Source organism: Rhinolophus ferrumequinum, chromosome 24 (genome assembly GCF_004115265.2).
Source record: "Rhinolophus ferrumequinum isolate MPI-CBG mRhiFer1 chromosome 24, mRhiFer1_v1.p, whole genome shotgun sequence".
In the NCBI taxonomy this organism is placed as follows: domain Eukaryota; kingdom Metazoa; phylum Chordata; class Mammalia; order Chiroptera; family Rhinolophidae; genus Rhinolophus; species Rhinolophus ferrumequinum.
In genome coordinates, this window is record NC_046307.1 from 6,008,948 (window position 1) to 6,254,091 (window position 245,144).

A 245,144-nucleotide genomic window follows, 5' to 3' on the forward strand; every position below is an offset into this window, starting at 1 on the left:
GAAAGTACAGCCAACTGATTTTTTTAACATTTCATGAAGGATAGTCTTTTCAACAAATAATATTAGTGTAATTAGACTTTCGTAAGCCAAAAAAAAAGGAATCTTGACCTAAACTCACACTGTGTACAAAAATGAACTTAAAATGGATCATAAATTTAAAGGTAAAACTAGAAAACTTTTAGAAGAAAACAAGTGAAAATCTTCACTAAAACATAAGGCCAGGTGAAGGGTAGACATGACACTAAAACAATCCATAAAAGAAAAAAAACAATAAACTGGACTCCATCAAAAATTAAAACAATTTGCAAGTCATATATCTGACAAAAGGACTCACATCTCCGATATGTAAAGAACTCTCAAAACTCAACAACAACAAAAAAAATCCAATTGGAATATGGGCAAAAGGTATCAACATACATTTTAACAGGATGTATCTTGAGTTCAACACTGTTAGCCATTAGGGAAATGCAAATTAAACCACAATAAGATTATTACCTATTTTTAAAACAAATAATAAATCGTGATAATATCAAATTCGGGCGAAGATGCAGTTTCCCTGTGGGGGAACTAAGTCTCTGAGAGGCCCAGTCTAGGCCCAGGTAGAAATTCGCTCTCCACTCCTGCCTTCTCCAAGTTGGAGACTCCACTTTTGAAAACTCCTAATGGAGCCCTTCCTTCAGTCTCTTCTTCCCCCTCCCCAAGGCTCCAGGGGGCCCTTCCCCACCGCCACCTACAACTTCCTGGGCTTAAGAGGCAGTGGAAGTCCTCTGCCCTTTATGGGGTTTCTTGGGGGGCTGGCAGCCACAGGAGTTTTATTTTTTATTTTTCCCTTTTTTATGAATGGGGAGACTGAAGTCAGACTGATTTCAGCTCCAAATATAAATCTCCTTTGTCATTTCAGGGGAAGATAGATGATGTCAAAGAAATGGGTCTCCACCCTTGTCTTTCCCTCGTCTCCATTTTCTCTGGCTTCTTTTCGGGAGAGGATGGAGGCAGTGGAAGAACCAGTATCCCCAGCTAGACTTGCTCGTCAGCCCCATCTCTCCTTGTTCCCCTCTAGCCACCCCCAGTTTCTCATGGTTTTCACCCCTGCTGTGTGTGTTCCCTCTGCTTGGAAGACCACTCGCATTCCATGAATGCCCACCATGCTGCAAAGTTACCTCACACAGGAGCCTTCGGTTTCTTGACTGTAAAACGGACTGCCTTCCTCACAGTTCCTGCTGAGGAAACTGAGGCCAGAGGCTCAGAGAGCAGAGATGACTTTCCCAAGATCCCAGAGCCAAAAAGACGGCAGAGCTGGGATCAACCCCAGGTTTGTCTGCCCTCTGCACCCTTTGCCCCTGAACAACACTCGGTTGCCTCAAATGCCTTAAATTCTCCGTTTCCAAAGGCCAGCTCCCCGCTTTAGTGAACTTCCGCAGCCCCTCCCTCAAGCCCGAGCAGGCCACACTTCTACTCCTGGCCGGCTCTTCTCCACACCTCACCAGTGGTGATCCAGGCTGCTGGTCTCCCAGGTCTGTTTCTCTAGACCGAGGGCTGTCACACTCACTACACTCCCAGACCCTAACAAAAGGGCAAGGACACAGCAGGCATCAGCGAGTCATTTCTGAATAAATGATTGAATAAGTGAAGCAATGAATGAGCTGCTGGCAGGGAAGGCGCCAGGGCCCAGGTGATCTTACATAGGCCTGCCCTCTCTTTCCAGTGTCCCCTCACAGTGAAACTAACCGCCGTCTGTCCATCTCCAGTGATTCTTTCATATGGTGGTGACTCCTTGCACTCCTCACCCCACCCCAGCCTCTGCAGTTCTGACAAGCTGGGACAATCCCAGACCCATCAGCCTCTGCTGTTATTTGCACCCCAGAAACAGCCTCTGCAGAGGAGTGCACTCCAGGAAAGCCCTCCTAACAACAGAGGGCTGGACGCCCCGCAGGTCGCCCGAGGGGCCGGCAAGGAGCCCCGCTCAGTCAGAAATCAGCCACATCGGGAGCATGGAGTTCTTTTTGCAAATGTATAAACATTCTACATGATTTTAACTGAAGTATGTCAGTTAAAAGGGGAGGGAGGAAGCTGGAAGCAAATATGCAAAATATTAATCATTTTGGGTGGTGGGAATGTGAATAATGGTTACTTTTTTCTTTATCTTTTTCTGTAATTTTTTAAAAGGGTTCTGCAACTAAGCACAGAACCCCAATATGCTTGCTAGTTATGCTTCTCCTTCCCAAAGGTGGGAGTCCTGACCTCCCAAAGGTGTCCTCTAGCTCTGAAAACCCCGTCCCCACACCTGCCCTCAACCCACCCTTTCTGAGGTCTGGCTTTCAATTCTGGGACCTACCCCACCTTCCAACACATCAGTGTTTTCCTTAAATTAGCCACAGCGGGTGTCCTGTTTGTTGCTTGCCAATGAAAGACCTCTGATAAAGGCACCAAAAGGTAAGAGCTGTGTGAGAACATCAGGGCATGCAGGTTCCAGCTGTCTAAACTGGAACGCTGTACCAATTGTGATTATATCTTCTCTCCTTGCAGGTGCCTGGCTTATAATGAAGCCAGAGTTAAGCCAGAGCCTTATATGTGATTGTCAAAGACGAGAAGCATGAGGTCTAGGCACTTGCCTTGTTGACAACCAGAGCAGTTTGAAAAACTGACAGCATATTTTTAAAACCATTTCTCTTTGAGTATCAGTTGTCTCAGTCTAGCTTTAGGTGGGAAAGTACATGGTGTGTCTAGGGGACAACCAAGACAGCTGTGGGTTAATTAGTTGACTGTGTGGAGAAACAGAGAAAAATGAAGCTATAATCGCAAGGGCCCCAGAGCTGAGGTCTCCGGCTTCCAGGCTGGGGAGCTGGACTCAGGTGGCACTGAGAGCTTCTCAATGCCCATATGTGACCTGTTTTCAAAAGAAATGGGCAGCAGCGAGGAGGAAGGTAGACTAGTGACAAGTGGGTGCCCACTCCCACCATGTATTCTGGGCTCCATCAGTTTGCCCAGAAAGCCTTCTAAGACTTCTGACACTCTTTCTTGCTCTCTCGAACAGCTATTTCAAATCTTCCTCAGTCCTCAGACCTCTGAGCCCATTTTCTCCCCCAAACCCGACAGATGCTTTCATACGGGGACGCCCTCAGTTTCTGCCTTCAAATGCACTGACTTCTGCTCCCATCCTTCCTGCTCAGGCCCACCCCCCACCAACCCAGGGATGTCTTTCTCTATGCATCTTCAACCTCTTCTTCTAAAACCTCATTGCTTTCAGTGTCTAACATAATGAAGTGTCCCCTACCTTAAAACAAGTTCCTCATCCTGACTCCTCTCTGGCTTGCGCTGTGCACCAACAGCTTGTAGGAGAGCTGCCTAGATTCAATCTCTCCACTTCCCCCATTTCATTACTTCTGCCTTCTCACCCCATGCTCCACTGAAATAGCACCTGTCACGGTCACCAGTGACTGGCTCCGTTCCTACATCCAGTTGTTAAGAAGCCTTCCCATTGGGCACCGTCCCCAATCTCTCCTCCCTCCCTTCTTAGCTGGCCAGCCTGCAAGTCCTGGTCATGGCGCCTTCTATGTAGTGCTCGTGGCCACCACTAGCTTCTCTCCATCCCACGCCACTCCTACTCCAAGACTCCATTGTGTCGCCTTAGTCTTACCTGCCGTCTTGTCCCCTCTCACCCAGTCTCCCCACAGGTGACAGAATCACCTTTCTAAAACCAAAATCTGATGTGTCTCCCTTGCTTAAGTTCCTCAATGGCCTTCAGGATAAAGTGGAAATTCCTTAACCCAGTTCACATACTCTGACCCCAACCTGTAGGAACAGAAACAGGGACACTTACTCTGTAAAGGTACCAGCTGGGGAACTTCATTCAGAAAGGACTTGTAAGAGACCAGTGAACACGGTACTGAGGGGACACAGGTGACCATGAGAGATGACAACACAATTAATAGGACGTTAAGAAGGAAGTGGAAGCTGGTTGTGCAAACTATCTTGGAAGGAAAGAAGATGCGGGGGGCTGTGACTTGTGAGGAAAGCAAGATTAAGGTTTTGTAAGGGGGCAGATGCCAAACATTTTTAGATGGGAGATAAAGAAATCTAAGCGACGGGAAAGGGGATTATTGGTGAGGGTTTCGGTGATGATGACACAGATGGGAGACTGCTGCTGCTACCAGGGTTATTTTCTGGACCACCATTTGGGGATAACACGAACAGGTAACAAAGTAAAAGTTTCCATTCCTTTTTTGACTCAGTAACTTCACATCTAGGATTTTTTTCTCTCCCTTGAAAAAATAAGAATGGATGTGCACATTTAGCTACAGGGATGTTTATCAACCTGCTACATTGAAAAGCAAAAAAAAAAAATAATAATAATAATAACATAGCCATTAAAAAATACATAAATGTGTGAGAGATGAAACAGTATATACAATGTTATCCCATTTCTGTAGAAAACTTTTTATACGCAATGAAAAGTTTGGGAAGACCTGCATCAGAGTATTAACCACTGACATCTCTGGACAATGTGGTATTACGAATTTTTTGTTTTTTCACACTTCCTAACTTTTCCTATCATGAATAGGAATTACACTTGAATCAGGAAAATAACTTATTAAATCACACACACACACAGAGTCTATTTATATGAAGTTTAAAAACAGGCAAAACAATGGTGAGAGAAGTGAGAACAGTGGTTCTCTCTGAGGGGTTATTCACTGGGAGGACGTACGAAGGAACTTTGTGGGGTGATGAAGCATTCTGCATTTTGGTTTTGGGGTACACACAGGTAAAATTTTATCAAGCTGTGAAGATCTGGGCATTTTACTGTAGGTAAATTCTCTCCTTTAAAAGAAAATACATATAGATGATGTAATACAGAATTGTACACCTGAAATCTATGTAATTTTACTAACAATTGTCACCCCAATAAATTTAAAAAAAAAAAAAAGAAAATACACTCACAAGACAGAAGGGAAAGAGGAAGCAGGTGATGTCACAATTTCAAGGTGAAAAAGGACGATGATGATGATGTGACCTGTTTTCTCAGGAAGTAGGCTGAGAATTACCTTGTGGTAATGGGCTCGGACCTGAGAAAGGGGGACACGGTGGAGCGAGCGGTGCTTGTGTGCTGGGAATGCCAGGGAGCTCCCGAGAGCTGGATCAATGGAGTGGTTGCAACCCAGGGTTCCTCAATCGCTGTGATAGATGCTAGGCATCTGCAGCTAAGGAGCAAGAGGAGAAAGCAAAGGGCTGAGCTGACCTCGGGAACTGTGACAGTGAGTGCTGGCTTGCAGTGGAGAGGACGTGAAGCCAAGTCAATTCCAGTAGGGAGAACTGAGACACGCGGGGAGGCCCAGAAAGGCTTTGAGGGCAGAGAAGGGACAGGGAGGTTGGAGTCATCACGGCTGTGGCCAGAGGGGTGGTTCTGAGGTCCTGGGGGTGAAGGCCACACTCAGAGCCGGCACTGCTGGAAGGGGTAGGAGGGAAGGATGCGAATGTTTACTAAGCATCCAACTACCCACTGCCAGGCGCCTCAGGTACCAGCTCATTTCAGGGCACCTGAACCTTGCAAGGATGTACTGCGTGATGTTTACAGACGACAGAACTTGCCCTCATCAGTCAGCAAGCAGCAGAGCAGTTTCAAAGCCAGATTTGACTCCAGAGCCTCTTGCCGCCACGCTCAGCTGCCAGTCAAATCAGGAGCAGCAGACCAGGTTAGGGACTCCAGTTGTCTAGTTTGCTGGTGGGGAGGACAGCGTCGGTTGCCAACATCTGGGGAATGGCCAGTAGCAACCAGAACGGGACAGTCCGAGCAGGTGGCACGAGCTTCCGCAGCATTGTCATGGACAGAGCATCAGAGCAGCAGGGGAGGAGCACAGAGCCTGCCTCCTGGTGCCGAGATGCAGGGGGACCTGAGCGTGCCTGCTTACGGGTGTTTTGAAGTGGCGTCTTCAGGGGAAAGCCAGAAAGAAACCCGGGAGTTCTGGGCACAGATCTGAGAGTTAGCGAGAGGGGCAGACAGGAAAAGGGGGGGTGGGGCTGCGGGAGGTGGGAGAGGCTCAACAGTTAGCTGAACTCACAGGCATGAGGGACTCTGGGGGTTCGTGGCTCCATGCGGTAAAAGTACACACGGAGCTCCAATTGCAACACTAGAGGCGGCTCAAGGACAGTCTCCGGCATGGTCCGCCCCTACACAAAGACTCAACTGGACCCCCTCCCCTTTTTCTCTCTACCCGGCCGTGTCCAGGGTGAGCCGCTAGCAGTGGGCAAACTACCCACTGTTTTGACAGCACTGAGAGCTATATCCATCCAACGCCTACTGTGTGCCCGGCCCATCGGCTGCAGCAGGGCTATAATCCCCCGTTTTACAGATGACGACACTGAAGCCTAGAGTTGAGTTCACTTGGCCAAAATCACGGCCACAGGCAGGATTTGGAACCAAGTGTATCTGGCATCAGTTTGAATCTTTCTTGATTCTGTTAACTGATGGCAAAATTTTTAGATGTAAGCTTCACTATCAATTATGAAATGTCTACTTTTAGTGGATTCTGGCCCAGGTCAGGTGACTAAAATCTTCTTGCAGACTTATGAGACTGAGAAAACATGCTAGTTTACACTTAAGATGCACGTTAAAAACTAAAAGGCGCCACGTCTCCGGGAAGCATCAGGGCAGACTCTGAAGGTCACAAGAATCCGTAACTCACAGGAATGAGGTCTTTGCACAGGACAAAGGGGCAGAGAAAGGCCAAGAACCGAGGCTTAAACTTCCTCTCAGAAATGAAAATACAAGGGCCGGCCTGGTGGCTCAGGTGATGGAGCGCTGTGCTCCTAGCACCAAGGTCGCTGGTTCGATTCCCACATGGGCCAGTGCGTCCTCTACAGCTAAGATTGTGAACAGCTCTCCCTGGAGCTGGGTTGCAGTGCGCAGCCAGAGCTCGGTGTGAGCTGCTGTGTGGTGCCATGTGCCACCATGAGCGGCCAGTGGCCACCATGAGCGGCCGGCAGCTGGTGAGAGCTGCCATGAGCTGCCGACCAATAACTGGTGACCGACTGCCTCAGGGGTGGTGGGAAGCGCAAGGCTCATAACACCAGTGTGGGCCGGGGAGCTGTGTCCTACACAACTAGGCTGAGAAACAACGGCTTGAACTGGGGGAGGGGGGCAGAAACTGAGTTATGACTGCAAGAAAAATGTTCTTTCAAAATACACTCCCATGGAGAAAGGAACAATCACTTACTGACACTTCTGTCCGGGGGCTTCATGCACATCGATTCGATGTAATCTAGACCTACCCTGATGCAGATGGCGTTACCCCCCTTTACAGTTGGGGAAACCAAAGCTCAGGGAAACTAGATACTTGTCTGAGGTCACAAAGCTGACAAATGAGCCCGACTCTGACCCCACACTGCCTCAGCTGCCGTTCCCACAGGAACACACTGTAGGTCTACTTGAAGTCCTTGCTTCTCTCTGATTCTCTTGCTGCGTGGCAGTGTAATGTCCTGTTCCCTCCCCGTTTTCCAACCTGCCCTTCACACATAGAAAGTATCTATCACTTCAATCCTCAACAGAAAGACCCATGACTGACGAAATTTTTTGTTATAAAACATTTAATGTTAACCTACAATACAATGTAAACTTTTATGAAAAAAATTTAAAGTACACTAGATTTCTTCAGTAAGTTACACGGAACTATTCAGGTGCAGTCCTCGTCGGGTCACTGCGTCCGTTGTGGATGGACGTCCTGTTGCTGCGTTCCTCCAAGTCCGAAAAAAACCGCTTGTGAAGTGGAGCTTCTTGTTCAAGCACCAGATACTCCCCCGACTTTGCATTCTGGGGGTTATCACTCCTTCCCACGGTCGTTTTCTGACATTCTTTCCTTGGCCTTGGCACCATTAGCATTTTTCATAATAACTGCTCAGTTGAAGATTCGAGTTTCTTTTTCTTTTTTTTTCAGATAAATATTCTCCCCTGGCCATCTCTTATCCAAACATCATAGTGGAGGCAAGCAAGGAAATATTTGCTGCAGGAAATTCTGCAGAAGTGGAAGAAAAGACTAGAAGGGCCCCACTGAGGCTGCAGAAATTCAACTGACTCCAACTGGGGGTCTTCGCTTGGTCACTTCCCACGGTCACGCAGCGGAATCTACAACTTGTCTTGGGAGAACTAAACGAAACTTGACACACGTTTTCCTTCAGTTGATGACTTACCACTTGGAAACAAAAGCTGAAAACATCCAGAGGTGACTTGGAAACAAGAGCAAATGCTTACAGATCGCGGGATTCTGGGTATTTTCTCCCTTGTAGGTCCCATCGAGCTCCCAGAGGTCCCTGGGAGTGACATACAGATTGTACTGGCACTGACACGATGTGCACCTTTCACGGAGGGAAGGAGATGGCACCTGGACAGCAGCTCCAGGGTTGGCAGAGACGGGAATGGGGTCAGGGTGAAGCAGGGCTATTGCAATAGGGACCAGGAAGGGGCGTGTGCTTCAGAAGCCTCTGGAAACCTACTGAAGTAAATGTGTAGGCTGTCACAAGAGTTGTACCGACAAACACAGAAAATGTTTCACATTCTGGCATCTGACCACCTTCGCTGAACAAGTTATCAAAAGGCATGAGGCTGAAAGTGCACGTTGTAGAATAAGATGCAGATTAAGGAAAAACGTTTACAACTTCCCAGAGGTGTGGGCAAGACACGCAGCACAGCCAGCCTAGCGAATGTCCCCACCACCCCCGTGTATTGCCATGAGGAGCAGCTGTGAAATCAGGGAGGGAGGCTCTGTGAGTTAAGTGGAAAAATTCCTCTCTGCAGAGTTGTCAGCAGGAAGCAGACTTCACACGCGGCTGAGTGGAGAACACGGTTTATCCTCGTGTTCACTCCAGACACATTTCATGACAACAGACAGTGATTTCCCCCTCATCTGGCCTTGGAACAGCAGGAAACGAAGTGGAAGAATAATAGGCAGCCAGGAGCAAACTTAAATTGTGTAGAGATGGTGTTCTAGACACTCGTGCCAAGACCCCTGGGAAATTCTCAGGCTCCCCAGGAGACAGCCTGCCCCCAGGTGTGTACCCCAACCCCCGAGGATACAGAGAACAGCAGCCAGGTCACTGAGAGGGCCACTAACAGAGGGCCTCAGGTTTTAGTTAAGCAAGAGAAAAGGCCTTTGGAGACCACAAATCCCACAAGTTATGCTTTATTTCGACAGGAACCCCTGGCCTCACAGCATGCTGGGAACTAGGAAGCTCAGTAGGTTGCAGTGTTCTGGCGAGTCCGCACCAGTCTAGCTACGGAACACTCTGGAATGCTTGTCAGCTCAAGCTCGCATCTGTTAATATGTGGCCTGACCCACTGACTGACCCCTTACCATAAACGCAACCACAAATGAGAGACATCCAGAGGTTAAAAAAACCCTATTACTTCAACACAGCAGTAGAGGAAGAGGATAAAAACTGCCTCCAGCAGGCGGCTGCATCAGAAACTGCAATCTGCCTTCTAACAGCTCATACAGGCTGCGTTCCGTCTTAGCTTCCCTCAAGGCCTCTATTTTTCTGTCCTTAGAACACCACCACCACACGCCCACCAAAACAGGCAGGGCACTCACGTGGTTCTGCTGGCCCTACCACAGGCCCTGCAGGTCCTTTGGAAAGGTACTGAGCTTGGCAAGGCAGGGAAGCCCAGGGCTGGGCGGGAACAGCACGCATACGTCAGAAGAGGAATGAAGAGCTGCTATCCTTTGGTTCAGACCCCGTAACGACCGGCTGGGACAGACGCTGAGGAAAAGCTGCAGTCGTGTGTACAGGTCAGTATACACAGAGCTCACATGGCACAGATGGGTATCTGAGCATCACAGCCTTTGCAGGGGCTACAAACGCAGATTTCCTCCCACTGCTCCAAGTGGGCTGCATAGGTGGCAAGAAAGGACAGCACGAGTTGGACCAAAAAGAACAACCTCCCCGGGTAACGTGAGAGGGGCAATGGCAAAAAGAAGCACAGACCAGCCCGCGCACCTTTATTCACTCCTGTGGGCTAAGGAGCCCAGGGCATGAATTCATGGGTTTAAGAATTGGCTCTTTATCAAATAAAGGAAAAAAAACATACACCTCTGTCAGCCTCATTCCTTTGGTCAATACAAAGCAACAGAAAAAATGGAAAAGTTATTCGTAAGTTGTGGGAAGTTCAAGGAACATCTCCTCCGCTCTGTGCCTTCTCTTCCCTCTTTTCTCCAGACACAGGAGAACCAAGTCCTTGGCAGGTGCTGCGGTCGCTGGTCGCTGGAGGTTTTTCACTTTTATTTTCCATAAAAGCAAGAATGAATGAGAACTAGTGGGAACGTCCCCTTCCCCCGTTAGGGCAATGGCTGGGTTGGAGGTGAAGGGTCTCCTTTCCCTGGAGGGGTGTGGTGCACAGGCAGTGGGGACGGTGGGCTTGCCGGCTGCAGCGTCCACTGCTGACCGCACACGGGCGGCGACCTCGCAGGCAGCATGGATTCTGATCCTTCCTTAGGATGCAGCAGTCTTTTAAAAAAAATATTGTATTATAATAATAATAATATGAATTTCTCTCTCTCTTTTTTTGTTTTGTTTTTTTCCACTTCTTTTAGGGATTGGGGTGGGAGGGGAGAGGAAGAAAAAGTGTCATTCGTCTGTTAGGTCCTGAACAAAGAGAACTTCTGTGTGGCTGAGTCCGGCCTCCTGCAGCGTGGGCGGGTTGGGCCACTCCTCTGAAGGGACGCAGGGCAGCACCCGCCGGGGAAAGTTGGCTTCAATCTGGAACTTTTCAGGGCTTTCTTTCAAGGAGAACAAGAAGTCGTGGATTACCTGCAGAGGTCATATAGAAAAAGAAGGGCAGTGAGAAAAATACCCCCCCCAGCCCCCACGAAACCTGCAGGATGACTGAGACATGAAATAATCACACTGCACTGGAATTCTACTTCGAGGTCCTTCCATTTCAGCGCCAATTCCGAGCGCGGCTCCTGCAGGGCATTTACTACGCAGCCTGTTGTTAGCCTTCCTCTGAACTGATTCACCTATTTCTTCTTTGACAACTTGTATCATAGAAACTTAAAAAGCTTTTACTTAGAAATTATCAAAAAAGTTATAGATTTTTTTCTTTGACCCAGCTGACTGAGCTGCCAGCCTGATGTCCCATCATCCCAGAATACTTGTGCATGTCTTACAAATAGGGCAATCTACATAACCGTAACAACCTCAAAATCAGGAAGTTGAACTGATACATTTACTACCATAATATCATAACGTATATTATTATTCAGGCCCCATTCAAGTCTCGCCCGTTGCCCTTTACAGCAAAAAAAGTCCAGTTTAGAACTGTGTATTGCATTTCGTCGTCACATCTCCTAAGTTTCCTCCTTAAACCTGGAGCAAATCCTCTGTCTCTCCCTGACTTTCATGACCTTGACACACGTTCAGATTCCCGGGCAAGTATTCTGTATAGCGTCTCTCAACTGTCTGTCACCATTCGGTCCCAGCTACGCCTCTGTGGCCAGAGTCGTGCAGATGCTGCTGCACGGCACCCACGGCCCTGTTCAGGTGGACGACACTGCTGGTCGGTTCCACTGCCCATGACCTTCACTTAATCGTCTGGCTGAGGTGGCACCGGCCAGGCCTCTCCACTGTAAGTTATTCATGTCCCTTTTGTAATTAACTCCGAGGGGAGGTACTTTGAAACTATGGAGACATTCTGTTCCTCTAACTTTCGGTTTACTTATTTATATTACTATACTCATGATTTCCTATTTCAGTCAGTAAGTTATGATGTTATAATTACTATTTATTTCAATGTTCCAATTGTTTCAGATGGAGTCAGAAGGAGGAGTCCATTCAAGCTGGCTCGTGTCTTTCTGACATGTCTCCACTGTTCTCTGAATCATTACTTGCTTTCGGGCACAAGGTGTCCCAGCCCTGGAACCAGCCATTCCTCCAAGGAGCCCTGGTATGAACAATGGTATGAAAGCCACAACCTGGGTGCTAGGTACGTTCACTGCTATTGGGGTGTCGCCGCGCCCAGGCACGCTGGAGGATGTATGTACACACTGCACACCCACATCCACGTGCCAGGTTGCTGCAGAAATTATCAGAGACCAGGAGTTCACCCCACCCCGCCATGGACAACCTCCTCACCCGGTCTGGCTTTAACACCCCAACCCAGCCAGGCCACTTGGGCCTTGACTTCTCTGTGCTGGGTGCCCCGCATGTGGACACCCTCCACGTGGACCTCTCCTCTGGGGGAATGCTCTTCTCGCCCTGCTCTGGCTCAGAAAAGGCACAAGTAAATTCCTAAGGCAACAAGGAGAACTCCTGTTGCTAAAACTTCAAATGTAGATACCTAGGCAACAGGCCACCTTTTTCCTCTCTCTCTCAATACACACATTAAAAAGGCACACTCTTCCTCACGTACTCTATTTCTAACAAAGACTCTGAGGCATGTGCTGCGAAAGCAACGCTAACCTCTTTCAGGTCAGTCCCAAAGATGAGGAACATACCATGCAAGTTATCCTTATTTGGAGGGGATCTATTTCTATTTTCTTTTTGTTCCACCTGTTATAAGTTTATCTCCCTCTGTGTGAAGCAGTCCTTCCTCCTTGTCTTAAACTTAACTCTATTTAGAGCTATAACTCTAGAATTTAAGGAGTAAATCCATGGTCCTCTTACCTAATTCATTCATGATTTTATAAACTTCTCATTTATTAGTGTATCAACATCAACCATTCTCAGTTCCCTTCTCTGACTCGATTTTCAATATCCATTAACATTCATTCTCCTTTTTTTTTTCTTGAGATATTTCAATTAGACTTGCACCACATGTTCTTGGTATGAATCCAACATGGGTTTTATGTAAGGGCGAAATAATATTTTGTTTCCTTTTCAATCGCTGCTTGAGAATACAGCAGTCCCCTGTTATCTGCGGGGATACGTTCCAAGACCCCTAGTGGATGTCTGAAACCACACACAGTACTACACCCTATAGATGCTGTATTTTTCCTATATATACATATGATAAAATGTATTTCATGAATTAAGCACAATAAGAGATACACAATAACTAGTAATAAAACAGAACAATTGTAACAATATACTGTAATAAAAGTTGCGTGAATGTGGTGTCTCTCTCTCTCTGATGACCGATCAGATAACCGAGAATGGGGCTGGGAGCACAGACAGCATGGATATGCTGGACAAAGGGATGATTCACGTCCCAAGTGGGACAGAGCGAAATTTCATCACGCTACTCAGGACGTGTGTAATTTAAAACTTACACATTGTTTGTTTCTGAAATTTTCCATTTAATATTTTCAGACCACAATTGATCGCAGGTAACTGAAACGCAAATAAGGGGGGGCTACTGTACTCAACACTGGTACAAAACTGGCAATTTTTTTGTTACCACTGACAATGGGCTAGTATCATCAGGAAACAGATGACATCCCCTCCAAAGGTCTCTTCTGGTTCGCAATGGATAGAAAAATGAGTTCTGGGCTGAGTCTAATTTGGATTTTCTCTTATATGCATCATGTAAGAGAGGCAGCTGCCACTTTTCTGCCCACTCATAGGGCCTAGAGATTTTCCTACAATTTATCCTTTACTTTAGCGTTTTACCACTATCAAGAGCTGAGCATCATGTGCAAATTGATATTTCACTAAGCATTCACTCTGCGAGATTGTTTTAACAGGCAGAGCGCATAGGAAGACGACACAAAGTCTGCAAGAGCACTAAAATCTATAAATCATTATATTTACATATACAATGTTGTGTCATTAACTCTATGAATGCTAAATTAGAGGCCAGCACTGCCACTGTACTTCTCCTCCTTTACCACTTCTTTCCCATCTCTGAGCCTCTTCCCCATTTATGACAAAGTATTTTTCAGTCTAAAGTTTGTTTTTTAAGTAACTTTTACTGAGAACCTATTTTAAAGCCTTCAGGGATTAATGGTTAACAAATGGGTTGCTTTCCCTTTGGCCAGAAACCTATTCTGTTCCACAAAACTAACCGATTTTCCTCCAAAACTCTCGAGAGGAAAAGTTTTGGTTCGTTTTTTCATATACATAAGGAGAGTTCGGGGAGCAGAAGCTCCTGAAGCCAAGGCATACTACAGTGAAATTAGTGAACTTGGCTGCAAGCTAAAATCCATATGCAAACCGGAAGTTAGGGTACACAGCAGGGGAAAGGATGTCATTTAGTAACCACCTACTACACGGTAGGTACTGTGTGAAGCTCATTTTATCCCAATTAAAAAATCCAAAGTTAGAGATGCGAGCACCTTCTCCCAATATAAAGAAACTCGTGAGAGGTAAACAAATAAAATGAGGAAGCTATTTGCTTCTCACTCATCAGGATGCCTCACAACTTTTTACTCTATATTAGCTCTTGTAAGTCTTACATTCCCTAGTGGATAGTAAACTCCATGAACCACGTGTCACCATCTGTATAACCCCTAGAGGGCCAAGCACAGTGCCTGACATATCTTCAGTTTAAAGTTATCAAGGGCAGGTTATACTACCATTTTACAGACGGGCGGTGAGGCCCTGTAAAGGATTCTGTAACTTGTCCAGTGTTCCCCCGTTAAACATAGGAGAAGTTATAAATGTGCTACCCAACCTCACTTGACTACAGTGCACCTCATTTCCATTATGCAACTTACTCCTGTTTCCAGTGATCACGGAAATGGCAGAACCTACTGTAGCTGTAAATTTGGAAAATCAATTCTCAATATAAACAGGAATTTCTTGTAAATGCCTAATCATTATGTTGTTTTGTACACCTGAAATTAATAACAAAATAAAAGTAAATAAATAAAAAAAGAAACAACCCAGAAATTTCTTTTTGGTTATAAATACCAAAAATAAGTTAGCATTTGAGAATTTATGATGAACCAGACACAACGTTGAACACTTTACATGCGAACTTAATCCTAACAACAATCCCACTAGAGTGTCTATTACACCTGTTTTACAGATGAAGAAAACAGGCTTAGAGACGAAGACAACTGACCACATCGACTGATTCATACCAACAAGGAAACACATCTAATAACCCTGGAACAATGAGAATTTCATTTTCATTCTGTGAGACTTTAATAAGAGTCTCCGGTTTTAAGTACCTCCTTATAGAATGACAAATGCTATTTATCTATGGATGCTGGATATACAAGGAAGCCACACAAAGTGGGGCTTCTCATGGGCCAAATGGGTAGGGAGAGTGACAAGTGCAAGCGAAGTGTACGTGCACAAATATTCAGATGTATGTGCACAAATATTCAGATGTAAGCGAAGTGTATGTGCACAAATATTCAGATTCTAGAGCTTCTAGGTCAGTGGAGACAGATTTTTTCCTACAGAGCAAAGGGTTCTGTGATTCTGAAGCCAGTACAAGCCAAGTAGCATGGAAGAGCCTCCCACCTCAGACACACACGTCTTGTGGGATTTCTCGGCAAGGCACCTTTTTTTCTTAGCAGAGCTCAAACATGATGGAAGAAAATCTTAATACTGCTTTGAGTTCACAGCACGCTTCACTCTATACTCCCCTTCCTCCCCGGTTCGTCAGAGCAACAGACACACTAACAACGCTCTAGCGATTCCTTACCAGCTTCCAAGTCTACAGGCCAGACTACACACACTTCACACAATTTAGGGGTCCTTACTGTCAGAGACTGTGAAAAGTGGAATCGTCTCTCGACTCGAGAATCGTTGGGTAATTTGAAAATGATCTTGACACTTTCGGGGTCATCGGGGGAAGGTTCAGGGGGCAGGCACTCCAGCTTCCTTTCCTTTTCTTCCTGCAAATTCTGTAGAGACACAAAGTAAAGGTGAGGCTATGGCTCCAGTAGGGAGAGGAAATACAGTCACCATGTAGGTCTATTGTGCAGCCCGAAGAAAAACTAATAACGAGTATCCTAAGAAAAACTTCTTGGCAAGAGTCAGAAACAACCTAATGCAAAGTACTACTGCATCACATATATTATTTATTGACGTTTAACTCTTGGAAATAAAGGGAATGACTAAAAGATACTGGCTATAATTCCGTGGTAATACATAATGAAACAAGATCATGAATGAAATGGCAAATGAGCTAACCCTGGTACTCAGAATGAATACTTAAAAATTACTGCTGTGAATAAATAGCGTTGTGAACTGCTTATTATTTATATTTACTTTTCATGGAATAGAGCTCTTTATCCTTTTATTCACTGTTACACATTTTTTATTTTTATTTTTTAAATTTTAAAATACTGTTTGTGAAAATGTAGTAAATATCAAAACGGCAAGGAGAATTTACATCACCCACATTCCCACCACCTTCTAGTTTTTTCCATTCACACTTAAGACAACACCAGTTTGGGAGCCGTTAAGTAGACACCAGGTCCCTTACCCGCCGCCGCCGTTCCTCCGCCAGCTTCTGCTGTTTTACCTCCTCCTCCTTCCGCCGCGTCCGCTCCCGCTCCTCCCGTTTCTTCCTCTCTTTCTCTTGGTCAGCCCTGAGAGAGGCCAGGTAAGCCTCATCCTGCTGCTGCCGCAGCACCTGTGTCTGGTTTCGTTCTTCCCTGTGGGCAGATCACAAGCAGAGGAGAAAAGCAATCTCACAAAGCTCTAGGTGGTTTTTTTTTGGACTAATAAAGCATAAATTTTATTTTTTACATTTATGGTAACATACATTAGTGATGAATTGTGTTGGATCTATCTATCTGCTTTAGTTAAATGTCAAGTTTTAAAATTTTCTCCCCATCACCCATGAAATTCAAAGAATAGTTTTCATTTATTTTTCAGTCTCGCGGTGGCTTCTTCTTTATATCCTTAGTTACACAACTTCTGTTCGGCTAGTTTTCAGATGGTTCTCCAGGCTGACTGTTCCAGTTTAGCTGTAGTTTTGGTTTGGTCACGGGAGGAGGCAAGCACAGCGGTGACCTACTCTGCCATCTTAACCAGAACTCTGGGTTTTCTTATACTGAAATTTTTTGGGGTAAAAAGGTTGACAATCTTGGCAGATGATTATTTCACACTACCATACAGGATTCCAAAGCAGAGCATGGAGGAATCTGAATAAGCCATTTCTTCTCCCAGTTTAATTTGGCAGAAAAAGAAATAGCAAGCTTTTCCCTCACCCTTTAACTTTTCAAATTACACTATTTTTTCTTCCCAATTCTCACAAAAGTAGCATAGTATTACTGTTATAAAATGATCATCAGATCAATTTTACAGGCAAATACCCCTTTAGGTTACTACATTTTTGTATATGTTGCTTTCATAAAACCAAAAAACTACATACACACATTTTGGAAGATTTGAAAAATGTAGAAACATTTTATTCAGAATTCTAGTAATCAAAGAGAAAACACTGTTAACATTTTGGTGTATTTTCCATTTTCTCTCCAAACAATTGTGTATGTATAGGAGTGTGTGTATCTATATAATTGAAAGCAAATATACCAGAATGTTAAAAGTGGTGGTAGGATTATGGCAGGATTATTTTAAATTTCATCTTTGTGCTTTTCTGTGTTTTCCAAATTTCCTACAACTAATACATATTACTTATACTACCGGGTGGGGAGGGAGTGTTATAGCCATTCCTTATTTTTTACATTTAAGCTCTTTATATCATGGCTTAGCTATTCTAAATGGCACGATATATATTCTTGAGCACAGAGCGCTGTATTTATTTTCATTTACATCTCTAAGAACAGATGATCTGATGGAGAGTTATTTATTTCAAAGTACATAAATATTTGACACTAAATGGACAAGGCTTTAAAGTTGCCTACAGGAGAGAAATCACGATGTGTGGAGCCCCAGGTCAGCCACCCAAATCTACAGCTGGTCTCCCTCTCAGTTCCAGAGGAACTGCCCTATACCTTTCTAGGCGTTCTGACACCAGGTAAGTCTGGTTTGCATCCATGATAAAGGTCAGCTGGTTAATGAGGTCATCAGGTTGAATGAGGCCTTCTAGTCGTCCCACCACCGTCATCCTCCGATCCTTCAGCATAATCATGGCCAGGAATGGATAGGTGTTCTCTCGTAAAGCCTGCGAGACTGACAGAAAGAAGACCCAATAGATCAAGGGCAGGACTTTGGGATAAAACAGATCAACTCTTAGAAATTCCACAACAAGCACTAGAGAATGCCTTTAATCCCAGCTGGAAAAGAGGGATGTGCCATTTATTCTCTGCCTAACTCTTTCTCCTCTTAGTTTCTTAGTTTTTCTTGGTGATGTATTTGTGTCCCTATTCCTAGGTAATCTGAACCCGATTCATAGGCTTTTCTGGTGGGGGTGTGGCTGTCATGATGATGCTAAGAAAGGTGGCAGAGTTCAGGGACAATGTCTATTTGATGGGTATAAAAGGCTCTCTAAAGAATCTGGCTACTGCTCAGCACCACTCTTCCCTGTGTGTGGGGGGTCAAGTCTAAAGGGAACAAGGCTGCAAGTCTCAGCCTTACGCTATGGGTGCTGACCACCACCACCACCACCACCATCTTCTGTCTTCTCTCCTCTGATCCAATCCCTTCCTTTCACCGCATCTTTTCTTACCCAGCAATAAAGAGCTAGCTTTTCTGTTTCAAAGGAGTTTAGAAAGTTGGTCTTCTAAATAACCAAGATTTTATCACAACAAAGTTTTACCTATGATTTCCTTACGGTGTTTGAAAGAGGAGATTTTATCAGCCTCTATAATAAATATCCCTAGTCGCCTTCTATCCACAACCGTCCACCCCCCAAACTGTATTAAAATAGCAGAACACAGGCTGCAAGAACTCATCCGATGTTTAAGAACCAATTAGGAAGAAAGACTCAGCTTCCTGGACGCAGGCAAAATGTGTGCTACAGCCCTGGTTCTCAGGCTGCAGAGTCTAGAAGGCTGGTACACACTCAGGTGCCAAACAGTAAGTAGCTGCACAGGAACTACATTTTTCTTCACCGGATACCTTCATATCTGAGACTGACTTCTAAAAATACTTACCTCCAGCTCAGAGTTATTTTCAGCAAAGGGCTGAACTTTCTAAATCCCTATCAGCACTCAAGGTACTCAAACAACTAACTCACTGTGCAAGAAGCTCTATTAAAATGACTGACGGTGAGGGGCCAGCCCGGTGGTTCAGGTGGTTGGAGTGCCACTCTCCTGATGCTGAGGTCGCCGGATCGATTCCCACGTGGGCCAGTGAGCTGCGCCCTCTACAGCTAAGATTGTGAACAGCAGCTCTCCCTGGAGCTGGGCTGTCATGAGCAGCCGGAGCTTGGCACAAGCTGCAGTGGGCTGCTGTGTGCCGCCATGAGTGGCCAGTGGCCAGTGTGAGTGGCCGGCAGCCGGCGAAAGCTGCCATGAGCGGCCAACCGACAACTGGCAACCGACTGCCTCAGCTGGGGGGAGCGCAAGGCTCATAATACCAGCATGGGCCAGGGAGCTGTGTCCTACACAGCTAGACTGAGAAACAATGGCTTGAACCGGAGGGGGTGGGGGAGGCGGAAGAAAGGGGGAAAAAAATGACTGATGGTGACAATAAACTCTCAGTAAAAAACCCTTTAAGATTAAAGGCAAGCTGCTGGCCAGGACTGGCTGATTTTAAGAATAAAACAGTGGTTAACTATAAAGAATGGGCGAAGTTGGGGGCTGGGTGGAAAAAAGGAGAAGGGATTAAGAAGTGCGAATTAGCAATTACAAAACAGTCACAGGGATGTAAAGTACAGCATAGAGAGTATAGTCAAATATATATTAATAACCGTGTATGGCGCCAGGTGAGTTAGACTTATTGGGGGCATCAGTCTGTAAGTTATAAATGTCTAACTACTATGCTGTACACCTGAAACTAACATCATACTGAATGTCAACTATAATTAAAAAAAGACTGGGCTAGAGTCGGGCAGAGCCGAGCTTGCTCCAAAACTTGCTAACTGCTGGATCCCGGGCCAGTTTTAACTCTCTGGGCCTGTTTCCTACACCATAAAGAGGTAATACAACCCCTAGCTCTCAGGACAGCTGAGAGGATTAAATGAGACAATGTATAGACAGCACTGTGCGTTTCCAGATCATTCCAAAGATACCCCAACAATCACAAGGAGGCAAAGGAAAGACGACTTACCCCTGTACCCCTCAGGCTTGTTTGTGGAGCATGCCCAGAAGAGCATCCTACTGTTTATTAGGGAAATAACTTCGGGCGCACAGAGCGTGTTGCTGTGGAGAGGAGTGAAAAGGACATAAGAAGAACTTGCTTACTGCAAACTCTCAGCAGGAAGGTCAGAAAAGAGAAAGAAAATGATCAATCCACTGACCGACAGAATTCATCGGAGTCCTGGTGATCGTCTCCATGAAGATAAACCAAAAGAAAGCGAAGCTCCCGCTTGGCATCGTTCAGTGCCTGTGGGAAACAGAAGGTCACAAATTATTCCGAGGACTGTGCCTTGAACTTTGATTTAGGTTAAGGGTCCTAATGGATAAAGCTACATGTTTAGGAACCAAAGGAGAAAGGCGGGGAAAAGGTGAGCAAGAAATCCGAGTTCTGGGCGCCTACCTTCACTCCCCTGGCATTTTTCTCCCCACACAAAGTCCATGCTAACAAGCTCTAATGAAAAGGTTTTAGTGTTGTTAGGACTTAAAACTGTATCAGGCACATGAGAGTAGACAGGCTGACAATGTCCCCAACAAATCACAGAAGTCAGTTGTTCCCACCTTCTAAAGGAAGATAAAAACAGGAGAGCCTGACAGGGAAAAGGGAGGTGAGAATTTTGCCACTTTACAGCTATGACATCTTTATAAATAAATACTGTGAAGATGCCCCCAGGCCATACAGCAAGCAGGGATGAGGGACTGGGACCCAGAGGCATTCTAAAAAGCACTGGGGTTTAAAAGATCTTCAAAGACAAGGTGAGGGCCCAAGATTCCTGCATATGCTCTTGCATTTGCATAACCCTGAGCACGTTACATTAAGATTTCCTGAATGACCACTGGTGGTCTCCCCTCAGGGTCAGAGCAAAGAGAATGCATGGGATGTGCCCATCTCATTCAGCATCTCTAGCACTGAGCACTGTGCCTGGCATACGGTAGGTGCTTTGTGCTTGTGGAGTGGGGTAGGAGCAGCCAGTGAGGGAGACTGACTATGAGAAAAAGCAGATGTGAGAGAATCAGAGCAGGAAGCAAGAGTAAGCGTTTTGCTTTTTCTCCAGATAGATGCAGGAATCCTGGAGGCTGCAGAACAGAACCGCCCTTTGGCCTATGCCCAGTGTTACTTCTACATTGTTCTCCGGCCAACTAGAGACATGCCCAACACCCCACAGAGCTCTTAATTTTCACTCCCGGGGGCAGCAAGTCGAAGGTCTGTGTGGGTCGGATAAACAAGATGTGCTGCCTTGAGTGTGCGGTCTATGCCCTCATGCAACTCTTTGGGGGATCGAAGAAGACTCTAGGCTTGACTCTCAAGGGTCTTCTAGTCTGGGACAGGAAAGACAGACACAAACAACTAAAATATGAAGAAGAGTGGGAAATTGCTATCGGTTTAAAAACAAAGCTATGAAAGCACAAAAGGAAAGATTACTCCTTTAAATCGCAAAATTGCAAGGTAGGCCAGGGTCGGGCACGACAATCAGGAAAGGGCATAAGAAGGGAGTGACATGAGCTGCTTGAAGGATGGGCAAGATTTCAATCAGCAAAAACGTGAGGACGGCATTGCAGGTGGAGGGAACAGCAAAAGCAAAGGCACAGAGATGGGAAAGAACAGGTCATTCAAGAAACGGTTTAGCTGGAACCTAGGGTATTGGGGAAACAAATTACGCAGTAAAGACCTCAAAAAGAGGTGGGGATTAGATCAAGGAGGGCCCAGCTAAAAGGTTTGTTTGTTTCTTCTATAAACAGTAAAGAGCTATATAAGTTTTCTGAGTAAAAGAATGACATGATCAGTGCTGCCTATCCTTCCCTTTGTGGACAGAATCATAGCGATAAATTGGCATCTATATGGTTTGTGGCACTGACCTGGCTGTACGTTCCCTGGTAGAAGACAGGGTGTGCCCTCCCATATTTCTCTTCAAAAGAGTGCATAAATGAAACAATGTCCCCAACGGGGTCAGTGACCCGGCTGCGAGGGTCAGGCCGTATAAAGCGAAGAGCAAACCTGGGGAGGAAGGAATAAAGATCACATGAATCGGCTTAATGCAGTGCACATGGGGGGGCCAGTTTGTAAAAAGAGTCCTGACCCAGAGCCAGAGGCGGGGCAGCAAAGGAGCTGGATGGTCTGGGAGCGGACCACCACACCTGAGAGCACAGTCTGGCTCAAAAGCTGCAAAGCAGCCAAGTAGGGTTCCATCGCCTATTCAAGAAGAATGCAAACTACTAGGATTATAAATTCCAACACCGGCCTAAACAAATCCCAAGTGCCTTTCTGCAGAAAAATTTAGGGCTAGAAGAACTGGGAAAGGAAGACACAGTATCTAAAAAGATCACGGATCAAGCTGTGCCCCCAGACTCGTTAGAATGGCACTGTCTTAATACAGGGAGCCACCAGCCACGTGGCTACTAAATTTAATTAAATGAGATACAACACAACAGAAACTTCAGTTCCCCAGTCACTCTGGTTACATTAAGTGCCCAATGGCCATATGTGGGCAGTGGCTTCCACACTGGACAGGGCAGTTCCAGAACGTTTCCATCCCCACGGGAAGTCCTACTGGATAGCACTGGTCTGGAACCGAGTTCTGTCTCTTTCTGGCCGTCCCACTTGCCTTTCCCTCTCCTTTCTGTTCTCCTGGAATTACGAATTTTTAGTGCATACTCCCAAGCTATTCAAATTATGGACAAGAACTTGAAACCCAAACGTGCAGTCATGATTTACTTGCTCTTCAAAGGGGCAGGTAAATTCTGCTTACTGATTTATGGTGGATGGCATCCATGGGGGAAATTATAAAACTGATCTAGAGTACAATGGCCGACGTGGAGACCTGGACGCTATTGTAAGGTTAGGGGTGGTACCACACATCTGTTTCTACGGAGCCCATCCCAATCATATTTGTAGAGCACCATTTATTCATCCTTTGGATTTCACAGAAGGCAATGGGACAGAGGTTTGATAAGCCAATGCGCTACATAACATTAAACAAGTTGCTTAGATGATATAGTTTTGCATTAAAATTAGTAACACACTCCATGCATATTTTTTCCCAAGGAAAACAAACAATATTCATATACTCGAGGAATTTTCAGCACAGAAAAGGTGACTAAACTACGACGCTTTCCTTACCAAATCTTGAGCCAATTCCTTATCCCCTCAAATTCCCCGTGTGTACACAATTTCATTTGGAATTTCTCCTGAGTAATCAAATCAAATTGGTTGACACAAACATTCCAGAGCAAATTAAAAACAAATGTAAGAAGCTGTGTATAGAGGGGAGTGGTTAGAATTCCTTTAGAAAATTGATGTTTTGATAACTTTCTCTAAAATTAAGTATTTTCGGATTATCTTCTTACTCTTTAAGTTTCATCTTGATAAATGAATGGATAAAAGGCTTTTTTGTTGCCCATTACAATATATTCCCATGGCCTACAGAATTTAGGACAATCAGAGTTCTATAAAAATTGGTATGTCAACTCAGTCTTCATTATTACTTTGAAGGTTTTTATATGCCCATTCTTAAATAAAACCGGGATGAAAAGAGTACTAATTGGTTAATTGGTGACCTATAAGAACTTTAAGCAGGCAGTCTCATAAAACACCAAGTGACCAAGGTACAGGTGTTGTCTGACCTTGCACTTCTGTGGCTGCTGGGTCCTCAATTCAGACCCCTGCTCCCCAGAGTAAGGCAAAGGCCACCCTATTGGGAAGGAGGTACAGGCTGCTCTGTATGCAAGGCCCAGACTGCACATTCTAGCTCCATCTGTGGGCCTGGAAGCCCACACACATTTCAGCTCCTGTAACGCCTCAGTGTGGGTTCATCTACTACTCGGCTGTAGACCAGACACCCCAAGCCTGATGTGCCAGCTACTTGGGTCCCCCGGACATTTTCTACCTCTGGCCCCTCTGTAGTTTCCAAGTGCTGAGCTTTCTAAATGGCACATGAAGGAAGCAAGAAGAAAGGTTAAGGTGTGAAGCAAGGCGGTACACATACTGCAGGGCTCTGGTGCCAGCATCTGTGGGGCTCCTGGACAGAGGGAATCGTACAGAAGTGTCTAGAGAGGGGAAACCGGTGGGAGGAATCTACAGAAAAGCGAATCATCTCAGAGCGAGAGAATCTGCTGGGATTGTAAGTAGTCAGATGGGGTTACAGATGATGTAGGGTACAAGTTACAAGGAGCATAAAGCTCGTAGCTAATGGTGGTTAGAAAGGAAAGGGAAGATTAACTAGGGAATGTAGAGGTAACTAACATGGTGGGAGAAGGCAGGATAAGGATAAATGTAGATAAATTGATTCTTGAAAACAATAAGCAAGACTACTTTAAAACAATTCCAATTCACAACATCAGTTGCTCTGTTTGCGTAATTTAAAATATTTTCATACTATATTAAAAGACAGTTTAGGAAGAATATTCAATCTGACGACAAATTGGCAAGTCAAAATTGACAGAGCATAATCCTTATCCTGGTCTACGTTTCCTCTCCCAAGTCTACCCTGTTGCTACTGACACGTAAATTAAAGGTACGTACCTAAATATATCAAGTATTGTGTAATAGGTAAACCGGAATGGAAGCATTATCAAGTAATATCCCCATCCAAGCAGCCCCTGAAATTCCAAAAACAAAGTTAGATATTATTCACTCAATCCCTAATACGTTACAAAATGGCTAGCATAGATTTTCACTGTCTCATCTTTTCACGTGGTCTCTCCCTCTGTAGTACGGTCCCCTCTTCCCGGACACCTCATCCTTCTTAAAGACCAGCTGCCTTTGATCGTATTTCATCTAATATTATCGTATTTTCCTTTTATGACATAATTTTTGTATTAAATCAACTTCAACAATTTTTCTGCAGCTTTACTTCCATTAGTTGTCAAATTCAATTAAAAGTTTTCCTCCCTAAATCATAAATATTCATTCTTTCTTTTCAGATTTACAATGTGATGTATAGAACCAGCAAGAAAGATAACCATTATTATTACTACCGTGTTTCACTGAAAATTAGACCTAGCTGGACCATCAGTTCTAATGTGTCTTTTGGAGCAAAAATTAATATAAGACCCGATATTATGTTAATTATATTACTTATATATTATAGTATAGTATAGGACACCTGGTCTTATATTAAAATAAGACCGGGTCTTATATTAATTTTTGCTCCAAAAGATGCATTAGAGCTGTTGGTCCAGCTAGGTCTTATTTTCGGGGAAACACGGTACCTTGGACATTTGTAAAGAACTGACAATTATATTAACCAAAATTATATATCCCCATATAGCTGCTGATCTTAGTAATAATGTTAATTACTACTTTAACAGTGTTGACTATTGTTGCCATTGTTATTAACTGGCATCATACAGGGATCTAGAGTTTACACAGTATCTCTTATAGTTCATATTTTGTGCTGAGACCCTCCCTGTGTCCAGAGCAGGGAGGTCTGGAGCCTCACGGCTGGTATCAGGGTCCCACACACTGAGTCAAGCTCAAAACAAACTGAGGAAACATTGGGCATATCCAGAACTACTCCCTGACTCATACAATTGCTCTAAGAATCTGCTCTTCTACTTCGGAATACTACTTAGGAACTCTATTTTTTTAAAACACTGTCAAGTACTCCACAAAAAGGTGTAACGATGGAGGAAATTCTAACTGCTGCCAAGTTAAAGGGAGGGCTTTCTTGGAATTCTAAATCCAAGTATCAGAGGTGAGTGTAACTCTGATAATAAGAAACACTCCCAAAGGTTCTCTGGAGCTCATGGTCACTATACACACCTGACCTCCCTGATTAGACTGAGCGATGTAAGGGGGAGCACTGGCTCTTCCCCCCGGACTCATCTCTGGATCCCAACAGCAAAGCACCAGGAGCACTGGAGCACTCCCAAATGCCTGCTCAACTTCACTGAACTACCTCCTTGCTACTCGCCCTTCAAGCCTAATTTCAAAAACATGGCTAAGGCCCCTACAAAGACTCCAAACACTTCCCCAGAATTAGCTTAAAATTAAGTAAAATGAAGAAACAAAGAACTCAGTAAACATTCTAATTTAAAAGAGGAAGATCTATTAAACACGTAGCAAATATCTTTAAATATGTAAATGAAACTACACTGCACTCAAACGAAGGTACAGAAAACTTTTCAAATAACTGGCAAGGAGCCAAAAAAAGGAAAGCAAAAAAGGACAGTTACTGCATCGATTCATTAAGGAATCAAGGAAAAATGAACAACCCAATTAAGCTACCAAGGAACCAGGTCTAGCCAACAGCTTTCGACATTCGGAATATTTATTTTGCTCCTACAATGCAGAGCCCAACATAACCAAGTGAATGGACTTATAAAACAAAAAGGGGGAAATTGCAGCTATGAAACAACTTGCCCTTGGTTGTGGTCTTGAGACAACATAGCTGTAGATCCTGTGGTCGGCGGTATTAACCTGCAGCGGTCGGGATGGAGGCGGGTTGAAAACACTTGGTACACCCTCTTGCTCATTCAATCGGTCCTGTACAGCAGCCTGAGGAGGAAAACCGAGTAGAAAGAAAGAGTTTCAGTGATACTCAAAATCAACTCAGAGAAAAAGATGAGGCAACTGTCGCTTGGTGTTTTAAAACAAGGACCTTTAACCTGCTACAGTGGGAGGCAACGTGTGGTGATGGCTATAGAATTCACAGTTGAGGTGTCCCAGGAACATCTCTGGAAGCTCCATTTCTGCAGCAAGCACACTGCTTCTAAGCAGAGGGCATGTGTTATTTAGGGCGCTGGGACACCAGGTGCCCCACTGCATAAGCCTGAGGAGAGCCGGCCCAGCGAGGACAGTGCAGGCAGTTCCCCTAGAGCTTTGCAGTGGAGCAGTCCTGATGCGGGGAGCGGGGGTGGGGGTGGGGAGCGCTGATGGAGGGCCTGGCTTGGGAGCCTCGGTTTCCTCATGTGGAAAGTGAAAGAATGGTATTTCTCAGAGTTGACTTGAAAATTTAATGAGATAACCATACATAAATATCCTAATATAATTCCTGGCAGTCAGGTGATGAACATTCAGTAAAAAATCTCGTTCCCGTCTCAACTCTGCCCCTGAAAATGAATATTTGTTGCAGTATAGTAAAAAATTTGGCCTTAACCAAAGAGGTCTGGTCGTTGCCTCAGCTTCTGGGAGATAATCTATGTCATACCTGCTAAGAGCGTCTTTGTTACTGAATCTTAGGGTGGGGCTGGCCACTGCAGAAAAACCAAACCATGTGATCTGGGGTGGGACTCTGGGAATCGCCGCATCAGTCAACCTGAAGACTGAGTTCATCAGAGGCAACCAATGAAGTCAATGAAGCCCCAATGAAAACTCTGGACACGGAGGTGAGGTTCCCTGGTTGGCAGTGCTTCGTGCATATTGTCACACATCTATGCCAGGAGGGCAACATGTCCTGAAACCACGAGAGGAGTACGGAACTTTGTGCTTGCAATGCAAGACTCTGCCCTCTGTGTCTCTTCCTTTAGCTGATTTAATCTGTATCCTTTCCCTGTAATAAACCATTACTGAGAGTGCAAAAGCTTTCAGTGAGCTCTTCCAGTGAATTATCAAACGTGAGGGTGGTTTTGGGAACTCCCTGAATGTGCAGATGCTGCCAGAGAGAGGGTGGCCTTTTGGAGGACTTGTGTGCCCTCTAACCTTAGTTGTGGCTTTAAACTTTGCACTATAGCTTACTCTAAGTTAGTCCTATAGTTTTCATGTTTTCGAGTATTAAGGTACAATTCAAGGAGGGAAAGAATAATCTTTGAACGAATGTTCCTGGGATAACTGGCTATCCATGTGCAAAAGAATGCAGCTGAACCCCTAAATCACACCATATAAAAAATTAACTCAAAATACTCTTTTCAAAGACCTAAATGTAAGGGCTGAAATTATAAAACTCTTAAAAGATAACATGGAAGAAAATCTTCATGACCTTGGATTAGGAAATGGTTTCTTAGATATCACACTAAAAGCACAAGCAACAAAAGAAAGAAAAAACTGGATTTCATTAAAGCTATAAACTTTTGTGCATCAAAACACACTATCAAGAAAGTCAAAGGATAATCCACAGAATGCGAGAAAATATTTACAAATCGTATACTGGTAAGAGTCTAGTATCTAGAATACATAAAGAACTCTGACAACTCATCATCGAGTTTAAAAATGGGCAAACGACTTAAGTAGACATTTCTCCAAAGAAAATATACAAATGACCAACAAGCAACATGAAAAGATGCTCTATATCATTAGCCATCAGAAAAATGAAAATCCAAATTACAAGCCAAGAGACATCGTCACACCCACCAGAACGGCTATAATTTAAAAGGCAGAAATTAATATATCCTGGCGAGGATGTGGAAAAACTAGAACCCTCATACACTATTGTTGGGAACATAGAATAGCGTAGCCTCTTTGGAAACAAACCATCTGGCAGTTTGTCAAAAGGTGAAAGTTACCATACAACTCAGTAATTCCACTCCCAGGTATACACCCAGGAGAAATGAAAACATACTGTGTTTCCCTGAAAATAAGACCTAGCTGGACCATCAGCTCTAATGCGTCTTTTGGAGAAAAAGTTAATATAAGACCTGGTATTATATTATGTTATATTATATTATACCTGGTATTGTATTATATTATACCGGTCTTATATTATAGTGAAATAAGACCGGGTCTTACATTAATTTTTGCTCCAAAAGAAGCATTAGAGCTGATGGTCTGGCTAGGTCTTATTTTTGGGGACACGCAGCACGTCCATACAAAAACTTATACACTGACGCTCACTGCAACATTACTAATAATAGCCCAAAGTGGAAACAACCCAAATGTCTATCAACTGACAAAAGGATAAAGATATATTCATACAAGGGAATATTATTTGACAACAAAAAGGAATGAACTACTGATTCATACTAGGATATAGATAAATCATTCACTCATTCATTCATTTATTCATTGATTAATCTTGAAAACTGCATGCTAAGTGAAATAAGCAGACACAAAAGGACAAGTATTGTCTGATCCCACTCATAAGAGGTATCTAGAAAAGTCAAATTTTATAGAGACAGAAAGTAAAACTGTGGTTACCAGAGGCTGTGGAGAGGGGGTAATGGGAAGTAATTGTGTATGGGTACAGAGTTTCAGTTTGGTATGATGTTAAAGTCCTGAAGATACATAGTGGTAATGGTTGCACAATAATGTAAATGTACTTAATGTCACTAAATTGTACACTTAAAAATAGTTAAAATGGTAAACTCTGCTATGTATATTTTACCACAACACACACACACACACACACACACACACACACACAATGAAGTACTGATACCTACTACAACTTGGATGAACCTTGAAACATTATGTTAAGTGAAAGAAGCCAGACACAAAAGACCACTTACAATGATTCCATTCATGTGAAAGTCCAGAGAGGAAAATCTACAGACAGGAAGATTAGCAGTTGCTTAGGGCTGGGGTGAGGAAAGGGGAGGGGAGTGGAGGGACAGGAGGAGGAGGGAATCAGCTAATGGGGGTTCTTTCTGGATAATGTTCTCAGTATTCTAAAACGTTAGTGGAATGTTTTAAAATTGATTGTGGTAATGGCTGCACAACTCTGAATGTAATAAAAACGATTGAAATTTCACATTTTAAATGGGTGAATTGTTTGGTATGTGAATTACGTTATCAACAAACCTGCTATTTAAAAACCAGAACTGATAATATTTGTCATCAATTGTAAAGTTAAGCTTTCAGGCAAAAATTAGAATTTTGGAAAACTTGTATTTGCCACTGTAAGCTTGATAGTTTCCTAATACCTTTTAAAGGCTTCTCTGATGAGTTTGGTGGTGCTATTAATGAATCGTGTTATATAGCAAAATGCACCAACATCTGGAAGATCTATATTAATTCAGTGAACCAATGTTCTCCAAATAATCAATGCACGAAATTATGAAATCATGCATCGGTAAAAGATCAAAGTGAAGACCAATAGGCTTCAATGAAAAAAAGAATGAAAAGTTCCTACATATGATTTTTTTCAAATACCATATTGCAACTAACCTTTAAGAAACTATCACAGTATCAAAGACTATCCAGTTATTTGAAAAAGCTATTGAAATACTCCTCCCATTTCCAACCACATATGTGGGTGAAACCAGATTTTCTTCACATATTTCAACTAAAACGGTATCACCAGAGATTGAAAGCAGAAAATCCAGCTGTTTTCCATCAAGCCAGATATTACAGACATTTGCAAAAATTTGTTAACAAGTGAGTTTATTTTTTTAAACTAATAAACTTTAAAATTTCAGTTTTGATTTGTAATATGTTAACAAATATCAGTAGCTATAACCCATATAAACACAAGCTCTTTGGAGGTCCTCAATAATTCTTAAGTGCAAAGAGTGACACCCAAAAGTTTGAAGAGCTCTGGTTTGTTTGGGAAAAATTAATGCATATACATTTTTAAACAGGCATAAAATATTTAGGAAAAAAATCAAAAGAAATTCTTAATATTGCTGTATTGTGGGTGTAGGACTGAGAAATAGTGGTAGGGAAGTGATTCGAGTGGATTTTTTTCATATTTCATTTTAGGCTTTGTTTAAACTTTTTAAAATTAAAATTATTTTATATATTTTATGCATTTTTTTTTTATTTTAATTTTTTTTATTGGGGAAGGGGACCACGACTTTATTGGACTTCCAGGACTTTCTTCCAAGTCAAGCTGTTGTCCTTTCAATCTTAGTTGTGGAGGGCGCAGCTCAGCTCCAGGTCCAGTTGCCCTTGCTAGTTGCAGGGGGCGCAGCCTACCATCCCTTGCGGGAGTCGAACCGGCAACTTTCAGAGTTAGGAGCATGGAGTTCTAACCGCCTGAGCCACTGGGCCGGCCCTGCATTATTTTTTATGAGTTACTAAAATAGGCTAAAGTGAAAAAAACTTTGAATACAGCATAATCTCATTTGTATGACAAGAAATTATATATAAATCTACATAGCCATATAAATGAACCTAAAAAAGTCTGAAACGATATACACTAAACTTTAACACTAATCCATGAAGTGGTAGGATTATGGGTGAGCATTTTCTTTATGTTTTTTGGAATTCTTTGCCTGTGTGGTTGTGCACATATATGTGCATTTAGTATTTCTGTAAGTCATTTCATGTTAAAGGATGGTGAATATTATACCAGATAATTGTAAACCAAGAAATAAAACGGGGCAATATTAATAAATCAAACTAGAATTTAAAGCAAAAAGGATCACCTGGTATTAACTTGTATCTTTATTATCTTTCTTGTCAAATACTATTACAAGAAAGTTCTAATAGCCACATGTCTTTGTGTCAAATAGTCAAACCATATAAAACTTAGAAAGTGTCTCCCCACAAAACAGACACAGAATTCATTATTATATTTTATCTGCACCATGGACTGCCTTTCCACAGCATATACAAAAAGTTAAGCATTCTCTTTGATATATTTGTTATCAACATTGGAACGTATACACATATATATTATCAGCACATTAAGGAGACTTACAGACATCAGAAAGTCTGAAAGGACATATAATTAATATACTAAAACATCAAATGTGTTATCTCAAGTTTCATTTGATAGTCAAGTGTGATTATCAAGAAGTTTCATTTTCAACTTTATAAAACTGTATTTTAATTTTTTTCAAACATGAATTGTTTCTGTAATTAGAAAAAAAGACATTACCACTGGGAACTTAAGAAATTTGTAAAAACTTATTCTAGTTCATCATGTCAAGTAGTCTCATTAAGTAAATAGGGAAAAAAGTGGAAATAGCAGATTTTATTTGTACATTTAATAAGCTTGATTGAGTATAGACACCAAATCTTTATCCCACAAAAAACACATTCCTTGATAAACACCTAGTTGTCAACAATGGTTCCTTCTAGGAAAGGTGGAAAAGAAATGGAGTCTGGGAACGACATTTAAGCAACTTATATAAGGCTTCAATTTTATCCAATTTGAAATAAGTACTGCAAAATGTCTGGCTTTCAGGAGTTGGGTGGTAGATACATGATTGTTCCCTTTATCTCTATATTTTTCTCTAAGTTTGAAATATTTAACAAAAAATATATGCATTATTTAATATTAATGGAAAGTTATTAATTCATAAGGACCTCAATAGATACCTATATGAAATAAAATAAATTGATATAAAAAGGATACACAAAAACAAAAAAGTAAGCTACGAGGAATTCGAAATATGTCCCTAAACAATTCTTAGGTCAAAGAAGAAAATAAAAACTTTAAAAATGTATTTTCAGAAGAAAATTCACAGTCTCAAATGTAAGAAAGAGTCTAATTAACCGAGCTGTAAAAAATATCAAAATGCTAAAAAAAGAATATAAACCGATAAAAGTGTGAAAATATATAATTTTTCCTTAATAAAAAACAGAGAAAAAGAACTGATAAATATGAAAACATCTCATAAAAAAACAAATAATAAGATAAACCAGTCTCTGGTTTATCATTTTTAAAAAAGGAAAACAATAAAAAAAAAAAAAGAGAAGGGGTTAATAGAACAGACACAGGAGAAGGAAAGATATGATACTTTGTATACCCAATGCTAAAAAACTTGGAAAATCTTTAAAAAGAAAGCATTTTCTAAGAAAGGTTATCAAGAAAGATGTAGTGAAACAAACATTATGAATGATGGGGGAAAACATGAAAAAGTTAATAGAAAACAGGCAGAAACAAGTTTTCAAGTGCTGTCTTTCAAATCTATGCTATTTACACTTCTCACCTAATTTAATCAAGTTGGTCATTTTATAAAGCCAGCATGTGCTTGAAATGAAAATCTAACAAGGAGACAGCACCAAAATAGGACACAGAGCGACATCATTTCCCGAGAATTTTCACATTCGTCACCCCTTTTCATCATCATTCAGGTGTCAGCTCAAATATAACCTCTTCAGAAAGGCCTTACTTGACCCCCCTATTTAAAATAACTCCCCAGAACCTATCTGTTACATTTCCTACACTCATCCACAGCATTTATTACAAACTGAAATTATCTAGAATTAAGCTTCATGAGAGTAGGGGCTTAGTCTTATTCTCTCATATAATTCCAGAGCCTAAAATTAATTACTCAAAAATAGGTGTTGAGGGCAGCCAGGTGGCTCAGGTGCTTGGAGCGCTGTGCTCCTAACACCGAGGTCGCCAGTTCGATTCCCACATGGGCCAGTGAGCTGCGCCCTCTACAGCTAGATTGAGAACAACAGCTCTCCCTGGAGCTGGGCTGCCGTGAGCAGCCGGCGGCCACTCAGCAGCTAGAGAGAGCTGCCGTGAGCGGCCGTGAACGGCCGGCCATCAGCCGGCGCCTGACTGGCTCAGCCCGGTAGAGCGCAATGCCCACAACACCAGCATGGGCCAGGGAGCTGTGTCCTCCACAACTAGACTGAGAAACAACGGCTTGACTCAGAGTTGTGGGGAGAGGAGAAGAAGGGGGAAAAAAAAGGTGCTGAATGACTAAATATCACTTAGGAATATGTTTTCAGAAATCCAGCACCCTATTCAAGTAACATACCGTAATTAAAATAGTAATTTCAACAGAGATCAAGGGTGTTTGATAAAATTCAACATGCACTCTTGATATAAACTATTAATATGCCAAGAATAGACAAACAGTAAACGGGTATTTGAGAGCTTGTGAGGTACTAGAATCAGTTTTAGATGATGGGAATATAGCAGTTAACAAAACACAACACAACACAACAAAACGAAACACCTCTGTTCTCATGATGCTTACATCCTAGTGGATCTATCTCAAAACCACCACCAACATCACACTTGCTAATAAAACATAAGAGGCATTAGAGTGAGGACAAGGTGTTTGCTATTACCATTATTTGACACTGTTCTAGCCAATTCAATGATCAAGTAAAAGAAACAAACGCTCCATATACTAAAATAAAATAACTTAAGTTGCAGATCACACAACTATCAAGAAAATCCAAAATAATAAATTACCGTGTTTCCCTGAAAATAAGACCTAACCAGACAATCAGCTCTAATGCGTCTTTTGGACCAAAAATTAATATAAGACCCAGTATTGTTATATTATATTATATTATATTATATTATATTATATTATATTATATTATGCTATACTATACACTATATTATACTATATGAGACCCAGTCTTATATTATAGTAAAATAAGGCTGGGTCTTACATTAATTTTTGCTCAAAAAGCCGCATTAAAACTGATTGGCTAGGTCTTATTTTCGGGGAAACATGGTATAAAATATGCAATAAGAAGGTTCGCATTAAAGTATCCATTACAGGGGCCGGCCCGGTGGCTCAGGCAGTTAGCGCTCCATGCTCCTAACTCCGAAGGCTGCCGGTTTGATTCCCACACGGGCCCGTGGGCTCTCAACCACAAGGTTGCCGGTTCGACTCCCGCAAGGGATGGTGGGCTGTGCCCCCTGCAACCAGCAACGGCAACTGGACCTGGAGCTGAGCTGCGCCCTCCACAACTAAGACTGAAAGGACAACAACTTGAAGCTGAACGGCACCCTCCACAACTAAGACTGAAAGGACAACAACTTGACTTGGAAAAAAGTCCTGGAAGTATACACTGTTCCCCAATAAAGTCCTGTTCCCCTTCCCCAAAAAAATCTTTAAAAAAAAAAAAAATTTATAAAAAAAAAATTTATCGATTACAAACCAAATACATAAAAGAACGACAGTTTTCCCAAAGAGCCATTAAGAAAGAATAAAGAAGGAGGAGCACTATACTGAGGGATTTGGTCAGCACCATTTTTTCTATGATTTTATAACTTGGATCATAAATCTTCACCGTTTCCACATACTAATTTTTAAAGATTTAAAGAGTTGTAAGTTTGAAAAAAATCTACTGCAAGAAGATTCCTGCTGTGGAAAATTACATGCGTTTGAATCATTATCAGACCAGGGAAAAACAAGCTCAGAATAAATCCTATTATACCTCTATGTTCCAGTTATGTTGTTCCAAGGTATGGCGACATTGATCCATAGATTCTATGCCAGTCAGATCCTGAAAAGGAAAAAAACAAAAAGTTACTTAGGGAAAAACCAACAGGACATATGTAGATATGTTTACCCTAGTAGAATACTTATGAATACATCTAAGAAAATACGCTAAAAAGTGTTGAAGGTAGGTGTTGAAGTACAGTAAAACTTCACTATTCAGCATTTATCCCGTCAGTTATAGCAGCTATTACCCCAGAGAACAAAAAATAAATAAATAAATAAATAAAATTTCTTGTCTTTTAAAACAAGGCTTTCAATTAAAAAGACTACGGATTAAAATCAATATTCTCCTCTCAAATTCAAATTTAAAAAATTAAAGATTTCTTCACTCTCTGGGTCCAGCAAAACATTCTCCAATGCTAAACAACTATTCTGTTTATAAATACATAATGATATAACAATGTAGGTTTCCTGCAAAATATAATGCTTTTCGTTAACTTATACCCTTTTACCTACTGGCATATAACCTAGCGTATAATATGAACTGTGTACACTATTTACTAAAGAGTTTGTAACTCAAATGTTTCCCTTCAATACCTATATTCCCTACTCCTCCAGGGACTGTTCTCAGGTCTCACTTTGTCTCTGACCAACGCACCTCGTCTCTCTGGCTCCTCTTCTTCCATCCCTCTCAATTGTAGAAAGTTCTCTAAGGATGTTCCCTTGTCTTTTGTTTCTATACATCCCTCCCTGGCAATCTCATTTAATCCTCAGCTTTCAACCACCCTTTCTCCTTAGGTGACTCCTAATTTAATTTCGGGACCTGTAATCTCTTCTGAAGTTTAAGAGCGCATTTCCAATAGGCTATTAACATTTCCACCTAGATGTGGCACCTGTATCTCAAATGTACGATTAAAACCACTGTATATGTGTTAACTACCACCACCCTCCCAAATACACAGGCTAAGATGGTATCTGGAATCTCAGCCTCATCTTTGAGTACTCCACACTTGAACTCCATACTTCATCAGTTATCAAGTTTCTACGTTACATCTGTAACCACACCTCCATTCCCACCACCAGCATCTGTAATCAAGCTTTTGTAACACCTCAAGTGAATTGTCAAAATACTTAATTTCTCTCCTTCCTTCTAATTCTTCTTCCTAATTGTGCATGCGTGTTACTCCTCTGCTTAAAACTCTTCAGTTGGGGGCCGGCCCAGTGGCTCAGGTAGTTGGAGCTCTGTGCTCCCAACGCTGAAGGCTGCCGTTTCGATTCCCACATGGGCCAGTGGGCTCTCAACCACAAGGTTGCCAGTTCAATTCCTCGAGTCCCGCAAGGGATGGTGGGCTGCGCCCCCTGCAACTAAGATTGAACACGGCACCTTGAGCTGAGCTGCCGCTGAGCTCCCGGATGGCTCAGTTGGTTGGAGCGCGTCCTCTCAACCACAAGGTTGCTAGTTTGATTCCTCAACTCTCGCAAGGGATGGTGGGCTGCGCCCCCTGCAACTAGCAACGGCAACTGGACCTGGAGTTGAGCTGTGCCCTCCACAACTAAGACTGAAAGGACAACAACTTGACTTGGAAAAAAAGTCCTGGAAGTACACACTGTTCCCCAATGAAGTCCTGTTCCCCTTCCCCCAATAAAATCTTAAAAAGCAAAACAAAACAAACAAAAAAACAACTCTTCAGTTGACTGAATAATAAATTCCAAAGTCCTCAGCTTGGTATTCAAGTTGTTCCTATCACGTGGCCCCAATCTAGCTTTCCAGATTATTTTCTCACTATTTCCCCTTTAGGTGTCTAGTACTTCACAAATTTAACAGTTCATGTATACATCTAATGACGACATTTCCACAGAGCTAAATCCTTACCTTCCTTCAAGGTCTAATTAAAAAAGCCAAATCCATCTATCCATCCTTTCCTGCAATACCTGTCTACTGTTATTGTCTATTCCTTACTATGTCCAAGGGACTTCAAGATGAATACAATAGTCTCTGTCCTCAAGAAATGCCTCTTAACCAGCAAACAACAGGAGAAGGAGATTGATCTCAAGCTGACAAGAATGCAGGACATGCCTGAGGTTCTTGCCTCGATTCTGCACCATGACCACAGACCAAACACGTTTAACCCCCAGATCTTAGCTGCCTTTATGTGCACCATGAAGGATTTGATTTGGACTGGATATCCTTCCCAGGATATACTTAAAAAAACAACTTAAAAATAAAACAAAACAAAACCCGAAGTTTGGTATACAGTTATTTTAAAAAATTACACCAGTGGTACACAAACATTGATAATAATTTTTTTTTCTGTTTAAAATACTGTAAAAACTTCACACTGAAATGGAAAAGCTCTGTTGAGAACGAGAGCTCTATTAGGAGGAGCCCCGACAGGTCTGCCTGTCTGGGTTCCAGCTCCTCCTGACCATTCCAGGCCAGTCACCACTTTTGCTCTTGCCTTCGGGCTTGTGACAGGCTCCCTTCTTAAAGACCAGTTTCCTCACCGCACCCTGCAGAGGACGGGGATGGCTTTGTACCTTCTCTTTAAGAATTAGACTCTACTTTTACCTTGTCAGGGTGTAAATGACCACTCATCTTTAAATCCCAAAATTGTTTTCTACCTCTGTTATGCACCTATTATTTTCTCCCTTCTACTGTGATTATTACACTCATTCTACTGCCTTACCAGAAGATACAGGCTCCTTGAAAGCAGTGTCCGTAATTCATCTCTCTATATATAATATTCCCCATGACCTACCATACAGTAAAGGCTTGAAAAGTTGCAGAAAAAGTTAGTCCAAGTTAAAAGAACATTTTGTATGAGCTTTGATTGTTGTAGCTATAAACTGAAATCCTCCAGATATTTTCAGCAAATCTCATTGTACATTATTAATACCTGAGATTTTTTAACTCTAAATGTTCTGACTAATATAAATAAGCTGGCTATCAAAAATACAAATTTGCAGGATTTTCCTGGAGATCAGGAAGTCGGGGATGGAACCGGAGAATCAATACTTTTTTTTTAAAGCTTCTCAACTGATTCTAATGTACAAACAGGCTGAGAAATCCATGGTACTAAACAATTATATGTAGGACCAGAGATTGAGTCATATTAAAAAAAACTTTTTTAAAAAAGGCTACAAACATTGTAGGAGAGAACAATCAGGGTAATTGCACATCTTCAATCCACTGAAATACTTAACCTAATTTGCAAGCAAAACCCTTCTGTAAGTAGTGAATCAGGATAAGCTGGAAGCCCAACTGAACAAGCCTGCTTTCAATCACTACTGATGAGTATTAAAACATGCCCTAGGAAGAAGCAATGCCAGACACACCTAGGAATCTACCAACAAATATTCATGATCCAGATACTCACCGTATACAGGATACAGATAGAGTTTCTGCTCTCATTACGTTTGTATCCTACTGGAGGGAGACTGACCAAAACAAACCACATACACACAGCAAAATAACAATTTTATGCTACGGGATTCCTTTGGATTGGAGGTTCAAGGAAGGCCTCTTTAAGGAAATAACATTTCAGCAAAGATCTTATGAAAGATAAAGGTCCAGCCATGGAAAAACATACGCGGAGTATTCCAGACAGAAAGACAACAAATGCAAAAACTGAGACAATTGGATATATGACATCATGTGTTTTTAAAAATCCATAGAACTCTACAGCAGAGTGAACCTTAGAAGTATATATACATTTAAAAAATTATTTAGGGGGCGGCCGGATGGCTCAGTTGGTTAGAGCGCGAGCTCTGAAAAACAGGGTTGCCGGTTCGGTTCCCACATAGGCCAAAGAGCTGCATTCTCCAGAACTAGATTGACGACAATGAGCTGCCACTAAGTTCTGGAGGGTCGGCCAAACGGCTCAGCTGGTTAGATCACGGGCTCTCAACAAACAAGGGTGCTGGTTCAATTCCCGCATGGGATGGTGGGCTCTGCCCCCTGGAACTAAAGATTGAAAACGGCAACTGGAGTTGGAGCTGAGCTGCGCCCTGGAGAAACACACTGTTCCCCAATAAAATTTATTTTAAAAAATCATTTAGGAAGTCAGAGGATGGAACACAGACTGACATAAGAAGCTAATTGTATCACAAATACATGAAAAAACCTCACTGAAAGTAGTGGTGGTGGTGGAAGGTGGTGACCTAAATAACTTAGGAAATGAATGGACTCTGTAAGACTAAAGGCAAAAGGAACTGCACAGAAGCACCGTTCTGTAGTTGATCAAGTCGTTTCCCATGTGTTAAATCAGAAGCCACTGTTATCTGTATACCTATACTGTAATTGAACAATGAAGTAAACAGATGGTGGGAGCCAGTTTTCTCATTGTTGAAGTGGGAAGTGACAGATAACCAAGGGAAGAAGGCTAGAATGATCCATGTGGTAATGAATTAGTGCTGGAGAGATCTGAATAGACACATTTAGCTTAACAGAGGTGGTCACATACAGAACTAGTTAGCTCAGTACACACACATGTATGTCCTTGCTGACAGCTGAGAGCCTAGAAACAAAAACATGCACCCCCACAGTAAGCACACATAATGGCCAGATCTCGGTTTCTAATACTATTCTCTAATAAGAGGAACTAGGTTCCTTGCCAAAATAGCTGATTCTAGGACTGGGGCAGGAAATATACAAGGTGAAGCTGGAGAATCTTGTAGTGCCGGAAAGTAAGAAAGTTCTCAAAAAAACCCCACAAAGAAATCCACAGGGGGTATAACAAAGGGATACAGAAGTCAACTGAAAGAACTCCCAGTGGCCAAAACTGGTACAATTTGAGGAACAAAATAAAGTAGTAATGGCTTATAATCCAAAGTACAAAATGAACATCCCTGAGTCCGTACTGATATTAATTCATGATTGAATGAATGAATGAATAAATGGGGGAGAATAGACAAGCATCCTGTGCAGAATTCCACATAATTATGTGGATACTTTGCCTTCAAGAAGGTGGAACATCACTCTCTATTCTTAAGTGTGGGTTGTGCCAATGACTTTTTTCCGAAGAGTACAGTATGGAAAAGGAGGGAACAGATTAACTTTATAGTGCAGAAACATGACGAGTAAGACCTCAGCCAGGTGACCACAGTCAACATCAACAGTAAGAAATCATGTTGATGGCACGTACCCTTTATAAGATGCGAAGGCATTTTATGTGATCTTCCTCCTCCAAACCCACAACCCCAACCTTGTCATGAGAAAAACATCAGACAAATGCCAATTGAGGGAAATTCTACAAAATACGTGACCAGTACTCCTAAAAACTGTCAAGGTCATCAAAAACAAGGAAAGTCTGAGAAACTGTCACAGCCAAGAGAAGCCCTAGGAGACAACTAAACTAATGTAGTGTCCTAGATGAAATCTGGACCAGAAAAAGGACATTAGGTAACAACTAAGGAAATCTTCATCAAGTATGGACTTTAAAAATAATGTATCAACATTAGTTCATTGTGACCAAAGTACCAAACTAACAATGTAATACATTAATAGGGAACACAGAGTAACGGTATATGGGAAGTCTATGTACTATTTTTGCAGCGTTTCTGTAAATCTAAATCTACTCTAAAATAAAAGTATATTTCAAAAGCGAAAACAAAACTGGGGGAGTACTTCTGAGACAGAACAAGCTTAGCAAGTTGGCAGGTAAGGTCTGAGGAGGCAGCAGGGGAACGAACATTTGTTTCCCAACCTTACTTGCGTATCAGAAGCACCTGAGGGGAACCACAGATGTCTAGATCCCCACCCCAAACAATTTAATCAGATCCTCTGAATGTGCAGCGTAGGCAGAGGTAAATTATTTCCTAGAGGAGAGAGAGCTCCCAAGTTACTCTAATATACAGCCAGGGCTGAGAACCATTAACCCAGAGCCTTAATTCTAAGTCCAGGAGGAGTGTCATGATCATCAGTAGAATTTTTTCACAAAGTCAGTCTGGCTGCTGTGTGAAGAATTAATGGTAGAAGGCATGAAAGAGAGCAAGCAAGACACTAGCAAGGAAACTATTTTATAGAAATGCAAGAGAAAGAGAATGGTGGTTTAGAATAGGATGGTGAGGTGGGAAAGAAGAGGACAGGTTTGGGCTATACTGTAAAGGTAGAGCCAAAAGGATCTGCAATTGATTAAATATGGGGGAAGGATGTTAAGAGAAATGTTACGATGGATGGACTCAAGCTTAAGCCAATGGAATGACAGCGTTATTTACCAAGGATGAGAAAAACTGTTGAAATAATTTTGCTTATCTTTGTGAGAAAAATGTATTTCTGATAAAGTATTTTCAAAGATTAGGGGAAAAAGTGGAAACAGAGTGCCAAAGATGAATGCACCTTTATTTATTCTATCGTGATGCTACATGCACCGTGCAAACAGACTGCCTGACCTCACGCTAGCCAGCAGGATGGCTAGTGGTGCATCCAAAGGGTCAAATGCACAACATGTTGAACTCATTTGGCACTCCTGTTTCAAACAGCTGCACTCATAACCAGGACAGGGTGGCTACCGAGGTTTTCTTTCAGTTTTATGTATTTTTTTAAAAGATTTTACTGGGGAAGGGGTACAGGACTTTATTGGGGAACAGTGTGTACTTCCAGGACTTTTTTTCCAAGTCAAGTTGTTGTCCTTTCAATCTTAGTTGTGGAGGGTGCCGTTCAGCTTCAAGTTGTTGTCCTTTCAGTCTTAGTTGTGGAGGGCGCAGCTCAGCTCCAGGTCCAGTTGCCGTTGCTAGTTGCAGGGGGCGCTGCCCACCATCCCTTGCAGGAGTCAAGGAATCGAACCGGCAACCTTGTGGTTGAGAGGATTGCGCTCCAACCAACTGAGCCATCTGGGAGCTCAGCTGCATCTCAGCTCGAGGTGCCATGTTCAATCTTAGTTGCAGCGGGTGCTGCCCACCATCCCTTGCGGGACTCGAGGAATTGAACTGGCAACCTTGTGGTTGAAAGCCCACTGGCCCACGTGGGAATCGAACCGGCAGCCTTCGGAGTTAGGAGCATGGAGCTCCAACTGCCTGAGCCACCGGGCCGGCCCAAGTATTTTTAAACCTAGTATAAGTTAGGTAAAGAACGTTTAAATACTAGAGTAAGATTGGGGAAGAGGGAGGTGTTTGTGGCCCCAAACACTATTATATATATCATATAATAGATACAATACAACTGGCTTGCATTTTAGTGTATTTCCTTCTAGCTCCCCACACTCCAAGCAAAGGATATAGGATTTTGATTCAAACTTCCTTCCAAACCTTTTTTTTTAATTATCAGGGGAATGGGGCTTTGCTTCTCCTTTCTAGACTGTAAACATCCTCAGAAGAACCCATTCACCTTTGCTTTTTGATCTTTGCAGGATTCTTCTGTTTTTTCCTCTCCTGGCTTGGGGTCCCATCTCTCCACCCCACCCTTTCCACCAACCAGCACCACTTCCCACATCACTGCATACAGTCAGCTTTGGGGAGCTCTCCTTTTCTCTTCTGTGTGCGACTCCCCTCTTAGATTCTACAATTTTGAGCACTCTTATTGTATCAAGTACTCCCTTCCGCATTAGTCCTTATAACCATTTTTATTTTATTTTTGTCTTATAACCATTTTAATGGTTATATAATATTTCAATTGTCTAAAACAATTTATATATAGATGTTACAATTGCTTCTGATTTTCCACTATTAAAATAGCACATTAATGAACATTTCCGTGTATAAAGTTCCTCTGTATTTAGGATTTTCCCCCTTAAGATCCAGTTAAAATTATGATCCAAGAAATATGCGTATATATATATATATATATATATATATATATATATATATTTTAAACTTTTAAATTTATTTTAAGTGTGTTTTTCCAGGACCCATCAGTTCCAAGTCAAGTAGTTGTTTCAATCTAGTTGTGGAGGGCGCAGCTCACACTGGCTCATGCAGGGATTGAACCGGCAACCCAGGAGTTACCAGCATCCCGCTCTAACCAACTGAGCTTACCAGCCACCCGAAAAATACACATTTTTAAAGTTCTTGATACATATTGACAAAATGTACTTCAAAAGACTATTCCAATTTACATTGGATAGGGCTGGTTTCAAGGTGAGTCAAAAGCTAAATATGTCTCAATATTCATTCCCATTTCAGTGCCAATGAGTTTTGCAATGCGAGTTTTGTTGAGAAAGAACACTGTTTTGGCTGGAGACAATGCATTAGCGTTGCTACAATTGTTTCCCTGGCAATAACGTGTTTGGCTATCAGAACTTACAAAAGAGAGGTGAAACAGGAAAGTCAAGGAAATGTTAGTCAATAACCTCAGTCACTGGTCTCAAGATCCTCCCAAATTAATTTCTTTGGGACTCGACAGGTTATAATTCTCTTTTAAAAGGAACTTTCTTTTGAGGAAAGAACCCATTTATCTCTGTATCCCCAAGACACGGTGCTATGCCTTAGCATACAGTAGAAAATGTTTGAATTAATAAATGAATGAATCCTACCTCACGTCAATGTTTGTTTATTGCTCTAGTTTTTAAACATTGCTCTTCTCACTATCACTCATTAATTCCTACTTTGTCAGGAACTATGCTAGCCATCTTCACTACATTTTCCTCAACAATCCTATGACACAGACATGCCATCATGCCCATTATCAATTGAGAACATCGCAACTCTTTAAAAGAATTTTGTGGAAGCACCCCACACAAATTCAGGTGCACACAGTAAGTGCTCGATAATAGTTAGCTAAATCTGCCATCTCTCCTTACTGGCTTGCTCTTCAGAACTCTGGTTTACATTCAGATCTACTAACATTTGAGGTCATCTGAGAGATCACTGGACAAAATAGCTGCAATGGATATAAAGGTAACTGATACCTGAATGGAAAGGTTTAACTCTTGACACCTCCTCCTCCCTCTCATCTCTCAGGACCAATGTCTAATGTCAGCTGCTACCACAAATATCCTCCTGGGCAGGTCCATCCAGATCTGTCTTAGTGAGAAATAGCCCTTGCTTCAAGATGATCTTTCCTGGGCGGCCGGTTGGCTCAGTCAGTTAGAGTGCAGTGCTCATAACACCAAGGTCGCTGGTTCGATTCCCACATGGACCAGTGAGCTGTGCCCTCCACAAACATATTGAAAAAAAAAAAAAAACACGACTTGACTTGGAGCTGATGGGTCCTGGAAAAACACACTGTTCCCCAATTTAAAAAAATTTTTTTAAAGAAAAAAGGTGATTTTTTCACCTTAGAGCTAACTCCCCTTCCCTGAATTGCTTTCCCAAGGATTTAGGATAATACTGCGTTTAATTACACACAGGTGTAAGTTCTTAGTAGGAGAAGGGCAATATTAACCTTTAAGGCAAAAAAATACCCTGAACCCCAATCACTCTCTCACTAGTGAAATGCAAAGGAGAGACTGGAGGAAGTGTGTGGACTATTCTATGCCCTTTCCTACTCCAGCCTTGGTCTAACTTCCTCATCTCCCAAGTCAGAAGACAAGAGGATGTCACCATTACTTAGCAACCCACTTCTGAAATATGTGATCTCTGATATATCTCTTGCTTATGTGTGATTCAAGGAAGGTATCACAAAAAATAGATGGTGTCGTGTTTTAACCAGATGTCTTGTTCAACTATTTGGATAGGGATTGGGTAACCAGAGTAATCACTCTACCCAAGTGAAATCATTAGAATGCTTTCCTAAGTGTTTCTCTTTCCACACCTCATCTGTTTATACTAACACACACTGTAGGAGGTTGGTGTGAAATCTCAGCTGAAGTCTAAGAACTCCGTAAATTCCAGTTGGCTTGCTGGCTCTGGATTGATGAGGATGCGTATTTTAACTTGTTTGCAGTTATTCCCAGAGAAAAACTTGGCAACACCAGGGATCTTTGTTCTCTCCTTCCTACCACACAGATAGCTTTGCTTTATGCAATAAGCAGCATGCGCTCTCTGGTAGTGGCAGGAGAAATGGAGTTTGAAGTCCCTTTAGGAAGCGAAGTAATCACACCTAGGCTCTGATCTATAACTAAAACTTTTACACTCAGATGTTCATTATTCACGTTTAATTACTGATTTCACAAATTAAATAACAACAGCTTCCATTTACTAAGCGCCCATTACTATGTAATAGGCACTGTAAGTAATAACGCCGTCATTTTCACCACTGAGAAAGCCAAAGATTCAAGGCATTATGTACCTTGTCTAAGAATAGTCTTGTCTAGAATAATAAGTGGTGAAGCTGAGACTGAAACCTAGAATAACTGCCCCAAAGACCAAGTTGTCTCCTCTTATGCCACAATACCTGGCATTATTATTTGATTAATTCATGCTAGAAAACAAGACGTTTCCAATAAATTTTCAATTCAGGAAATTTCAAATTTCTGTTTGAGAAAAAAATATCTGGAGTTTCTAATTTTCACATTAAAAAGTGAAGATAAGTTGAGGACAATAATTCAACCCCTCACTCTGCACAAAAGGAAAGACGCTTGGCGGAGTGAACAAGCTTTCCTGAGTCACAGAGCAACAGGGTGGCAGAACTGTGCAGTCTTCATATTCCTATTCTCTTCTTTCTTCATAGTACCTTCTCGTAGCTAAACATCAGCTTATTGACGTATATAAAACTGTTCTTCTTTATGCCCAGGGTCAACAATTTGTTGGTATAGTTTTGCTCTATGGACAAAGAGTTGGGTGTCAAATTTAAAACTGTAAAATGCTGCATATCAAATCCCTTTCTTTTTGAAATTCACAATAAATCTTTTAAAGGTTTTGAGAGGTCCTTTAAAAAGAAAATTTAACTTCAAAGCCTCACATAGGGGACAGTCTTTTTTAAAAGAACACTATTAATAACCAAGAAAGAGTTTTCCCATAGAATTGGTTTGGGAACCACAGGTTTAGACCATTACTGGCTATCAAACCAAATGTTCCATGAATCAAGAGATAACCATACCCACATAGATTCTTAAATATTTGATTAATTGATTGGACACAATGATAGCACACAAGTGTAGATGTTTTATGTGCAACTATCTGAATCTATGTTAAAACAACACATGGATGAACATTTCCAAAAGAAACCCACAATATTCTTTATCCAAGCAATTAAAAAGTAGACTGAATAAGTGGTTGAGCTTTGTTGGAAAGTTAGAGGACACCAGAGTCCTCTATAATCCTTCATTATAACTCTACCACTCACTATCTTGGTAACCTTAGGCATATTTGTGAGATTCAATTTCTTTATTGGTAAAATGTAAATAAAAATAGTGATTAACCCATTGGGTTGTAAAGATTACCGTGTTTCCCTGAAAATAAGCCCTAGCATGATTTTTCAGGATGACATCCCCTGAACATAAGCCCAAATGTGTCTGTTGGAGCAAAAATTAATATAAGTAAGACTCAGTCTCCTTTTTGGGGAAACACCTAAGTATACAATGCTTAAGTTAGCTATTAAGAAACATGAAGGAAACATTAAAAATGAGAATGCTATCATAAAACTTTAGTTTCATGTGGACAAGAAAAAGACACTTGTATATTAATTAAGATAATCATGTGGATTTTTGCCCCTTCGCTGTTAATGTGGTATATTACATTGATAGATTTTTGTATGTTGAACCATCCTTGCATTCCAAGAATAAATCCCACTTGGTCATTGTAATCCCTTTAATACGTTGCTGAATTCAGTTTGCTAATATTTTGTTGAGAATTTCTCTGTTAATGTTCATAAGTGATATTGGTCTGTAGTTTTCTTGTATTGTCTTCATCTAACTTTGGTATTAGGGCAATGCTAGCCTCATAGAATTAAGAAGTGTTCTCTTCTCTTCGGGTTTTTTATTTTTAATTATTATTTTAATTTTATTGGGCAACAGTGTGTTTTTCCAGGACCCATCAGCTCCCAATGAAGTCGTTTTCAATCTAGTCATAGAGGGCACAGCTCACTGGCCCATGTGGGAATTGAACTGGCAACCTTGGTGTTATGAACACTGTGCTCTAACGAACTGAGCCAACTGGCCGCCCTCTCTTCAGTTTTTTGGAAGAGTTTGAGAAGGATTGGAATTAGTTCTTTAAATGATCGGTAGAATTCACCAGTGAAGCCATCAGGTCCAAGGCTTTTCTTTGTTGGGAGATTGTTGATTACGGATTCAACCTCCTTCCTAGTTTGATATAGGTCTATTCAAATTTTCTGTTTCTTTGTGATTCAATCTTGGTAGGTTTTGTGTTCCTAGGAATTTGTCCATCTTATCTAGGTTATCCAATTTGTTGGCATACCTCCATTCATCGTCTTCATTTAATCATTTTTATTTCTGCAGAATCAGTGATGTCTCCATTTTCATTTATGATTTCAGTAATCTGCATCTTCTATTTTTTTCTTTGCCCATCTAGCTAAGGCTTTGTCAATTTTGATTTTTTTTCAAAGAACCGACTTTTGGTTTCATTGAAGAAGGAATGAAAGACTTAGAATGTCATCATTTTGTATGGGAAAAGGCTAGGAAAAAGCTAACGAAATATAATGTATTAATATTAAATTACCAATACTTTTACTTCCCTACCCACAGGTTTAGTTCTGTACATTTGAGTAGTATCCGACAAGTTTTCTATATGTAAAATCTTTTCTATATTCTTTCTGAAAAGGACTCAGACCCCTTCAAGTATAGTTTAGGCTCCTTGATAAGTGTTTATCTCCTAAATACCAATTTAAAAAAAGGACAGCATTTTCGCAAATTCTCAATTCCACCCTTTATTAAATATTTCCCAGAAAAATCAAGAGAAATGTAAAAGAACACGTGTACAGTTAAGTATTCACCAGGACTGCCCCCTTGTTTGATAGGGCCCTAGTATGGATCAAGCACTTTACATGCATTATCTCATTTAACCCTTTAATAACCCAAGATTCCCTTTCATGATAAAAATTTAGAAATACAAGGGAGGTTTTCGACCCTGAAAACGAGCATCTAAGAAACACTCACAGCTAACATAACAATTGTGAACGACTTATTATGCTTGGAGAAAGATCAGGAAAAGGTAAGGATGTTTGCTCTTGCAACTTCTATTCAACATTATACTAGAACAATTAAACAAGAAAAAGAAAAGGGCAGCCAGATTAAAAAGAAGTAAAGCTATATGTATGCATAGATAACATGATCTTGTATATGGGAAATCCTAAGAAATCTACAAAAAAAAAAAGGAATGAGTTCAACAAGGTTGCAGAATACAAGATCAATATATAAAAATCAGTTCTAGGGCCGGCCCAGTGGCTCAGGCGGTTAGAGCTCCATGCCCCTAACTCCGAAGGCTGCGGGTTCGATTCCCACATGGACCAGTGGGCTCTCAGCCACAAGGTTGCCGGTTCAACTCCCACAAGGGATGGTTGGCTCCGCCCCTGCAACTAAGACTGAACATGGCACCTTGAGCTGAGATGCAGCTGAGCTCCCGGATGGCTCAGTTGGTTGGAGCACGGGCTCTCAACCACAAGGTTGCCGGTTCGACTCCCGCAAGGGATGGTGGGCTGCACACCCTGCAACTAGCAATGGCAACTGGACCTGGAGCTGAGCTGCGCCCTCCACAACTAAGACTGAAAGGACAACTTGAAGCTGAACAGCACCCTCCACAACTAAGAATGAAAGGACAACAACTTGACTTGGAAAAAAGTCCTGGGGAAAAAAAAAAATCAGTTCTATTTCTACACGCTAGCAATGAACAATCTGAAAATGAGTAAGAAAACACTTCTTTTTATTACCATTGAAAAAAGTAAAATATTTAGGAATAAATTTAACAAAAGTGTAAGACTTGTACAGAAAAAAACTACAAAACACTGAGACAAACTAAAGATGACTTAAATAAATGGAAAGCCTCCTCATATTCACAGATTGGAAGGCGAGTGTTGTCAAGATGACAATACTCCCAATATTGATCAACAGAGTGAACAGCAATCCCTAGCAAAATCCCAGCTGCTGTTTTGCAGAAACTGGCAAGGTGACCCTAAAATTCATTTGGGAATGAAAGGGACCCAGAATAGCCAAAACAATTTTGAAAAAGAACAAAGTTCAAGGATTCACACTTACTGATTTCATACTTATTACACAGCTACAATAGTCAAGACAGTGTAGTATTAGCATTAGGATAGATACAAGATTGATGGAATAGAAATGAGGTCCAATTGGTAGTTATAAAATAGCCCTGGGGACATATAGTATAGGGAGTGGAACCAACGATATGATAGTAACTGTATAGTGCCAGGTGATACTAGTCAGGGGATCGCTTCCTAAATTATACAAATGTCTAAGAACTATGGTATACACCTGAAACTAATATAGAATAATACTGAATGTCAACTTTAATTGAAAAATTTAAAAAGGGTGGAAAGATCAATAATATCGTGATAGCATGGTACAGTGTCAGATGGTTGCTGCACTTACTATGGTGATCCCTTCTGTAGCATAGGGAATATAATCAATAATGTAGTAATAATTCTGTATGGTGCTAGGTGGGTACTGTTGAATAACCTGAGACTAGCATAATATTGTATGTTAGCTATATTTTACTATTATAAAAATCTTAAAAAAGAAAAACAGAAATGAGGTCCAGAAGTAAACCCTTAGTTATGGTCAACCAGTTTTCAGCAACGGTTAGACTTACCTTTTCAACAAATTTTGCAAAAGAATGAAGCTGGACTCCTACCTGACATCCATTAACTAAAAATGGATCATACCTTATGTGAAAGAGCTAAAACTGCAAAACTCTTAAAATAGGTGTTAAATCTTTGTCACCTTGAATTAGGCTATGGTTTTTTAGATGTGACACCAAAAGTGTAAGAAACAAAAGATACAACAAATAAATTAGACTTCATCAAAATGAAAAATTTCAAAAGGTACCATCAAGAAAGTGAAAAGACAACCCACAAAATGGGATATTTTTGCCAACCATAGATCTGATAAAGAACTTGTATACAGAATATATAAAGAATTCTTACAACCCAACAAAAGACAAATAACCCAATTAAAAAATGAGCAAAGGATTTGAATAGAACTTCTCCAAAGATAAATGGACAATAAGCATATGAAAAGATGTATAACATCATTTAAGTCACTAGGGATATGCAAATCAAAACAACAAGATATGTGCCCGGTGGCTCAGGTGCTTGGAGCGCCGTGCTCCTAACACAGAGGTCGCCGGTTCGATTCCCACATGGGCCAGTGAGCTGCGCTCTCTACAGCTAAGATTGTGAAAAACAGCTCTCGCTGGAGCTGGGCTGTGGTGGGCTGCTGTGTGCTGCTAAGAGTGGCTGGTGGCCAGCATGAGTGGCCTGCAGCCAGTGTTGAGTGGCCAGCAGCCGGCGAGAGCTGCTGTGAGCTGCTGTGAGCTGGTGACTGACTGCCTCAGCCTGGGGAGCGCAAGGCTCATAATACCAGCATGGGCCAGGTGGCTGTGTCCTACACAAGTAGACTGAGAAACAACGGCTTGAACCGGAGTGGGGGTGGGGAAGGTGGAAGGGGAAAAAAATCAAAAAACAAAAAAACAACGAGATACCACTTCACATTACTAGGATGGCTACAAACATGGAAGATTAACAAATGTTAGTGAGGATGTGAAAAAAAATGGGTACTCTCAAACAGTACTGGTGGGGAAAATGGCATGGCTGCTTTGGAAAAACAGTATGGCAATTTCTCAAAAAGTTAGTTACCATGTGACCCAACAATTCTACTTCTAGGAGAAACGAAAACATGTCCACACAAGTTTTGTATACAAATATTCATAGCAGCATTAATAATAATAGCCAAAACGTGGAAACACTCCAAATAGCCACCAACTAATGAATGGATAAACAAAATGTGGTTTTAGCCACACAATGGAATATTATTTGGCGACAAAAAGATACGAAGTACTGACACAGGCTACAACACGGATGAACCTGGAGAACATTATGTTCAGTGAGAAAACCCAGACACCAAAGACCACACAGTGTATGATTCCATTTACATGAAATGCCCAGAACAGGCAAATCCACAGAGACAGAATCAAGATTAGTGATTGCCAGGGGTTACAAGGAGAGAAGAATGGGGAGTGACTGCCAATGGGTTTCTTTCTGGGTGACGAAAATGCTTTGCAGGTACACACTGATGACGATCGCACAGCTTTGAAAACCACGGAATTGTGTACTTTACAAGGGTCATTTTATGGTATCTAAATTAAATCTCAATAAAACTGTAATTTAAAAACTAAAAAGAGCCCAAGAGTCCAAACCAGAAAACTATTAATAATGAGCAGAAAACATGATAATAGGTAGAAGGTCCAAAAAGTCAAGATAAATGTACAAAATTCAACAGCATTTCTTTCTATTTGTAACCATTTAGAAATAAATATCCCACTCACAAGGGTGACCAAAATTACAAAATACCTAGCAATAAGTTTAATAAGGAATATACAAAATCTAGATGAAGTTACAAAATATGTTTTAAAGGACATGTGACATCTGAATAGAGAGGTACACGTTCCTGAATGCCAACCAGTCCCAAATTAATATATTTTATGTAATTCCAATAATTCTACAACAGCAAAAATGATTTTTAAATGTAAATGAAAGAACTTGTGAGAATTACCAATAATTCTTCAAAGAAAGAAAGAAAAAAGGAAACAAAGAAAGAAAAGGGAAGAGTCTTGTCCTATCAGATATTAAAACTTAGAATAAAGCTATTGTTATTCATTCAGCAATGGTACCAGCAGACAGATGATCAAAGGCTCCTTAAACCCTGGTTTAAGAGGGAGGGATGTATTATTTAGCTAACCTATAGTCTCTTCCAGAAAAAAGTGAGATTCTTACACATACAAAAAATAAAATTCCCCATGGATTAAGGATCTGATTTTAAAAAGAAAAGCTATAAAATATTTTGAAGAAACTGGAGACAACATTTGTATACTTCATTAAGCACAAGGCATTCTTAGACAAAACTGAAACTCCAAACGTCAGGGGTGGGGAATCTACAAATAAGCCAACAGAAAATGAATAATAGGCAATTTACACAATACCTAATCATAAATACACAAAAGAAGCTCAAGCTCATGTATAATTAGGAGTTTATACAATGAAACAATGGGGTTGAATCTCAAAAATCAGCATTTTTATTCTGCAACCAACTTGGCCAGAAAGCAAACCTTCCATACACCAAGGGATGCATGCGTTATCTCTTTAAAAATAGAGACCAATGAGCCAACCCCTCACTCCTAGGTCCCTATTCTTTCCTATTTGAAATAGCTTAAATCAAGTGTTTGCATTAGCTTTTCAAACTCAACTGATGGCAAAAACAAAACCAAAAACTACAATCATCACTAACAGTAGAAATGCAAATTAAAACGAGAACTTTAAAAAATTTAATCAGATCGACAAAAATTGAAAAAGATATTGCCCAGTGCTGGAAAGGGTGTGGGGAAACAGGTCCTCTCTCACATCCTCTTGGTGGGCGTGTGAGCTGCCAAAACTCCCTGGACAGCAAGCAGTCTAGCAGGAGCTATTAAAATGTACAAAGGACATTGATTTTGACCCAGTAACATCACATTTTAGGATTGCATTCTACAAAATAAAAGCCCTATTATCAGCAACATCTCCTGCATCCTTACCTTCTTCCCTGAACATCTCCACCTTCGTGTTCTAACTGAAACTTAGCTTTTCCCTGAAGGTACGTCTTCCCCTGAAGCCCTGTCTCTCTCCCATTTCCTTTCTCGTGTCTGTGGGTACTGGTAGTGAGGGAACTGTCCTCCTTGTTCCTTCCCACTGGGGAGGATTCTTCTTCCCTTCTCCTTAAAAGGTCCACCTTCACAAAGAGGCGGTTAAGAGAATTAGGAGTGTGAAGTCCAGGATAAGCATCACACTTTGGACTTCCTTTGCTGCGTTCTCTTCCATGAAACTGCCACATAGCTCTTTCTATTGGCCCCACTCACCTGTAGTTGAAACCAAATCAACATTTAGGGCGAGAGAGGCAGTGCTAGGCGGTAGGAAAGAATCCCGAGTTCTGGATTCCAATCTAAGCTCGTCACTATGAACCTGGTGTAAACTCCCTACGGATCCTAGTTTACTCACCAACACCAGAACCTACACCATTTGTTTCCTGGGACGAATCAATGATACAGTAGATCTAGAACACTTTGTAAAAAGTAAATGCTCAATAAACGCTTACATGACATCAAAAACAAAAACACCTCCAAATTTCAAAATTCCATCAGTGTATATACACTCACTGTCCCTTCCTTGTTGGGGTCATTTGCTCACTGCAAATCACTGCTTCTCACTCTAAAATTTTAGCTCCTGGCTTCCTGTCATTCTCTCCAACTCTATTAGTGTCCTGGTGTTATTATTTGCATAATTGCTCTAATGCTTCAATTCCTTATCTACCACTCCATCTGGGTTCAAACCCTAGACCTCACCATGTCAATCACTGCAAGCCCCCCCCCCCACATTCCCCTATCACTTCCCTCCACATCTTCAGCTTCCTCCTTCTAATGCTGTCTTTAAATTCCTCCACCTGCGGGACCTGCAATCCATTGACTCTACCTTGTCATGCACCTCAGCACTTCTCGTGTCCCCATTTCCTGTCCTACTGATCACAAAGTCTACAGTCAAACATTATCACCCCTCTTGCTCACATCTTCAACCCCTTTGCCGCTCTATCATAACCATATTCCCCTGGCTACACCAGAATCTTTGAAAATTCCAACCCTCTGCCTACTCTGCACCTGTATCCTCACAGCTAAGGGAGGCTGACTGGTCCCACTTTAAATAAATTGATGATCACTAACTCCAAGTGGGTCTGGAATACTGCCTGGCCTTTATACCAGTTGTCTAGTCAATTCACTGCCACTCTCCGAGCCAACCATGCCGTCTCTCTCCTCAAACATCTAACACCTGCTCCATCCTTATTCTTAGGTCATGATTTTGTTTTTCTGTTTCACAGAAAAAAAGAATCAAACGCTCCAACCAGCACATCAGCCTATTACTTGCATCTGTGGCACACATTCACCTTCTTTTCCTGCGGACAAACTGAATCGTGCCCCTGGCAGAGGCCGGTCCCTCCTCCCGTCTCGTACACCTAACCCTACCCCGTCACTCAAGGACATGGCAATAGCAGTTCTCCTTCTTCCACACCAATTTTCTCTCTAATGCGTGTTCCTGGTTAGCGTACAAACATGCCGATATTTCTCCCAAATTAAAAAAAAATATCCACCTGTCTTCCCCACTCCAGCTTCTGCTCAATCGCTTTCCTCTTTAGAGCAAAACCTGCAGAAATCTCCAACTTCTCGTGCCACTGTCTCTTGAACTCACTCCAGTTAAGCCTTCGCCTCCCCAACATTCCAACGAAACTTCTAGTCAGTGACCAATGACCCCACAATGCAAATCCAAAGGCCTGTTCTCATTCCTCAAGTTCCTTCACTTGAATCCTAGGACAACACACTGGATTTCCTCCTACCTCCCTTGCCATTTAGTCTCCTTTGCTAGGTCTTCCTTACATCCTTAGAATGATAAAGACCCAAGTGCCCCGGGGCTCAGCCCGCTGATCTTTTCTTCTTTATGTACACAGTAGTCCCCCTTATCCAGGGTTGCACTTTCCCCAGTTTTGGTTACATCTGAAAGTATTACATGGAAAATTCCAGAACAATTTATAAGTTTTAAACCGCATGCCATTCTGAGCAGCATGAAGAAATCTTGCACTGTCCCATTCACCCCACCCGGGACACGAACCTTCTTTGTCCAGCGTATCCACGCTGTATACCTTAGTCATTTAGCAGCTGCCTCTGTGGTGTCACAGTGCTGGTGTCCAAGTCACCCTTAATTAATAACGGCCCCAAAGCACAACAGTAGTGATGCTGGCAGTTCGGATATGCCAAAGAGAACCTGGAAGTGCTTCCTGTAAGTGAAAAGGTGAGTACGTGTAGGAAAAAACATAGTGCAGGCTTCAGTACTAGCCGGGGTTTCTGGCATCCACTGGGGGTCTTGCAATGTATGCCCCTCGGATAAGGCGGGACCCCTGTGTATTGAGAATCCAACTCCTAACGACTACTTCCTCCTTCATCCTGACCTAAGCATCCTGAATCACTGCAAAAATCACCTGTCTCCCTACCTTCCCTTCAGGTTAACCTTAAGAAAAATAGCCAGGCCCTAATCATAAATCCTATCATTAATCAAAATCTTCCAAGGCGGGGCTGGCCTGGTGGCTCAGGCAGTTAGAGCTCCATGCTCCTGACTCCGAAGGCTGCCGGTTCGATTCTCACATGGGCCAGTGGGCTCTCAACCACAAGGTTGCCAGTTCAATTCCTCGAGTCCCGAAAGGGATGGTGGGCAGCACCCCCTGCAACTACAATTGAACACGGCACCTTGAGCTGCCGCTGAGCTCCCGGATGGCTCAGTTGGTTGGAGCGGGGCTCTCAACCACAAGGTTGTCTGGTTCGACTCCCCCAAGGGATGGTGGGTTGCGCCCCCTGCAATTAGCAACGGCAACTGGACCTGGAGCTGAGCTGCGCCCTCCACAACTAAGACTGAAAGGACAACAACTTGAAGCTGAACGGTACCCTCCACAACTAAGATTGAAAGGACAACAACTTGACTTGGAAAAAAGTCCTGGAAGTACACACTGTTCCCCAATAAAGTCCTGTTCCCCTTCCCCAATAACATCCAAAAAAAAAAAAAAAAATCTTCCCAGGCTACCCATCTTACTTTGGAGTTAAAGCCAAAATCCTTATAATAGCTTATAAGGCCTTCTAGGAACTGGACCTGCCTTCGACTCGCTGACTTGATCTCCTACTACTTTCTTCCTCCCTCCCTCCGTTCTAGCCACATTGGCCCCTTGCCATCCTGAACAAGGTCCCTCAACACCATGCCTCAGGGCTCTGGCACACCTAGCCCCTCAATCTGGAATCCTGTTTTACACTTCCTTCACATTTTCACACAAATGACACTTTCTCGGTGAGGCCTTCCCTTGATGATCCTATTTAAAATTAAACACTCTTCAGAATCCGCTATTTATTTTTCTCCATAGCACTCACCGCCATCAAACACAGTATGTGTTTCACTTATTCTGACTCTTCCCAGTCTCCTCTCACTGGAATGTGAGCTCCACAGGCTAATAATTATGTATGCACATACCCTGTGCTGCGAACTATAACTAGCACACAGTAGGTGCCAAAAAATAAGGGTTGACTGAGAATGGGATAGCTGGATACGTACAAGGATATTCACTGCAGCATTATTTGTAAGAAACCAAAAAATGAAAACAACCTGACTGTCCACCTTGTCTACTAAAACCACATAATCATGTTTAACGTTTAAGTGGTTAATATTTGCCAGTGCTTTAGATACACTGACATTTAATTATTGAAACAACCCCATGAGGTAAGTAACTTTATTAGTATTTAGATGAAGAAACTAAGGCAGAAAGGTTAATAACTTGCCCAAGGTCACCAAGGTAGCACAACAGGCCCTTAGCATTGTCTCGTTAGAACAGTTGATGAGGTACCCTAAGAACTTAACTCTTGTTTATATCAATTACCTATGATAAAAGTGGTTTCGTTATAGTGTGTCATTTCACTTAAAGTTGCAGTACCTATTGACAACGTTAAGTAAAGACTTACTATAACTGGAGAAATTAGGATTCAAATTCTTACTCCACAGCCAGTCTTCACGACAATTTACTATGCTATGCTCACTTTCCTAAATATCTGATTCAATCTCCGTAAGACAAAGAGCAGCGCTCTCTTACCCAATGAGAATGAGGCCCATAACTAGCCAATTAACTAAAAAGTCACTTAAAGTGAGGAATAAAAACATTGTAGACATTATTTAAATACTTCATTTAAACATAAAGCATACACATTTATGCAGCAATCTTTTGATGAAAACCTACCCTTTTCTTTGGGGAATGGGTCCACTGACGTTCTTTGAAGTCTTTCTAGCATAAATCGTATCCCTAAGACACTGATTTCATTTCTTGAAGTGGAGTGCAACCTCAAACCCTGACCGAGCAGTACCTGCACAATCCTTATATGATTTTCCCCAAAGATTGCCCACACCTAAGTGAACAGCAATTTTTCAGCAACTTGCCATAATGTAGCCTTTCATTTTCAGATAAACAAAAACTCCTTTTGCATTGCTATTTTATTGGTTTATGTAATATATTCATATAACAAATACAAGCAGCACACACTGCCATTGGTTTGGTAGCAAATACAGCTGACTTGTCAAGAGCACTATTCGACTGGTGAAAGCAAATATACTTGGGCATATTAGAGTGCAGACCTTAGAAAATGGAGGGGGCCGGCCCGGTGGCTCAGGTGGTAGGAGCACCGTGCTTCCAATGCCAAGGTTCGATTCCCACGTGGGCCAGTGAGCTGCGCCCTCTACAGCTAAGATTGTGAACAACAGCTCTGCCTGAAGCTGGGCTGCCGTGGGCTCACCGACCGGCAACCGCCTGCCTCTCAGCCAGGGGAAGCGCAAGACTCGTAATACAAGCGTGGGCCAAGGAGCTGTGTCCTACACAACTAGACTGAGATACAACGGCTTGAACTGGAGTGTGTGTGTGGGGGGGAGGCGAAAGAAAGGGGGAGGAATCCAACAAGAAAAAGAACATGGAGGACATCTGTTAGATTAAGCGGTTAGGGTAAGAGAGCTCATATATGAAGCATTTGTGTATCTGTAGATGCAGAAGGAAAAAAGTATACAGAGATATACAACAAACCAGGAATGAGGATGAGGGGAAAAGATGAGATTTAATTACCTGTTTATAGAATTTATGCTGATTTGCAATAAGCACGTATTAACTTGGTAGATTTTTTTAAAGTTAAAAAAAAAGCTGTGAATTCGATAATATCCCCATTTTATAGATGAGAAAAGATTCAAAGAAGTGAGAACTTGCCCAAGGTCGCAGAACTCACCAGAAACTAAGTCAAAAGGCTAAGTCAGATTTGCCTCAAGTTTCAAAGCTCATATTTTCTCTACAACATCAAACTCCCTGACAAAAAATTCAAACAGATCACTCTATGACTTTTTTTAGAATACATGAACAAAAACCACTGTATATTTTTTCCTTTAGATAATAAAGAGTCAGATGAAGCCAAAAGAGAAAATTTGCAAAATGAGTTTGATTCTACAGCCCAGAGTACAGGCTTATTTTTCTATAATTTAAGAGAACAAGGGTCAGACCTTAATATGCACTGAAGAGGAAAGAAATTTCTTACTCCTGTACAAGCAGAAAGATAGTGTTTCTTCCTGCACTGGCCACGCATAGCTTCTTTAGACCCTTCTCTCTCCGTCCCTGTCATCCTTCTCCAGGGGTTCAAACAGCAACCTAAAGGCAGCAAACCAAGACACTAGGGGAATCTCCTGTCTCTGGAAATTTGAGGAAATGGATGGCAATAAAAGTAACTTTTCCCAAACCTGCATTAGTTCTTCTTAAAACCTATTCTTTCCCACTTGAAACAGCTTAAAACAAATGTCTGCATTAGTTATTCACACTCAACTGGCTCCAAAATAAATAGGAGACAAGGATAACTACAAAAATCTTGGAAGACATCAAACGGACTGAGAAGCATGATAAACATATCCTAGGGAGTTGCAATCAAACCACATGTCACAAAAATGTGAAAGAGACGAAACCTGAGATTTCTAAAATATTTTACTTTTACTAATTTCAATATATCAAATGAAGCAACATGTTGAGAACCAGCTCCTAGCAGTTTCACTCTGTTCTGTCCCAACCCCTGTGGGGATTCCAAGCGCATGCCCCACACTCTTAGTGAAGCAAACCTGAAACCTAGTGTTATGTCACTCCCGAGTTGAAAAAAACCTGTGATGGCTCCCATGCCTACAGGTTAAAATTTAAACCTTTCAAAGGCTTTGGAGGCCCTGGCTCTAATTTACCTTTCCAGTCTTATTTTCCACTTCCACTTCTAGAAACCCATCGCAACAAACACATTCCACACTCCATCTCCACACCTTGCTTGAGCTGTTTCCTCAGCTATGAATCCTCTCCTCATGTCCTTCACCTGTTGAAATTCTGTTCCTCCTTCAAAGTGGCCAAGTACAGTGGGTGCAAAGAGCCCAGCCTTGAAGTCCAGAGCCAGAACCACTAGATTTCTAACTCTAATTCCATCTCCACTACTTAATAGCTTAGTGACCTTAAGCAAATATTTCAATAGATCTGTTTCCTTACGGCACTTTTTGCAAGGCTACTGCGAGGATGACAAGCACAAAGGCACAGGAGATACTGATTAACTATTAGCCATCCTTCTTTGCCCCCTTACCCCCACCAGTGCTCCTATCGTTCCCTAAATCCCCACAGCGCTTAGTTTACACCATACCGCACTAGGAGCACTAACACACTGCACGGTACTCGTTCATGTATGTATGTGGCTTCTCCATTAGCTTGTAGACCAAACAGATGGTTATGGGTATGGATCTCTAACTCTCGGCCACTTACTCCTTGTGCAAGCTACCTGACCTCTCAGAGCCTGTTTCTTCATCAATAAATCGACGCGGTTAACACCTTATGGTGTTATTTTAAGAGGTTTGAAAGAGTTAATGTACATCAAATACCTGGTATAGTGCTTGACACCTAGTAAATTTCAAAGAACGTTTAATGGCAATTCGGATGATGAACCTGATCCAGCAACTGCTTAAAGAACACATAAATGTAAAATACATTTGCCTTATTAAATCCAATTTCATAACGCAATCTCAATTCAACTTTAACCTGCTACTCGCCTCTCTTACTGAGAGATGTCCGATGACGACTAAAACAGAGGTTCCTATGCACTTTATCTCAGAAATGCTAGCACGTAATCATGTTCTCCCACCAGCATACTACCAAGTACATCATGACTTACAACTCAGAGCACCACGTTACATTTAACAACAGGGGTCTTATCCCTGAAACGCTGTAGTGGGTAAAACGATCTGCCAAAGTTAAACAAAACTCTGCAATTAGTGGTCTACCAGGAAGTGGAAGCTGTTTATTCATTCTGATTCTAATTTACCGTGTCATCCATTTCTCTACTCAAAACTCCAATCAAATGTCAACTACTTCCAATAGTATTTTTCCACTTATAGGTACACGTCCAACCCCCTGCTCATTTTTTCTGATGTATAATTAACACACAATATTCTATTAGTTTCAGATATCACTACTCAGTTGAAGAGAAAAAAACACTTCAAAATCAATTACGGTAAAATCAAGGAAATTACAGAAAAGTGAGAAGTTGTTAAAAAAAGAAAACAAAAAACCCAGTATCACAGCATTTGCAGTCCACACTCAGTTGAACACTGATATTTATCCAGGTTGTATAGCACACAAGTCAAGAGCTCAGGAAAGGTTCTAGAAAGATGGACCCAGCTTTAAATCTGACACCACCACTTACTAACTAGCAGTGCCTGAGCACTAAGGTTGTTGGTAAGTAACTGCTGAAACGAATAAATATTTAGCACATTTTTACATTAGGAAAAAACGTACCACAAACTTTAATTCTTTCCTAAGTTAAATAATGATTAATAAGCAGCAATACTGTTTGGGAGCATTTTACAGTTTACAAAGTCCTTCAGACATCCATAAACTCATTAAATCTCCAGAACACCCTTAGGGAGCAAACATTTTTAAGGTGTATATTTTAGAAACAATAAGGAAACTGGTATCAGGGTAACAAAGAGCCAAGGTTAACCCACCCTGGTGGTCTCCTCCACCCAGATTCTCCATCAAACTCAGAGAAAAGTGCTTAGTGCCAGAAGTTCTCAACTCCACACCCACTGAGGCCGATTTCTGCAAGTTACCATCCTCCTCAAGCACAGTCAAGCACGTGACTTCAGGACTAAGCCCAGGGTAGTAAACCCTGTCAGAAGCCACTGATGACATTTATAACGTAGCACTTGTCTCCTTACATGGTGTCCTCCCACACCTTTAGGGCGGGAGCCAGGCCCGCCCTTCCCCCACCAGAGCGCCCAACACAAAACCTGGCACCTAAGAAGCCCTCAGTAAATGTTTGTGGAAATGGCATGGGATGCTGGCAGCAGGTTTTCCAGGGACCCGAAACGAGGCCAACTCCGCGGTGGGGATTAAGCATCTCAGGTAGATTCAGAGTCGTTGGGCAGAGTGTCCGACCGGGGAAGGATGGCGGAGGACGGGTGCCGCTAAGGGACATCAGGGAAGCTGACTCGCTGACGGGAGAGGGGAAAGGCGGGTATGGCAGCAGCCAAGGCTGAAGGCCGAGAACCGACAGAGGCTCGGGGGCCAGGGGCAGCAGGGCAGTTGGCGTCTGGGGGGGGAGGGGGCCGCCTGCTGGTCTCAGAAGCAGCTCGGACCCAATCTCAGGAGGGTTCTGGGCTCCTCTGGGGGCCCACTCCCCAGCCCGCGGCGGCACTGGCTGCACCGAGCATTCGCTGCTACCTGAAACTGCAGCAGCTTCTCTGTCTGCTCCTGGGTTAGATCCCGCTCCTCAGGCGCCGCCATTTTGCCGCCGCCTCTACGCTTCTGACCCGTCCGCACCGTCACTCGCCGGAACTGATCTCAGCAGCAACCACATCCGGTCGGAACAGCCGCTGGCGCGCAACTGCATCTGCGCGTCCTGGCCCAGCAAGGAGGGGGTAGAAGGGGGTGGTGGGGTGTGGGGGGTGGTGAGAGTTCTTACCGCCAGAGGGCGCCACTCTCAGACCTAGCTCGAACACTTCCGGAAATTGCCGAGGGCCTGTCGAGACCAGTCGCCCTCACAACCTGGACAAAGAAGGGATCTGCTAAGGACCTAAGACTCCTGAAGAGATCGTAAAGAGCCGAGAAGTCCCGAATGCTTCTCGAGAAGCTCCGGAAATTCCCGAATGCCACAGAAGCTTCGGAAATTCCCGAATCGGCAGATTTCGGCTGCCTCTTAAACGTTTTCCGGGGATCTCCGGTATTCTTGAATGTTTCTAAGGAAATTGTGGCCCTTCCGAAATATCGTTTGATGTTTGACTCCTGCCCTGACGTTTCCAACAGTTCCTCACCATCTCTCGGGAGGTTCCGAAAGCCCCCGAATACTGGTTGCGCATTTCCGACGCCGCCTTCAAGTCCGAAGCCGTTGAAGGCTGGGACCGCGGGAAAATCGCTGCATGGAAGTTGATTGCCAGGATTATTTGGACTTGGCCACCTGGGTCTTTGATGTTTAATTGGCCTACCAGCCTTGGGCGAAGCTTTCCGTCTACCCCCGTGCGACTCTGCTCCTGCTGCCCCAGGCCTCGCGTCTCTCGCCCACTGGCCTGTCTTCCCTGTGACCGACCTAAATAAAATCCCGGGACTGGGATCAGATTTGGGTTCAAGTGCTAGCGCCCACCTTGCAAAGTGATGTACATCTTGGGCACACCACCTCCTCTCTGCGCTCCGTGTTGCCATTGGTGGAACGAGAATCCCCAGTAGCCCCTGACGTGCGGCCTCAGCGCATTCCTTCTAGAATGCAGTCCGACCCTCACCCTTTGCACGGCCTTAACCCTACCCCACACCTCAATGTCTGCTTTCCTCTGCGCGCTCCTTGTCCCTTCCAACCTGCCCCCTCTCTTTAGGTCTCCCTTTTGCGTTTCCACCTCTTTTCTCCTGCCATCCGCCTCCTCTGGCCACTGTCCGGAGACCTTGGGGAGACAGAGGGGTCGGGATCTGACGCATGCTTTTCCACAGACTCCTCCTGTGACTCCTAGGGGTAGGGGAGAGTTGGCTTTTCTCCGCGCGGTGTCCAGGGTACTTGGCGACTCGAACAAAGAATTGCACGAACGAGACACAGAAATAAAATGGTGAAAGAATAGTTTATTAGAAACCATAGTACACTCCAAAGAAATAGGAGCGGACCCGAGCAACAGAGAATGGATTACACTCAACAAGTATGAATCACAAGTTTTAGGGTAATTATCTAAAGCAGGGGTAGGAGCTAAAAACCTGGGGAAAAGGAAACTTAAAATTTCTATAGGAAAGAAAAAAAGTGTTTCAGTGGGGGGGCCTAGGGGGGTTATTCGTTGGCCCGTATCACTAGCACGGCCCCAGTGTCCTCACTATCTGCAGAATCCCACCCCTGCCCACTTCACAGGATTGACCAGGTGAGATAGGACAAAGAGCTTTGAAAGCTAAGTCTTGTGAAAAGTACATTAGGTTTTGGTTACTTCCTTTCAGGCCTGTGTCAGGTCTTACCAGGTCTGCACAAACCTCCATGTCCTGGAATTTTTCTTACACCTTTAAGGTAAAATTGGATGTAAATAGCTGTGACTTTAAAGAATTTATTACATCAACTCAAAACATCTGAGGAGACGTACTGGTCAACATCTCCAATAATGCTCAACCCAGACAAACTGGGGGCGGGATGGCAAAGTCAGATGCCCTTCTGGATTTATTGCGTAATTCTAATTTAAGGTGTACTCTTTTAACAGACATACTTTGTACTTACATTAAACACCATTGGATGTTTTTCACTTTCTCAAAGACACATACTTGTTCTTGTTCTACATTTCTGTTTTCTTCCTTGAATAAAGACAAAGTTACAACAAACAATTTTCCTTTTTGTTGTTGTTTTGTTTTTTTGACTCTTCCACAAGAAATTGCCTCAGTGTAGGGCATACAAAATGGCAAACTGGGGAATCCCTTCCCTGTGCAAAAGTGGTTTCTGGTTTTAGTGGCAGCTGATGGCTTCTGTGTGAGACCAGTATTGCCAGAACTTCTCATTTTTAAAGAGCACCGACGAATTTGGGTATGCATGTGAAATCTCCCTGCTTTAAAATGGTGATAACTCAGTTTTTCGGAAAAGTACTGTCAGTCAGCCATAATTGCAAGCCACGTTTCACCCCATGAGCTCCAGTCTGCCCCTCTGACCTGAGCAGAATCCTTCTTTGCCATGGGAGTCCACACATGCCTTGGAAGAAAACTAAGATTTTTTTGATAAATTCAAGATGAAGAGCATGGAAAGTGTCATCAATTATAGGCTTGATCTCTCCTTTGCGAGCATTTTTCGCCCTTGGCCTTTATTTTGTCTTTTAGAGCAGTGCTATCCAATCAAAATATAAAATATCCACATGCATAATTAAAAATAGTCTAGGAGCCACATATAACAGGTGAGATTAATTTTAGTAATATATTTGATTTAACCCAATGTATCCAAAATACCTTTTGTGTGTGTGTGTGTGTATTATACTAAGCCTTCAAAATCTGGTGTGTATTTTACACTTACCCCACATCTCTATTTGGACTAGCCACATTTCAAGTGCTCAATTTCCACATATGGATAGTGGCTACTGTATTGTAAATGCAGTTCTAGAGCATTCCAAAGATCTTTTTAATAGATATATTAATTATATTCATCCACAGATTTTAGGAATTCATTCAACAAATATTTATTGAATGGCTCTGGACCAGATACTACAAAAGATAAACAGGACACAGCCGCTGCCCTGTAAGAACACACAGTTTAATTGAAAATTAATCTCATCATTCTCTGGAAGGATGTGTGTGTATGGGGGAGGTTTCTGAGTCCCAATTTTATGCCTATAACACACTGGAATTTGTGACTGAGAGGTATCTCCGAGAATCTAATGAATATATGTTTCTCAAATCCTATTAATAAGGCTTTGCTGACACCTTACCATTTTGTTCCTAATAAAGGACAAATTCTGTCCTGCGGAGTCCTGGAAATCCTAGAATAAGCTCTCAATTTCTGAGCAGTTGGAACTTACAGTGTTTCCTGTCAGTTAGGGACGTGGCCTCTTCATTGCAGGCCATTGAGATGTCAGCAACAGTTTTCGTTTGGCCTCCTGCCCCATTAGGTTACTCGTTATAGGTTAAGTGAAGCCAACAGGAATTAAGGTGACTCAACTAAATTCATCCAAAAAAGTAGGAGCAGAAGTGAGAAAGGGAATCCCCACACTCATTAGTACTATATGATAGATCCTTAGATTTCTGCTAGGGGTATTTAGGCTGATGACACAAAGTAAGGTTTGGAGGCAAAGTTCTGCCTTAAATAAGTCACAAAGCCCATCTCATGTTCTTCAGGGAGACCTGAGGACAAACTCTGATGCCACCATTAATTGATTGTGTACTTTGGCAAGGAAACCTCTCTAAGCCTCAGTTTGCTCATCTCTCAGCTGTAAACAGACTAATAGTCCCTACCTCACGGGTCATGGCAAGGATTAAATCATTTTTTACAAGTAAATCAGATCCTGTCACTCCCCAGCTCGGAAGTTTCCATTGGCTTCCCGTTGTCCTCAGAATAGAACCCAAGCTCCTTTCCAGGGCCTACAAGGCCCTGTGCGATCCTCTGACCTCATTCCAGGGAACTCGCTACTTGCAAGCCTTGTTGTTCTCATAATCCCTCGGGGACTTTGCATTTGCAGTACCCTCTGCCTGGAGCACTTTCCTGGAGTTCTCACAGGGCTGACCCCATTTGACATCCAGATCTCAGCATGTGTAGGCTGCATCCTCAGAGGAGACCTAAACGTTTGTTTTCTTCAAAGCACTTAAATCACTAGATGATATTATCTAGTTTACCGTTTGTCTCCCAGCTCTGCCCTCCATGAAGGGAACAGAGGCCAAGTTGGCTTGGGCCACCACTGAGTCCCCAGGGCTAGGGACTGCACTGGGTACAGAGTACAAGGTCTATAAATATTGGGACTGGCTAGATCCTTAGAGCAAAGACCTCACGAGTGTGGGTGGACTTATGAGAGTAAAGCCATGGGAACTAAATCGGGAAATATAGCTACTGCCTGTGGGATAGAGAGGGATGGTCTTTAGAGCATCTCAAATCAAAAGATAAAAGGACCACCTCAGTTTTGGACGATGGGAGACAGAATGCTGATAACAGTTGTCCTTTAAAGCAGAGATATTTTATTTCTCTTCCAAAACCCCAGGTTCATAAAAAATTACATGATTTGTACACTGTGAACAAGTTCAAACAACACCTCAGTTAGCTGGATGGGAAAGGGAGGAAAAGCAGGAGACCTATTTACAGATGGTTTAAATAACCCAGATGCATTTAAATTGTCCCCACACTCAGACTCTATCTGCTTCAGGGGAGGAGGGAGCACGTGTCCCAGGGGACGTAGTGTGATTGCCACTGAACTGAGTGATTACCTTCTGGACACTTTGGGCTCCTTATGCCTGGAGATGGCGGGGTTACCACACCGGCAGTGTGGTAATGCTCCTGATTATGAGGGGCCAGGGTTGCTGTTCCACCACAAGAGTCGGGGGGAGTCTCTCTGGAGCCCCACGGGTTCACTGGGACGTCTCTTGGTACTTCCATACCCAGTGATAGCAGAAAATAAGCAATTACGACCTGACAAGGGCAAGGTAACTAAAGGTTCAGACCCTTCAGAAAAGAAAGTCTGGATCACTAAACTGGAAATTAATCAGGCCAACCAAAGTAGTAACCAAGAGCGAGGGACTCTAGAATGAGTAATGAAGGAAGGAGATGATGTGATTATCGCTTACAGACTTGGGACCAGCTGCAGCCGCGGAGACCTATAGGTTGTTTCACTGACTCACTCTCTCGCCTTAAGTGTTTACAGAGGTTGTGGCTGGCTACCACATTTGAGAGAGTTTTGTGAATGAATAATTAGATTTGTACCCGCCTCTTGGAAGGAGTGAGGGCATTTTGTTCCCACACTAGTGAAGAACCCATACTGTAGTATGAGTCCAGATATAATGAGAGGCAATGAGCAGCATTGAGTGGTACATTGGGGTGTACTGTATCAGACATCTTTTAATGTTTTGCCACCAATCTTTTCCAGTCACACCTGTCCCCAAGGCCCTTGGCCACTTGATTCACCTCAGCCACTTCTGTGGTGACCAACTCAGCATGGATTCTGTTTAGCCACCACCATGATGACCAGCTTACCCTGGCACAATGCTGCACATCTGGCATGCGTAATCCAGACGTGCAGGGGGAATTAATGCCCCATGAGGCAAAACTCTGACCAGTAAGAGATGAGATCCACCAATAAAAGCTTCCCACTTCCTGTCCTGTGATGAGCTGTCTTGAGATGCAGTCATTCATATGGTCTCTCTGAAGTTTCATCCCAGACCTCGGGATAGAGCGATGCACTTCCGGCCAAGCAGTACCCAGCCCCTTGTATTTGCCCTTCCTTTTTCCTCTATTCTGTCATGCCTGGTTCCTTGGCATTGCACTTCCCAGTAAAGTATAAACATGTAAGCTTGTGATTCCGGCTATGTTTTCTGTTGAACCTGGGCTATGACACTGTATATCAAGTTAGTTGTGTCCCCAAAACAGAAAGAACAGCAAAGAAATCTTAAATGATATTCAGTAATCACAATGTCGGTAATAATACTGACATTGTTATTTATAAATACACATATGTATTTTATATATACATGTAGCCAGGTATAGATAAGACAAAAAAGGAGTCATTAGGTTATGCATTAGACAGTGATTTTCAATGAAAGAAAAAAAATTAAAGTCAAAGAGATTAAGTAAAGATATGGTAATATTAACATTGAATTTGAAATATTAATAAGAACACAATGTATTTTTCTCTTCCAAACAGAAAATATATTTCCTAGTTTTGTTGACTGAAGAGGTCTATGAGAAATAATTATCTCCAAAAGAGTCCAGACAGTGGTTTCTAAATATAATTTCCCACTAAAAGATTATAGAACTCAGGCGGCCTGTTGGCTCAGTGGTTAGAGCGTGGTGCTCATAACACCAAGATCGCTGGTTGGGGTTCCACATGGACCAGTGAGAAGCAACGGCTTGAGCCTGGAGCTGAGCGGCCGGTGGCTCAGTGGTTAGAGCACAGTGCTCATAACACCAAGGTCACCAGTTCGAGTCCCGCATGGGCCAGTGAGCTGTGCCCTCCACAACTAGATTGAAAAACAACGACTTGACATGGAGATAATGGGTCCTGGAAAAACACACTGTTCCCCAATATTCCCCAATTAAAAAAAAAGATTATAGAACTCTTGGAAGAAATGGTTGATTCCAGTCTGGGGTGAAAATGTGCAGGATGAGCCAGGTACACCTTGCTGTACCAGAAAGCAAAGATGCTGTCAAATTATTACAAAGGGCCAACGATGAGAAAATTTAAACATTAAAAAGTATAATGACTATCTCTTCTCCACTGAATTGCCTTTGCAACTTTGTCAGAAATCAATTGCTACATATGTATAAGACTTTTCCTAGACTCTATTTTTTGTCTTGATGCCAATACCGCAGTCTTGATTATTGTAACTGTGCAATAAATCTTGAAATAAGATAGTGTTAGTTTTCCAACTTGGTTCTTTACTAAAGTTATTTTGGCTATTTTAGTTCCTGCTGGGATTTTTATGATTGTGATTGTATTGATTATAGACGAATATGACGACAACTTATATCTTAATGTTGCGTCTTCTAATCCATGAACAAGGTATGTCTCTCAATTTATTTAGATCTTTAACTTCTCTGAGAAATATTTTGTAGTTTATAGTGTATGGGCCTTTCATATCATTTGTTAGATTTTTCTCTAGATATTTATATTTTTGATGCTATTGTAAATAGCATTTAAAAATTTTACTTTCCTCTTTGTCATTGCTAGTAAATAAAAATACAGTTTATATTGTATGTTCACCTTGCCTCCCACGACCTTGCTAAACACACATATTAGTTCTAGTAGTTTTTTTGTGGCATCTAGTTTCTACATAAGACAATCACGTTGCATGTATATAAAAATAGTTTTAATTTTCCCTTTTAAATCTGGATTTCTCTCTCTCTCTCTCTCTCTCTCTCTCTCTCTCTCTCTCCCCCCTTCTCTCCCTCTCTCTGTCTTTTCTTTATTGCGCTGGCTAGAACTTCTGGTACAATGTTACATAGAAGTTATGAAAGCAGATATCCTTTTCTTATCCTGATCTTAGAAGAAAAACATTTAGTCTTTTCACTGTTAAGTTTAATGTTGTTAGCTGAGTGTTTCCAGAGCTGTCTTTTATCAGGTTGAGGAAGTTCCTTTCAGATCTTAGTTTGCTGAGAGTTTTTATTAGGAATCGAGTTTGGATTTAGCCAAAGGATTTTTTCTGCATTGGGATGATCACATGGTTGTTCTCTTTTGGTTAGTTAATGTGATGAATCACATTGATTGAGTCTCTAAAATTGTGGTGGGTGGACGGGTGGCTCAGTTGGTTAGAGCACCAGCCCTGGGCAACAGGGCTGCCAGTTCGATTCCCACATGGGCCTGTGAGCTATGCCCTCCACAACTAGATTGAAGACGAGCTGCAGCTGAACTGCTGCGGAGCTCCTGGGCGGCTGGAAGGCTCAGTTGGTTAGAGCGGGTGCTCTCAACCACAAGGTTGAGGGTTCGACGCCCACAAGGGATGGTGGGCTGCGCCCCCTGCAACTAACAATGGCAACTGGACTTGGAACTGAGCTGCGCCTTCTACAACTAAGACTAAGATTGAAAGGACAGCAACTTGACTTGGATGGAGCTGATGGGTCCTGGGAAAAACACACTGTCCCCCCCCCCAAAAAAAAAAAGTCCTGTTCTCCAATAAAGTCTTGTTCCCTTTTCTCAATAAAACCTAAAAAAAAAAATTGTGGTAAAATGTACAATTCAGTGGTATTTAGTATAATGTTGTGCAACAATTACTGCTATCTAGTTCCAAAACATTTTCGGCACTCCAGAGGAAACCCCATACCGGTTAAGCGGTCATTCCCCATTTTCCCCTCCTCCAATCCCTGGCAACCACTAATCTACATCTGTTTCTATGAATTTGCCTATTCTGGATATTTAATATGCATGTAATCATACAATATGTGGCCTTTGTGTCTGACTTCTTTCATTTAGCACGTTTTAAAGGTTCATCCATGTCGTAGCATGTCTCAGTGCTTCTTTCATTTTTATGGCTGAATAATATTCTGTTGTGTGTATATACCCTATTTTTTTATCCATTCATCAGTTGATGGACATTTGGGATGTTTCTACTTTTTGGCTACTGTTAATAGTGCTGCTATGAACATTTGTGTTCAACTTTTCGTTGGAATACCTGTTTTCTATTCTTTTGGATATATGAGTATGCCTAGGAGTAGAATTTCTGGGTCAAATGGTAATTCTATGTTTAACATTTTGAACAACCACCAAATTATCTTCCACAAGGGCTGTACCATTTTCTGTTCCACCAGCAAGGTGTGAAGTTTCCAATTTCACAACGTCCTGGCTAACACTTATTTTCCTTTTTAAATAAAAAATTATAGGGGTGGCTGATGGCTCAGTTGGTTAGAGCGCAAGCTCTAAACAACAGGGTTGCCAGTTTGATTCCCACATGGGCCAGTGAGCTGCGCCTTCCACAACTAGATTGAAGACAGCAAGCTGTCAGAGAGGCCACCGGATGGCTCAGTTGGTTAGAGCGCAAGCTGTCAACAACAAGGTTGCCGGTTTAATTCCCACATGGGATGGTGGGCTGCATGCTCTTCAATTAAAGATTGAAAACGGTGACTGGACTTAGAGCTGAGCTACGCCCTCCACAACAAGATTGAAGGATAACTACTTGGAGCTGATGGAGCCTGGAGAAATATACTGTCTCCCAATATTCCCTAATTAAAAAAAAAATTGTAGTCACCCTAGTGGGTGTAAAGTGACATCTCATTGTGGTTTCAATTTGTATTTCCCTAATGAATAATAATGAATAGCATCTTTTCAAGTGATGGCTGGCCATTTGTATATCTTCTTAAGAGAAATGTCCATTCAAGTCCTTTGCTCATTTTTTAAACTGGATTGTTTATCTTCTGGTTGTTGAATTTGTAAGAGTTCATTATGTATTCTTGACACCAGACCTGTATCAGATATATAATTTGCAGATATTTTGTCCTATTTTATAGGTTGTCTTTTCACTTTCTAGATGGTGTTCTTTGATGCACAAAAGTTTTAAATTTTGATGAAATCCAATTTATGTATTATTTTTTCTTTTATTACTTGTGCTTTGGTGTCATCTCTAAAAATCTATTGCCAAATCCAAGGTTATGAAGATTTATGCAAATGTTTTAATAGTTTTATAGTTTTAGGTCTTACATTTAATTCTTTGATCTATTTTGATTTCATTTTTGTATATTGTGGGAGGCAAAGGTGCAACTTTCTTCTTTGGCATGTGCATATCCATGTGTGCCAGCAACATTTGTTGAAGAAACTATTCTTCCTCATTGAATGATCTTGGTATCCTTTTTGAAAATCAGCTGACCATTGATACATGGATTTATTCCTGGACTTTCAATACTATTTCACTGATCTATGTCTATCTTCATGCCACTACCACATTATTGATTACTGTAGGTTTGGAGTAAATTTTGAAATTGGGAAATGTAAGTCTTCCTACTTTGTTTTTTGTTTTTCAAGATTGTTTTGGCTATCCATGGTCCCTTGAAATTCCATATGAATTTCAGAATAAACCTTTCCATTTCTGTAAAAATGGTCATTGGGATTTTGATAGAGTTTGCATTGAATCTGTAGACTACTGTGGACTGTATTGCCATCTTAATAATATTAAATCTTTCAATCCATGGCCACTGAATGTTTTTCCATTTATGTAGGTCTTCTTTAAACTCTTTCAGCAATATTTTGCAGTTTTCGGTGTACAAGTCTTACATTTCTTTTGTTAAATTTATTTCTAAGTATTTTTTTATGCTATTGTAAATGAAATTGTTTTCTTAATTGCATTTTTGGGTTTTTTATTGCTAGTGTATAGCAATATAACAGATTTTTATGTGGTGATCTTATGTACGGAAACCATGCTAAAATCATTCATTAGCTCTAATAGATTTTTTGTGTGTATTCTTGAGGGTTTTCTATATAGAAAATCACTTCATCTGTGAATAGAGATAATTTTACTTCTTTTCCAATTTGTATGTCTTTTATTTATTTTTCTTGCCTAATTGCTATGATTAGAAGTTCCAGTACAATGTTGAATAGAAGTGGCAAAAGTGAGCATTCTTGGGTAGGAAGGTTTTTAACTACAAATTTTATTTCTTTAATAGATGTATGGGTATTCAGGTAGTTTATGCCTTTCAAGGAAAATATATCACAGAGCTCAATGTAAAACAGAAAACTGTAAAACTTCTAGAAGAAAACATTAGGCAAAAATCTTTGTGACCTTGGTTTAGGCAAAGATTTCCTGGATAGGATACAAAGACATAATCCATAAAAAAACAAATTGATAAATTATAACTCATCAAAATTTTAAACTTCCGCTCTTCAAAAGACATTATTAAGAAACTGAAAAGACGGAGAGAAAATATTTGCAAATTATATGTCTGATGAAGGACTTTAGTCAGAAAATATAAGGAACTATCAAAACTCAATAAGTAAACAAACAATCCAATTTAAAAGATTTAAACAGATACTTTACCAATCAAGATATATCATACGCGGGCCAGCCTGGTGACTCAGGCGGTCAGAGCTCCATGCCCCTGACTCCGAAGGCTCCCGGTTCGATTCCCACATGGGCCAGTGGGCTCTCAACCACAAGGTTGCCGGTTCAACTCCCACAAGGGATGGTTGGCTCCACCCCTGCAACTAAGACTGAACATGGCACCTTGAGCTGAGCTGCAGCTGAGCTCCCGGATGGCTCGGTTGGAGCACGGGCTCTCAATCACAAGGTTGCTGGTTCGATTCCTGCAATGGATGGTGGGCTGTGCCCCCTGCAACTAGAAAACGGCAACTGGACCTGGAGCTGAGCTGCGCCCTCCACAACTAAGACTGAAAGGACAACAACTTGAAGCTGAACAGCACCCTCCACAACTAAGATTGAAAGGACAACAACTTGACTTGGAAAAAAGGCCTGGAAGTTCACACTGTTCCCCAATAAAGTCCTGTTAAAAAAAAAGAGATATCATAAGATTATTCTAACTTTTGTTGGTAATATATCAATATTGGTTCATTAATTGTGACAAATATATTATACTAATTTAAAATGCTAATGCAGGAAATTGGGCATATGGGAACTATAATATCTGTATTACATTTCTGTAAATCTAAAACCCTTCTAAAAAAATAAAAGAAATTCTAAATGATAAAAATAAAAGTTAAACTTACTCTGGTACTCAGCACTATAAAAAGGAATGAACTATTGATACGTGGAACAACATAGATGAATCTCAAAAGAATTGTGCTGAGTAAAAAAAGCCAGACAAAAGAGAGTGAATATTGTATGATTCTATTTATATAAAACTCAAGGCCATACATAAAGCATATTAGTGATTGCCTGGGGATGGCAGAGAGGTTTTCTAGGTGTACCCACACGTCAAAATTTATAAAACTGTGAACCTGAAATATTGCATGTCAATTATATGTCAATAAAGGTTCTTAAAAAGTATAACGTCTATGATGAATTCAAACACGTCAAATATGTATAAATCCAGGAGTTCATTATAATACCAAAAAGAAAACAATCCACCAACAAATAGCTCGTTATTCACTTTTGGAGACTGCCAGCACATCAATTCACTTTTCTGAAAGCTGGTAAATTAAGAGAAACACTTAAACATTTATATTACCTCTCCTCTATGAACTCTCCTTCTGGGTAAGCAGATGGATAACGAGTGAAAGTTCTTTAAGAATTTCCAGCTAATGCAGAAATAGTGAAAGAGAATCACCACAATTTTTCAACCCCAAATAGTTATTGACTTAGATAAAGATTACAAAGGCTGCCAAAATTGGAGGTAAAAGCCTGAGCTGGAACTTTGCTATTGAGGGACCAGGCTGATGACACCTAAAGCTGCTGATCAATCCTCACATCACTAAGAGGCAACTAGACACGATGTGATATTTCATGTGGTGCGATGGACTTTCCCAACACCATGTGTGAAACATGCTTGCAAAAAAAGTCATCTGGCATCCCATTAAACCTCAAGACCAGGGTTTCGTGATGTGACTGACATTTTGGGCTCAACAATTTTTTTTTTATTTAAATTTATTGGGGTGACAATTGTTATTAAAATTACATAGATTTCAGGTGTGCAAATCTATATCACATCATCTATAAATTACATTGTGTGTTCACCACCCAGAGTCAGTTCTCCTTCAACAATTCTTTTTGATGAGGGGCTGTCCTGTACTTTGTAAGGTGTTAAGCGGCATCCGCAGCCTCTACCCACTAGATGTTAGTGCCCCCTTGCAAGTTGTGACAGTACAAAAAATTCTCTAAATATTGCCAAATGGTCTCTGGAGGGCAAAATCAACCGTGGTTGAGAACCACTACTCTAGATCTCACTACCAATTCATAGGAAATAATAAAGGTTCCAAAGAGCATGTTAAATTCCACCACAGGAATATGACCAGAAAAATCCACACCGAGAAAAAGTCTACAAAACAATAGATTTTCTTCAACAACAACAAATTGCAAGAAAAAAAAAGGGGGAATGTGTCTATAAAGATTTAAGAAAGAAACATCCTTCAAGCCAGTGAGCTAGGAAGCTCCCCAAAGTTAAATTTCACCACCCATGGAGAGACTGAGGTCCCAAATCAGGCAAACTTTAAGGAGGAGTGGGATATGGACCTCCTGTATCATAGAGACCAGCTTCTTGCCCAGGACAAGGGATTAACAAACTACTAGGAGGGAAACACTCCAATTCACACCACACCAGGGAAAGGCACCTCAAAATGCTAATTGAGAACTGTGATTCAGGGTTTGTTGCGCTGGCTTTTAGCCTGCAAAAAAGGCAAAGGGCAGACCCGCCTCCTGGACATGGCCTGTCAGGACAGCTTCCATGCAGGGCTTAGGCCCCGGGCGAGACTACCTTTTAGGCAGGAAAGATGCTGGAAGTCGAGAGAACAAGAAAGGCATTAAGCAGATTTTAGAGAAGAAAATGTCAACTTCATGCTTAAGGAGAGAGTCCTGAAGTAGGCAGATCCTTTAGCTGGATGTCCCTACAGCATGCAAGTGGCCTTGAGGGCCTGAATCTTCTAGGCAGAAACAAGGAAGTTCAGAGACAGACATCCCAGGAAAATCATGAAATTCCAACATCAACAATGATGGTGGAAGCATCCTCCCTTACATGCTCCCCAGGCATCCTGTGCCCCATCAGCACCAGCCAGGATGCACCATGGGTGCTAGAAACCTCTGAATGCCACCTGCATCTTTGGGCATGTGTCAGCCAGAAAGTCTTCCTCCAACTTCTTCTGAAAAGAAAATTTTGTTCAAAGAAATGTCTCTGTCCAGTTTCAGCAACTCCATTAACTCTCACAGAAGCACATCCTCTACGGAAGATTAATTCTGCTTTTTGTAAGCAATGATATTTATTTATCCTGCACAAATACATTTTTTAAGAAGAAAAAGATTAAGAGGAGATTTTTCTATTGACCATGAAGAAGTAACAGGGTTCTAAATTATCTTCCCACTGTAAACAACTAGAAAACTGGACAAAGTATGTGAAATAATTATTTTCAGACATTAACAATAAGTAGAACAGAACTGTGATTCCCTAAGAGAAGAGAAACAAACAAGTATGATTCTCCAGGCTTTGTACCTGAAGGAATGTTAAATTGCTGAGTACAAAAGGGGCACCCAAACAGAGCTCAGTGGTCTCAAGAGTCAAAGAGATAGAGATAGGAGTTTGGGGATGTTGAAGTGACTTGGATTCACGGGACAGAGTACTAGAGGGAAGGGAGCTAGGCAAACCAAGAATTCTAGAAATACACATAAGAGATGCCAGTGACTTTTTGGCCAAATGATAATCTGCATGTGATGATATGATCTTATATGTAGAAAACCCTACAGATTCCACACAAAAAAAAACTGTTAGAACTAATAAATGAATTCAAGAAAGTAGCAGGATACAAAATCAACACACAAATTTCAGTTGCATTTCTTCACACGAACAATGAACAATCTGAAAAGGAAATTAAATCAGAACACCCGGTGGAGATGACAATGGGGAAGCACATAGCGTGTTCACTAGTCCTCTGTCTCCACAAAATCTGGAGTTGACATTTAGGGCAGGTCTGTCAAACAAGCAAACTTTCCAGGTCTTTCCAGCACCCCAGCCTGTAGTTGGGGGAATGAGGAAGAGGTGTGAGATGAAGGTGGAGCGGTGTGCTTGGACCAGGTAAGCAGGGCTTTAAATTTCTTTCTTGTTTACACTACTAATACTATTCTCATCGTGAGAGTGAAACCTACATCAAAGTATTACTGAGCAAGCCTGAAAGGCCCCTTCACCCCAACCCTACTGCCACGCCCCCACCCACTAAGGGAACTGCTACCACAGCTTGGGGTGTATCTTTCCTTTTTCTCTTCCAGTTCATCGTTGATGTTCAAGTTGCAAATCGCAAAGAGAAGATCCCAAAGCCCCTCCGGGTTTCCTGGTACCCCGTTTCAATGTCAGAGCACCTGCACACGGGCTGTGAGGGCCCGCTTGCCATCTGCTGGTCTGATAGATTGTACTCTCCCCATTGCCAAGACTGGTTTTGCTACGTTTTGTCGCCCTAGTGCTTGGCACAGCACAGGCAGGGAGGAGGCGTTCGGACACTGTGTAGTGAGGGTGACTGGGTGGGGGCTGGCAGGCTGCCTCGATCAATTGTCCGCCTTTCTCAGACTGGACATTTGAGGGGCCCAGCCTCTAAGCAGGGGTGCAGTCAGGTCATACAATCTCTGGCGATCTGAGTTGAAGCCACCCCAAATGAAGAGAAATGCACTAAAGCAACACGTCCTGGTGGGAAAGGCTCTGGACTTGCAACAAAGATGCAATCACGCTGTGGGACTTAGTGTCACCTCTCTTGGCCTCATAATAATGAAATTTATAATATCCACCCAGTTTAGGTGAAGAAACTGCAGAGTGGACCAGGAGCAAGCTCCGCGCAGCGGCCACCCTCTCCGTGCTCTGGAGGTCGGGGCTGCCCGCCGCGGTGGCCCTGTGCACGCTATGGCCACTTTGTGCAGTGAGCTTCCCCTGTAGACCCGGCCGGAGCTGTGCGGTGTCCTGGTGTCCTGGAAATGAGCCCTCTGGCAGGGAACGAGAGCGCTGCCCCGGCCTCGGGGCCCCTCGGGCTGCGCCACCGTCCTGCTGCTGCCCTCCGGTGGCCGCCGCTAGGCGACCTCCGGCTGTCCTGCGGGCCCCCTCCCTCGGCCGGTGACATCACCGCATTCCCGTCCCGGCTCCTCCCGTCCGCACCGCAGTGACAGGAGAGTCGGGCCCGGTGGCGAAGAGGAAGTGCGGGCCCACCACACCGAGCGCGTCCCCGCAGAAGTCGGCTCCCTGGGCGCTGGGGTGACTGTGCCGCCGCCGCGGGGCGCAGCGCCGGGCACGCGCCGGGCAGAGCCGAGCGCCAGGCGGACCCTCCAGCAGAGACGCAGGGAAAATGGCTGATGACTTTGGCTTCTTCTCGTCGTCGTTGAGCGGGGCCCCCGAGGCGGCCGAGGAGGACCCGGCGGCTGCCTTCTTGGCCCAGCAGGAAAGTGAGATCGCGGGCATAGAGAATGACGAAGGTTTCGGGGCACCTGCCGGCGGCCAGGCGGTCCTGGCGCAGCCGGGACCCGCGAATGGGGGTGAGTCAGCGCCGTGGCCTGGGCAGCGGGGGGCCTGCGCCTCAAACCGGGGTACCAGGCAGCGCAGACGGGGCCTCTTCACCTAAACTGGACGGGGCCGCAGACGGGGAGAAAGCAGAGCGCCTGCTCGCCACTAGCCAGGAGCAGGCCTGGGGCAGTGTGTGAGCCGGGCCCGGGGGGGAAATGCGGAGGAATCTTGGAAATTCTCATCTGAGGGCCCGCCTGGGGTTGTGGATCTGGTGGCTCCTGGGACAAGAATTCGTCATGACATTTCATTCCCTGGCCAGCTTCACCACTGCGAAGCTTTGGAATCCAATGGTGCCCAGCCCTGAGAATCTGGCCTGGGGTAGTAGTCGCCTGGCTGTGTGGGCTTCCAGCTGAGCCCTGAAAATGTGGGCAGAACCGCAGACCTCTCTGCCCTTCAGACTTAGCTTTCTCCTAAAGCTGGGAAAGCAGGGGACAGTGGGTGCTCCAGGAACTCACACACCTTCCCTGGGGACCACCTGCCGTCCTGCAGTCACTGGGCTAGGCACTTTATTTACATTTAATAATTTTATGTGCATTATTAAACCCATTTCAGAGATAGCAAAATCGAGGCTCAAAAAGTACAGTACTAAAACAACTGGTAAGTGGCAGAGCGACCGTTTAAATCTGTTTCTGTCAGACTCTAAGCCCTCTCCACCTGACCACATTGTCTTCCATATGCCTGGCTCTGAGTTAGACACCAAGGGAGTGGGGGCAGGGCACAGTCACATGTGGTCCTGCCCTGTGGTGTTTTTCAAAGGTGGGCCAGGGCTGCTGTGGTTAGCCTCAGACACAGGGTCCGGGGCCTGGTCTTTGTGACAGCACGTTTATCAATGATGTTTCTGTTCTGGTTCTGGCTTGAAAGAATAATTTCTTAAAACATTTAGTAAAAAAGTAGATATCACCTTCATGGGTGCATCCAACACAGCACTTGCTTTCTGTTAATGTCGTTATTTTGGTGGGGGTTTCTGGGCCTTTTGGAGTCAGTGGTAGCTTACATATTTTAAGAAAATGTTTACAAGTAAGGCTCCTTAGAGTTATGTTTGTATTCATTCAACATTTAGCGACCACCTTCTGTGTGCCAGGCCCACTGGGGATACAGACATGAGTAAGACAGTTTCTGTGACTTGAGGAGCTTCAAGCTCTCTGTAGCCCCTTGCTTTGAGAAATGTAACAAGACTTTTGTAACATATAAGAAAGTGGAGGCCCAGAGAGATTGAGTATCTTGCCCAAAGTCACACAGCCGTGAGTGACAGAACTGGGACTTGATCCATTCCCAGACCTCCCAAGTCTGGGCTCCATGCTCTTTCACATGTTACGGCAGGGCGGTCGGCAGTTATCTTGGGAGGTGATGGGATGTGGGGGTGAGGGGACGGTCTTTTGCTACCCAACCAAACCAGCAGTGGAGGTCTTCTGAAGCGGCAGCTCCTAGCACCTCAGGACAGACTCTTGCACATCCTAGGAAATGCCTGCCCATGTTCACGCACCAGTATTCATTTGTCCACTTCTCCTCCTTGAGACCACCAGCTTCCCCAGTCTGGCTTGGCTTGGGGGATGCTCTGCTGAAAACAGCAGATGTCACAACCCCCTGAGAGAGAAGCAGTAGAAGTCAGGCTGAGGTAACCAGAGGCGTCCGGGAGTTGAGCGGGTTGTGGCCTCTCCCAGGACAGTGGGGCTCTCAGGGCTCACAGCCTGGATGGGAGTTTCCCTCTCTGGCAGGGGTGGGGCATGAATTGGCCGCATGCCTGAGGTGGCAGGGAGAGAAGCAGGGACATGCCCTGTGAGGGTCTGTGGGACTCACAATTTCACACTGCAAAAGCTGCAAATGCCCTTCTGAGTGGGGCAGGGGGATCCAGGAGGTATCGTGGCTGGCAGCTCAGTAGGTGGCCAGAAAGGATGGAATTGATCTGCCCTCCTAAGCCTACATGGTGCTGAGCAAGTAATTCCCCCTGGACTAGCAGTGAGTGCCAGAAGCCAAATGGGTGGGGAACATGTGCCTTGGCCTGCCGGGAGCTGGGTGGAAGCTGGCTTCCTGTCAGCACCGCTGCCTGTCAGCACCTCTGAGTCTTGTCTCTTAGATGATGCCCCTGCACAGAGTGCCCTGACTTGGGCCCCAGGTGCCCCTGGGAAAAGAGGTGTCTTGTGTAGGCCTGAGCCTGAGCTACATTGAGTCTTTCCTCTGTGGGCTGGAGCCTGTGCAATGGACACTGTTTCCATTCATCACCTTGGGTAAGGCCCAGAAGGTTTACTTTTTCACACCTAGATTGCTGAGCACCCAGCCCGGCTCTGCCGCTGACTTGCTAGTCAGTTCCTGGCAAGCCTGTTTGCCCTACTGGGCCTCAGTAAGCTCCCAGGAATGTTCTGGACCCCGTCTGCCACTGTTCCAAAATGGGTCATGTCTGGGACTTGTGTCTGCTGTGCTCCTTGCTGCCGGCCTCTGACTGCAGACACACGATTATAAAAGTGCAAGAGATGCATCAGAAAGCATTAAGGGAACACATACTCACATTTCTGTATGTGGGTGTCTGTGGGTTCCCGAAGAGGCTGAAACTTCATCTCCAGAACACTCTTGGGACTGAGAGACTGGGGCTGAGACTTTCTGAAGGCCAGTGGGGCTTGAGCCTGGGGCAGGTCAGGGTGGAGTGGGGTGGTACAGCTTCCACTCCAGAGAGGCCAAGTGCGCAGACCAGCGTTGTTGTGAATGGACCTTGGAAATATAAGGCCCTGGTGGAGGAGATACCCCAGGGGAAGATGCTGCCTCTGAAACCCCACCAGCTCACCTGAGTTAGGGCCCAGGCCACTCAGGCAGGAGAAGCCCTATCTGAATGAGTAGGGATGATTGCTGACCTGTCTGGTCAGAATCGACCCCTGTTTTACTCTGAAAACAGAGTTGACTCTAATTTATATAGACTGGAGATTATTTCCACGGATTAAGTGTCCCTCCCTTCAATCCCCAGGCTGAAAGCACTGTCACTGCTGCTCACATCTCTGTCTGGCTGGTAAAGGGATACTTGTCCATCTGTGGTCATCTCATGCGTCCTGTGGCTTTCTGCTAGGAGACACTGCAGTTTCTGAGAGGACTCAGACAGGCCTTGTAAATAACCAGGGGCCCCCAAAGAACAACTCGACTTCCATTTAATCCATACTTATTTCTCACCCATTCTGTGCAGGAGCCCTTGGGAGCTGAACAGGATACAGAGCCTGATAAGGGAGTGCATGAGCCCTGGGAGGTCATGAGTAATTGCATAAGAGGGTGGGGGATGCCGTACAGTATTCTGGGATACACCAGAGGTGAGACCCTCCATCAGTGCCTCGGGAAGCAGGAGCGATAGTGGAGGGCTTTCCAGAGGAGATGACTTGTGAACTGGGCCTTAGAGAGTAACTGGATCCAGAAGAGCATTCTTCAGAGAGGGAAGCAGGAAGAAAGGCATAGGGTATTGAGTGGTGTGCTTGGGGAAGGAGGAAACAATATAGGGTTTGTGGGAAGGGCTGGTTGGCAGTGAGGCAAGAAAAATGGGTGGGGCCAGGCTGTAAAGATCCTCAAGTGCTACGTCAAACGTACTCATTTGACAAATATTTACTGAGCCCCTGTTATGTACCAGGCAAGAGGTGCTGGGCTCCAGCAGTGGACAAAACAAAGTTCCTGCCCTCCTGGAGGGTCCATTCAAGTGGGGAAGTCAGACAAACACCTAACCAAGTAAACATATCAGGCAGTGGTAACTGCTATAGAGACAAGGTTGGAGAGGGGTGCCCGAAGGGTGAATGTCAGGGGTGGTCAAGGAAGGCCGATAATAAAGCAACGTTTGAACAGCAGCTGAAGGGAGTGAGGGAGCCGCCCACTTGGAGACGGGTGGGAGGGCCTTCCAGGCAGAGGGAACAGCACCTGCCGAGTCCCTGAGGCAGGAGCAGGCCCTATAGGCTACTGTGGTCCGTGGGAAGTGGATTTCCTTTTGGTTCATTTTTATTAAATTTTTAATGAGAGGAGTGACATAAGTAAGTGTATGCTTTACAAAATGTCAGCTCTGGAGTTGGTTTGAAAGAGGGTTGGGAGAGCATGAAGCTAGAGTCAGGAAGGCCTGTGAGTGGACAAAGCCTTCCTTCCTTCCTTCCTTCCTTCCTTCCTTCCTTCCTTCCTTCCTTCATTCATTCTTTCAAGGCATTTATTCATTTGTTTGTTCAACAAATAGGTTCTGACTCTTACTAAGTTGCAGGTACCGTGCAGGGATCTGGGAAGGACAGTGGTGAGGACAAAGGATATAGCTGGGCCCCTCCAGGTGTTTGCCACCAGTAGGGTGGAGACCAAAGCATCTGTACAGGCGAGAGCTGGCGCTGAGGCCAGACTGGGCAGAGAGTGGAGGGCAACTTGGAGGGTCACTGTTGCAGCAGAAGCCACAGGAATTTGTGACTAATCAGATGTCAGGGACCAGGAGAAGTCATTGTTGAGGGCAAAATGAAATCCTTCTGGGAGGGGCAGAAGGAGGAAAAAATAGGCCCAGTACTGTCTGGTGGGGGCTGTGGTTCTTGCTTTCTCAGGTGGAGCAGTTGCTCAGGAGCCCCAGGGACAGGCACAGACGCGCAGGTCCCACTTCCTTAGCCCTTGCAGACTCCGCCCTGAGCCTACAGCTCCTCTACCTGCTCACCAGGCACAGGCTCCATAGTTGGGCCATTCCCAGCTGTGGCAGAGGGTATATCCATTTCAGGTAGGTGAGGAGCTATTACTCATTGGATGACCTTGGGCAATCACATAGCCTCTCTGAGCCTCAGTTTGAGAATCTGTAAAATGGGTTGATGTCAACTTCATCACAAGACTGGTGAAAATCAAATGTGATAAAGACTGTGAGAAGGGATGGTGAACAGTTAAGGGCAGAGTTCAAGTCTTTTATGTATCCAGAATGTTTATTTTGGGGGAGGGGTCAATACTCGCATGGATACATACAGTTTGGCTCCGGGTGCTAATGTAGGGCCATTCTGCGCTTCCTATAAGCTGAGCAACAAGTAATGCTGTCTCCTTGTTCTCTTTCTAGCTGGTTCTGAGGACATAGGGACCACGATCAATGGAGATGTGTTTCAGGTAAGCAAGATTCAGCCTTGGCAGTGGTAGGGACTGACAGCCTAGACCTCAGGAACTTACCCATCAGTAGGATTAGGGCTCCCAGTTTTCTGATCACTATGTCTGATGCATTGGGATGGAAACATAGAGATTTTGACATGATTTTCTTGTTATGTAGGAGAACGTGATGAGGAATAAGGACCACGAGAGACAGGGATTGAAGGACTGTAGCCTCTGGCTTCCCACAGTGTTGCCCTGCTCCTGGAGGGAGGGATAAAGTAGCCCACCGTGGTGTGGACTGAAGGAAGCACAGGGCCCTGCACACATTGGCCCTCGCAGGCCGAACTGAGTGGCCGTCCCTCACACACATGAACATTTTAACTGGGCAGGCCTTTGACCCAGAGATTCCATTCCTCAGAGTTTTCCTAAGGAAATAACTAAACAAGGACCCCCAGATTCTTCGCAGGATGATGTATAGTAGCAGACAAACTGGAAATGACCTAAGGGTCCAGCCCTGGGAGCCTGGGTGGGTAAATTGGGAAACCATGCTGTTTTTAAAAAGACAGTCAGAGCTTTCTGTATTGACATGAAAAGATGCCCACAATCTATTACGTGGGAAAGCGGCTTGCAGAACAATATGCACAGCATGGTCCTGCTTTTTATTTTAGATATGTTTGCACAGAATATCTGAAAGGTTGTGAACCAACTGCTAACAGTGGTTAGCCCCAAAATGGGGGTTGGGGAGGGGTAAGAAAAGGGCTTTCACTTTTATTGTTTAAAAATTCTTTACAGTGGTTCTGTGCACACTCCCACACACATACCCTCACACACAAACACACACGCATGCACCAAAACACGTAGTAAGGATATTTCTAGTTAAAGATTGCCCTCTGTACCCACCTAACCCTCCTTCCCTCATATATATATATATAAAAATTGGTTTAAAAATATTTAGACAGATGAATAACTGTGTTGCACTCCTGAAACTCATAGAATATTGTACATCAATCATACTTGAATTAAAAGTATTTAGACTTAGAGAACTTGGCCCACAGATGGCATCCCCAGGACCCCACAGATGCAGCTGTCGTCATCCCCCCACCCCCTGCCAGACGCCTGGGTGAGGCAAAGCTTTCATTAGACGAGCCTTAGTTCCCACTGGACGGGGCAGAGACCCTCAGCTCCCGGGCCGCTGCTTGGGGATCTGCCTCTTCCCGCCCTGTCGCGCCTCCTGAATTCTCGAAGAGAATAAACAATACTTTCTTATGTAAGAGGGATGGGCTGGTACCTTACACAGGGAAACTGGCCAAGTCCTGTCTCTGGAAAATTACTCAACTATCTGCAAGCTAGAAAAGTCAGTCTCTAGGGCTTTCGGATTTCATGTGTCCATGGGCCTGAAAGCCCAAAATAATCACTGTTTCATCCTGCACCGTTTGGTAGATCATTGAGACACGGGCTGCCCTTGCTCTGGGCACACCAAAAAGGACTTTGCTTGACCCACAGGCCTGTGTCCTAAAGTAGACCTGGAGCTGGAGATGCATTTGGAACCACAGAAGTGCCTAGAACACTGTGAGGAGGAGAATTTTCCCTTTCTACGCATTAGGATGAGACCTCCCTCCATACGCTCCGGTCTTGCTTTGTGTTTGACGGATCTGAGGAATCCTGGGCCTCCTCCCCAATCTCAGTGGGAACTCTTACTCTCACTGTCCCGTTAATAACCCCAAGTATGTTTATTTTTTTAAATTTTTATTGGGGAATATTGGGGAACAGTATGTTTCTCCAGGGCCCATCAGCTCCAAGTCATTGTCCTTCAGTCTAGTTGTGGAGGGCGCAGCTCACTGGCCCATGTGGGAATCAAACCAGCAACCTTGTAATTCAGAGCTCGTGCTCCAACCAACAGCCCTCCGGCCGCCCCCCCCCCCCAAGTATGTTTATTTGTTTCACACTCATGCCATCCCAGAAGCCTTACAGGCAGGACGGGGTCACAGATGAGGCCGGTCACTCAGCAGCCGGGTCCACCCAGACCTCCTGCCCCTGGTCTGGTGCCCTTTGCACCACATCCTTGCTGTGGACTGTGCAGGCCTGGTGGCTGAGTCACAGGTGGGAGGCCCCCCACAGACCTTTAGAGTCAAACAGTTTGGCTTGTGCTGCAGGGGGAGGAGAAGCCTGCATACCCAACACTTTCAAGAGTCTGGGGCAGAGCTTTCTTGCTACCTTTGTGTGTTTTTGTGGCAGCCTGTGGGCCACTAGAGGGTCCAGGTATGGACCGGATCCCCAACGAGGCCTAAGGATAAGCCTGTCCATACCTATTCCAGTTTTATCTGGCACTGCCAGGGCCAGGGGCAGGAGGCCCCTGCAGCACTCATTCCTCCTGCACAAAATCTCTACCTTCCCTCACCCCTCCCATCATCCACCGTTGAGCTACTTAGAGAAATCAACAGCTCAGTTTAGCTTAGTTTGAGCTGCTTAGTACCAAAGACGGATATGCCTCATCCTCCTGGCTGTCCCTGGATTCACAGCACAGGTATGGCGAGCATGGCGCATGGTGGCGCTCATGTGGTGTCCAGAAGAGGGTTCCTGATTCGGGGGTGCTAGGGAGCTGCACTGAGAGAAGCCTGGCTGTGCCTGGAGCCTCCTGCCTTTTGGTCCTGGCCATGCTTGACCCCTTCCCTCTCCAGCTTGCCCCTGGTGAGTCCTGGCCTGCCAGCCCTCATGGCAGCTGACCCAATTTCCTCGATGGGACATTCAAGTGATTAAAGAGGAGACCTGCTGTGCCCCCAGGGCTCCCCCCCACCCCCCGCCCAACTGCTCACGGGTAGAAGCAGGGGAAACAAGTCCATAGCGGCCAGAGAAGAGGAGCCAGCAAATGGTTTCTCAGGACTTTCCCTGCCAGAAACACCGCTGTGCTCGTCCTGGTCATGCAGCCTCGCTCGGCATGCACGGGGCTGCCATGCGGCACAGTGAGCCACGCAGCCTGCCAGCCCTCTCATGTGCACACCTGCCACAGCTCACAGGGTTGCACGGCAGTTATCGCATATGGGCCCCGCTTTGCACCCTGCGTGGGATGTTGCCACTCCCATTTAACAGGTGATGAAGCACAAGAAGCCCAGGGAAGGGACTCTCAAAGGTCCCACATCCAGTGAGGGGCACAAAGGGAGTTAAAGCCCAGTCCTTCTGATGCTGTGTCCCAGGCTGTCTGTCCCTCCACATCGCTCTGCAGGCAGCCATTCGCTCCTTCACTGAGTCAACTCACGTTCCCGGAGTTCCATGCACTGTGCTGGAGCCGTGGACGTAGAGGCAAATCCAGCTCATGTTCATCCTCAAAGAGCTTGTTTCTAACAGAGACAGAGACCTGGGAAGAAGTGATGGCAGCAGTGCAGGATGACAAGTGCTCGGAAACCCGGTAGTGTGGAGAGCTTGGTCTGATTCTTACCGTGTGTCAGACACCACCCAGGAGCGTTACACGGATTCACTCGCTCTATCCTCCCAACACTCCTATGATGTAGGTTCTGTCATTGTCCCCATTTTACAGACGAGGAGGAGGACACATTGGGGGGTTAAAGCTTGCTCTGGTGACACAGCTGGGAGGAGCTGGGACTTGAACCAGGCGCTGCACTGAAATCAAGGATTGCCACAGGGAGTGGGTGCTGGAAGAGGTTCTGAGGGAGCCTGCGGGGATGTGGGTGGTCCTGGCTGAGCATATGTGAAGGCACAAAGGGTCAGTCACTCGGTCCTGAGCTTGTCCAGAGCCTGGGGCCCGCTGGGCCTGGATGCCCATGGAAAGTGGTAGAGTGGGTGGACCCAGCTTGGCCAGGGACTGCGGCCTGGGGACACGGCTACCTCTGGGCACACATGCTTGGAACACACTTTGGATGTGCAGCTGCTCCAGGGGCTGACAGAGGCACCAGGGGGGTCCAAGCTGCTCCTCAAGGCTGCTCCCCCAAAGACAGAGGCAGGCTGCAGTGGAATCAGACATCCTGGGCTTCATTCCGGCTTTTTAAAGCCAGAAGACCTTGGACTAGTCATTGCTCTGAGACGGAGCTCTCATTTGTAAAATGGGGATCAGAGGCTATGTCCTGTTTCTCCCACAGATCTGTGGAGAAAAGTGCTCTGCGGCCCGGAAGCTTCTTATAAATTCCTGACCAAATCACTGAGCGAGACCCGGGCACAAGGGTGGGGGTGAGAGGTGGGGATAGGGCGTGGGGTCGTGGGGGCGTGGGAGGAGGAGGCACAGGCTCTAGTCCTGGGAAGGGAGACTTATCAAGAAGACAAACAGTAGACGCACAAATCACGTGAAATTGGCTACTATGTGTCCAGTATGTTTACACCCAGGAATTTAGTTTGAATTCCGGCTCTACCAGTTCCCGGCTGGGTGACCCTGGGACTTTGGCGTTAGACTTTCCCTACCTGTAAAATAAAGGTAATACAACCCACCGTGTACGGTTGTAAAGATCAAAGAGAACCTTTTCATTGCAAGTTCTCTGCAAGTTTTAAAGCTCTATAAACTGGAGTCTTCATTTTAGGGCAGGCTTTGTGGAGATGGTGGGTCCTAAAGGACACACAGGATGTGACCCCGGGCCAGAGGGCCCTTCCAGCCCACCTCTCTCACCCCATCTTCTCTGCACTCAGTTCCCCAAAGGCACTGGCCCCACGTGGCCCTGACGCCGCCCGCTCCTGGCCTGAAATGCCCTTCCCCCATCTCTTCTCGTCCCACTCTGCCCCCAGTCTAGAATGGGCGTGCCCTCGCTTGTCCCCCTTCTTTACCTGACCTGTCACAGTGCGTATCCCAGCCATGGTCCTCCTTTTTGGGGGACTCTCCCTGCCAAGCTCCCAGCTGATGGGCTGTCTGGTTCATTCCTGTCTCCAAGCCTGAGCATGTTAATTCATTCAGTAAATGTTCTCAAACTCCGCCTACAGCCAGGCCTTCCCTGTAAAGGATACTATCCATAGGCAGTCTTTGCCCTCAAGGAGCTTACTTTCTTGGAGGGAGGAGACAGTAAACAAACCAGTCATTTGAGATACCACAGGTACCGTGAAGAAGATAAAATATAGCATCTGAATAAACACAAATACACAAAAGTAACTGCAGTTGTCTGCAGATGGGATTTGTATAGGATTGGACAGGGATTCTGGCAGCTGGACCTCAGGGCAGGGTTGTTCCCGGAAGCCGACAGGGTGGAGCTCACCCAACAGCAGCGATCAATTTGTGTTCTCCAGATTCGAGCCCTGGAAAGGCCCCTTGGGAAGTCATGAGACTCCAAACTCAAGTGTAGTGCACGAAGAAAAGTGGAATAAGAGCTCCGCCCAACTGCCCCACCCAAGGGTGGGCCTGACCCGCCCTGCCAGGCAGCACCACCCTGCCCTGGGCCCCCCCTTCCCTCTTCCCACACAGCGGAGACTGCCGTGTGCCCCTTCACCTCTTGGGTAAATGCTTACTGAGCACCTCTGCTAAACCGGGCACATGCTGGCTCTGGGGGCCTTCATCCACGCAGCCACTGCTTAATGAACACCGTCTGTGCCCACGACAGTGGTGGCACACTGGACCGGGCATGACAGACGCTGTTGCGTGGGGAGAAGACATTAAACAACACCAGTATTCATGGCAGTTTTGATGAGTGCTTCAAGGAGGAACATGGGCAGCAATGAAAGGACGGAACGGGTTTAGAGGCTGTAAAAATGGTCCTGCCTTGCCTGTTAGGAGCTCATGATCCAGCAGGAGACTCACAGTAGAAGGTGAAGGCTGTGACAGAGCACAGAGAGGAAGGGCTGCAAAATCTGCTTGGAGTTGGAAACTATACCAGAGCTTGTGACTTTTGAGCTGGAAAGTCGTGGGATGCAGTAAGATTTCATCAGCTGGAGAAGGGAGGGGACACAATTGCAGGCTGAAAGCGAAGGCAGGATATGTGCTGACAGGAATGTGTGGGGTGAGCAGGGTGCCGGAGCGGAAGCGGCAGGAGGGATCGGATCGTAAAGTCTCTGGCTTGGTGAGACCAGAAGGGAGCCACGTCCTTACTGGCTGAGCTCTCCACCCCAACACTTCGAGTCCCCAGCTCTGGCAGGTGGCGTGGAGAAGTGGGCAGAGGATCAGGGGCCTGGATTCTGGCCCTGGCTCTGCCACTACATCATGCCATCTCTCTGGGCCTCCGTTCCCTCCCCTATAAAATGGGAATGAATAAGAAGAAGAATTCTAGCTACCACTCACTGAGCCATCGCTCCATGCCTGGGACTTTTCTAAATCTTACAGATAATTGTTGCACCAAATCCTCACAACAGCAATTAGTGGTAGTTTTATTCCCATTTCATATGAGAAAATAGGCCCAGCAAGGTTAGGTGGGTTTGAACTTAGATACTTTGGCCCCAGAGCCCAGGTCCTTGACCATAATCCTAGCTGAGGCCATCTCAAGGCTGTTTATTCACTCAGCAAGTGTTTACTGAGTATCTGCTATGGGCCGGGCGCTGAGGACACAGCAGTGAGCGGGACAGATGAGGTCTCTGTCACCACAAAAGTGACATTCCGATGGAGGAGACAGACAGTGGACAAGTAAACATAAAGTGACATAATTTCTACTGTTATTGGATAAATAAAACTGTAATAGAATGACTTTAATGATAGTAACACAGGTGACTCATTGTGTGCGAAGTGTTAGAAGTTCTGTACGTTTTTTAACTCATCCTTATATCAGCCCTAAGGAGTGGGTACTCTTATTTAGCTCATTTTATGATGAGGAAAGTGAGGCACAGTGAGGTTGAGTGACTTGCCCAGGGTCACACAGGGGGAAGGGTAGCTGGCAGAGGGCATAGGAAGTGCAAAGGAGATAGCGCATGTGAGGTTGAGATGTGAGGGGGTATCCTGGTCCTTGGGCAGCAGACGCAGGAGGGCAGGTGCATGGGCTGGTGCACAGCTGTGTGTTTGTGTTCTAGGAGGCCAATGGCCCAGCTGATGGCTATGCCGCCATTGCCCAGGTTGACAGGCTGACACAGGAACCCGAGAGCATCCGCAAATGGAGAGAGGAGCAGAAGAAACGGCTGCAGGAGCTGGGTGAGGGCACAAGGCTGGGGTGCCCCCAACCTGGGCTCCCAGCTGGGATGGTTGTTGGGGACAAGGGGGAGGTGGGGAAGCCTTAGGATGTATGGGGCGCTGCACTGCCTGAATGTGGGAGTTGTGTGGGGATGACCCCTGGGGCCGAGGGAGAAGCAGCCAGAGCAGCCGTGCCTTCCCCTCCCTGTGGGAAAGCTGCCACTCATTCTCCTGTGGGCGTTGCAGATGCTGCCTCCAAGGTGACAGAACAGGAGTGGCGGGAGAAGGCCAAGAAGGACCTAGAGGAGTGGAACCAGCGCCAGAGTGAACAAGTTGAAAAGAACAAGATCAACAACCGGTGAGAGGAGCTATGGGGACAGGAAGGGGCTAAGGCGACAGGAAGGGGCTGAGAGGACATAAGGGGTCTATGGGTCCATGAAGGGGCCCTGGGGACTTGATGGGCTTTGGGAACATGAGGGGTCTGTGGGGACAATGAGAGGAACTACGGCATGGGGGACTGCCTTGAGAATGGATGATTTGGTGGGAAGAACACGGAGGAAGGGGAAGCGGAAACGCCCGAGGCTGCTTCCTCGGCTGTGCGTGGAGTTCGGAGCCCTGAACTCTGAAGAGCTGATGCCCTGTTAAGCCCTCGTCTCCTCACCCAACAGCGAGGAGCAAGTTCTGCAGTCAGCAAAAGAGGTCCCAGGACCCAGGGATGGGAGCCAGACTGCCGGGGCCCAGCGGCCAGCAGCTGGGCCTGGGCCTCTGTGGCCATGGTCAGTGTCGCAGAGAGCAGAGGCCTGGCTGGGAGAGAAGAACCACTCTGGGTACAGGATTTTGTTGCTTGTAGAAGTGACAGTGCTTCGACCCAGAATGGCTACAGCGTTAAATGACATTAGTGGCCTGTATAACGGAAAAGTCAGGGGTAGGACAGCAGATGTGCCGAAACAGTCAGTTGGCACCCACTGTTACTGTCCCTCATCTCTTCTTTCCTCTGTGGTGCCTTCACTCTTGGGCACACACCCCTGGGATGGGGGCAAAGGTGGCCACCAGCGGCTCCAAGCTTCTGCTCTCTTCTCTTGGCAACCTCAGTGAGAATAAAATAACCTTTTTCTCCCAATAGCTCTAGCATAAGTCCTTGACCTGACCTTCATGGGTCCGGCCCAGTGACTGGCCCAGGGGGAGGGACTCTCTGGGCGATGGACCCAGTATGGGCATTAGTCCCATTCCTTGTGTTGTGCATGGGTCAGTCCCACCCAAACCACAGGCACTGAAGTGAGGGCAGCCTGATCTGCAAAGGGCAATCAGGGTGACCTTCCTGGAGGAGGGGGAATGGGCAGGTAAGGATAGCAGATGCCACCAGAGAACACTTTATGGAAATGGTCTCAGAGCACTTCTGAGATGGTGCCCAGGAGCCCTGCCTTTGAGGCTGTGCCCTTCCAGGTACCAGGCCTTCCAGGAAGGGAAAGGCCAGCTCTGGGAAGCCGTCACAATTCTGTTCAAGAAGCTGCTGCATGCCAGGCTCTGGGCTGGGTACCAGGAAGACAGAGATGAGAAGGACCCAGTCTGTATCTTCAGAGAGCTCAGAGGAGAGAAACATACGTGTCCAGTTGAATTCAACAGTAGGGTCCTCGGCAGGAAGGCTGTGGAAACAAGGGCTGCCAGTGGGGAGGGACCTCCATGTGTGGGGGACCGGGCTTTGGAGGATGATTAGGAGTTCATCAGGAAAAAAGACAGCAGGGTAGGGAAGGGAAATCTAGACCTGGGAACAGAATCATATGAAAGAAAGGACGTTGTGTCTTGGGCAGCAGGGATTCAGGGCGTGGTGGGAGAGAGGTGACCTGTGCACCTGAATGCCAGTGTTGGGTAAGTGGTGGGGAGCTGCTGAATGTTTGTGAAAGGGAGGAGTAAAATGACCAGCGCTGTTTTAGAAAAGGCACCAGGTGGGTGGGTGGAGGATCCCCGCTCTCCTCTCCGGGCTGTGTATGGTTGCTGAGCCTTCCAGAACTGTGCTTCCTAACACCTCTCCAACTGGAGGAACTAACGCTGTCTCTCTTTCTCAACCCTCTGCCTGTCTGTCTGTCTTGCCATCCCGTCTTCCCCACCTAACCCGTTTCCCTCAAGGATCGCTGACAAAGCATTCTACCAGCAGCCAGATGCTGATATCATCGGCTACGTGTACGTGTGCCTCCTTTGCTCCGCTGTCTGGGGAAGCTGGAGAGGGCAAGGCCTGTGTGTGTGGCTGCCAGTTTCTCCTGCTTGTGGGGTTTAAGAATGTAGCAGTGCCAGGGCAGTGACCAGAGCAGGAGGTGCACCCCAGGGACTGGAGGACGTCTACCCCTCCAGCAAAAGCTTATTGAGGTCTATTCTGCCCGGAGGCAGCTTTGCTAAATCCAGGCAGAGAAAAGAAGGGAATGCACTGGCCATCCCTGGGTGGGAGGGGCGAACGGCAAAGCTGCCCAATCCCCTCCCTGTGAGATGACTCTTGGGGGTGGGAGGTGGGGTGAAGAGGTCCTCTGTTGAACAAAGCAAACCCTAAGTGCCGGCTGCTGGAGGTACAAAGAAGCTCCTAGAAGCACACCCATCTTTCTCTCCTGCCCCCAAGTGCACTGCTCCTCCTTAGAGCTTCTGCCCGAGTTTGGCCAAGATCCCTGCCCTGACCACAAGGGGGCCCTCTCATGCGTTCCTGGTTGGTACTGTGACTAATCCAGACCAGAGATGGCAGAGGTTCTCTCTCGTTATCCCAAGTGGTCGACAGCGACACCTGGGGGTGTGTTGGGGATTGTGAAACTGAAGGGAAAAGTGCAGGGATGAGTGTATGAGGTTGGCCGCTTGCGTTAAGTGCCAAGTATTTGTTGCTCCTCGAGCTGGGCACACACTCTGATGCTGTCTGGCTAACCCTTCTCTCACAGAGCCCAGGACACCCCCGAGTAACAGCCTGCCACTTCTTCCTTCCATCCACTCTCCCGGTCCTTATGGGTACTTACCTGTGCCAGTGTCTGTCCAGACAGGAATAGGACAGACACAGTCTGTCCCGACTAGTTAATCTTGGTTGGGATCGTGTTTTGATAAGAGCTGCGTGGAGGGACACACCAAGCTCTTGGAGCCGCCCTCTGCTGGGGGAGCCAGGGTGGGCTTCAGAGACTTGAGACTTGCAGCTGGACCTTAAAGTGGGAAGAGGAATGGCTCGGTAGGGAGAGTGAGGAGAGGGGAACAGCATTCTAGGTGGGAGAAGAAGCGGCTGGGGCAAAAGTGATGACAGAAATACCTAGTTGCTTGCGGCTGCAGGCTATGTCAGTGGGGATGGATGGAGAAGGTCAGCTAGGGGCCAGCTGCAAAATGCCTGTTGGGCCCGGCTAAGACGCTTGGCCTTGATCCTGAAGGCAGCGGGGAGCCATAGGAGGTTTTGAGCAGCAGTGGGGGTGGCAGAGGGGCATGGATGCTGGGGAATAACACAGGGGGGCAGTGCTCCTGTTACACCTGAGGAAATGGTCCAGGAAGCACCCAAGGGAGTCCTGAAGAGAGGGAGAGTGTAGACCAGCGCTTCCCAGACTTTCATGTGCCTGTGAACCACTGGCATCTTGTTAAATGAAGGTTCTGATTCAGTGGGACTGAGGTGAGGCCCTGATTCTGCATTTCTAGCAAGCTCCATGGTGAGGCTGATGCTGCAGGTCCACGCACACTATAAGCAGTAATGTCAGCGGGAAGGACCGCTCCTAGGAAAGCTTCCCTCAGCCCCACTGGCCATGCAACTCCATCCATCGTTGCAAGCCTGCAAACATCTGCCACCTGATTAGAGTCTCAGGCCAGTCAGGATCAGCAAAGTACAGGCTCTGATCCTCACTTTACAGGTCAGGAAATGAGCACAGAGCATGTAAGCAAGACCACTAGGGAGGGGCCAGGTCCCTCAACCCAGGGCCAGCTCATCCTTGGCAGAGCCCATGGGACCACCTGGACAGCTCCCCTCTGTCAGCCAGTGCCTGGTCCAGCATGGGATGAGAGGGGCGCTTCCAAGAAGAAAGGGGTTTTCCGGGGATCCTTGCTGGCCTAACAGAACACAGACCCAGCCCTCCTCACCGAAGAATCCTTCGTCTATCTTAATGATGCTCACGTTTGAGTTTTGTCCACTAAACTGTATTTACTATACTTCATCCCTCCATTGTTCCTTCAAAACTGGCTTCTACAAGTATAACTGTCAGCCAGAACTTCTGATGAAGAAGGACCAGTTTTCATTCTAACTTGATTCCCAATGAAAGCAAAGCCTAGAATGGAGCAGTCCCTAAACTGTGGCTCCAGAGAGATGACAGTCATTCTGGGCTAAAAAGAGCTGTGCCGTCATATATGCCGGGGATGTGGTGGAGTCTGTGTCCATCACTCCTCCAACGATGCCCGTTAGCACGGGAAAGGCCGAGACCCTCCTTAACTGAGTTTTCTATGCGCGTTTGACCCTTTTCTGGAGACACTCCCAGGGTCCACGGGACACTGAGACAATGCTGAACCAGGTACTTGGTTAGTCAAAGTACTGCCAGGTTCCTGGAGACCTTGAAAACGGCGGAGGTAGCACGTTAGTTCCTCCACGGGCTCCTACGTGCCAGGAGCCCCAGGTTGGGAACTTAATGGGGAGGCAATGAGCAGAGAGTGCCTCGGCTGGGGCAGGGGTGCGGGAGGGGAGGTTGCTATGCAGGGTAGGGTGGCAAGGGAAGAGCTCTGTGGGAGGGTGAGGCCCACACTCAGTCCTGAGTGACAAGAAGCAACAAGCCCTGAGCAGGTGTGGGGGAAGGGCATTTCAGGAGGAGGTGACAGCAAGTGCAGAGGCCCTGAGGCAGGACCCAAGGAGGCTGCTTCTGATGCCAATGCTGTTCCTGGGGGCCTGAGATCAGAGGGCACGGGGCTGGGGAGGAGGCCTGTGGACAAACTAGCGCAGAGGAGGCTGGGCGGCACAGCCTTGCTCGGCGGGGGCAGAGCGTCACTGACTCGGGAAAGGCAGACAGCTGTGAGACCTCTGCCTGTCTCCACCTGCAGGGCATCTGAGGAGGCTTTCGTGAAGGAATCCAAGGAGGAGACCCCAGGCACAGAGTGGGAGAAGGTGGCCCAGCTGTGTGACTTCAACCCCAAGAGCAGCAAGCAGTGCAAAGACGTGTCCCGCCTGCGCTCGGTGCTCATGTCCCTGAAGCAGACGCCGCTGTCCCGCTAGGTGGCAGCCACAAGCATGGCCACTGAGCAGGGGCTGGCCCTGGCAGAGGAGCAGCTGCTTTGGGCAGGGGTGGGGGAAATGCCTCCAGCAGCTGCTGCACACAGCCTACTGGGTTCCTCCCCATCTCCCAGGACTGGGAGGGGGAACCCTCCCCCTCCTCCCCCACCCTCCCTCCTGGCCTTGTGGCCCAGCCCCTCACACCCCCTCAGTCCACAAAGTTGTGACTGTCCCTCCTGATGTATTTTTTTTTCTTGGCTTAAAGGGTGTGTTGTTAACTCTTTTTACATTTATTTATTATCACTCTCATTTTTTTCTGAAGTCCCAATTGGTGTCAGGGCTCAGTTTGTGCTTAGAACTTTCCCAGCTTCATGGCATAGAGACAAGGTGAGGCTCTTCCCCGGGGGCCCAGGAACTCCCAGTAGGAAGTGGGTGGTGTCCCAAGCTGTCTGTATCTGCTTTCTCTACATCTCCTCGAAGGAGGAATGACAACCTCTCACAGAATTTGTTTGCAAGTTTGATCCTTTCTGATCTTTGAACAAGCCTGTGTGATGGGGATTCTATTGTCCTCATCATATACCACAGACACCTAAACTCCCAGAGGGTAAGAGGCTTCGAGGGTGGGAGAGGTGAGACCAGAGGTTCCCAGTGGAGGCTCCGTCTCAGCCTGGGTGACAGGGAGCCTCTGCCAGACCCCCTTCCTTGGGATTGGCCAGAAACCTCTGGATTTGGGGAGCCCACGGCTTTGCATCCTTCCTCTGTGCCCCTCTGTGGATTTGGGATAAACCATCAGGGACCACACCTCTTCCCCTTCAGCAGAGGTTGCAAACAGGCTACATTCAAAATATCGTGACCTGTACATGTTTAAAAAATTTGAGTAATTGCCAACCATATTAGTTTCCTAGCGCTGTCGTAACAAAGCACCAGTGTGTGGCTTAGAACAACAGAAATTTATTGTCTAACCATTCTGGGGGTCAGAAGTCTGAAGACAAGGCGTCAGCACATGGAAGGAATCTGGCTCCAAATGGGCCTCTGAAGGCACCAGGGAAGGATCTGTTGCAGACTTCTTTTCTAACTTCTGGCAACTTCGGGGGTTCCTGGGCTTGTAGGTGCATCACTACAATCTTGAGTTAATCTTTACATCGCCATCTTCACATCGCCTGTCCTCTGTGCATGTCTGTCTGTGCAAGTTCCCTTTTAATGACACCAGTCGGTCTTATTGGAGTAGGGTCTACCTTAATGACCTCATTTTAATTTGATTACCTTTGTAGAGATGCTACTTCCAAGTAAGGACATCTGACGTACTGGGGAGGGGACTTCAACATATTTTTCTTGGAGGGTGGGAACACATAATAATGCTTACCATTAAAGAATAGTGACTATCCTCTTTAGAAGTTCCATAGTCTTCACCACTCTGTCTTGAGGCCAAAGGTCACCACAATATACTGCTTTATATTCATAATCTGTGCCTTACAGATGAGAGACCGTGGTGGGAATAAGAAACTTAGCTGGCCCTAGTCATACATGCCTCCATTTAGAAATCCAGACTCGGGTTTCCGGGTGGGATTCCCGCGCCCGTTCTCGGGAATTTTTTTTCGCTTTTCTGTACCCGAATCCCGAGAAAAGTTGGTCAGGAAATCTGGAAAATCGAACCCAGGTGGTTGGTAGTATCGGCCGCGTCACTTTGCGGAAACAATTCATCATGGAGAACAGAAAACAGTTTGTATCTCGGGATTCCGGAACGGGAAAGCGAAAAAAATTCCTGAGATCTGACGGGAAACCCCAATCCAGACTGTCAGGGTGCCCGCGAAGGGGGTGTGTCTTCTTCACTCCCATTTTTCCCTTCTGGCCGCTTGCAGCTTGTGTTGAAACTGATGGGAGTCACACATGGAAGGAATCTGGCTCCAAATCAACACTTCTGAGCTGACCACAGACTAGGAACTCCTTTGAGGCTCTATATCAGGGGTATCCAAACTGCGGTCCGCAATCCATTGTTAATTGGTCTGCAGCAAATTCCAAAAATATATTTAGTTTACTTAAATAAACCAGCTGAGGCAATACATACTTCACCGCGAGTGAGTGGCCCGGCTGTGTGTGTATTTTACCGCATGTGGCCCTTGGTGAAAAACGTTGAGAAAAGTTTGGACACCCCTGCTCTACATGAACATGAAAGTCACGGGTTGCCTCTCCTCTAATTTGCTTAGGTCCCCAGCATCCTTTCGTCCTTAAACCTAGGAGACTAAGTATACAAACCAATGGCAGGCTTTGGGATTATGTTGTTTCCACTACACCGGGCGCTTCTCTGAGCCTGTTTCCCGTTCTGTAAGATGCAGCAAGAACCAAGCTGGGAATGGTCTAGATCAGTGGAGTCTCAGGCGTTCTCAGGAGGTGTGCGTGGGGTGAGGAGCAGAAGTACAACGGAGGGCAGAGCCCCTGCCTCAGAAGGACCGTGACCAACCTCATCGGGAGGTTTTCCTACTGGAAGTCTGGAAATTCTTGGAAAGATCCATTTTTTACCCTAAATAGTATTACTCTAGGGAATCTCTACTTTTAACAAGTGTTCCAGGAGCACGAAGGTTTGAGAATCATTAGACGGTACGATTTCTAACAGTCCCTGCAGTCTTCAGTCTGTTCCCTCCTAAATCCAAAGCCCAAGAACCTTGGGCATGAGATTGAGAATGAATTCATCAAACTACAAGTGTATGAGGGTTTATTAAGTAGGGAATGGAGAAAGTGCCGCACAGATGGAAGTATGCAACACAAAACTGAACCCAACCTGAGACTCCTGGAAAAAAATCTGTCGGTTAGTCAATTCGCCGCTTCCTCCTCCATTGATACAGGGGTTTATCAGAAGGGATGAGGGATTAAGTCCTGTGGCAGGACCGGTGGCTGCTCCCGGGGCTGGGAATGATCTCGGCGGAGCTTTCAAGGCCAGACCGCGGGCTCAGGATCGAGACTTAAGAGCGGATGCAGCTAGACCCAGCAAGATGGCTGCGACCGTGAAGCCCTGGGCGGCGATCCGGGTGCGCATCATGAGCTGGGAGCGCTGGCTCTGACCCCGGTGGAAGCAATAGAGGCCGTAGGTAAGGGCGGCCGCCGTGCCCAGGCAGCCTGAGGAGGGGACAAAGCAGGTGGGGAGTGGCACGTCCGACCCCGGAGTCCCTTCCCGCTTTAGACCTCCCTTCTCCTAGGTCAAGCTCTCAGAACAGCTGAGGCGGGAACGAGGCGGGAGGAGTTGGTCCGGGGCGGGTCACCGGAGTTAGACCGCCCCATCCTAGACATTGAATCCCGCCCTGCTTCTGCTCCAATCAAGTTCACGCCTCACCGCCCGGCGCCCCATCGCCCCATCTCTGGTCCAGTGTCATTCCGGTCCCCCTTGGCGTCCCTGGTCCTTGACTGTTTCATTCCCCACATGACAGTCCTCTCCGTCTACAGTTCCTCCAGCAGTCGCTTACCTATGGGTACCATTGGGTTCTCGCGGGTCTTGCGAATGAACTTTTCCTTGAAGGTTTCCGTACTACTGTAGACACTGGGGGTAAAGCCCTCAATGACTGGGGGTTGCGATGGATCAATGGGTGCCCCCGGAGTCAGACGGCCGGGAGTCGCCATGTCCCGGGCAAGAGTGGTAGGAGAAAATGGGGACGCTAAACCACGCCTCCTGGAGAAGTCGTGAAAGAGGGCGGGGAAAAGGAGTGCTGTGCGTAGGCGCAACCGCTCGTTGCATTCTGGGAGTCATCGTACTCAGCAACGTACGTAGAACTACGTGGCGAACTACATCTCCCAGAAAGCCTGCGACAGCGCGCGCGCACCCGCCGGAAGGAGTCTGCTACACGCGGTGCTGGACCTTAGAGGAGTGGAGTGAGTTGCGGGTGTTGTGGTCAGCGCGATGCCCAAGGCCAAGGGGAAGACCAGGAGGCAGAAGTTCGGTTACAATGTTAACCGAAAGCGTCTTAACCGGAATGCTAGACGGAAGGCAGCGCCGCGGATCGAGTGGTGAGGGGGCCGGGGTTCTGGAGCCTGGGGACCTTGGCCGGGATGGCCCAGGAGATGACAGTTCCGCGATCTCTCTCTCTTTGCCGGTAGCTCCCACATCCGACATGCCTGGGACCACGCCAAATCGGTGCGGCAGAACTTGGCCGAGATGGGGTTGGCTATGGACCCCAACAAGGCGGTGCCCTTCCGTAAGAGAAAGGTATTGACTTGGTAGCGTCCCGGTCTTTGACCCTCGTTCCCGCGTTGTATTTAGCTGGGTTTCAGAACTTGATCCTGCTTATTACCTCCCTCCCACCCGTTCTGGGTTTGTGACTTCCCCACAGCCAACTAGGGCGGCCTGCACTGACTGTGGCTGAGGGTCCCTTTTAGACCTTCCTCGTACTCCCTCCTCAGCGCACATTGGACCTGTGATGGAGTTCCGCTGTCCTTCTCCACTCATTTTTCCCCCTCTGAAGTTAACCTGTTTGGGTCCCTTGGCATTTCAGTGGTATTTTCCAGAATTTGTCTTTTTCTGTTCTTACTTTTCCTAAGAAGAACTCCCCGGAGTTTGGGGTCTTCACTTACTATTCCTTACACCTCCCCCCAGCCATACAATCATCCTTTGTCTGAGGCTTCCCTGGGGCAAGTTTCTCCTGAATAAGCCTTTTCCTGGACCACCCTTTCTAAAATAGCACCCTTTCCACTCAGTAAATTCCTCCCAGTTTTATTTTAATTCATAACACTTGTAAATTCTTGATGGTATATTATATATTTATTTGGTTATGTCTATTGTCTGTGCCTGTTTCCCGGAACATATTCTCCTTGGGGACAAGGACTTTGGTTTTTGCTCACTACTAAATCCCCAGGGGCGCTTAGGATGTGACTAGTGCTCCATGAAGGGATAACCTACAGAGTTTTTGCTCACTACTAAATCCCCAGGGGCGCTTAGGATGTGACTAGTGCTCCATGAAGGGGTAACCTACAGAGTGGGCTTGCTGATCGAACTTGTCCCATTGCTTTTAGGCAAGTTTCTTTTTATCCCTTTATGCCAGAGAGAAATGGCAGTACTGTTTCTAGAGCAAATATGAAGCTGCAGCCAAAAGCACTGTCAGGTTGCACCTTTTCAAAGAGAAGATAGCTGAAGTCTCCCTGTCATTATAAATTATAAAGCACTTTCATGTGCATTGTTTCATTCGATTATCCAAGAAGTGAGGCAAACGACGGGTATAATGCCAGTTTTGTAAATAGGCACAGAAAGAGGAATTGCTTGCTTGAGTTTCTTGGGAACCATGAAGCCTCCAGGGCATTGGTTCTGTTTGTCATCTACTCCTACCTGACCTTGTGTGGGGATTCTTATGGGTAATGTATCTGTGTTGGGCCGGGCAGCTAGAATTTCCCCTCATCTGGGATCCTTCCTTGGTGTACTGGTCTCACTGGCTCTGTTCTCTGCAGGTGAAGGCGATGGAGATAGACCTAGAGGAGAGACCTCAGGAGCTCGTGCGGAAGCCCTATGTGCTAAATGGTGGGTGCTGGCCACATTCCTTTAGGTCATCATTTTGCGCAGTCAGGGCTGGAAAAGGTCTTCAGATGTCCTCATTTTACAGGTGGAGAAACCAAGGTTCAGAGGGCAGAAGAGAGCTGGTCCAGGGCTCACAGAGTTAGGACTGTGTCCCCGGCTGGGACAGTTTCAGTCTATTGACAACTCAGGTGTGTGAAGTGAGGTCAGAGATATTCAGGTCCCTGAGAGGATAGAAAAGAAACCATTAAGTTTCAGGCATGCATTTCAGCTTCTCATGAATTTAAAGATGACCAGATTTTTAGAGATTCCACCATCTCATTTAATCTTTCCAATGACAAATCAATTTCATGTATATTAAGGCTGTAGAGACTGAATATTAAAACGAGAGTAAGTTCTGCAGGGAAGCATGAATACTCTGGAATTCTCCGCTCATCCTTCCTCTTACCTGTTCTAGATTTTTAATAGTTCTCCTGAAGGTAAAACGATTTGAATGGCCAGACATTTGATACAGAATTCCTTGAGTTCCTATGTTTAGTGAATCTCAGCGATTCTCATAAGAATTACAGCACTGGACTGCACATATAAAATAGTGTACTTATTGTAGTTGAAGCTAAGTTTTTAAAAGTTTCATTTTTAATGCTTTAATTAAAAAGTTTTTAAATTGTGGTAAAAAACAGATGACATAAAATTTACCATCTTAATCATTTTTAAATCTATGGCTCAGTAGTGTTAAGTACATTCACGTGGTCACGCAGTAGATCTCCAGAACTTTTTCATATTCAGAACCGAAACTATCCCCATTAAACAACAGCTCCCCATTTCCCCCTCCTCCAAACCCTGATATCTGAGTCAGAGATAATTTTTTTTTATTTAGTTTTTATTTTTTTATTGTTGAGTTTGGGAAGTTCTTTATATTTTCTTTTCCTTTTTTAAGATTTTATTGGGGAAGGGGAACAGGACTTTAATAGAGAACAGTGTGTATTTCCAGAACTTTATTGGGGAACAGTGTGTATTTCCCAAGACCCATCAGCTCCAAGCAAGTTGTTGTCCTTCCAATCTTAGTTTTGGAGGGCGCAGCTCAGCTCCAAATCCAGTCACCGTTTTCTTTTCTTTTTTTTGTTTTTAAAGATTTTATTGGGGAAGGGGAACAGGACTTTATTGGGGAACAGTGTGTACTTCCAGGACTTTTTTCCAAGTCAAGTGTTGTCCTTTCAATTTTAGTTGTGGAGGGTGCCATTCAGCTTCAAGTTGTTGTCCTTTCAGTCTTAGTTGTGTCGGGCGCAGCTCAGCTCCAGGTCCAGTTGCCGTTCCTAGTTGCAGGGGGCGCAGCCCACCATCCCTTGCAGGAGTCGAACTGGCAACCTTGTGGTTGAGAGGATGCACTCCAACCAACTGAGCCATCCGGGATGCTCAGCGGCAGCTCAAGGTGCCGTGTTGAATCTTAGTTGCAGGGGGCGAGCCCACCATCCCTTGAGGGACTCAAGGAGTTGAACCGGCAACCTTGTGGCTGAGAGCCCACTGGCCCATGTGGGAATTGAACTGACAGCCTTCGGAGTTAGGAGCATGGAGCTCTAACCACCTGAGCCGGACAGGCCCTCTTTTTTTTAATCTAGTTACAGGACTTGAACCGGCAACCTTGTTGAGAGCACGCACTCTAACCAACTGAGCCATCCGGCTGCTTGGGAGCTCAGCGGCAGCTCATTGTCTTCACTCTAGTTGCAGAGGGTGCAGCTCACTGGCCCATGTGGGAATCCAACCGGCAACCCTGTGGCTCAGAGCTTGCGCTCTAACCAACTGAGCCATCTGGCCGCCTGATAATTTTAACTATAAGCAATTTTAGCACTTAACCCTGGGAAAGATTTGACTACCTCGTTTCCATGAACTAGTTTTCTTCTTTCATAGATGAGAAATAGGGAGTATTTGCGTAGCTATTTTAAAAGTGAAGCCATTCTTGGCTCCACTGCTTGGCTTTTTCCTTCATATGGAGCAGAGAGGTGCCTGGGCCCAGCCTTAGGCCCTAATTCTCATTTATTCACATGTTTCCATTTCACATGTTGTAATACTTCAAGAAAAGAGATTGTCAAAATTTTAAAGCTGGAAGGGAGCCCTGCCCTGTAGGCAGGCAATGTATCTTCATCTCTGTCCCCAGGATCTGGCACTAGTCAAGATTATTAGTTTGGTGCCTTTCGTTTACCCACCTGGAGGCCCAGAGATGACGTGGCTTTCGGGTCGTTGCCACACTCATAGATGATTGTCAATAGGCAGAGCCTGGGATCCGAGGGGCTGAAGAGGAAGGTTCTAGCACTGAATGTGGTGATGGAGAGGCAAAGCCCATCTGATGGCTGGTGTAGCAACTCGTGTGGATTGGTACTGGGCAAAGGGGTAACTGAGCAGCTCAAATCGTGCAGGAAGCAACACCTTATTCCATCTCCTGGCTCTCTCACCCCAGACTTGGAGGTAGAAGCCAGCCTCCCAGAAAAGAAAGGAAATACGCTGTCTCGGGACCTCATAGACTACGTACGCTACATGGTGGAGAACCATGGGGAGGACTATAAGGTGAGTGACTCAGGCCTGGCAGGAAGAACCACTGGGGCCCGTTGGGAAGGCACCGGGCATTCGAGATCTGATCTGCTTGCCTAGTGCCTATTTCCTGAGACTGAGCGGAAACAGGGAAGAAAGACTCTAGGAAAGCAAGCCCACTGACAGAATGCTTATAGCTGGGATAGGCTGAGTGGCTATCCCACGGGTATGTTGTTTTGTTTGCATGGTATTTTTAAAGAACTTGAAATAGGTGCCATTTTCATTATGGGAGATTTCCAATGAAAGTCCCCATTTTTGGCTGCTGTCAGGCTATCCCTGACTCCTATCCTAGATGGCAGTAGTTGGCAATGGATAGAGCGCGGGCTTCCCAGCTGGTTCCAGCTCCTGCCTGGTACCTGTGGGCATCTGCACTCATTGCCCCACATACACCATGGCATTTGAGGTGAGGTAGCTGAACCTCTGGGACAGGAAGTGACTTGCCCTGCTCCAGCAGAGCTAGGATTTGAACCTTTGCCTTTCCAGCCCTCAAGTGGCCCTTCTCCTTTCTTAGGCTATGGCCCGAGATGAGAAGAATTACTATCAAGATACCCCAAAACAGATTCGGAATAAGATCAACGTCTATAAGCGTTTTTACCCAGCGGAGTGGCAAGCCTTCACTGAATCTTTGCAGAAGACTAAGATGGAGGTTGAGTGACGGTTTATATCTGCCAGGCTGAGGCCTCCTCCTGGACCTGAGAAGGTGGAACCAGGGTGTAAGGCAAGGAGGGGTGTGTGGCTACAGATGAGGTTGGCCAAACCCCATGGAATCAAAAGGTTTTTCTCTCTCTCACTCCCCTCTCTGGGGAAGGAACTGCTTTCCCAGAGGCTCCAATTTATATTCTTCTGGGGGCTCTGGGAAAAACCAGAACCTGCTGTTTTCAGAGTGGATGGTTTGTTTGAATACAGTCTGTACATAATAAAACAAGGCTATTTTACTTCTCTGATGGTTTTGTATTTGCCTCTCCCAGCCAAGTGCTGGGGCCACCTCTGTAAGAACCAACTCAACCCAGGCAGGGAGGCCATCCAGGCTTTCGGGTGCCACATTCACGGGCCCTCCTAGGTGCAGCCTCCCTTCTCTTCTTGTCTTGATTCCATTGGTCTATCTGGGTTTCTTACATGGCAGTTCCAATAACCCTCCTATGGAAACCTGCCAGGAACCCTGGGCTGCGTGGAAGGGGCCTGCCTTGCCAGCACTAGCCTGACCCCTAGGCTGGGAGCTTTTGGACTGGTTCTCCAAGGCCCTAGTCTGAGGCCAGCTGTGGCTCAACTGCCAGAGGGTCAGGAGCTGTGGGGGCTGCCTCATGGGCTGCCTCCTGCCTGCCTTCATGCTTATCTTTAGGTTGCTTGTGTTGGCCTTGACCTGAAGGGAACCAGAGGCCCCCAAACCTGCTTTCTGAAACAGGTGGAAAGCTGAGTACCACCTTACTGTGTGCCAACCCCTGGGCTACACACTGCACGGTCATTTCTGGGGCCAGGCCTGCCTGATTTGGGGGACGGGAGGAGATGAGGACACAGCAGAATCACAGGCAGAGTGGGGGGTGGTCACTGGGCATTTTCTTAGTCTTGATACTTTGCCCTTGGCTATTATAATACAGAAAAGCTCTCGTTCTAAGGTTTCTCCTAGAAGCACCTAAAATCTCTCTTCTTCCTACTTGAAAAGAAGGGCTTAGTATTTTTACATTAATCATTTCACACATAAAACCCTATAGGATGTGTGGTTTTATCTTCATCTTACAGATAAGGAAACAGGCTTGAGAGGTGTTATTGGGGCTTCAAAGTCAAGTCTTTCCAACAGCGAAGCCTAGGCTTTCACTTGCTGTCCTCCCCTTTGGCTCCTGAAGGAAGTCCATCTGTCCCACATCATCAGGGCAGGCCGGAAACGACAGGCTGGGGGTGTCCCAGGAAACCCTCCCCTTTAGGGTCTAGTATGCAGCAGAGCTCCTGAGGGCCTTCGTTATTTGGCCTCAGAACTTTTGTCCTTTATGGCATCCCAAATTCAGGCCTTTGACTAGGCTAGTGTAGTGCAGAGGATCCTGCCGACTACGCCAAGTGTCACGCGGGATGGCCTGCAGGGTCTCTGGTCCCACTCCCCACACAAGAACGCAGGATATGGCTAGGCCAAAAAGGAACACCCACGGAGCCATAAGTAGGGGAGTCATACCACTATCCTCTCACTGGAGGCTGGGTTGGAGACACAGGAACCAGGAGCAACACAATTCTCAACCCTCACTGCTCCACTTACAGGTTCAGCCACCATCTTCTTGCTAGCCCCCATTCTTTTTTCTGCTAGCCTAGCCACGGCAGTTATATTCATGGCCAATGGCTCACTGGTTACAGCTGACGGCCAACTAGCCACAGCTGATGGCCATTTGATCACAGTCGACGGCCATTTACTACCTGAGCCAGCACCTTTCTATGTGAGGCTGAGAGCCTGGAAACTGCTTTTTGGGGCTCTGTCCCCACAGCTAGCCCCTTACTTTGTTTCGTTACCCAGTTCAGATGCCAGCTGTTGGCAGCCTGCCCTACTGCTATCCCCAGCCCCCAGGCCGTGTAAGTGTGCTGCAGTCCCATGCCCCCGACTCCCTGTAGCAGTGCCTATCACAGTCATAACTGGTTTAATCTGCTTGACATCCCCTACCAGGCCGGGCAAGTGCAGGCACGTGGCCTGGAAATCCTCAGCCTGGCCCTAGGCAGTGCTGGGGAATGCTGACTGCATGGCCTTTCAGGCAGATGGGCCAGAGTTGTGAGATTTTTATCGGCACCTCTCTGGAGGCCCGAGGCTGTGATGGACGACTTAATCCCCTCCCCAGTCCTTAGAGCTGGTTCCATTGAGTCAGCGCAAGCTGGTTTGGTTGTTTTGATTCCCAACGAAAACAAAGTCTAGAATGGAGCAGTCCCCAAGCTGTGGCTCCAGAGAGATAACAGTCATCCTGGGCAAAAAAGAGCTGTGCCGTCAAACATGCTGCGGATGTGCTGGAGTCTGTGTCCATCACACTCCATGTTTGCACATTAGCACATTGTAGGGACGGAGTCCCGGAGAGCAGTTTCCAGGCTCTCGGCCTCACGTGAAAGGGGCTGGCTCAGTTATTAGATGGCCATCAGCTGTAACCAGTTGGCCATTAGCCACTATTGTTTTGTATGTAATTGCTGTGGCTATTATACTAGCAAGTGCGGGTTGCGGTTAGCAGGTGGGTTGGGGATTGTGTTGATCCTACTTCCTGTGTCTTGCCCGGCCGCCAGTGAGACTGGGGTGCAGGAAGACCCCTCGTTGAGGTACTGGCAGATGTTTGCTTTTGTGTCTCGACCAGCTGCCATAGAGAACATAGTGGTATGACTCCCCTATCTATGGCTCCGTGGATGTTCCTTTTTAGCCTCACCATGTCCTGCGTTCTTGTACTGGGAGCGGGAGCTGAGACCCTCTGCATGACACACATGAAAGACCTTCAAGACCCTCCTTAACTGAGTTTTCTATGCGTTTTTGACTGTTGCTTTACAGCTGCCAAGCCATTTGTTCCCCCGCGCTTTTCCCAGGATTTCACAAGGGAGTGCCTCAGCAAATAGGCCCGATGGAGAGATATCTGAAAAGCTCCTTTGAGGGGAAGTCTCAGCAAACCGAGGCCCGATGGAATTATACTGGTCCCTCCCCTTCAAAGGATTCCGTGGAGATGTGCGTGTGTGTGAAGGCAAAGTACAAGCTGGAACACAATGGGAACTTTCGGAAAGACGGCCAGCAGGCTACTAACACACAGATCTTGAGATTAACAATCTTTTAGCTCTTTAGAAGTTTACCAATAAAAACTACGTGTTGGCCCGATTCGGAGCTCAGTCCTTGAGACTTGAGACCCTTGGCCCCGCTTGTACTCTATTCATGGCTACTGTCTTTTCTTAGCCCTGTGCCGCCCTTCTTCCTCCCCACAACCCTTGTGCTGGACACAACATTTGACCACGCCCTTTTCTGGAGACACTCCCAGGGTCCACGGGACACAGACAATGTTGAACCAGGTACTTGGTTAGTCAATGTCCTGTCTCTGCCAGGTTCCTGGAGACCTTGAAAACGGCGGAGGTAGCACGTTAGTTCCTCCACGGGCCCCTACGTGCCAGGAGCCCCAGGTTGGGAACTTAATGGGGAGGCAATGAGCAGAGAGTGCCTCGGCTGGGGCAGGGGTGCGGGAGGGGAGGTTGCTATGCAGGGTAGGGTGGCAAGGGAAGAGCTCTGTGGGAGGGTGAGGCCCACACTCAGTCCTGAGTGACAAGAAGCAACAAGCCCTGAGCAGGTGTGGGGGGAGGGCATTTCAGGAGGAGGTGACAGCAAGTGCAGAGGCCCTGAGGCAGGACCCAAGGAGGCTGCTTCTGATGCCAATGCTGTTCCTGGGGGCCTGAGATCAGAGGGCACGGGGCTGGGGAGGAGGCCTGTGGACAAACTAGCGCAGAGGAGGCTGGGCGGCACAGCCTTGCTCGGCGGGGGCAGAGCGTCACTGACTCGGGAAAGGCAGACAGCTGTGAGACCTCTGCCTGTCTCCACCTGCAGGGCATCTGAGGAGGCTTTCGTGAAGGAATCCAAGGAGGAGACCCCAGGCACAGAGTGGGAGAAGGTGGCCCAGCTGTGTGACTTCAACCCCAAGAGCAGCAAGCAGTGCAAAGACGTGTCCCGCCTGCGCTCGGTGCTCATGTCCCTGAAGCAGACGCCGCTGTCCCGCTAGGTGGCAGCCACAAGCATGGCCACTGAGCAGGGGCTGGCCCTGGCAGAGGAGCAGCTGCTTTGGGCAGGGGTGGGGGAAATGCCTCCAGCAGCTGCTGCACACAGCCTACTGGTTCCTCCCCATCTCCCAGGACTGGGAGGGGGAACCCTCCCCCTTCTCCCCCTCCCTCCCTCCTGGCCTTGTGGCCCAGCCCCTCACACACCCTCAGTCCACAAAGTTGTGACTGTCCCTCCTGATGTATTTTTTTTTCTTGGCTTAAAAGGTGTGTTGTTAACTCTTTTACACTTATTTATTATCACTCATTTTTTCTGGAAGCCCCAATTGGTGTCAGGGCTCAATTTGTGCTTAGAACTTTCCCAGCTTCATTCATGGCTTTCAGACAAGAGAGGATATCCCGCTAGGAATCCAGAGGTTCCCACTTGAGGCTCCGTCTCAGCCTGGGTGAGAGGGAGCCTCTGCCAGAACCCCGTCCTTGGGATTGGCCAGGAACCTCTGGATTTGGGGGGCCTATGGCTCTGCATCTTTCCGCTGTGCTCCTCTGTGGATTTGGGATAAACCATCAGGGACCACACCTCTTCCCCTTCAGCAGAGGTTGCAAACAGGAAACATTCAAAATATCGTGACCTGTACATGTTTGAAAAGATTTGAGTAATTGCCAACCATATTAGTTTCCTAGCGCTGTTGTAACAAAGCACCAGTGTGTGGCTTAGAACAACAGAAATTTATTGTCTAACCATTCTGGAGGTCAGAAGTCTGAAGACAAGGTGTCAGCAGGGCCATGGGCCTCTGAAGGCACCAGGGAAGGATCTGTTACAGACTTCTTTTCTACCTTCTGGCAACTTCGGGGGTTCCTGGGCTTGTAGGTGCATCACTACAGTCTTGAGTTAATCTTTACATCGCCATCTTCACATCGCCTGTCCTCTGTGCATGTCTGTCTGTGGAAATTCCCCCTTTTTAATAAGGACACCAGTTATATTGGAGTATGGCCCATCTTTTTTTTTAAAGCCAATTTTTTTTTTTAACGTTTATTTATTTAAGTGTGTTTTTCCAGGACCCAACAGCTCCAAGTCAAGTAGTTGTCTCAATCTAGTTGTGGAGGGTGCAGCTCACAATGGCCCATATGGGGACTGAACCTCAACCTTGTTGTTAAGAGTTTAAATCAACTTAGATCTAACCAACTGAGGTAAATGGCGCCCCAAGGGCCGATCTTAATGCCCTCATTTTAATTTGATTACCTCTGTAAAGATGCTATTTCCAAATAAGGATATCTAAAGTACTGGGGATAAGATTTCAACATATTTTTCTGCGTGGGACACCACAATGCTTACCATTAAAGAATAGTGACTATCCTCTTTAGAAGTTCCATAGTCTTCACCACTCTGTACCTGTTCCTTGAGTCTTGAGGCCAAGGTTCACCACAATGTACTATTTTATATTCATATCTGTGCCTTACAGATGAGAGACCGTGGTGGGAGAAGAAAGTTAGCTGGTCTTCGTCATAAACACCTCCATTTAGCAATCCAGACTGTCAGAGGGCTCGCGAAGGGGGTGTGTCTTCTTCACTCCCTTTTTTCCCTTCTGGCAGCTTGCAGCTGGTGGTGAAACTGATGGGAGGGCAGGTGAAACTGGTGGTCACACATGGAAGGAATCTGTCTCCAAGTCAACATTTTTTTTTTAAAGAATTATTATTATTATTTTTTTTTTAGATTTTTTTTTTAAATTGCGGAAGGGGAACAGGACTTTATTGGGGAACAGCGTGTACTTCCAGGACTTTTTTTTTTCCCCCCCAAGTCAAGTTGTTGTCCTTTCAATCCCAGTTGTGGAGGGCGCAGCCCAGCTCCAGGTCCAGCTGCCATCGCCAGTTGCAGGGGGCGCAGCCCACCATCTCTTGCGGGCCTCGAGGAATCAACCTGGCAACCCTGTGGCCGAGAGCTCACTGGCCCATGTGGGAATCGAATCGGCAGCCTTCAGAGTTAGGAGCATGGAGCTCCAACCACCTGAGCCGCCCGGCCGGCTGGAAGTCAACATTTTTGAGCTGACCACAGACTAGGAACTCCTTTGAGGCTCTACATGACCGTGAAAGTCACGGGTTGCCTCTCCTCTAATTTGCTTAGGTCCCCAGCATCCTTTCGTCCTTAAACCTAGGAGACTAAGTATACAAACCAATGGCAGGCTTTGGGATTATGTTATTTCCACTACACCGGGCTGCTTCTCTGAGCCTGTTTCCCGTTCTGTAAGATGCAGCAAGAACCAAGCTGGGAATGGTCTAGATCAGTGGAGTCTCAGGCGTTCTCAGGAGGTGTGCGTGGGTGAGGAGCAGAAGTACAACGGAGGGCAGAGCCCCTGCCTCAGAAGGACCGTGACCAACCTCATCGGGAGGTTTTCCTACTGGAAGTCTGGAAATTCTTGGAAAATCCATTTTTTACCTTAAATAGTATTACTCTAGGGAATCTCTACTTTTAACAAGTGTTCCAGGAGCACGAAGGTTTGAGAATCATTAGACGGTACGATTTCTAACAGTCCCTGCAGTCTTTAGTCTGTTCCCTCCTAAATCCAAAGCCCAAGAACCTTGGGCATGAGATTGAGAATGAATTCATCAAACTACAAGTGTATGAGGGTTTATTAAGTAGGGAATGGAGAAAGTGCCGCACAGATGGAAGTATGCAACACAAAACTGAACCCAACCTGAGACTCCTGGAAAAAAATCTGTCGGTTAGTCAATTCGCCGCTTCCTCCTCCATTGATACAGGGGTTTATCAGAAGGGATGAGGGATTAAGTCCTGTGGCAGGACCGGTGGCTGCTCCCGGGGCTGGGAATGATCTCGGCGGAGCTTTCAAGGCCAGACCGCGGGCTCAGGATCGAGACTTAAGAGCGGATGCAGCTAGACCCAGCAAGATGGCTGCGACCGTGAAGCCCTGGGCGGCGATCCGGGTGCGCATCATGAGCTGGGAGCGCTGGCTCTGACCCCGGTGGAAGCAATAGAGGCCGTAGGTAAGGGCGGCCGCCGTGCCCAGGCAGCCTGAGGAGGGGACAAAGCAGGTGGGGAGTGGCAAGTCAGGCCGCAGAGAGCCTCCGGCTTTGGGCCTGCTTTTTTGATGTTGAAGATCTCAACAGCAGCAGAGGGGTTGGGGTGAGGCCAAGGTGGGAGGCGTTCGCCGAGGCAGGGTTTTGGGAGTTAGGTCCGTCCCACGCCAGGCCCCCCTGCTCCTGCTCCAATCAGATTCAACACTCATCGCCCGGCCCCCCTCGCCACAAATCTCGTCCAGTCTCATGCCGGTCCCCCATGGCCTCCCTGTCCTCCCCTATTTCATTTCCCCCGCCACCACTGTCCTCCCGGTCTCCAGTTCCTACAGCAGCCGCTCACCTACGGGTACCGTTGGGTTCTCACGGGTCTTGCGAAGGAACTTTTCCTTGAAGCTTTCCAGACTGCTGTAGATACCTGTACTTTTACGTTCCAGGGCGTGTTGGTCCAGCCCACGCCATCACACCTGGGCAGCAGAGCGTTCCGCCCCTCTCCTCCTCGGTCTTTTCATTGCTCTGGCCTAGCCCGAGGCATGTGCGGGAGCGGCCAGAAAGCTGTAGGGTGAGGTCTAGCCTCGGGGTGATGCAGCTTTAGAACAAATAAATGACCGAGCCGGCCACCTCCAGGCAGAACATCAGGACTTTCCTTTGCTTACAGGGTATCTTGCCTCCTCCCTCTTCCCGGGCTGAGAAGGACCCCAGGAAGGGATCGTGGGAGAAAATCTCGCCGTGCCCGCCACTCTTCCCGGGCCGGATCGCTGCCGACTGGGGAAGCCGGTCTGGTGCTCACTCCCACAGCAGCCGCGGAGCGTCCCTCCCTCACCCTCCCCGGGCCTGGCCCCGCGAGGAGACTTAGGGTAAAAGGCGCCTAACCTAAGACATTTGTCACCTGCCTGGCGCCCCATCCCGGCCGGCGGCCCCGCCCACGCGGGCGCGGTTTAAAGGACCAGGCGGGCCCTCCACCGCGGTACCTCCCCTCCCCGCTCCGGCCCAGGCCGCACCCACTTGGGGGCGGTGCGCCGGGGCCTATCTCTCCCGTGGCGGGCGCAGCCGCTTTAAGCGGGGGTAGGACTGTGCGCCGCCGATCGCGGCTGCCGGGGCTTCGGTGGGGGTCGCGGGTGAAGGCTGCAGCAGGCCCGCCGCCGAGGTCGGGTAAGTGCGGGAGCGCAGCGGAACGCCCCCGGGAGGCGCGCGAGGCGGGCACGATGAGTGCGGAGCGGTCCAGGCGCGGGGAGGCCTTTGCGGCGCGGCGGCTCCGCCTAACAACGGAGGCTCTGTGTGCCTCTGGCTTCCCAGTTCCCCGCCTTGGCCCAGTCCAATCCGCGGCCCTCTAACCTCCGGCGCTGCCTGTCCGAGCTGGAGAGCAACGGGAGGCGGAGATCTAGCGGCGCGGAAATTGGCCCTCGGCGTTCGCCGTAGCAGAGCCTGGGAGGCGGATGCTGGGCGTCCGGGGACGGTGACAAAAGGAGGGAAGCGGAGGCCGGTTCGAGATCGGGAAGATAGAGCGCGGGGTCGGGACACTGTTTCCCCGGAGGCATCCAAGGCCAGCTTGGCATCTCCCGGCCTCCACGCAGGCACCTGGCTCGCCCAGGCCGGCGCGGAGAGCGCAGGTAGTGGCGGCGACAGCGCCCCCTCTGGCCCGGCGGCGGCGCCTCAGGGTCTGGGCGGCGGGGCGGGGCGGGGCGGCCGTGTGCGGCGGTGCCGTTTACTCGAGTGCGGGTGCCGCACAGGCTCGGGCCTGCCCGCCGGGGCCCGGACTCGGGGGCTCTACGGAAGCCAGATCTGGGCCTTCGGCTCCCGCGGCCTTCGAGCTGCTCTCCAACGGACACGCGGGATGGGACGTTTTCACTCCTCAGGGACCACCCCCCCACAGGCTGGAAAGCGGTGCCTGGCCCCTTGGGGCCTTGGGAAGTGGAAGAGTTGACGAATCCGGTGAAAAGGGGGCCCGAGCCTTTAAGAAGTTTGGGCTCGACCAGAATTTTTTTATGCAGAGAAAGGCCGTGATCTTGTGACTTGGGTTTCGGGAATGGGATTGTAGGACCTTCGGTTTGGAGGTGGGAGTGTGACCTAAAACAGGGAGCGACAGTCAGATCATCATCCAGCAGGGTTGACACGAGTGCTTCCCTTTGGTCTCGTTAGGGCCTTTTCCTGTCTTAAGTCAGCGGAGTGGGACTTGTGGTGGGTTCTGCTAAAGAGAACAGCTGTAGGTGCCCTCTGCATCAGAGGAGTGCTGTTGGTGTTCCGGGAGAGTGGCCAGAAGCGCCTTTGTGGTGTCAGGGTGTCCCCATCCCTGGGGCAGAAGTGCGAGCCGCAAGGCAGTGTATCCGGTAGGCAGGGCTTTTGAAAGGCCTGCAGAAGAGTGGTGTATGTTGAAGAAAGAAGAAAATCAAGAAACTGCCTCTTAAGGCAGCACGAAATTAGATATGTGCAAAGAAGATGTATAAAAGCAATTTCCCCAGGATCTCTAGACACTATGAGGGCTCTCAAAATAGAAATGAAGTTTCCCTCTATTTTTCAGCCTGTAGGGCAGTTCTCAAAGGGTGGCCAACAGTCTGTTTCCCACTCAGGGAGGTGCTTTTAAAGAGCATTTATTAATTTATTCAAGGAGCATTAAAATTTATTGAGGAATAGTGTGTTTTTCCAGGACCCATCAGCTAGCTCCAAGTCAAGTCGTTGTCCTTCAATCTTAGTTGTAGAGGGTGCAGCCCAGCATCCCATGTGGGAATTGAACCGGCAACCTTGTTAAGAGCTCGCTCTCTAACCAGCTGAGCCATCTGGCTTTTATTGGGGAAGGAGAACAGGACTGTCTTGGGGAACAGTGTGTATTTCCAGGACTTTATTGGGGAACAGTGTGTTTTTCCCGGGACCCATCAGGTCCAAGTCCAGTTGCTGTTGTTCAGTCTTAGTTGCAGGGGGCGCAGCCCACCATCCCTTGTAGGAGTGGAACCGGCAACCCTCTGGTTGAGAGCATGTGCTCCAACCAACTGAGCCATCAGGCTGACCAGAAGCTCAGTGGCCGCTCGTTGTTCTTCAATCTAGTTGTGGAGGGCGCAGCCCGCTGGCCCATGTGGGAATGGAACTGGCAACCCTCTTGTTCAGAGTTCACACTCTAACCAACTGAGCCACCTCACGGAGCGTTTTTTGAGTGCTTACTGTGCGTCAGCTGCAAACAATTTACAGCATCCTGGGCTCCTCACTGCACCACGTCTCCAGGTGGTCTCTGTGTGGTTCTTAGGAATCCACCTTTGTTTGGCACCTGGTGATTTAATTAGCACACTGAAGTTTGAGTATCAGTCACCTAGCCCAGGTGGCCAAACCACAGTCTGATGACCAAATCCAGCCTGATACCTGGTTTTGGACAGCCAATGAGTTAAGAATGGTTTTTACATTTTTAAATGGGGGGAAAAATTAAAAGAAGAATAATTGTTTCATGACAATTGAGAATTGTATGAAATTCAAACTTCAGTGTCCATAAATAAAGTTTTATTAGGTTACAACTACCCTCATTCATTTATATGTTGTCCATGGATGTTTTCTTGCTATAACAGAGCTGAGTAGTTGTGGCAGATCGCATGTATACACTTTTTTTAAGGAGGGCGCAGTTCATGGTGGCCCATGGGGGGATCGAACCAGCGACTTTGGTGTTGTTAGCATCACACTCTAACCAACTGAGTTAGCCGACCACCCCAATACACATTTTAAGAAAGGAAAAACGTGTTAAAATTGTATTAATACATACCGATAACAAAAGATGAATACAAGTCATGTGTATACATTTTTTGGCACCCCTGGTATTATCTGGCTCTTGATAGAGAAAGTTTGGGGAGCCCTGGCCTAGAAAAAGAAGGAAATATTGTAGCATCTGTCTAGAAAACATCTGTGTGGAAAAGTCATGTTTAGAAATTAATAGATAAAATGGATTTAGGCAAATTTTATTGTTTTAAAAAGCAGAAGGAGTAGTGTAGTCTGGATTACTGCAAAAGTATTTAGATAAATGCAAGCATTTAGGATTTTCATAGAGATTGTGAGCCTGTGCCCTTAATAAGTTGACTAACCAGTGCGTTTCTTTTCATAGGCTGGGTGAACTCATGGACCTGATACTTTAATATTGAGAAACAAACTATCTCAAAAGAAAAATGGCATTTGTTGCAACACAAGGGGCCACAGTGGTTGACCAAACCACTCTGATGAAAAAATACCTTCAGTTTGTAGCAGCTCTCACAGATGTAAATACCCGTAAGTTGATCCTTTTTGTCATTAAGAATTGCATTAATGCACCCATTCATCTCAGTTCAAATGCTGTTTCCCTTTCTCTGCCTTGTGGAGAAGCAAAGTGATGAGCATTACTGGCTGGAGCCCCGTGGAGGCCTGTGTGCGTGTGTGCGCTTGCGTGTATGTGTCTCTCCTTGTCTGTGCATGCACATGTATGTCCGGGAGTATGAATGTGTGTGACTGGTTGTAGGGAACTAGTTATGTGCCTTCTGTTGGACCATGACAGTCAAACTGATAAGATCTGATTGCTTCTCTTATTAAATCCAGGAATTCTAGGAGCATACTTAATGTAATTTCAATTACCTGATGATTTGTTTTGCCATTTACAGCTGATGAAACAAAGTTAAAAATGATGCAAGAAGTTAGTGAAAATTTTGAGGTATGAGCTTTATATTTTATACTTTTCACTTTGAGGTAAATATTCTCATGGGCAATCTTTTTATTAGTAACTCAGGAAACATTCTCTCTTAATGTAATTTATTGTATTTTAAAATTGAAATTTGAAAATTTGTATACTGCATTGTCCAGCTTCATACTAGTGGTAGTTGCTTTGGTTTTGGTTGTTTAACATTGTTTCATTTTTAAATGTGGTAGCTCTTTTAGGCATATACTTCTCAGGATGCATTCCAACCGTGAATTTATGTCCAGGCAACAGATAGTATGCCTGTGGAATGAGATCTGGGTATCAGTTTTGGCTCAATTACTTATAACTTCTGTGACCTTGATCAAGCAGTTTCTTCTGGGCCTCATAAACTACAATTTTATATTGTCCCTTAGGTCCCTTAGGCCCTGTTCATTTTTCAGTTGTTTTTCCTTTTTGTTCTTTAGACTGGATAATTTCTGTTGATCTGCCTTCAGGCTCACTGACTATTTTTCTGTCATTTCCAGTCTGGTGGGATGTTATTTTTAAATTTCAGTTTATTTATATTTAACTTGCATTTTAAAATTTCAGTTATTATAGTTTCAGCTCTAGAATTTCCGCTTGGTTCTTTACAGATTTCACTTCTCTGCAGATTCCTTGTCTTCATTTATTAGACCATATTTTCATTTTATTCTTTGAACATATTCATAATGACTACTTTAAAGTCTGTCTGCTAAATGCAATATTTGGGCACTATAAAGGTTGATTTCTATTGACTGTGGGTCACGTTGCCCTGTTTCTTTGCATGCCTAGTAGTTTTTAAATATATACTGGACATTGTGTGTGAAATGTAGGGACTGTACTTTCTGTTGTCTCCCTTTGAAATGTGTTGATATTATTATTTTTTAAGGAGGGCACAGCTCACAGTGGCCCATGTGGGGATTGAACCAGCAACCTTGTTGTTAAGAGCACCGCGCTGTAACCAACTGAGCTAACCGGTCACCCCGTGTGTTGATGTTTTTATTGTAGTCGGCAGTTCAGTTGCTGGTTGATCTCACTGACCTTGTGTAACCTTGGTTTTATGCTGTGGTCGGGAGGATGTGAGGGAAGCCCAAGGTGTTTCATCAGAGGTTGAATTTCGGATGTGTTGGGACAGGTCTGGAATAGGCCTCACTCTAGAAAATGGTCTTTCCTCAGCGGGATGTCTGGGGTATTATCGAGGTGTTAAGAAGTTCTTTGCACGGTGGCTGGGCAGGACCCCCACCATCCTCGAACATTGCTAGACCTCTGATATCTCCGGTCATCTGAGAGATCCCACTCTGGTCAGCCTAGGTAGGTAGTCTTAACGCTGCCTTCCTTACCTGTAGTACAGCTCAGCCCTCAGTCAAGGCTTCAAGGGCACATGGGAGACCATCCCCACCCCCATTCTGTAGTTCCCTTTTCCAGCCACTTCAGCTGCCCTGAGCTCCGGTGTTTGCTCCTCAGCTCAGCAGGACCACTGTGCTCTCCTTAGGCCCCAGCCTGCTGAGCCCCAGTTGGGAAATTGGACCTAGGCAGAGAGCCATGGTGACCGTGGGCTCAGCTTGTGAATTTCCCTTCTCTTGCAGATTGTGGTCTTGCACTGCCTGCTGTCCATTACCTGAAACCTGTGCTCGCAGGTTTTGTCTAACTCTACAGTTAGTATGGTGCCAGTCTCATAGGCAGAAGAGAAAGTCACATTTCTTGTTTTCAATGTGGGAATGAGAAAACCTTTCTCATAGAATTAATGTGGTTAAGAACAATAGATAAAATGTTTCCTAGCCTCTGGCTTGGAATAAACATTAAATAAAAGTTAGTGGGATGGAATCAGATACCCTACTATCTGTAGGAATGGATACTCTTTTCATTTGGTAGGGTTTTTTGTTTGTTTGTTTTTGTTTTGTTTGAAAGATGTTTTCAAAGACTTGCTCTCTTGAACTGAGCTGGAAAAAAATCCAGATTTTTAGAAATTCAGCTAAAGAGCTTTCTCTTCTGCCCAAGTTGCCAATGCAAGCTGTTCAAAAAGGCTGGGGGTAGAACAAAATAGGCCTGCATTCTGCATTTTATTGGAAGAACCGATAAGAGAGAACCAGAGCCCTGGTAGGTTTATTTGAGAGGCTGAAATCACAGAGCAGTGTATGAACCCGTAGGAACGTGCGCATTCGCCAGGCCTGAGTGTGGGCGTGGGGCTCTCTGGATCGAGGGTCTGACCCCTTCCTCTCCTGTTTAGTGTCACACAGTTCCTGGCTGGTCTCAGGTGCACTGATTAAAAATTAAAAATTAAGAATTAAAAGTTAGTGAAGCAGTAAGAATACTTGGGCTTTTCCAAAGAGTGACTTGAAATCTGTGTGACGTAGACATTTACCTGAAATTCAGATGACTAAGTCCTTCAAAGAATTTGATACTAGAGTGACCATTAGTCGGTAATCAATCACTACCACCCCAGAAAAAACATTTAAATGAAGTGAGTGAAATTAAAAAATTCCCAATGATTTCAGGAGTCTTAGAAATTCATTTCACTAACCACTGAGGGGTGAGATTCTAGGCTAACTAAGCATCACATGGACCACCTTTTAAGACAGAAAATAAGGATACCTTCAGGTTAGAAATCACATGAAAAAGTCATATGGATCAAAAAGTTGGGGGCTGAGTTAAAATACTGGCAGAATAACTGGGCAACTTGTTGAATGAGTCATTTTTCCGGGAGAAATTTGACGCTCAGATTTTGAAGACTATGGAATCAGTGGTTGGTGTGGGCTTCTGTGCAGATAGATGAGCTTGATTTCTTGAGAACGTTCTAGTATGAAGCTTGTCCCTCTTTTCCTTGAATCCTTGAATGTGGAATCCTTGGTGTCTTAAGCTTTGAGGATGAGAGGTGACAAACACAGTTCTTGTCCCCAGTGAATTCACAGTCTGCTTGGGGAGAGGCTGCTGAGGTGCTGCCCAGCTCCTGGGGCCCTTCCCCACGGCGTTCTATGCACGCGCACAAGCCCCTACAATTGTGCACCAGGTCGGCCTGGGAGACCGGTGTTCAGGTGTCTATTCCAAGAACTGGAGCACTTTGTTTTTACCCCTGTGGCTCCACGTTCTTACCTGGTTTTCTGCTTTTTTCTTTATTTCTTCCTTTATGCACTTACGATACGATTACCTTACGTAATAGACCCCAAATCTTTATCTTCAGCCCAGGTCAGTATCTGGAGCTCCAGACACTTAGATTTCACTGCCCTGATGCCTCCTCTCACGGCTTGTCCAATTCATGATAGTAGAAGTTTAGCTATTTTATATTCCCTTTCCTGCCATACTGGACTTTTCTAGTGCCTTTTACACTCATGCTTTCTCATAATTTTGTGCCTTTGCATATGCTTTTCTTAGAATCATTTCCTTTTCCACTTTTTCATGGGGTTAACTCCCACTGGCCTTAGGTTTTAGTATAAACATCACTTCTTTAGGAAGACAGTCTCTGCTATTGGTTCTGTCCATAAATTACATCTTATTGTTAGATGTTCCCTTCGTTGCCAGTACTTCCTCCATCATAATGCTGTATTGTTAGGTCTTTTTTTTTTTTTTTTTGATTGGGGAACAGTGTGTTTTTCCAGGACCCATCGGCTCCATGTCAAGTTGTTGTTTTCAATCTAGTCATGGGGGCGCACAGCCCACTGGCCCATGTGGAAATCCAATTGGCGACCTTGGTGTTATGAGCACTGCGCTCTAACCACTTAGCAAACCAGCCACCCGTTAGTTCTTTTCAGTTTTTTTTTTTTTTTTTTTTAGATAATGGTTCTTTTTTTTTCAAAATTTTATTGGGGAATATTGGAGAACAGTGTGTTTCTCCAGGGCCCATCAGCTCCAAGTAGTTGTCCTTCAATCTAGTTGTGGAAGGCGCAGCTCAGCTCCAAGTCCAGGCACCGTTTTCAATCTTTAGTTGCAGGGGGTGCAGCCCACCATCCCATGTGGGAATTGAACCGGCAACCTTGTTGTTAAGAGCTCGAGCTCCAACCAACTGAGCCACCTGGCTGCCCCCCTCACCCCCCGCGTTAGTTCTTCTCTTGATATCTATCTTCCCCACCACACACTGCCTCTCATCTCTCAGGGCATGAATTATATACTTCATCATTTTATCTCCATGGAGCACATGATAGGAGCTCAGTACTTATTTGTTAAATGAGACCTTAAAAGGAAAAAAGACCTTGGATGTTAAATACTCTTAATTTGAATCCATTTCCAAAACTTACTGACTCTGACATTCACCAAGTTTTTTACCTCTCTGAGCCTCTTTCTTTACATGTGAAAATGGGCATAATACTTAGCTTACAGTTATGGTGAGGCTGGAGTGATAAAGAATAAAAAAGTATATAGAACGGTATTTATTTAGCACATAGATACTCTGTAAATAACAGGTAATATTTAGACAGTGTTATACGCTTTACATATATTAACTCATAATCTTTACATGATTACATAAGGCAGGAAATAATATCTTCTCTTAACAGATGGGGGCATTGAGGCACAGAGGTTAAGTAATTGTTTATAAGACTGAGGTCCAGAAACTGCACTAGTAGACATCTTCCTATACTATTTTCAAACTCTAGTTTCATTTCTTATTTTCCTTTTAAAATCAGTGCTGGGATAAATAATGGATTAGATTTGATAATCTAATCATATATACCTAATTAATAAATTAGATTTTTAGATTCGAAAAGGGTGTCAATTTGTTTAGGCTCTTTATTTTCCACATGAAACTCAGCTGTAGAAGCTAAATGACTTTTCAGTGGTCTTAGGGTGTGGCAGAGACAGCCTAGAACTGGCTCCAAGTTCAGCATTTCCACAGCATTAGTATTTCTAGTTCTAAGAGTAAATTTTAGCATTTACTTTTCTTGAATTGGATTTCAGAAGCAACGATTGTCCTAATTTATTTAAAACTACATTATCACTAAAGCATCTAAAAGTATTAAAAATTACTGTTGGGTCTGCTAAAATGTTTTATATTCTTTTGAGGGTATTATAACACTGTGAATTTCAAATGAAAATATGTACACAAACTTAACGGGATTTTCTTTTAATTTTGTATAATTAGAATGTAACGTCATCTCCTCAATATTCTACATTCCTGGAACATATCATCCCTCGATTTCTTACATTTCTCCAAGATGGAGAAGTTCAGTTTCTTCAGGAGAAACCAGCCCAGGTAATCTATTTGAAAATATCAATGAGAAAAAAGTATATCATGTGCTAGGATTGCAAGCATTTATGAATTAAAACAACTCAAAAAAAACTTAATGGTTTCAGTTAACAATGAGAGAGGTTTGTCATGTAAGGATAGCTTTGCCCAAGGCCATTGCCTCCTCAGTTAAATGTCTTGGTTTTATTTTGTCCAGGCCATCTCTTTTACAGTTCATGTTATATTCTGGTGGTGTGTATGTACACTATTATAAAAGAATTAGAATACATACAGAACAAGGAGCAGTAATTTAATGACCCTCCCCATTGTCCAACTCGACTCTTACTAATTTCAATTCTTGTAACTCAGGGCTAATTTTGTTTTATCTATATCCCCACCCACTCTTTTCACCCTTTACCCATCTTGATTATTTTCAAATATTCCCTTGTCATTTTTTTCTATTAATATTGCAGCATGTATCTAAACAACTCTACAAATATTACCATAATACTAGTGAAAGTGTATTGCTAAGTAAAACATTTTTATGTTGTACCTGTTCAAGATTGATATATTTGATCTACCTTTTAGTCATCAGCTTCATGGACAGAATCATGAAAGCTTAGTACAGCTTGTGATGGAATTAGTCCTTAGGCCCAAGGTAATTGGAGAGAGCATTATAGGAGCTAAACTAGATTATGAAGGCAGATCTCAAATGAAGTTCCATTTGTATTTTGCTCTGTCATCTTAAATCCAGCCCACATTCACACCCTAGTGTCCTTTATGCTGGAAGTAAGGTATGAGAGAGGAAAAATGTGGCTTACCTGATTTGGTACACACTTGTAGAAATAATTGAAAGTATTTGGATTACATTGAAATAATTCATAGGACTCTTTGTAAAGTGGGATCCATCCTGTAACGTGGTGGTTACTAGTGCTGGGCACAGATGGCTAGGTGTGCGACACTTGTAGAATGTGAAGGAATTAACTTGGAACTCCTGGAAGGAGTTTCTATTAATTTTTTTTATTTTTCTTCACCAGCAACTGCGGAAGCTAGTTCTTGAAATAATTCACAGAATACCAACCAATGAACATCTTCGTCCTCATACAAAAAATGTTTTGTCTGTGATGTTTCGCTTTTTAGAGGTAATCTTTGAGAATTCTTGTTATTTAGCCATATTCAAAACTTTCATTGATTTTTCTAATTGTAAAATTCAGTGTTATACAACTCTTTCCCTTTCACTACAGTTCTGGTTCACATGAGTAAACTTTTCTTAATGTCTGTTTTCCCTGATTTTGCCAACTAAATTACTAAGAAAGATCATTAGGTGAATAGTTGAAGATTTTTTTTTTTTCCTGAGTCACTGGGGAATTGCCTAAACATAGTGGAAATCTTTGAAAATGAATTGGGTGGTGGTTGACAAACTCAGTACAGGGATCTTTGGCTTCGTGCTTCCTAGTTTTGTGTGTGTCAAGCACAGTAGATACTCATATAAAGAGTTGCTTTTATTCTTGGGGCTAATCCATCTGGTACCTGGTAAGTTAACCTGTAAAATTGTTTTCTTGCTGTTCTTAGTCTTGCTTCGTTTAGAATTCTGTTGTGTTTCTGGGTCCCTTGGGAAGATGAGCTGTGGAGTGGGAGAGAGTTGTATTCAGATTCCAGCTCTGCCATTTATTAGCTGTGTCGTACTGGCCGTGTTGCTTACCTTCCCCGAGCCTTAGCTTCCTTGTAGTAAGGTACAGTGTGAGTGGCACCCCCCACACAGTGTGTGTGTGAAATGTTTAGCACAAGGTCCAGTACATGGTGGGTGCTCAGTAATTGTTTATTCTTTTGTCAGTACTTCAAGCAATGAAAAATATCAGTTGGGCCATTAAACCTTTTTTCATGGTGAGACTTACCGTAAATGCCAGTTGTTAACAGTCAGAGTGTTCCTCACCGGAACTCCCTGCTGGAATGCCCTTCAGATGGTCCACCAAGACCACGAAAGCTTCCGGTCTGGGATAGCTGTGTTCTGTGGGTTAATGATTGTCAACATATGAAATCCAAGTTGGTTGATGGAGGGTGTGCATGCAGAAAAATGCTTAGAAAATAGTCTTTAATCTTTACATTAAAGTAAGTCCTCAGGATTATAACTCTCAAATGCTTTTTTTTAAAGACGGAAAATGAAGAAAATGTTCTCATTTGTCTCAGAATAATTATTGAGCTACACAAACAGTTCAGGCCACCCATCACACAAGAAGTAAGTGTTTATCCTGATAGAATTTATAAAGTGTGCTAACAAGTTCGTTCGGTGTAAATTTTTACTCTCTTTTAGAGTTGACGAAACACATGATGCTTTCAAGTGTAGAGAATACAGCCTAAATTGGGGGAAATTCTTTATGGGTTTAACAGTTACCTTTTTTATTTTGCATGTGTGTATGAATATTTAACTGAATTTGTTCAGCATTTGATATGTGTTAACCAATCACACTGGCACGGCTGTTTGGGTGGTTCTGGTATTCACATCTGATGTGCCAGAAAGCTCCAATCATTTTATGTTATACAGGGGTTAAGATGTGCGTTCTGAAGTCAGCTGGGTTTGAATCTCAGCGCTGCAATTCAGTAGCTATGTGATACTGGGTAAACTACTAGTGTTTTGGAGCCTTTTCTGTAAAATGGGGACAGTCACAGTATATCCTCAAAGATTGCTTGAAGAATTAAAACGTCAAAGTTAAAATTCTTAGCACAGTGATTGACACCCACAGAGTAAGCATGAATTACTCTGTTAGCAATAATTAATATAATACCTTCTCTGATGATAACCTTAGTAAATGCCTATTGTAGATTATTTGGAATTTAGAAGCATAACGATAAAATAGAATGCCCTCCATCTTTAAAAATAATTTTGATTTTCTTTCCTTTTCTCCACCTTATGTATATGTATGTTTTCTATATAATTGCAGTAATAGTGTATATGACATTTTATATCCTGATTGTTTCCTTTCACATTCACTATATATAAGCGTTTTCCCAATCATAAAATTCTTTATGAACTTAATTTGTAATGGATACATAGTATTCTTACATATGGGTGCCCTTATGTTTGGATATTTAAAATATTTCAAAGATTTTTATTTTATGACTATTAGTGAATGTTTGTTTATAGATCAAATTACTTCATACACAGGGTTTATTGAAATAGAATTACCAGGTCTAAGGTGTTAATGTTTTAATGCTCCTGGTATATATTATAAAACTGCTTTCCATAAGGGTGTCAGTAGTTAATGCTTCCCTTAGAGCAGGGGTGTCCAAACTTTTTTCAACGTTTTTCACCAAGGGCCATATGCGGTAAAACACACAAACAGCCGGGCCACTCACTCGAGGTGAAGTACGTGTTGCCTCACCTGGTTTATTTAAGTAAACTAAACATATTTTTGGAATTTGCTGCGGGCCAATTAACAATGGATTGCGGACCGCAGTTGGCCTGCGGGCCGCAGATTGGAAACCCCTGCCTTAGAGCGTCTGAGAATCTTCCTCTCCTTGTACTCTCTCTAGCGTGGTATAGTATTACTTTTTGAAAGGCAAAGAATGGTATTTAATTTTTATTTCTTTGCTTTTCGGGAGTTAGAATGCTTTTTATCTGTTTGTCAGTCTTTTGTATTTTTTTTTGTTGTTGTTAACATTCATTGCCTGTTGTATTTTGAGTCTGACATTTTTCTTACCTGTTTTATGAGTTCTGGTATATTAAGACTATTGACATTTTTCTTGTAAGCAGTTTCTGTTTGTAAATATCTTCCTTATACTGTCGTTTCTTTCTTTTTTTTAGATTCATCATTTTTTGGATTTTGTGAAACAGATTTACAAAGAGCTTCCAAAAGTAGTGGTATGTTTTTTTAAATATTATTTGGATTTATTATTGTTACTTCCTTATTCTGAAGGGAATTTGGTGCACTTGGGGAATATTTAGTGAAGGTCAGAATCGAGGTTGGTAAATCAACCATTAAAAAAAAAAGAGTTCTTCTGGTTAAATACTGTATTTTTGGCATAAAAACAATATGTTCTTACTGTAGAATTTTTGCAAAAAAAAAAAACACAACAAGATAAATCATGCATCATTTTCTCACTTATAAGCAACCACTGACATTGATGTTTTGTTTCATCTGGTGCTTTTTAAGGATGGTTGTGCTCACAGTCATGAAGGCTATTTGGGGAGGTGGTATATACTTTCAGCATTTTTCTGGATCATTAAAATTTTTTCCTATGCTGATAGAACTCTTTCTAAGCAGTGCCAACACTAAATAAAAGTGTGTGGAATAGAAGAGAAACGTTTCCTCTCCATTTTATTCTCACTTATTAGAAGGACTTGCTGTTATAGCTCGGAACATCTTCCAAGACTCTTTTCCCAGCAGTCCTAGTTCTTAGTGGCCCCATAATTTCCTGTCATACGCATGTACCTTGAACATCTCCCTGTTGCTGGTTTTCCTGATTTTTGATTCTTTACTATCACAAATAATGTTTGGTGAAAATCATTGTACGTAAATTTATTTATCAGTTTTTATTTTAAAGATTTTTTTTAAGCTTAAAATTTTTTTTAAATGAACATACGGTGACATTGACTCTTTTGGTATTTGAAGGATTTTAATCTGTTAATAATAAAAAACTTAAAATTAATTACATTCTGAATTACCAAGTCGTGTCACCTACCATTTCAGTCAGAGCTTTTCATAAGAAGCTGTCTTGTTTAACATGAAGTTCCAATGCCATTGAGAACTAAGGATGACCATGAGGCTTCTGGTCTTTAAAAATGCCTTCTGTGCTTTGCCTCTGTTCCCGTTTTGATTTCTGTTTAGGAGACTATTGGAAAGTGAACGCATTAAGGGTTAGCTCCCAGTTTCTCATAACTGGAGGGACGGGGTCCATTCTCCCACCTCACTGAGGTAATAACTAATATGGCATGCATCTCATCTTTACTCAGTCAGGAAGAAGGAGCAGAAAATTCTGAGAACATATGTTTCTTTTCTGTTGTCGAAGGTGGAGAATGGTGTCCTCACGGTCTTAAAGAGTACCCCAGATACTGTGGAGAACATAATCATGGAGGACATTTGGTTTCTTCCACTGCCCGTTAGCTGTATTTTCTGAAGGATTATTGTGTTTGACTTTCGGAAAGATGATTTCTGTTCTTTTTTGGTAGAACCGCTATTTTGAGAACCCTCAGGTGATCCCCGAGAACACAGTCCCTCCCCCAGAAATGGTCGGTATGATCACGACAATTGCTGTGAAAGTGAATCCTGAGCGTGAGGACAGTGAGACAAGGACCGTAAGTTTTTCCGGTTGTTTGGCTTTGTTTTTACCCATGTCTCCTATACTTGGGAGAGGAAAAAATGAGATACTGATTTTTTAGACCACTTAAGTTTTTTGGTTTTTTTCGTTAAACATCTGGAGGCATTTAAGATTAACAAAAGTGTGTGCGTGAGAGAACATCACTGATTCTGCTGTGCAGCCTCGAAGAGAGTGAACTCTTGCTCAACACTGATGCAAAGATACAAAGATAAAACTGTAGTGGAAGTCCAGGATCACCTGTTGGAATGAGCAGCTGACCAGGCTGGGGCCCTCTGTTCCGTCCTTAGCTTTGACATTAATAAAGTCCCTTTAAACTATGTGTACATTGTATTTCATTGCCTGAGAGGTGGCCTCTGGGGACAGAAGCTCTGGGATGAGTTCGGCCCCACCACTTGGGTTTTCTGACTGTAGGAGACAGTCCGTGAGCCTTTGCTCTGGCCTTAATTTTCCCTCTCATTATCTGAAAAGCCTATCTTGTGGAATTTTGTAAAGATAATGCTGGTATTGCCTTCAGGTAGTATCTGCCACATAGGTAACGTGTATTAAGCCTTTACTATGACTGTACTTTGATGATTGAATTAAGAATATCATCTATATTTCTTGAAATGGTTTTGCGGAATGTTTTAATTTGTGCTGGGATAAACAAGAAACTGCATTTTTAAAATAAATTTTATTGGGGAATATTGGAGAACCGTGTGTTTTCTCCAGGGCCCATCAGCTCCAAGTCGTTGTCCTTCAATCTAATTGTGGAGGGCGCAGCTCAGCTTGAAGTCCAGTTGCCATTTTCAATCTTTAGTTGCAGGGGGCGCAGCCCATCATCTCATGCGGGAATTGAACCGGCAACCTTGTTGTTGAGAGCTCAGGCTCTAACCAGCTGAGGCATCTCCAGCAGCTCAGTGGCAGCTCGTTGCCTTCAATCTAGTTGTGGAGGGCGCAGCTCACTGGCCCATGTGGGACCCAGCAACCTTGTTGTTCAGAGCTTGCACTCTAACCAACTGAGCCATCCGGCCGCCCCAAGAAACTGCATTTTGAATAAAACTTTCATTCCTTTGCTCTTCCTGAATTAGAAACTTGCTTTCTGTTTTTCAGTCTGTTTTTTGTTTTGCTTATCTATTCCTGTCAATTGCCCATTTGTATTTTGAGGCTGACATTTTCCTTACATGTTTTATGAATTCTTACATATTAAATTAAGACTATCAAATTTTTTCTTATATTGTAAGCATTTTCTTTTTATAAGTATTTTGGAATAAAACTGGGTAAATTTGTACTTTTGCTGCTGTTCTTTTAAGTAAAATAATAGACATGAATTTAAATTTTCTCAGGTGATTTGAATCTCTTAAGTTTTGACAGATTTTCCGGAAGTTTTTTACTACAGGTGAATGATGACATTGGAAAATATAAATACCTCTATTAAATAATGGTTCTTTGCACTTTGTTTTTAAAATAGTTTGCATCTTTCACCACAGACATGTACAAAGATGTGTCAGTGTTTTTTCCCTTCTCTTTATTTCAGTGGGATGATGCTCGGTAGCAGGATATTGACTGGGGCTTATTGAAGTGCCGCAGTGATAACCACAATCTTGCTTGTTTCTCTCTTAACAGCATTCCATCATTCCAAGAGGATCTCTTTCTCTGAAAGTGTTGGCAGAATTGCCCATTATTGTTGTTTTAATGTATCAGGTATGTGTATTGCTTATTTGTTTCTTGGGTTTTTGGCTTCTTCTTTTATGACAAACTTCACATGTAATTATCTGTGGCAAATGGATGTGTATGATCCACACATGCTAACTAATGTAATGACTCCTATAGTTTCTTTGGTATGCCCAGTTATTTTGCTGTAGTAGAGAGTGTAAAAGCATGAAAATCTGATGTTTCCTTTCAGCTCTACAAACTGAATATCCACAATGTTGTTGCTGAATTTGTGCCCTTGATCATGAATACCATTGCAATTCAGGTATCTGCACAAGCCAGGTGAGATTTCTTCGGACAGTGAGGTAGCTTACTGTCACAGCGCTTTCATTCCAAGTAAAAATACACGTGTTGTTGCCATTTGTAAGACACAAAAATCTTAAGTGATAAAATTTTGGTAAAATTACATTCATTTTTTACTATTTGAACTTGTATTTCAATGATGATGGTAGCAGTTATTTTTGTTCCTTATTTTGAAAAGATGGGTTAATACCTTGGTTTCCGGTGTTTTGTAAGTTTAGAGTTATTAGGCATTACTGTGCTCACTTGTAGCTATGGGATTTCCAAGTCTTTTTCACCTTCAAGCCTTTGCTCTTGGTGTTCCTTTCAGCATGAGTGCTAGAATGTTCTTTCCCCCCCCTTCACTCCCCCTCACCTGTCATGCTCAATCATTGAAGTTTTTTCTCAAACATTATGGCATCCCTCTTAAGACCTTTATCACTTACTTTCTTGACTTGTGTCCTGTCTGGCTTTGAGTCATTTGAAGGCAGGATCTGAGGGTGATCAGCTCTAACGACCCCTGTGGCCTGAGCACGTGGTCTTTCATTGGGCAACTAGGTCCCCTAATGCTGTCTGCGGGATGGGTGGCTTTGTGGGGTACATTATGAAATGGCTTGGAGAACTGCTTGCTTTATGTCTCTAAACCCTTTACCTTATTTTTATTTGGAACTGCATAAAAGTGCAGAGTGTCTACTGTTGCATCTGTGTTGTTCTGGTCTGTGTAGAAATCAAACTTTGGGGCTCAGTAATTATTATAGGCTTTTAATATTAATGTCACCTAAAGAGTTAAGAGCTAATAATGTGAATTTTATTCACTTCTCATTCAGACAACATAAGCTTTACAACAAGGAGTTGTATGCTGATTTCATTGCTGCTCAGATTAAAACATTGTCATTTTTAGCTTATATCATCAGAATTTACCAGGTAAGTTCATTGATTTTTGTTTTAAGTCTGATTTTCTGCGATATAATTTACATGCAAAAAAGATCACCTTTTGTATGTAAACAGTTGTATGAATTGCCAGATGCATACAGTTGGTAACCACCAACACATCAAAATACAGAACATTTCCATCACTTCCCAAAATTCCTCTTTATATTTCTTCCACCTCCAGACCCTGGGAAACACTGAATGGATCATTAAAAAATCAGAATTAGGCACCCCTTGATGTTTTAGTCAGCTTGAGTTAAACTGTGGTGAATTGCCTTCCTGAAACACCTCAAATGGAGATTGTGATTAGAGCTTATTTTGAGTTGATTAAAGGTGCCTCTGATGTCATTCAGAACTTACATTAAAGGGATGACTAAGTAAAGAGTAAAAAAAAATTTCAGTATTCTCCCTTCTCCCCAGTAATGAAATAATAATAGTAATAAAGTAATAATAGTAATGAAGTAATAATAGTAATGAAGTAATAATACATACTCATTGTTCAAAGTTGGGAAGATATTAGAAAAGTACAGTGAAGACACCCATAATCCCATTATGTAAAAGAAACTGCTATTTATGTTGCTACCTATCCTTTCGGTATGGCAATATGTATACACATGAACTATTAAAACTTTTTGGATAATACTTGTTTATTAGGCCTGTTACTTTCTGAGGGTTCTTTGAGCCACACTTAGTCTTACTGAATTTTTTAATGGTTTATAAAATGGGTTTTTCGTAACACCCGCCAATCAATCTAACTGTGTTGTTTTCCTCTTATTTTGATAGGAGTTGGTGACCAAGTACTCTCAGCAGATGGTGAAAGGAATGCTACAGTTACTGTCAAATTGTCCCGCTGAGACTGCACACCTCAGAAAGGAGCTTCTGATTGCTGCAAAGCACATCCTCACCACAGAGCTAAGAAACCGTATGTCTGCCTTGTCTAGGATTCTGGCATGAGCCCTGTCCACATCTTTGGGGGTGGGATTCTGCTGACGTTCGTGTGTGTGTGTGTGTGTGTGTGTGTGTGTGTGTGTTTCAATAGTAAGAGTTTATTAAGGAAACTTACATACGAGGCGTGTCTTGGACAGCGGTAAGATGACATGGTTATCCTCTGCCTGACATTTCATTGTTGGGCGGAGTCTTTAGCTCGCTCCAGTGTACAAATATTTTAGAGTCAACTTGTTTTTTTTTTTATTGCTATCTTGGCTTTTTCCTTCCCCTTCTTTCTTTGCCTTTCTACCTACCTTTCTTTGCTTTTCTACCTCTCTGCCTGCCCGCTTGCCACTGGGGTTCTCCCTTATCCTTGCAACAATCTGAGAATTAATGTGGTAATTTTCTCAGTGTATCTTATGTTCTGAATCTCTTGCTACTTTTCTGCCTTTTGTGTATCTTTTTAAATTCCGAATAGCCATTTGCTTTCTGATTCACAGCCAGCAATCTTTAAAAGGTCAGAAGAAAACAATGTTTTCTTTCTCTACCCTGTTCTGTTTTTATGTGCATGACTGATACTTGCTTTTTGATACTCTGATAATTACACTTTTTCTATCAATTATTGATTTATAATTTTTTAATAGTTTTTATATTTGGTGTGTCCAAATTGTTAGGTTGAAGTTACATCTTAATTGTTTTGAGATGATCATTTCCCCAGTAATTTTTCAATATTAAATGTTTTATTTGCTTGTCAATCAGAGCATGCGTAAAACTGATTTTTGGGCTTCCTTACATAGTTTTTAAATATGAAAAGAAGGGCACAGTTTGCATGCTTACACTCGAGTTAAGCTCAGATATTTTTGTGCTATTAAAATTTCAAATTATAGTGTGACTCTTGTACGTGGATATGATTGAAAGGAAGATAGAGTTAAATTTTTTTTGAAATGTCACATATATAGCAAAGCGTACAAAAGAAAAGTATGATTTCACCCACGATTACAGAACAAACATGAGTGTTTGTATCACCCAGGCTGCGAACTTGAGCATTGCGGTGCTACAGCCCCACTTGCCCCCAGAGCTGACGGCCATCGTGACTTCTCTGGTGACCGATTACTTTGCTGTTTATGGTTTTTCCTATGTGTTCATCTCTGAACAATATCAAAATAGAAGAATTTTAAGAGGGACGTTTGTAATTTACCAAAGTGGCTGCGTTGTGCCTGGAGTATCATTCTCAGATTACCTTTTCGTATTCCTGTGATTTGGGTAAAAAGGACTTTGGAGCTGCGGCTGGGGAGCTGGGTAACGGGAGGGTCATCCTTGTTGAAATGCTGACATCCTAAAAACCGTTCTCAGGCTTTCCACCATGCGCGGCCAGGCCCTCACATTAGGCCATGAGGCTTGGTTTCAGCCTCGTTCATGCCTGCTCTGCAGAGATCAGCGGGTTTCCGAGATGCCACTCCCCAGGGGTTGATCACGTTAGACTTATTAAGTTCAGCTTTTAGGATACTTTATTTTGAAGCCTGTAGTAGTTCTGGGATTTAAATAGGTAAGCATTGCTTCTCAAAAAAGTTTGTATTATTGAAAGAAACATTTAAAGAATCATGTTAAACGTTAACCACGTTATAAAATACAAAAATGTATGCATGTAGTTAGAACTTACACACCCACTAACATTTTCACATAGCCTTACTTTGGCATCTCAGACATTATCAAATGGTAACCCATTTACCCTAATTCTCAAGAGCAGCAGTTTGAGAAAACCTGATGGTGTAACACGGTTCCCCATTTTCCTAGAGATTCTGATTCTCGGTCATGGAGGGGATCTGGAAACCAATGCTGTACAACATAATTTGTTATTCCTTCTCCTTGAACATTTTGCTCATCCCCTTGTCAGCCCTTCAGCATTTGGTGACTGAGCACTTTGCATCTTTCCTTCTGTGCCTCCTTCCTCTCGGCCACCTCACTGAGGACAGTTCAGGGATGGTCCCTCCTCTGACCTTGGAGGAACTGCCTGTTGCTTCTTTCATTTGGCATTTCTCCCTGTGCTGTCTTGCTTTGGGGTTAATCAGAGATGCGCTGTGTGTGTCCCCAGTGTATACATTTCTTTTATATCTTTGACTCAGTAGCTCTTTGCTGGTGAAGAATGTACTTTGAGTTATTGAAGCTGGCTGTAATGTCAGGCTTGTTCCAGAATCTAAATGTCTTTTGGATGTTTGTGGCCAGAGTTCCTGAAGGAGCATATGGAACAGAGGCCTAGAACATGTGGGTTGCCACCCTGTCCGCACATCCTCAGCACTGAGAATTGTCTCTGAGTGGAGACCAGCTCTTTCTACCCGTTAGGTCTTTAGGCCTGCCAGGGAGAGGGAGGAGATTTGGTGATGGCTCCATCTGCAGGATTAGAGGAACAGAAGAACCCCCAGGAGTTCTTGGTCAGCTTCATCCAGGGAGTTGGGACCCTTAACCTGGGACCCATGCCTATGAAAACACTAAAATTTCCTGGACATTTGTAATTTATATGGACAAATATCCTAATTTCTCCGTGGTGACTAACCATACAGTGTTTAAGAAGGGTGGCTTCAGTGTAGCGGATAAAGGGGCATTTAGGAGATACTGACCCCTTCTCCAGACAGGCGTGGGTTGATGGTGGCAACTTTTTAGGATGATGGAATGCGCCTCCAGTTAAATATTGGGGCGGGTTCTGTGCAAGGGGACATGAAGTTCACTTTTTCTTAGTTTATTCTCTGATACTGAATGTGATTCTGACTGCATCTTTGTTGCAGATGGGTTCTGTGGCCCAATAAAGTCAATGTCTTTGACTAGGAACGGTGTTCATGCTTTTCTCCTCTCCACCGTTTTTCTGGATTGCTAGTTGATTACAGATTGGCTACTGTGAAAGTACTGTTAAGTAACTTAATGTATAATTGATTTCGGTGGTGATAATGTGCAATGGATATTTGTGTTCTAGAGTTCATTCCTTGCATGGACAAGCTGTTCGATGAATCCATACTCATTGGTTCAGGATATACTGCTCGAGAGACGCTCAGGTATGAGATTCAATCCATGATATCTGGTTAATTAAATGCGAGGGGCAGTGTGATTCCTGGCTCTTTGTGTTATTAGCTACATTATCAGTGTCTCAACAAACATAGGCTGTTGGGCCCTTACTCCCAAGTGGATTTAGAATTGCAGGAATTTTTTGGAAATGCCTTAGGTTTTCTATTTAAAACAGTTTTCTATTTAAAACAGTTATAAAATACTGTTTTCTATTTAAAACAGTTATAAAATACCGTATTTTGCTGTGTGATGTGCTACCGTGTATAAGGCACACCTATGGTTTTGACCCAAACTTGCAGGGAAAAAATCTTTCGTTTTAATTTTTTAATTCAGATTTTTATTTGTTTACATTTAGGTGCCTGTTTTTTGTATTATAAAGGAATTTTAGCATTTATTTTTTAACATATTATGGTACAATAAATTTTATGTAACAACTAATTACAAAACACAAGAAGAGATACAAGGTATAAGAAATATTATGTACCGGTAACAAATTTACGATATTTACGCATATAGAAGGCCAAGAACTCTTCGTCATTGCAAGTTCGTCATAAGTTCAACAAAACCGATTATCATATTGCAGGGTATTTTGCCTATGGATATCGTTACTGATTTCTAGAGTTGCACTTTGAACTCATAAGCATAAATAAAAGAATCAGAAACATTTATATAGATACAGAATTATACAGTACCCACATATAATGTGCATCCTTATTTTTCCCTTACAAATTTGGGCAAAAAGTGCGCATTATACATGGCAAAATACGGTAATAAGTAAGCCTTTCTTTATAACTTAAGGTTGAACCTGCCTGGAGATTAGATCATGTCATTAGATCGTGTCACTCCTGCTTGAAACCCCTTGCTTTCTGTTGCCCTTAGACAAAGACAAAAGCTGGACTCCTGACTGAGGCAGCTATTCTGGCCTCAGCTGCTTGGCTACTCCAGGCAGTCCCCAGCAGGGATTTTGTCTTTCTCCCATCTGGAAATTTCCCTGGCTTTTTGACCCACAGCCCCCATTGGTCCTTAAGTTTTCAGCATCAGTGTCACCTCCAAGGGGCTTTGCCTGGCACCCTATTTCAGAGTGGTTCCCCCACTGGTGTTTCTCACAGCGCCCACAGCACTAATAATCATCTTGTGTGTTTCCCCTCCGGTAAATAAGCTTCCTGAGGGCAGGAACGCTGTTTCCCTTGGTCGCTGTGGTATCTATCCCTGGTGCTTAGCCCAGTGTCTGGCACGTGGCAGGTGTCCAAACACTGAGTGAGTGAAAGCACTTCATAGCCCAGACATTGTTGTTGTGTCTCTGTAAAATGGCCCCAATATATAAGGTGGTAATTGACATAGTGCTTATCTTTGAGCAACAAAACCCATTCAGTGCACGCTCGAGCTGGTGATTGTTTCTGTTCGTGTTAGCCAGTGTTAGTGATGTGCATGAACATGGAAAGTAAAGATGAAAGCACCAAGACCACACTTGCAGTCGTGGCGCTGGGGGAAGTGGGACCCTATAAAGGGTGCCCCAAATGTGCCGTCCCAGTGGTGGTGCTGCCGAGCAGGTAGTGGGAGGAGCAGCGGCCTGCAGATGTGGCCTGAGGCGTGCTGAGACGCACGCTAGCAGAGGTCTCTGCCCGCAGGCCCCTCGCCTACAGCACGCTGGCCGACCTTGTGCACCACGTCCGTCAGCACCTGCCGCTCAGCGACCTGTCCCTCGCCGTCCAGCTCTTTGCCAAGAACATTGACGATGAGTCCCTGCCCAGCAGCATCCAGACCATGTCCTGCAAGCTCCTGCTGAACCTGGTGGACTGCATCCGCTCCAAGAGCGAGCAGGAGAGCGGCAACGGGCGAGACGTGCTGATGCGGATGCTGGAGGTACTTCTCCCCTGAGCGGTTGCGCCCACTGCTGAACTTGAACCAGTGCTGCACTGGCAAGTTTATGGGGCCGCCAGGTGGCCAAGTGATAGCAGGTGTTAGACACGTGGGTTCCAGTCTCAGCTCCGCCATTAGCTAGCCAGCTGTCCTTGGGCGGGACAGTTAATGTCTCCGCCGGCTTACTCTTCTAACCAGGGATGCCCAGTGTGTGCCTCACAGGGTGGTTGTGGACACAAATAAAACAACTCATGAGACCTCTTAGTACAGTTCCCAGCAAGCTCCCGGGGTACCGTGTAGCAAAGTGCTGAATTAGCTGTGAACATCTCTGGAGAGGCACCCCGGGGTGTGTGCTTAAGGTGTAAAGTATGATTCCCGTGGCAGTGGCAGTCGTGTGGACGACGGAGTACTCCTGGGCGGCCTCCGGGCCCTGCCTTTCAGGCCAGTGACTCTTGTCTCGAGCTCTTGTCCCCAGTGGATTCTTCCCAGGTGCAGTGGAGATAGTGCTACATCCATAGTTACCCCACGGGGAAACGGCACATTTTCCTTCATAGGAAGCAGAATGACTTTAGTGGGTGGTTCCAGACAGGTTTTCTTTTCCTGTCTTCTGAAAAGGTTGTTGGTCTGGGGAAGAGGACTGATTTTTGTCTCCCCCTCTACTTTCTCTTCCTGTTAGGTTTTTGTTCTCAAATTCCACACCATTGCTCGGTACCAGCTCTCTGCCATTTTTAAGAAGTGCAAGCCTCAGTCAGAACTCGGAGCCGTGGAGGCAGCCCTGCCTGGGGTGCCAGCTGCCCCTGCAGCTCCGGGCCCTGCCCCCTCCCCAGCCCCCGTGCCCACCCCAGCCCCTCCCCCACCCCCCCCCACCCACACCCGCCACTCCTGTGACCCCAGCCCCTGTGCCTCCCTTTGAGAAGCCAGGAGAAAAGGACAAGGAGGATAAGCAGACATTCCAGGTCACAGATTGCCGAAGTCTGGTGAAAACCTTAGTCTGTGGCGTCAAGACGATCACGTGGGGCATAACGTCATGCAAAGCACCTGGTGGTAATTCCGCTCTTGAATTCTTCAGATGAAGGATGTTTTTCACAAAGTGGGTTTTATTTGCATTAACTTATCATGCTATCTTTTTTCCAGAAGCTCAGTTCATTCCCAACAAGCAGTTACAGCCCAAAGAAACTCAGATTTACATAAAACTTGTGAAATATGCAATGCAGGCTTTAGATATTTATCAGGTAAGGAAGTGCTCTCAAATCACCTCTTAGAGTTGCCACCGATGGAACAGGTCTTGAGAGATCTGTTATGTTTGGATGGTCTGCTGCATGTGTGTACCCAAGTTGCTTTTGTTCCATAGCACAGCATTGTATTTATGGTGAGAATTCTTATTTATGTGGCATCCTGTGTGTTTTGGAGGTTGTCTAAATGGAATGCAATAGAAACAAGATTTAAGTTTACTAAATTTGTTCCTTTTTGGGACACCTAACAGTTGTTTTTTTAAAAAAATTACGTTCTAAAATTAAGCTAAGAATAGAGAATTTAAAAGATTTTAGGGGGTATTTATTGTGTAATTCAAGTGCTCTGTTTTAAGTATGTAACTGGTCTGATGAGGTAATGGAATATGTTCAGACGTGTTCAGTTTTAATGGCCATGGTTGTTTTTTTCCTATGCTAGGTCCAGATAGCAGGAAATGGACAAACATACATCCGAGTAGCAAACTGCCAGACTGTTAGAATGAAGGAAGAGAAGGAGGTACTGGAACACTTTGCTGGCGTGTTCACAATGATGAATCCCTTAACATTTAAAGAAATCTTTCAAACTACAGTCCCTTATATGGTGGAAAGAATCTCGAAGAATTATGCTCTTCAGGTATAAAACGCCTGTCTTGTGTTCTTTCAACATTATAAAATTCTGTGTGTCGATTGAATTCTTGCTGTTACACTTGTTTTGAGGATTTTGTAAATAATATGCCTAAGGATGTGCTTGTAGAGCAAAATTTAGAGAAATAGTAAGCCACCAATATTTAAATTAGTTTTTCCAAAAGATCAAGATGCTTTGGACCAGTTCCTTTCATTACCCTCTTTCCCTGAAAATAAGACCTAGCCCGACAGTCAGCTTTAATGCGTCTTTTGGAGCAAAAATTAATATAAGACCTGGTATTATATTATATTATATTAGACCTGGTCTTATATTGCATTATATAAGACTCGGTCTTATACTATATAAGACTCGGTCTTATATTATAGTAAAATAAGACCGGGTCTTATAATAATTTTTGTTCCAAAAGGCACATTAGAGCTGATTGTCCAACTAGGTCTTATTTTCGGGGAAACACGGTAGTAGAAATTAAATATGTGTTAGATGTAGGCTCTTGGTATTTCATGGTAAGGATAAAATACCATATTCAGTACTTAAATTGGGCTGCACTATTCAAGGCTCAGTAAATCTATTTCATTTTTTTTTTCCTTTGGTAGATAATTAATTTCTTGGAGTGTCTGACACAGGTTTTCTGACACACATTTTTGGGAAGTTCATTACTTTTTCTTGAAGCTGCTTTGGGGAAGGGATTATTTTTGTCACATTCTTTCCTTGTTTTGACAGATTGTTGCCAACTCCTTCTTGGCAAATCCTACTACCTCTGCTCTGTTTGCTACAATCCTGGTGGAATATCTCCTTGACCGCCTGCCAGAAATGGGCTCCAACCTGGAGCTCTCCAACCTGTACCTCAAGCTGTTTAAGTTGGTCTTTGGCTCAGTTTCACTGTTTGCAGCTGAAAATGAACAAATGCTAAAGGTGAAGCTTGTTCAGACCCAAGTCACGCTTTGTGTCAGAGTTTCTTGTTTTCAATGTTGAACAAAAATCGAAATGTCTCTTTTTATATTTGTAGAGTGCTCTAGATTTAATAAAATATATGGAACAAATAAGGGCCAAGTGTAAAAAACATTTCCTGTATTTTTTTAAAATTCAGCTTCTTTTTTTCTGGATTACACAGTAAAATTAGGGGCACATCATCCTTATTTTAAAAATTGAGTGATACAAAAGACTCTAGAAGGAAACAAATGTCTTCAGTTACCTCTCAAATCCAATGAGATACATCAGCCATTGTCCACTTTAACTTTGTTTCTTCTGTGTGTTCCTATTCTCTGTGACAATACCTAAACATTCCATTTCAGGAATATTTATTTGTTTTTTCCCCTTTAAATCAAGCATTCTAACTACTTTGTGTTCCCTAATTAAGATTGTCTTGGAGTAATGTGTCTCCAATGTTTTTATAGATGACTAATTCTGTATAATTTGATCTCATCAGTTACTTGATTCTAGAATTGGCTAAAAACCTACTCATGGTTACATCACCCATTAAAAGCGGCACACGGCAGAACAGAAACCTTATAAGCATTCACTTCTACTTATGGCAAATATTTTAATTCCTATAGAAAGTGGAATATTATCACCGATTGAGTTTGAAGAGAGAAGGGAAAATTTTGAAGATGTAAGCAAGATCCGTTTTTCCTAGAGTAAAAGTACAGATGGTGATAAAAAGCAATAGTAATCTGTGCTTTTAAGTAATGGTTTCCTCAGTTTTTTTTTCAGTTATATAGTAATCATTTATCAACTTTAATATTACTTATGTGTTAATATGAAAGGGAAATACTCGATTTTAAAAAAAGTGAAAGTATTTAATTGTAATCTGTGTCCACATAACTTGGTATTTTCAAATTTAATTTGTGCCAACATGAGATATATCTCTATACAGAACAATAGCAAAAAACAAAACTTACTGGTAAGATAGATGTACAAGAAAAACACTCAAAAAACAAATTCATAGCTTTTTGTCAAGAGAAAATGTATATAGTTAATTTATTCTGTAACACAAATATATCATGCCATATACAATAACAATTTTGGAACTGTATGTGCCATACCAACAGTTTAAATATACCTGCAAAAAAATATGTTAAACTTAACCTGTCACGTGTCAAAACTAGGATTTGAAGTACAAGATAAAAAGCTAATCTGGTTTAAATGTTAACTAAAGTTACTAAGGAAGTTACTAAAGCTAAGAAAGTACTTTTTAATTAAAGAAATACCCATTTTTCGATCACGTCTTTCAAAACCTTATACTTTTTTGAGGCTTTTACATATATTTGATTGATAGCGAAGTTTAGTTCCTTAGGTTACTTTTTGCATTTATTAGGTTGCTGCAAAAGTAATTGCAGTTTTTGCAATTTTTTAACCTTTTAAATGCAATTACTTTTGCACTAACCTAATAAATTGTTATAGGAGATAGGCTTCTTTGATCTTGTTTGATTATTTAGTCTTACAAAGGAGCGACTATATTCAGAACTGCAGAGCTGACAGGCCTTCTAGTATCTGTTTCAAAGTGTCATCTTTTCAACATATGTAACCACATAGTAATACAGGAACCTATTAAATGTTTCTCTGACAGCCAAACTGGTGGAAACCAGCCTATATTGTAAGAGTAATTATTTGGACTCATAAGCATTAGAAAGTTCTTATTGTGTTTTTCCTTTTAGCATAAATTTATCAGTTACCTTCCATTCCTGTCTGACTGCCATGATGTAGTGTGGTTCTTGCGGGTGTGGATCCTCACTAGACTAGAGCCTGTTAACCTGCCTTTTCTCCCCCCTGCAGCCTCACCTGCACAAGATTGTGAACAGCTCAATGGAGCTCGCACAGACTGCCAAAGAGCCCTACAACTACTTCCTGCTGCTTCGGGCCCTGTTCCGCTCCATTGGGGGAGGGAGCCATGATCTCCTGTATCAGGAATTTTTGCCTCTGCTTCCAAATCTCCTGCAAGGTCAGAGCAATGAGTTTGGTTGCCTTTTAGCCTTGTGTGCGTGTCTGGGTCTGGCTGCACGTGAGAGTTGGGGTTCATCCTTTGCACTCAGTGAAGGTCATGGTGAGGTCCTGGGGAAGGTCATGCATGTGCCCCCACAGGGAGGGTCCCACTCTCTTTAAAGACAGTGGGTCTTTGAAGGAAACTCCCTGCCCTGGGCCGGGCTCTGCCTCTACTCGTAGTGGAATGGGAGTTGGAAGGTTTTGGTTCTGTCATTTAGGACTTGGTTGCATTTTAATAGCATTTGTTAAGCCAGTCTAGAAAGAAAGCTGTTTCTAGTGGTTTTGTAAGATCAGGAATCCCTAGATTTTAAAGAGAATCAGAATAAGAAGGGAAGAAGCAAGTTATAAACCTGACGTAAAAGTTTTTGTGTTTATTTAGTTGCTAATTTACACAACCAGAACCCTATAATTCATGCATAATTAGCAATGCTTTCAAAACAATAGAGCTAAAGGGGGTCTTGAGTCCATTGAATGATTATGGGTGTGAACTGATTAGAAACACCATCCTAAGAATTTTTGTTTGTTTGTTTGAGTAAGGGTGAGCTCTTGGCATCTTGGCAAGGGATTGAATCTTCTGTATTTTCTTTGCAAACTTTTTAAAAGTGAAGCTATTTACAACATAGTATACCCAGGTGGCAACTGGGAAATATTTGTATATATTGGATGTAACATGGCAGTAAGTCCACCAGGCAAGATGCTTAAGATGGCCCATAGTCAGGCTCCATTGTCCGTGTTTAACCCCATCTCCAGTCATTCCTCAGCCTTCCTCAACGTTCCTCAATGTTCTCTGCTGTTCCCAAGCTCATCTCCCGCCTAGTTTTGTTCAAGCGGATCCCCTTCCGGTAACTTAGCTGTTCCCTCTTCACATCCTCCTCCTTCTGCTGTGTGCTGCCTTCCCCGATGACTCCTCTTTTCTGAGCTCACTTCATCTTGCATTGCTTGGGTCCGCTGTCACTTGACTTTCTCTTTTTAGTTCCTCGTAAGTGCTCTATGAGTGGGTCCTGATCTGACTCGTCTCAGTTAGGAAGGAAGTCGGTAAATACCAGTTATCCTCATGAAGAGTTGAGGTTGCCTGGATAAGAAAGAGGTTGCTCTCTATGGAAAGCAAAAGCAGATTTTTAGAAAAATGTTTATTTTAGAGCATAGACGTCAAATGGTCTCCAGGAAGCATGACGAAAGATGTGAGGTTGTGAGCCTTTAACCTGAGATGAACGTATCTATCCGAAGTCTGTGTCTTTAGATGGGGCTTATTAATAGTATAACATGATTTTTAGAAGATCGATGTATACTATTTCTAGTGAGGGTATAATATTGTAACTTAATTTATAATAATTATACGTAGCCTGCTGTTGTCACTGTGAATATGGCAGACAAGGAATCGTGGATACAGTTGTGGAATAGATTCAGTTAGTGCAGGGTTATAAGGCACAGAAAGTCTTCCTGTTACCACGTTGATGTCTATAATAAAAGGTTTACCAGTCCTTTGTACCGTTCACTTTGGCCTGTGTCTGGAAGGTAACGTCCCTCTCTGCCGGCCTCACACCGTTGTTAGGGCTGAACATGTTGCAGAGCGGCCTGCACAAGCAGCATATGAAGGACCTCTTCGTGGAGCTGTGTCTCACGGTACCGGTGCGGCTGAGCTCTCTCTTGCCTTATCTGCCCATGTTAATGGATCCCCTGGTGTCTGCCCTCAATGGCTCTCAGACGTTGGTCAGCCAAGGCCTGAGGACTCTGGAGCTGTGTGTGGACAACCTGCAGCCTGATTTCCTCTACGACCACATTCAGCCGGTGCGCGCAGAGCTCATGCAGGTAAGTCTGGTTCTCATCAGTGCCACCAGAAGGCGTCAGGTGCTCCCGTGTCTGCGTAGTTTTTACTGAGGATTTTAGGCTAGTGGTTTCCGGAAGTGACCGGAAGTGACGGGCCACTGTTGAGCGCTCCATGCGCAGTGGTGAGCTCTCTGCTGGATGAATGGTGTAGCTTTCAACTTACTTTGTGCATTTGCTGGCTTATGAAAACATGTAAAGAAGTACTGTAAGTATTGAGTGGATGTTTGTTTTGCAGTATTCCCCCCCTTTTTGGAGGGCTCTCACAAGTGTTATGTTTTCATGGCATTGATGACTTACAAAGGCAGACGTGGCCGCCTTTGGGGTAATCTTTTCTTTATCCACAAGAGATCTTGAGTTACACAGTAAAGAGATGCAGATTCCTAAGGGAAGGTATAGGTGTCTGAAAACATTTTATATTTTTTGTCCATTAGAGTTCATATGTCAGATAGCAAGTTTTTCCTTCATGTTTTGCTGCTGTTACTGATTTGTAATGTGCTTGATACCTCTTAGAGGTTTAGGAGGCCTGTTATTTACTCATCTGCCCCTTTAGCATAGAATATTTCACCCCAAGTGCTGGCCACAATGCCAGCTTTCTATGAAGGAGACTCAGTAACTCCTAAAGGACAGGAGTCTCTCTGGACAGAGTACAGTGGAGACAGCAACTGGAAAGACCTGACCCAAGTGTGGGTGAGCTCCGTGCAGGAGGAGGAGGAGGAAGGGATGGGTTCTCGGGCCTTCTGCCATTCCATAGGCCCACAGCCCCAGGGAGAGACAGGGTCCAGGCTGCTGTTTGCTTTTGGGGGCACAGTAACCCATCCACTAGACAAGTGTCACAAGCCGTCTCTCTCCAGCTGCATCCATGTGTGAGTACTGGGAAATCAGAAGCACTCATTCCCTGTGGCGCCCCCTCCTGGGGAGGGGAGCAGAAGTCCCTTCTCCTGAAGGTTGGGTGGGCCAGGTGCAGAGGTGGAGGTGAGGAGACTTGGACGGCGTCTCCCAGCAGTCATTAGGACAAGCCTCTTTGGACCTACAGAAACACAGGAGAAACTGGAATTTTGCTTTAGAGAAAAGTACCAAGATTTTGGCTATTGTTGGACATTAATATTGGACATTGTTATAGAAGGTGATTAAAAAAAATAGACTTAAATAATGAGTTACAGTAATTTTCAAGACATGGTAATTTAGTTGGGAAAATGTGGGAATATTGACAGTTTCTGGAACAGTAGAGTGCGTGTGTTTTTCACTAACTGTAAGTAGAAGGCCCACATTCACTTACTTATTCCCATGATGCGGGCCCACATGGTCCTCATTTTCCCTCTTTGCCATCCTTCCTTGGGATGTACGAGATAATTTATATATCATGTTTGTAAGTTATAAAGCCTAATAATAAAGGTAAAAACCTGAGAACTCACCATCTAACTCGAGAATGAGAACCTTGCCAGTAAATTGCACTTCCCTCTGTGCTCGTCCCGATCCCATTTTGTAAAAGTGCTTAAGCAAAATATTGCTTAGTTTTCTCCCTTTTGAGCTCTGCAGTATTTACAGTCTGCTACCATTTATATTTTAGGAGCATGGAAGAACATTTGTATTAAATACGTAGTTTGGTAAAGACATAAACTTTCTCTGGAAGGATACGAAGACTGATAACGTTGGTTTCCCCCAAGGAGGGGAACTTGTGTGTTTGGGGGACCAAGGTGGATGGAAGAATTTTCACTGTGTAGTCTTTTAATAACTTTTGAATTTTGATTTGTGAACCATGTGAATGCATTACCTTGGAAGGATTTTAATGGAAGCATGTTGATGTTTAGGCTTTATGGCGCACGTTACGCAATCCTGCTGATAGCATTTCGCACGTGGCCTATCGGGTACTTGGTAAATTTGGGGGCAGTAACAGAAAGATGTTAAAGGAATCCCAGAAGCTGCACTATGTTGTGACTGAAGTTCAAGGCCCCAGTATCACAGTGGAGTTTTCTGATTGCAAAGCATCTCTTCAGCTCCCAATGGAGAAGGTAAGTTTGGAAGCCTCTGGATGCTTCTTAAAGATGCTGTAAGTTTCATTTTAAGAAAGTTAATTTTTATTTGAAAATATGTGAATAAAACATGTACTTTTTGGGGAGGGAATTACTAACTCAAAGTATGAGATTTATTTAGGTCAACTTGGTTGGTGATGGTTAGGTCACCCCGCCCACCTGGCCCTGGGACTTAGTCTGTTTTGATGCCCAATGGGCTTTACTTCAAGTGTCATTTAGAACCCATGTTAATTCTATTCTTGTCTCATCCCCGTCGCTCTGGTATCTAGCTTCCTCCTGTCCTTTGTCTATCCAAACAGCTCCTGCTATCTTTCCTGACTTCTTAGCCAGCTACGGGCAGCTCTTTTGTTTCTCTCTACGTGCCTTTGCAACCCTTCTAAATTGTGTAAAAAATGAGCAAACTACTGAAAGTAATATAATATTGAATGTCAACTGTAATTAAAAAAAAGCGAAACACCTAAACAGTGTTCCCAACATCTTGCAAATGGTCCGCTCAACTACTTTTGCTTTATCCTTATAGAAAACTATTCTCCCTTTACCTTGACCCCGCTAGTCCTTTGTCACCCGTGTCACCGTTCTACTTAATTGTAATCTACATTGTTACATTTGACTTTTCCTTCTTATTGTATAACCAGCCTTTCCCCGCCACACAGCCTTTGTTATCATGTCTTTTCATAACATTTATCTAGTCGTTGTATATTGGGTATTTTGTAAAGGGTATTATAGTGGACTTGTGTGTGTATTGAGTGACTGGGCCATGTTAATAAGTCAGTGTCAGCTGGGATTCCTGAGCTCCTTGCAGATCTGGTCTTAACACCAGTGTCCTATGGCCCGGAACGACTCAGAGCACCCCCCACCCCCCACCCCAGGCTAACTCTGTTCTGTTGCCTCATATTGTAAACTTGTAAACTTGTAAATATTGTAAACTTGGCATGTTTACCTTTCTGTATAAGAAATTTACCTGCATAATGAGTCCTGTGATTTATTTTGTTGTTAAATTTATTGGGATAACATTGGTTAATAATGTTATATAAATTTCGGGTATACAACTTTATAGTATGACATCTGTATATTGTAATGTGTGCTCACCACCCAAAGTCTGGTCTCCTTCTGTCACTATATAGTTGACCTCCTTTAGCCTCTTTGTCTTCACTCCACCCCCTTCCGCTCTGGTAACCACCATTCTCTTGTCTGTATCTGTGAGGTTTTTTTGTTTGTTAGTTTGCTGCTTTCTGATTTATATTCCGTGTGAATGAAATCACATGGTCCTTGTCCTTTTCCGTCTGACTTACTTCACTTACCATAAACTCTCAAGATCCATCCATAGTGTGGCAAGTGGCAATATTTCATCTTTTTTTTTATGGCTCAGTAGTAGTCCATTGTATATATGAACATCTTTGTCTAGTCATCCATTGAAGGGTACTCTTAGGTTGGTTCCATGTCTTAGCTATTGTGAATAATGCTGCAGTGAACATAGGAGTACATAGATCTTTAGGAATAAGTGCTTTCAAATTTGTTGAGTAGATACCCAGAAGAGGGGTTGCTGGGTCACATGGTAGCTGTATTAATTTCTTGAGGAACTGCCATACGGTTTCCATAGTGGCTATACTAATTTACCTTCCCAGAAGCAGTGTACGAGGCTTCCTTTTTCTCCACATCCTCTCCAACTTACTTCTTATCTTATTAATAATAGCCATTCTATCAGGTGTGAGGTGGTATCTCATTGTGTTTTCGATTTTCACTAACCTTATAGCTGGTAATGTTGAGCATTTTTTCATGTATTGTTGGCCATGTATCTTCTTGGGAGAAGCATCTGTTCAGGTCCTCTGCCCATTTTTTAATTGGATTGTTTGTTTATTTGCTGTTGAGTTGTATGAGTTCTTTCTATATTGTGGCTATTAGCCCCTTATTGGAGATGTTTGCAAAATATCTCCTTCCGTTCGGTTGGTTGCCTCTTTGTTTTGTTGATGGTTTCTTTTGCTGTACAGAAGCTTTTTAGTTTGATATAGTCCCATTCATTTATTTTTGCTTTTACTTCCCTTGCCTTTGAGGTCAAGTTCACAAAAACATCTCTAAGACCAAGGTCCGTAAGTTTAGTGCCTATATTTTCTTTATGTATTTTATTGTTTCAGGTCTTATATTCAAGTCTTTAATCCATTTTTGAGTTAATTTTTATGTGTGGTTTCAGATAGCAGTCTAGTTTCATTATTTTGCATGTGGCTTTCCAGGTTTCCCAATACCATTTGTGGAAGAGACTTTCCTTTCTTCATTGTATGTTTTTAGCTCTTTTGTTGAAAATATGTGTGAGTTTATTTCTGGGTTCTCAGTTCTGTTCCATTGGTCTCTGTATGTGTTTTTCTGCCAATGCCATAGTGTTTAGATTACTGTAGCTTTGTAATATAGTTTGAAGATAGGAAGTATGATATTTCTGGTTTCATTCTTTTGTCAGGATTGCTTTGGCTATTCGGGGTCTTTTGTGGTTCCATACAAATTTGAAGATTTTTTTTGTTTTATTTCTGTGAAAAATGCCATTGGGATTTTGATAGGGATTGCATTAAGTCTGTATATTGCTTTTGGTAACATGGCCATTTTAACAATGTCAATTGTTCCAATCCATGAACACGGAATATCTTTCCATTTCTTTGGTTTCTTCAATTTCTTTCAACAATAGATTACAGTTTTCATTGTACACGTCCTTCGTGTCCTTCAAGTTTATTCCTAGGTATTTTACTCTTTTTGTTTTTGTAAATGGGATTATTTTCTTCATTTCTTTTTCTGATTATTATTATATAGGAGTGCAACAGATTTTTGTATATTGATTTTATATCCTGCAACTTTAACATTCTCTAATAGTTTATTTTTGGTGTCTTTAGAATTTTATATACGTGTGTGTGTGTGTGTGTGTGTGTGTGTGTAAAATCGTATGATATGCAGATAGTGACAGTTTTACTTCTTCCTTCCTCATTTGGATGCCTTTTCTTTCTTTCTCTCGCCTGATTGCTCTGGCAAGGACTTCCAACACTACGTTGAATCACAGTGGTGAGAATAGTCATCTTGGTCTTGTTTGTGATCTTAGAGGAAAAGCTTTCACTTTTTCATTGTTGAGTATGATTGTAGCTGAGGGTTTGTCATATGTGGCCTTTATTATATTGAGGTACTTTCCTTCTATACCCATTTTTGAGTGATTTTATCATAAACGAATGTTGTATCTTGTCAGATGCTTTTTCTGCATCTGCTGATAAGATTGTATGATTTTTATCTTTTGGTTAATTTTGTTATCACATTGATTGATTTGGGTATAATGAACCATCTTTGCATCCCTGGAATGCACCCCACTTGATTGTGATGTATGATCCTTTTAATTCTGTGATTTTTGGGTTTTTTTTAAACCTGACTTTACTAAACATTTGGGAGGAAGCATAGCCATCACGGGTAAATGTCACTCAGGAATTGTTTTCTATTATTATCTCTCAGTCCACCTGTTCCCCCCCCACGGTGGGGAGGGGAAGCACATGCCAATGTCCTCGCCCCTCCTCCAGCGCCCCCCAAGAGATCGGTGTTGCCTTCTCCAAACGTCAGGGGTGGGGTGGAATCTCAGCTTCTCACCCACACCTTTATCACAATGTTTGCTAAATATACACTACTTACCTCCTGAGAGAATACTGAGAACTAAAATTCTCTCTGTCTTTATGTTGCACATCCTGTGCCTGTGCACATCTGTGTCTATCGCATGTTCTTAAATTTTAGGTAATTTCCTTAAGTTAGAATTCTGTTTGCTTTAGCTCTGTCAGTAGTAAGGTTGGTATTAGTAGTGAAAACTTAGGGCATCTTTTATTTGACCTCTGCATAGACTAAGCAGAGCAAGAAAATCCCTTTAGAAATTGCTTTCCCCAAAAGTAGCTAACGCATGGGAGAAACTTAGTTTGGAAGATAGGCTTCCACAGTCCTCCCGGCCCCTTGTGGAGACGATGTCACGGTGCTCGTGGAGCTCCTTTCCCAGCACACGGCCTCCTCAGGGCCGCAGCGAACCCCACAGAGCTGCCAGTCAACTCGGCTGAGGGTGGCAGTGTAGCCAAGCCAGTGAATTTCCATTAGAGCAGTTCTGCTTTTGGCATACTTTGCAGTCCTTCATTCTTTTCAGCAGGTAAATCACTCAGGTTAATCAATTCTTAAAAATAAAATTTCTAAAATTATCCCCACGAGATTTATTACCTATTGCCGACCAGATCAGAGGCAGTAGGAGGAGGGACAGTTCTGCAGTGCCCCATAGAACCCAGACACGCAGCTGGGCCTGTGGAGAGGAGCTGTGTCACACTCGAGTGGCCGTGTGTGCTGTGGCGCCTGCCTGGTCTGGAGGGCAGGGCCTCTGTCCCTGTCAGCTCCCCCTCTGGCTCCTTCCATAGAACCTGGATAAATCTTTAATCTTTGGCACAGATTACCTCTTTGATGTATATGTACATAATTATCATTAAGGTTAATTTCTTAGCTGTTAAAGGCTTCAAATTACTTGTGTGTGTGATTGTGCCTCCCTGCCTTCCTGGTCAACCTCATTGAAATGAAAAGGATAAAATGTGTGTGTAGCTATGTAGGTTTTCTGAAAAAATGACGTAAACCCTTTTCTCTTTTAAAGGGAATTTAGTGAAAGCTTAAGAAAGCCATCTTTAAAGTTTTGAACTTCGACACAGGAAAGTCTGTGGTCTGCTGAGAGTTCGTTATTCTCATGAGGACCTTGATAAGTGTAATCCAGCAAATGTACCACAGGGAGCCTCTGAGCTCACTTAGTTTCTGGAATCTCCCATTGGCTGTTTAAGCACAAAATTAGTAACCTCTGTTTTACATTTTAATTGGAATCCTGCAGTTCCTTATTTCATCACACTTCCACTGCCTTCTCTGGAGGTTTCATGGGATGAATACCTGACAGCCTGTGCAGGTTCGAGGTGCTCACTTCAAGAGAAAAACACACATTAAGGTTCTTTTCGGTGCTGCAGATGCTTTCAGTGTAAGCTTTTCAAAATCATGTAATTCAGTACAAACTCTAGTTTTTGTGTTTCTTTGTAGGCCATTGAAACCGCTCTGGACTGCTTGAAAAGTGCCAACACTGAGCCGTACTACCGGAGGCAGGCGTGGGAAGTGATCAAGTGCTTCCTGGTGGCAATGATGAGTCTAGAAGACAATAAACATGCACTCTACCAGCTCCTTGCACACCCTAAGTATGTTGCTAACGTAATTCTCTGTGATTGGATGTATCTTGTTTCAAGAATTCTGGGTAGAGAGGAACTCCCAAATTTCTCGTGTTATGAGCTTGTTACTTACTACTTAGTGTTATGAGCAGGAAAATGACGTATTATTTGCCTAGTCGTGCTTCTCTTGACTTTTAGAGAAAATGGAACACAGAATTTGGATGTTTGAGAATTAGAATTTATCTTAGTCGTGATCTGCCTTTATGATTGCCTCCTTGTTAGGTTGGAAGTTTCAAGAACCAAGGGTCATGACCTTTTCTCTCCCCTTTGCTAACCATTATATCCACAGCTCCCGTCAGTGCTATGCATTCAGTAGATGTTTTGCTTTTTCAGTCCATCTTTTCTTTCAGTTATTTTCTTTCTCCAAATATTTGTCATGTGATATTTGTATTTTGCTCTTATAATTTAAGGTTGTGATCAGTGGTTGCCCTGGGGGTGGGAGTGGGGATTGACTTTTTGGGGTGATGTATTTTAAAATTTGGACTATGGTGATGGTTGCATAACTGTACAAATTTAACTGAAACTCCTTGAACTGTATAATTAAAATGAATGAATTCTATGGCATATAAATTATATCTCAGTAAAGTTGTTAAAAATCAGAAAAGAACAAATGTCAAAGATTAAGCTAAATACTTGTTTTAAAAATGAGAAAAATATAACAAAATAAAAAAATACGAGAAGAAATGAACAAAAGAGGAAAACATACAATAGCATAGTTCAGTAAATCCAAGTTGATTCTTTGAACGAGTAATAAAATGGAAAAGCCTCTGGCTAGGGTAAAGAAGAGAGTCAAGTTTCTTTCTGTACTTTCTCAGAGTGAAGAAGAGAAGGCACAAATAACCAATGTCAGAAATAAAGAGGTGTTTGCACTCCAGATGTCTTTGACATTAAAAAAGTAGTTATGAACAACTGTTTCACCCAATAGATTTTTAAATTGCAATAAATTAGATAAATTCATAGAAAATAGGGTAGTTATTTGACCTTTGTTTATCTTTATGACATTGACATTTTTGGAAAATACAGTCCAGTAATTTTGTAGAATATTCCTAGTGTGGGTTTGTCACACGAGGATTCAAACTGTGCACGTCTAGTAGAAACCCCCCAGAAGTCACATCAGGGACTGTTAGATGTTGGCTTGTCCCATTGGTGAGAGTGTCCTCCACCCTATCTCTATTGTCAGGTTGTTAATTTACTACTTGTAGTTTATAAGTAATCGGTGGGGAGAAAGTTTGCAACAATGTAAACATCCTGTTTCTCATGCTGTCCTATCTCCTGGCCATAGCATTATTGACGTTGGTGCCTGATTCAAGTACTGGTAATGAGGATTACAAAATGGTGGTTTTCTTTCTTTTTAACAAGTTTATTGAGGTATACTTTATCCCAGATTTAACTTCTTCACCTGTATAATTTAATGATTTTTAGTAACCTAGAGAGTGTTGCAAATATAAATCGGATTTAGAACATTTCACAACATTTTCCCCTCCCCCCGCATGCTCATTTACAGTTAATTCCCTTTCACAGCCCCAGGCAACCATTCATCTACTTCCTCTCTCTGTAAATCTGCCTTTTCTGGACATTTAATATTTCACATAGATGGAACCATAGAGTGGGTGGTCTCTTGTGTCTGGCTCCTCTCACCTGGCACGATACTTTTGAGACTCATCCATGAGACACAGTTTATCAGTATCTTGCTCCTTTTTATTGCTGAGGAGTATTCTACTGTAGCGCATAAAATGCTGATTTTCTATCTTCAGTTTCCCTTTTTTTGTAAAGTAAGGAAGAGATTTTCCTTTTTCGTTAATATTTGTATATAGCAGTACAGGTTCATGGATTTTTGTTTTTAAATTTATTGGGGTGACAATTGTTAGTAAAATTACATAGATTTGAGGTGCACAATTCTGTATTACATCATCCATAAATCCCATTGTGTGTTCACCACCCAGAGTCAGTTCTCCTTCCATCACCATATATTTGATCCCCCTTACCCTCATCTCCCACCCTCACCACCCTGGTTCATGGATTCTTATTGGATAAAAATCCATTATGTATTTTGATGGCCAAATTTAGTCAGTGAGAGCCTGTCCAGGCTGGCTCCTGTGTTTTGACGCATCCTCATCAGTTTTTGAGCACTTCCTTTCAAGCTCAACAAGATGTTCCTTCACCTTGTGCCTTCTCTCCCCCCACCTTGGAATCACCATTCCCTATGAAAGGGAAGAGAGTTCCTTGAAGAAATGAATAGAAACCAAGGTTTCTGTGCTGGGTGTGCTCGTTGCTACCGGGGTGTCATTGTTTCTAAGTCTTTCAGTCGAGTTTTTTGATAAACAGAAGTTCATGATTTTATTGTGGTCAAATTGATGTATTTTTCCTTTTGCATCGTGCTTTTTACATCGTGTGTAAGAAATCGTTTCCTGCTTCGTCCTGGTCATGGAGATACTCTCTTGTGTTATCTTTTAAAAGCTGTATAATTTGTCATTCACGTTTTGATCACGTTTTGATCTTTAATCTCTTTAGAATTGATTTTTGTGAAGTAGCGGTGTGGAGTAGTGGTGTACTTTTATTTTTTGCCCTCTGGATATCCAGTATCCATTTATTGTAAAGACCATCCTTTCTCCATCTGTGCATTTTTGCTGCTCTTTAGATGGAGTACCTTCTGGTACCAGGTACTGTGCAAGGTCTGTGTACAGGACTGCATCCTAGCCTTCAAGGAACTTACATTCTAGTGAGAGACAGGGCAACAGTCAGGAAGAAACAAAGGTGTAATATTTCACGTAGCGGTAAGTGCTATTAAATGTTATCTGGCTAAGGGAATAGGGCGTGAAAAGGGCAGTTTTAAAAAAATAGGGTGATCAGCGAAGTCCTCTCAGAGTAGTAGGAAACATTGTGGAAACATCCTGAGGAAGCTCAGAGAATGTGAGGGCAGAGGCCTCCTGACAGGCACAGCAGGTGACCAGTGATGCTGGGCCGTCCTGGGTGAGGGACAGGTGGGTGGGCCAGGGCTGATGGGGCCTCGAGGAACACTTAGGATTGTGCTGCAAGTGCTATAGGAAGTGGATGAAAGGATCGAAGTTCCTCCGGCTGGGGAGTTGGGAACATTGGGGAAAAGCAGGTTGGGGGGGCAGTACTGGGAGTCAGATGTCTGTTTTGGCACCGTGACCCCAGTGCATTTTAAGGAGCATCATCTTGACCTGGAAAAGAGCTGAGAAGACTTTCAGGTGTGGAGTGGGGAGCAGCATGACCACTCTTCACGCTGTTTGAAGATGTCGTGTGTGGAAATGAAGGGCCCCATGTTAATACGTGGGCTTCAGAGGCAGAATCAGAGAATTAGTGGGAAAAAATTAGAGGAGATTTCTCGGCATAGAACTATTATCTGGAGCTGTTCAAGTTTCACAGAAACTAATAATTTTTAAAATATTGATGACTGTTTCTTATCCTTGTGTTGGGTGTGTATTTTCCTGACTCTGCCTGCTTTAATCTCATATAATTGGTGGTAAATGCTTTATCAATGAGATCTATAGCCCTGTTTGATTCTGTACCATTGGTGCGATTTTCAATGTATAACAGATGTGTAGTTGCCTTTAAGTTATAGCTTTTTTCATTTCTATTTGATCACTGGTGGAGTTTCTTCTTAGAATTTGGCTTACTTAACTATAAAAGATCAAAATCAAACATCACCTTAAAAATATATGAAAATGTTGAATCTGCCCCCATTTTGTAATTTACTTCTGATGCATTGCCTGTTTTAATATCAGGCAGAACATATTTGGTGTCTGTTAAACCACTGGTTATAAATATTTATAATGAAATTCATTGTATTTGATTCCGGGTGTTGCTGAAATTAAAGCAGAGACTTGAACGCACTCAGGCCCATCTAAACAAGAGGAAGGTGGGCAGGTTGAAAATAAAAAAGTAATGGTGGAATCATCGGCCGAGGATTTTGGTGCTGTGGTGATGGACTTAGTTTTGTCTTTCAGCTTCACAGAAAAGACCATACCTAATGTCATCATATCACATCGCTACAAAGCCCAGGACACTCCTGCTCGGAAGACGTTTGAGCAGGCTCTGACCGGAGCCTTCATGTCTGCTGTCATTAAAGACCTCCGGCCCAGCGCCCTGCCCTTCGTAGCCAGCTTGATTCGCCACTACACAATGGTGGCAGTGGCCCAGCAGTGCGGTGAGTGGCCCAGGGGAAGTGGTGCTTCTAAAACTTGGTCGGGGCATTGTGGGGTTTCAGAGAAGCTGAGTTTGGGTGATTGGGTTTTGAGCTTTGTTAATTGTCCACTTAATAACCATTGGAAAAGATAATTGGTATTTCAGTGATGGGTGCTTGCTATATTGCGAAAATTGTTACCAGGTATTATCTGCGAAGTACACGCAATATTTTGGCCCTTTGTTTTTCATGAAAAATGGGGGCTGAATAATGTTGGACGCTCTGCGTGTAAAACAGAGTTTGTAAGCACACTTGTTGCTGATATTCTTCCATGGCGTTGTTTTCCAATGTCACCTCTCTGCTCTGTTACCTGCTCTCTGCTCTTCAGCCAGCTCCTCGAAGTCTCCCTGGCACTGCTCCTCTGTCTTCCTGGGATGGTTGCCCGTCCGCTCCCCGCCTCGAGTGGCTGCTCGCCTCTGCTGCAGGGCTCTCAGGCTCTGGGCGGTTAAGGACCGATTTTGTTTGTCTCTTTGGTTTTATTTCTAATCCACTGCAGACTGGTGCTTTTGTAAAAGACTGTGAGAATGTCACGGCAATGCCCAGTGCTGTGTGGGTTTCTGAACACTTACTCTGAATGTTTGCTACTCCTGCCAGGCCAGCACTGGTCAGGGCACAGGCTTGTACAGGCTTGTACACGGCTCCAGTTGTGCCCTCAAAGCCCTCCCCTGAAGATCGATGAGCTGCTTCCTCTGAACGCTGCGGAACATGTAGACCTTTCCCTTAACTCTTCTTGGCCAGAACAGTCAGTGCTGCACAGTTGAACGTTTAGATTGTCTCGCAGTGTTTCCTCTGTGTTTGTTAACTTCCCAGCAGTGTAACCTTCTCGGTACCTCTCATGCTGGTGCTGGGTACCTGCGAAGCATTCATTATTAGGTTCATGCCAAAGTAATTGCACTTTTTGCAATTATTTTTAACCTTTTAAACCGCAGTTACTTTGGCACCAACCTAATACTAGTTGCTGGCAGATTGTTCTCTGCGTGTGTTGGGTGCCCCAGCTGGATGCTGCTGCTTTTTTTTGTTACTTGCATGTCGGAATGCCCAGAGCGTGACCCACAGTCCTGCCAGTGCTCTGCCTATGTGATGCTTTTTTATAAAAGAACATACCCAATTGTGGTTCTCATTTTAAACCAATACATTTTTGACTTGTGATTGAGAAAATATGAAAATATACAGTGTATAGTGGAAAACATTCAGAAAAATAGCCTTCGTGCGAGTCAGACCACTTTAAATAGTTGCTGTTTAACAAAAGGTGGTCTGAAAGTTACCAGCGCTGACTTTTATCACGTTTCTAACCTCAAAGAAAAGAATGCGGTAGTTCTGCAGTGTGAGGGACGAGAATGTTGGGGTGTGTGTGCTCTCCTCTCTCACGCTCCCTCTGCTCGCCTCCAGGTCCTTTCTTGCTGCCTTGCTACCAGGTGGGCAGCCAGCCCAGCACAGCCATGTTTCACAGTGAAGAAAATGGGTCGAAAGGAATGGATCCCTTGGTTCTTATTGATGCAATAGCTATTTGTATGGCATATGAAGAAAAGGAACTTTGCAAGATCGGAGAGGTGGCCCTCGCTGTGATATTTGATGTTGCAAGTATCATCCTGGGCTCAAAGGAGAGGGTAAGGAAGGATTGAGAAGGGCCTTCTATTTTGGGGGTGCTTGTGCCTAAGAGTAGTCATTCTAGAAACCAGTAGTTTAAGGATCGCAGTAACACATTATGATTGGCGTGTTTGTTTTTCCCTTCAGGCGTGCCAGCTGCCTCTGTTTTCTTACATTGTGGAACGCTTGTGCGCGTGTTGTTATGAACAGGCCTGGTATGCAAAGCTGGGGGGTGTGGTGTCCATTAAGTTTCTCATGGAGCGGCTGCCTCTCACTTGGGTTCTCCAGAACCAGCAGACATTCCTCAAAGCGCTCCTCTTTGTCATGATGGATTTAACTGGAGAGGTAGGTGATGGGTGGCCCCAAACCTAACCAAGCTGTTTCAAGGAGCTGATTTCCCTGGAGAACAGTTAGCGTGAGACAGTTCTGCAAATTTGCTCTCCTAGAAGCTTAGATTTCATTACAGCACCTTTAATAGAAGGACAGATCAGAACACCTGTCGGCTTTCTCTGGGTATCAGATATCTCTCTGCCTTGATAAGGAACAGTCAGAGGCCAGAGTACTTCACACAGTACGTCTGTGATCTGCGAAGGGAGTGCTACTTCTCAGCCTTGCCATAGGGCTCAGTAGTGCTTGTGCTGCATACGGTTCTACAGAAGCCACGTTGTTCATGAACCTACATGCCTGTGTAACTCAGACAAAGAATGTGGTAGGCACTGCCAGCTTACCTGTTTGGTAAATGCAAGGGTCATGTCTACGTTTCCTCTTCTGAATGACAAACAGAAATTACCTGTAAGTAGGGGATTTAGCTACTGAAGTATCGAGGTTATGGAGGTTAGAAAATAAATAGTCTTGTTAAATTACCAGGTGTGAGGGGCGTGGACCCCCAGTGACAGTGTTTATGGCAGGCAGGTGTGCAGGAGACGTGGGTGCCATGGGTAGCATCGTCCCCTTTCCAATCTAAGGAGTCCCTGGCCTGCAGGTTTCCAACGGGGCAGTTGCCATGGCCAAGACCACCCTGGAGCAGCTTCTGATGAGGTGTGCGACACCTCTGAAAGATGAGGAGAGAGCGGAAGAGATCGTGGCAGCTCAGGAAAAGTCTTTTCACCACGTGACACATGACTTGGTTCGAGAAGTCACCTCTCCAAATTCCACTGTGAGAAAACAGGCTATGCATTCACTGCAAGTATTGGCCCAGGTCACTGGAAAAAGTGTGACAGTGATAATGGAACCCCACAAAGAGGTGAGATTTCTGTCACTGAAACTAGTATAATCTGACCAAAACTTCTGAAACTTTTTTTCCTTCAAATCCGAGTTGTAGCTGTATGGAATTTATGATTTTATGTGCACCTCACACAGTGCTGTTATACATGCTGTTTTTGACCTCAGATAGCAAAAAGCAAGGTGCTTATATTAATGGCTATATCGGTAATTGTGTCAAGAGAGCAGAAGGTTGGTTTTCTGGGTCGGTATAGCACGATCTAGGAGTTCCGTTTTTTTGTGTTTGTTTTAAGCGGTTCCTCAGGAGCCTTAGGGATTAAATGTGTTGGACATTGAGCGCCCAGTTTTAGCACAGGGAACCTCCCCACCTCCCCTAACTGAAAGACGTCTGTAATACCTTTGCATCGCTTACGGTTTCCAGATTGGGAATTGCTTTAGAGTATTTTGATGAGAGGTGTTGGCTTTTTGAGGGGCAGCTGGTTAGTGGTGCGTCCTCCTTGCCTGTCCTAGGTCCTCCAGGATATGGTCCCACCCAAGAAGCATTTGCTCAGACACCAGCCTGCCAACGCGCAGATCGGCCTGATGGAGGGGAACACGTTCTGTACCACCTTGCAGCCCAGGCTCTTCACGATGGATCTTAACGTGGTGGAGCATAAGGTGTTCTACACAGAGGTAGGGGGGTGGTGGTGCGGCGTGGTGTGGATGGTGATGACGTGTGTCTGCTAACCTGTCTTTGTGCGTGAACACTGGTCAGGCAGCGTTTAGAGAAGGTCTGGGCAGTGACACAGGTAACCAGCCGTATCCCGGCACAGCACTTTGCACAGGTATGTCATGCCTGGGATTGGGGAGAAGGTGGGTGTGGGAACTGCAGGTGTTCAACGACACGTGAATGTTTCCTGAGTCCTTCGAACTCCGTTAGCCCTCTGCAGGGAACCTTGCTCCTCAGGGCCTGAAACTTGTAACTGGAGGTGAGACTGTACCGTCTGCTTTAATTGTTGTCCCATCAGCTGGTGCCCACAGTAAGACTAGCACAGAGCAAGTGCCAGCTGACTCAATTGATGAGTCACTTAAATGTGCCGTGTGCTGTTATGAACTTACTTCACGTGATGCTCTTCTGTAGCTGACAGCACCCGTGAAGAAGGGACACTGATTATTGTCATTTCGAAGATGCAGGAACTGAGCCTGAGGGTTTGTTACACACCTGAGGCCACAGCAGAGGACCTTAGGTGGGAGCCACGACCGTCCTTGGAGAACCTGGGTCTTGTCCTGTCAGGCTTGCCTGTCGTTCAGCGGACTTGACCCAAGATAATGGGCAGTGGCAGATGACATCTGAAGAATATTTGTCACTGTAAACATTCCAGTGTGCGGCGATGCTAGACAGTGATACACAGAAATTAAATTTTAGAGACAGTCAGGTTCTAAGCATTAATTCTTAGAATACAATAATAATCTGGTGATCAGTCCCAAATGTGAAATTTTTACAGGACACGAATCATACTTCTGGAAGCATTGTCAGTAAACAGGCAAAAGTCCTAAGGAAGCAAATCCGTCCTGATCCATACTAACTGTGAATTTCCAATTATGAAAATTTAGCTGTGGGTTTTTTAAGTCCTGTGTGTTTGCTTGGACGTAGGGTCATTTGATCATGGGGCTTGCTCTTTCATACCTCGTGTATCCCTTGTGAAAGAGTCAGTGCTCATAAGACTTGATTGACGGTCCAGGAGAAACACTGGAGAGTGGGAGCGCAGCCTCCCTTTGGTGGTTCTAGAGGCAGGTGCATTTTAACCTGTGTGGAAAATTCCTCACTAAGCTTCAGACCAGAACCTGGTGGTGGTGACTGGGAAATCTTGGGGGATGAAACTGGTTTTCTAAGTGTTTATCTGTGTGCTAACTGCATCAAAACGTGTGAGGATCTTTGAGAAATAGAGACTTGTGAGTCCTGTCCCTAGAGATTCAGGTCCAGTAGATTTGAGGTCAGACCTGGGACTCTCCCGGGAAAGCTTCCCACGGGACTTGGGTTTATGGTCACTTGGAACTCGGGCTTTATATCGCAGCTATTTAGATTTGGGTATAGGTGTCTGTGTCTATATATGTGTGCGTCCACACCCCTGTTTATATGAGGAGAGTAGTTTTGAAGGGCATACAAGTAACTAGTAATGGTGGTTTCTTAGGGGAAGGGAATGGGGTGGTAACTTGAAGTAGGTATCACTGTATGTCCTTTTCTACTGTTTTAAATCTTTTACAAGGTGGGAATCTTTAAGGAAAAAAATGGTATAGCCTATACCATTTTTTGCGGATGTAAATAGAATGGTAAAATAATAATAAAACACCACATGTGGTATTTTAGATATTAGATACATAAATACATACTGATATGATAAAATAAATGTCTAGCAGGATAACCATTTTCAGAATCTCTGAGTTATAATATTCCCAGTGACTTTCAGCTTCCTTCTTTATGCTTTTCTGTACTTGAAAAAAAAGTATTGTTGTTCAAATAATTGAACGACAGCACTTACATTTGCTGAGCCCTGGCCTGAGACATTGGGAAGCAGCCCTGAACAAGCATGAGTGTTCCTGCCATGATGGAATTTGCAGTTAAAGTGATTCTGTGTGTAAAGAAAAACGTGGTATCAGTGGGTGAGAAAGTACTTTCTTTCACTAATGAGGCTGACTGACTTTGCTTTAGAATAAGGAAGCTCAGTCACATTTTGATACTTAAATTCTTTTGGTTTAGTTTGTCAGTTGTTAATTGTGTTGTGGGGTGTGTGGAAGATTGCCGTGTTCAGTTATTTGCAAGGTTCTTAATATCTTTACAGTAAGAGCAGACTAAATTAAAATGTTTTCTCTTTTGCAGCTCTTGAATTTATGTGAGGCTGAAGATTCAGCTTTAACAAAGCTGCCCTGTTACAAAAGCCTCCCGTCACTCGTTCCTTTGCGAATTGCAGCATTAAGTAAGTTAATGTAAATCGGGAGTGAGTTACTGGTATAAAAGTGAAAGCGGATAGAGGCCTTTTTTGTTGTTGTTTAGGTTTTTTTTTTTGACTTTTTATGTTCTTTTAAAAGTGAGATCAAAAAATTATGTTTGCAAAGTTATCAAACTATGCAGTGAGATAGATATCAGTAGATTATATAGGTTGTTAGGATTTAAATCATTTGTTACTTTGTAATAAACTATGGATTTTACTCTATAGTAAACTCTTTATCGTTCTCTTATGAACCTAATTTTCTGGTTTTAGAGAGTTGTCATGCCATTCCGATAGTCCATTTTCATCTGCAGCAGAGTACATAGTAAGACACACGGCAACCTTTATAGACTGGAACGATTCAGGCGTAGTTGAGACTCCTGTCCCTAGGCTGTAATGAGGAACATCAGTTTGCAGTGTTGGGCACAGGAATTGGGCAAAGTTTAGGAAAATGTCCTAGATCGGTACTCACCCTTATACTTAGAAACAGCCACCCCCCATGTTTTTGTAAATAAATACCCAATATTCGCATTTTAGTTGACTTTGTCTCTTGCTTTGTTGATGTTTACACCCTTACCTTAACAAAATACTGCCAGAATCCTTGAGTTGGTGGTAAGAGGCAGAGAGACAGACCGTAGGCTCGAGCTTGAGGATGGGCTGGGGTGTTGAAGAGACAGAAGGCCAGAGTGGGGGAGGGGCCGCGCGGGGATGTGGCAGCTTCTCACTTCTCCCGTGGGGATTTTTCTGTGGGGTGCCTCTCATACATTCCTGTTAGCTGATACGGACATTACTCATGTCAGAATGTTCTCTCTTAACTAACATAGGATTGAGGTGTGTCCCCTTCCTAAGAATATTTGTATTTTCAACGTCTTTATCCCCCCAAGTTGGGAGGAGGCTGCCTGATTAGATGTGGATAGTAGAGAGAAGCCAGGTTGTGTGTGTCTGTCTGTTCCCTTCACCACAAAATTCAAGGTGTGCCGTCTGCATGAATTCAGTATATCTGCCTGCAGGTCAGCCATGCTCACCCTATGTGAAGATGTCTTGGGGGCAGCAGTGTTACTGGGGACCCTCTGTTTTCCCCCTTTAGCCCTCTTTCTCCTATTTGGAGGGTGTAAGATTTATCATGGCCTTTCTAACATGTTGTTGACTTCACTTTAGATAATGTGAGTAGAAGACCATGCATTCTTTTGTCTTGCTTGAGGCCAGATTCTAGGAAAGAGGTTTAGTGATGCATATTTTTTGTTGGTTGGTAAGAGCCTTTAGACAGGGAAATTGTTCATGTATTTTTCAGGTTAATAATGAAAATTATATTGATTTCTCTCCCTAAAGATGCGCTTGCTGCCTGCAATTACCTTCCTCAATCTAGAGAGAAGATCATTGCTGCACTCTTCAAAGCACTTAATTCCACCAATAGTGAGCTCCAGGAGGCTGGAGAAGCCTGTATGAGAAAGGTGAGTGGGGGTGGGGTGTGAGAATTCTGCCTGAAGAGTTCTTCCTGTTTACTTTGTATGTCTGGAAGAGCCTGTGGTTAATACATACTAGATTGTAATGATATCTCTACCTGTTTCATAGTTATACTGACTGTTTTAAAATACAAGGTGTGATCAAACAATATGGTAAATGTTTAAATAAAAAAAATTTATTACAGGGGGCCGGCCCAGTGGCTCAAGCGGTTAGAGCTCCATGCTCCTAACTCCCAAGTCTGCCGGTTCGATTCCCACATGGGCCAGTGGGCTCTCAACCGCAAGGTTGCCAGTTCAATTCCTTGAGTCCCGCAAGGGATGGTGGGCCCCACCCCCTGCAACTAAGATTGAACACGGCACCTTGAGCTGAACTGCCGCGAGCTCCTGGATGGCTCAGTTGGTTGGAGCACGTCCTCTCAACCACAAGGTTGCTGGGTTCGACTCCCGCAAGGGATGGTGGGCTGTGCCCCCTGCAACTAGCAACGGCAACTGGACCTGGAGCTGAGCTGCGCCCTCCACAACTAAGATTGAAAGGACAACAACTTGACTTGGAAAAAGGTCCTGGAAGTACACACTGTTCCCCAATAAAGTCCTGTTCCCCTTCCCCAATAAAAAAATCTTAAAAAAAAAAAAATTATTACAGTAAAAGACACATTGCCATTAATCCCCCTGAAAATACTCCCCCTCGCTTCAAACACACTTATCCCATTGTTCTTGCCGTTTTCTGAAACAGTTCTAGAAGCCCTCTTTTGTGAGTGTCTTTAGTTGTGTTGTTGTGGCTGCCTCCGTGTCCTGAATCGATTCAAAACAGTTTCCTTTCATGGTCATTTTGACTTTGGGGAAGAGCCAGAAGTCGCACGGTGCCAGATCCGGTGAATAAGGTGAATGAGGACACACTGTAGTAATGTGTGTAATTTGACAGAAATTGCTGTACCAGAAGCGATGTGTGACACAGAGCCTTTCTGTTGTGATCAGAAAATATGGTGACTGCTGCTATCGAGTGCCATCCAATGGAAAGGCAGGGATCTTCAATACGGGAAGTGGCACATCGAAGCTTATTAACAGTGTGTGGCAAGTTTCAGCTTGTTTGGTGCAGTCAGTCACGTGTGAGCTACGGTTGAGAGAAGGTGTGTTTTAAAGTGTCCTCCATCATGACAACACTCCTTGTCACACGTTGCTTCTCATACAGAAATTTCTGTCAAATAAAAACATTACGGTGTGTCCTCATCCACCTTATTCACTGGATCTGGCACCATGTGACTTCTGGCTCTTCCCCAAAGTCAAAATGATTGAGGACATCCAGGCAGCCACGATAGCGCAACTAAAGACAGTCATGAAAGAGGACTTCCAGAACTGCTTCAGAAAGTGGCAAGAACGATGGGATAAGTGTATTCAAAGCGAGGGGGAGTATTTTAAAGGGGATTAATGGCAATGTGTCTTTTACCGTAATAAATTGAACTTAAACATTCACCGTATTTTTTTGATCACACTTCGTTTTAACCAGTAATGACTAATCTTCCTCATTTCATCATACTTTTGGAATATGTATGGTTAATATTCTATTTTCCCAAGAGAAGACAACTTGCTGCTAAAGTGTATGTGTTCCATTCTGTTATAAAGTATATTCTGTTACCTGTTTTCATTTGTAACCTTTATTTTTTAATAGTTTTTAGAAGGTGCTACCATAGAAGTAGATCAAATCCACACTCATATGCGACCTTTGTTGATGATGCTGGGGGATTATCGAAGCTTGACTCTGAACGTTGTGAATCGTCTGACTTCGGTTACCAGGCTCTTCCCAAACTCCTTCAATGATAAATTTTGTGATCAGATGATGGTAAGCCACATGCATTTAAACATACTCAATAATAAACCAGAAAATTTAAATTATTTTTTAAAATAAATAATGTATTTACATGATTTAAAATTCAAAGTATATGGAAGGGTGTGCTGTGAAAAGGTGTCCCTCCCTCCCTGTCCTCCAAATCCCCACACCCCTTCCTAGGTACACCCAGTGTTAATTAACAGTGTGCTGTGTGTCCCCAGAGGTGTGTTTTGTTTTGTTTTGTTTTGTTTTGTTTTCCTAGAGGTGTTTTACACTTGTAATAAGAGATGTGTATCTTCTTTTATTTCCCACAAAAGGAAGCATAACAGACACACAGTTCTTACTTTTTCTAATTACCACCCCATCATTTAATATCAGAACACAAAGTGCTTTTCGTTCTGTTTTATGGCGATATAATATTACGTGGACATGCCATAATTTATTTAATCCTTCCCCCACCGATGACCACTGAGATTGTTCCCAGTCTTTTGCCATTATAGACAATGACACAGTGAAAAACTTCTAAGAACTCTAGAGGTCCTTTGATTTTTTTTTTTTTTTTTAAGAATTACCAAGGAAATTGGACGCAAATAAAATATCTCTTTGGCAGTGTTTAAATTTGAAGTGTAAGCAGATGAAGAAGGTTCAGCTATTAACTTTCTTATGTATTTGATTTTGTTTCTAGTAAACAGATATTTAAAAATAATTTGTTAACGATTTCATGATACGTTACTACAAACATATGTGTATTTTTCATGCTTGTGTTTTTAAGTATCCTTTGGCCATTTAGACGTTTTAAGATCCTGGAGGTTTTATTTTTGTTTTTGGTATACTTTTCTCCCCAGCAGTAAACAGGAGTAGGTAGATAACTAGATTTAGATACAGGTATGGAGTGTATATGAAAACAACACAACTTTTTACCTCACATACTGGTTTCTTATCTGTAGACAGCTAAAACTATACAATGACCAAAATACCTCACTGGGAATCGATAGTGTTATGATTGATCCTAAAAATTGTAAGTGATGCTCTAATAGTAGAGTGTAATTAGGAAACAGTATTATATGGAAGTGAATTTTCCAAATTGGAAGACTTCTTCTCTTTGAGCCTTCAAATATATGTAATACACATACTTACTTACCAATTTATGTGCATACAAACAAGCGTAGTTAAATTAAGAGAAATTATATCACTTCCTAACGAGAGCACAAGTATACACATTATTTTACATAATATACAACTATTGGTGCTTTCATATGAGGTCTGTGCATGTCTTCTCAATGTCCTAGTCTTTTTATGTCTGTCTCCTTTTCAAAATTACTCTGTCTCTTCCTTCTGTCAGCTGTAATTTCTTGCTGTCTTTGGATGTCTGCCTGAAGCAACTTTGGTTTTTATTTTGTGTTCCTCCCCACCCCCAGTCTAACCCTTCAGATGTGCTGTGAGCAGGGAATTTATTTAGTAAGCATTGTTATCCAAATTGTTTTAGAACAGTGTGAAGAAAATGGCCTCATACTCTGTAGTTTCTGATTAAAGCCAGGAGTCTTTTTCCCTAAAATAAACTACATGGGTGTTTCTGGTTTGTTCAGGGAATTTTTTTTCTTTCTCTGCATTATAGCTGCTTTCTGAGTGGTTGAAAATCCTCTCAAAGCAGAGAGTGTTGGATGTACTTGTGGTAAAAAAAATGATTCAAACTGTTGTTTGTTCAGCCATTTTCATCTGGCAGTCATCTTGCTCGAGTCCACCCTGGACCTGTGCTGATGGTGTTTTGCGTGTGTGGCTTGGGTCTTCCCGATGTAGGTATGTTGTGCCCACGGTGCTGTGCCACGTCATGTCCTGCAGAACTGGACTCAGTCACAGCCTTTGTTGTCCTTCATTTGATGTATTTTGAGGTTAACAGCTCAAGCCTTCAGCATAATTTTAAGAGCTAAGACACCTGGGCACTCATGGAAACAACTTTGGAAATTTTCCTTTCTTAAAATTTGAATGCTTGACATTTGGTCTTGAATTCTCTTATGTGGTTAGTTGTTTTGGATATCTTCTTACTGAACTGAAAATGAATTTTATATACCAGTTAGCACTGTTTTTTTCCTTTAGGGAATCTAAAAGCGGAATGAACTGTAATGTACGTAGCTGGCCATTTTCTGCACCTTTAATATTGTTACTTTCATGTCTTTGGTATAAATAGCTATTCTAATAAGATAACACGTTGCATGAGTATATAGTCTGGTGATAGCCTTCCAGGAATTTTACCGGTAAAACATTAGTGTGCTTAGTTTTTTGAAGAAACATGCGTTGTTTTAGTGTTTCTCAATGTGTGTTCTTTGGAACCTTGGCCAGATACAGGTTTTCCATGAGATGCAGTTCACTAGCTAAGTAAGTTTGGGAAACAACTTCCTGTATTCCTCTCTTGAAGTTTTACATTAAAGATTCAGAGAAAGTTTGTAGGCGTATTTAAACCATCTGTCCCTAAGCCTGCTTTACCGCAGTCTTTTTTTGAAGCAATTCTTTAAGCTCCTGCGGGGCATCAGTGTTTCGAAGAGCACGTTGGATAGTTAAGGGTAATGAAGATACTTCTGTTACTTATTTGGATGCTCTTGTTGTGGTCTTAGCTGTAGGCTCTATGCACTTGTCTGCTGGGTTTTGCTGGACATGCCACGTGCCCAGGTCAGGTCACTGTCGCTCTGGACTCAGGGATCTCTCTTCTCTCGCTCTGGCAGCAGGACACGGGCTCTGTCACAGAACGATCGCCCTCATTCTTCACAGAAGGGAATCGCTATCTCTGCACTGATGTGCAGGGCTCTGACCTGATGGGATCCTGCCCCAGGGTCCCCTTTGTGCGCATGTCCCCAGCTGCAGTGGCCGCCTTTCTGTGTCTGGCCTCGGCCTCTCTCCCTCCTTTTCTCTGCCTGGAGCGCTCTTCCTGTGCTTCTGGCACGTGTGACCTCCACCCTCATCTAAAGCTGGTTCCTGTTACTCCTTCACAGCTCTTACCACAGTGGTTGTTCCACACAGCGTCTACCTGTGTGTTTTACCTTGTTTTCCTCGCTGGAACCTGAACTCCACGAGGACCAGGGTGATGTCTGCTTGTTTGCTTCTCTACCCCACTACCTAGCATGGTGCCTGCAGCATTCAGTGAACAGCTGTGATGCCAAATAACCCAGTACTAAGGTGACAGAAATAATATGGACACTAGTAAACATCCTCATGTTGGAATGGCCAGGTTTCGGCGTGTTTTCTGTGGAGCAGGGTAAATTCAGCCTGTGTATAGAACATAAATCAATGCCGCTTATTCTCATCACTAGTGTGATGGTTGGGCTGTTTCAGTAATAGGAACACTGCCGTTCTCACATGAAATATGATGGAAATTAATGATTGCGTCTGAGTTTTCAGCTAAGAGCAGCATTTGGGAATTGAAATGCTCCTGTTGTGAGGAAGAAATGTCTAAGGATATGTTTTTTTCCACAGCAACATCTGCGGAAGTGGATGGAAGTTGTGGTCCTTACCCATAAAGGGGGCCAGAGGAGCGACGGAAACGTGAGTGACTTGTGTGTTTCTGGGAGGGGCCACCCTGCCGGGCACTGCGGTTCTCAATGTTAATATTGGAGCAGTGCTTTTAATTAAAATGCCGGTCAGAAATCTAGTTGTATATGATTATAGTCCATTTAAATTGTTAAACATATTTTAGTAGCATTTTATTTCCTTTTATTTCTCTTAATTGTTGGAAACATTCTTTTTTATGTTTCTTTAAAATCCCCCTTTTGTTTACTTTAATATGACGTTTTCGTTGATGAGAATTTTTAGAAGCTTGATATGTTAGTGTTTCCATTTTACTAGTTTTGCTTTAAAATGTGTAAAGTGTATTTTCTAGACTGTTCTTGGCAGCTGCTGTTTGCATGGTGGTGCACTCCTCAGCTGCTGTTTTCCATTGCTTCCCATCGTCATCGCCTCATAAAACCAAGTAGAGGTTTTAGGACTTAAAACATTAGGAGAATGTAATAAAGCATCACTGAAAAGTAAAAGAATTTATGTTTTCTAGGTCTAAATCTCCCACCCCAGTTGTTTGCCAAGAGTCAAATGGCTAGTACTTCAAAACACATTTTTATTAGTCAAAGTTTTATTAGTCAAATCTTTGTAAGTCTCCAATGTTGGTCATTAAAGATTTTGTCTCTTAACAATGAATGGTTCTTGCTGTTTTGACTCTAATCTTACTTATATATGTTAATATTCTTTTAAAATATTTTTTAAGTGGATGCTTTTCCTGTCGGTGAGGTTGTGTTTTCCGTAAGTTCCTGTTTTGCCTGGTGAAATTGTACAGCAGTCCGGATAAGGGAATCCTGTAGCTCTTCAGAGGCATAATTAATGTGGCTTTTTGTCCTCCTGTGCCTATTTGTTGGATGCTGTGTTTCATTCCAACTTGATTTTTTTTGGCTTTATTATGCTTTGTTTTGACCATTGTGTGTCAAGTGTTTTATTTCTGTAAGTCTTGTTTCCTGCTGCTTTTAAAGAGCCAACTAAATAAGCAAAACTAAACCAGGATTTTTAACTTTTTTAGGAGTGTTATGCCAGCCATGACCTCTTTGAAGGTTTGTTATTTATATAAACAGGAAAAAAAAATCAGGGAATCTTCGTGGGAGAGAGCAGAGTGTATTTAAAAGCCCAGACTCTTGGGAGTAGGTGCAGGTGCCTCTGCTTTTCCTCCTGTCTTTCATCTGTTAGGTATTTTTCCTCTGAAATTTATATTTGTTTTTATAATCAGCTGTTAATTATCTGAAACACATAGCCAGTTCTAGAATTAATATTAAAAAACCCAGTGGGTAGATGAATGACTTCCATTAGATCAACAAAGTTCCATAAACTTTTATAGCAAGTTATTTGGAAGGGTTCGGGGTGGGGACAGTTGCAGAGGGGTGGAGTGGGGGGCATCGGGAAGTCCTTGAGCTCCTGCTGAATAAAGCAGGTTGGTTGTCGGATGAGTGTATTCCCTGAGCAGCCGGGATCGTCCAGCTGCGTGAGGGAGGCCTCAGGTCTGAACTCGGGCCATGGCTTTTGGGATCCCCAGGCATCGTGACCCTGGCTCCACTGCCTCAGCCCAGGGCCAAGCTGCTTGTCTGCCCTTGAGCTCTGGTCATTTTTATGGATGTTGTCCAGGATTGGAAAAGGGTCTTGGAAAGTAGTTTGTTCCTACTTGGTTAAATCCCCAAATAACATTGACTCGTTGAGAAACTAGCTGAAGACATGTTGACTAGTCGACTATAAAACTAAATAAAAGCCCCTCTGTCACATTGGGTACCCCTGATGAGCAAAGCTTTGCACCCTCGTCATGTTTAGGAAAGTTGGCCTGTTTAGCATTGAACTTCCAGGACAGAACTCATGACCACCTGTTATGCCATGTCTGTACACACACACACACACACACACACGCGCACACAAACACACACATACCCACCCACCCAACACTCACACATGCACACACATTCACAGTTTTACTTCACAAGATTGCCCAGCTATCCGGTTGTGGCCTATGGGATTTTCTGAGTGTGGGGGCCTCTGACACGCCTAACTGACATGGCTTAAGCCCCCGGGTATTCTCCTGACTTTAGCTGGGAAAGAGGTTTTTTTGTTTTTTGTTTTCTTAAATGTCTTAGCACTTCACATAAAATCTTGAATAATTCACTCTAAACAAAACAGTTTTTAAATGTGTTTGCATGCAACGAGGTCTTAGGTTTCTCCCCCAAGACAAGAATCCCAAAATTCCTGTTTTTTTTACATTTGATTTACGGGAGGTGTACACTCTATTTGACACTGTTGGAAGGGCTATGTTTGACATCTGAAGGGTGGAAGATGTTTTTTTTGCTGTTGAGCATTTATTAATTATTGTGTGCTTTCTGATAATTGTGTCTTTACTGTCTTGTTTACCCCAATAATCCTACTGTGTATGAGTATATGGGAAGTTTTTATGTAAATGACATAAATAGAAAAAAAAGATGATTTTCCTCCCCATCCTCAGGAAAGCATTTCAGAGTGCGGGAGATGTTCCTTGTCTCCATTCTGTCAGTTTGAGGTGAGAACAACCTATTAAAAGTCAGTTTATGACTTGCAATGTGAAGAACAGTTTATATTTCTTTTCTTTTCTTTTCACCTTTTCGTTGCCTTTTTTCATGCTGTAATTTTTGTTTTGGTTCAGCCTGCCATGGAAGGGGTAGAGGTGAGAATTTCAGTGGAGGTGCAGGAGGGGGTCGTGGTCGTATTTGGTTTTGCTGTGACTTGTGGTTCTGTGATGGACAGAGTGCGTTGTGCCTTTGAGTGCAGTGAGCCGTATTGTCTGTCTGTGGCAGAGTTGTCTTAGTATCATTGCTGTGAACTGTCCGGGTGCCACGCATGTTTTCTATTAGGATGTTTTAAGCAAGATTCTAAGTTCTTTGGTTTTTCTACATGTTAGAATTGCAATATCTCAATATTTAAGATTCAGTTGGATTTTGCTATTATAATGTTCATATGAACTCATACATCTAACAACCTCTGAAGAGGAAACTCCACAAAGAATCTATTATACCTGCTACGAGTCAGGAGGAGTTATGTTTTCTTTCACACTACTGACCTCAGTGCTCGCCCACACCCAGTACCCTGCGTCTCGTTTACGCACCCACACTGATGAAGCCCCAATACTGTGACTTTGGACAGTCAACCCTGAGCTTTCCCTCTTCTGTAAAATGGGGATGATAATATCTGTCATTCCTGCCTTCCAGTGGTTTTGGAAAGACCAAAAGAAGTGACTTTGTGACAGTGCTTGGAAAACGAAAACCCATAATATAAAAGGACCATTATTAGAATGTTATTCTAATTTCAGAGTAGAACTTACTCTGTGCCAAGACTTGAAAACACTGTAGAAGGGAACTCGAGAGGTGGCATGGAGCCGACATGGTTTAAAGAGGCATTTTGAGAAGTATCTCACATGTGGCCGGATGTGGCCCCTCACTCACGACTAGTGTTTATCATCCCCATTTTACTGAGCGTGGGGTCATGGACAGCCTGCTGCACGCCACGCAGGCTGGTGCGTCAGAGTCTGCCCTCCCCTGTGGTCATGGGGAATTCCCTGCAATTGCAGACCCAAAACTGGGGGAACTGAAACTGAGAACGGAAGTTGGAATGACACTCAGAGCAATTGGCCACTGAGCTGTTAGCACATTAAAACATGCAAAATTGTTGGTGTTTCACATTTTTCATGTGATTCCCTGAAGCTGTTTGTTGGCTCTTAGTTTTAGGCATGATTGACAGATACTTAGCACCATGGTCAATCATTTATTCAAGTTGATACTAATTTCCAGGGTAAATACTGAAGTATCTTTTGAGGACTTGGTGCTGAGTTTTGAGGGCAAAATAAGTCTTTGCCCTCAGGGTTTAGTGCATTGGGAAGACCCCATGATGTCACAGCAAACTGAGGGAATCCTAACGCTCTCCCCGCCATGGGCATGACCATCCCCCTCCTCTGAGGGGCTGCCTGGGCAACCCGTAAGGTCACTTCCAACACTTGGCAGTGTGTGAGAAAACAGCACAATCACGACAGGTATACACAGTCAGCTTCCCCCGCCCTGCCCTCCATGACAGTGAAATCTGAAGCCTAAGGGCACTTAGTCTCCTTAGGCTGCAGCTGTCACGTGAGACTGGTAAGTTGTGCTTTTTACACGTTAACTCTGCATCTGGTGGCTAGCCTTGCGAATGTAGCTAGACCATAGTAGGGTCTGTAGTAATGTTGATATCTGTAGCTAGCGAAATTAATTGGCCTATTTTATAATTTCTGGTTTTCTTCATTAGGAAATGAAAATTTGTTCAGCAATTATAAACCTTTTTCATCTGATCCCAGCTGCACCTCAGACTCTGGTCAAACCTTTGTTAGAGGTTGTGATGAAAACAGAACGGGCTATGTTGATTGAGGTAATGGTCAAATTTAGGGTTAATTCTGATTTTTCCTCTGTTGCTTATAACGTTTTCACTGTGTTAGATCTTAGAGGGATTCATCTAACAGTATAAAGATGTTAGATATTAATATTTGCTTATGTTAGCACACTCAGTTACAAGGGGGAGGGATGTATACTCCTACCACGTTAGGTCGATAGACTCAGAAAAGCCTCAAGCCCTGAGCAGAAACATTTTCACCACATGTTTTCTAGGCCGGCAGTCCCTTCAGAGAGCCTCTGATCAAGTTCCTGACGCGGCACCCCTCCCAGACTGTGGAGCTGTTCATGATGGAAGCAACGTTGAACGACCCCCAGTGGAGCAGAATGTTTATGGTAAGAGCACGAGGAGCTGGACTTGCGTGTCCCTGCAGATTTGCGTGAGCTGGTGTGCTCTGTTTTTCTCGTAACATACGTGAATATTAGAAACACCACTGTGTATGTGGAGAGTTCAAGTCCAGGAATCCCTCTTTGTAGGATTTCGATGGTGGTAACAAATGAGTGAGCTGCTAGGATTATCAGAATTATAAAGTGTGATCACTGTTTAAAAAGCACTTTTTAAAAAGGGTGCTTGTAGTGTTTTTTTTCAGCCTGCCTAGAGAGGTTTAGAAAGAATCTTAAGAGTTTATATCATATCTGAACCTTTTGTGATACATATTTTTTTAAATTAGCTTAAAACAGCTTGTCTTGTTTTGTTTTTGTAGAGTTTTTTAAAACACAAAGATGCCCGACCTCTGCGCGACGTGCTAGCAGCTAACCCCAACAGGTTCATCACCCTGTTGCTGCCCGGGGGCACGCAGACGGTGCGCCCGGGCTCGCCCAGCACCAGCACAATGCGCCTGGATCTCCAGTTTCAGGCCATCAAGGTAACGTCTCTCATTAGACACCGGGGATCTTAAAAGTTTCGGGGACACGCAGAGAACCCTGCCAGTTCCCTACTTGTCTTTTCTTTGACAGATCATAAGTATTATAGTTAAAAACAATGACTCCTGGCTGGCCAATCAGCATTCTCTAGTGAGCCACTTGAGACGCGTGTGGGTCAGTGAAATCTTTCAAGAAAGACACCGGAAGGAGAACATGGCTGCCACAAACTGGAAGGAACCCAAGCTGCTGGCCTACTGTCTGCTCAATTACTGCAAGTGGGTGGATCTGTTGTGCTTTACATCCACTGACTTGTTCTGGCCAATAACCTAAACTAGAGCCTCTTTGCTAGATTGTGTCTAGCTGTGGTTCATTGGATATGTGTAGTCAAATTTGTTGTAGAGAATGGGTTATTATTAGCTTAGCTGTTTAAAAGACAAGTCAGGGATCATATGTAGTTATGGAACTTGTGAGGATTTAACCTGTTTTCTTGTCCACCCTTCAGAAGGAATTATGGAGACATAGAATTGCTGTTCCAGCTGCTCCGAGCCTTTACTGGCCGTTTTCTCTGCAACATGACGTTCTTAAAAGAATATATGGAGGAAGAGATTCCCAAGAATTATAGCATTGCTCAAAAACGTGCCCTGTTTTTTCACTTTGTGGACTTCAGTGACCCCAACTTCGGAGATGAACTGAAAGCCAAGGTGAGCCCCCTGTTATGCAGTGAAAGCCATGGGCGTTTGAGCTGATTTTCCAGGGAACCAAGGACTTAAATAGTGGTCTGGACTGTTTATGAGGAAAATGCCATTGTTGTAAAACATAAGGCAGATCCAGCAGTGAATCAGTGTTGAAAAATAGTTTGTTTTCCTGTTTTTAGAGAATGACTTGTTTGAAGTGAAAAGAATAAACCAGGCTGATATCTATTTTCCTCAAGTTCTTTACCTACCTTTCCAGTTGACCATTTGAATAAAAGTCAAGATTATCAGTTGTACCCTTGATTGAGTTCTAACCTTATGGTTTACCATATGACCAAACTGGTGGACCTGCTAACCTTATCAAATAAAGAACATAGCTTTGTTTTCCTTCTCCATCATTCTAATTTTTTTCTTTTTGGTAGGTTCTGCAGCATATCTTGAATCCTGCTTTCTTATACAGCTTTGAGAAGGGGGAAGGAGAGCAGCTCTTAGGACCGCCCAATCCAGAAGGCGATAACCCAGAAAGCATCACCAGTGTGTTCATAACCAAGGTGACTAACAATGCATTGGTGTGAGAAGTAATGTGGGAGATGAGGAGTGTGTGTGTGTGTGTGTGTGATGGGTTAATTGAAATAAGAGCATTATACAGCAGTCTTCCCTTATCCTGGGGGGATACGTTCCAATACCCTAAGTGGATGGCTGAAACCATGAACATTACTGATCTCTATATATCGTATGTTTTTTCCTGTACATACATACCTATGATAAAGTTTGACTTATAAATTAGGCACAGGAAGAAATTAACAATAATAGAATAGTTACAACAATATACTGTAGTAAAAGTTAGTGAATGTGGTCTCTCTCCAGTAATTTTTATATTCTTTAGTGCAAACCTATTCCTGAATTTGTAACCATCTCCTACTTTGTAGTAAAATGGCTTGGTGTCACTCATTTCAGAGGATCCCTTGCTTTTTGGTGCAACACGTTGCCATCAATCGGAGGAACACGTTTTCTGTTCATGTCTCCGCCTGCAGGTTTAGTGCCTTTTCCATCTGAGCTAAGCACTTAGGATGCACTGTGGCCATAGCTTTGCAGTTTAAGATGCGACAGCAAAACTAGCTCTAATTTCTTTGTCTTCACAATTTCACAGATACAAGATTTGTTCTTACTGTAGACCTTAGCAATCTAAGCATATAACTTTTTTCTTAGTAAGTCCAGAACTTTCACTTTTTCACTAAAAGGAAGCACTTTCTGACTTGTCTTTGGCATATCTGAATTGCCAGCATCACCACTCTTGCGCTTTGGAGCCGTTATAAGTAAAATAAGGGTGAACACAAGCGCTGCGATACTGTGACAGCCGATCTGATAACAGGTGGCTAAGGGACTGATGGGCGGGGAGCATCTGCAGCGTGAGACGCAGGACAAAGGGGTGATTCATGTCCTGGGTGGGAGGGAGCGGATGGCAAGAGATTTCATCATGCTACTCAAAATGGTGCAATTTAAAATTTATGAATTATTTCTGGAATTTTCCATTTAATATTATTGGACCATGGTGGACTATGGGCACCTGAAACCATGGAAAGTGAAACCACAGATGGGGTGGGGGAAGGACACTACTGTATTACAATTCTCAGTGATTTTTTTTTTTAATTTTATTGGGTAACAGTGGTTTTTTTCCAGGACCCATCAGCTCCAAGTCGAGTCGTTGTCCTTCAGTCTAGTTGTGGAGGGCGCAGCTCAGCTCTAAGTCCAGTTGCCGTTTTCAATCTAGTTGAAGGGCATGCAGCCCACCATCCCATGTGGGAATTGAACCGGCAACCTTGTTGTTAAGACTATGAGCTTTAACCAACTGAGCTAACCGGCTGCCCTTTGTGAATTTTTTAAAGCGGCCTCACTTTGGAATGAATTAAGTTTTCTGCATTAAAACTCCTGTTGCTGGTCAGGAGAGTTTTGATGTTCTGTTTTCGTCTTTAGCTTTGCTAAGGAGTGGACTAAAAGCCAGGGAGACTTTTAGACGATACAGTTGCCACCATGACCCTTTGTTGCCAACTTAGTGAAACATGTTTGTGGCAGCATGATGTCTGAAAGTAGCTTAGGTTTTAAGGTCTCTGCGTCTTCACAGTAGCGTTTCCATTGTGCACTAAAGAGGTTTTTTTCTGAATTAAGTTTGTTTCTTTGAGAAATGCTTGTCCTGTGACTCTCACAGTGCCTCGGCTGCCTCCTGTAGGTCAGGCTGTTGAACTTCACGGGCAGGAGTTCCGTTTGCTTTCAGATTGTTAGATTGCGTGTTCTGTATATGGGCCATTTGTTGGAGTGCTCTGAGCTGTTGGCGGTCCATGTTGGCGGCGATCCACGCCTGCAGCGTAGCACGTACACGTTAACGCTCTTTGGAAGGACATAGTTTTCTCACCTCTTTTGTCACTTGTTCTGTCCTGAGGGTCTAGGCAGAGGGGACTCTGGTTCCCATTGGCAAGTTACTGGTCCTTATGTGATCTTTGTCCCTTCCTGAAGTTCTGACCCCACTGTCCCAAGGGAATAGAGCTGAATCCAAGGAGTTATTGATTATCCCCATACTAACTTGGCACAAGTGAGGAGTTGGCATTTTGAATGTTGGATGAGGATAAATGGCGCCGGGCAGGCTGGAGCCCCAGTCAGGGGCCACAAGGAAGCAGCAAATCCAGGAGCGAGAGGACACAGAGGGCTAAAGGGCCCTGATGAAAACACAGCTGTGATGCAAGATTCCGGTCTTGCAGATCATTCTGGTAGACAGAAAGTAGTTAGGATACTTAGTTGAATTGAATGATGTAGTCAGTGTATTTGATTCAGTAGAGACATGTAGGATATTTTTCAAACTGTACATTTTTTCTTATATGCATGAAACATAAAAAAATCTGTCAGATACATGGTTACACAGAAAACCATAACAATTTTGTAAAAATAGAGATTTTGCTTCCAGGTAACATATTCTGATCAGAATACTGAAAAATAAGGACTAGATAATAGTTGACCAGGAAAAAAATCTCAACTACTTGGAATTAAGACACTCAGTCCTGAAAAACATTGTATCAAAGAGGAAGTCCTGGGCCGGCCCGGTGGCTCAGGTGGTTAGAGCTCCATGCTCCTAACTCCGAAGGCTGCCGGTTCGATTCCCACATGGGCCAGTAGGCTCTCAACCACAAGGTTGCCAGTTCAATTCCTCGAGTCCCGCAAGGGATGGTGGGCAGCGCCCCCTGCAACTAAGATTGAACACGGCACCTTGAGCTGAGCTGCCGCTGAGCTCCCGGATGGCTCAGTTGGTTGGAGTGCGTCCTCTCAACCACAAGGTTGCCGGTTCAACTCCCACAAGGGATGGTGGGCTGTGCCCCCTGCAACTAGAAAACGGCAACTGGACCTGGAGCTGAGCTGCGCCCGACACAACTAAGACTGAAAGGACAACAACTTGACTTGGAAAACAGGCCTGGAAGTACACACTTTTCCCCAATAAAGTCCTGTTCCCCTTCCCCAATAAAATCTTTAAAAAAAAAAAAAAAAAAGAGGAAGTCCTCCTTCCCACTTCAAGCTACTTTCCCCGCTGCATTTTGACTATAAGCCTGCCTTTATTTGCAGTGTTGAAATAAATTCAGTGAGTTTCTAATCCGTCTGTATGAAAGGGAAACTGACGTGACGTGATTGGCTCCCTCCTGTAGGACGTGTGCATGCGCGTGTGTAAGGTTTACCCCCATGTGACCCTTAGTGGTAACAGCTCAGACTGGACAGGCGCTCCCGTCTGCTCGTCCCCGCAGGTGCTGGACCCCGAGAAGCAGGCAGACATGCTGGACTCCCTGCGGATCCACCTGCTGCAGTACGCCACGCTGCTGGTGGAGCACGCGCCCCACCACATCCACGACAACAACAAGAACCGCAACAGCAAGCTGCGCCGCCTCATGACCTTCGCGTGGCCCTGCCTGCTGTCCAAGGCCTGCGTGGACCCAGCTTGCAAATACAGCGGCCACCTACTTCTGGCACACATTATCGCCAAATTCGCAATCCATAAGAAAATTGTGCTTCAGGTACCTGGCCTGGCTCCCTCCTGTCCGCCTGACATTCCCTTATATTTCCACACACGTCCACGTTACTCCCGTACAATCGCGACCTCCTTTTCTGTTGTCTCTTCCCGATGCCATTGAGAAATGCTGTGTCTGCCATTTCAGGAGTGCTGGGAGGCCTCCCATGACTATTCATCCCCCTACCCCCGGCCCCCCGTACTGTTCTCTCCTTCCTCTGCAGCCTCGCTTTGGAAACGAAATGTCTCCTTTGTCCACCTGGTGCTCCTCTACCCATGGCATTCTGGCTTCTGAGTCTCCATTCCATTGAAAATGTTTGGTCAGGGGCCCCAGCCCACTCCTTAGCCATATACAGTGGGAACTTTTGAACCATTGTCTTATAAGCACTCTGTCATGTGATGGTCCCTGAGTCCCTCAGTGGTTTAGGCTTTGACGTTAGGGTTTGAGTTTTGTTTCTTCCACTCATGAGTTCTGTGACCCTGAGGGTTGGTTACTGTCTCTGTGTGAGAATTCGATGTAATAATACACTTGCGTGCTCTGTCTGTCTGCCCCATGAAGCATATGGTAAGTAACCGCTCTGGTCCTATTCTGTGAGGTCACTGTGTTTCCTTCTTGTGAATTTCCGTGGTATTAAACCCCAGGCCCCCAAAAGCCCGTAGCCTCTCAGACATCACCTCCCACAGGCACTTGAGATATAAATACAGTCTCTGTGATTGGCAATGCCCCTTCTCCCCCAGTCATGCCAGCCAGAGACCGAGGACCGTCTATGATGCCCTCTTGTTCTCCCCACTATCCAGGCATGGGCAAGTCCTGCTGATTTCCAAAACCCTTCCTGTCTCTCCACCCTCAGTACCAATTGGGTGGCCTTTGTGTTCCCATGCACGAACTGCCATCAGGGCTTCACCACTCACTTGAACTATTGCAAGGTTGCCTCTGATCATGGCCTCTTTCACTCCATTTTCCATACTGTGGCAGGAGTGCAATTATCTGTATACCTCAACTAACTTCCCACGAGTTATGCTAGATGGAGCTCTCTGCAAAGAGCTAGGTCTCATTCGTCTTGGTATATTCCATCTGAGCCCAGCACGGGCACATAATAGGTGCTCAATAAATATTAGAATGAATGTATTCATTGATCAAAACCTAATGAAAGAGAAAGCAACTATGTTGTTTCCTAGTAAGAGAGCCTTGAGGAATTTCATAAAAATTGTTTTGTAAGAATATCATGCTTTGGTTCTAAGTTATCGTTTTTATCTTATTTTTTAAAGACTTCATTCTCATCTTAGAGAAGGATTTCTCCTCTATTTCAGGTTTTTCACAGTCTTCTCAAGGCCCATGCAATGGAAGCTCGAGCGATTGTCAGACAAGCGATGGCCATTTTGACACCGGCAGTGCCAGCCCGAATGGAGGACGGGCACCAGATGCTGACCCACTGGACAAGGAAGATCATTGTGGAGGAGGGGCACACGGTTCCCCAGCTGGTTCATATTTTGCATTTGATAGTGCAGCATTTTAAGGTATGTCAAAAGGACTGTAGACAGATGTGTAATGCATTTTCAGTCATTTGCTTTGAAGTTTTGCCTATTGTTCATTTTCTGCGATAGTAGGTGGTTATTCATCTTTCAGTAAAGGTTTTTCTGGTCCATTGATTAATATGTGTATGTGTGTATGGCTTTGTCAACGTGGAAATTGTACTTCAGAGAATGTGTCAGGTATATGCTGCTTTCTGTCAAGGCTGCAGTTTTCTTATAAGTACTCAGTTAACAGTGAATGAAGATGAGTTGTTACTTTGGGAAGAGTCACCGTTAACTCTGGATTTTGGTAACTTGGCTTAAAAAGTTGTTCTTGTTGCTGGTACCCTCTCCATAGCCAAATCACCCACTTTGTTGGATTTATTCGTGTGTAAATATCTCTTGTAGATTTGGGGTAGAGGAGAAGGGAACCCCAATGGTATTGAGTTGAAAGCTTTTATACCTGGCTCTTTTGGGAATTTGCTTCTTGGCATAGCTAGACTATTAAGATATCAAGCCTGAAGTTTGATGTATGTGACTAGACTTGCCTACCTAAGGAGAATTCAGTGTTTCAGCCTTTTTTATGATATGACTTAAAGGCTAAAATACACTATTATATCGGGACTGAGCCGGGATGAGGGAAGTGATAAACACACGTGTACACAAGGTAATGAGAATTCCCTCCCTGAAGTTACGGTTCAGAATTCTCGAGCAGGAGGTTGGCTCATCTGAGTCTGTTGGGGCCAAGGCGGTTGTGTGTGTGTGCGTGTGCGTGTGCTGGGGTCACAGCCCAGCGTCCCGCGTGACATGCCCCGTGCCCACAGGTGTATTACCCGGTGCGGCACCACCTGGTGCAGCACATGGTCAGCGCCATGCAGAGGCTGGGCTTCACGCCCAGCGTCACCATCGAGCAGAGAAGGCTGGCTGTGGACCTGTCGGAAGTTGTCATCAAGTGGGAGCTGCAGAGGATCAAGGAGCAGCAGGTAGAGCAGCCAGCCCTCTCATGGCCTCCCCGACTGTTCCTTACGCTTCTCCGCAGAAATCAGTGGCATCAAATGTGTGTGTGTGTGTGTGTGTGTGTGTGTATCTTTTAAGCCGGATTCAGATATGGACCCAAATTCAAGTGGAGAAGGAGTCAACTCTGTCTCATCTTCCATTAAAAGAGGCCTGTCGGTGGATTCCGCCCAGGAAGTGAAGCGCTTTAGGACAGCCACGGGAGCCATCAGTGCGGTAAGATCACGTGCACACGCTGTGTGCTTCCTTTTACAGCCTCTACGCTTCCTTGTGGGAGTTTGTTCACTTACTCAGCAAATTTCGAATGTGGGCTAAGTCCCAGCACCATGCCAGAGACACAGCTGGGAGAGGCTGCTTGTAACAGAGAAACCCAATGACATGTTACTCGAGGTGTTTCCCAAGTTACAGACACATTTTTCTTTGCATCACTTAATACAATTAGAGTTCTGACGATAATGGTTAATTACTTCCAGCAACTCTCAAGAGAAACTCTTTGGGGCAAGAAACACGATTGAGAACACGCGCCCATGTTGTATTCAGTTTTTAAAAACTGTGTGTCCCATTTTGGCTGGAGGGCAGCCACCGAGAGAGAGCTCTGGGGGTGCTCACTCTCCTCCCCCCACTGAGGTGACGGCCCTATAACTGTAAAGGTTAACTCGCCTCCTGCCCCCTTTATTCCCCAGAGTACGTGGCCCCTGCCTGCACCCTCTGCTCATATTAGGAGCCTGGGACCATCTGCTGTCTGTCCACTTAGTTCTCTCCACATATCCAGTTGAGAGCAAGTTCTGTCAGCCCAGCCCAGCCACGAATACCCACCCTGTCCCCTCATCTCTGCCTCCACCTTCGTGGTACAAGCAGAGGCCCGATCCCTCTCACCCGATTACTCAACTGTCTCCCAGTTCCTCTCACTCTTTCCACCCTTGTCCCTCTTCAATATGCTTTTCGCAAAGCAGAGAATCAGAAATCTTTCCAGAATTTAAGTTGGGGAAGCTGGGTGCAGGGTACATGGGATCACTGTCCTGTCTTTGTAAGGTCTGGTGAGTATTACACTAATTTCAAAATAAAAGCAATCTATTAAGTCAGACTGTATTCCCCTCAGCAGCCCCCCCCCTTGACTCTGGCCTCCGAGGCCTGCGTGACCTGGCCCTCTGGTGGCCTTTGTGCCCCTGCGTCTTGCTCTCGATACTCCAGCCACACACACCATTCCGCACTTGAGAAACACCCCAGTCCTGGGCTCGCTTAGAACCGGTCCATGGGCTCCTCCTCCTCTCACTGGTGCAGTGTCCTCTCCTCTCGTGGCTGGCTGCTTCTCAGCCTGAGTGAGAGCCACCTTGGTGTCACTCTCTCACTTTGAGGACCACGCTGCCTTCAGTCTCGAGCACACGACCCATTACTTTTCATGGCCTCTTAGTTTACTAGTTGTCTCGTGGACACCCCGCCTGCCTCTAGTGTCCCCAAGTGCCCAGAATGACATCTGACCCCTGGTGGCGGGCTGCATGAGTCAGTGCCATACACTGCAGTGAAGTGTTGAGGAGGCTCTTCCCGCCTTTTCCAGGTGTTTGGGAGGAGCCAGTCGCTGCCCGGAGCGGACTCGCTGCTTGCCAAGCCCATCGATAAGCAGCACACGGACACCGTGGTGAACTTCCTCATCCGAGTGGCTTGTCAGGTGCGGGTTCTCAGTGTCTAATGTCAGGGACCCGTTAGAACGAAGACTACGTAGTCAGCTCCACAATGTTTCCTGGGACAGTTTCATCCAAAAAGAAATAGCCAAACCAAGCTCTGACAGCTAGTTCTGTCACTTTCATACCGAATTCCATTGATTTTTATGACATGTTAATATTTCTGAAATCTGCCTTGTCTTAAAATTGATAGGATTTTTTAAAAACATTTTTTCTTTCAGTGGTGATAAGATCATGATGTATCTTATAATTAAGGGAATCTCAGTGTTGGTAAAACATGGTAGTTCTTTGATGTCGGTAAAACATGTTCTGTGATATTGGGCAAATTATTTAACTTCCAAGTTTCTTATCTCTAAAGGTTTTGGGATGGTCCAACACAACATTTAGTAATTTAAATGCTTTTATAACTTGTGTTTATTTATCATTCATATATATGTTTTCATGGAGTTATTGGGAATCCATTTTTAACCTTTTCATTTTTATATTTCAAAAAAACATTGTAAATGAAATTTCCCTCAGTATTTTTTTTTAATTTGGGAACCTTAAGTTTTTCTCACTATTAAACAGTAGTGTGTCTTGCAATACTGTTGAGGCTCTCCAAGTTGAAAAGACCCTACTAAACTATTCAACCAGCACTTTCTTGCCTGCTGCAGTGTGCTGGGCACAGCCCCGGCCCTCCGGTGGGGAAGAGCGCGGGCCCTGCTCTCTCGGGAGCCTGTTGACACTCGTCTCAATCACACAAATGGTAGCAAATCACCACTGACCCCCTGCATGGGAGCAGAGGGTCGCATGGGAGAGGGTCCCTAAAACAGACGGCTGAGTTGCGTCAGGTGGGAGTGGAGGTGCTCGTGAGGTGGGGAGCTGGGATGCAAGGGCGTGGGCCACGGGCAGAAGCAGTGTCACAAGAGTGACTATAAACACGTCTGCAGAGAACTGTGGGCTTGAATTTGAGTGAATTTCCAGGTTAACGACAACACCAACACTGCCGGCTCCCCTGGGGAGGTGCTGTCTCGCCGGTGTGTGACCCTCCTGAAGACGGCCCTGCGACCAGACATGTGGTCCAAGTCCGAGCTCAAACTGCAGTGGTTCGACAAGCTGCTGATGAGCGTGGTAGGTGTGCCGGGCTGTTGCTGCCGCCGGGGCTCGGGGCTGGCCTGCCAAAACCCGAACCTCCGATTTGTTCCTCTGGCCAGTTGTGGCCCCTTCCACTTTCTCTTCTGGCCACCGTTTACCTTAAATATAAAACAGCCAGTTATTTTACCAGCAAAATGGGTTTATTTGGGAATGGCAGAGGAATTGTAAGCACTAGCAGAAACCATAGGCAAGGCCAGCAAGCAAAGGAGAGAAACGTTCCTTTCTAGAGAAAAAGGAGGAAGTTGGGAGGGGGTGTTTTAAACAAAAGTCCGTTGGAGAAATGGAGGAAAACCAGAGTTCAGGGTGGTGAAAGTGTCTCGTTGGCTGGGCTGACAGGCAAAGAACGAGGTCTTCCTTTCTCCTGCTGGAGCAGTGAAGTAGTGGGGGTGTTTTTCCTGTTGAGATCTGTGATTGACAGTTCTTCCTGTTGGGGTCTAATTGCCAGTAGTGGTAGAGCCTGAGGGTCCGCCCTTCTGGCCTTCCGACTCCCTTTTAAATGAGGTTTCCTTTTATTAATTTTCATACTCATAATGAGGGCGTTTCACTTGCAGAAAATGGCTTTAAAGCTTCAGCTTTCACTCCCATCCAGCCCCAAGTACAGTTAGTTTTGAAAACATAATAGTCCTCTTGCCTTTTGAAGTCTCATTTCTTAAACTGACCTACTAGCTGGTTTGAAATAAACATTTTTAGTTGATTTATGCAGCAACGTTTAAAGTAGACTTGAATTTTTAAAGCATAGGGACATAAAATTTGTTATTGAGCACTGTATAGTCAGGTAACAAAGAAATAGCCCCAAATGCTGATTATTTGGTGGGGTTTTGGTTTGTTTTGTTTCTATAAAAACCTCAATCCTGTAATTTGCTGGGGGTTGCAAACCTATTGTAAGCACTTGTTATTTTGCATTGCGAAGACGAACATGTTGCTGAAGTTTTTTGAAAGGTTACCTGTGCTATGAAAACAGTAGGATCACAGCCCCCTAAGTCGGCAGCTCATGCTTTGATTGCAGCTTGGTGTATAACTTCTGGGTTGCCTGCAGGTTTCTTTCCTTTTTTTCTCTTTGAGGGGTCGGATTCCTTTACTATCACATACAGTCACAGTTTAGTCAAGCTCAGCCACATGTGGACAGCCTCTGCCAGTAAATAGGCTAACATTTTCATAACGTAATGTGCTATGCTCAGTGACTTCCTACCTTTTTCCCATAGTGAGAGGTTTTACCTCACAACCTAGCGTGTACACACAGAACACTGGCTCGGCACGCCTGTGTATACACCACTAACAAAAGTTGGATGAGGCAGTACTTATCTGTACTATAAACCATGCACTCCATTTTCTATTTTATTGTTGTTGTTTTAAGTTCTGGCCCATCTGTTAGGTTGATTTCATCATGATACAGTTTCAAAGATACTTCCTTTTGGAAGAATATTTGGATTTTAACTAAAAAGATGGAAGGAGACAAGCAAAATTCATTGCAGTAATTGCCTTTTTAGACTATATTTTAATGATTTTCAAAATTTTAACATTGAATATTTTCATGAGCGTTCAAAAAAGGTTTGACTAAATACTATTTAAAGCAAACTTACTAAACATGAAATCCTACCGTGGTCACATATGTATGATGTGCTCATTATTTAGAGTTTTTTACTTCATTTCTAAATATTTAATAGCACATAGTCTTAAATTTTGCTTGACTTAGGTTTCTAGAATTCACCGTACTAGCGTTGATTTCATCTGTGTGTGACCTGTGTTCTCCATTCTAGGAGCAGCCGAATCAAGTTAACTATGGAAATATTTGCACAGGCTTGGAAGTGCTGAGTTTCTTGCTAACTGTTCTCCAGTCTCCAGCCATCCTCAGTAGCTTCAAACCCCTGCAGCGTGGAATCGCTGCCTGTATGACGTGTGGAAACACCAAAGTGTTGCGAGCAGTCCATAGCCTTCTCTCACGCCTGATGAGTATTTTCCCAACAGAGCCAAGTATGTGACCTTTTTATGCCTTTCTTTCCGAGTGGATGGGCGGGCACAAAGCTTGTTATTTGAGAGTGCTCATTCTCCAGTTACTCTATGGAGTGTTTCACTACCGCACTTTGCTTTGTACATTCACCCTTTCTTTTAAAAAAAACTGACAGAAAAACTTAACGACAGCAGGCATTGTGGTGTATTTTTTGTTTGCTTTGGAAGTGCAATTCTTCATCAGCTGAACATTACTGTTACCTTAATGTTTCGAAGGGAAGTTAGGCTAAAGTATTTTGTCAAATGTTAAACAGTTGACAAGGTTAAATTTTGGCGTACTGTAAATAATGTTAAGTGTATTTAGAGTGTGTTCAGGTAAGGCTTGGTGAGATAAAAGGTTGTCAGTTGGCTCTGTAAAATAGGAAGCAGCCCAGAGGTGAGCACGGCACGTCCTGCAGTGGAGACAGGTGCCCAGCCAGTTGCCACGGATCCCAAACTACCATGTTTCCCTGAAAATATGACCGAACCGGAAAATAAGCCCTAGCATGATTTTTCAGGATGACATCCCCTGAACATAAGCCCTAATGCGTCTTTTGGAGCAAAAATTAATATAAGACCCGGTCTTATTTTCGGGGAAGCACGGTAATCAAAGCTCAGCCCCTACTGTGAGGAAAGTTAACATCCCAGGGCCTGGCAGGCCTGAGGACCCAAACTCCAGAGCCCAAGCTTTTCTTCTGTTTCAGGCACTTCAAGTGTGGCCTCGAAGTACGAAGAGCTGGAGTGCCTGTACGCGGCCGTCGGGAAGGTCATCTATGAGGGACTCACCAACTACGAGAAGGCCACCAACGCGAATCCTTCCCAGCTGTTCGGTGAGTGTGTCCGACTCGGTTTGCCCAGCAGTGCTTCTGTTGGCCGTCCATCTATCCGTGCTCCCTGCATGAGATTTCCTTAGAAGGGAAAGGCTCAGCCTGTGGGGAGGAGCTTCGAGCTGACGTGTTGTTGAGGGTGTCTGTGCGGCCCGGTGCACGCAAGGCTGGTCTCCTGTGGCCTTTGCGGTGATCGACCCCAGTCTGCCCCACGCGAGTGCTTCCCAGTTCCTCCCGCTCAGCCTCAGGTGCAGGCCTTGGTCAGGGGGAACTGCCCCGTAGATCTGCTGGCCCAATTTTACACCAGGCACTGAGCTGCTGCCAAATGGTGCAGGCATGTAGACGCACTGCCTGTGACGATGTGGGCACCTTAGCAAGCCACTCACAAGCCAACCACTCATTCCTGTCTGCTTGGGGAGGCTCTGGCTGCCCCAGGTGAAATGACAATTGGTTTCTTGGCTAGTCAGGGCAGCCGGGTGACTTTGCCTCCTGATACCCGGAAGTCAAATGTATAGACTCTGTTTTTTGTCAAACTCACATCTGTCAGTAGAATTGGACACTGGATTAGCAACACTAAAAGTTTTTTCTCCTTTATTACATATTAATTGTATAAAACGTTGAAAATACAAAAAAGGAAAGCTAGAAGTTGCCAGTAAGCCTCTCTCTTAGTAATACGCAACATTTTGGAGTACTTGTCTCCTTTCTATACACATATATATATAAATATATATACACAAAGAAAGCCCTTCTTATGCTGACTCTTGTGTCTGCATTTGCAAACTAAATACATTATTTTTAAATGAATTTCTTGCTCTCCAAACTCTTCCTACTTGCTACCTGGAAGTACTTGTTATCTGGAAATTCAGAAGCCAGATAAATGTATAGGTTGCTGCAAAAGTAATTGCGGTGTAAAAGGTTAAAAACAGTTGCAAAAACCGCGATTACTTTTGTACCAACCTAATAGTTAAAATGGTCCTTCTTGCTCTCCACACTTGTGTTTATATTCTGGAACCAGACAGATTTGGACAGTGAGGAATGCTTTGCGACGTTTTTTAAGTGGGGTCGTACAGTAGATACTGCTCTGCAGCCTGGCTGCCGTTGCGGTGCAGGGTGAACATCTCGTTGGTTCTCTGGAGGGCTCTGTTTAAGAAGAGCTGACCACTGTCTCCCCCGTCCTCCCACTTTGTGGGGGTGACTGCAGGTGAGGGACAGCCTTGGGGCCAGTGGGCCTGTGGAGTTGGCCACATTGCTGTCCGCCGTGTGTGAGGTCCACGGCCCATTCCTGAGAGCTGCTCCGTAGAAGCGAGCATGGCAGCCAGGAACAGCCAGAACACGTCCCGTATTCATCGTCGTCATCATCAAGTGTCATGGGTTGCCTGTAGAATCAGATTGGTCATCTGTTTTCTGTACCACTGAGAATCAGCCTTTTAACAAAGCAGGCCTGAACTTGTCCAGATCTGGGATGATTGCACATGTAAATGACAAATACCCTTTTAGTGTTGTATGATGTGAGCCATGAATATAGATTTAAAATTTAATGTGTAGGTCAAGGTCAGGATGTTTATAAAATTGCCAGTTATGAATGACAGTTTTTTTCACATACTCAGTGTTCATGTTCTGATGTTAGTTTTGCTGATTTTTATTGATCTTATGCAGTTTTTCAGAATGAGGTACAAATGAGTTCTAAATAAAACATTTGTCATGCCCAGATAGTTTACATAGAAAAAGAAAGCCACCCCCACCCCCCAAACATCATGGAACAAAAGAGACTTGACTTAGAGTAGTTTCCCATAACCTAAAAATAAAATCCAGAACTGGAGGTAAGAATGTTGTTCCTACTGAAGCACAAAAATCACTTCTCGTGCTTGAGGATGTTGATCATGAATAAAGAATTAAGAGTGAACATATAATGCTTCCAAATGTAGTATATGTCATCCAAAAGCTTATCATGTTGACATTTGGGGTTAATCTTTTGTTGGAAACAGCCATTTTTGTGTAGCACATTTTTGTCAGTTGCTCAATTTTAAAAACTTTTCTAAAAAACGTCTGGCGATGTCTATTTTTCAGGGACCCTGATGATTCTGAAGTCTGCCTGCAGCAACAACCCGAGCTACATAGACAGGCTGATCTCGGTCTTCATGCGCTCCCTGCAGAAGATGGTCCGAGAGCACCTCAGCCCACAGGCAGCGTCCGGCAGTACGGAGGCTACCGCAGGTGACACACCTGACTTGGTCCCCAGGTTTTCTCCACAGACTTTGTTTAAAGCCACAGTCCCGGCTCTGTGACTGGATTCTAAATTGTGCACTAGAGCCTGTTTTTGTTTGTTTTTTTAAAGATTTTATTGGGGAAGGGGAACAGGACTTTATTGGGGAACAGTGTGTTTTTCGCAGGACCCATCAGCTCCAAATCAAGTTGTTGTCCTTTCAATCTTGTGGAGGGTGCAACTCAGCTCTAAGTCCAGTGGCCGTTTTCAATCTAGTTGCAGTGGGTGCAGCCCTCCGTCCCATGCAGGGGTTGAACCAGCAACCTTGTTGTTGAGAGCATGCGCTCCAACCAACTGAGCCATCCGGCCACCCCTCTGGAAGCTCAGCAGCAGGTCGTTGTCTTCACTCTAGTTGTGGAGGGCACAGCTCACTGGCCCATGCGGGAATTGAACCGGCAACCCTGTTGCTCAGAGCTTGCGCTCTAACCAACTGAGCTATCCGGCCTCCCCAGAGAATCTGTTGTTTATATGCAGTTCATTATCATTTGCTCTTAACAAAGTTTTTGAGCTTTTCGTTTAAAACCAGAATGAGGTTCCTTTTTAATGAATTGCTTTTAAAATCTGTGAATGGGAGAGTGAAGAAATTTAAATGGTTAGACATTTATGTGGAACATTCACCACTACATGAGAATTACCTAATAATTTTGATATAAAACAGAGATTGCTTAATCAGAGCTGTTACGTCAGATGGAGAATTAAGTCTCAGGTTTCAGACGTGAGGAGTGGGCTCCAGGAATCTGGGGGACATGTTGTGTGTGGGGGAAGCTGTGCTTGGCACTGCTGCTCGGTGCCCATTGGTACACAGTGCCACGAATGTGACGTCAGGACTTGGCTGTACCCGGGGGTTGCCTGCACTGGTCCCATCAGCTCCACCATCCCCTTTCCCGTGGGGAGCCTCCTACAAGGCCACCCTTGCAAGGTGGTGGAATAGCAAGAAAGGGACGAGGCACTTCAAGTCGCAGAGCTCTGGGTGCTGCAGAAAACATTTGGGGGAAAATGGGCAGAATCAACATGCCACGTAGTGCCAAGTGGTTGCCTGTTGACGTGCGTGTGTAGGAGTTGTTGGGGTGTGTTCTCTTGAGCAGGAACTAGTGAGCTGGTGATGCTGAGTCTGGAGCTGGTGAAAACGCGGCTGGCTGTGATGAGCATGGAGATGCGGAAGAACTTCATTCAGGCCATTCTGACCTCCCTCATCGAAAAGTCTCCCGATGCCAAAATCCTCCGGGCTGTGGTTAAAATTGTCGAAGAATGGGTTAAAAATAATTCCCCAATGGCAGCCAATCAGGTGAGTGGGGAAAAGGAGCTGTGGTCTGGCCAGGTGGCCTTTCATTGTGAAAGAAAATTCAGGCATCGCTTCCTCAACTCTTCCTTCTGAAAGTTCTCAGTCAAGCAAAACTTTTTTTTCTCCCGTATTTGCATTCCCAGTATCATTTTTTTAAGTTGGATCTTTTCACTGTGCTGAACAGATTTTAAATAGAAACTTGAGATAATTGGCCACTCATCTTAATGTGGTTTTACGTCTGTTAAAAAGTTAAATGAACCTTGCTTGTTAGTCTTTTATGGTGGGGAAGGTGCGCCAAAAAAAACACTAATAACGAGGGACAATTATTTAATAAGATACTTGCACACTTCTGCTTTATAATTTAGTTGCTTTGTCTCCAAAGTGAGCTGTAGCCCCTAGGAAATTCTGTTGGACTCGGTCTTGATTTTAATCATCCAAAGATAACCAGGGCCATCTTTGATTTTTTTTGTTGTTGTTGTTGTGAAGTATCTTATTTTATTTGACAAAATCGTAAGAGCTTAGAAAGTAGTAGGGCAGATGGCTGAAATATTATTGAACATGTCATTTCTCAAATAGAAGTAATTGACCTTTTCTTTTAAAAAAATATTCATGCAGACACCTACACTCCGGGAGAAGTCCATTTTGCTTGTGAAAATGATGACCTACATAGAGAAGCGTTTTCCAGAAGACCTTGAATTAAATGCCCAGTTCTTAGACCTTGTTAATTATGTGTACAGGTAATTATAGCAATTAATCAAATATTTCGTATGTCAGTCCATAATGTGTTCTCTGACCAACTAGCATCACATGACTTTTTAATCTTTTTGTCATACCTAAGTTTCATATATTTATTTAAATACTAAATCACGTAACATTTTGGCATCATTAATGAACCTTTTGCACAAATACCGCATCAGCGTACGATGATTTATAACGTACTCTTGGTTTTCATAAAGGCGTTTTGGGAAGTTGGTATCTACTTGGTTTTTGTTGGTTTGCTTACGGCATGAGGAGTCCACTGCTGGCATAGCTCTTCCATCTCCGTGTTCCTCCTTCCATTGCAGGGACGAGACACTGTCTGGCAGTGAGCTGACTGCGAAACTCGAGCCTGCCTTTCTCTCGGGGCTGCGTTGTGCCCAGCCGCTCATCAGGGCCAAGTTCTTTGAGGTGTTTGACAACTCTATGAAACGTCGGGTCTACGAGCGCCTGCTTTATGTGACCTGCTCCCAGAATTGGGAAGCCATGGGGAATCACTTCTGGATTAAGCAGTGCATCGAGGTAAGACGGACTCAGCTCACTGTCTGCGGCTGGGGCTCCGAAGCGGGCGGCGTCCACACATACCACAATGAGTCAGATATCTCTACCTCAAAACCGCTTTTAATCTCTAGTAGGAAGGAAAAAAGACTTAAAGTCATGTTTCCATCTAAAGCTGCTTTTGGGTGATTTTAAGCCCTTTAATCGGAAAGTTGAATAATATTCCTTAGTTTGTAGCTAAGATTCATTTTTCCTCAAATACGGAAATTGTAAGTTCTGTCTACATGCCCTGAAAGGTGTGGTGTGCTGTAACCGTCAGCCCTCATCTGTCTTACAGCAGAAGGTAGAGCAGTCAGCCAGGCCAGCCCGACATTGCCGTGGGCGCTCATCCCTCAGTGTGAGGACGCAGGTGCCGGTGGTAAAGGCCCGTGCGAAACGGTTAGACCGTTTCGGCGGATGCTAAGTCACATGTTGTCTGATGTTTCTAAGGCGATTGTAGTCAGACCTCTTGTTTTCTTGTTTCCTTATTCTTCAAATCAGCTGTCCTTGGCTTAATCACCAACTTACTGCACTGAGTAACCCAGGTTACTGATGCTGTGCACATCTAGTCTACTTACCAGAGTGAATGAAACTATGTTGTGAAATTGTTTAATGAGATTGGTGGCTGCGCAATTCTCTTTGAGGGAAAAGAAGGAAATTGTGGCACTGGGTTTCAGCGAGAGCTTGTGAACATATTTCCATTTATGCTGAGTGTACGTTCTTTTAGTGCTGTGTACAGCATATATATTTGGAACTTTGCTGTTGGCAAGACAGTGGGCCAAGTTCCCCGATAAATTTATCATTTATTCAAGAGACCTGTCTATTGCTACTGTTAGGTGCCAGGCCCTGGGGCAGGTTCCACAGATCCGAAGATGAAAGACTGACTGGGGTGGGTACACGGGAATCGATAGAGGACGAGGCCAGGAATCCTCCATTCCTTCCCTCCCTCGTCCTGTGTGTCTAGTCCGTCACCAGGTCTTACCAGTTCAAGGCCACTCGCTTCTCTCCCCTCTTGTGCTGCCCTTTCGCCACCATCGTCGTTTATAACGCCGTGTCCTTAGTGTTCACTCCCTTTCCCTCCCACCCACCACAGTTTTTTTATTGTTACAGAATTGTTCTAAAAGAACAAAGCAGGTTGTGCTGCTCCTTGCCGTTGGACTCAGCACAAAATCCAGCCTCCAGGATACGGTCTTGCCGGCCTCGAGTGACCACACCCAGGCCTCTGTCTCAGCCCTCTGCTGTCCCTCTCTCTCGCGCTCATTAGTCTCCAGCCTTGCTGGCCTTCCGTGTTCTCAAACATGCCACGTTCTTGACACCCAGGCTAAAGCGGGGCACTCTCTTCTCTGTCAGTCGACCGTTCCTTGGCTGCTATAATATCACGTGGAGTATGTGTCTCTTTATGGGCCGAGGTTGGTCTTGTCCTTCCCTGTGACACTTCAGCTCCACGAGGGTAGGGGATACGGTGTTTGTGAAGTTGACAAATGAGTCTCCAGGGCCTCACACCACCTCTGGTGGGTGTTTAGTAAATATTTGCTAAAAGAATGCAAGCATGACTTGATTAGGGCGGTGCATGAGCAAAGGCCGGGTGGTGAAGCATATTGGGGGGTGAGGAATAGTCACGGAAGTGTTACATGCAAATAGGGAGTGTTACATTACAGAAGATCTCGTGAGCCACGCTGAGGAGCTTGCTGTCCGCAGAGGACTGTGGGAAGCCATTGGAGGGGGTGAGGGGAGCACTGATGTCAGCTGTGTGGAAGAAGGTGGGTTTGAGAAGAGTGCTCAGGGTGAGTCAGGAAGTTATGTCCAGGCAGGAGGTGGTGGCTGCCTAGGTATTTAGGCGGTAATATTGGCAGGACTTGGTGATGTGGTATGCGGATGAGAGAGAAGGAGAAATAGATGAAGGAAAGGCTAACTGTCTTCCCTGGGAGATGCCTCTGAGAGAACAGGAGGAGAAGCCTGTTTGGTAGGGAAGAAAGATGCTGAGCTGAGCTAAGCTTAGACATGGAGTCAGAGTCATGGTGAGGGACGCCCGGAAGGGAGGTTCAGACTGTGTGTAAGCTGGGGAGATGTGCAGAGGAGACCCATGGGCCTGGGAGCCATCAGCACGTGTGTGGCTGTCGGATGACTAGGTATTGACTGAGGGTCCACACACCCCAAATGCCATGCGTGTGTCTAGGTTTTAATTCTTGCCCCAAATCCTCCAGCTGCTTTTGGCCGTGTGTGAGAAGAGCACGCCCATTGGTACCAGCTGCCAGGGCGCTATGCTCCCATCCATCACCAACGTCATCAACCTGGCCGACAGTCATGATCGCGCTGCCTTCGCCATGGTCACCCATGTCAAGCAGGAGCCTCGGGAGAGAGAGAACAGCGAGTCCAAAGAGGAGGTAATGTTCGGATTTCATGGCAGAAGGCCCGCTTCTCCAATTCTGTATCAGCCTTAGGTTTTTTTAGGGCAAGAGCAATGTAGTAAAACGTGTCTCTACCTGAAAGCTCTGAATGTGGTACCCACGTACAATTAGATATTTTTAATTGAGATATAATCGACATGTTGGCTTCAGGTGTACAACATAACGTTTGGTATTTGGCATGTACTGTGAAATTTAGCATTCCAGTGTGTCGTAACATCTGTCACCACATAGTTACAGATTTGTTTTTCTTGTGATGAGAAGTTTTAAGATTTACTCTCAGCATCCTACATATACACAATACAGTATGATTATTGTCGCCGTGCTGTACGTTACGTCCCCGTGACTTACTTATTTTATAGCTGGAAGTTAGACCCCTTCACCCATTTTCTACCTCTCCTTCCCCCCACCCCCAGCAACCACTAATCTGTTTTCCGAATCTCTGTCTGACTTGCTTCACTTAGCATCGTACCCTCAAGGTCCATTCATGTCTCAAATAGTGAGATTTCATTTTTTTTTATGGCTGAATAAGATTTCATTGTATGTATATATATTATACCACATTTTCTTTTTTTGTTAATCCGTTGATGGACACTTAAGTTGTTTCCAGCCAACTAGATTTCTTGGAGTTAGCCTTGATAAGCCTCTCATATTGCCATTCCGTTTTGAGATAGGTGACTGTACCATGAGCTCAGTTAGGGTATTGCACTGTTTGGTGATTTTTCTCTCCAAGCAACAAGTAGCCCACATTGTATTATAAATAAAGCACTGCTCTGGGGAGTGACTTCACCGTAAAGGACACAGCTCTGTCTCGCTGGTTCCACAGCAGGCTGCGCTGGACCACCCACATCTGTGTCTGCCTGGTCCTGGCAGGGGCAGCCGTGGAGCCAGGAACTAGCCAGCAGGGCTGATGCCGAGATGTGGTGGCGCTGAGCGCTGCACGGGCATGGCTGCCACCACTCCAGCGTAGGTCTTCAAACTGTCCTTCCTTTGTTGGCTCTTGGAAGCTCTGCCTGGAGTGTCGGGTTTTAGATGACAGCCACCCAGGATTGAAGGAGGAGGCACCCTTTTTGTTCTGAAAAGTGTTGTTTTTTCCCTCTGCTGTGTGAGACAGGTACTCATTTTATTAACAAATAAAAATTACAAATTTTCTTCACTATGTTGCTAAACACTGCCATGTTTCCCCGAAAATAAGACCGGGTCTTATATTAATTTTTGCTCCAAAAGACATTAGGGCTTACGTTCAGAGGATGTCATCCTGAAAAATCATGCCAGGGCTTATTTTCTGGTTAGGTCTTATTTTTCGGGAAACACGGTAGATCCTTTGGTGATACGATCTTTTCTTTCTGTAATCCTGTGTGAAGTAAATTGCCAACTTTGAAGGGATTCTTCTGCATTTTCAAGGGCATATACCAAATGGTGGATAACTTGACTTAGAGACTAATTTGATGATTAAATTTTGACTGTGACTTCCCAGAAGCTTCAGACAGAAATAAGGTTTATTCCTTTTTTGCAAGTGAGCCGTATGAAACATTTTGCTAACCAAGGTCCTACACAGTGGCCTGTCACTATTCTTTTTCTTTTTGAGGGCGGGCAGAAGCCACAAGGTCCCCTCTACCTGGACAGGGGTTCCCCATCCTAGGACTCAGCTGAGGGGACAGCAGAGTAAGGGCCCCAGGGCCTTTAAGCACCTACTGTGTGCCCAGACTATGCTGACATTTCGCCTGTCACTCTTCTAAAACTGAATGAGCAAATCAGCTAGGCAGCTATGTTGCATTTTGAGGAATGATAGGCTGTAATTCCTAATAATCTTTATATTTTTTATTGTTTAAAATTTGTACTTTATTTTGCTTTCTATAATCTAAATATGAAAGCAAAATAGTGACATTTTTATATTGTCATTAAAAAAAGAGAGAGATAGGTCTGGTCTGTTAATCTGTTGTTTATTTTAGAATTTAAGATTATTTGAATAATTATAAACTTCCAGGAAATGAACTAAAATTTTACTTGCCAAAAGTGTAAGAAGAAGTTTGAGAGTTGTGTTTCTTGGATATTAACTATTTGACTTTTTGTTGTGCTTATTTGTGTTTGTTTTTTAGGATGTAGAGATAGATATTGAACTAGCTCCTGGAGATCAGACCAGTACCCCCAAAACCAAAGAACTTTCTGAAAAGGACATTGGGAACCAGCTGCATATGTTAACCAACAGACATGACAAATTTCTTGATACTCTCCGGGAAGTGAAGGTCTGTGTGCAAGTTTGGAGGGATAGTTGTTGGTTTTTTTCCTCCTGAATATTTTGAGTCCTAAATCAGGATTATTCCACATCAGTGTAAAGTTTTCTTTTACAAGTTACACTTTCTGTCCTTTCTCAACTGAAACCATTCATAGTTCTGTGAGCCTCTAAAGTGTATGTTTTATGTAAAGATTTGAGAGGGGGTGACCGGTTAGCTCAGTTGGTTAGAGCGTGGTGCTGATGGCACCAAGGTTGCCAGTTCGTTCCCCACATGGGCCACTGTGAGCTGTGCCCTCCTTTGAAAAAAAAAGATTTGAGAAAGGAATTAAATTGTCTTATGGGAGAAAATAAGAAAAAAAGGTTAATTCCCCATTACTAGCCCTTGAAAGAAATAGTAAAAATGTTTACTAAACATATCTGATGAGACATTGCTGGATTATTTTTCAAGTGTAATAAAAAAGGAGAAAATTGGTTAATGTGGTAAATCAAGTCCACTTTTGGGGGAGGGGACCTCCAAATGCATCTATTTTGAGATCTATCCAGCTGGAAGCTCTTTGGTTTTCATCAAGTCTCAGGTTAATCATAGATATGATTGTTTTTTGCATAATGACTCAGAATCACTTACGACTATATGTACCAAGTTACTTTTGAAGAGTATTACAAGAAACAGGGATAGTTCTGTTCTCATTAAGGAGCTCGGTGGGCCACATGGGCTTCAAGCAGGCTAGAAACCTGGCTGTTCATAAGAAAAGTTGGCAGCTAATTCAGATTTTTAAAAACAACAAAACGTGTCTGTGGATTTGATACGCTCTTTGGGCCCTCAGATCCCAGCTCCAGCCCCATTCGTAGGGTGTTCTGTTCTAGTCTATTCCAGTCACTTTCCCATCTCTTGTCTGCTGTCAATTGTAGAGACTGAACTTTCACAGTCCTTGATTTGTTCTTCAGAATTGTACCTTTTGGCAAATAACTTACATCACATGCGTGTACTTTTCCTATTTCCTCTTTCATATTTTCAGCCTTTGCTTGAATGGCACCTGTGTACCTCTCAGGTACCCTTTCAGCGCTGGCATATTTGGAAATGCCCTTGAAGTTACAAAAGGGAGGTGTGTCACTGATGAGTCCCGTACCCATCTGTGCTTGGCCGCTAAGCGCACTACGGGTTGGTTTCTGGTGCTCAGAATCCATGTTTTCACTCTTACGTGACACTTGCTCAGATATTTGAAAGTTTGAAAGCGGAGGAGCATGTAGTAGTCTGTCAGCAGTGTCTCCTGAGTGTGGACGTGTGAGGCAGCTGCGTGGCAGGGTGTTCAGCAGCAGCTCAAGCCTGGCTGCACTCATCTGTCTTCTTTCTGTAGACTGGGGCACTGCTCAGCGCTTTTGTCCAGCTGTGTCACATTTCCACGACACTGGCAGAAAAGACATGGGTCCAGCTTTTCCCCAGATTGTGGAAAATTCTGTCTGACAGACAACAGCATGTGAGTATATTTTTAACATCCTGTTTTGGAAAACGTAGTTTTACCTTTTGAGAAGTGTTTATGAAAGAAAATCTTGACTGAGTTTCAAAGGATGAGGAAACTCCTAACTATTATCTAAGCGTGAAGTATCAGAAATATTTGCAGATGTTGTGAGAGAGAGTAAAGGCGTGCTGAGTTTTGAATGAAGACGTGAGTTAACATGACCTTTGGTTCCAGGCTCTTGCCGGTGAGATCAGCCCGTTCCTGTGCAGTGGCAGCCACCAGGTGCAGCGGGACTGTCAGCCGAGCGCACTGAACTGCTTCGTGGAAGCCATGTCCCAGTGTGTGCCTCCGATTCCCATCAGGCCCTGCGTTCTGAAGTACTTGGGGAAAACGCACAACCTTTGGTTCCGCTCCACATTAATGCTAGAGCACCAGGCTTTTGAAAAAGGTCTGAGTCTGCAGATTAAGCCAAAGCAGACAACGGAATTTTATGAGCAGGAGAGCATAACTCCACCTCAGCAGGTGAGGCCTCCCCTCATTTGTGAATTATGTCTTCCTTGGCAGCGACTCAAGGTTTCAGTAACCGTCTCCCAAGTGATTTTAAACCCCAGCACAGTGAGGTTGCTGTACTGAAGGAAAGAAAAGTCTTTGTCGTGAGCATTCAGAAACCATGACCTGTGTTTTCAGGAGATACTGGATTCCCTTGCCGAACTATACTCTTTGTTACAAGAGGAAGACATGTGGGCTGGTTTATGGCAGAAACGTTGCAAGTATTCGGAGACGGCCACTGCTATTGCTTATGAGCAGCATGGATTCTTTGAGCAGGTAGCTACTGTCGGATTAAATGGCTGGGCTGCGTGGTTACGTTACATAATTATTAGTGTCCCTAAGTCAGTTCACGTTTAAGTAGGAAGTTGACTGTTTTACCTGAAGCATCTATCCTACACATAAAGGCCCTTTGATTGAAGATGCAATTTAACAGAAACATACTTACATGACGTGAATATTTTGAAAGCTCAGTCCTAAATCCTTCACCATTAGAAGCTAATGGGGATGTGTTTTATCTGTGCTCATCGGTCCTGTTGGAAATGGAAGGTAGATGGCATTTCGTGTTTAAATTGTAATCCTTGTGCTTGTCCTTTGCATGAAGCGTGGGCCATGGTTATGGGTACGGTTCTCAGCCTTGTGTAGGACACTGAGCCCCAGAAATTCCGGAAGCATCGGCACAGGCTGTGGCTCCTGCTCTCATCACTGAAGAACAGAGCAGTTCACCCCGGGTCCAAGCAGTCTCCTGCTCTTTCCATTCTGTGTGGGGAATTATGCACCCTTGGTTCTCCTCCCGCTCTTCTGTTCTCCGTGAATAGAGAATTCTGGGGGGGAAATGATCACAGAGAAGAATGTGAGGCACTTCTGGGTCTGTGATCAACTTGCCCTAAATAATTGAGCAGTGGCTGTGGAAAAGTTTCTCGTTAAACAGCAGTTTGAAAGCATTATTAACTCTTTTAGGCACAGGAATCTTATGAGAAGGCAATGGATAAAGCGAAAAAAGAGCACGAGAGGAGTAACGCATCCCCTGCTATTTTCCCAGAATACCAGCTTTGGGAAGATCACTGGATTCGGTAAGCCTGGCAGTGGTGGATTTGAATCAGTTAAGGGAACCCATGAAAAATCTTTGAAATTTTCTCATAATGAGTGTTTTTAAAAGGGAACTTTGCTACTTTATGGCTCCATAGAGAAAAGAACAAACAAAAATCTGTGAATAAAGTCTTGAGTAATTGAAAGTGTCTGTTGGAGAATCAGTAAATGACTCCCGCCTCTCACTGGCTGTGTGCGCTGCTCTCGCCTCGGCTGTGTAGCGGGCAGGTCTTGGTCCTCAGGGGAGCACTTGCTTCTGGAGGGCAGGTGCACATGCAGCAGGCCAAGCCCATGGGAGTCCACTCTTCTCTGAGGGCGAGGGGTTCCTTCTGTGAATGGAAATAAATGACTGTCCCCTGCCCTTTCTGAACATGTTGGTTTGTTGGCAACTGAACTTTTGCTCGTGACTCCCTGGTCTTCTAGGTGCTCGAAGGAGTTGAACCAGTGGGAAGCCTTGACGGAATATGGCCAGTCCAAAGGGCACATAAACCCTTACCTCGTCCTGGAGTGTGCGTGGCGAGTGTCCAACTGGACCGCCATGAAGGAGGCGTTGGTGCAGGTGAGACCTCTCTCCCACGTCCTTATTGACGCGTCCACACTCAGGTCGTATTCCCCACAGCTGTGTGGGTTCCTTTTGCCAAAGCCGTGAAATCTCTGGAGATTTAGGTTCACTAAGAACAAGCTGGGCATTTTGGCAGATTAAAGGTAGCTGTTGGGAAGCAGGAATTATTTTTGGTTATCTCTAATCCCTTTCCTGAATTTGAGTTAAGTTATAAATTGTTTGTCATCATTCAGTTACAATAAGTATTAGGTGCAGAAACCTTGGATTCTATGAGAAAACAAAATAACAGTGCCTGGAGAAATGTGGAAGAACAGAGTCAGTTTTACTGGTGGATTTGAGTGGTGGTGGAAGCACTGCTAGAAGTGACTACAGCAAGGTGACTCATACCAGCCCAGGCACAGGAGTTGCTGTCCGTAGAAGTTTGTTGTATAACAAGCTATCATATTCAAAGCACGTTACGTGTTATGGAAGTAATGGTGATGTAGTGTAAGTGAAGTTGACTCATTAACATGGTAGAGCTCCACAGTTTTAAAAATTAAACTCCGTCCAGAGGAATCTGGTGCTCGATGGGCGAGTGGGCATATGGGATAAGTCCCCATTTTCCCACTGGGAAGCTTCTGTCGGGGGCGTCAGAAGCCTATTGGACAGTGCAGCTCTGTGTGTTATCTGAACCCCACAACACATTATTACCACCTTATCATTGTCTTCCGATGCAGCAATTCTCGTTCCTTATTTTTTCCTGCATCTGTGCTGATCCCTCGTGCTCTGCCTCTGCCCCTTTCCCGGCTGCTGGTGTTCAGGTTTTGACCTTTTCTGTGTGGTGTTCATGTTAACGGGGTGTAGAGGAGGGAAATGCTTTCATCCTGGTCTCACCCCCTTTACCAGTGAGTGTTTGCTAACGTACACAACAGTGGTTTTCTTGTCTTGATCTGGAGACTACAAAAGCACGTTGAGATTATAGGCCACTTTGAAATGATGAGCCTAAAAATTTAACCTGTGGCTACAAGCTTATTTCATTACTAATATCACTTTTAACAAAATACAAAAGATTGCGGAACAGAAATAGTCACAAACTACTAACCACAGAGTGGTTATAGAGCCTCAATCTTGACTTTCAGGTTGGGATCTGGGAAATTATGCATCTGATGCAAGGAGTTTGTGTTACTCTGAGAAATAACCAGTCACTTATAAAGGTTAAAAAATATATATATTGCTAACAGAATACATTTATAGTTGATTATTCTTTATTCAGCTAAACATTCTGCTGAATTAAATGTTTATAGCTCACTCTAACCTTTTTTTTTTTTTTTAAAGATTTTATTGGGGAAGGGGAACAGGACTTTATTGGGGAACTATTGGGGAACAGTGTGTACTTCCAGGCCTTTTTTCCAAGTCGTTGTCCTTTCAATCTTAGTTGTGGAGGGTGCCATTCAGCTTCAAGTTGTTGTCCTTTCAGTCTTAGTTGTGGAGGGCGCAACTCAGCTCCAGGTCCAGTTGCCGTTTTCTAGTTGCAGGGGGCACAGCCCACCATCCCACCATCCCTTGCAGGAGTCGAACCGGCAACCCTGTGGTTGAGAGCCTGTGCTCCAACCAACTGAGCCATCCAGGAGGCAGCTCAGATCAAGGTGCCATGTTCAATCTTAGTTGCAGGGGGCGGAGCCCACCATCCCTTGCGGGAGTCAAGGAGTCCAACTGGTAACCTTGTGGTTGAGAGCCCACTGGCCCATGTGGGAATCGAACCGGCAGCCTTCGGAGTTAGGAGCATGCAGCTCTAACCGCCTAAGCCACTGGGCCGGCCCCTCACTCTAACCTTTTTAAGTCTCCTTTACAAGATTTCACTTAGCTGTATATGTGCTGTATCACAATGTCCATAGATCTGACAAATGAATTTCTTCTTTCGCAAAGTTTTGATTATTTTCCAAAAATTGTAATGTGCTTACTGATTAGAAAAAAGTTCAAAGTATATGAATAAACATTCTGGGTAATCTTTAGTAAATTAATTTCAAATGGTCTTGGTATTACTAAATTATTTACTCATTTGCCAGTGTTTATAATAAAAACCTCAAATTACTTTTGTTTTCCTGTGAATTGCGATGATAGGGCTGCTTGCGGTAGTGCATTTCTTGGTATGATTTAATAGCTGGGGTAATTGTTTTTTATTGGAGGAGAAATGAAAGAGATGCCTTTGTTCTTAAATGTTATAGGAGATAGGTGTTGTGATTGACAGAAGCCTGTGTTAAATAGTGTTTACGTCCAGAAAATGTGAGATTGGTGTAATTTTAGAAGATCATGTTGGAAACAGATGTGTTCACAAGTTTGCCTTCCTGAATTTCATCATCAAAGGAGTGTTGAGATCTAAGAGGGGCTGGCTATGAATGTGCTCTGAAAAAGTAGGATGCCAAGAAACAACCAAGGTGTCATATAAATGGCATTATTATTACCATTATTACTCTCACATCATTTGGACAGAGAGCATTATGGCACTAAAAATGTGTCTAATTTTTATTATTTCCCAAAGTGCTTCACATTGAGTATTTATTGTTCTTGTTATAGCAAGTCCTATACAGCTCCTCCAAAGAGAGAGCCTTTCCTCTTCTACATAAAGAGAATACTTTTGAAAGATTTTAATTTTTTATCATTTACATTTTTAATGAGATTGATAAAATGTGGTAAGTTCTAATGCTTTCTTTAGAAGGTGGTGAGCAGACGCTGGGGCTCTCAGGGACACACGTGGAGCCTTTCCCTGGCTGTAGCTGTGTGTGTGGGCGCCAGGCTGGGGTTAGGGTGAGGAAGTGTGACAGATAGCGCCGTGCTCAGCACTTCACAGCAGAACTGATAACCAAGATATGAGAAATCTGGGGAAAATTTTATAATAAAGTATGGCTTGTAGAAGACAGTAAAATTTGTGACTGTTCACTCATATTCTTACAAACCTGAATCACTGCTTTCTGCTTCCTTGTATAACGTAGAACAAGTTACATTCATTTCCTAGGATAACAGTTGAATTGGAAACAATTCAAAATTGTCGTGATATTTATCAGAATGGAGATGAACATACATTGACTACTTTAAAACTTCTCTGGCTGACTTTATAGCCCAGTGGTCATGTTAATCTGGTCTGTCATGACAGTGTTGATCAGTGTCCCCTTTTCTGGAACTACTGATGACCTAAAGCAAGGAGCCTGTGGCATGCTTTCGCAGCTAGTGAGATTGGCCACTGACTGGTATTCAGGAAAGGAGAGTACCCAGAAAGAATAGTCTAAATGCATGACTTCTAAAGAAAATACCTGTCTGTTTCTAGCTTAATTTCTGCTTATTGCTTTGCAAAATTGGCTACAGGAAAAATGACTTTCGTTTTTGACTCTTTCTATTCAGAGAAAGAACCCATAGCTTTCTATGTAATGTTCTTTTACCACCAGGTAGAAATAAGTTGTCCCAAGGAGATGGCTTGGAAGGTCAACATGTACCGTGGATACCTGGCTATCTGCCACCCTGAGGAGCAGCAGCTCAGCTTCATCGAGCGCCTGGTGGAAATGGCCAGCAGTCTGGCCATTCGCGAGTGGCGGCGGCTGCCCCACGTGGTGTCGCATGTGCACACACCTCTTCTCCAGGTGGGTACGGTGCATTCATGTGACACAGTGTCATGGGCCGATCTGGTCCAGGCATAGGTCCATAAACTGAGCTGGATGGCAGAGAGGAAACTCCTTGCACTTGTCTTGTCCTTTCCCATTTAAATTCATCCTCAGTGAGAGGAGGGACACAGTGAAAACGTAGAGGACTAAAATGTTGCTGCTTATTTTTGGCGCTTCCAAGGGATTTAAGTGACAGAGACCTCCTCAGGAGTGATTTTGATCATTTTCATTTTTGCTTTAGGAACATTCTTTAGTGCCTACCACGCCACCATCAGTGCAATGCCCCTGTTCAGTTTGAGAACATCTTCATCCTCTGCGACTCTTAAGACTGCTAGTTAAATAGACTCTGCCCCGGCTTCTTCCTTTGTGTATCATCTTGACTATTTCTGACAATTTGTTCCAGCCACACGAGCCACCATTCAATTGTTTGACTCTGTCCCCACATCCTCTTGCACATGCTGCTCCTCTCCACAGAACATACTTCTCCTCCTCCTCCCAGTCCCATTCACATGTGCACTACACGCATGCACGAATGCGTGTGCACGAATGCACACACACACCTGGGGGCTGTGCCAACTTTTGTCCTATTTTATCTGGTGCCTGGCGCAGAGCAGCTACCAGTGTTATTGAGTGAGTAAAACTAGGCTGATGTTACAGCCGTAATGCAGATGGTCACACTTTGTTTCTCTTGAAAAGTAGTTTTGAGACTAAACTGACATTAATGTACTTAGGTTTTCTTGTCTTCAGAGTTAACCAGAAGTTCATTGAAACAATTGTTTTGTTTTGATATTTTTTCTTTTTGTATACTATCTTTTACTTATTCTCAAGGTGTGCACTAAGGTAATGTTATTTTGCAGATATATAATATCTCTAATCTAGATTATTAAAATATTCTAAAGCTTTTTATTAAGAGTGGACTTTTCCCTCCATATTTTCTAGTAGTGCGAGTAAGGTGGGTTGCCTATTGCCGCTATTAGGAAAAAGTTATTGCATGAAAATAGGAAAAAGCTGTCAGTGCAAGATATATTAATTGTAAGGAACTAAGGAGAAATAATTGTGTAGTTATATATTTAAAGTATAGAGTTTAAAATGCAGTATTTCAGACAATACTGATCCAAATATTTTGGCAGTGAAATTAAAGGTAGTTTTATTTCTCTTCCACTGCTTTGCTTGTGGTCGACTTTTGATAAATGTTGAGTATCTAGGTTACAAATGTGACTATTCATTTTAGTGTATGTTCTGCTGGAAGAAGCACAAAATCGGACTGTATTTAAAGAGAGAATGTCCCCCTCCCAATAGCACCATCCACCAACATAGGTGAGAAACCTTACAGCAAATAAAGACAATGTCAGTAAGAGTGACTTTAGGGAACCATTCAACAGCATTTCAGTTTTATCATTTTGGTAACTAGTCTTAATGTTTAGGATCAGATTTATGTAGAATTTGAGACAAGTAAGGTAGAGAGAATGAGTTCGAGAAGTGCTCGGTTTTTTTTAAATTAAACCAAGTAAATATCTTTTGTCCAAACTTAATAAATGTTAAAACAATGCCTAATTAAAAAATCTTTATTATATTACGTTTTAAAATACATATTTTGAACTATGGCTTCTGTCTCTCCTCTCTCCTCCTATAACTACCACTCCATTCCTCCCCCAAAAAATAAGTGAAGGGAGAAGAAGTCTTGGTGCTTTTGCACAGTTAACATTCCCATCTTACTGATTCTTAGACCCCCGAGTTTTGATAGAGATTTTAAATGACCGGTCTATCATTTTGGCATGATGAAAACACCAGTACTGCATTCCTGGTTTACCACTAATCTGCGAGAAGCAGAGTCGGAGTCTTGTGCAGAGAGCAGCATTAATATGCTATTAAGACAGATCATCTGGAATAGTAGAAACTGTACTTTTTCATAAAAGCCACACCTACAGTGGGGAAAATTGTCAAAATCAACTTTTAGAACTCTGGAAATTAAACAAAGACTTGCAACAATCCAGGGAGCATTAGGAAAAACAGCTGTGTTTTAGTAAGAATAGCAGGATTTGTCACATTTAATGCTTTTATTCCCATTCCGGCTCTCCTCAGCTCTGCAGTAGCCTTGAAAACTAACAGCTTCCAATCCTAGGAGCTGTGAAAAGCCAGTAGCCTAGCAGCCACCAGTGGAGGGTAGAACAGATTTAGAGACTCCAAAAAAACCCAGCCCCAGAGAACTGGCACTATTTGACCAGCATTGCAGATCCTTGGAGAAGCCCTATGCACAGAGTTTGTCACTATTTGACCTGACTCAGAACCCTCTTAGTAAGGAAAGCCATATCCAGGGGTATTTGTTATAAATAGTGGCAATTGTTTAACATCACAGCTGTCTGATGTAGCAGTACCAGCAAGGGGCACAAAAGAGACTGGCCAAGTAAGGGGAAGATGAGGGAATGACATGTCCACAGAACCCCTTGGTAAAGGGAGTCTCATTGTTTCAGGTCTTTAAGGCTATCTCTGTCGAATCATTAACTGACCACTAAACTAACTGAGCAGAGACTTGAGTGGTTGCATTCTACAAATAATATAGACTTTATAGAATTAGTCCAAGAAGAAAATCACTAAACAGAAACATTCGAAACAAAAAACAAAACCTTAACAAACCCTAGAGAGGAGGGATCTGATTTCCAGAGTTGCCACATTAAGTATCTGAAATGTTCAATTTTCAACAATTATGAGACATGAAAAAAGGAAAATATGGTCCATATGTAGGGGGAAAAGAGCAGTCAATAGAGCCTGTCCCTGAGGAAGCCCAGTTGTTAGAATTAGTATTCGTAAACTTTAAATCAGCTATGGTAAATATGTTCAAAGAACTAAAGGAAATCATGTAAAGAATTTAAGGAAAGTATAAGAATGATGTCTCACCAAATAGAGGACGTCAATAAAAAGATAGAAACTTAAAGGAATAGAATTTAGAAGTATAATAGTTGAAAATAAAAATTCACTAGAGAGGCTCAATTGCAGATTCAAGCAAGTACAAGATAAAGTCAGTGTACTTGAAGATAGGTCAGTTGACATTATCTAGTCTGAGGAACAAAGGAAAACAAGGAACAAAAATGAAACAGAGCCTCAGAACCTGTGGGACATCAAAAAGCGTACCACATACTTGTAATGGGAGTCCAAGAAGGAGTAAGGTGAGAAAAGGGGAGCAGAAGGAATATTTCAAGAAATAATGACTGAAAACTGCCCAAATTGGATGAAATTAAGAAACCAATTCCATCTAAAATAGGATCAAAAATAATAAAATACTTAGGAATAAATTTAACTTTTGTGCTTCAAAGGACAATACCAAGAAAGTGAAAATACAGCCTACAGAATGGGAAAACATATTTGCAAATCTAATAAGGGAATTTTATCCAGAGTGGATAAAGAACTCTTGTAAGTCAACAATAAAAGACAATCCAATTTAAAAATGGGCAAAAGGTTTGAATAAACATTTCTCCAGAGAAGATACATGAATGACCTATAAGCATATGAAAAGATGCTCAACATTGTTAGTCATTAGGGAAATGGCAAATCAAAACCACAATGAGATACCACTTCACACCACTAACATAGCTAGAATAAAAAAGAGACAATAAGAAGTGTTGGTGAGGATGTGGAGAAATTGGAACCTTCATGCATGCTGGTGGGAATGTAAAATATAAAATAGTTCTGCCTCTTTGGAAACAGAGTGACAGTTCCTCAAAATATTAAACATGGAATTACCATATAATTCAGCAGTTTCCTAGGTATAAATCTAAGAGAAATTAAAACATGTTTGTACAAAAACTTATACAGAAATGTTCATAGCAGTGATATTCAGAATAGCCCAAATGTGCGAACACCCAAAATGACTATCAACTGATGAATGAATAAGTTAAATGTGGTACATCCATGCAATGGAGTATTATTCAACAATAAAAAGGAATGAACTATCGATACATGTTACAGCATAGGTAAACCTTGAATATATGCTAAGTGAAGAAGTCAGACACAGATAGCCACATATTGTATGATTCCATTTATATGAAATGTCCAGAATAGGCAAATCCATAGAGACCGAAAGCAGATTAGTGGTTGTCACCTTCTGGGGGAGAGAGAATGGAGAGTGGCTACCAATGGATCCAGGGCTTCTTTTGGGAATGATGTAAATGTTTTGTGATTAGATAGTGGTGATGGTTATACAACTCGGAATATACTTAAAACTGCTGAATTGTATACTTTAAAAGGCAATTTCAATCATGTTTTAAGTATATATCAGTGTATCTGTTATAAAACAAATATCTCGTTCTATTTTCAGTAAGCTTTTGGTCAGAGGGAGGATTAGATAAAGGTTTAAAAAATCTAAATGTAATGAGCGAGAAATATACATGGAAAGCATAAATTCTTGTAGGCAATTTTAAAAAGTAAAACCAAACAAGAAGCTACTGAGTACTGACCTCGGTGCTGTTTTTGGGAGATGCAAAAAAATTTAAAACAGATTCTGCCTCAAAGGAGCGTCCACCTGGAGGGAGATGACATAACCATAAGAAGCAAAATTTAAAATACGAGGGAGACTGTGATTCAGTGCCGTGCAGATAGGGCTGAAAATAAACACAAGCCTTTAGAAAAGAGAGAAATCCCTTTGCAGGGGGGTGGGACTTGACCGGTCGAATTTGTATAGGTTCAGAGTCGTCGCCTGGGCGTTCCCGATAAGGAGGTGGCACTGAAGTTTAGAGTTAGCAACACACCTGGGGTTTAAACGGTAGTGAACTAGACAGACTCATAAGGGACATGATTGAAAATGTATATACCAGCCCGAAGACGTCATCAGAACCGTGTTTTAAGATGTCTGCTATGGCTGTGGGATTTTAAATGTTGGTTGAAGGAAAGCTTGAGGGCAGGGGGACTAGTCTGCTCACTTCTTAGACAGTGGTAGACAAACAGCCAACCATAGTTGGAAAAGAGAATTGTTTTGGGGGCTGCCCATTGGCAAGGTTTGGTGTCTACACCATTCTTCTCCCCATCTCCTATCTCGCACAGAGCTGGGGTTTTAAAACTGGGAGGATCGGGAGAGTAGCGTTGGAGGTGACGAGTAAGTTAAATGTGGAATGTAAGGTAGCTGTAAGTTAGAGTGCTTCCTTTCATAGTCGAATCGTGAGGTCTTGGCGATAAATCAGATTCCTGATTGCCTCTGTGGTTTATTTTCTCATTGGATCTTTGATACAATGCTTACTGTGGAATCTCCTATGCCGGTCCCATTCAGGCAGCCCAACAAATCATTGAACTTCAGGAAGCCGCGCAAATCAATGCAGGCTTACAGCCGACCAACCTGGGGAGGAACAACAGCCTGCATGACATGAAGACAGTGGTGAAGACCTGGAGGAACAGGCTGCCCATCGTGTCTGACGACTTGTCCCACTGGAGCAGTGTCTTCATGTGGCGGCAGCATCATTACCAGGGTAAACCTGCCTGGTCCAGCATGCATTCATCATGTAATTTCCAGACACCCCACTGTTCTGGTTTCATGGCTTATTGTTTTTTTATTATTTTATTTTATTTTATTTTACCAGATTTTCTGTTTTGGGCGGGTAGGGTAGATGATGGTGGTATGAAGAGGGTAAAGATGAAGGTGGTGAATGACGGGAAGAATTTCCCGCACCCATTACGTTTTCCAGCTAGAACAGAAATGCTGCTGGACACTGCCTGTTGCAGCAGCGGCTCAGGCCACTGTGATCGGTGCTCTAGGTTGTGGCACTCTTTGCTTTGAAGTCCCCCCAAGGGAGAGCTGCTCTCACTCAGGTGGCAATGTGTAGCCTTCTCCAGTTTTCTGGTCCCCTTGGCACATCCTAAACCTGCCAGGCATGTGTTTGTTTAGAGCAGCCTTCGTGACTCAGCCAAGATGGTGGCACTCAGCTCGATAGGTAGTGCGTTTTGGGTCTTACTTTTGATATAAAATACAAGGAAAAGTGATGAGGGCTTATCATGGAGCTTCCATTTTCGTAAGTCACGTGTGTTTGTTTTTCATTTTTTATTTAAGCCTTATTGTGGAACACTTTGAAAATGTTGGGCATGGACTGATAAGTCATTTCTTTGCTCTCTAGCTATTGTAACTGCGTATGAAAATAGTTCTCAGCATGATCCAAGTTCAAATAACGCTATGCTTGGAGTTCACGCATCAGCTTCAGCAATCATCCAGTATGGAAAAATTGCCCGAAAACAAGGACTGGTCAATGTGGCTCTGGATATATTAAGTCGTATTCATACTATTCCAACCGTTCCGATTGTGGATTGCTTCCAGAAGATTCGACAGCAAGTCAAATGCTACCTCCAACTGGCAGGAGTCATGGGGAAAAACGAGTGTATGCAGGTAGAGTGCCAGTGGGACCTGGGGCCTGTCCCTGTGCCGAGGAGGGTGGGTAAAGAATGATGGGCGTGTCCACGTGGAAACTCCTGATTCAGATAATAGGGAAAAAGAGTTAGAACGTTCTACAAACATACCCTTATTAGTGGGAAACAGTCCTTTCTAACCAAGAAAGGGAAAGGAAACCACTTGAGTATTTGAATTAATTGCATTTTGTCTTCTCCGTTCTACCATGTACTTGGTTGATGTATTTAAGGAAAAAACAAACTGCAGAAGTATGAGGGTGGCTGTGTTCAGAGGAATATTAATAAAAACAATGAAACTGATTAGACATACAAAGCTTTGGAGAAAAATAATAAGTAACACTTAAGGTGTCTAGAACTGAATTTGATGTGTAGTGGTTCAGTTCCAATACTACTTGTCAGTCAAGAAATACTCACGGTAGGCAAATCTGTTGTCAAATGAAATACACTTGTCAATGACCTTTAGAATGTATTGTCTAGATAAATACTTTAATGAAGTTATTGTCTAGAAATTTCAAGACCTTTTTTTCTACTCTTTTTAAACAGGGCCTTGAAGTTATAGAATCTACAAACTTAAAATACTTCACAAAAGAGATGACAGCTGAATTTTATGCACTGAAAGGAATGTTCTTGGCTCAGATCAACAAGTATGTATGTTATGTAGGAGCAGAATAAGAGAAAAACTCATCAGGTTATTTAAATAGTTATTTATAACTTGAAGCCCGTGTGAAGATCAAGCTGGAAATTGGTGTGATTTTAGCAATCGTTGTCACGTGTGATATTTCAGGTATTCGATCTCTGCACAGGTAGCAACTTGCTGATTGATAAGCCAGTTTGATGTGTAGTATTTTCTTTTTAAAAAGGAGTTGCTTGAACACAGAACTGCTGAATGACATGGATTCATTTCCCCACTTCTCAGCATGCAGTTTGGAAACAGAGTTGATCTCTTGTATGGAGATGCTTCTTATTTTAGAGCAGGGGGTCAGTCCACTGTGGCCTGCAGGCCACAGCCAGCCAGCGTCTGGTTTTTGTGAATCATGCACTGGAACTCACGAACACCATTGATGTGACTGTGGCTGCTCACGCTCCAGCCAGAGTCGAGGAGTTGTGACAGAAATTGTATGGCCCGCAAAGCCTAAGCCATGTATGAATTGGCCCATTACAGAAGAAGGTTGCTGTACCCTGTTGTAGAGAAATGAACATCAGATGAAATTTTATAAGAAGTATACAAATGAGACGCACTTACAAGATGCTGTCTGTTGCCACATATGGAGGTTTAAAGGTCACTTTTCAATTTTCAGGATCTAGGAGTTGCATTTTTGGCTTATATTAAAACAAGGAAGTGATTTTTGTCAAGATACAAGTGTTTTATCCTTTTTTTTTTAAGTTTTAAATTCAAATGACAAAATACGCCATTTAAATGTGTACAATTCAGTGGGTTTTAGTGTATTCACACTGTTGTACAACCATCACTACTATCTAATTCTAGAACATTTCCATCATCCCCAAAAGAAACCACATACCTATTAATAGTCACTTCCTTTTTTCCCTTTGTCCCCTGACAACCATTCCTAATCTTTTTGTGTCTATGATTTGCCTGTTCTGAACATTTTGTATAAATAGAATCATATACAACATGGCCTTTGAGTCTGGCTCCTTTCACTTAGTATAATGTTTTCAAGGTTCGTCCATGTTGTAGCATGTCTCAGTGCTTTCTTCCTTTTCATATTCCGTTGTATATTCCGTTGTATATTCATACATTTATTCATTCAACAACTGATGGACATTTGGGTTGTTTCCACTTTTTGGCTATTATGAATAATGCTGCAGTGAATATTCATGTCCAAGGTTCTGTGTGAGCATGTTTTCAGTTTTCTTGGAGTGAAATTGCTGGGTTATGTGGTACTTTTTTATCTTTGAGAAACTGCCAGTTTTCCGCAGTAGCTGTACCATTTTATTAGGTTGGTGCAAAAGTAATTGCAGTTTAAAAGGTTAAAAATAATTGCAAAAACCGCAATTACTTTTGCACCAACCTAATACATTCCCAGTGGCATTGTTCGTGGTTTCCAGTTTCTCCACATCCTCGCCAGCACTTGTTAGTTTCCATTTTTCTGATTATAGCCATTCTAGTGAGTGAAGTGGTATCTCATTGTAGTTTTTGATTTGCATTTTCTTAATGACTAATGATGTTGAGCATCTTTTAGGTGCTTCTGTGCCATTTATATATCTTTTCTATAGAAATATCTATTCAGTTATTTTGCCCGTGTTTAAATTGGGTGATTTGACTTGTTACTGTTGAGTTCTAAGTCTTTTATGTCTGGATATAATTTTCTTTCAGATACATCATTTGCAAATATTTTCTCACATTCTGTAGGCTCTCTTTCCACTTTCTTGATAGTGGCCTTAATGCCTAGAGTTTATCATTTTGATGAAGTGCAGTTTGGTTTTTCCTTTGTTGCGTGTATTTTTGGTTTTGTATCTGAGACACCACTGCCTAACCCAAGGTCATGGGATTTACTCCTGTGGTTTCTTGTAAGAGTTTTACAGGTTTAGCTCTTACATTTACGTCTTTAATCCATTTTGAGTTAATTTTTTTACATGGCATGAGGGTAGTGGTCTAAAATTCATTTTTTTGCATGTGTATATCTTGTTGTACCAGCACCATTTGTTAAAAAGACTTTATTCCGTTAATGTGTATTACACTGGTACCATACTGTCCTGGTTACCACTGCTTTGCAGTAGGTTTTGAAATCGGGAAGTGTTCTTCAACTTTGTTCTTCTTTTTCAAGATTGTTTTAGCTTTTTGGGTCCTTAACATTTCCATATGAATTTTAGGTTATTTCTGGGGGAAAAAAAAAGGATGTTGGAAATGTGATAGGAATTTCACCAAATCTGTACATTAATTTGAGAGGAGTATTGTCACTGCAGCCGTACTAAGTCTCCAGTGTGTGAACACAGGGTGCATTTATTTAGGTCAATGTTTTATAATTTTCAGTGTACAAGTCTTACATTTCTTAAGTTAATTTTATTCTTTTTGATGTTATTATAAATTGTTTCCTTAATTTTATTTTCAGATTTTTCCATTGCTAAACATAGAAATACACCTGAATTTTATATATTGATGTTACATTTTTTATCTTTGCTGAATTTATTTGCTGTAATAGTTCTTTTGTGAATTCTCTAGGTAGGGCCTTCTGCATGGAAGATCATATAATCTGCCAATAGAGATAGCTTTGCATTTCCCTTTTTAATCTGGATGGGTTTTTTTCCCCCCTGCCTAATTAGTTGCTCCGGCTAAGAATTCCAGCACTAAGTTTAAGTAGAAGTGGTGAAAACGGGCATCCTTATCTTGTTTCTGATGTTAGAGGAAAACCTTTCACTCTTTCATCATTGAGTATGATGTTAGCTGTGGGCTTTTCATATATGATCTTCATTATGTTGGGATAGTTTCCTTCTGTTCCTGGTTTGTTGAGTGTTTTATCATGAAAAGGTGTTGAATTTCATCAGATTCTTTTTCTTCATCAACCGAGATGATTGTGTTGATCTCCTTCATTCTGTTGGTGGGGTGTCTTATATGGATGTATTTTGTGTGTTGAGCCACACCTTGCCTTGCTGCGGTAAGTCCCTCTTGGTCACGTGTATAACCTTAAACATGCTGCCGAATTTGGTTTGCGGGTATTTTGTTGAGGATGTTGCATTTGTATCCATAAGGGATATGGGTGAGGAGTTCTCTTATGATGTCTTCTCCATTGTTGGTGTGATACAGACGTAGTGCAAACACTGGAGAACAGTTTGGCAGTTCCTCAGAAAACTAAACGTAGAATTATCATATGCCCCAGCAATGCCACTCCTAGGTACATACCCAAAAGAATTGAAATGGGTGTTCATGCAGGTACGTGTTCACGAATGTTCCCAGCAGCTCTGTTCACAGTAGCCAGAATGTCAAAACAACTCACATGAATGGATAAACAAAATGTGGCATACACACACACACACACACACACACACACGTGTGATGAAATAATATTCAGTCATAAAAAGGAGTAAAGTACTCATACATGCTACAGCGTGGATGAACCTCAAACACTATGCTAAGTGAAAAGCCAGACACACACAAAAATCACATAATGTATGATGCCATTAATACGAAATATGCAGACTAGGTAAATCTGTGGAGACAAAGCAGATTGGTGGTCAGCAGGGGCCAGCGATTGTGGATAATGGAGAGTGACTGCTTAATGGCTTGGGATTTTCTTTTGGGACTATGCAGATGTTTTGGAACTGCATAGAGGTGATAGCTATACATTTAAATGTACTAAATGACACTAATTGTTCACTTTAAAATGGTTAACTTGATGTTGTATGAGGTTCACCTGGAAAAAAACCAAATTTACGTTTTGGTTTTATGTCCTCAAAGGTCTGAAGAAGCAAACAAAGCCTTTTCGGCAGCTGTGCAAATGCATGACGTGCTGGTGAAAGCGTGGGCCATGTGGGGCGATTACCTGGAAAACATCTTTGTGAAGGAGCGGCAGCTGCATCTTGGCGTGTCTGCCATTACCTGTTACTTGCATGCGTGTCGGCATCAGAATGAGAGCAAATCAAGAAAATACTTAGCCAAGGTGAGGCCAAAAGAGTTACCTTAGACCAAAGATCATGTGGTAGCCTTCAAGTTTGGATGAAAATCCGCGATTTCTGAATCCGTGCTGGGTGTGAGGCTCATTTCGTGCCTTAACTCTGAATTCTCATCACTCTTCAAAGTATCTTCCACAATTCCATTTTAAAGCTGAGAAAACTGAGGCCTGGACATATTCAGGGTCCCAGGACTTTTCAGCAGCAAAACCGAGCCTGGAGTCTGGGTCTTAGGACTTGAGTTCTGTATTCTCTGTGGGATCTTACACTGGACAGAGGTTCCTGCAGACTGGGAGGGGTCGGCAAGGAGAACTTACCTGCTAGATACCGTTAGATTCTGTCCCTGACCTGCAGGGACAATGCACACGTCACAGAGCAGGTCAACTCTAGTCGCAGGTCACATTGAATCATGTGGTTTCTGCACACACTACAGGGCGAGATCACGGCTACTGGTGCTCTCATCCCATGTTGCCCCATTACAGCGCTGGGTGTGCCCAACGAGGATCGCTTCAAGTTGAGATTCCTTCTTCGGTATTGCTCCTTCTCGTCCCTGCCAAGAAACATACATACAACCCAGAATTAATTCTTGCAGAAAACTTAAGAATTCTTAAGTTACTCTGCTTTTCTGTTTTGTCCATTAAAGGTTGGGATTTTTTTAGAATTCCTTGATGTGATATCAAAATTTGGACTGTACATCAGCATATAGTGTACTATAGAAATACACCAACTACTGCAACACAAAGAAACTACATGACTCCAAATTTGCTTACTTCTAGATGTCATTGTTTCAGACATCCAGGGACACGAGGCTGCTACATGTGGCCTCCCTGAGGGTAGGGTAGTATCATTCTGGGGTTTTTAGCAAAAGTCCATGGTTTTGGTGTGATCATGAGTGAATTAGCAGACTGGCAGGCCCTTGCGTCTGCCTGTTGCTTCTAGGGTCACCGGCCACCGCTGACCAGCTGATTAGATTCGTTAGTATTTGGCATTAAAGCTAAATCTGGATATATAAAAACTTCATTCAAATTTCGGTTTCAATTATCTATAAGATTTATCTGTTAAGTTGAACAATATTGTTGCCCCTTCGGTAAATATGTTCCACGCTGCCAGTACAGCTACTCTACGTGGTATTTTAGTGTGGGGAAAAGTCATTTAAGGGCCTCAGGATTTTCATTCAACTCTAGAATTTTTCCTTCTGTCTTAGGTGCTGTGGCTTTTGAGTTTTGATGATGACAAAAATACTTTGGCAGATGCTGTCGACAAGTACTGCATCGGCGTGCCACCCATCCAGTGGCTGGCCTGGATCCCACAGCTGCTCACCTGCCTGGTTGGTTCTGAAGGAAAGCTGCTCTTGAACCTTATTAGCCAGGTGGGAATAACCAGATATCTTTGTTCACAAAAAAGAAACTATGTCTTCATTACACATTCTTTTTTTCCAGAAAGAAAATGTGCATGCTCAGAGTATTTAAAATAAAGAGATGGGAACATGTACACATTTAGATATCACTTGATAGGAAGCAATTAAAAGTGATTGAAGAATATCTCAGGGTTGAAGTGAAATAATCTGCTGTAGCATTACAGTGTTGAGATGGTAATTGCTTGAGCATGTTGCCACATAAGATGCAAGTAAAATAAACATTGTCTTAAAATGTAAGATTGCTGGTGAGTACTCTGAGAGTTAGTCACAGTGAAATGTGTATCTAGTTGATATTTTCTAGCTGCTTTCCTTCTGTGTGCTGGGAGCTCTTCCAGCTTCCCTTCAGAATAAAAGTCACCTGTGCGTGTGGTGGTTGTTGCCCTTTGTACAGTTGTTCGGCTGCAGCTGTTAGGAGCTGAACGTTGTGTGCACTGGGGTGGGGTTAGGGGATTGGACAGGTCGCTTTCATGACCATTTGAGAATGGTTCCAGAACGTTGGGGTTAGAGGAAGGACCAAAAGAGTAGAAATTTGGAGATACAGTTTAGTCTGGGATACAGCATCTTTGACTGCGCTTCCCTTTATAAAATTGTAGTTGTGTAATTTTTCATGGATGAAGAGCATTGGCACCAAGCTCTTAGGAACGTGCTGTTCATCATTCTATGGTTTACTTTGCTTTTTACGTGCGGTGCGTCATCTGCGTTGTACCCAGAAATGGTTTTATTTTTTCCTTTGAGAGGAGGTAGCTATGTTTCTGGATGCAGGTATTTTGCTTGGGGACAGATTATACATCTGTTGGGATGTATATCCGGTCTCTTTGTATTGACCTTCATAGAACCTCTCATAGTGCACGTTAGCCAGCCACCCTGTGGCAGAGCTAGATAATACATGCTCAGCCCTTTTGCAGGAGCCATGGAACCCCAGTTTGGTAAAACTGGTTTTTCTTACAGTAAGTAGGAAATTTTCAATTTCCTCCTTGCTGCCATTATGCAGAGTAAAGCTGTTCACTAATGAGTCTACTTGTCAGTTAGCGGGAGTTGTCTCACAATTCCCAGTAACGGTGCCAAATACAAAGACTGACGTATGTCAGCTTGTGCTTTCCTGTTGTTTGCCTGAGTGCAATCCAAGCACTCGTGCACTTCACCTTCCTGAGATTTACCGACTCAAATGAAAGTCTGGTTTCTGTGTCATTCACAGCGCACTGTGTTGATCTTTCTCTGCTCTTTTAAAGCTAAACTAGACGTTTTGCCTGCTCTTTAATTTGCCCTCGTGTATCTGAGCAGTGGTGCATGCAGTATTTGCTTCCTTGCTCCAAGTGCAGACCAGCCACCCATTTATGATTGACATCAGTTAGTTCGATACCAACTGTCTTCATCCAGAAGCACAGTGGGAGCAGTGATCTCATTACTCCATGTCTCTGAGCAGGTTGGACGAGTGTACCCCCAGGCTGTCTACTTCCCCATCCGGACCCTGTACCTGACTCTGAAAATAGAGCAGCGGGAACGCTACAAGAGTGGTAAGTGTTGGGCAGGGCCAGCCGGCCAGGCCACGGAGCACTTGTTTTATGGGGGTATCCCACGTTCAGACTGCTGTGGTCAAACTCCTGCCCACAGCTGGCTCCTAGCACGTTGGCCGGTCTTTCCTTTAGCCAGTGAGAGGGCACTTTGGGGCCAGAAGGCAAAGCCTGATCTCAGTGAAGTTTCTGGTTCTCCTTTGCCATAATGTCATTGGGTGTCCGTTTACCTGAGCGATTGATTTGATCCTTCAATAGAAATCATACATGAAATTTTTAGCTATGGATAATTACAGAGTTGAACTTGCCTCGTTAGTTATAAATACATCCTGGTAAGCAGTGTCAGTTACTATGTTTATGTTATTTAGGTTACAAGGAATGTCTTCAGCTGTCAGAAGAATCAGCATAGAAATCAATCTTACTAGATGTAAAAATTTACTCAAAATATACGATTTGTAATCGATTTTGAGTAGTCCCAGTGTGCAAAGAAGAAGTAGCTTATTTGATGGTTTTAGTTACCCACTAAAGCATGGTATTTTTAAACAATTAAAGGACCATTTGCTTCATGTTTTTAATACCCAGACATTCATGCTGTGAGGCCAGCGTCTTTCTAAGAAGGTGACTCTCTGCTGGACTGCGGTAACGCCACCTGCCCATGAGCTGGGCGGGGTAGGAGACAGCGCAGCACAGTTCAGCTCTAACCTTCCGGGTCACGATTTGGTCATTTCAAAATGAAGAATTTTATTCTAAGTGAGCTGAAGCTAGGAAAGTGGGGGTCGGGTTTTACAGCATATTCCTCATATATCAAGTGACTATTTTTTCCAAAATATTTTACACATGTGGTTTGGCTTTTCCAGATGAAAAAAATGTAGACTTGCTTGTTAACTACTTTTAGATTCTCTGGGCTATAGTACAAGGAATGTGTTATATCATACTTTTTCTGAACATTTAAAAAATGTTCACACGTACAGTCAAGTTAAAAAGGGGGAGGAGTACCCTGAACCCTTGTGCAGCCTCTTGTAGGTTCACCAGTTAGCATGCTGCCACATGTGCTTTCTTGTCAATGTGTACACTTTCTCCTGAACCGTGTGAAGCCAGCTTGTAGAACTGTCTGTGCCCGAGTCCCTCCGCGCACCTCTCCTTAGAACCGGGGAGTCTCCCATAGTCCCTACGGCAGCGGCCTCGTGGTGTGTGCACACCGGCAGGAACCAGCGTTCCTTTGCCCGGTGGGTCCTCTAGAGCACCAAGCTCTGCATCGGTCAGTTGTGCGCTGACATTGGCGTTGTGTGTGTTGCTCTCAGATTCTGGACAGCAGCAGCCAAGTTCAGTGGGTAACCAGTCCCATTCTGCATCAGATCCAGGGCCCATACGAGCAACCGCACCCATGTGGCGTTGCAGCCGAATCATGCACATGCAGAGGGAGCTCCACCCCACCCTCCTGTCTTCCCTGGAAGGCATCGTCGACCAGATGGTCTGGTTCAGAGAAAACTGGCACGAAGAGGTATTTGGCTCTGGGCTCAGGAGTGTGGTGTTCTGTATGCTTTTGTGGCTGTGTGATCTTTAGTTAGCTGCCTGGTCATCTTGGATATTTGTTGTTGAGTTGAATGATGGAGCTGGCAAACAGTTAATATGGCACATGGGTGCGGCCTTAAATATTTGGAGCGGAAGCCTTCAAAAGAAGATTAAATTGAGAAAACCATGCCTGCCCTTAAAATGCTCACTTTTGCTCACTCGCCTGAGTGAATCACTCCGGTACCACCAGCTGACCGGGCAGCACGGGCGTGAGCAGGAGTGGTAGCGTGGGTAGCGGACTGGCATTTAATCCTAGACGTGGGAGTTAGTGCTCCAGTGACCAGCCAGGCCACCCCCTTAATGTGTTTGTATGAGCTGGTGATGACGTAATCAGCCTTTGTCGCCCAGATAATGACCTGGCTGGCCACAAGGCCCCCTGCTGTTGCTGTGTTCTTTTGTCTGTGCACACAGACGTGCAGCAGTAACACAGAGGCCCCTGGAAATCAGGCTTTCCCTTCGTTAATCAACAAATGGGTATGAGTAGGACCAAAAGGGGGTGGACTGGGTTTTTTGTTTTTTATGTTCAGGATACTTACTCCTTATTGTTAAAAACGCAGCTCCCGGGGTGGGACACACACTGATTTTACACTGTGTACAGGGGCCACAGCAGTGGCCCTGGTGGTGGGCACGTGCTGGACACATGCTATGTGGTTGGTTAGTTGCTTGAATCAAGCTCCCTTTTGTGAATTGTTTGGTCTCCTCTCTGCTAGGTTCTCCGGCAGCTCCAACAGGGCCTGGCGAAATGCTACTCTGTTGCGTTTGAGAAAAGCGGAGCAGTGTCGGATGCCAAAATTACCCCCCACACTCTGAATTTCGTCAAGAAGTTGGTGAGCACGTTTGGGGTGGGCCTAGAGAACGTGTCCAACGTCTCAACCATGTTCTCCAGCGCGGCCTCCGAGTCTCTGGCCAGGCGGGCACAGGCCACTGCCCAGGACCCCGTCTTCCAGAAGCTGAAGGGCCAGTTCACAACCGGTAAGTCTGGCTTTGTTCTTCCTGCACTTGAGGAGGCTCCACTCGCTGTTTCTCCTCAGTCTTTAACATGTGAGGTAATTGTAGTCATTGCTTTTCGTACCACTGTCATGGGCGAACTGGTTGTACTGTGTTTAGACTCAGCTCCCAGGGAAGCCATGACACTCCCCAGCCAGGATGACATGTGCTGTCTCCAGTGCAGGGTTGAGGTTTGGACCCAGAGTGCCGGGCTCCCCCTCGGGGGATAGAAACAGGATGGTTTCAGGGAAACTTCTGCTTCCTGATCCCTCCCTCCACTTGTTTTTCGTAGGAAGAGTCAACAGAGTAATAAGATAAGTTAGTGAGATTCAAAGGTGCGGGCCTTGGGGTGACAAGTGAAGTTCAAACGTGTAGTGGATTCTGGTGGCAGAATGTAGGGAGACTGCATTTGTATTACTTGTTCCCGGTTCAGGTTCATGCATTTTCCTGGACCCATAGGGGCACGAATCCTGGCACCACCATGCTCTGCGTGGTCTGAGGTGAGTGGGCCAGTCTCCCTTCGCCTGAGCTTACATCTCTTAGCTGGAGATCCTGGCCCTCCCAGCGCACAGCAGTCGCCTGTCACCCAGTGTCCGTCCCCCCCCCCTCGCTCTGCCCCCCCCAGTGACCTGCCCGTTCCCCTGGCAGAGGGGCCTGCGTAGCCCCTCTCCTGCCTGGAGCACCAGGGCCCGGACTCTAGCCTGAGTGACATCTGCAGGCTTTTGTGTCTTGAGTGTCAACCCATGGGTGATTATCATGAGAACAAGATTTGTCTGGTAAAATTTCCCAGAGCTAAAAGAAACATTGCAGCTTAATTACTACTTTTTGATTTGTTTCTAAAACATTCTTTCTTCACTGATATATTAGAGCATAGAATAAATGGTTCACATTTTTAGGTATTTAAAGTATCTTTTAAAGACTTGAATCTCAGAGATACAGCATCGGGACCTTTATGTAGGAGCCTCCCGGGGGCCCCGTGGCCTTTCTATAGGGTACGTTTGGGGGTGGGGGTGAGGTTCTGTGTTGGCAGTCTGTCCCGGACGCTGGGAGAGCTGGCTGACACCAGGGCTTCGCTTGCTCTCTTGGGCCTCATCTTCACTTCACCGAGCAAGAGGGATTCCGGGGCTTGGCGCCAGACTAGATGTAAAGTACTGCTGTGTGAGGCTGGGAGGTGCTTGTGCAGTGATTTTGGGGTGGATTAGAAACAGCCCAGAGGACTAAAAATGTTTTTAATCTTATTTTATTTTGAAGATTTTGACTTCAGTGTTCCAGGATCCATGAAGCTTCATAATCTTATTTCCAAATTGAAAAAATGGATCAAAATCCTGGAGGCCAAAACCAAGCAGCTTCCCAAATTCTTCCTCATAGAAGAAAAGTGCCGTTTTTTGAGCAATTTCTCAGCACAGACAGCGGAAGTAGAAATCCCAGGGGAGTTTCTGATGCCGAAGCCGACACATTATTATATCAAGATTGCTCGGTGAGTGCTCCTGGCCTGGCGTGGCCACTGACACGTCCACAGCAAACAGAGCCTGTGACAGGCCTGCAGGGCAGACCCCGTGCAGCATTTCAGAGAACACGAGATTGTTCCAGGATTTGGGTGATCAAGCCCCTGAAAGAGCCTGGTCTAACTGATGGGTTGGTTAAGTGTCCTGTTTGAGTCAAGTTTGTGTTTGCTTCTGAAAGAACCTTTTCTGAATCACCACAGAACTTGACAAAATAAAGTTTCCTGGTCTTCTGTAAATTCTTAAAGTGTATTCAAAACAGGATCGGACAGTTGTAAAATTCAGTAGAGTATGTTGCATCTCCTTTGACATGTAAAGAGTGCTGTGAAGAAGCTTCCCTTAACAGATAGGTGTTTATTTTATTTCTAAATCGGACGTAGGGCTCTGCTCATTATGTCCGGAATTCGGTTTCCCTTTCCTCCAAACCTGACTCTGGCCCTGGCCAGCCCTCCTCCTCCCTGACTTCCGGCAGCGGCCAAGGCCCATGATGAGGAGGGTGAGGGCAGGTGTGTGCCAGGCCCCACGCCTGCTCCTCGGGGCGCCTGTGAGTGCCAGACGGGACTGTCCTGCTCCCGATGGCCGGGCCTGAGCCCTCCCAGCTCTCTGCTGTGCTCAGGGCCAGGCTGGCGGCCCTTTGGTAGCTCCTGAAGCTGGACCCCTGACATGATTCTTTGAAACTCCAGCTTCATCTTTTTTGCCTTTTGTTTTCCCTCTGCCGAGGTTTCTTGTCTTGTTTTGTGATATCATTGCACTGTTTATACCTTGTCAGAATGAGATGGGGTGTGACTTAATTAACAAATGATTGCTGTAACTACACAGTCTGTTTTTCCCATGACAATTCTGACTGCTACTTTTGGAAAGCTCCATTTTCTCCTCAAAGAAAACGATTGGAAATCAAGGCTTGGGGAGTTGGTGTTTCATGGTTTGCTTGTTTCGGTAGGTTTATGCCCAGGGTGGAGATTGTCCAGAAGCACAACACCGCGGCCAGAAGACTGTACATCCGCGGGCACAACGGCAAGATCTACCCGTACCTCGTCATGAATGACGCCTGCCTGACGGAGTCGCGGAGGGAGGAGCGCGTGCTGCAGCTGCTCCGCCTGCTGAACCCCTGCTTAGAGAAGAGGAAGGAAACCACAAAGAGGCACTTGTTTTTCACAGGTAGGAGAGCTGTGCGTGGGGCTGGGGGCACACAGCACACCTCAGCCTCTGCGGGAGTTCTGTGCAGCATGTGTCAGCAGCGGGGGGCGCTGAGCGGCACAGGCAGGGAAGGCCTTGCGAGGAGGGACAGGTCCCCTGACAGATCCCTGCTCCTGCAGGAAGCCTTTCTGGCCTTGAGGCTCCTCGCTGCACGACGGGTTCCCTGAGGCGTATTTTGGGGGAGGAGGCGCCGTGCCTGTGCACTCTGCATGTTCACTCTCCCAGGAATCCGCCACGCTCTGGGGCACCTGGGCTGAACGAGGGCTGTTTGTGGGCCTGCTCCCGGCCCACTGCGTGTTGAGTGTGGTCTCCAGGACCCACCCTGCAGTGTGTGCACTGTCCGAGCTCAGCTTCAGGGACTGAAATGCAGGACTCGGGCAAGTCGAGGGGCTCTGAAGGCCGGAAATCTTGGGCAGGTGGCAAGCAGCCGCATCTGAGTGAGGTTTTCCATAACACATGTCGTGGGTGATTCACGTGTTGCCCATTTCTGTCTGTAACGGGCATAGATGAGATGCCTGTAATCCCACCCAGAGAAGAAAACCTCCGTTAAAACATTTTAGCATTTAATCCCTGAGGTTTGGAGCCCATTGCAATGCTAATTATCTAGTTGCATAAGGAACTTTCTTCTGATAGCTAAGGTGTCATTCAACCCATTTTGACCAAAAATCTCTTACCCTGAAGTTCAGTGTCCCCCACATGTGAAGTAGATGAAAAAACAAGTCTATAGGAAGCTGTATGCTTGTTAACCTGGATGTCCCGTGACTTATAGTGCCGACCCCCCATGGCAGCCCAGACGTGTGCCCTGGAGGCCCTTTGGCGTTTCTTTGTGGATTGAAGACGTGACTGCACGCCAGTAGCTGTGGTCCAACTGATGTTAGATCAAATTAACTCCGTTTGTCAGAAGTTAGCGTCTGTGTGCCCCACGCCGACACTTAGCCCACGCGTGGGCGGCCCTGGTGGCCTAGAGACGGTGGGGGCGGCACAGGGTCACAGCTGCGTGCGCTCAGCGGCTCGGCAGCGCCTGTGCGCTTGTCAGTCTCCTTGTTTTTTGTTTTCTAAGATTGCTTCCTAGATGATTTCTGTTCACCGGTGTCTTAAACACAGAGTGCTGGCAGTTCAGGCTTCGTGCCCTGAGCTGCGTCAGCACGCCCTGTGTGAGCAGCGTCCTTCCAGCTTTACCCCACGCACACTTCCTCCACTCGCGCCACACCCAGCCTGTGCTGCCGGGCGTCCCTGAAGGTGAGCGACGTTCACCCTGGTCGCTGGCTCTCAGCTGCCCCCTCTTCCCTCTCTCCTCAGTTCCACGCGTCGTGGCAGTGTCCCCGCAGATGCGCCTTGTGGAAGACAACCCGTCTTCTCTGTCCCTCGTGGAGATCTACAAGCAGCGCTGCGCCAAGAAGGGCATCGAGCACGACAACCCCATCTCCCGGTACTACGACCGACTGGCCACCGTGCAGGCGCGCGGGACCCAAGCCAGCCACCAGGTACCGACTCGGGTGCTGCCTGAGGCCTCAGATGTGGCCGCTTTCTGTGGTGGTGCTTCCATGTCGGGTGTGCTGAGAAAAGTAGTGTGTGTGTGTGTGTGTGTGTGTGTGTGTGTGTGTGTGTGTGTTTGGGGCGAGGGGTGCTGAGAGCTTCCTGGTTTGGACTTGTGCAATGGTAGAAGTGAGGTGGCCACAGGCTTTAGTGAAGTGATGTTTGCTGCAGACCGTTTGTTGTAACAGGACAAAGGGCTAAGTTTTCATCCTTGGAGAGTTTCTAATCCATTACCTGCACTTCACAAACAGCTCAGAAGCTAGAATTTTAAACCTAACTTTATGGCAAACTCGCCGCCAACCCGACCTACATGATGTGAGGCTGTTATCCACTTCCTGTTTGTGTTCCTCGGGTTTGCTGCTGGGGCTTTAGGGAACGCACAGTCTCTGCACCGTGGGTTCTCTCCAAAGCGCAGAAAGGGGCGAACCCGGAAACTTGCCAGGCCCAAATGTCTCGGGTGCCTGGGTGGGAGCACGGTGCCACCGCAGACACCCATCGGGCGGACTGCATTCCCCCGGCCCTGGGTGGAGGGCAGGGCGGGTGTGGGCCCCGATGAGATGGGTTGTCTGGGTTTGGGTGCTTCCCCAGGGGCAGCTGTTTTGGCCTCCCCTCCTCCCCTCCTGGAGACTGCTCTGGTCTCTAGGAAGACACCACAGCTGGAAGCCGTGACCTTGCTTCCACTCTCAGGGACTCACTTCGGTTAGTCTGGGGCCTGGAGGACTTGCTTTTTTTTTTTTTTTTTTTTTTTAAGATTTTATTGGGGAAGGGGAACAGAACTTTATTGGGGAACAGTGTGTACTTCCAGGACTTTTTTTTTTCCAAGTCAAGTTGTTGTCCTTTCAGTCTTAGTTGCGGAGGGCGCAGCTCAGCTCCAGGTCCTGTTGCTGTTGCTAGTTGCAGGGGGCGCAGCCCACCATCCCTTGCTGGAGTCGAACTGGCAACCTTGTGGTTGAGAGGATGTGTTCCAACCAACTGAGCCATCCGGGAGCTCAGCGGCAGCTCAGCTCAAGGTGCCGTGCTCAATCTTAGTTGCAGGGGGCGCTGCCCACCATCCCTTGCGGGACTCGAGGAATTGAACTGGCAACCTTGTGGTTGAGAGCCCACTGGCCCATGTGGGAATCCAACCGGCAACGTTTGGAGTTAGGAGCACGGAGCTCTAACCACCTGAGCCACCAAGCCAGCCCCAGGACTTGCTTTTGTTTAGGAAGATAGAGCCCACAGCTTGCTTATTTCCTCCGCCGTGGCAGTGCTCAGAGTGCCAGCAGGACCTGAGGGTGCAGGCAGGTGGTCCAGGCCACGGGGTCTGCTCTCGCCTCCCGCATTGTACACGCAAAATGAAGGGAAATCCCTCTGTTTTGATTGGCCTCTGTGGACAGCCTGTCACCTCCCTTGGGAATTGGTGTCAAGGCTTCATCGGGGCACAGGTCACTCTGTGGACCATGGGCAGTTTTGAGGTGTTGGTGGGAGATAAATGGATTGTATTCTTTTTTTTTTTAGTAGATAACTAACCTGTTAAGACACTTCTCACATATGAATGTTGAAGATACCTTTTTATTTATTTATTTTTTTATTGGGGAATATTGGGGAACAGTGTTTTTTTCCCAGGACCCATCAGCTGCAAGTCAAGTCGTTGTCTTCAGTGTAGTTATGCAGAGCGCAGCTCACTGGCCCATGTGGGAATCGAACCGGCGACCATTGGTGTTATGAGTGCTGCGCTCTAACCCGCTGAGCCAACCGCCCGCCCCTGGGTTGTATTCTTAAGGTTACGTTTCCTTTTGACAGTGTGGAAGCCAGTCACCTCTATTTGCAAATACATGCCCACATCAGGATTTCCCTATTGTTTTATAAACAGCATGTGTAACTGATGAATCTGATGGTTGGTCCAGCTTAGAAACAGTGCTGGGCTCCTACTGGACCAGCTAGAAATGTGACAGCACAAAGTGATCCTAGGTTTATGCCCTCCTCTTACTCTTTGTATCCTAGTTGGTTGCATTAACTCTGCTTCTTTGTCTTCTGCCTTTTTATAACTTTTATTGAGATATAATTCACATGCCATAAAATTCTTTAAAACATACAATTCCGTGTTTTCATTATAATTACAGAATTGTACAATCATTATCTATTTTTAAAACATTTCATCACTCCAAAAAGAAACCTCATACCCATTACTAGTCATGCCCTATGATTCCTTTCTATGCCCAGCCCCTGACAACCACAAACGTTTCTGTCTCTGTAAATTGGCCTATTCTGGACGTATCATATTAATAGACTCATACACTGTGTGTTCTTTCGTGGCTGGCTTCTGTCACTTGGCATAATGTCTTCAAGGTTCTTCCATTGTGTAGTGTGAATCAATAGTTTGTTTCTTTTTATAGCTGAATAGTATTCCATTGTATGAATAGATTACATTTAAATTAATCATCAGTTGATGGACTTCTGGGTTGTTTATACTTTTTGAGTATTATGACTAATGCTGTTGTGAACATTCCTGTACAAATTTTTGTGTGGACATATGTCTTCATTTCTCTTAGATACATACCTAGGAGTAGAATTGCTGGGTTATGTGGTAACTTTTACATCTTTAACATTTTGATAAATTGCCAAACTGTTTCCCAAAATGACCACAATGTATTAGAGTTCTAATTTCTCTACATTCTTGTCAATACTTACTATTGTCTTTTTGATTATGGCTGTCCCTGTGGGTGTGAAGTGCTAGCTCATTTTGTAGACAACTAGTGATACTGAGTGTCTTTTCATGTGCTAGTTGGATATTTGCATATTTTCTTTGGAAAAAAGTCTATTAAGCCCTTTGCTCATTTTTCAGTTGGGTGATTTGTCTTTTTATTGTTGATTCTAAGCATGCTTTATATGTTCTGCATATAAGTGACTTAATACAAGTAACTTAATTTTCTTCCCTGTGTATTGGCTGTTTTCCTGATTCTTTGCATGTCATAATTTTTTTTTTTTTTTTTTTTTTGACAACTGGACATTTCAAATAATGTGGCAACTGTAGAAATCAGATCCTTCCCCTCAAGGTTTGTCGTTGTTGCTGTTTGTTTAGTGACTTTCCTGGACTAATTCTGTAAAGTCTGGGTTTTGTCATGTGCAGCCATTGAAGTCTGCTCAGTTGGCTCAGCAGTCAGCCAAGAGTTTGATAGCGATTTTCTTAAATGCCTTGACCCAATAAATCTTACACCTTTTTTGAGGGCCTGTGTGTGTATGCATGTGTGTGTGCATGTACGTGATGTGGGGTGTGTTTGTGTGTGTTGGGGTGTACCTTCTGCCTGGCCAGGTAGTTTACACTGCCTGCACTCTCACTTTCTGCTTTTGCAGAGTCGCAAGGTCAACCATAGGTGAGTGCATTGCACCTTCGGGGGGTTTTTATGAGCATGAGCACAGGTGAGTGTGTAGCGCCTTCTGGGATTTTTATATGAGCATAGGAGTGGACTCCCAGGTTCCCAGGAGTATGTTGGAGCTTTTCAAAGCCCTGTGTGTCATCTTATTCCCCAGCTTGTTATCTCGTTTGGCCAGCTTCGTTTGCTCCGGCTGGTATCACTGCCTCAGCACCTGCAGTGTTAAACCGTTGTCACTGATTGTTTTCAACAAATGCCTTTCGATTTAAATAGGATGTTCCTCACTATGAACTCTGAGTTCAGTCAAACAGAGACAAGCCTGATTAAAGAAGCTGCCAGAGAGGTCAAATCGTGACAATTCTCTGGAGAGGAGGCTTTTGGGGGATCACCAAACCCATTCTGCTTACTCCAGTGACTGTTAGGCTGCTAGCTTTTATAGCCATGGTTGCCAGGCTGTGCTGGAGGTGTGGAGAAGGAGATGGAAAAAGGATAATTAGAGTGCCACAAAGCTCACTGTTCTCACCAAGATTCAGCCTTTTTTCCTTGAATGAAAGCTGCTCAGATTGTTGTAAGCCTTTGTTTAATTTCCAGAGTTCTGGAAAAGATTATTTTGATGATTTTTGCCAGCGTTCTTACCGCTTTTATGGAGGAACACCTTTTGGAAGTCCTCACTCTGCTATCTCAGAAATGCTTCTGTCTGTTTTACAAATGAGGAAACGAACAGAAACTGAACGTGTGATTGACAGTCTGCGTGGTTGTTGGTTGCTTCGGGCCTGCATTCTTGTGGTTATTCAGAGAACATGGGTAGGACTTCGCCCAGAACAGACCTTGTACCTTTACTAGTCGGTCTAACAGGAACTAAATTAAATCAGTAAACTTTTTACTGAGGCCAGCTCTAAATTTGTGTTGTTTGCAATAGTCTTGTGAGTTTTCCAGTACGGAGTTCAGTTTAAAGTGTCGTGTAGCAGCTGCTCTCATTTTAGACTAGCCGCTTCGGTTTCTGAAACTTTTGTCTTTCATGGTCTTAGATACGAAGCGGTGGTGGTGGTATCTACCTGTTCTTTTGTTCTCTTTGTTAACTGGCCTGGCATATTTTGTAGTTAACATGTTATAATATTTAGATATTTGCCTAAATTTTCGGTGAGACAGGTATCACACATCATGTCATGCAGGTGAGGCTTTTCATTTAAACAGCTCCATTGTTGCTTTAAGCACAAGACATGGAACCCTGAAGGGAAATTGGCTGATCTTGTCCATCCTCATGTTTCGTTAGAGGACACTGCTTATGTATCTGTCGACAAAATGCACTCGACTGGTGCTAAGAAATTACAGTTTGAGAGTTTTCCTTTTTTCTTTTAATACGCAAACGGTTTATTAGTGATAAGTTGTCAGGGAAGAGAATGGGTCTAACCAAGGTGGGCGGGAGAGAGTGAGAGGGACAGAGAGTGAGAGAGAGAGAGAGAGAAAGTGAGAGAGAGAAAGTGAGAGAGAGCAAGAGCCAGAGTTTTCCTTTTGAAGAAAAAAATGAGAGAGTGAGATGGAAGTGTGATGGAGTGATATATCATCCCAGGTCCTTCGAGACATCCTCAAGGAAGTTCAGAGTAACATGGTGCCACGCAGCATGCTGAAAGAGTGGGCTCTGCACACTTTTCCCAACGCCACAGACTACTGGACGTTCCGGAAGATGTTCACCATCCAGCTCGCACTGATTGGCTTTGCAGAATTCGTCTTACATTTAAATAGACTCAACCCCGAGATGTTACAGATTGCTCAGGTAACTTGGGGTGAACAGTCAGACCCTCTCCTTTAGACATCTGCACTCTGTTGTTTACGTTCCTAAATTGTCTCCTTCTGAACTTTAGGATACCGGCAAACTGAACGTTGCCTACTTTCGATTTGATATAAACGACGCGACTGGAGACTTAGATGCCAACCGTCCTGTCCCTTTTCGCCTCACACCCAACATTTCTGAATTTCTGACCACCATCGGCGTCTCTGGCCCACTCACTGCCTCCATGATCGCTGTCGCCCGGTGCTTCGCCCAGCCCAACTTTAAGGTAGGTCTCGAGGTCGTCGTGTAAGAAGCGCGGGCTGGGGTCACGCAGCACACGTGGCCGCCTCACAGGAAGTGCCAAGCGCTAGCGAGGCGGAGAGAGCTGAGCGAGGTCGAAGAGGTTGGTGTTGCCATACACTGAAAGCGTATTCATTTGGGAAAAGGGGTTAAAATGTTTTCTGTCCAGAAGTGTTTAGGATGTTGAGGAACCCAGTTTATAAAAAGGCATCTAGAAGCCGCTGTTGGATAATTTTCCCCGACTGTTACCCTTGCATGTCAGTTTTGTTTACTCTGTTTTATAGCTGCCTTCTGCTTCTCGTTTTGCAAACCTTTCTTCTGTGAAAAGGTGCAAGTATTCTCTGTAGGGTGGTGCCTGTCTTGTAGTGACGGGGCCTAAATGAATGTGACATGCGAGGCAGATAGCAAACCCCCAGGGAAGTGACATGTGCTAAGATGCCCTTGGCCATGTGAGGGTGTGTGACAGCTGAGGGCAGGGAAGGTGGGCGGCATGTCAGAGGTCATACAGCTGCGGGAGGCAGATGGGGATTCAAATCCAGTGCGTTCTGACTCTTCACAATTGGGGACAGAACACAGTTTACTTTTTTTGTTTTTAATTTATGAGACCAGCCATACCTTTCTTTTTTTCTTTTTTCTTTTTTACCTGCAGATAAGCATTTTGTGTCTAGAGAAGGCTTCAGACACCGGTTGCTTTCCCAAAACATTTACTCAGAACAGTTTTAAAATTATTGAATAAACTCTTAACTCTGAACAAAGACTTTTTGTTATATACAGATCTCGCTCTTTTTGATGTTCGGTTGTACATCAATGTGGAATGCTGTTTTGGGATCTTGGGAATAACTTATGAACATGAATAAAAATAAATAACCTTTAGGTTTTTTTCCTGGGTAAGGCGTTTGTGCTCGGATGCAGTGACTTTGGCTTTAAGGCTTGAAATATTCAGTTCTCATTTAGATAGAAATGTCCCACTTCTGGAAACAATCATAGGGTAATCCTTAGAATGGCATTTAATTTGAAAACTAAAAAGAATGAAGAAGGCTCTCTTTATTTTATTTTGTTAATTTATTTTTCAATTACAGTTGACGTACAATAGTTTCAGGTATACAACATCTATATAATTTCCAAAATGATCAGCCAGATAAGCCTAGTTCCCATCTGCACTGTACGTAGTTATGACAATATTATTGACTATGTTCCCTGTGCTGTACCACACATCCCGTGACTGTTTTTATAACTGGCAATTTGTACTTTTTAATCCCTTCATCTCCCCTCCCCTCCCAGTTTGTTCTTTGTATCTGTGAGTTTGTTTTGTTCATTTTTGTTTTTTAGATTCCATATATAAGTGAAATCATATGGTATTTATCTTTCTCTGACTTACTTCATTTAGCATAATACCTTCTAGGTCCATCTATGTTGTTGCAAATGGCAAGATTTCATTCTTTTTTATGGCTGAGTAACATTTCATTAAAAAATATATATACATATATCGTGTTTCCCTGAAAATAAGACCTAGCCGGACCATCAGCTCTAACGCATCTTTTGGAGCAAAAATTAATGTAAGACCCAGTATTCTAGTCTAGTCTAGTCTAGTCGTCTAGTCTAGTCCAGTCCAGTCCAGTCCAGTCTTATATTAAAATAAGACCGAAAAATTTTTTTTCATGGAAATAGTGGACTTAATAATAGCCTTTGTTGACTACTGTTGAGGCTGCTTTTAAACAGTCCTGGGTTCCTGAAATGACAGTGCTCTGCACCCTTCGAAGATGACAATGGATGGTCGTTGGATATCTCAGTTCATGAAGATTTGCAGGCTTTGGCGTAGTGTGTTGAACTGTCCTTCTGTCCTTTCTTGGTGATCTCAGGACCAGTGTCCAGCCTCTGGGTGCCCCGCCCCTCCCTCTCCAGTCTGCTCCCTCTGCTAGTGCTCTCCGCGGTGCCACAAGACCCCCTCCCCCCACCGCCTCCAGTCTTTCCAGTTTCCTCCCACTGGGTGCAGTTCCAGTGGTTCCCTGGCCCCGGGGGAGCTGCAGCCTTGGGTCCCTCTCGCCCGGCTTCCTTCCTTCATCTTAGGTCCCCTGGGTGGGCCCCCTGCTGTGCTCACCCTCTGCGGACTCCTTGCCCACCACTCCTGGTGAGACGGGCAGATGCAGATGACGCCAACACAGAGTGCCATGTCCGGAAAGTGGATGGCTTCACTTTGGCACCTGTTAGAATGTGCTGCCAAACCCACTGGTGCCTGTGTCTCGTCTGTGCGCTCTGATGAGCCGCGAAAGGGGACAGACATCGTCCCCTCTGATGGTGGAGGACCCAGGACAGCTGCCCCCAGGCCTCTGTGTGGTCCCAGCTCCACCACTTCCTACCTGGGGGACGCTGGGAGAGTTACTGGACCCCGTGCCTCAGTTTCCCCTTTATAAACGTCCCCTCCCGTTCTCCCGCTGTTCGTCCCCCACACCCTCCGTGGCTGCCCTTGCCAGCCCGTCCACATGTCTCCACACCACACCCCTCCTCCCCGCTTCTGGATGGTTCCTTTGTCTCAGCTTGTACCTGGGGTGGCCCGTCCCCTTGGGCATGGGACCCCCCACCCCCAATAGCCCCCCAGGCACTGCTCCCCAGCATCAGGTGGTCATCTCAGCAGTGTCTTCTCTCTTCTGGGCTCTTTACATTTACGTACTCTTTGAATTTCACAACACTTTTGGGGAGGCTCTGTTACTATGCTGTTTATAAAGGGGAAACTGAGGCACGGGGTCCAGTAACTCTCCCAGGGTCCCCCAGATAGGAAGTGGTGGAGCTGGGACCACACAGAGGCCTGGGGGCAGCTGTCCTGGGTCCTCCACCATCACCAGGGGACTCGCACAGCTCAGGCCTCTGCGTGCTGTTCCCTGGGCCCGAGACACTGTCCTGCAGCATCACATGCTTTGCAGCCTCCATTCCTTCCCACCTCCACCTGGGTGTGACCGAACTCATCACACTCCCCTCTGAGACCCCCGCGAGCCTTCCTCACCTGCTCTTTTCTCCACTGTGCCCATCCCCACCTGGCATGTTATACTTTCCTTTGTTGGGATGTGAGCTGCATGTGGGCAGGGCTGTTGGGCTTTCTGATCTGTGCCCTGAGCTGCGGTGCCAGGACCCGCCTTCCTGACTGGCCCACCGGGTGCTCACATGTGTGGAGAGGGACGAGCACAGACAGATCGGCAGCAGTGAGCCCTGCGAGGTGGCAGGTGCCATCAGGGTGGGCCCTGGCTCTGTTGCAGACCAGACAGAAATGGCGTGCCTCGGCGCCGCGGTTAGGCCACTGCTCCACGTGGAGGCTCCCCGAGCACATCTGCAGGGCACACGCCCTGCCCCTGCCCCTGGGCTGAGCTCGCCCTCGTTGGGAAGCTGTCCCTCTGGCTTGTTCTTGGTTAAACACAGATCATCTCTTTCTCTCCTCACACAGGTGGACGGCATCCTGAAAACCGTGCTTCGGGACGAGATCATTGCCTGGCACAAAAAAACGCAGGAGGACACGTCCTCTCCTCTCTCGGCTGCTGGGCAGCCAGAAAACATGGACAGCCAGCAGCTGGTGTCCCTGGTTCAGAAAGCTGTCACTGCCATTATGACCCGCCTGCACAACCTCGCCCAGTTTGAAGGTGGGGAGAGCAAAGTGAACACCCTGGTGGCCGCCGCCAACAGCCTGGACAACCTGTGCCGCATGGACCCCGCCTGGCACCCCTGGCTGTGACAGCTGCTCTCAGCACCCGGAATGTGAAGGGCACCTCAGGCCCCGAGCCGCCGGCTTCCAGCTCTCTCTGCCTTACTCGCTGGTTCTCAGAAGTCCTGTAGTTCTACTGCGGTGCAGTTGTCTGTCTCCCTGGTAGCTTGTGTGCAAGAGGATGAATTCAGTTGGGAGGGAAGCTGAGCTGTTACAATGGTGAGGTGATTCGAGTGGCAGAGCCAAACCTCACTCTAATCTTTGAAAACAACCTTTCGAGAAAGCGGGACTCGGGCCTGGCGTTGCTTTGTGAGTTCTTTATCGCCTCCCTCCCTCCGCGCGAGCACCCAGATGGAACTGTAGGAAGCAGTTCTGTACGACTGTTTTTAACTCTCTCAGAAGTAATACCCCATAGGAGCTTCGTGCTTTTGTACAGGACTTTGTAACAAATGTACAGAAAACCCACTTTGTTAGAGAAACAGTAATTATGAACGAATCGTGCTGATTTTTCTCTAAGCACAAACTTTTACTCTGTTTGAACCGCTCTGGGAATCTCACTGAGTGTGTGACATGGAGCCACGCACCTCGTCACCCTGCTGGGACCGCCATTTCTCACAAACTCAGATGTGGGTTCCTCTGGGAGAGCGGCCGGTGACTCACACTTTTTATTGGCTGGCTCTCTGGATGTCTTCTCGGCATTAACTATCACTGTACCTGAAAAAAAATCCCTCCTTCCTCCTAATTTAAAAAGAAACAGCAACACAAGTTTGTCTGTTAACTCCAGTGTGTGTTCACATTTTTATAAATATGAGTATTGAGAATGTTCTATCTAAATCTGTACAGTGTGATTTTTTAGAATAAATATTTTATAAAAGGATATGTTGTCCCTTGTGTGTTAAAATGCCTGTTTCTGGGAGGTGTTTCCTCTACTTAAGCGTCCCTCTGGCCCTTGGCCACTGGAGGTCCCAGGCCAGCGTGGGCCGCGCCCCGATGAGGCTTTGTGGTGACGGACAGGGTGCCTGGCAGGGTGTCTGCCTGGAACGCGGGTCTGCACCAGACACTCCGCACGTGCTGGGATGGTGACAGGGAATGCTGGTCCTGATCGCGATGGTGGCAAAGGCGCCCAGAAACCTGGTCCCTTTCCGTGCCCCGAGGGGACAGCGCCAGGCAGCGCCTCCCAGGGCCTGGAGGCCTCAGGTTGGATCCGCGCCCCCAGCAGGGCTGTTTCCTGGTGCTTGGAGCATCTGAGCGCTCAGCTCCACCAGCTCGTCCCCGTTCGTCAGCACCACCAGTGGGAGTGACCAAGCAGGACACTGCCCTAGAGGACGGGAGGGTCAGTTCCTCACGCAGGCTGTGATGTCCCAGCGTGAGAAACTGAAACAGGACAGGATGGGGCTGCTGCTTGTTCTAAAGTGACCCACCCGTTGAGGTGCCTCGTCGCTGGGAGGACGGCCTTTCCACAGCTCGGGCTGTCAGCGCCAGGGCCTGGAGCCCTCCTCAGGCCCGACTCGCCCAGGCCTTTCCCGTGCCCCACGCTGTCCCCCACTGTCCCAGGCAGCGTGGGGTGAAGCCTGTAGCTGGGGTCACTCAAACCTCACCGCGAGGCCCAGTCCGAGGGCTATAACCCAATGTGCCAGAAGAGGCGAAGCTTTAGGCCTTGGTGGTGCTGGGTCGTGATGGATTCCCGCTCACCTGCAGTGGGTGGGACCCACGGCCACAGCGGAGGTTATGCTGGTGTCCAGTCCTCATGTGCAGATGGTCCATCAGCCCCCAGGCGGCAGCCCCCCCTTTACAGAGAAGGGATTTTCAGGTCCCAGAGGGTGAGGGTCTCATCCGCAGTCCCAGAGCCAACTGTGGAGAAACGGAATCAACCTTGTCCATCTTGACTCCAACCCTTCTCCCCCCTCGCCCTGCACCCTGGCACAGGGTTGGAGGTTGAGGGGCCAGGGATTGTCCATCCGACTAGACGTTCCCCTTCTTTCTTTGGAGCTAATTGCGTTATTGTACAAATACTTGGAGGACTGTCTTTGTGAGAGTGTCTGTGAGAGGAGCCGTGTATTGAAATGACAGGTGATGGCCGACAGGCAGCTACTATGTTTCCCCGAAAATAAGACCGGGTCTTATATTAATTTTTGCTCCAAAAGACGCATTAGGGCTTATGTTCAGGGGGTGTCATCCTGAAAAATCATGCTAGGGCTTATTTTCCGGTAGGTCTTATTTTCGAGGAAACACAGTGATAGGTGCTGTCATGCAGCCATCAGGCCCCCAGGGGAGGAGGTGCCCCCTGACCGGCCTCACTGTGCAACGAGGCCTCCAAGCCTGGGGTCAGGTCATTTGACACATTAAGTTGCCTTCGTGCTCTTGAAGAATCACGTGGAATATGGTGATTGATGTACGAGTGGCGTTTGGGTCCAGGGAGTCTGGAGTCTGTACATCATCTCAGGCTCGCCCACACCACGCCCCGGTCTCTAGGAAAACCAACTTTTGAACAGCCAGGGCAGGAGTTCCAGGGAAGATCCAGCATCTTCTGAGCTCCATCTGGAAGTGGCAAGATCAAGGACCTGGAGTCGGGAGACCCGAGCCTCGGCTCTCTCACCTGAACATGGCGTCACTGAAAGCTGGGCCCTCGGGAGACGAGCAAGGTCAGAGAAAGGGCTCATTTACGGGGGGTGGGGGAAGGGGGGGCACACACGGTATATGTCCAGAGTCTCCAAACACTATTTCACGTCTACTGTCTACTGTTATTAGACATTATTTTATTGTGGCAAAATACACATAACAAAATTGACCCTTTTAGCCATTTTTAAGTGTGCAGTTCAGTGGCATTAAGTACAATCACGTTGTGTAACCATCACCACGGTCATCTCCAAAATTTTTTTCATCTTCCCAAACTGAACTCTGCCCCCATTAAACACTAACTCCTTGTTCTCTCTTTCCCCAGCCTCAGGGAAATACTCTCCTACTTTCTGTCTCTGAATTTGTCTATTCCAGGCATGTCGTCTAAGTGGAATCATATGACACACGTCCTTTTGTGACTGGCTTATTTCACTCAGTATAATATCCTCCAAGTACATTCATTTTGTAGCATATGACAGTTTTCTTTAAGGCTGAATAATATTCCATTGCATATATACACCACATTTTGTTTTTCCATCTTCCATCGATAGACACTTGGGTTGCTTCCATCTCTTGGCTAGTGAACAGTGCTGCTTTAACACGGGTGGGCAGTGCTCTGTTTGACTCCAAACTTTGAATTCTTTTGGGAATATACACAAGTGGAATTGCTGGATCTTACAATTCTGTTTTCCAGTTTTTGAAGAACTGCCATACAAGTTTTCCATCTCGGCTGCACCGTCTTACACGTGCACCCACAAACACAAGTGTTCCTTTTTCTCCACATCCTCACCAACACTTGTTTTCTGACAAAAACACTTATTTTTTTGATGATGATAATCCCATTGGGTGTAAAGTGGTATCTGTCTTGTGGTTTTGATTTGCATTTCCCTAAGGATTAGTGAGGAGCATCTTTTCACGAGCTTATTGACCATTTGTGTATCTTCTTTGGAGACACACCTGTTCACACCTGTTGCCCATTTATTACTCAGGTTGTTGGAGATCTTTATATGTTCTAGATATTAATCCCTTGTCAGATATGATTGGCACTTATTTTCTCCCATTCTGTGGGTTGCCCTTTCATTCTGTTGATAGTGTTCTTAAATGCTGCTGCTACAGGTGATTAATTTTTAATGTCATACTTGACAAAGGAAACACATAACTGGTATACAAGAGAAAAGTTTGGGAAATAGTAGTTTAAACATCTCATGCTTATATGGATTTCCTTATAGTGTATGATTTTTTTTAATCTATAGCTTATATTTAATTCCAAAATTTAATGAAGAGTCAACTAAGTGTGGACCTCTATCATGCATACACAGATAGATGAAAATGTTAAATAAAATACTACCAAGTATAATTCAGACCTGTTTTTGCTCCTATGCCTCATGAACGTAGTGTGATAAAACCGAGTTAATGGTGCATTATCCTTTTCATATATTTCTGGGTAACATGCATCATTTTAAAGGGATTATCATCTAGTTACTATATTCCTCTTGAACTTGTCAGTCTACCTTCAAATGACATTATTCTTCACCTATAAGGGAAGAATCTGGTAACATTAAACTTCCATCTCTTCCTTCCCACTGTGCTATTAATGTTACATGTTTTACTTTTATGTTATTAACTCCAAGACACATTGTCATTATCGTTCACACCAGACCGTGGGTTCTTAGCAATACAAGTCCTATTGTTCCCTTATCACGGGGGGGCCTGGGGGGGAGGAGATAAAAACGCCTAAAAAGGCTCCTTGAGAAGCTGGTATATGTTCATTTTTTTAGCTCTAACGGGGTTTTTTGGTGTGTGTTTCTTTGGTTTTTCTATATATAAGAATATGTTCGGTCTGCTTTGCGAAAGGGGGTGGGGACCAAGCTGCCAGTGTCCCCAGACTGTGCTGCCACACCAGAGAGGGGGCGGCCGAAGGCAGGTAAAAATGTCTTCAGTTTTCCTACAGCTATGAATGGGGCTTTTGCTTGGTTTCCGTTCTTTGCCTGATTCCCAGAGCTCCCACAGTTATTTTAGCCAGTATTTAGTTGTTTGTCTAATGATTCCTGCGGGTTGAGGACCTGGGGCTGCCTCGTCTTCTATACTGCTGATGTCACACGAGGCAATTGATTGAAATTTTTCATTTTTTATTGAACTGTAATTTACAAAAGTATCAGTTTTTAAGATTGTAAATGATTGTGTAAACATTAATTTTAAAATTAGACTAAATCCAGCCTGCGGTTCACAGAAATAAGCTCTGAGGCGCTGGGGTCTTCTCAGTACAGACCATGTAGTGAGTGACATGGCACCAGCCAAAACCTGGCGTCCCAGCCTCACATTCTCTAGACAGAAAAAAAGGGAACAGTTACCGCAGGAGACTCACTTTTAAATAAAGTACAACTTTATGCCTCAGAGGACTCTAATTATTGTTGAGTTTCCATTTATGAGAACTCAACATTATTTTAGAGGAGAGAGAAGAATTTGTTCTTTTTCTGGGCCAATAGAAAAAACTTGTTAAGTAGCAAAACAAAAGTACTATTTTTATACTAGCCAGAAGCCAAATAAGATGGAAATAAATTTGCAATAAGATCACGTTTCATATTGTATGTTTATAAATCATATCCTAAAACTGATAGTTTTATGAAGCTTTCATTTGAACTATTGTGCAATCACCTGAACAACTGCAATTAAACTTAAAGAGAAAATGGTCAAAATTATTTTAGAAGACAAAATAATTATTGCTGTACTTACGGATTCCTGCAGAAGACTTATTAATAACAACAATTCTGTAGTAACAGTACCTACAAATAGAATGGAGTGGAAGCAACTAACTTAAATGATTCATGTTTAAATAGTCTTCAGTTATTAATCATTATATCAAGATTCTGAGTTGAATCGCTGTATTATCTCTGAACTAAAAGCAATGAAGCTAAAAGAGAAAAAAACTCAAAATTACTTCAGTACAGAAATTACTGAGCACAGAGTCTGGCTGAGGTTTTGGGTCTTCCGATTGGCGCATTGGAGGCTGTACCTCAAGCTGTGTGGACAGAAGGGGGAATCCAATTCACAGTGCACATTTCTGTTGTTGGTGGAGTGTATGTTGGGCCAACGAAGACTGTTGGAGAGAATTCTTAGGAGGCCTCATCCTCGTTGTCCTGAATATAGCGAAGGACAGGTGCTCTTAGGCTTGTCCCTGGGAGCCCATGGTAACACCTGTGTCTGAGGGGAGAACTCAGCCAGCAGCTCCGGGCCGGTGCGTGTCCAAGTGTCTGGGCTCTGCCTGGCCATCAGGAGCACGGACAGCCTGGGGGAGCACGTGGGTCCAGCCTGGGTGCCTGCACCTTACAGCTCGACGCTCCTTCTTCCTGAGCAGTCCGGCTTCCAGAGGATTCTCTGTGGGCCTCTCAGGCCTCTGCCAGATGCTTCACTCGAACTATCAGGGACATATGTTCAACTTTGAATTCCTTCTGATAAGTTTCATCTGGAGTGTGCATTCTCTTTTTGTAAATTGTGTTTTTCTTGTGGAAATGAGCTGGCTTTGATAATGGCCATTGAGGATTTCTGTTTCCAGAATTTGGGTCTCTGATGCGAGTCCCAGCTCTTCGCATGCATGGCTGATCTTTTACTTCGGGAAGGTTCTCTTCTCTTTTCACAGGGAATTTGCTCTTGATTGAATATTCAATAGAAATTCATGTTTTTATCTCAGGGCAGTTTCTGCCAGAACTTTCCATTTCACTTTCTACCACTGTTGTTTTAATTTTAGAGTCATAAAGGAGATGGGACATTTCAACACCCAGGTTCCGGTCCAAGCACAAGGGCTGTGAGTCGTGACCAGGAGTTGACGAGGCTGGTTTCCCCTGGGAGCAGAGCAGTTCTGACGCCTCACGCTGCAGGAAGGCTTGACAACACCAACGCCTGCAGGTAAGTGTCAAGCCTGTTTTCAGTATTTTTCAAACCTCCAAGATCCTATAACTTTCATACACGAACTACCATTGATACATTAAAAATGATTTCAAACTTTTTTATAGAAGTTTGTGGATTTTAATTTTTTCTCATTTTATTGAATATAACTGACATATCACAGTGTATTATTAGTCCAAGGTGTACAATATGATTTGATATATGTGTTTACCACCTGTTTTTTCTGGCTATGGTGAAGTATTCTGTTTGGGGATTTTTCAATACGATCTTTAAGAGCATTGATGAGTTTATCTTTCTTTGCTACTTTAGCATACATTTGGTTTCATCTTTTTTCAAGAGTTTTAAAATACTGTGTTTCCCTGAAAATAAGACTGGGTCTTATATTAATTTTTGCTCCAAAAGATGCATTAGGGCGTATTATCAGGGGATGTCTTATTTTTTCATGGACAACAATCTACATTTATTCAAATACAGTCATGTCTTTTGGAACATCGTCATAGTAACGTACTAAATGCGTCCGTCTGGCTGACGATCTTAACTGGGGCTTATTTTCGGGGAAACACGGTATACTTATTTTAACTCAGCCGTATCAGTCAGTTTCTTCAAAAATCCTTCCAACTTGCCTGCGGAGGGATTTTCATTTCTTAATGGAGCTGTCACCTCCAGGTCCAGTTCCCACTGTCCGTGTCCTCTCCACAATGTCTCCGACCCTTCCTGTGGCACCGAGCCGGTGGCCTCACATCTTTACCCGTTCCCCGCGGCTGCTGTGTGGTGAGTGGAATAGAGGGGGCGAAAGTGGGAGGAGAGCCCAGTTAGGGGTGAAGTGTGGCTGTTTGGCCCTCCCCTCCATCCAGGTGGCCCCTAGCTCAACAGACAGCTGGTGCCAGAGAGCGCAGCTTCGGGCATGCCGACTGCAGATGGCTCAGCGCCTGGAAGGGCTCAGGGTGGCAGCTGACAGGGCGAGGGGCAGCTCCGGAGCTTGGAGGCCCTGGATGGAATACTGGAAATCTATTTATATCAAAGACCTGGGGGAAAGACTACTGGCTGTTATGAGGGTGCAAAGGCTTCCCCAAGTCCCGCAGCACTGCCCTTCTGTCAGGGTGTGAGGCAGCGACAGGCGCTGGACTGCTGGAGCAGGGTTCCCAGGCCTTGTGTGGAAGCAGGAGGGAGAAGGGGGAAGGCAGACATCCCCGGGCTGGTCTCTCGTCTCAGGCTCTGGCATTGATTTCACTCAGTGAACAACTTGCTGACGTTTTACATCTGTACTCACTCGACTCCCTCTCAGACCAAGACGCGTGTATTTCCAGGGGTCCAGAAGGTGCCCTTTGACCCGTCCCACACATCCCCTTCGCCAGAGGGAAGGCCTGTTTTGACATGATGTCATTTTGTCTGAGTCTTTTGCCAATTTTTTTGATAACCATTCGTGTTGTTGTATCAGTTGATATTTTTATTTTAATCTGATTTTACAGATAAGGAAATGAAGGCTCAAGAGTGAAGGTCACACAGCTGTGGACTGGAGCGGGATTCAAACTCAGGACTCTCCTAAAGCCTCCTGATCTTGTCCAGACTCCTGCAAGTTCACAACCAGGGCATCTCTGCCCAGAGCCCCAAAAGATGTTGGGGACTATGGTTCTGAAAAGTGCACACCCAGCACCCCTGCCATTCTGGGCTTGCGACACAGATGCAGAAAGGTTAAGTCCTTGCCGTTTCCCACATGTACATGACGTCAGAACACTTGCGTGTCTACACGGCTCTGAGCACTTTACACAAGGACACATGTAAGTAGTACAGTGCCCTTGGAGGAAGGGGCTGTTATCCCCATTTTGCAGATGAGTAAAGTGAGGCATGGATGGGTTAGGTAATGTGTCCAAAGTCACATTACAGAGCCAGGATTCTCTCAACAATGACACTTTGCGTCTTGAGGGCATTGAAAAGGAAAAAAATCTGCATGTGTGTGTCTGCATCTGATCACCAGGCAAAACGCAGAAGACACGTTAACACAGTTCCGAGGGAAGGCCAGTGTGTCTGTCGGTGGAGGGGAGGAGGAAGGAACAAACTACAGACTTCCCAAAGAGCAGGCTTTTACAGAGTCATCAAGCTAATAGGCAGGGCACGTGCGGGAACAGACAGGTAGGTGTACTGACTTGTGGAGAAACCTACAGTATTTTGACTCGACAGCGGAAAAAGCTGACGAGCCCCAGGAGCAGCTCAGCGTGCCCTCACAGACAGCAGAGCGCAGGACACGTGTGTGCGTGCGTGTGTTTTCCAGTGACAGTGACGGGGTGGGAAATAGACGAATACGACCAGACGACGTCAAGGAAGTTAGCGGAGCAGGAAGCAGCACGACTCTATCTCCACTTTGACGAAAACGAGAGTTACGGAATCTGGTGTAATGATTTTGGAATTCCAGAGTCTATTAGAAAGCTTGGCTAATTGTGGTTCATTTTGTCACTTTCAGCTTTTAATGCAGTAGCTGCCCAGCCCACAACCCCGTGGCGGGCGGCCATGCCTGCGCTCCTGGGGAAACGTGCCGAAGCCAGAGTAGCAATAAGGACTTTGTCCTCCAACTGTCAGGTTCTGTGTTCTGATCGCTGCTTTTGACTAAGGAACAGAAGCAGGAGCTTCCAGGGGATTTAAAGGAACAGCTGCAGTTTTATTTTTTCCCCTTTGGGAGACAAACATTTAATGATTAGAATATTCAAAAGCAGCTGCATGGACAACCACTATCAACTGAGGATGGCCTCCAGCCAAAAACTAGTAAGAAGCTGGGACCCTCAGTCACAAAGCAACAACAAAATGAATTCTGCAGACAACCTGGCAGACTCTGAGAGGATTCTTCCCTGGTTGAGCCTTGAGAGGAAAACAGTCTGGCTGACATCTGACTGCAGCCTGTGAAACCCAGACCACAGGACCAAATTAAGTTGCGCCAGGAAAAATGTGAGATAATTTTTTAAAAAAGCAACCACCTATCTAGGGGAATTTAGAAAGCTATACTCATGCCTATGGAAAGACATAGGCTCAGGGAAGACCTGACACGACCTTAAATTTTCACCTTAGGCTGATCACACTTTTAACTTGAAAAAATAAAAACCCCGGGAAAAGAGGGGAATCTGATTTGCAGAGTTACATTGTAAGATTCAAATGTCTAGTTTTCAACAAAAAGTTAAAGAAATCGTCACAGAAAGCAGACTTGCTAGACAAGGACTAACAGCTGCTGAAAGGACTAAAGGAAGACATGGAAAAAGACAGGAAAACAATATACAAACAAAATAAGATATTGATAAAGAGAGAGAAATTATATAAAGGAACGCCCTCCCCCCAAAAAAATTCTGGAGCTGAAAAGTCCAATAACTGAAATGAAAAATTCTTTAGGCGTTCAAAAGCATATTTAAGTAGGCAAAAGAAACAAACAATGAACTTAAAGACAATTGAAATTATTGAGAAAAGAGAATGAAGAAAAGTGAACAAAACCAAAGGGACCCAAGGGACACCATCAAGCAAACATATGCATTGTGGGAGTCCCAGAAGAAGGAGGGGCGTGGGGGGGAGGGAGGGAGGGAGGGAGAGAAGGAGGGGGAGAGAAAGAGAGAGAGAGAGAGAGAGGCAAAAAAGAATATTTTAAGAAATAATGACCGAAAACTTCTCAAATTTTATGCAAGACATGAATCCTCAAATCCAAGAAACTCAACAAACTCCAGATAGAAAAGCTCAAGAACACAGTATAATCAAACTGTCAAAAGACAAAAACAGACTCGTGGAGAACAGCGAGAAAGACCGTCACATACATGGAATCCTCAATAAGATTACCAGCAGATTTTTCCATCAGAAACCTTGGAGGCCAGATAAACAGTGGTTGATTTATTCAAATTGATGAAAGAAAAAAAAGTTCTGTATCCTGCAAAACTGTTTTTTGAAAATGAAGGAGAAATTAAGACATTTCCTGATAAAAGCTGAGGGAGTTCATTACCAATAGACATGCCTTGCAGGAAATGCTAACGGGAGTCCTTCAGTACGAAAGGATGTTAGACAGTAACTCGAAGCTGTAAGAAGAAATCAAGAACTCCAGTAAAGGTAAATACATGGGCACTATCCCTATAAAAATCTATTATTGTAATTTTGGTTTGTAAGTCCACTTTTTATTTTGTATATGCTTTAAAAGGCAAATGCATAAAAAACTACTAATATATATTATTGGCACAAAATGTACAAAAATGTAATTTGTGACAATAACAGAAGGGGGAGTTGGAGCTGTATAGGAGCAGTTTGTGTATATTATTCAAGTTAAGTTAGCACATATTCAAATTAGATTTTTATAACTTTAGAATGTAAGAGCAATCCCCATGGCAACCACAAAGAAAAAATCTATAGAATATACATAAAAGGAAATGAGAAAATAAAAACATGTCACTATAACAAATCAAATAAACACAAAAGGCAGCAGTAATGGAGGAAATGAAGGACAAAAACTATAAGGCATATAGAAAACGAATACTATGTTTCCCTGATAATAAGACCTAGCCGGGCAATCAGTTCTAATGTGTTTTTTTGAGCAAAAATTAATATATGACCCAGTCTTATATTAATTTTTGCTCCAAAAGATGCATTAGAACTGACTGTCTGGCTAGGTCTTATTTTCGGGGAAACACGGTAATAAAATGGAAGAAGTAAGTGCCCCCTTATCAGTAACTACTAATGTAAATGTATCAAACTCTCTAACGAAAAGACAGAGATATACCATGGTAGAGTAGGTAGCTCCAGGCTCTTGTTCCCCCATGGAAACATTAAAAACAAGAACAAGTAGAGAGACTAAAATGACTTTATAGGACCTCTGGAAACCAGTTAAAGATCTATAGCAACCAGATGAATGCCCAATCAAGAAAAAGTCACATTCAAAAGTGGTAGGAAATTTTGTGGCATTTTTACTTGCCTTTGCATCAACCCTTCCTGGCACAGCGCTGCATGGTGGGGAGGAAGTGGCCCAATTCCTAGTTTCCTCCCACCCTTCTCCCCCGACATGTACATATAAAGTAAAAAAAGAACCAAATTCTGGAGCTGAAAAATACAATAACTAAATTGAAAAGTTCAATAAAGGGGTTCAATAGCATACTCAAACAGGCAAAAGAATCAGTGAACTTGAAGGTCATTTGAAATCACTGAATCAGAGGAGTAAAAAGAAAAAGTGAAGAGAGCCTAAGGGATTATGGGATACCATCAAGCCGATCAACATATGCATTACTGGAGTCCCAGAAGGAAAAAGAGGCAGACAGCTTATCTGAAGAAATAATGGACAAAATATTTCCAGTTTCAGGAAAGAACTGGACATGCAAATTTAAGAAACTCCAACTCCTACTAAGATAAATTCAAAGAGACCCAAAGCAAACACAGAACAACTGAAGGGGCAAAATAGAGAGCTCTACAATAGTAGTAGATTTCAATACCTCACTCTTTATAGGTCAGAATGAGACAGATCAGTAAGAAAATGGGGACCTGAATAACAGACCAGTTAGATCTAACAGACATATACAGAACACCCCACCCCAAACTAGCGTAAAACACACCCTCTTCAAGTGCACATAGAACATTCTCCAGCATACACCAGATGTTAGGCCATAAAACAAGTCTCAATAAATTTTAAAAGACTGAAACTATACAAAATATTTTTTCTTACCATAATGGAATGAAATTAGAAATCAGTAATGAAAAATAATTCAAATATATGGAAATTAACATATCACAAGGGAAGTTAGAAAATATCTTGAGATAAATGTCAGTGAAATTATAGCATATCAAAACTGAAGTGCTAAAGAAGAAAATTTATAGATGTAAATGCTTACATTAAAAAAGAAAAATGGTCTCAAAGCTACAGCCTACTTTACACCTTAAGGAACTAGAAAAAAATAAATCCAAAGCTAGCAGTGGAAGGAAATAATAAATATTATGGCACAGAAAAATAAAACAGAGAATAGAGAACAAAGAAATCACTGAGGCCAAGAGTTGTTTCTTCAAGAAAAATCAACATAGTGACAAACCTTTAGCTAAATGACTAAGAAAAATAAGGACTATTAGAGTAATAGTTGATCCTTGAACAATGCAGGGGTTGGGGTGCTAAGTCCAGTGCAATCAGAAAACTGTGTATAACATTTGACCCCCCCCCCCAAACTTAGCTACTGATAGCTTACTTTTCACCTTATCAATAGCATAAAATTCAAGGAGCCGGCCAGCTGGCTCAGGAGGTTAGAGCTCCATGCTTCTAACTCCGAAGGCTGCCGGTTCAATTCTCACATGGGTCAGTGGGCTCTCAACCACAAGGTTGCCAGTTCGAGTCCCGCAAGGGATGGTGGGCTCTGCTCCCTGCAACTAAGATTGAACACGGCACCTTGAGCTGAGCTGCCTCCCGGATGGCTCAGTTGGTTGGAGTGCATCCTCTCAACCACAAGGTTGCCGGTTTGACTCCCGCAAGGGATGGTGGGCTGTGCCCTCTGCAACTAGAAAACGGCAACTGGACCTGGAGCTGAGCTGCGCCCTCCACAACTAAGACTGAAAGGACAACAACTTGAAGCTGAATGGCACCCTCCACAACTAAGATGGAAAGGACAGCAACTTGATTTGGCAAAAAGGCCTGGAAGTACACACTGTTCCCCAATAAAGTCCTGTTCCCCTTAAAAAAAAAAACAAAACACATAAAAGTCAACACATTTTGTATGTTGTATTATACACTATTCTTACAAAACAGTAAGCTAAAGAAAATGTTAAGAAAATCATGGGGGAAATTCATTTCCAGTCCTGTACTGTTCTGTATTGATACGCTAAGTTTACATCATCTGTTTATCAGATGAACTTCATATCAGTAACTGCATCAATGTTGTCTTATACAAAACACTGTAGATGTTATAGGTATGACAGACATTAGACATCAAAAATGAAAAGAATGGGAAAAAGAAAATCATATTTCCTTACACGTTTTACAATTCCTCTATTGATAATGAAGCAGCAGCAACATGATTGCTTTACGGCAGCCTGCTGTAATTGATGTAATTGCTTCACAGCACTAAGGAAATCTCAAAAAATGGTCTAATACATTTGTGAAATAAAACCCGTGGTTTTTAATAAGTGGATTGCACAGTTGTTAAGGGTCAACTGTACTATGAATAACTGTATGCCAACAAAATGGATAACCTAGATGAAATGGACAAATTTCTAGACATACATCTTACCAAGACTGAATCATGAAGAAATAGAAAATCTGAATAGACCTATAACTAGTAAGGAGATTGAATCAGGAATCAAAAACCTCCCAACACAGTAAAACCCAGACTTTCACTAGTGAATTCTACCAATCATTTAAAGAAGATTTAATACCAGTTGTTCTCAAACTCTTCCAAAAAACGTGAAGAAAAGAAAATGCTTCCTAATTCATTCTATGAGGCCAAAGACACTACAAGAAAACTACAGGTTAATGTTCCTCACGAATATTTATGCCAAATCTCCAACAAAATATTAGCAAGTTGAATCCAACAACATAGAAAAAGGATTATACATCGTGACAAAGTAGGATTTATTCCTAGAATGCAAGGATCACTCAACACACAAAAATCAATGTAATATATACCATATAACAGAATAACGGGGGAAAAATCACATGATCATCTCAATTGATGCAGCAAAATCATTTGACAAAATTCAACACCTTTCATAATGAAAACTCAATAAACTCGGAACAGAAGGAAACTGTCTCAACATAATAAAAGCCATATGTGAAAAGTCTCACAGGTAACAATCAGACTCAGTGGTGAAAGGCTGAAAGCTTTTCTGTTAAGGAACAAGACAGGGATGTCCACTCTCACTGCTTCTATTGAACATAGTACTGAAGTCCTAGCCAGAGCAATCAGGCAAGGAAAAAATGAAAGGCACTCAAATTGGAAAGGAAGAAATAAAATGATCTGTTTGTAAATAACATGATCTTATGTGTAGAAATCCTAGAAAATACACACTGTTACAACTAATCAATGAAATCAGCCAAGTTGAAGGATACAAAATCAACAAACCAAAATCAGTTGTATCTATACACTAACAATGAACAATCCAAAGAGAAAATTTAAAAAAGCAATTCCATTTAAAATAGCATTGAAAAGAGTACAATTCTTAGGAGTAAACTTACATGCTGAAAACTACAGAACATTGCTGAAAGAAATTAAAGAAGATTCAGATATTAGTCTGTAACCTTTTCTGGGTACCATGGCCCAGTCAAGTTCTCACATAACATTAACTATCACACCAAGTGTCCGCCAAATAAACGGTAAAACAAACTGTGATATATTCCTACAATGGAGTATTATTCAGTGATAAAAAGGAATGAAATTTCGATATATGCTCTAACATGGATGGACCTTGAAAAAATAATATGCGAAGGGAAGTCAGACACAGGACAAATATTCTGAGTCTCTCTGTATGAAGTATCTACATGGTACTGGGGTCAGGGGAGAATGGGACTTATTAGTTAACGGGCAGTTTCAGTTTGGAAGATAAAAACGTTTTGGGTATAGATAATGGTGATGGTCACACAACACTGAAATGAATTTGATGCCACTGAATTGTACATTAACCATGTTAGTTAAATTGATAGGTATTATATCATATATGTTTTACCATAAAAATATATGAAAAAA

General features: G+C 44.1%; 5 protein-coding genes across 7 annotated transcripts; 3 read left to right on the top strand and 2 right to left on the bottom strand.

The window, feature by feature from the left end:
• Window positions 1–9,965: 9,965 nt before the first annotated feature.
• On the bottom strand, window positions 9,966–61,555 carry FAF2 (Fas associated factor family member 2). Its single transcript, XM_033096226.1, has 11 exons — window positions 61,430–61,555; window positions 35,050–35,118; window positions 26,452–26,586; window positions 24,610–24,686; window positions 21,948–22,086; window positions 20,255–20,340; window positions 20,065–20,156; window positions 17,847–18,024; window positions 16,370–16,541; window positions 15,642–15,785; window positions 9,966–10,797 (listed from the first exon to the last, which is right to left on the bottom strand). The coding sequence occupies exons 1-11, from the start codon at window positions 61,490–61,492 to the stop codon at window positions 10,615–10,617; spliced, it is 1,338 nt and encodes a 445-aa protein (XP_032952117.1). The 5' UTR covers window positions 61,493–61,555; the 3' UTR covers window positions 9,966–10,614.
• Window positions 61,556–77,075: 15,520 nt separating this feature from the next.
• LOC117016551 (clathrin light chain B) lies at window positions 77,076–95,086 on the top strand. 2 transcript variants are annotated; one of them, XM_033095917.1, is made up of 6 exons: window positions 77,076–77,491; window positions 82,540–82,586; window positions 89,487–89,604; window positions 89,830–89,941; window positions 91,708–91,761; window positions 94,606–94,947. In XM_033095917.1, the coding sequence occupies exons 1-6, from the start codon at window positions 77,305–77,307 to the stop codon at window positions 94,775–94,777; spliced, it is 690 nt and encodes a 229-aa protein (XP_032951808.1). In that variant the 5' UTR covers window positions 77,076–77,304; the 3' UTR covers window positions 94,778–94,947. The 2 variants fall into 2 exon arrangements, with proteins under 2 accessions (XP_032951808.1, XP_032951809.1); XM_033095918.1 differs by lacking the exon at window positions 91,708–91,761 and having other exon boundaries at window positions 77,077–77,491; window positions 94,606–95,086.
• A 144-nt stretch (window positions 95,087–95,230) lies between these two features.
• HIGD2A (HIG1 hypoxia inducible domain family member 2A) lies at window positions 95,231–98,442 on the bottom strand. 2 transcript variants are annotated; one of them, XR_004421927.1, is made up of 3 exons: window positions 98,230–98,442; window positions 97,551–97,885; window positions 95,231–96,777 (listed from the first exon to the last, which is right to left on the bottom strand). XR_004421927.1 is itself a non-coding variant. In XM_033095920.1 (2 exons), the coding sequence occupies exons 1-2, from the start codon at window positions 98,381–98,383 to the stop codon at window positions 97,719–97,721; spliced, it is 321 nt and encodes a 106-aa protein (XP_032951811.1). In that variant the 5' UTR covers window positions 98,384–98,442; the 3' UTR covers window positions 97,468–97,718. The 2 variants fall into 2 exon arrangements, 1 of the variants encoding a protein (XP_032951811.1); XM_033095920.1 differs by lacking the exon at window positions 95,231–96,777 and having other exon boundaries at window positions 97,468–97,885.
• A 95-nt stretch (window positions 98,443–98,537) lies between these two features.
• On the top strand, window positions 98,538–103,784 carry NOP16 (NOP16 nucleolar protein). Its single transcript, XM_033095919.1, has 5 exons — window positions 98,538–98,767; window positions 98,858–98,966; window positions 100,199–100,268; window positions 102,715–102,821; window positions 103,357–103,784. Exons 1-5 carry the CDS (start codon window positions 98,661–98,663, stop codon window positions 103,498–103,500), a joined length of 537 nt encoding a protein of 178 aa, XP_032951810.1. The 5' UTR covers window positions 98,538–98,660; the 3' UTR covers window positions 103,501–103,784.
• A 7,236-nt stretch (window positions 103,785–111,020) lies between these two features.
• On the top strand, window positions 111,021–230,836 carry TRRAP (transformation/transcription domain associated protein). Its single transcript, XM_033095916.1, is given in 74 exon segments — window positions 111,021–111,719; window positions 114,643–114,803; window positions 115,169–115,218; window positions 120,293–120,403; window positions 121,414–121,518; window positions 122,529–122,612; window positions 124,179–124,235; window positions 125,544–125,669; window positions 127,295–127,372; window positions 127,575–127,663; window positions 128,488–128,584; window positions 129,374–129,512; window positions 132,483–132,561; window positions 134,200–134,434; window positions 135,108–135,284; window positions 135,286–135,475; window positions 135,566–135,663; window positions 136,100–136,294; window positions 137,027–137,218; window positions 139,079–139,244; window positions 140,838–141,094; window positions 142,921–143,121; window positions 148,201–148,352; window positions 152,354–152,553; window positions 153,979–154,196; window positions 154,324–154,521; window positions 155,159–155,419; window positions 155,908–156,069; window positions 158,255–158,351; window positions 159,693–159,814; window positions 161,493–161,663; window positions 165,117–165,185; window positions 167,659–167,712; window positions 167,836–167,856; window positions 169,464–169,583; window positions 169,820–169,939; window positions 170,308–170,469; window positions 170,561–170,742; window positions 170,970–171,168; window positions 171,582–171,710; window positions 174,942–175,208; window positions 176,513–176,719; window positions 177,538–177,696; window positions 177,809–177,943; window positions 179,283–179,393; window positions 180,370–180,516; window positions 182,298–182,511; window positions 183,231–183,356; window positions 185,421–185,567; window positions 186,702–186,901; window positions 187,514–187,635; window positions 187,963–188,176; window positions 190,396–190,575; window positions 192,696–192,842; window positions 194,188–194,307; window positions 194,524–194,811; window positions 194,977–195,114; window positions 195,796–195,908; window positions 196,348–196,483; window positions 199,906–200,097; window positions 205,376–205,571; window positions 206,214–206,479; window positions 207,043–207,143; window positions 210,914–211,115; window positions 212,330–212,494; window positions 213,966–214,056; window positions 215,355–215,554; window positions 216,336–216,597; window positions 217,864–218,089; window positions 219,055–219,272; window positions 220,611–220,795; window positions 225,771–225,974; window positions 226,063–226,257; window positions 229,705–230,836. Coding segments are annotated over 73 exon segments (11,622 nt in total). The 5' UTR covers window positions 111,021–111,719; window positions 114,643–114,703; the 3' UTR covers window positions 229,990–230,836.
• Window positions 230,837–245,144: the final 14,308 nt, after the last annotated feature.

What these genes read in the sequence shown, in the direction of transcription:
- FAF2 (XM_033096226.1), bottom strand. Translation starts at nt 61,492, where the DNA reads ATGGCGGCGCCTGAGGAGCGGGATCTAACCCAGGAGCAGACAGAGAAG. An exon ending in AGAAGCTGCTGCAGTTTCAG is followed by an intron (nt 35,119 to 61,429) that starts GTAGCAGCGAAT and finishes TTTCCTTTTCAG; the next exon opens with GATCTGACTGGCATAGAATC. An exon ending in TCTCAAGACCACAACCAAGG is followed by an intron (nt 24,687 to 26,451) that starts GCAAGTTGTTTC and finishes TTGGAATTTCAG; the next exon opens with GGGCTGCTTGGATGGGGATA.
- LOC117016551 (XM_033095917.1), top strand. Translation starts at nt 77,305, where the DNA reads ATGGCTGATGACTTTGGCTTCTTCTCGTCGTCGTTGAGCGGGGCCCCC. An exon ending in GCCGGGACCCGCGAATGGGG is followed by an intron (nt 77,492 to 82,539) that starts GTGAGTCAGCGC and finishes TTCTCTTTCTAG; the next exon opens with CTGGTTCTGAGGACATAGGG. An exon ending in GAAACGGCTGCAGGAGCTGG is followed by an intron (nt 89,605 to 89,829) that starts GTGAGGGCACAA and finishes TGGGCGTTGCAG; the next exon opens with ATGCTGCCTCCAAGGTGACA.
- HIGD2A (XM_033095920.1), bottom strand. Translation starts at nt 98,383, where the DNA reads ATGGCGACTCCCGGCCGTCTGACTCCGGGGGCACCCATTGATCCATCG. An exon ending in GAACCCAATGGTACCCATAG is followed by an intron (nt 97,886 to 98,229) that starts GTAAGCGACTGC and finishes TCCCCTCCTCAG; the next exon opens with GCTGCCTGGGCACGGCGGCC.
- NOP16 (XM_033095919.1), top strand. Translation starts at nt 98,661, where the DNA reads ATGCCCAAGGCCAAGGGGAAGACCAGGAGGCAGAAGTTCGGTTACAAT. An exon ending in GCAGCGCCGCGGATCGAGTG is followed by an intron (nt 98,768 to 98,857) that starts GTGAGGGGGCCG and finishes CTTTGCCGGTAG; the next exon opens with CTCCCACATCCGACATGCCT. An exon ending in ACCATGGGGAGGACTATAAG is followed by an intron (nt 102,822 to 103,356) that starts GTGAGTGACTCA and finishes CTCCTTTCTTAG; the next exon opens with GCTATGGCCCGAGATGAGAA.